This window comes from Panthera tigris, chromosome A1 (genome assembly GCF_018350195.1).
Source record: "Panthera tigris isolate Pti1 chromosome A1, P.tigris_Pti1_mat1.1, whole genome shotgun sequence".
Classification (NCBI taxonomy): Eukaryota; Metazoa; Chordata; class Mammalia; order Carnivora; family Felidae; genus Panthera; species Panthera tigris.
Window position 1 is genome coordinate 23,079,665 of NC_056660.1, and position 288,358 is coordinate 23,368,022.

A 288,358-nucleotide genomic window follows, 5' to 3' on the forward strand; every position below is an offset into this window, starting at 1 on the left:
CTGATGAGTGGGGAAGGTTGGTGAAAGCTGCCTTGTTTGCAAGTTATCCTGGAAAGAGTTAGGATTATTATTTCCACATTTCACTTTTAATACTTTTTCTGATTATAAGAAACACATGCCCAGCGTAAAAAGAAGGAACTTCTTTTTGCTCATCATCCAGAGCAAGCACTGTTCTTAAGTGTGTTTTCCTCCTATAATTTCTTTAAAGGAAATCCCAAGAAGCCTCAGGAGTTTCTGGGAATGTCTATGAATTTAAGAAGAAGAACTTTAAGGAGATGAAATAGGAGATAAGAGAGTAAGTAACGCATGGGATACTCAGAGCTGAATCTCAGAATCTCAGAAACGCTGCTTGGAATAAATCTGAAGGAGTGGTTTGGTATATTTTATCATCTTAATTTATATTATTTATTATTATTATTATTATTTAATGTTTATTTTTGACAGAGAGAGACAGAGCATGAGCAGGGGAGGGGTAGAGAGAGAGGGAGACACAGAATCCGAAGCAGGCTCCAGGCTCTGAGCTGTCAGCATGGAGCCTGACGCAGGGCTCGAACTCAGAGACCCTGAGATCATATCCTGAGCCGAAGTTGGCTGCTCAACCGACTGAGCCACCCAGGTGCCCCTTACATCTTAATTTATATTATAATGAGAAGTAGAATGCAAATATCTTCTGGGTCCTCATCTTCTCCTACTGTTTTAAGACTGCTATCAGAAATGACCCATTGTAGAGAGAATTAATGAATGGGAACTAATCCACCAGAGCCAGGGACAAGGAAATATGACTGTAATTATATGAACACTTTTGGTCATGACTATAGTTAAGGTACCTGTTGTAAGCACTCAGTAGATTACTTTTTACTTAAGGTGTCTGATGGTCTTCGTCTAAAATGAATTTAAATTGTTAGTGCTCCATTACATTTTTCCATATTTCAGTGACCTGGACATCCCGTAGACAGTTGCAGGTTTGGAGAAATTAAATGGCAGTTCAACAAACGTTGACTTTAGTAAGCTTTTAAGTTTTGTTTTGCATGAAATTGTTAATAACAGACTAGAGAAATATGGTGGAAACCCATGGTTCCCAACCTTTACTGAGGGGAAGGACTCTTCATGATATAAAACAATGTAATAGACCCCCCCCCCGCCCCATATAATAATGGCTTCCTGTACCTAGTCTATGCTTTATATGAATATGGATTAGTGTATTCTGTGAAATAATTACTTGACTTTGGTTCATAGGCTGGGCTTTAGTCACTCAATTATTAGAGAAGAATAAGCAACTTTCAAAGAACGGCTCTTTGTGTGGTATATCTCCTCCTACTCCTGGAAACTTCTTTGGTCTGGCTGTCTCAGGAATTTTGCTAGCCTTCTTGTTTTGTCAGTTAGTCTTACTTCAGTCACTCATGTCAGGCCCGAGCAGGAAACTGTATCTCTGTTGTATGGTTCCGTGATTCCTTCTTTTATTTTGTGGTAAATTGTCCCAATAGAATTGAGCGAAATGAGTGACATGGAAAAGAGCCTCTTGACTGGCTGTCTGCTGGTCCTATTTTTATTGTTCCTTGCAGGGACAATTAGAAGTACACTGCAAATGTCTTCATAATCTAGTCAGTGGCTCAGCTGGGCTGGCATTTGAGAGCAATTAATTCACCTTCCGTGGGATGCTGAAGATTTCCCTACAAAGCTGAGAGAAGAACTAGAATTATGTTTTGAGTAGATATTACACTGTTGACATTTCTTTTGATTTCTTTCAGGGTATAGATCCTGCAGCTTTCTGCCCTGTTTTAGCTGGGAATGCAATTGTTCTGGTTATTATTAGTTCAGAAAGGAGAGAGATGTTCTGTTGAGTCACTCCATTCAGTGCTGGCTGTGGAACGTTCATGGCACAGCTGGAAAAATAGTCTGTTGCTTTTATTGAAAGGATGATCTTTCCTTTGGCAGGAGCAAAACCTGTATCTAGCAGAGAAACACTTAAGTAGTCAGAAAGACAATCATTTTTTAGTTCTAAAAAATATACCAATGAAAAGCTGGTTTTATGATGCAAATATAGTGCCAATGACTAAGCTACTTTGAAGTGCAGAAGTCTGAGAGTGGTTTGGCTTAGGCCTGGAGCCCCCCCAGGATATTCTGAAGGGATGCTGAAATTCTTTACTAGAGTTTTGAAGGTTGCCTTTCTCACATTGAACACTATCTTTGTCATGAGAGTTTAGCGGTATAGTACTTTAAAATTTAACCCCCTCTGAAAATAAGCCACTGGGAGAGAAATCAGTATAATGTTTCTGACTCTGGGGTTGATTGCTGATTTAATCAGTTGTTAGCTATGGATGTGAGCAAATGACTTCACTAACCCTCAGTTTCCCTATCTGTAAAGTGGAGTAGATAATAGAATCTACCTTAGAGAGTTGTAGTGGGAAGTCGATGAGGTATAACACAGTGCCTGGCATAGCGTGGAGGCTCAAGTAATGCTAGCTGTTATTATTCGATTATTAAAATATCTAGCAGTAGCTGGTATTTTATACCACTCCCAAGTTCCACTTCTCTTTTGTCTGAAAATTTGGCTCATTTTCAGCCAAATTTTTCTCTCCTACTTTTTTGTGCCATACTCTGCTAATGCCCCTTGGCCAAAGACCACCAAGAACATGCCTGCAGTTGAACCAGTCGGATTTGTGACTTCCAGAAGAAAAAGAAAACACTTACCATGGGAAATCATGGGTCTCTCAGTAAGAGGGTGTCAGAAGGAAACTTTGAAGCATTTGGGCTTCAGTTAGGTGACTTGGGTGAGGGTCTAAGGAAGCAGGAATTGCCTTCGGATTGGGTCCCGGTAGAAAATGGGGCAATACTATGATTGGGTATCTCAATGAATCTCACTTACAGGAAGGGGAAACTGGAATGAGGATAAAGCTCTACATGGTAACGAAGTAGCAGTCCCTCATTTTGGCTAAGAGCAGGGAGGTGTGTGGCACTTTGTGGGTGGCACAGTGACCTGTTTTTGTCTGTGCTTTGCCAAAATCATGAAGTGGCTCTGCTTTGTCCCATTTTATCATGGTCTCAGAGTGTCAGTCTGAGGCTGATATTCTGTGAGATTGTTTGTCTCCTGGGAGAGTCACATGGTCTAGTTGTGAGCCCCAGGCCATCTTCTCAATGTCAGGGCCTATTCCTCTTTCTTTCTCAACCATTATAACTAGAATTCTGAAGAATTCTTCCAATTATTTTTGAATCTACTCCTGGACATTGTTCTTTGCTCTGACAATGAGCAAAGAAGACAACCTATGTGTCCTAGAAGACCTTATATTCTAATCATGGGAGGCAGACAACCAAGGAAACAAATGAAGAAACCAAATGTTTTCAGCTCTTGATAAGTGCTCTGAAGAAAGTAACAAGGGTTTTGACAGAGAATTATGGGGGGTCTGCTATTCACAATGAGGACAAATGTTACAGAGATCCTGGTGGGGCTTTTCTGGACTGGCTAAGTGTGGAACTCAGATACTCTACATTATAGCCCGTGTTTAATTTCCTTAAATCAAATAATTTCCTTGAGATAGGCAGGTTTGCATACACATGCATGCATACAATTTTCTACAAGTGATATCAGACTTACCAATAGATATGAAAGACAGGATTTTGTTCTCATGCTAAGAATATTTGGAATACTTAGGAGTCTCGAATCTGGTAGGGAAAAGTATAGGGTGATGGTGAGTGTTTTGAAAATTTGCATTTGTAGATTGTGGGGTTTGTAATACACTGATTTATTCCACAATGATGGCATGAGATGTTAGCCAATTCCGGAAGCTATATTGAAAAGGAACTATACTTTTTCAGTTACTTCATTTTATTTGTATGGCAATACATTTGCAAGTCCACTGGTTTTTTTCTGCCTTATTGCAAATTAAATAACTTGGACCTAATTTTTCAATTTCTGCTTCTCCATTTTTCTTTGACTATTAATCAAATTGTGCCTTCTGATTGTGGCAACAACAATAAGAGAAAATAAATACCACTCTTAAAATATGAGTACTTTTAAAATTATAGATTTAAATTAAAAATTAGCAATACTTCTTAAACTTTTAATTGCATTAATTCTGTATTCTACTTAAACTTCAAAATAAAATGGTCAGAGTTATAAATTCAGTAATGTGATAATCTCCTTCACATCAGCCTCTAGCATGGAAAATCCTTATCTTTTATTTAGCAAGACTTCATTTGTCTTACCACCTCAAACATTTACTCAATTACAGCTTACCCTTGAACAACACGGGTTTTGAACTACATCGGTCCACTTATATGCATTTTTTGTTATAAATACAGTGCAGTCCTGTAAGTGTATTTTCTCTTCCTTATGATTTTCTTAATAACATTTTCTTTTCTCTAGCTTACTTTATTGCAAGAATACAGTATAAATAATACCTACAACATATAAAATATGTTAATCATCTGTTTGTGTTATCATTAAGTCTTCTGGTCAATAGTAGGCTATTAGCAGTGAAGTTTTAGGGGAGTCAGAAGTTATATACCGATTTTTGACTGTGTGGAGGCCAGTGCCCCTAACCCTCATGTTGTTCAAGGGTCAACTGCATTCAAATTTTCTATTGAATATTTCTTCATAGTGATAACTTGCTGGCCCTTCTTTGCTAATAATTTAGCTAATAGCACTTTGCTTCAGTACCTTTGGTCAGGAAGATCAGCAACACAAAGATAAAGGTTGAAAAGTTCAATCCTTCCTTAGCAATGAGGGTTTCCTCTAAAAGCTGATGGGATATCTAGTTATTCATCTGGGGATAAATATCTCACTGGCATCTGAAGAAGTTGCTTTTTACCTTTCTATCTCTAAGTAACAACTTATGTACCTTGGTAAGGTATTTATTAAGCAAAGCATGTACCAGCCTTTGATAGTTATGAAAGTGGTTGAGTTTGGATTGTGGCTAATACAGAAGGGAGAGTGGGAGCCTTCTGCAGTCAGTAGAGGCAGGAACAAAATGGCACCGTGGAAACACCAAATTTTGCAAGTTGGAAAGGTATTATATTTGAAACTTAATTGACAAGCTCCTCTTGGCCAAATTTGCCTAAGAATAATAGCTGTATTTTTTTTTTTAATACAGTGTTATATTTTGGTTCATGACCATACACTTAGCTTCTCTTGTCTTTTCTGTACCTTGTATTGATTTAATGTTCTTGTTTTTACACAAATATTGCTGTTTGTGAGTTTTTTGCTTTTGCTTTAGATGTTACCTCTCAGGAACAAGTAAATTTCACTGCCCATTACAGTTATTCTTTTACACTACCAACTTTTACACTAAACTGACCTATCAGTTTATTAATAGAGGGGAACTGACATTTTCTAGATCTTTCACAACCTCTGGCTCAAAATTGACTCTATGGGAGGCACTCAGTACTCTAAGACCTTATTTTGAGAGATGGCTCTCTTTTATTCCTGGACTTGGTGTCCCTTTAATGGAAAACTGCAGTATGAGCCACAAATACCATATCATATAGGACTACAGTTTTTTCTGGTACTCTGAGATAGAAAAATGAAGTGAGAAAGACTGAGAAGTGATGATGGGGGTTGGAAAAGACTGCCAGCTGTAAAGCATACAAGACCGATAAAAAGATGTGTTTCCATTTCAGTATATTTGTAGGTACAATTCCATGACTGGATCCCTAGATTCCTGTGCTATTCTAGTGAATAGGCTGCTTCTTGGGCTGAGAGTATTTGGAAAGTCAGGTTTCATTCTGTGGTTTCTTATGCCTAGCAAGTGGTAATTTGTGAGTGGGTTTTTTCTTTGCTCATTTTCTTTTCTATCCTTCCATGACTTATCTTTCCTTTGTTCCCTACATTAGTTGGCAAGGTCCCTGCTAAGCATGGGTCAGGTGTTGGGTGGAGGCCTGCTGGCTGGTCCTTGGGTTGTGCACCATTCTGTGACCCGGACATCAGCTGTGCTTTCATCCTCTCGCTCCAGAAGCCACAACCACCCTTTCTGTGTTCTACCTGTGACTGCCTGTGTGCAGACCTAGCGCCCCTTTCTTGAAGAATCTACTTACCCAGAAACCTGGTAGACCAAGAAAGTTTCACAGAGGATTTTATAGTGGACACAGAGGAGTAGATTTACCTTATTCACATCATGCAATTTTTACATCTTCACTAGACAAGTCTATTTTATCCTCTGCTTGGTGGCATCTGAACTTTTCTGCCTCTTTTCCCCCAAATAAAGCTCTTCTCTCCAATTTCTGGATTTTCTTTGGGGGCACTTGAAAATGTTCACCACTTCATGCTGGAGAGCAGTGAAAGCTATCATTATGAGGAGTTCTTTTGCCCGCCATTAGCAAGACAATAACTATCAGCTTCACTTTAAAGCTGTTTTCTTGGCAGATCGTACTGTGTGTTGTCCAGCTGTATACCTCCCTCACTTGAGAGTAAATTTAAGAAGTGAAATGCGAAAAGTGTATAACTAAATGTGGTTTATGTTTCCATAAATGATACTACAATTCTAGGCCATTAGTATTTTAAAATATTAATTTTACAAAAAAGAACAAAAAACATTAAAAAAACAAGTTTTCTCTCAGCTCTTAGATTCAGATCCTTCTTTCTATGTCTTTGGGCTTATTTGTTGGCTGCCTTTGCCATTTTTACAGATGCTGTTAATATACTGTTTGATTTTTCTTTGGTTGAAGCTAGGAGTTGCATGAAAAAATGAAACATTTTTGGATATTTATTTCAGCTTCTTTGAGCACAGTTGCAAAATAAACTTATTTGAATTTTATCTTCCTTGCATTCCCAGCCTGTCTTTACTGAAGAAATATGTTTCAGCGATGAATACAGATGTTTGAAGTCACAAGTGCTTGTATTGAAGGTTTATTATTTGGAATGGAGAAGTACTCAGAAAAACCCGTATCAAAACTTTTAAGAAAAGCAATTCAGAATCTTCATGCTCTTACACAGGCTTTCTTATCTTACTTTATAATTATTTTGTGTGTCCTTGGAAGCAATTTGTAATCAGAATATCATGGTCAGTTTCACCATAGACCTCTCTTTTTGTCAGAAATGATTTATAGTAGGCAGCGGCATCTTGCATTTACATACACATTTCTTCTTTTAGAATTTATCTTCAAGAATTAGAACTTGAGCTAGAATTTATCTTCAAGAGACTCTACTAGGAGGATGTTAATGGTGATAATAACTGCTTTTGTGTATGACTTGGTTTTCTGTGTGTTTAAGGAAAAAAAAGCCTCTAAACCTTGGGGTAATATGCACAACCTGGTGTAGTTAATGAAATGAATGCTTTTTAAAGTTTCCAAATGCCAATTTTCATACCATCCTGCTAGTTTTGGCCAGTCTCCTGTGCTCTCCACATTCTGTTCCCTGCTACTACCATTGGTCCTGTGCTGAAAGGACAGATCTTAAGAATCATTACAATATTTTTCATTCTTTCATTCCTGTTTTGTTGATGCATTGTGCAAGGTGCTTTGTGAACATTTTCTTTTTTTTTTTTAATATGAAATTTATCGTTCAAATTGGTTTCCCTACAACACCCAGGGCTCATCCCAACAGGTGCCCTCCTCAATGCCCATCACCCACCCTGCCCTCCCTCCCATCCCCCATCAACACCTCAGCTTATTCTCTGTTTTTAAGAGTCTCTTATGTTTGGCTCTCTCTCTCTCTAACTTTTTTTTTTCCCTTCCCCTCCCCCATGGTCTTCGGTTAAGTGAACATTTTCTTTAATCAACAATAATTAAAAAGTCATAGCTATGAATACACCTCACAGGAAAGAAACAGGTTCAAGAGGAGCCCCAGTTATTTGCTAAGAAGAAGCAACAGGATTTCAAACTATGTTTTTTTGGCTGTGGCAAAGTTCTCTGTTATGTCGTGTCTTTTCCAGGATGGTGACACAATTCTGTCTGATATGGCATTATCCTTTAACTCGTGGGCCCATGCAGTGATTTGAGCTGGCTGCCAGAGGAGAATCCTAGGGCCATACCTGAGCCTGCTACATTCTTTGGGCACTTTGGATGATCCAACTTGACTTTGCCCTGGCCAGCCTTTGCCACCAGGCCTATTGTCCCAGTCCTGTCCAGTTTTGCCTTGCGTCTCCAGTTTGCTGGCCATCCATCCCAGCACATACTGCTTTTGAGTTCATATCTTTAGGACAGAGCCACCCTGAGAGCTGAATTTTGGAAAGGAGTCCAAAATTCAAAATTTGGAAAGTCCAAAATTTTCGGATAAAATATTTAAAAATCAAAGACTATAATCCCAATTTCCTCTTCATTTGAGTAACTGAAGGATTTTTTAACACCTTTGAGTTTAAAAAAAAAGAAAAAAGGCAAGCAGCTCAGGTCACAGCTTTGCTTGAGTTGCTCTGAGAGAAATTACTCAATTGCTTCTGCTTTTTGTCCAGGGCTATCTGGTATTGACCCACGTAGCCTAGAAATTGAGTTCTCTGCTCAGAGTTGAGAGAGAAGGAATTTGTAAAATTTGGGTAAATAGGTAGGGCCGCAGCTGTCACTTTTGTTATCTCTATTGCTGCAGTCCCAGGATTTTAGGGTCCTTGGTCAGTTGCAGTGTCATCAGAACCTGGTGAAGCAGAATCTGTCACCAACCCAATAGCCCTAAGGATTTACCCTGGGGTCCACCCACATTTGCATTCTCCAAATGTAAGCAGGGAATCAGAAGTCATGTGAACTGGCCAGGCTGGAATCCTGATCCCCAAATACCTAAAAAAGGCTCCTCTTTCCCCAATACATCAAGGTGTGAGCCTTTGAAAAATTTCCCCCCAAAAGCTTAAGAAATCATCTCATTCACTGGATTTGAATTGAATTCCTTGAAATGACTAATACGTACCCTCAGCAGCTCCAGCAACAGATGCCAGGATGATAAATGACAACTAGCAAAATGCTAATCACACACGAGCCTGGAGGTATAAAGAGATAGAAGCAAAAATCTCTGCGAGCCACCCCAGCTAGTGTGGCAAAGAGAAATGAGCTTGGGATTTGAAGCCAGAGGACCTTGGCAAATTCAGGGGGGAATCTCTTTTTAAGTGTAAGTTTTAGACCAGTTATGTAATATCTCTATAAGATAGGGGCAGTGAAAATGCTCATTTCACAGGGTTTTTGTTGGTATTATGTGGGAGTTATGAGAATTAAACACTTCGTAAAATGTAAAGTACTCCACAGATGTTTGTTGTTTGTATTGTTATCACTATTATTACCTTGTGAAAGAGAAGAGAATTAATTTATTTGAAAGGTGATAGTTCTAAAAAATGAGGGAGGGAACTCTTACTGAACCTTGTGATCTCAAGATGTTACAAATGAGTGATTCTGTATTAGAGGTGCTTGGAGAGTCAGAGTGTTAAGAGGCCCCAAAACCTGAATTACAGGAATTTTACCCGTGGCTTATTGCATGGGCTTTTACAGGGAACTTCAGGTCTCAGTTCAGTTAGGATCAGTAGATCTTTACTAAAATCCTTGTTCCAAGTACTGTACGAGGTGCTGGGATTCTGAGATAAATGAGACATCATTCCTGGCCTTCAGAAGCCTTCAGAAGGCTGGGGAGAAATCAACAGAACCAGACTGTTTTGATACATTGCAATAGTAGTGTTGGAACGAAGGTACATTCATGGTGATCCACCAACACTCTCTGGATCTCTAAATTCAAAGGAGATTTTTCACTCTTCATGGGAGTGTTTTGCTGATTTTCCAGACTTGACACTCTTTCTTCTTGAAAGTTGATGACCTCTATTTGTCACTTCCTTCATGACTTTCTCTTACTCTATTCTACTTTTAAACATTGGTGAAAGGCTTCATCCCTGGAACTTTGCTTTTCTCAGTGTACATTATCTCCCTGGTCTTTGTAATCTGCTTTCTTGGTTTTAACTATCACTTGATGCTATGATTTCTTACCTGTATATCTCCACATATGACCTCTCCAATGAGCTACACACTCTCACATTTAACTTTTCTTCCTTCCTTCCTTCCTTCGTCTATCTCTATACCTCTATTTTTTTCTCTCTATCTCTCCATTCTCTGTCTCTTCCTTCCTTCCTTCCTTCCTTCCTTCCTTCCTTCCTTCCTTCCTTCCTTCCTTCCTTCCTTCCTTCTTGTTCTTTCCCAGGCTCAACCTGTCCCATATTAAGTCTAACTGCTATAAGTTGACACCCAAGTTATCTTCCAGATTTCTAGGTGTAATGATAGTTTCTTGCATTGGTAGTCCCACTTTCTCATGACAGAATTAGAATTTATTTTCAAACCTTTTGTGGTTAGGGTGCCAAACTGTGACTTAGGTGCTACAGTCAGATGTATATGTGTAGGACTTAGGGAAGGAAGCAACATAAGGAAGTAGCTGTGGGAAGACTGATCTGGGAAGTGATGGCAGAGGCATTTGGTTCTTGTGGGACATTTGAGGCAGAGTTTCTGGCATTCAGTCCCTGTGTGTTTAGGACCAAGCAGCTGATGGCAGTGGTGGAGTCTCTCCTGTGACTGCATATTGCTTCTGAGTTGTTTTAAGACGTACGTTATTACAATTAGTTCTCTGGTTTCTCTATAACTTCTGCAAACTAACAAATATTCTTTAATAAATTATTTTTGCTAAAGTGTTATTTGTAATTGCCAATACTGACTGCTATAGGCCTCAAACTGAGTTTTGACATTCTCTCTCAATGAAGTTATACATTTGTATTTGTGTGTGTGTGTGTGTGTGTGTGTGTGCTATAAGCATTAATTTTTAAAAATAGATTTTTTTAAGGAAAGTTTTTGGTTCATAGCAAAACTGAGCCTAAAATAGAGAGTTCCCATATACCCCTTACCCTCACTACATACACAGCCTCCCCTACTGTCAATATTCTGCACCGGAATTACAATTGATGAGCCTATATTGACATGTTATTATCACCCTAAGACTATAGTTTACATGAGGGTTCATTCTTGATGTTGTATATTCTATGAGTTTTGATAAATATATAGTGAAATGTATGTGTCATTATAGTATTGTATAGAATAGTTTCACTGCCCTAAAAGTCATCTGTTCTCTCTATACTAACTCTTGGCAACTGCTGAACTTTTTGCTGTGTCCATAATTTTGCCTTTTCCAGAATGTCATATAGTTGGAATCATATAGTGTGTAGCCATTTCAGATTGGCTTCTTTCACTTAGTAATATGAACTTAAGGTTCCTCCTTGTATTTTTTATCATTTCTTTTTATTATGAACAATCCATTACCTGGATGTATCAGGTTTACTTCTCTCTTCACCTAATAAAGGACATCTTGGTTGCTTCCAACTGTTGGAAATTATGAATAAAGATGGTATAATCATGTGTGCAGGTTTTTGTGTGACTGTAAGTTTCAACTCATTTGAGTAAAATCAAGGAACATAACTGCTGGTTAAAGTATGTTTAGTTTTGTGAGCAACCGCTGAACTATCTTCCACACTGGTGGTACCATTTTGCATTCCCAACAGCAATATGTGAGAGTTCCTGTTGCTACACATCCTCACCAGCATTTGGTATTATCAGTGTTGGGATTTTGGCCATTCTCACAGGTACGTGGTGGTATCTTATTGTTTTAATTTGCAATTAACCTAATGATATATGGTGTTGAGCATCTCTTCATAGGCTTATTTTCCTAGAAGAATTAATTTTAAATAATAACTTTGTCATCCTATTTTGGATTGTCTTTATGTCTTATTATGCCGGGAGCCTAAAACAATGGAAATGGCCCAGGGCTTTCTGGAGTTCTGAGAGACTCTGCCTTGAGTTGATGAAAGAGGGATGAGAAGTGAGGGACAGAGGAAAGTGGACTTAAAGAACAATGAAATGAGCTATTAGATAACAGGGATATTCTTTCCTTTAGCAAAGTTACTCACTTCCAGCTGAAGGAGGAACCAGAGTCTCCCTAGTGTCTGCTGCTTGGCTGTCTTGTGAGTAGGAGAAAAGCTGTAAATTGGCTTTTGTGTGTAGTCACTCCCCTCTGACCTCAGGCCCTAGTGGTCTGAAGTGAATGACTGTCCTTATCATACAGGAAATGCTTTCACCTCGATGAAGATAGTTTCAAAATGTATTGGCCTATTACAAACCTTGCTTCCACCCTTTCTTTCTGAACAATGAGCATCTGCCCATCATAGGGATGATTTTGAGATAAAATGTGATAATGCTGTAATGATGCTTTAAAAATCAAAGTGTTTTACAAATGAAAAATCCTACAGGATAGATTTTCCACTTTGGCTTCTCACTGAGTCACACTCACCTAATTTATGGGACCTTCAGGGTATGGTGTTCTTCTAAGTTTAATGGGAAGATTTATTTGTTTCCCAAACTAATCTTGCTATGAACACCTCATCACTTTCTTTGGTAGCAAAATGTACCTTGTGGCTACTTAAGAACATTCTTAATAATGATGAAGGGAAAGTATTATTGAATCACAATTTATTACTTTCCCCAAGAGTTTTCAGTTAGTAATGTTTTTGGGAATTCCGTCTCACCTTAAAGATCTCCCTTGATATTCACCTCTAAAATATGAGGTTGAGGTTTTGATACATTTCTATTTTCGTATGCAGAAAGTAACAGTAATTTTCTTATCTTAAAAAGCCTTCAAGCACTATCTTAAATATCTTGTTGTCTACATGTTATGGTTTTAATTTTAATTTTTTTAATGTTTATTAGTTTTTGAGAGACAGACTGTGAGTGGGGAAGGGGCAGAGAGAGAGAGGGAGACACAGAATCTGAAGCAGGCTCCTAGCTCTGAGCTGTCAGCACAGAGCCGGACACAGTGCTCGAAGTCACTCAGAGAAATCATGACCTGAGCTGAAGTCAGGTGCTTAACCGACTGAGCCACCCAGGCGCTCCTTTGATTTTAGAAAGGTTTCTTTGTGATTTTCTTAGAGAAGTTCTGAAAAATGATTATACTTTAGGGAAAAATGCCTTAAAAAGTGATGAGAATAAGGGGTGCTGAGTTATAGCATTTAAAAAAAATACATATTATTATGGCTAATGTTTATGAGAAGAGGCAGTGATTATGTTTTCATTGAATCGTTAAAGACCAGTAATTGATAACACTTTAAGATTGCGGGAAGGAGTTTTAGTCCACATTTTTATGTGCAAATGCACATAAAATTCTTCCAAGGTTTAACACTAGTCAGACTTCTGATTAATGTGTAAATAAGCAAAGAAACATTGACATCATTCAATTGGATAATTAACCACTGCACAACATAGTGTACAATGCTAGATTCTATAAATTTTGGAAATAATCATTCATCAATCATTCATCAGAGAACTGTTCAGTCTTTCTTCATTTCTGTGGGAGGCTACTTGCCTTTAGAAGGGAGTACTGAGGAACTCAAGTTGAACACATTAAAAAGGATTTTTAGAAAAGGATTTAATTATTATGGTTCTCAAAAATCTTAACACCTTTGTAATTGCTAAATCAACACACATTAAAATTTAATAGCTAGCATTGCAAAATAATCACTTGACATTTAATGGTGGGAAGGGTCATTCAAGGGGTTGTGTCACTAGTAAAATAATAAATGACGTTTTGGGGTAGGAAATAGAGGTAAATATGAAATTCACATGACTCTGTGCTGGGCAGCTAAATCCTATGGAAAATAGAAAACAGAAGAGTAAATGAATTGGGAAAATGTTGGCAAGGCCCCATCTATATTAAATGGACTCAGCAAGCAATGGAGCATTAGTACCAGTTAAAGTAAAATGCCTTTAAACATGTGTACAAGTTGACGTATTTAGAACAGAGCTCAGTGTCTCTACCTCCTCTCATCCTCCAACCAGCTTCTCCTCTTGATTCTCTCAGTGGTTTATATGCTCTCTCACGCATCTAAACTTGAGGTCTGGAAGTAATCTGAGATTCCTCCTTCTTTGTTAACCTTACATTTGGCACAAAGTCTTATCAGTGCTGCCTCCTACATTCATTCCCTTCTCTGACTCCACCAAGTTCATGAAATTACTATAAATGTCACTGCCTTATCACTTGTCACTCCTGTGTTTCACCTAGAAAACATCTACTTGTTTTTCAAAACTTGCCCCAAGGATTACCTTTTTCCATTAAGACTGACTCTGACTCCCCACTGTTCCAGTAAAACAGTGTTTCTTAGCTTTGGTTGCACTTTGGAAACACCTGTGGTGTTTGAAAAAAACAAATCCACTTCCAGATATTCTGATCTGATGGGTTTGGGTGCAGAATTTGAAAATACTCCACGGGTATTTTCAATTCTAAGGGACAGTCCAGGTTGAAAACTACAACAGCAAAGTAATCTCCCCCCTGTGTTGTCTTCTCTACTGTATCTTTTAACAATAGTTCTGAAGACTGATTGATTAAACATCGGTGTCACTGGAGAGCTTTAAAAAATATGGATTGTTGGGGCTCTGGTAGACAGACTCTAAGGCAATCCTCCAATGACCACAACTTCTGATGTTCAAGCTCTCGTAAAAACCCCTCTCCTTGGGTATGGGCTAGGACGTGTGACTAATATTCTGACAAACAGAATATGGCAAAGGCGATAGGATGTCACTATGTGATGACTGATTACATCAGGTAAAATAAGTTTCTTACTAGCAGACTTGCTCTTTTCCCTTTGCTGGCTTTGAAAAACCAGTCTGCCATGTTCTCAGAAGGCTAAGGAGAGGGCCGAGTGGCAGAACTGTGAGCAGCCTTTAGGAGCTAAGAGTGGCCTCCAGTCAATAGCCAATAAGAACCAGGGACCTCAGTGTTACAGCCACAAAGAAATGAACTCTGGTTAACAACATGAAGGAGTTTGGAAATAGATTTACTGCCAGTCATGACTCCAGAGGAGAACTGAACCCTTGGGTGAAACCATGGTAACAGCCTTGCAGAGGACCCAGCTAAGCTGTGCCTCGACTTCTGATTTGTAGAAGTAGATAAATATGGTTTTTTTTAAAGCTGCTAAATTGTGATAATTTGTTATGCAGTGTCAGAAACTAATACATGGTCTATTATGCTTTTTCTTTATAACCCACCCTAGCTGAGGTCTCATTTTAAGACGAGATGCTGATTAGATATCCAGATGCTTCTGGAATGACTCAATAGTAGTCATTCTGAAACCCATTAGGTCTAAGCTGTAGGATTCCATAACCTGCTCTTTCACTCCCACAGCCTTTGTGTGAGTGAAATATGCCATTGCTGGGTGCAGTGAGCAAACCCTTGTTTTTTTCAGAAGTACCTGATCTTACAGGTGATGCTTGGTAGGAAATGTGAAGTGACCTGTTGGAGAGGTGGTTCTGAGGACTCAAGGGCCAAGAGATGGCTGACCTGACTGGTGACTCAGGTAAAGAATTACCATTCATCTTTTTTTTTTTTTTTTTTTTTTTTCTGATGTGAAATCTTCCTGTTGAGACTTAAAGCTGAGGGTGAGGAGGTAGAGTTGAGGGGTCTCTCTCTAGGCGTTCTCCTTCAGCATGCACAGTTGGAACAGATTCCAGGGACCTTCAACACAGCTTTCTGTTGTCAACTGTTTGTCAAATGTTTGATGGAAATTCAGGGAGGAAGGGAAGGAGATTCTATATGGGGTAAGAGATTACATGATATTGAATTTCAAGGTCCTTTCTGACTCATAAGATTATTTGATTCTAGGATATGCAGTACTCCTAAAATAATTTTGTGAGAAGGAAGTTTGCATCTAGGTAAATCCAATGGTCATTAGTACTGGTCTATTGATAAGTGTGCACTCACTTCTCTTATTCCAGTAATGTCTGAAGTTGGCTGGGCACTTTCTCAGACTTTCTAAATCAATTGCCTGTTAGGGTTCCATTAATGTTGTCCTTGTCCTTATTATTTTAGATTCCTTTTTCTGCAGATTATCAAAAAATGAGGTATTGTCTTACAATAAAATAAATGTATTTCTGGTAATTTATATTTGGTTTTCATGAGTCACCTTATACTTTAGTATTTAATTTACTACTTGTAATAGTGAACTTTGTAATGATTATCCTCACTTGAATTTCATATAAAAAAAACCCCACAACAAGGAATCCATTTTACATTTGAAATGCAGTGAAGAATAAATGCCTTTTTAATAGATTTTCTTTCATCGTATTAGATTCGAGACATTGAACATACTGTGGAAAGCCTAATGAAGAATCTCAGAGGGCTCTTTTCTTTTCATTTCCAGAAGTTAGTAACCTTTTAACACTATCGTATCAAGGATTGCTTGTTGAATATACACTGCAAATCCATCCTGGATCAAGAAAAAAGCAAAACACAGTTTCAATACTCAAGGAACTTCGGTCCGGTTGAGGAGGAAAGACGTGCACACACGATACAATAGAACTCAAGGGAACAATTATGCAGAGCACAAATAAGTAGTTCAGGGGAGGCCAGAGAAAAAGCGTCCTGAAGGTTCAAGGAAGATTCTGGAGAAAGAGCCACTCAGCTTGGCTGACAGGGTTGTGAGGAGTAGGTAGGAAAAGGAGAGGGAGGCAAGTGTTGTCCATTGTGGTGGAAACATTAGGGAAGAAGAAAAGCTCAAAGGCATTGTATTAGCTGCCCAGAATTGCTCTGACAACATGCCACAAACTGAGTGGCTTAAAACAATGGAAATTTATCCTTTCATCATTCTGGAGCCCAGAAATTCAAAATCAAGATGGCAGAAGGGCCACGCTGTTCCTGAAGGCTGCAGGGGAGAATTGTTCTATGCCTCTATTCTATCTTCTGATGTTTCTTGCAATGTTTGGTGTTCCTTGGCTTGTAGATGCCTCACCCCAATCTCTGTCTCCATCCTTACACAGAATTCTTCCTGTGTCTTTTCACATGGCCTTCCATTTCTGCATGTAGGTCTCTGTAGTTCTTCTTTTCTTACAAGGACAACAGTCACTTTAGAATAAGGGCTCCCTCTACTCCAATACGACCTCATCTTAACCACACTTGCAAAGACTATTTCCAGATAAGGTCTCACTTACAGATTCTGGTGGTTAAGATTTAAAAGTCTTTTTGGGGGACCCAATTCAATTCATAGCAGCATCTATGGGGGTTGGTTAGAAAGTAGCAGACCAGCCCTGAATGCCAAGCTGAGGTCTTCAGATATAGGCAGTGGGAGTCCCTGAAGAAGTCTGAAGGCCTGTGCATGTTGCAGAAGAGGGTAGCATGCTGAAAGCATAGAGGGATATTAATAATTTCAATGCATTTGAAGAGAGGGAGCAAGATGTGGAATAGTGTGTACAGTGCCATAGAGCATACATTTAAAAAGTGATACAGCCTTATATATGTAGAGACTATTTCTGGAAGAATCCCAAATCTAGCCACAGTAGTTTCCTCTGAAAAGAAGAACTTGGCAGGGGAGGGTGCCTGGGTGGCTCAATCAGTTAGTTGGGTGCCAACTTCGGCTCAGGTCATGATCTCAAGGCTCTTGAGTTCGAGCCCCACATCAGGCTCTGTGCTGACAGCTCGGAGCCTGGAGCATGCTTCAGATTCTGTGTCTTCTTCTCTCTCTGTCCTCCCCTGCTCATGCTCTGTCTGTCTCAAAAATAAATAAACATTAAAAAAAAAAAGAACTTGAGGCCAGGGCCCTTGGAACAGGAGTGGTACTGGAGACTTAATTTTTCCCTATATAATCTATTTCATTGCTTGTTTGCTTGCTTGATTTGAGCTGTGTATATGTATACACTAAGGAACACTGCAAAAAAGTAAAACCAAAAAATAGACGTGAGGCATTTAACTAGGTAATGCAAGCATAAGAGAGAGAATCCCAAGCAGGGCTCTGCACTGTCAGCATGGAGCCCCATGCGAGGCTCAAACTCGTGAACTGTAAGACCATGACTTGAGCCCAAATCAATAGGTGGATGTTTGGGGCGCCTGGGTGGCTCAGTTGAGCCTCCGACTTTTGATTTTGGCTTAGGTCGTGACCTCACAGTGAGTTCTAGCCCTGTGTTGGGCTCTGTGCTGACAGCCCAGTGCCTGCTTAGGATTCTCTCTCTCCCCTCTCTCTGCACCCACCCGCCTCCTCCTGCAAATAAATAAATAAATTGAACTAAAAAAAAAGAAGAGTTGGATGCTTGCCTGACCAAACCACCTAGGCACCCCTTTAACTATTTAGTTCTAAAATCTGTGTTTTCTTCCTTGCCTTAAAGTTTAAAGTCACACGCTCTTCCTCATGAAACAGAAGACTAATTGTGTTACCAGTACTGCCAGGAAGTAGGGTGACCTTGTCCCCCATGATAAAGGACTGGGACCATAGAGAACAACAGGACGCATCTATTTCCAGACCTCCGGTGACTTCCAGGGAGACACAGAGGAGGCAGGGCTGAGCTGATGGCCTTTCCTTTTCTGGCAGTGGTGAGGGGGAGAGGCAGACAGGGCGGTGCCGAGGAGGTCGTGCACAGAAGCCTGGTTCAGAGAAGCGTCCCCCCAGAAATCTCGCCTGCCCAGGGAGGGAGGTGAAAACTGCCATTCCCGCTATGCCTTCAGTCATTCCCTTTGCCTCCAGGCTGCTACCTTCAAAGGGACGGGCATTAATAATTATGGCGACTAGTTTCCCCAGATGAGGCATCCTTGTCATTTCATGAGGGTTTTCCAGAACATTGCTCTCAAACCTCCCAACAACATGATACTGCAGAAACCGAATTCTTGGCCTTTGTGATCACAATGGCAGCACTTGAAATTGGGGAAGTGAAAAGCAGGCAGAAAATTTGCTTGGTTTTTAACTCCTTCAATTTAAAGAGGCTCAGAGTGCATTGAGCAGAGTACCCCCTGCTCTTGTTTTGTGGGTCTCTCTGGGCATCCAGAGCTTTGGAGAGGCGCCGAGACGGAAAGCCTGGGGTTAATCAATTAAATTCAACATGCCTGCTGAGTACCAGTCATCAGCCAGGTAGTGGGGAAGATAAATAAGGCACGATTCTCAGTCTCTGGTGGGAAAGACAGACCTATTAAAAAATTCAGCTCCACAATCCCTTATGGACATTTCTGAAACCCCCAAACCTCACGAAATTGAATTCTTTTTTCCATAATCCATCTGGCAGCAAAACTTGAACTGATGTGAGTCTATTTATCTATATCCTTTATTTATACTATTTAGTGTGACTCTTCATGTGTTTTGCTTAAAAAAAATTAATGAGATGTTGCCCCAGACCCCGCTGGAGATGTTATACGATGTTGTTGATTATGCACCAGATTTCCTTCCTAAAATCCCCAAAATTCAGACTATGAGAACACATGTGGCACCAAGGGGTTGGTATTAGAGTCTGGGGACCTGTGATTGTTAAATGCTTCTCTCTGTGGAGGAGAGCCTTCTTTCTCTGGCACCTGATATTTCCTAGGATGAGAACTCAGGCTACATTGTTTCTGCTTAGTGCAAAGAACTTTTGTAAATAGCCACCTCAACCTGGCTTTCCCTGGAGCTTGGGGTTTTCCATCTTTCCAGTGGAGATCCTATAGTTTCCTTAGGCTTTTTGAATACATAATTTTCCTTCTCCACTGTTAAGTGTTGCCTTGCCAAGGACTTATTCCTGCTTCCTATTACAGAGATTAATTCTTCCCAAATTTCTCCTTGTAGATATTGGTTAATCCTGGTGCAGTTTGGTTGCTTTTTTCAGGGCTCTAATTAGTCTGTGTCCTACTTAAGTGCAGGGGACTCCATTTGAAATAATAGGCATAGGGCCACCCAGGAGTCTGACTCCAAAACAGGGAGATTCCCTTCTGTGGTCTTAATGTAAGTGTTTTATTTTAATTTTATTTATTTTGTTATTTTTAGGTATCTTATTCCATTTTATTTTACTCACAATGTATTCCTTCTTCTCCTTAGGTAAAAACAAATTTATACAACTAATTTTTTAAAAATTTAAATCTAAGTTAGTTAGCATATAGTGTAATAATGATTTCAGGAACAGAATTCAGTCATTCATCACTTCCATGTAACACCCCGTGCTCGTCCCAACAAGTGTCCTCCTTAACGCCCATCCCCCATTTAGCCCCTCCCCCACATCCAACACCTCCCCAGCAACCCTCAGTTTGTTCTCTGTATTTAAGAGTCTCTTATGGTCTGTCTCCCTCTCTGTTTTTATATTATTTTTGCTTCCCTTCCCTTATGTTCATTTGTTTTGTATCTTAAATTCCATATATGAGTGAAATCATATGATATTTGTTAGAAGTGTTTGTAAATAGAGTTGACCCCTTATTCTCTCATCCCTGGCCACAATTTCTTCCTATAGATGAGCATTAGCTTGTTTACAGTTTGACCTTAACAAGTGCCAAGTTCTCTTCCTTTGAGAATATGAGCTCACATCTGCCCTTCTGGGCAGTCAGTTGGCTCACTTGAGAGGGACAGAATGACATGAGTGGTCCTCGTCCTGTGAACTTTGAGGCCAGGGGCGGGGGTAGAGCCCTACTGCGTCTTTGACATCTGAGATATAAATCACTCACTGGAGGGAATGGTAGCTTCTTCAGGGGGCTTGAGGAGGCTTTTTAGAAGTCTGCAGCATTGAATTCAGATACTTCTGTGTGGTAGACACTTGCCTGGACCAGAGGAGGACACAGGACCTATGCAGTAGGTCCTACATGGACTCACCATATGAGAATCAAAGAGAAAGGTCGGAAGGCTTTAGTTTTCTAAGAAACATCCAGGAATGAAAAACTAGTATTCAGAGCAGCGAATACATTTGTAATATTTTTTGTTAGCATTGTCTGTTTCCGACCCACAATACTTAGGAGGAAAGCTGGCAAAAAGAAAAGCTAGTGTGATTATTTTGAGGGATAGCATTTGAGAATTCTTTTTACTATTTGAAATCTTCCCTTTTTTCCCATTAGAAAAATTTGCCCCCACATGCAATTCTTTGTAGAAAATTTAGAAAATATGGCCTACTTATAGAAGAAAAGAAAAATTCCATTATCTTGCTGCCTAGAAATGACCATTTTAAATCATTCCGGTATATGCCCTTAATGACTCTTTTCTAAGCCTATTTAAAAACCTCAGAGGATTGATATATTTGTAGGCATATAGTGTATGTCTGTGCGTGAAGCATACGGACTGATCAACAATTTTGTAATGGCTTTTTGAAAATACATCAATTCATCTCTTTGTGTTTCACTAAGTTTACTCAAATTCCATCATTTTATTCTGATTCTAGTCCTAAAGAAGGGCCTAAAAAATGGAGTGGATGGTAGTGGTTCTGGAGAGGTGCAGTGTCAAAGAAAAACTGCACTCAACAAAGGTACAGGCAAGGAAGACTGTATTCAAGACTATAGCAATAGGGGAGAGAGATTGAAAGCAATTCCATTCAAACCGAAGATGGGACTTTTTATGTATGTGTGTGTGTATGTATGTATTTATGAAGTACAGTTAACATACAGTCCTATATTAGTTTTAGGTGTGTATAACATATTGATTCAACAATTTTATACACTGCTCAGTGCTCACCATGATAAATATAGTCACCATACAATGTTATTGACCATACATTATTGACTATATTCCCTATGCTGTAGTTTTCATCTCAATTTATTTTATATCGGTTTTGCCCCCCTGCCCACCTCCCCTATGGCAACCACCAGTTTGTTCTCTGTATTTAAAAGTCTGTTTGTGGGGTGCCTGGGTGGCGCAGTCGGTTAAGCGTCTGACTTCAGCCAGGTCACGATCTCGCGGTCCGTGAGTTCGAGCCCCGCGTCAGGCTCTGGGCTGATGGCTCGGAGCCTGGAGCCTGTTTCCGATTCTGTGTCTCCCTCTCTCTCTGCCCCTCCCCCGTTCATGCTCTGTCTCTCTCTGTCCCAAAAATAAATAAAAAACGTTGAAAAAAAAAAGTCTGTTCATTCATTTGTGTTTTAGATTCTACATATAAGTGAAATCATATGGCATTTATCTTTGATTTATTTCATTTAGCATAATACCATGTAGGTCCATCCATGATTGTCACAAATGGCAAGATCTCATTCTTTTTTATGGCTGAGCAATATTCCACTATATATATTATACACACACACACACACACACACACATACACATGACCTCTTCTTTATTCATCTATCAGTGGACACTTGGGTTACATCCATATCTTGGCTATGATCAATAATGCTGCAATAAACATAGGGATGCATATATCCCTTTGAATTAGTGTTTTTCTTTTCTTTCAGTAGATACCCAGTAGTGGAATTATTGGATTGTATGGTATTTTTATTTTTAGGTTTTTGAGGAGACTCCATACTGTCTTCCACAGTGGCTGCACCAATTTACATTCCCACCAACAGTGCACATGTGTTCCCTTTTCCCTACATCCTCACCAACACTTGCTATTTTTTTACTTGTTTTTTGATACTGGGCATTCTGAGGTGTAGGGTAATATCTCCTATGGTTTTGATTTGCATTTCTCTGATGATGAGTGATGTTGAGCATCTTGTCATGTGCCTGTTGGCCATCAGTATTGTCTTCTTTGGAAAAATGTCTATTCAGGTCTTCTGCCATGTTTTAATCAGAGTGTTTGGTTTTTTGATTCTTTAGAGATTTTAGATTGTTAGCCTCTTATTGGATATATGATTTGCAAATATCTTTTCCCATTCAGTAGGTTCCCTTTTCATTTTGTTGATGGTTTCCTTAAATGTGCAAAAGTTTTTTATTTTAATATAGCCCCAACAGTTTATTTTTGCTTTTGTTTCCCTTGCCTGAGGAGACATATCCATAACTGTGTTGCTAAAGCTGATATTCAGGAGATTGCTACCACCTATGTTTTCTTCTAGGGGTTTTATGGTTTCAGGTCTCATATATTTAGGTCTTTAATATATTTTGAGTTTATTTTTGTGTATGGTGTAAGAAAGTGATCTAGTTTTATTCTTTTACAGATAGCTGCTTAGTTTTCCCATCACAACTTATAGAAAAGACTGCCTTTTCCCCATTGTATATTCTTGCATCCTTTGGGGGAGAATTTTTTTTAAAAAATTTAATGTTTATTTTTTATTTTTGAGAGAGAGACAGAGCATGAATAGAGGAGGGGCAGAGAGAGAGGGAGATACAGAATCTGAAGCAGGCTCCAGGCTCTGACCCATCATCACAGAGCCTGACGCGGGGCTTGAACCCACAAACCATGAGATAATGACCTGAAGTGAAGTCGGACGCTTAACCGACTGACCCACCCAGGTGCCCCGAAGGTTTTTTTAATGCTTATTTGAAAGAGAGAGAGAGCGTGCACGCACAAGGAGGGGGCGGGCAGAGAAAGAGAGACACAGAATCCGAAGCAGGCTCCAGGCTCTGAGCAGTCAGCACAGAGCCCGACGTGGGGCTCAAACTCATGAACTGTGAGATCATGACCTGAGCCAAAGGTGGATGTTTAACTGACCGAGCCACCCAGGCTCCCTGGGGAAGGATTTTTAAGTGTTAGAGTGAGCTAGTGAGGGAGACCTAAGGATATTATGCAGGAGCTGGGTCTATGTGATTAGGTCTTCAGTGTTTGCTAATTGACACTTAACTGAAGTTAGACCCCTGTCCTCTCACAGAGACTGGGAGATAGGGTTGTTATCTTCCTTGACGATTGCAATTCCTGATCCTTGAGAAAGACTTTCCTGAGTTGTAAACCTGGCAAGAGCCTGAGAGATTTTATCTCCAGGGGGCAGGGAAAGAATTCACAATTGCAAGTTTTCAAAAGTAAATGTTCTAAGAAAAGGGAAGCCAGGGTACCATAGTCAGGAAGAAACCAGGTAAAGTTTAGTCAGGCTTAGGGGAACATTAGGACCATCTTGGTGAGTGGAAAGTGGTGGCAAGGTGGCTGAGACCCTGGCAGAGTTTGGAAGAAAGAGATATCTTCAGGACCTGATCAGCAGGGGCTTAGAACATGATCTCCCCTGTGCCAAGAAGAGTGTCAATAAGTAAGTAGCTTAGTGCATTTTAAATTGCATTTACATTAATTTATAAAGAAGAAACCCATTTGTATCTCTTTCCAAAAAAAAAAAAAAACAAAAACAGTTCAGTCCCTAATGGACTTTGAAAATACAGGCCCTTTTACTGACAGCAATCTTTTAGTGGAGTAATGTATTCTGTTGTGAAAATTAATTTTTGAGCTTGAAACGAGATGCTAAGTGATTTTCAGCACAAGGGATGGTTATGTTAGATATAGAGGGACTAACAGAAAACAAAATGTTCTTTCAGTGTTTCATGTTTGGGACTACCTGAAAACCAGTTCTCTGGTCACCGTTACTGGTGGTTACTCTTCAGAGTGTGTTTACAACTCTTACTTCACAAGAATGTATTGTAATGTATGTAGGTATGTAATGCAAGCATAATGTTCTCAAGTTTCATCAATATTGTAGCCCATGGCAGAATTTCCTTCTTTTTGAAGGCTGAATACTATTTCATTGTATGTACCTACCACATTTTCTCTGTCCATTCATCTGTCAACGGACTGGTAGTTTGCTTCCACATTTCGGCTGTTGTGACTAATGCTGCAGTGGACATCAGAGTGCAGACAGCTCTAGGAGATTCTGTGTTCGGTTCTTTTGGATAAATACTTCAAGTGGGATTTCCGGAGAGGAAAACAACACAGGAGGCTGATGAATAGGTTTTGAAATCATTTTAATTTTTGCTTCCTATAAGTAGTTTCTGATCAAAATGCTTTTGCTCAGTAGAAAAGGACTCATAAAGAATTTAATACCATGGGAAGGTAGGTGGAAGCGTCTTGGCGTGAGAAAAACAGATGTTTTAAATACCGGGCGATTTCCTTTCCCTCCTCCCCAGCGTCGTCCCGTGGGAGGCAGCCTAGCGGCGTGGGAAGAGGAAAGAAAGCTCCGAGGCCCGGATTTCTACAGGCTCAGGGCTAGTCCTCAAGGGGTGCCCGGCTTCTAAATTTGTTTATGAAATGTGTGCATGGAGCAGTCTGTAGCTATCGCCAGATGCTCAGAGAAGTCCGTGGCTCAGAAGGAGCTGAGAACCCCTGCTTTAGAGACCTGCTGTCTTGCTCTGTCTGGTACACACTGTGTGGCCTTGGATAAGTGGCTTGACCTTGGGGACTCAGTTTCCTCATCTCAGCATGTCTTTGAGTGGATGAGGATGAACATCTCACAGGTGTGGTATAAAGGCTAAGTAAGATGAGAACAGAAAGTATTCTGGCATTTAGAGGCTTAATAATGGTTTCTTTTCTTTTTTTTTTTTTTCCTTCCTTCCCAAGCTTGTCAGAACAGAGCCTCTCTCTGGAGGATTAGGGAACAGTGGGTTCTGCTCTGAGCTCATCCTAAGAAATGTTTAGGCTAAGTAATTTCAAAGTTACAGGAAGAAGAATCCCCAATAATTTAAAATTTAATACCCTTTGCTGCTGCGATCACTTACCAGAAGCAGCAACAAGAGCCCTGGAGAAGTGCATCCAGCTGGGATTCATTCTGGGAAGCATTTCCTAAATTTAGGCCAGCGCAGGGAAGACACCCAACGCAAGGTCACACGGGGCCCCACCTGGGAAGACCCTCAAAGCGGGGCATGCCTCACACTTGCTAATGAGGGAAGTGGGGGCTGCAGGAGTCCAGTGAGCTTCCTGGGGGAGGCAGAAACCAACTACTGGTTAGTTGAGACTCCAGGCAAATCTTTTCTGTTTATTTTATGATCAGGAGCTCAGTTTTGTTGTTGCGTCTCAGAGGGGAGCTAATTAAAGATGTTAAGTGAAACAGCAGTATGGACCTTCGTAACAGTTGAATGGGGTGCGGGAGCCGTTTCCACTTGGGAAGAAAGGACTCTTAAATCCATATTAGGACCCTCTCACTTCCCTTTTTAGCAAAATCACTGTTTTAGGTAAAATTGCAAGTGTGAAATTATACAGAGATGATCTGGCAGTTTGTTTGACTTTTTTCTTTCCCTCTCATTTATTTTGCATTTCAGATAACCAACTAGTGCGTGAGGATAAAAAGAGGATTCCGTGTCCTTTGCTTCCTATCTACCGTGGAGGATGTGTGAAATGAAGTGCTAACATGAGGGCACTGGAGAAACTTCCAGGAAAACGTAAGTGCAAACTCAGCTAGTGGAAAGGCACAGTGAGCATTTTGTGTTACAGATTCTTCCTTGCTCAAAATTTGACTATTTATACATGCTCTATAAATACTGTATTATAAATTATAAATACACTATATATTTCCTATATGTAGTGTACATTATAAATATATTTATATTTATATATAATTTATATAAATTAATTATAAACATGTATTTTCCATGGATTATATGTATCATATATTACATGTAGTTTTAACTTAAAAACATTTTTTTAAATGTTGTTATTTTTGAGAGACAGAGCATGAGTGGGGAAGGGAGCAGAGAGAGAGAGTAGAGAGACACAAAATCTGAAGCAGGCTCCAGGCTCTGAGCTGTCAGCACAGTGCCCAATGCGGGGCTCATACAAACTGTGAGATCATGACTTGAGCCAAAGTTGGACACTTAACCGATTGAGCCACCCACGTGCCCCAGTTTTAACTTTTATCATATATTCAATATTATATAGATGTGTTACATATATAATCAAATTAAAAACTGCTACCTTCTCCCATCAAGCCATGTATCTGGTTTGAAGCCTTTGGAAGTCACCCCCACAAAGATCTGGAAGGAAGCTAATTTGCACATGGTCACAGAATCACTCAGGGCAATTCTCTAAACATGCTCACAATTTGACATGTATTTTTTCTATCTTGACGGCCAGCAGGTATTTCTTAAGGAAAAAAATGCTTTCACATGACAAACTTCCTTGCATAGGTGTGAGTCACATTGTGTTATCTTAAATTGCCCTGGTGAGTTAAATAATGTGTTGTCACTGAGCAGAATTTTCACTTTCCTTGGGGGCTGGATATTGGCCAGGTGCTCATTGAATAGGGATATTTGGGATATTTTCCCCTCATTATTAGAATGAATGATAGAATGAATCTATCTTAGATTCTCATCTTGAAAGGTGAGGTCTCTCAACTAATGAGTTTTTTTCCTGAGATAGTAGACATAGCTAAAATTTTAGGAACCCCTTAGAACTGAAATATTGTTTAGCTTTTCCTCAACAAAGAGTCTGCAATTATAAATAAATCATTTGTTAATCTTGTAATGGTAGTATTTAATTCTATGTGGAAACATCCTGTGGCAACTCATTTGTGTTTGATGTTCTCTCAGGACATTCCATAGATTCTGATCATGCGCTGTGTTTATGAACCTTCTTTACAAAATACAGCCTCGAGCTGAGCAATTAAGATTTTAATTTTATGCAACTTGATTGCTCTCCTTCACTTAAAAGAAGTGAATAAATGCATACATTGAAGAGAAACGTTATTAACCTTTTCTTTGTTTATCAGGCTTGCATATCTTGCATCAGAATACTCACGTAATGTGACAGATTAGCTTATTGTTATGCACTGGGTATTTCCTCTATAATTTTATTGATAGTGCTTTGCATACAGCAGGTGCTCAGTATTTCTTATAAATTTATTACAATACGTACCAATATTGCCTTGTTGATCTTGTGCCAGCACCACCTGATTTTTCATTAAAATTTTCTTTTATAACAGCTTTACTAAAAATTGATTCACACACTATAAAATTCACCTATTTAACGTGTACAAGTCAATGGTTTTTAGTATATTCACCATCGTGCAACCGTCAACAGTATCTAATTTTAGACTATTTTTGTCAAATCCTGTACTCATTAGTAGTCACTCCTCATATCCCTCCAAACTCTTTAAACCAAAGGCAACCACTCATCTACTCTGTCTCTTTATTTGCCTCTTCTAGATATTTCTTATAAATGAGGTCATACAATAGGTGGTTGGCTTCTTTCACTTAGCATAGTGTTTTCAAGATTTATCCCTGTTGTAGCCTGTATCATTACTTCATTTCTTTTTATTGCCAAATTCGACTCCATTTTATGCATACATCACATTCTGTTGATCATTGGTTTGATGGACATTTAATTTGCTTTCACTTTTTGACTATTATGGATAATGCTGCTCTGAACATTCGTATGCAGGTTTTTGTGTGGACACATTTTTCATTTCTCTTGGGTACATATCTAGCAGTGGAATTGTTAGGTCATATGGTAATTCTATGTATAACTTTTTGAGGAAATGCCAGATGGTTTCTAAAGTGACTGCACCATTTGCAATACCAGTGACAGTGTTTGAGAGTTCCAATTTCTCCGCATGCTCCCTAACACTTGTTACTATCTTTCTTTTTGATCATAGCCATCTTAATGGATATGGAATGATATCTCACTGTGTTTTTTGATTTGTGTTTCCCGGATGGCTAATATATGTTGAACATCGTTTTATGTGCTTATTGGTCACTTGTTCATCTCCTTTGAAGAAATGTTTATTCAAATCCTTTGTCCAATTATTAGTAGGTTGCCTGTCTCTTTTTATTATGGAATGACAAGATCTCTTTATTAGAATCTATATACAAGTCTAGCCATATATACGATTTGCATATAGTTTCTCCCACTCAGTGGGTTGTTCTGCTTTCTGGATGGTGTCCTTGGAAGCTCAAAAGTTCTGAATTTTGACTAAGTCCAATTTCTTAATGTTTTCTTTTGTTTCCTGTGCTTTTGGTATTTCATTTTAACACACCATAGAGATTATGCTATGGGAGATCATCTTAGAAGGAATACTTCTTAGATGTGTAATAATTAACTCCCACTTTCATGGGAGTTCAAACAGAGCTGTCTTTAGCACTGAGCCTAAGTAGAAATGGGATGTAGATGATGCTTGCTTTCAGCACCCCCTTTCTGCCCCTCACTGGTACACTTTCTGCCCCTGCCATTTAGTAGATGTCTCTGGCATCCTACATCACATCCCTTCACTCACTGCTGATTTTCAGCCATGGCTGCCAGGGACAGTTCCATGTGAGGTCAGGTGCCCCTAGAGTACAAAACACTCACTTAGGGTGAGGCCAGCATGTCTTTATACTTTTGGCTCTAGGGTCTTCTCCTATGAGTGCAGAAGCCCACAGTACAATCAGAAAAACAGATTTGTTGTCCTAGAGGAGTCCTTATCCAATGGGGGAAGGGAGACTGTGGACAATTCTTTAATCTCCATTCCTGTAGGCGGACACAATTCTGGGAGGTGAGAAGACCCCAGCAGAACAGAACCCTCTGCTTGTATTTTCTGCCTCATCGTTTTGCTCCCTTTTTTTTCTGCACCCTGGGAGAGTCTCTTGAATAGGGTCCCTGCCACCATGTCCTTCCTGCTTTTGAGAGAACCCAAACTAAAGCATTCATGATGGACCTCCCTTATGCTGCCTCTGGTATCTTGTGCTCTCCCCCATCTCTTGAGCTATCTGCAAAATCTATGGGAACCTAACCTACACCTTTCCTAAGTTTCTGTGTCTCAATAAGTCTTTTGTATTTTGTGTCTAATTTCTTCTCAGCCCAGTCAGGTGGTTGTATAGCTAACCTGATGGAGCAATTTTAGTCAAGGAGTTGTGTGCCACTAATAGTTTTACCTCTGTGTCTTCTGGGAACACCTGCATTTTAAAGAGTAACTTTGGTGGATTTCCTCTAAGCAGGAACTCCTAAGAATAGATGGAGGGAGTTGTTCTAGTAACAGCAACATTTCTCTCCTTCCCGGATCACATCCTGAAGGTGACTGTCTTCTGTCACATTTGAGACGATCTTGTGTCCACTATTTCCCCAATTAATATTGTATTATATCTTTGCTGCAGACAGTGGCTAAATTATACATGTTATATCTAAGCGTAGACTTAAGATACTGCTTTGTAATGAGTTAAGTTGGCTTGAAAGAAACATAAATGTGGGGATGTTTTGAGGGCCAGAAGAGAGATGCTATTGCAAGGTTCCAGGAAGAGATTGGAATAAGTACCCTAAAGAAAAAAAATAAAGGTAGAAACAAGAAACAATAAGGGATAAAGTGCACAAAGGATTGGGCAAAATAGTCACTTGGAACATATTTTTGGATGGGTAAAGTCCACAATAAAGGTTTGTTGAATGAATAAATGCTTGAATAAACAATTTTTCCTTTTATACCAGAGAAGAGTATACATGTATCATGTTTACCATGGTCCTTGTACCATGATGGGATGGTTTTAAAAATAAGTCTACAAATTCTTCGTTATTCCTCCCTTCAAGAGGTGGAGACTAATTCCCCTCCCCTTGAGTGTGTGCTGTATTTGGTGACTTCTAGGGAATAGACTGAAGTGGAAGTGATAGTGTATAACTTTGGGGAACTGGTCATGCAAAGGCACTGTGGCTTCTGTCTTGGTTATTCCCTTTCAAATTGTTCACCTGGGGGGAAGCCCATGGCTGTGCTGCTCTATGGAAAGGCTCACCCGGTGAGGAACTAAAGCCTCCAGACAATAGCCACGTGAGTGAGCTTGGACGTGGATCTTCAGCTTCAGTTAAGCTTTCAGATCACTGAAGCCTGAATCTCTCTCCGCCAGAAGATTCACTGAAACCTCATGATAGCCACTGAGCTGGAGGAATCTAACCAGACTATTTCTGGATTCCTGACCCTTTGACACCTTGTGAGATAATAAATACTTGTTGTTTTAAACTGTTGAGCTATAAGTTTTAGGATAATTTGTACACAACAATAGATAAATAGTATACATGGAAAGGTATCAATGAATGGTAGTGGTGGTCATGGTTGTGATCATAAAGATGATGAAGAAGATGAAGAAGAAGATAATGATGAAGATGATGATAGTGGAAGAGGAGGAGGAGGGTACTTAGTATTAACCCCAAAATCTCCTGTTTGGGAGGAGAGAAAAACATCTTACAAACCCCTCTTATATTTTTTGCTGCTTCTCTGGCCAGCTATTCATTGTCTGAACTGTGAGATAAAGACTGCTGTGATGTTGCTTCGGGAGTGAGGCTCTTGCTGGAAGTGGAGACGTTCTAGTTGCGTATGGCTGTGTTGGATTCTCTCACAGCATCTTGACCCAGTGACACTCTATGAGCAGATACACACGAGTGATATTCTACTTCATACCAAGCTCTACCTAGGTGTCAACAGACATGATTTTTCGCTTTCTTTGGGAAAGTGCAACACTGAGCAGTGACTCAGTCTCAAAAAAATTACACATTTAGGACAAAATTCATGTACAAGCTAGAAATATGTGCTTATGCACAAATGACTGCTCTGACTTCTGTCTTCTTCTTGCTTTAAAATAGAGATGAGAACAATTTGGGTTCTGCTCACCATTAATCTTGGATAGATGAGCCATGGAGGATTGTGTAATGGTAATGGCAATGGTAATTACAATGATAATGATAATGATAGTAATGGCCAGTATATATAGAGCAGACATCTTATGTAACCATGTACATCATCTGTTATGCTCATCACAACTCTGATTACTGAGAAGATTGTATTTCAAAGATGTTAATGAACACATGGCTACTAGTAGTGTTGAGGCTGAGCTTCAAATGGTTCTGATGTTCTCCGAAGAATGAGTTCTCTTTTCTCTACCACATTGCCTCTCTTCCTTACTATACAATGGCTGCCAAAGGCTCAAGAGGGTAAACTTTTGTATCCAATTTATGGAACTGTTTGAATTTAATGGGTACAAATAGAAGTTTGAGTTTTCTCAATACCTTTTTCAGTTATGCTCTGTTCAGTCTCTTTTTCCCCATCCATAAATGAAATACTTGGCAGTACTGTAGCCTTTTTAAAAAATGTTTTATTTATTTTGAGAGAGGGAGCGTAAGCAGGGGAGGGACGGAGAGAGAAGGGGACAGAGGATCGAAAGCAGGCTTTGTGCTGACAGCAGTGAGCCTGATGTGGGGCTCAAATTCACGAACTGTGTGATCATGATCTGAGCTCAAGTTGGATGCTTAACTGACTAAGCCATCTAGGTGTCCCAGTACTGTAGCTTTTTGATCACTCGCAGTTATTAAGTCAATGCAGTCTGTGGTAGAAAGTTCTTAAAATGGCTCTTGTGTTAGAGAGGGCCATGTGGCAAGGAGTTGAGATGTTCTCTGGCCAACAGCCAGGGAGAAGCTAAGGCCTTCAGTCTAAGAGCTTATGAGGAACTGAATGAATGAATAAGCTTGGAGTCAGATCTTCCCTCAGTTGAGCCTTGAGATGGTTGTAGCCCCAGCCACTATCTTGATTGTAGCCTGAAGCTGTATACAGATTCATATCCTACAGAAACTGTGAGATCATAAACATCTGTTGTTTTAAGCCACTAAATTTGTTTTGCATCAGTATTAATATAGTTTGACCCAGTTTAAAATTTTAATGCAATCCAATGTAATGCTCATTTCCTCTCGTTTCTTCCCTCTTCTCAATGTGGTTCAGGAGACTCGCTGGACTTGCTCTTTCATTTCTCCCCCACCTCTGCCATTTTGGGGTCCTGTCTTCCCTGGTGCTTTGGGGCTGGCTGTAGGGACATGGAAAGACACAAGTATCTCTTATTTGACTGGTACCTTTGTTCTCTCTGCTGTTACTGTTTCTCTGGCTTTGACTAAATGTTGGACAAGTGTTCACATACTGGCTCCCTCTGGGACATATGTGAGGGAGAGTTCTCTGTAGAACCCTTCAAAGCTTCCTAGTTTCTTGGTCCTTCCTGATTCTCCCTACACAGCTTCCACCCCAGATATTCAGGTTCAGGTTATTATTGTTGGCGGAATCTCCTTACTGTCAGTGAGATCTTGAATGGGCACCTGCAAGGTGGCACAGGTCCAGCTACCTTCATGTGTTCAATTTCCACTGTCCCTCTGCCACTGGATTTCTCTGCCTTGTTGTTCCCTCCAAATAGGATTGCCAGATTTAGTAAATAAGCACAGAGGAAATCCAGTTAATTGAATTTCAGATAAACAGTGAATAAGTTTTTAGTTTAAGTCTCATGCATTCATATCTTATCTGGCGACCCTGTTCCCATACTCTTGTGTTTTTCTCAAATAGCACACAGAGAAGAGATCAGAAGCACCATTGCCCAACAAGGGAATGAAATGCTAATATCTCTTTGCTGGTTAAGTAGAATGATTCTCTTGTCTCCTTGCTTGAATTGAGATGGGAGCACAGAGAAAGGAGGGACAAGCTCATCACGAATACTAAATTCTCTTGACTTGTGTGTCCAGTGGTTTCTTTGATTCCTGTGTATGCATTTGTAGACTAACAGGGGTGGGCAGTGAATTTTTGGGGGAGGAGGTGTTCTATGGGAGTGTCTGGCCTCAATTATGTATTGTGATGCTTTCTTGGACTCAGTATGGGGTGGCAAGCCTTGAATCTGGGAAAACAGGAAAAATATCCATATCCTGTGCAAGCTACAGCACAGCTGCATTAGAGCAATTCTAGATTTTCTCTTCTAAAGATGTGATTTAATTTGTTTTGTTACCCTTAGCCATCATTTATATTTCAATAGCATGTGGGCTTGAAATTTGTCAGAGTTTCCACCTGGTGAAAATGAATAAAACTACCTTATTTAGCCTCCCTCCCTTTTCTGTCTTTAAATATGTTGAAACACTGTTACCCTGATGCCTTTTTGAGAACTTGAGTCTTCATTAAGGCATCTTTTCTTGAGTTGGTGAGACATCGGTAAGCTCTGACTTACCTAAAGTTCTCTATTAGGTGGTCCCACATTTTTCCTTCCTAAATTCCCTAAATTTACCACTTGTGCTCTTTGCCAATAGTGTTGCCAAGCACTTACCCAGACCCCCCACAGGGACCCAGGTACTCATTCCCCAGGCTGCTGACAGCTCACAGCTCACAGCTCACAGCTCACAGCTCACAGCTCAGACCCTTCCAAGGAATCACCTTGGACTACAGAAACTGCCTCACTGCAAGATTACACCAGTGTGATACAAAGGCTGTCATTTTTTGGCATGTTTGGGACAATTTCATCTCTGTTTCATAATGCTTCCATTGTGTTTTTGTCCTTTTTTGCAATACTGCTTAAATTTGGTACTTTTTTCTTTTTCTTTTTTTCCATTTTATGCTGAAATTACCCTCAAAACCAGTTTGGAAAAGACAACAGGATTAAATTCCATTTTTATTTAAAATGTTTTTTCCTAGATACGTCTCAAAACTAGCTTGAAAATACATGTTTATTACAAGATGCTTGAATTCCATAATTTCTGTTAAAAACATTATTTTTTACTGTATTTTTACTCCAAAGTTGCTTGGAAACTTCATTTTTATCCCAGCAGGCATTCTGTACTTTTCTGTTAAGTATTTCTTTTATTAGATTTTTCCTAAAAATTAGCTTGGAAACATGACTTTTCATCACAACAGGCTTAAATCTCCTCATTTTCAGCAGAATTTAGGCTCATTTTGATTAAAATAATTTTTCCGAGCTATGTTTCAGGAAAAAAAATCTTGCATAAAAGACCTTTTCAACAGAAAAGTGTTCAATTGAAGAATTTGATGATAATCATATTTGCAAGGTAGTCAAATATGAATCCTTTCTTACTAGGACCTAAAGATATATTTTCTTTTCCCTATGACTGCTTTTGACAAGGATTTAGAAATAGATTCAGGGCTTCTGGATGGCTCAGTTGTTTGAGAATCCACCTCTTGATTTCAGCTCAGGTCATGATCCCAGGGTTGTGGGATTAAGCCCTGTGTCTGGCTCCATGGTGAGCATGGAGCCTGCTTAGGATTCTCTCTCTCTCTTCTCTCTTCCTCTTCCTCTCCCTCTCCCTCTCCCTCTCCCTCTCCCTCTCCCTCTCCCTCTCCCTCTCCCTCTCTCCTTCTCTCCTTCTCTCCCTCCCTCCCTCCCTCCCTCCCTCCCTCCCTCCCTCCCTCCCTCCCTCCCCATCTCCACTGTACTCTCTCAAATAAAAAAAAAAGAAATAAACTTAGTTCAGCGCATTTTATGGGTATTAATAATATCTAACATTACTCATGGCATCAAAGTGGTCAAAAGGTTTGCCTGTCCTTCCATGAAATTCTTCCAATCCAGGTGTATTGTCCCCAATTTTGCCTTGTCCCCCCCCCCCCCCCACACCTTTAAAAACATTCTGTGTCCTTCATGGATGATCTGGTGATGCCATCCTCTGGTTTAAAATTTTCATGGTCTTTCTATCATCAAGAAAGTGATTTATAAACTATGTTCTGTGGAGCTCTTGGGTTCTGTGGAGGGGGTCAAAGGCTGCTGTTGAGGCTGGGCAAGCATATGAGGAGTCTGAATCACAGGGGTTCCAAGCCTCCAACCTCTACATTAGCCAGAACAGTTTTGATGGGTTCTTCAATACAGAGTGCCAGTGTTTCCTATACATTTTCCTTGATACAAAAGATTCTAGGTTTTGGTTTTTTTTTTAAATTCCTTTTCAGTGGTAGGAGTTGCAAATATTTTTTTCCCAGTTTGTATCACTGTAGATACTAGAGGACAATTATGGCCATAAACCCTTTATTTTTCCATTTTAACAATAGCAACAACTGAAATTATCGCATGCCAAATTAGGAGGAAGTTCAGCATTATCTTTTTAGGGTACACCCTTTTATTTTATGAACGCTGAGAACTAACATGATCTGAAAGTTAAGGTTAGCCAGGGGAACAGAAGATGGGTCAGATACTGCCATTACTCCTTTTGGCCACATGATGTCACTGTGGACAACTGGTCATTTTGACAGAGTCTTCAGGTTGGCTTGTGGCTCACATCTGTGCAAGGCACTGGGAATCCTGGAAGAAATGTCTGTGTGGTGGGTAATCCACTGAATCTGTATTGTGCCCTGAGTTCCCAGGGACATAGCCCTTGATGCTTCTTTTTGTCCCATATAAAGTCGTTTTCTAAGGCACCAGAAGCCCCCAAGAACACTCTTAATGAACTGACTCTGGGATCTGTTCTTTGTGAAATAGTCCCCTATGTCTTGCAACCAATTTATATTATTAGGGGTTGGACAGCTTTTCACCCTTCTGGCTCTTTACCTACAAAGGATCTTACTATATTAACTATTGGAGGATAGGACTATATAACTTCCCCTGTTAATGGCTCCCCTGATGGCTTCCAGGGACTCCAAACCTTCATTATAAACCTTTTATTCCATGGTATTTTCTGTCTTGTGAGGACTCAATATGACTTTCTGGAAACCCCTGATATAGAAGATGATGACTCCTTACTCTCCTCCACCGTTTCAAGTTTTAGTCTTTAGCAGAACATTCTCCAGATGATCATGGTCACTTACTTTGAGAAGTTAATATATGGTAAAAGAGAAAAAGACATAAGGGGTTAAGATTGTGAAGGATCTTATATGTTGTAATATGTAAATTCTATTCAAAAGCAATGGAAAGTCAGAAAAGATCTTTAAGCATCAGAGAGACAGGATCGACTTTGTTTTTAGAAAACTAATTTCAGAGGTTGTGTGGAAGATGAACTTTGTAGGGAGACAGCAGTGGTAGAGAGCCCTAGACAATGAACTGTTGTCATAGTTTAGGCAAGAAATGTTGAAGGCTTGGAAGAGTGCAGTATTAGTGAGGCTGAAGAGGCGTGTTGAATTCTGATGATTTTCTGAAGTGGAATTGATAGAAATTGGTGAGATTGTGAAAGTCAAAAAGAGGAGAAGGCAAGGCTGGCCCTAAGAGTCTGGATGTTGAAACCATATTGCATGTAGTGAGTTTCAGAGGAAGACAAGGTTTGTAAGGAGAGAAGGTAAGTTCTGTTTGGAGGCACTGGATTGGAAGGATATTTCACTGGGTATAGAATTCTAGGGTTGGCAGTTTTTCTTATCATACATTATTGTGTCATTCTAGTTTTCACTGTAACTGTTGAGAAATCAGCCAAAATTCTTATTGCTGTTGATATGAATGTAATAGGTATAGTAGTTTCTGACTGCTTTTCAGACTTTTCTCTTCATCTTTGTTTTTTTAGCCACTTAACTGATGTGCCTGGGTATAGTTTTCTTTGTGTTTTTATTGCTTGGCTTGATAATTATCCTGTTCTGCTGAGCTTTTTGAACTTGTGATGTTATGTCTTTTTACCAGTTTTGGAAAATTATTGGCCATTATTTCTACAAATATTCTTCTGTTTCATTCTCTCTCTCTCATCTGTATGTATGCCATTCCAGCTAATGTATGTCAGAAAACTTTGTATTGTTCAACATGCCTTTCACATTGTGCTATTTATTTATTTATTTACATTTATTTTAGTGTGTGGGGGGAGGCAGAGAGAGAGGGAGACACAGAATCTGAATCAGGCTCCAGGCTCTGAGCTGTCAGCCCAGAGCCCGACACAGGGCTTGAACCCATGAACCGTGAGATCATGATCTGAACCAAAGTTGGATGCTTACCTGACTGAGCCTCCCAGATGCCCCTGTTTTTTTTTTTTTTTTTTTTTTTTTTTTTTTTTTTAAATTCTTTTTTCTTTATTCTCCAGATTGGATCATTTAATGGACTAATCTTCAAGTTTATGAATCCTTCTGATGTTCAGTCTGCTGTTAACTAAGCCTTTTAAATTCATTCTTAATTTAAGACACTGCATTTTTCAGTCTTAGGCTATCCATTAGTTAGTTTTAAGAGATTTCACTTCTCTGTAGAAATTGTCCATCTTTCCTCTCATTTATTTAATCTATTTCTAATTGTTAATTTGAAGTCCTTATCATCTAATTTCAATAACTTTTTTTATCTGTGGGTCTCCTTCCATTGTTTTTTGATTTTTCTTATTATCAGTTATCTGTTACTATTCTTTGTATGTCTCATAATTTTTATGGTATGCTGAACACTGTTTAATAAACTTTTCATTTTAAAATAGTTTCAAATTTACAGAAAAATTGTGAAACAGTACAGAGAGTTCCCATATATCCCAAACCCAGTTTCTTCTCTTATAAATACCTTAGGTTGATATGGCACATTTGTTACAGTTAATGAACCAACATCAATGCATTATTGTTAATTAAATCCACACTTTATTCAAATATACTTAGTTTTTACCTAATGACCTGTATTTATTTTAGGATCCCACCCAGGATACCACATAGTTACTCATTATGTTTAGATGGGATGACTCTTTAGTTTCCCCTTTGCTGTGACAGTTTATCAGACTTCCCTTGTTTTTGATGACCTTCAAAATTTTCAGTATTGGTTAGATATTTTGTACAGCGTTTCTCAATTGTCTGATGTTTTCTCCATGATTAGGCCAGTTTATGGATTTTGTGGAAGAAAACCACAGAGATGAAGTGCCACTCTCTTTATATCATCAGGTATACATACTAGCAACATAACTTATCATTACTGATGTTAGTGTTTGTCAAGTTTCTCCATTGTAAACTTACTTTTATTCCCTCTTTCCCCTCTTTGGAGGGAAATCCCAATGCACAGCACATACTTAAGGAGTGGGGAGTTAAACTCCACATCCTTGAGGGCACAGTATCTACACAAATTATATGGACTTCCTCTGCATGGATGATTTGTTTATTCTCCCCTATTTACTTATGTATGTATTTATTTAATCATTTTCTTAGATCAATATGGCCTCATAGATATTTATTTTATACTTTGGATTATAATCTAATACTACATTATTTATTTTGGCACTCAAATTTTTCCAGCTTTGGCTATTGGGATTTCTTTCAGTTAACTTCTTTGGCAACCCTATCCCCACCAATATGTGTGTGTGTGTGTGTGTGTGTGTGTGTGTGTGTGTGTGTGTGTGTTTTGTTGTTGTTTTTTTGTTTTTTAGTAATTCCATACTTTTTGGTATTATAAAATACTCCAAACTCATTTTATATATTTCTTGCCAGCCCTAGAATCGGCCATTTCTCAAAAAAGAAATCCTTATTTTTATTGAAGAGTAGTGTTAGAAACCAAGATCTGGGTTCCAGGTGTCCTTGAATCTGTTGGTGATCTTTTGTTGCTTCTGGGCTCTTGTATATATACACGTGTCTATAAATAATCCTGTATGTAACTATCCATATTTATATCAAGCCAAGCATGAGTTCATAATGATGTCTTTGAGTCCATTGCCAAATGGATTATTATAGCCTTTACCCCTTGCTTATATGTAGCCTTTCACTCTGGCAGTGAGAAACCTGACTCCCACTATCTGCCCTCCATTTACTTGTTTAATTTCAATATGCATGTATGGTGGTTTCAAATTGTTAATGTCTCCTCCCATGGGAAACGACTTTATCAATTAGAGTACAGTCTTATGTATAGTTTCTTTCATCTCTGTCTTACAGATTCCACTTATTTCCAAAGTCACTTAGGTCAGCACCTTTTCCCTCCATTCCCTTCAATGATGTTGTTTCAGACATTTGTAATAGTTAGATACTTTTTTCTTTACATTTTGCATTCTATCCTGAGATCTCCCTGCTAAATAATTTTTAAAATATTTGTATGTATAAGGTTTACTCCTTGTGCTTCTGGCACAAGTTAATGAGTTTTGAAAAATGCATAGTTTCATGTATCCACCATCACAGTGTCATATAGAATAGTTCACCGACTTAAAATCCCCTGTGCTTGAACTATTTAATCATGCCCCAAACCTTTGGTAACCACTCTCCTGCTTACTATGTTTATAGTTTTGCTTTTTCTGGAATGTCTTACAAATAGGATTATATAGTAGGTAGCTTTTTCAGACTGGCTTCTTTCACAATACATTTAAGACTAATCCGTGTCACTGAATGACTTGATAGCTCATTCTTTTTTTATTGCTGAATAGTATTTCAATGTTCAAAATGTATTAGAGTTTGTTAACCCATTAACCTATTGAAGGATATCCTGGTTACTTCTAGTTTTTGGCAATTATGAATCAATGACTTTTCTAACACCCATCAAAGAATCAAAGTTGGAGGGGAACGTCTTGCCCCCAAATCAGGAGAAATAGGTGCATACAAAGAGTCACCCATGGAGTAGTAGTCACTAGAGTGATAAAACAGTAGAAATATTTGAATGGTGGTTTTGATGTATTGCTGGAGGCTGCATTTGGACATGAGACATGACAGTGAAAAGCTTCTTGGGGGTCCTCAAATCTCTGTGTGGCTAACCCCCAGAAATCTCACTGGTTCTTAAGATAAAATCCTGCAAACATCCCCTCACTGCTCTTTCACAGGAATGAGAAGAGTACCAATCGTGAAATATACCCAAACCGTCCATAACAAAGACTTTCTCTCCAGGAGAAAAGATTTTTTGAGCTTCCTGTCAGCTGGGTAAAGAGCTTTACTCCCATTCCAGACAGCTCTAGCCTTCCTGTCTCAATATGGGGAGAGGAATAGGAAACATAGTCAACAGGGATAAGAGATTCAAGGGAGTAGATTGGAACATTGCAGCCAGGCAAAGGAATAGGAGAAAGGAAGGAAATGAAGAGCTATAGCACTAGGGGAAAAAAAAGTTGTGAAGTTCACAGACAAGAGATACAAGGCTACTAAAAGACTGAGATTTAACATAAGATTATAGAACATTTACCCTCCTTTGTCCCTTATGACCACACAACAGGGATCCTGTATAACAACTAAATTACAGGTGAAAAGATGCAAGATGTGGATTGTCTCAGAGGAGCAATACTTCAGAACCCTCTCCAAAGTCAACAGGCGAGACAAACAAGGACAGTAGAGGAATTTGATCCCTCTGACAGATACAACTACAGCAGTCATGAAACATAGCCTAAATTCTGGCCAGATTAACATAAATTCCCACACTAAAAGGTGATTTACCTCAGTTTTTAGTACACAATACAACATGTCTGGCTTTCACACACAAAAAAGTTCAAGTTATGTCAAAAAGCAAGAAAAGAATCACAGTTTGAAAAGACAAAGCAATGATCAGAACCAGAATAAGATATGACACAGATGTTGAAATTACCAGCCAGGGAATTGAGAATAATTATTAAGCATATGTTAAGGGTTCTAATGGAAAAAGTAGACGAGATGGAAGAACAGAGGGTTAATGAAAGCAGAGAGATGGAAACCCCAAGAAGCAAAGGAAATGCTAGAAATTAGAGATGGTAATAGAAGGAATATATGCTTTCAATGGGCTCATCAGTAGGCTTGACACAGCCAAGGAAAGGGTTATTAAGCTTGAATTATGTGAATACAAACTTCCCAAACTGATATTAAAACAGAAAAAGAAGAATGAAACAAAATTTAAAAATCCAAGAATTGTGAGAAACTTCAAAAGTGTAACATACATGGAATTGGAATACCAGAAGGAAAAGAAAGACCAGGCAAAAGAAATATTTGAAGTAATAATGTATGAAAATTTTCCAAAATCAGGACAGACCTCAAACCACAAATCCTGAAAGCTCAAAAACACAAAGCAAGATAAAAACCAAAAATCTATACCTAGGCATATAATAATTTAACTATAGAAAGCCCAAAGCAAAGAGAATATCATGAAAGAAGTAAGAGGAAAAAATATCTTATCTATAGAGGAACCTGGATAAGAATTAGAGTGGACTTAATCATCAGAAATCATGTAAGCAAGAAGAGTGAGAACAAAGTATTTAAAGTGTTAAAAGGAAAAAAACCCAACCTAAAATTCTATATTGAGGAGAAATGAAGACTTTCTTCAACAAACAGAAACTGAAGGATTTCATTGTTAGCAGATCTGTCCTGCAAGAAATCTTAAAAGAAGCTGATCAGGCAGAAAAAAAAATATGATATTTACAAAATATATCTGATGGAAGGCTTGTATCCAAAATATACAAAGAACTCTTGAAATTCAACAATAAGAAACACACTCCAATTTTAAAAATAGGTGAGGTGAGCAATGTGAACAGACACGTCACCAAATAAAATAGCAAAATAAGCATATGAAAAATGCTAAACATTGTATGTTATGAGGAAATGCAAAGTAAAACAATAATGAGCTACCACTACAAACCTATTAGAGAGGCTAAAATCCAAAAAACTGAAAATGCCAGTTGCTAAGTAGGATACAAACAACAGAAATTCTCATTCATTGTTGGTAGGGATGCAAAATGGTAGAACATTTTGGAAGCCAGTTTGGCAATTTCTTACAAAGCCAAATATAATATTTTTTAAAATAATTTTTTAATGTTTATTTTTGATAGACAGAGTGTGAGTCAGGGAGGGGCAGAGACAGAGTGAGACACAGAATCTGAAGCAGGCTCCAGGCTCTGAGCTATCAGCACAGAGCCCGATGCAGGACTTGAACTCATGAACCATGAGTTCATGACTTAGGCTGAAGTCAGATGCTTAACCGACTGATCCACCCAGGCACCCCGAGTCTTAACATAACAATCCAGTGGTTGTACTCCTAGCTATTGACCCAACTGACTTAAAAACTTGTCTACACAAAATCCTGTGCACAAGTATTTATCAAATTTATCCAGCTTTTTCTTATTGTAAGGATGGGAGTGACAACTTCTAAGCTGTTTACGTGTTGGAGATGAAACATGAATTCTGGATATTATCTTTCAAAGAACCACAGTGACTGGAGGAAATACTACTGGGAAAATCATATATTTTCCTTTTAAGTATTCACAAAGCCTTAAGTCCACAGGACTGCCTATGTGGAATGATTTTGGAAATTTTTTTTGCCTTCCCTTAAAAAAATCCTACAATAACAAATATGTCTTGTCTGCTGACTATTGCTTTAATCTTCACTATAAAGATATCATTAAAAATTTTTATATCTTTCTTCAGTGAAAATAATAATAATTTAACCTGTTGTCTAAGATCATATAAATGACTTTCTGATTGTTTTTTTTTGTTTCTTTTTTCTTTTTTTTTTTAGTTTTTATTTAATTTGCAGTTAATCTACAGTGTAATATTAGTTTCAGGTGTACAATATTGTGATTCAACAATTCCATACAACAGCTGGTGCTCACCAGGACAGGACGGATGTACTTCTTAATCCCCATCATCTGTTTAACCCATCTTCCACCCCCGACCTCTATGGTAACCATCAGTTCTCCATAGTGAAGGGTCTGTTTCTTGCTTTGTCTCTCTTTTTTTCCCCTATGAGCTTCTGATTCTTTTTAAATTGTTTTGATAGGAAAAAGATTCAAGGCTATAGTCTGTGAAATATAAGACAGGATAGCATGGACATACAAGGAAGAAATGATGGCAGAGAAGATATCAGGTCCTATCTGTAGGATAGGACCTGGGAGGTCGGAATAGCATTAATTTTACCTGCTAAGTAGTTTGCCTGGATCAGTTGCTCTGAACTTCCTATTTAACTTGTGGGTGAAAGTGGAACAATGTAGCTTTTTGCCCCAACACTTGTGAGACTGCAAATTTTGGTTTCTCTCACCTTTCTTCTCTGGGTCGCCACGTGATGACTGAGCTACATGCATTACTTCCTACTCCCTGGGAGCCATGCCTTATAGACTTTCCTGATGTGCCTCTTTTTTTTCAGTATTTGAGAATCTTTTCTGGAAGTCAAGGTCAAGTTGTACTGGAGAACTCTAAATGGCATGATGGGATTTTTGGGTAAAGACGGACTACAGAACAATTTCTTAAAACATCCTTTATATATCACAAGCGATCCTCTATAGAGAGGAGCATGGTGAGCTTGAAGGTCTGTCCAAGAAGGAGCAAAATCAGGCTGTGAGAAAGCTAACCTCTTTTCTCTGGTGCAGAACGTGGAGGGCTGTCAAAATGCCTCTGGCGTGTGCTGTCCCTTGTAAGCCCTCAGTGAGTGAATCAAGTGCTGTGGGTTCCTTCCCTCTGACTTGTCCTCATGAAGCCTAATTTCCCTCTGGGTATCTGTAGCAAATGTTCTTAATGCCTTCACTGACTTCTAGAATACATTCAGTGTTTCCCTACTCTGAAAGGTTCTGGCACTCGAAGGTTTTGCAGCCCAGTCTAACCCATGCTGACTTGCACACTGCCTTGTATCTTTAGTCACACAGGGTCTGTGAGGAAAGTAGGGAGTTGTATCTTCGGGGCCACCACTCCCTTCTCACCCTCTTCCTGATCCTGGGGACTCCAGGGAGCCCCTGCCTTCAGCAAGGGCCCCAATGGGGAATGTGCCAGTAAGGTAGGGTTGCTGCCTGAGGGAAGATCCTGGCCTACTGGAGAGTTAGGCTCTTGTCCTCTCTTTTCTTCTCTTAAGAATGGTAGAAACTATAGTTGGAGAAATAGCTAGGTTTATATCCACTCCATACTATTAACATGTTTTTTATATATGGTTTACACTGGAGATAAAGCTATCAGCTTAGTCTTACAAGAAGGACTTTAGGCCTAGGGTACTTTCTGGAACTATAAAAAGGTTGCTCAATGCACTAGGTGTTAAGCAGAGAAGTGGAGCCTTTTATAAATGAGGGGGGCTACACACGTGCGGAGGAATTCTCTGGTCCAAACTGCAGATCCTTGGGAAAATTTAAGCCATTCTTTAATTAGGAAGCACTGTATTAGTGATTTTCAGTGTGAGCTCACCACTTGGGCCACAATCATCAGGGAGAAGTTATTTAAAAAGCAGATTTCTGGCTGATTTTTTGCCTAGGGAATCAGAATCTCTGAGGTAGGGCCTGGGACATCTATATTTTAAACTAATTTTCTTGGCGATCCTTATCAGGATTATTAAATAATGAGTGCCCGAGGGACTTCCTTCAGTTTTTGTTGTTGTTGTTGCTGTTGTTTTGTTGTTGTTCGTTTTTGTTTTTGGCTTTCTTTAAATTGAAGTATGATTGGGGCCTCTGGGTGGCTTGGTTGGGTGTCAGACTCATGATTTCATCTCAGGTCATGATCTCAAGGTTCTTGGGTTTGAACCCTGCGTGAGGCTCTGTGCTGATGGTGCAGAGCCTGCTTGGGATTCTGTCTCCCTCTCTCCTTCTCTGCCCCTCCTTTACTTGCTCTTTCACTATCTCTCTCAAAAATGAATAAACTTAAATAAATTAAAGTATGATTAACATACAGTGATGGGGTGCTGGGTAGCTCAGTCCGTTCAGCATCTGACTCTTGATTTCAGCTCAGGGCATGATCTAATGGTTCGTGGATTCGAGAACTGCGTTGGGCTCTGTGCTGACAATGCAGAGCCTGCTTGGGATTCTCTGTCCCCCTCCCTGGCTTGTTCTCTCTGTCCCTCTCTCTCAAAATACATATAAAAAACATTTAAACAAAAACAAAAACCCCAAAACCATATAGTATTGTGTTTCAGGTATACAAAATAATGATTTGACAATTCTATGCGTTACCCAGTGCTCACCAGAATAAGTGTAGTAACTGTCCATCACCATACAGTGTTATTACAGTATTATTGTCTATATTCCCAATGCTGTACTTTTCATGTTTGTGACTTATTCGATAAGTGGATATACCTCTTAATCTGTTTTATTCATCTCCCCCACCCACCTTCCCTCTGGCAGCCCCTGGTTTGTTCTCTGTATTCAAGAGTCTGGTTTTGTTTTGTTTGTTTTGTTTTTTGGATTCCAAATATAAGTGAGATTATATGGTATTTGTCTCTCTCTGACTTACACTCTAAACTGAAAACACTCCACAGTTGGGTGCCAGGGTGGCTCAGTCTGTTAAATGTCTGACTCTTGATTTTGGCTCAGGTCATGGTCTCATGGTTCATGGGATCAAGTTCCGCACTGGGCTCTGTGCTGACAGCATGGAGCTTGCTTGGGATTCTCTCTCTTCCTCTCTCTCTGCCCCTCCCCCTCTTCTGCTCTCTCTCTTTCTTTCAAAATAAATAAATTAACATTTAAAACAAGCAAAAAACAACACTCCACAGTTGTCACATTTGTAAGTCTAATGTTATTTTTGGCTTAAATAGAATGGTAGACAAAATTCTAAGATGAATTCCAGTGACCCATGCCCTTGTAAAAATCTCTCTTTGACTGTGGGTGGGGCTTTTAACTTGCTTCTAGCCAGTATATTTTGGCAAAAATGATGGGATACCACTTCCTTGATTATGTTACATGAGATGGCAAATGCGAAGGGATTTTACAGATGTAAGTAAGCCCCTGCAGTAGCTGAGTTTAAGTTAACCAAATGGGAGATTAATTTGGTGGGCCTGACCTAATCAGTTGAATGCTTTATAAGTGGGTCTAGGGGTCAGAGATAGAAGAGGCAGCAGAAGCATTCTCCTGTTGGCCTTAAAGACACAAGCTAATGTGTTGGGGTGAGAGTCAAATGGCAGGGAATGGTGGGTAGCCCCTAGGAGGTGAGGGCCTTGGTCCTATAATCACAAGGGCCTGATTTCTGTGACCAACCAGTGAGACTGGAAGAGGAGTTTGCAACTCAGATGGAATTGCAGCCCTGGCTGACACCTTGACTGCAGGCTCGTGACCTGGGCAGAGGACCCAGCTAAGTCGTGCTCAGAATCCTGACTCACGGGAGCTGTGGCACAATAGATATGCGTCATTTGCTGCTGCTGCCTGTGTTATGCAGTACAGAAGACTAATACAAATATTAGAGAATAAAATACCTTATTTCTTTTAAAAAAAATTTTTTTTTTCAACGTTTTTTATTTATTTTTGGGACAGAGAGAGACAGAGCATGAACGGGGGAGGGGCAGAGAGAGAGGGAGACACAGAATCGGAAACAGGCTCCAGGCTCTGAGCCATCAGCCCAGAGCCCGACGCGGGGCTCGAACTCACGGACCGCGAGATCGTGACCTGGCTGAAGTCGGACGCTTAACCGACTGCGCCAGGTGCCCCAAAATACCTTATTTCTTAAGCACTGCCAATTCGATTTCTCAATTGCCTTGAGTTGGCAGCAACAGTCTTCAAATCAGGGCCCAGGAACCTGACAGAGATTAGGAGACTTTTCCAAAAGGTACATGGGCACAAAAAGGGCATCAATTCTTTGTATTCCCAGTGTCCATACATAGTCTGTTATATGTCTATACATACTTTTTTCTCAAATTTATTGGCTTAGAAAAGTGCCTGCAAATTCAGGAAGCAGTATAGTTTCTTCTTTTTTACCTTTCTTTTCACATTTGCCTTTCTCCCACTTCCCAAAGGAAGTCATACTTCCTCACATCTGAAATCATAGCACATTGAATAGTTCAGGGGTGTGAAAATCTCCAATCAAATGACACACATCAGTATTGATGATGCTTCCATTAATCAAAACTCCATGTACCTGCTATGGGATTTTGTGTCTTTTCTTTTACTTATTTCTGTTGAGTACAAATTGTGGCATTACAAACAGGGTATTTAGGCGTCTGTGACAATGTACTGAACTCACATATATTGCAAATGTGTAGCAGGAAAGATGAAATGCTTTCCTGTCCCCTACTTGATATCTGTGAAAGCAATACTTCCTAGGGAGAGGCTCATGAGAGAAAACATGTAAAGACAACATACTCCATACTGTCTTCACTCCAGGATCCAAGACCAGCTCCTACCTGGCACCTGACTGTGTTCATGTTAGAGGGCAGAGAGGTGCATAGAAAAGAGAATGATGTAAATGTTCCAGTTATCAAAACTTGTTTATGTATTTTTAAAATAGATGATGGTAGGTCTTATAATAATATGATATTTTACCCATTTGGGGCAATTTAAAAGAGTGATGTAATGGTTTTATTTAAACAATCAAAAATCAAAAATTTACAATTTACAAAAATCGAAATGACAACATTTGCACATGTTGGACATCAGATGGGAAATTTTAGTTGTCAACAAACAATTTAGAGGTGATCCATAGTTTCTCAAAATTATTTTGGAGATATACAGTTAAAGTGTGAAGATAATTGATTATATCATTCAATTACAGGCTAAGGAATGCTGGATTAATAATTCCCAAGTTTCAGTGGCTTAGAACAACCAAGAAGGTTTATTTCTCATTCATGTCACTGGTGACCCTACTCCATGCTCTTTTCTGTCCAGGATCCAGGTCAAGGAGCTGCCAGTACTTGGGACATGGCTGTGCTCATGGCAAAGGGAGAAGAGAGATGGTGATAAGATGGGGTCATTCTTAAGGCTCTAACTTGGAAATGGCACCATGATTTTCATCACATTTTATGAATAAAAGCAAACCACATAGCCAGACCTGATACCAGTGGAACAGGAAACAAAATTCTCCCATTAGAGGGATCAACAAATATTTGGGAACAAAATCTACAGAATTATAGATACTAACAATAGGACAGAATGTGGATGGGCCCAGTGGAAAAGGAAGTGGGCAAAAAAAGAAACATAAAGATGTGCCTTGGTTTGAAAATAGAGGCACCAGGACACCGGTTACGATGCTACTAAGTGAATAAGGGCTTCACTTATTTGGACTGACCAATTTTTTTTCTTTTTTCTTTTTTTTTTTTTTTTTACTTCTTTCAAATGATTTCAGATACAGTCATTTAAATCCTTCATGGAGCAGAATTTTTAGGCGGCTGACATGTATGTGGATCAAATCCAATCAATAGTGGATTTTTTATCAAACACTTGTGAAATTTGATGTTTTCAGTTGGCAGGTTTGTTTCATTTTTATCTTTCCAATAAGTACAACTTCACCATTTGCCATTTGCAAAATGATTTGTTTGTCTATTTGGAAACAGCATGCAAGAACATTGTCAGGGAAATTGATGAGACAACAAATTCTGTTTTGAAATTGTGAAAGTTTCTCAGCATAGGAAACTTCACAGAAACCTTCTGGAACCCTCGATGAGAACTTTAGGATCAGTCAGTCACCCAAGTTTTAATGCCAATCTGTAACATAAATGCTTCCAATATTCAAAGCTGTTCTGTTACTTGATATATTTTAATGTGGAATCTCACCTCCTACAACTGTATTGGGAGATTTTGCCACATGAAAATTTCATATAAAGTTCCCAAAATTATTATGTGTTTAACATATTTAAACATTTTTTTCTTTAAGTCTAGAGTAGTAGAAAGATTGATAGATTATGGTTTAAAGAAAGCTTAGGAAAAAAATATGATCATAAAGCACTACCTCTATTCTCTCATACTCCCAATAAACTCAATCTCTAGCCAATATAGCACAATGTCCTGCTTTATAGATTGAATATAAATGAACTATTCCCTTGGGAATCCTGCGTGCGAAGTACTTAGCATTGTGCCAGCTATACAGTAGGCACTCAATAAACATTCCCTAACAAAAACAAGAAAAGCAATCCCAATGCTTAATGAAGTAAGGAGGATGGTTAGGCAATTGAGGGCCACAGGGAAGAACTTAAGCTTAATTTTGAAAAGTTGATTTTTGTTTTAGTGTGCAGAACACCAGAAGTGGTCATTTAGGAAAGTTTCTTCAGCCAGTGACTCCAATCAGAAAGGTTGATGTGGGCAGCAGGATTCTGAGGGTCATTTGTGTTGGATGTTCTTCTCTGAAAGTCTTTCAGAACTTTTCCTGGTGGCCTGGGTGCAGTCTTGAAGTATTACATTTTATCCTGGAAATTTTGCATATGGAACTAGAATCAGGAACATTTTAATTGTTCTGTTTTATAAAGGTAGTTAAATAATTGTGTCTATGAGCCATCCTCTACTTCTTAAAATTCTCCCCTTGAGTTTTTGAGAAATGTCATAGACTCTGGGTCTGGAGTTCTCTCTTGTCCAGTAAGAGAGTGGATAGAGGGTAGAAATGCAAGAGAGGCTAATGTCTGGGAGGAGACAAGAGCCCCGAGTAAGGGTCCTTCCTCAATTTTTATTAGGATCAGAAGGCTTAGAAGCGTGATGGACATGCACAAAGAGACAATGAAACTGTGAACATTAACTCATGGGTGTGAGGGAAAGGGGGCTTTGAAGATATGCGGAGTTAGGGGTTTTTGGGTCAATACAAAACAAAATCCTGGCACTAAGCAGATGGTTGTTTCTGACAGAAAGGAGGTGCTGTCTGTTTATCTTAACTTGCCTAGGGGATAAGACAGATAGAGCATACTACCTCAGGGTCAACAAGGTACCTTTCTTTTGCTAATTAGCTCTGCTCTGGGCAACTTGGCCCTGCTGTGGTCTGAAGTCCTGTTTTCCTATTTTTGTCCTTCCTTCCTGTGAAAGCAGCTCTCTGCCATAGTATTAAATTGGGGGTGTTTCTGCCCTGATTCCTTAATCTTGTTTACCTAATTTTGGATGCCTCCATCCTGAGATTTCCTATTCTTATACCTTTGTCCTATACTGGGGACCTTTGCCTTGTTTACCTAATCTTGTTTACCCACACTTGGGTGTGTTCATCCTGTGGCTTTCTAATTCTTTTTTTTTTTAAATATGAAATTTATTGTCAAATTGATTTCCATACAACACCCAGTGCTCATCCCAACAGGTGCCCTCCTCGATACCCATCACCCACCCTCCTCCCCCCACCATCAACCCTCAGTTTGTTCTCAGTTTTTAAGAGTTTCTTATGTTTTGGCTCCCTTCCTCTCTAACCTTTTTTTTTTCCCTTCCCCTCCCCCATGGTCTTCTGGTAAGTTTCTCAGGATCCACATAAGAGTGAAAACATATGGTATCTGTCTTTCTCTGTATGACTTGCTTCACTTAGCATAACACTCTCCAGTTCCATCCACGTTGCTACAAAAGGCCATATTTCATTCTTTCTCATTGCCACATAGTATTCTATTGTGTATACAAACCTTTATGCTTTGTTAGCCCATCTGCATAGCTCAGGGAATTCCTAAGCTTATTCCCCACAGAGAAATATAATGATGATTCCAAGATCACTCAGCCAAAAGTTATGGAATTGGACCAAGAAGCCAAGCCTGACTACACATTTAGACTTTTTTCTACTGGACTATAATTGTTGTGCTAATGAAAGGTGATCAAAATCTCATTTTTTGAGAATGACAATATGGCTTGTCTCCGTATTAAAAACAATTGCTACGATGGGGTGCCTGGGTGGCTCAGTCGGTTAAGCGTCTGACTTCAGCTCAGGTCATGATCTCGCGGTCTGTGAGTTCGAGCCCCGCGTCAGGCTCTGGGCTGACGGCTCAGAGCCTGGAGCCTGCTTCTGATTCTGTGTCTCCCTCTCTCTCTGCCCCTTCCCCGTTCATGCTCTGTCTCTCTCTGTCTCTCTCTGTCTCAAAAAAATAAATTAAAAAAAAACGTTAAAAAAAAAAACAATTGCTACGATTTTGAGTCTTCTACTAGGATGTTCCTAGAAGATTCTTGAGACAGCTATTTGTCATATTTTCCCCACTAATTAGTAAATACAACCTAATTGTATGTCCATCTAGGTTAACCTCAAAGAATTTTAGCTACTTGTGTTTCCAGGATTAGTAGGTTGGGTTCAAGACTCTTTGGCACTATTCTGACAACAAGTTGGGCTCTTTCCCTTTCCCTAAAAGGCAATCAGTGTAGTCATTACAAGATCAGTATTCCCTTCCTGAGACAATCAGTTTGAATGCAAAGTAAGTTTATAAGTATTTTGTCTTCAAATGTTAGCATAGCACCATCGAAAGGGGATGGTATAAATTTGAGAAGTAGGAAGAGAATAACTAATACCTTTTGATGTTTCTTGACGGCCATCATCCAAATTTTCCCAATTTAATCCTAGTATGTACTAAATTGTATTCCAGTGTTCTCAGTGGGGAGGGTGGTAGGTAGAAAGAAACAATGTTTAATTGGATTGTAGCTACATGACTTGTCATTGAATCAGTGAAGAATCAACCTAACCAGTTTGGTGTCTTTAAGGGAAAGCAAATTCTTGATTAGCTAAATTTCTCACTTTTTAAATTGGGTGGCTTTCTTGTTGCATGGCTACATCATCAGATAAAACTAAAAATTAGAGGTTTTCTGCAAACCATAGGAGGCATTGACATTTGTCAAGGTAGCTCCTGGAGGGCTTACTTGGAAGCAGCTGAACACTGTGGAGAAGGCACAATCAGCTTTGGGTGATGTGAACTCTACCTAGAGCTCCCTCCCTCTCGACTAGTGACCCAGCTCCAAATACCAGGCCCATCTGCTTTGGAGACCCCGACTCAGTGCTGCATTCCCAGGGTGTCCTATAATCCTACCTGAGATATTAATTAATAATGACTTCCAGTTCTCAGATTCCAGGGCCTATTTGAGTTGTAATGAGAGATTATAAGGAATAGCATCTCTAATGATTATATTTCAAGTAGATGGTGGGTGAAATTTTGGGGGTTGGGGAATTCTCCAGTCTTATCCCACAGGTATCTGATGACTTCCAGTTCTCAGATTCCAGGGCCTATTTGAGTTGTAATGAGAGATTATAAGGAATAGCATCTCTAATGATTATATTTCAAGTAGATGGTGGGTGAAATTTTGGGGGTTGGGGAATTCTCCAGTCTTATCCCACAGGTATCCGTGTTGCTATGGAGGCTGTTCCATGCAATGAACACAGCTTACAAAAACAGAGCCAAAGTCAGACAGTGAGGATTTTAGTCTGATTCTTCATCTGGACTCCCTTTGTTATTCCTAACTGGTTTGGAAGCACTGAGGATGAGTTTGAGAATTTGCTACCTGTAAATGACAAGCTGGGGAAAGGAGACAAGAGGATATACAACCACAAATATTTACTGAGAACAAATATATACTAAACACTGAACCAGGTATGCAGACGAGCAAAACAAGTAGGGTCTCTGTCTTCATATTACTTGATAGGATGGTGGTGGGCGCTAGAAAGTGACCAGATATGTGCATATATGCTATGAGTTTCAATAAATACTGTGAAGGAAAATAAAAGGAGGATTTGCCCGGGGAAGGATGATCTCACTGGTGAAGTTCACAGACTCTGGAGTCCAAGTGTCTGGATTCAAATCCCACCTCAGCTGTGTGATCTTGGGCACATTACTTAAGCCTTCAGTGCCTCACTCTGCTCAGCTGGAAAATGGGGATACTAATATCTACTTGATGGAGTTGTGAGGATTAAGTGAATTAGTATGTGCAAGGTGATTAGAACAGACTGGCACAAAGCAGAACTTTGACTATTATTATTACTTCTGGGGGTCAGGGAGAGAGCCTCCCTGAGGAAATTCCAGTTGAGGAGGATTTAGAGGAAGCTCCATGAAGAGGGTTAGGGAGTGGGCTCTAGGCAGAGGGAAAAGCTTCTGAGATAAGAAGGAGCACAGTACATTTGAGAGACTGAGGGCAGAACGAGCCCATGTAGAGTATGTCAAGTGGCCAGAGGCTGAGATGAGGCTCCTGAGGACAGAGATCAGATTATGTCGAGATTTGAGGAGAATTTTAAGGATTCTGTTTTTTTATTTTTCTAAGTGCGATGGGAAGCCATAGCTGTGTTTTATACTGAAAAATGACATGATACAATAAAGTATGTGCCTTAAGGAAGAACATTCAGCCTTCCCTGTAGAGAATGGAGAGGAAAGTGGGGTGAGGAAACCACCTGGGGGCTGTGTTAGTCTAGTTGGGGTTCTCTAGAGAGATGGAAGCAATAGGATATAAACATATCTATCTGGACACACACACATAGATTTGTTTTTAGACGTGAATCATGTGATTTTTTGGGCTAGTGAGTTGGAAACTTGCAGGGAAGGCCAACAGATTGGAAATTCCAGTAAGAATTGATGTTGAGTCTAATGGGGCACCTGGGTGACTCAGTTAGGTGTCCGACTTCGGCTCAGGTCATGGCCTCATGGTCTGTGGGTTTGAACCCCACGTTGGGCTCTGTGTTGACAGCTCAGAGTCTGGAGTCACTTTCAGATTTGTGTCTCCCTCTCTATCTCTCTGCACCTCCTCCACTCACGCTCTGTCTCTCTCTCAAAAATAAGTAAACATGAAAAAAAAAAGAATTGATGTTGAGTTCAAATTCCTTCCTCTTTGGGGACCTCAGCCTTTTTAACTAGAGACGCCCACCCACACTATGGAGGATAATGTGCTTTAGGCAAAGTCTAGTGATTTAAATGTTAATTATGTATAGAAAGTATCTTCATAGCAACATGTAGACCAGAGTCTGACCAGACAAGTGGGCACTATAGCTTACTAAGTAGACATATAACATTAACAATCGCTATCACATGGAACTATTTCCATGGTCCAGTGAGAAATGATGGTGAAATAGAGGGTGGTTGTGGGGATCGAGACTCTCCTTAATCGAGTCAAGATTAGTATAAAAAAAGAATGAGCACAAATTGGTGTTGACTGATTGTGGCCAGGGGTAAAAATCAGGAGGAATCAAGAACATCTCCTTGATTTCTGGCAAAACTAAAAAAGAACAACAACACAGTCCTACCTCAGTCATCCAGTCAAATGTAGGAAGTAGGGGAGAGAAAAAAACAGGGATGAGTGGAGAGAGGAGAAACGAAGAGCAAGGAAGAATCAGTGGTGGGCATCTTTCCTGTGCAGAGGCCCTGCCCGTTGGTGGAGGTGAGGGCGATAGGCTCAGCACATGGGCCCTGGTGTTGGGAGGCATGTGCTAGCCATAGCTAGCAGGGGACTGGTATGCATCAGCAGTGACCTTTTACAACCATGCCCTTGCTTCCTAGTAAGTGTGGTTTGATGGAAGTCATATATTTACAGGAAAGACTGGCTCATACCACTGGGAACCAAAGTAGGAATATGGAGAGAGGATAATGCCTCTCTTCTACAAAGCTTGGGGAGAGTTTTCCCAAAAGGAGACAGTATTAGCTATGTTGAATGAAGCTAAGCAAGCCATCGTGGAAAAGTGCCCATCTAATTTGGTCACATGGACATCTCGGGTATTAGAGTAGTTTTGCGGGTGGTCCCATTTTGCAGATGAACAAGTTGAGATTAGAAGATAGTTTAAACTAGGCTTGGAGCACCCAGGTGACTCAGTTGGTTAAAGTGTCCAACTCTTGATTTTGGGTCAGGTCATGAACTTGTGGTTTGTGAGTTTGAGCCCCGTGACCGGCTCTGCGCTGACAATGCAGGGCCTGCTTGGAATTCTCTCTCTCTCCCCGCCCCCCCCCCCCCCCCGCCCCTGCCCCACTCACGTGCATTCATTCTCTCTCTCTCTTTCTCTATCTCTCTCAGAAATACCTTAATTTGAAAAAAAAAAAAAAGATTAGTCTTAATGCAAGCTGGCAGCTCAGTTTATCTTCCTTAAAAGACCATGCTCTTAATATCTGTACATGTTTCCTTCCTCTGGAAATGTGCTCAGTGTGGGGTCCTCCTGCCTTTGTGCTGATTTTATGCCTTTTCTTGATGTGGCTTGTGGAGAGTGGTGGTCTGGTTTTGGATGTTAGCCCAGATCTAAACTGGGTCTTCTGAAAATACCTCAAAGTTCTAATACTTAAGACCCTTTCACCAAACTTGTCACATTCGGTAACATTTTCTTGAAGATTTAGTGTAGGTAAATTGTCAGTTTATTATACCAATTCTTTAAATCCCTCTTGGTTAAGAGACCCATGCAGTTAAAGCAAATGTATTGAAACAGATTTTATACTTACTCAGTCATATAACAAAATTTCAGCCCAAACCAAGAACAACCACTTAACCATTTTGAAGAGGTAATTTAGTTTCAGCTCAGCAATTTTGAAATAAGTACTTGTATAATAAAATTTAAATTATAGCAGCTCTTTTCTAGAAGTTACTGTGTATGTATTTATAACTTTATAATACATGCTATTATGGTTGATTTAATATTCTGTTATTTGCAACTGACATTAAATTCCTTCTGTTTATCTGACTTCTGGATTCATAAGTGTTAGTGACTTTTTGCTCATGTTTCATGTTCTTTCCTTTATATACTGAGTGAAGGGAGTGGCTTTGAGTCTAATTTGTAGCTGTGGTGATGATGTCTTCTTAACCCCCAGAATATATTTAGGAAGGTGCACATGTAAATCATAGTTACATCTGAGGAATAAAAACACTAAAAAGAACAACATCATTGGTGGTTGAAATGCAAAAGGTGGACTGACGTGGGAGAGAGATCAGAAAGTTCTTTATTAGTACTTCTATAAGGTCACAACCAGATGGTTGGGTCATCTTTGGTTTAACCTTGAAACCAGTCTGTTTCTGGTGTTACCCTCTGTGCCCCACCTTTTTGTGCCTTTCTCTGCTCGGAGTGGATTTTTTTTTTTTTTATTCAGTTAACAGTTTCCTTCTAAACTAGATTTCTGAACTTTTTCTTTTTACCTATACCTGCTGGTTTGGGACAATATTGCCTTAGCTTGATGAAGTTCTTGGCTATTGGTTGAAGATGCAGTAGGTTTTTTTGCCGTGTGCAGCAAAGTGACACAGGGTCGCTTTTCATTTGTCTGTCATGGGGTGGCTGGTCACTGGACAGAAGATTCCTGATTTTCACATTGGAGTGATTCTGAAGCAGAGTGTATATATGGCTAGAGAGTTGTGAGCACCAGGACAGCCTGTTCTCCAGTCTTCTTCCCTCAGGAGAAGACTCCTCATCCTCCTGTAGCCCTCTCTGGGGAGTTCTGGATGTATTCGTGTTTCCCTATGTGTCTGATTTGATTTAAAAAAAAAAAAAACCTCACAAAACCTTATCAGTAAAAAGCTTTTCATGTATAAAGCATTGGGATTATAACATTTCCCCATTTCATGACTGATGGTTTTGCTCTATGACCTTAAATGATCCCAAGCACTGGTGAGGGCATGCTAATATTCCCCTGTGACTTTACTTAATTTCCACGTTCCAAACAACACCATCCATCATACGTCTCTCCTGGTTCTTCTGGGAAAATACATGATGAGTACATCAGTCAGGAGATAGAAACCATACAACTTGCATTGTTTTAACAGAGAGAATTTGGTATAGAGAATGGTTAATGATGTAAATGAAAGGCAAACTATGCTAAGTTATCATGGAGGTATCATGGAACAAAGAGAAGAGGTTGGAATTGTTGAAATTTAGAACGATGGAAAAGATGTCCCAAGGAGCAAAAACTCAGAATTTTGAGAAGGAGCCGCTGCCTCATTGAGTCTGGTGTCTCTGAGCTTGGAGAAGGTGCCCTGACTTCTTTTTAAAAATTTTTAAAAATTTTTTGATAGAGAATGAACAGGGGAGAGGCATAGAGAGAGGAAGACAGAGGATGCAAAGCAGTTTCTGCACTGTCAGCTCAGAGCCCAATGTGGGGATTGATGCCAGCCTTGAATTCACACCGTGTGATCATGACCTGAGCCAAACTCAGAAACTTAACTAACTAAGCCACCTAGGTACCCCAACGTGCTCTGACTTCTAAGGCAAGGACACTGGCCAGTGGGTGCTGGCATCTCTGTGCTTGCAATGTGGCTGGATCCACAGCACTGGGTCCACTTGCTGCTTGGGTGGGAGCTGCTGCTGGGGTGACACAGGCAGGGGTAGCACAGGAAGCAAGAAGAAAATGCCAAAGAAGCAGACAGGAAGGAGCAAATCCCTTCTCCCTCCTCTAGCTTTGCAATCTCCCTGTCACCCTGATACTGGCAGGGCCTGACAAGGAGGAGCAAGCAAAGGAGCAGATGGGGTGACAGAATCACACTTCAGCATCACACAGCCCAGGGTGCAAGGGTGGGTTTGGAGTTGAGAGGTACAGCCTGACGTCTGGCATGTTGAGCTATCGTTGTACAAATCCTTTCATTTGTAAAGGACTTCTATATGAGTTCTGTATTTTGAAAGCAATAAGCATGCCACACATGAAGAATGACTGTGACCAAGGTATTTTATCACTTTCAAGTCATGCCTATAAAATGCTCCATAGATGTGCATTTTTTAAAAAGTGAGATCATTTTGCTAAACACAAGAAGTTCTATTTGTGGGTTATTTATGTAAGGACTATGTAACTTTATGTGGTGGTTTAAAAATATGTCCATGAATTCTTCAACACTCGTCCTTTTACGAGGTGCTGCCTAATTCCCCTACTGTCTTAACTCACCCTCCCCTTGCATGTGGGTGGACTTAGTTATTGGCTTCTAACACATCGAATGTTCAAGAAGTGTTGGTGTGTGACTTCTGAGCAGGGTTATAATAGGCATTGCTGTTCCATCTTGTTCTCTTGGATGACTTCTGACAAGTGGGTAGCTCATCATCGTGATGTGAGGACACTCAAGGTACCTGAGGAGAGGCTCATGTGGGAAGAACCTGAGGCTTCCTATTCACAGTCAGCACCAGCTGCCAGGTACGTGTGAGTGACCCAGCTGGGCAGCAGGTCCTATAGCTCCATGGAAGCCTTTAGATGACAGCAGCTTTAGCTGCCATTTTGATTCTAACTCACAAGAGAATCTGAGGCAGAAATACTTGTTTAAGCTGCTTCTAAATTCCTGAAGCTGAAAAATTTTATTGTTTAAAACCACTAAGTTGTTTTTTTTTTTAAAGTTTATTTATTTTTGAGAGAGAGAGCAGGGGATGGGCAGAGAGTGAGAGAGAATGAATCCCAGGCAGGCTTGGCATCATCAGCATGGAGCCTGTTGTGGGACCCGAACCCATGAACCATGAGATCATGACCTGAGCCGAAACTGAGAGTTGGACACTTAACTGACTGAGTCACCCCGGTGCCCCTAAAACCACTAAATTTTGAGGTAATTTGTTATGCAGCAATATATCACTAATACGCTTTGGCTTTTGGAAAACAATGGGAATGATCAATGTTTTAAAAAGATTCAGAGTCCTCAATGGGTGGTCACCAGCTTTCTTGTTCAGGAGGTCTGGCTCCCGTGACCTTGTCTTTTCCAGGCAGTCTCATGTAAATCCAGCACTGCCATCTATGTTTAGAAGCAAGCTTCTGGATTCCACACCAAAGTTACAGAATGTTTGGCACCTAGCAGTTAGCCTAAGGAAAAAGAAGTATTTTCCAGGTGAAGCCATATGTTGTTGCTCTCAGGTGGTCATCACCATCAGCACTATCATTGTTATTAAACATTCAGCTTCAGAGTGTCCATTTAAATGGGAGAAGTCCACCACAGTTCCCCAAAGGCAACTGCACACACCCTCAATTATTTATTTTAAAAATAACTATTTTCCTCTTGCCTTAAGTCCTTAATATCTGTAAGAGTGACCGTGTGCTTACGTTTGGATGATGTAGCCAGCATTTTATGGGAACAGATACCATGTATCAAGGCCACAACACTTTCTATGTCAGCCTTCCATTGAAAATGCTGCTGTCAACTCAGCCATTAGCTTCATTTTGCAAACTGATTCTCTTTGTAGTTACCCATGTTGGATGACAGAGTTTCGAAAGGGAAGAAGTGGAAGAAAGAAGTATGCCTGCTGAGATAATTGCACTCGTCCCTCTCCGCAGGACATAAAATATCTCCTTTATCTGCTCATTCCTCTAAGCATGCTACTTCAAAGTGCAGTTTGGGGAAGAACTCAAATGTTAAAAAGCCCAGATGACATTTCCAGAGCAATACATTACCTAACTTTTGAACTGGTGCAGGCAAGGTGACTGATGGCTGGTGGGCTGGTCATATGCCCAGAGAAGTGCATAGTCATGCTTGAAAGGGATTCCTCTCAGGAGTCAGTGTGGGGATTTTGAAACTGATTTGTTTGCTACGGAACAAGCCAACCATGGCTCCTTCACGCAACGCTTGTGTTCTATGCAGCTAGAGGTGAAGCAAGGGTGTGTTTTCTTCTTTCTTATCCTCAAGTTTGAGTGGCACTTAGTTTGCTGTTTGAGCAGGAATATTAGCTTCCTTTCAGATGCAGGTGTCAGGAGATGAGAACTCTTACTTTCCCAGCTCTTTCTTACAAAGGAATGTTGATGCCATCTTCTGTGATACAACTCCTCCTTTTCACTATAGGGATTTTGTTGGGAGCTAACATGGATAGTTATTTTCAGTCTAATACAATATGAGGATAGGAAGGAGGCAAGAGGGGACAGTGTTCATGGGAGAGGAAAAAGAGGCCAGGAGAGAAAGGCAGAAATGAGAGATTTGGAATTGCGATCTGGGGTTAAAAGAACAGCTGTGGAGGGGCCAGCTTCCGTGTTAAGTGTTTTCAAGGCCTGTGCAATGAACAAACGTGTGTGGAGCCCTCCCCTGCCATTCTGCACACCATCATACCCGAATCTCCCCCAAGTGTGATCTTGAACAACCTCATCCCACCTCCTGGCCTTGCTCACTGACTTCCATTTTGGAAATACCAGTGAGAAGAAGTCTGGTTATATGTCCACGTTAGCGTGAAAATAAGGCTAGTTTTCTTTAAGAAAATAAAGGAAATAAAACAGCCTTTGATTATTGGGTAGGAGTACCCCCTTAGGGCAAAGCCAAACTCCTTCTGTTTTCATAATACCTCAACGGCTTCTGTTTTAAGAGACCTCATAAATGCGGCCTCATGGGAAGGGGTTGGAAATACTAGAGATGATTTAAAAAGTGGGGAGTGTTGAACAGTTTAATTATCTACCATAAATATTATTAATATTATGCTTAAAAATGCTTTCCTTCAAGAGACTACACTTTTGAGGAACAATTTCTGTGGAGTTTGGATAAGCAGGAGAGATGTCTGAGACAGGGTCCTAGGGGCTACTAGGGAAGCATTTTTATTACAATTATGATGGTAGTAATACAGGCTTTAATTTCAAAAGGTAGAGGGTATGTTAGAAGGAAGAAGGCTTGTCATTCCTTATCACCAGGTAAGGAGCTGAGCATTTCATATGCCTGAATATATTTGTCTAATTGAAAAAAAAAATCATTATGGAAATAAGACTTCTTATTTCAGAGTTTGTCTTATATCCAGGCTAGTAAGATTTAGTCTTTAAGGATGGCTCTTCTATGAGTTCTAGAAATATTCTTGAAGTATGGATTTGTACTAATCTGCAAGGTATTGCTAGATAATCCTTCCAACTGGTGTCCTGCTTCCCTGAGCCATTTCCAACTTTAAAGTGACTTTCTCCTTTTCACTAACTAGATGTGTTTGGTATTGCAGGGGTATTATATTTAATTTTTACTGGGATTGAGGCATTATAATGAGCTTCTGGAATTTCCTCACATGCACTATAGTTAATACTTTTAGAAATATTTTCACCATTTTTTTATTCAAATGGAACATAAATTATCTTAACCACTGAAGAACTTAGAATAAACCCTGGTAAAACAGATATATATGTTCCTGAATTTATTATCCTAGTACCTTGTGGAAAATATCTACTCTGGAAGAGACTTCTAATAGGCTCCCAAATCCAGTGCCCTTCTCTTTCCAGGAAGATGGGAGGATTGTACTTTCTTGCTGCGTTGCAGTTGGCTAAGTAGTTATTGCCACCAAGTTGTGAGTGGAAGAAACATGTGTCACTTCAGGGTTAGAGCACTTACTTGCTGGTGTGTGACCCTCCAGCTCTGCCTATTTCTTGCAGTGGTGTGCCCTGAGTCATGGTGGAGAAATGGCGGTGTCTCTCGATGCAATGACCACATGAAAAAAAACTGATCTGCCACTCTATGCTGGGCGTCTGGTATGAGTGAAAAATAAACTTTTGTAGTTTTAAGCCTCTGAAATTTCTGGGATTCTTTGTTAGTGCAGCATAGCCTAACCTATTCTAACAACCATATGCTTCTTCCCAAATATACACCAATGATGGCCTACCGACAAGTCTGGCATGCTGCCTAGTTTCAACAATTTAATTTTTTTTTGTATTTCTTTTATTATGGTAAAATATATTTAATACAAACTTTACCATTTTAACTATGTTTACATGTACATTCAGTTGTGTTAAGTGCATTCCCATTGTTGCGTGGCCATCACCATCTTCCACCCCTAGAACTCGTTCATCCTCCCAATCTGAAAATTAGTAGCTGTTCAGTGAAACTTCCATTCCTCCCTCCTCCCAGCTCCTAAGAATCTCTGTTTGACTTTCTGTCTCTTTGAATTTGCCTTTTCTAGGTACCTAGATAATACAATATTTATCCTTTTGTACCTGGCTTATTTCACTTAGTATAACATCCTTAAAGTTCATCCATGTTGTATAGCATGTTGGAATCTCCTTCTTTTTGTAAAGATTGAATAATATTCCATTGTGTGCATATAATACATCTGTTTATCCATTCATCTGTTGATGGATACTTGGGTTGTTCCCATCTTTTGGTTCTTGCAAATAATGCTCCTTGCTTCCATTTTTGGGGGGTATATACCTAGAAGGAGTATTGCTCATATGGTAATTCTATGCTTAAGTATTTTGAGGAGTCACCATACTGTTTTCTACAGTGGCTGCATCATTTTACATTCCTGCAAACAATGCATGAGGTTTCTCCACATCTTTGCCAACATTTGCTATTTTCTGTTTTTTTTAAATTAATTTTTAAAATAACAGCCATACTAATGGGTGTGAAGTGGTATCTTGTGGCTTTGATTTGCATTTTACTAATGATTAGTTTTGCTGAGCATCATTTTATGGTCATTTGTATATCACCTTTGGAGAAATGTCTATTCAAGTCCTTTGCTCATTTTTGGATCAGGTTGTTGATGTTTCTGTTGAGTTGTTGCTGCCTATTTTTGTAAATAAAGTTTTATTGAAACACAGCCATTCATTTACATGCTTTTTATGGGTGCCATTGTGCTATAGTTGTGATAGAAGCTGAATGGCCCACAAAGCTTAATACATTTACTATATGACCTTTTACAGAAAAATTTTGCCAACTGTAGAACAGTAGAGCTTCTATTTCCACTTTTCCCAGGAAACCTGGCACGTATACTCTCCTTGTTACTCTTCCTTGTTCCTCCTCCCTACCCTTAACCTCAAGATGTGAGACTTACTTCATTGGCCAAAGCTGTGAAGAAAGGTAAATTTAGGAGTTGGGAAGGAAAATGGAAATTATAGGAAGGACAATATTTCAAGGTTGTGAGGTGAAAATGTGGAAGTGGGACTTTACAATGTTTATTTTTTATGTTAATATTTATTCATTACCTTTAATGTGCTAGGTACTGCTAAGTATTTTGCATGCATAATAACATTTAATTATCAGACCATATCTCTGAGATATGTGTTCTTATTAACCTTATTTTTTAAATGAAGGCATTGAGGGGTTTGTTTTTTGTTTGTTTGTTTTTTTTTTTTATCTCAAGTTATATTGTAAGTGACTGAGCCAGGATTTGAACTCAGGACAACCTAGCTCTAGAGTCTCAGCCACTCAGTCATTATGCTGAGCAGAAACAAGTTACATGTGGAAACAGGGAGCTAAGTGGGTTGGAGAAGAGATTGTGTATTGGAAAGTAGAGGTAAGGAAGGTAAATGTCATAGCTTGGAACTAAATTTCAGGTGGTCTTGAATGCCAGGCTATGGATTTTGGACTTTATCTGAGAACTTCGGGCACCTTAGATGATAGAAATCTATATGGAGTTGTAAAAAATTGAAGGCGTGAGGTGAGGTAAGGCAGAGGGAGTGCTTGGCAGGCTGTGGCAGTATAATCTAGCACAATGATAAAGGCTTCAACTAGGATGCTATAAATTTTAAAGTGGATAATAAAAAGTCATGAATCTGTTTTCTTAGAGTAATGCCCTCTAAAGGAGTTTCTAGGTTAAATTTAGAGGAGAATGTAGGTCTCCCCTCTCTCTTCTCTGTGACCTTGGCTGAATTTTTCATCTACCGTGGAGAATGCTGGGAGATATGCCATAATAAAATTGGAAAATGGGAAATATCATTCCCTGAAGTGCCTTTGCCTATGGCCTTTCTTGAGGCTTGTGGGGACTTTCTTAATGCACATAGGAACTGAAAACTTTAATTTGATCTCCTAGTTACTAATAAATTGCAATCTTCCTTTATTCTTCATGACAGATAGGGCTCTGTTTATAGTACTTCTACTAGTTTTGATAGATAAACAGAAGACCTCTTAATTTATTCTGAAGAAGTCTAGATCAGGAATAAATCAAACCTTTGTTACCACAAATACATATTTGAGAGTTGGAGGCCTGTCTACATTCAGAAAGTCTTCTGGTTTTATGAAAGGTCCAGGAACATTTAAGTTCATTTAAAATAGAACATTCACAATAGAGTCAATTCTCATGATTCACAGTAGTCGTGTTCTCCGTGAACACAAAGTTAGCAAATAATGAATGTTGGCTCCTGGGGGAATGCAGGATAAGTTCCTGTGAGCCTCTGGTCACAATATTTTCATTAATAGATCAATACATAAACTTGTTTTATGTGTATGTCTGTTTAAAGACACCTTATTTAATATAGATGGTTGATTCATTTATATTGAACTATGGCCAACAGCACTATAACTCATGCCTGAATGAAGCTTATGTAACACGTGTGTTTTCTCCATAAGGTACATCACAGCCTTCTCTACTTAGGAACACTAGACAGCACTTCAGCACCCCAATGATTGGGAGCCATTTTCACACAAAAATGTGAAAGTGTGGCACTAAGTAGAGAGCATAAAGGACATCTACCTCCAGTATGGGAGCTGGAGTAAGAAGGTGCAGCACCAGCTAGGAACACTAGGAGCATGTGAATCAGGTGACTCGAAGTTTTTGCCACTCTGCACATTTTTATAAATGACCACAAGAGCCCCCCAAATATTGATTTTGGGGTTATAAAGAATTTGCAAACATGGAATCCATGAATAATGAAGACTGACTGTACATGATGAATGAGTGGAGTTATTTTTATAACCAAAGTTTAATTTGGTTAACCATGTGCTAAACTATGCTCAGTTAACCCCTGTCTGAAGAAATCCTTGATCCCACACAGTTCTGCTCTGATTTGTAGGGAGAAAGCAACAATTGGATGACGTGCTTGCCTTGCAAATTTAAACCCTGCATGACAGCAAAGACCCTTTCACCAGTCCAAGTGAGAAAACACCAGCCAGTCGATGGCTAACCCATATTTCCCTTTAAGTAGTGAGAACTCACAACAGACTTAACCTCCTTTTGCCTCCCATGTATCATGTAAAGCAGCATGTGAAACACAGAGGGTTTTTTTTTTTTATGTTTTATTTATTTTTGGGAGAGATATAGAGTGCAAGTGGGAGAGGGGCAGAGAGAGAGGGAGACACAGAATCTGAAGCAGGCTCCAGGCTCTGAGCTGTCAGCACAGAGCCCGATGTGGGGCTCGAACCCACAAACTGTGAGACTATGACCTGAGCTGAAGTCAGATGCCTAAGTGACTGAGCCACCCACGTGCCTTGAAACACCACCCAGGTGCCTTGAAACACAGAGGGTTTTAATCTTGAGACAGCACTTCCACCCTAGGAGAATCAAGAACACAAGGGATTGCCAAAGCTAACCTTACATTCCTCCCAAGACAAGGCCATCAATCAAACAGCCTGAAAAGGAGGATGCTGTTTGATGCAGCCAGGGAATTAAACTCAGGCACAGAGAGGCCAGGAAGTCTAATCTGGGTCCTGCTTATACGCCTCCATGAATTATATTCATAGGTGAAAGCCAGAGAGGTAGGAAGAATAATTTAGCTGGTTAATTGTAAAGTTTGATTCATCTTTGCAAGCTATCTAAGCTACCCCCACTTGAGTAGTGAGAACACTGAGGTCATTTCAAACTTTGGAAGCAATTGCCAAACAAGGAACTGAGTTCCCAAAGCCCCTAGGTCCAAGATGCCCTGTCTAACACCATGGAGAGACCTTGAATTCAAGGTCCCGTCTCAGACCTCCTGCACTCCCCTGGCACCCAGTGGTGACATCCCTTCTACCAACTCAGACCTGTCCTCCAATGCTCCATTGCAATCTGTGAGGCAGCCTCCTTACTGCTGTGTCCCTGCAGGGAAGCCTGACTCCTTAGGCTTTCTCCTGGTCTTTTTCCATGCTGTCCTAAGTCTTGATTAAAGTGTAGTACCAGGTACTGTCATTGGAAGTTCTGAGGAGTTGGAAGTGGCAGCAGAAAACAAGGCACTTCCACAGAAGCCACAGATATTTTAAGGTGCAGCATATACTACCTGGAGCAGGCTGAGCAAGATGGGGATGTTTGGTGTTGGAGCAGAGGAAGCCTCCTGGGGTATTAGAGCGTTTATTCCTGGTGCAATAATTGATAACCATAATGGCAGTTCTGCCATTCAGGAAGTGTAAAATTATTATTTTTTAATTGTTTTTAAAGTTTATTTATTTTGAGAGAGAGTATGAGCAGGGGAGGTGCAGAGAGAGAGGGAGAGAAAGAGAATCCAAAGCAGGCCCTGTGCCACCAACACACAGCCTGATGTAGGACTCGAACCCATGAACCATGAGATCAAGACCTGAGCTGAAACCAAGAGTTGGTCCCTTAATGACTGAGCCACCCAACTTCCCCCAGTTAGTGTGAAATTATGTTCAGACACCCCCCCCCCCCCCCCAATAGGACATAGAGGTAAAGCATTTCAGTAAAGACTGTCATAAGAGTGGTAAAAATACAGTAAGCTTTAGCACTTCTAGAGAAAGCTTATCTGCAAAATTCAGGTCTGTGCAATTTCTGGATGATGTTAGGCAAATAAGACTTAATCAATTTCAGATGAGTTGCTTGGTTCACAGCCTTCCGGGTTCCTGCATATTTCTATTCTAGGTAGAAAGAATGATAGCAAAGTTGCTCAAATGAGAGAACCTGCATGAAGGAGCATGACAGTCTTTTGGTTACTGCCCCAACAGCCAGGTCCCACTTTGGTCTCTCAAGATGGCTCTGATGAAGGCCACCATCTCAGAAAATATCAGATAATTTTCTGGTCTTCCTTGCAGCTAGGGGTCAGCATATGACTGACATATGACTAATGAAATGCAAGGGAAAGTCCGTTGGGAAGTTTCTGGAAAAGCTTTCCTCCTGGATTAGAAAAAATTTTTGAAAAAAAAAAACAAACAACTGAACAATACAGAGACCTATCAGGAAAGTTCTCTTACTGTCCATGTGCCCCAGCGCCCTCCCCTCCTGCCTTTGCACTGCGTTGTGATTAAATTCACTGTAGCCCTCTTGCTGTCACAAAGGGATCCACCACTCTTGCACCCAAAATGGCAGGTGGGAGAGGTGGAGAAGTCCTGAATCCTTGATGACACATTGAATCCCTGAGCCAACCTTGGCACCACCTTTATTCAGGTTTCTTATTATGTGAAAGAATCAAAACTCCTAAAGAGTTCTTTTGGGTATTCTGATATGTCCATCTATAAATCTCTCAAATGATCAGGGGAGGAGGAGACTTCCTTTTAAGGTTTGTGTGCTGCATTTGATACTTGGAACGCACTTGAAAAGCAAAGAAACTGAGGGGCAAGTTGCAGAGAAAATCGTGTATGTAGACTGGTTAGATTAAGTTGTTAATGAGGTCAGGGGTGGAGCTGATTTTCTGAGCGATTTGGCTGCTGTCGACATTTCACGGTCACCAACTGAACCCTTAATGCTATCAACAACAGCACCACCACCACCACGATGGTGATAGTTAACATTTTACTGAGTCCTTACACTGAGTACTGATACTGTTCTAGGACCTTTACAGTTAAGAACTTACTGATTTTGCCAGTAACCCTATCAGGTCTCCAAGGTGGCCCCCAATGGTCCCCAGTTCCTGGTGTTCACACCATCATGTCCTTAGTCCCCACGTTGTTCCAGGGTTCGTTTGTGTGACCAACAGCATAGGGCAGGAGGACTGGGTGTCACTTTGGATTAGATGATAAAACACTGCTTCCTTCTTGGGGAAGAACTGAGGACCCCAGACTGTTTCTTGGTGTTTTTGTAGACATGTATTATTTGATCACTTGGGTGGGGTGGTCCCCAGTGTGCAGGAAGTGGTATAAATCCATCCCTTGTACGAGAATAAGCTCTCTGCCCACAGTGGGTCGGCAGGATCACCTTTCTGTATCAAGGACACTGTGTACATAGAACTCAGCCCAGTCAGAATCACTCCCTCGTTAAATCGGTGACTTCAAAGTCTAGTGTGGATCCAAAGCATGAGCTCAGTAGCTCCCTCAGTCTGATATCTTGTGCCTGTCAAGGATTTGGACTTGTGTAGAGGACGAAGCAAATTTGTTTAAAATAGGGGGTTACACCTTTGGGAGGGACTTATTTTGTCACAGATTGGTTCCTGCTCCAAGCGATGGGTTAACTTAGAGTTCGTATTCTTTTCAAATTTGTATTAATTGATTCCTCCTCCCAATGACCTCTGGATGTGGTAGAACGAAAGCTCTTGGCAGGTCGAGGCCCTGGAGGAGATGTCAGACATTTAGAGAAATCATAGAATATTCATTCCAGAGACAATGCACGCAGAGGCTCCCATTTACCAAATAGAAATGTGGCACAAAATTAAAAACCTCTTTTGTAATACTAAAAATTGTATCATTTCACAGGCTTATCTAGTTGTTTTATTTTTTCAGAATATGTCGCATACCTTGTTTGTTTTCACTGATAGCATGTTATTCTGTTACAGCTGAGGAAAAGTGACTCAGAAAGGTCAATTGATTTGTTAAGGTCAAACAATAAGAGCTTGTTTATTTGGTGCTTACTGTTGTCTACTTACTATTTTAAGCATTTTACAGATATCAACTCACTTAATCCTAACAACCATCCTATGAGGTAGGTTCTATCATTAGCCTCATTTTTATGAGCAAGGGAAGTACGACCCAGAAAGGTTAATTAACTTGTCTAAGATCACACAGCTAGAAAGAAACTGAGTCAGGATTTGGACTCCTGTCGTCTGACTCATGAGGGCTGCCCACCTCCAAATGTCTGCAGGCCCCCAGGTCATGCTGCTAAGCATTCGGTTTTACTGTAATTAACCAGCAATATAGGCTGGAATCTGAACCCAGTTTCACATTTTCAACTCTAATATTGATTCTTTTGCTCAAGATGGTAGCCATTTTGTTACACTACCAAATATATAATTTCATATAGATGCCTACTCTTTGTTAACAATTTTATAAACTGTTAACTTGTAAATTTGGCCTATCTTTTCTGCTACGTTGCCTGCCATGTTTGATGTAAAGACCTTCAAATGATAGCATTGGGAACCATCCCATAAACCTTGAGAAATCTATTGGGCTGTTCCTTCTGATTCCCAAGTGTCCCACATGGACCACAGGGCAGCTCTCAAGGTGCCAAGTGACATTTGCATGTGGGTACCTGTCCTTTCCCTCCCTCTACCTTAGACCGAAATGGAAATCAGGCAGATGCCTTCTTGGGTTGCTCTCCCCAGGCCCCAACCTGAATCTAGCTCTCATGGTCTTATCCCTCTGAGAGTGAGACCTCAGATCTGGGGCCAGCCCCTCACTGCCTTCAGTACTTGTTAGCATCGTGCATGGACCAACTATTTCAGTGTGACTTTTAGGAGGAAGCATGGTGCAGGGAATATAGTGTGGGCTGAGGGTTGGGTCAGCTGGCCAGGGTTTTTATCTCTCCTCAGCAGTTTTCTCTCCTAAAGGCTCTCCTTCTCCTCTTCCATGACCTTATGCATGCACAGTAGAGGCAGCATGTGAAATGGCTCGTATCTGTTTCTCCCACCAGATGTCAAGGTTGGTCTCCATTACCCTCTGTGTCTCCTGACATCACAGACACCAGCAGTTTGACATCCTAGAGAGAGGTGCTGTGGGGCTAGTGGCTGGAAAATGTTTACACTTGGACAGAAAGAATCAGACCACCTTCTACCTTCCACACACAGTACCCGAAGGACTTACTTTCGAGAACTTTCCCAGATGCTGTTACATTGGATTCTCACAACAGTTCCCTCAACTAGTTCTATTATTATCTTAAAAGATCTTATGAGGTTTCTGGGGTGCCTGGGTGGCTCAGTTGGTTAAGTGTCCAACTTTGGCTCAGGTCATGATTTCACGGTTTGTGAGTTCAAGCCCCACATCGGGCTCTGTGCTGACAGCTCAGAGCCTGAAGCCTGCTTCAGATTCTGTGTCTCCCTCTCTCTGCCCTTCCCCCACTTCTGCTGTGTGTGTGTGTGTGTGTGTGTGTCTATCTATCTCTCTCTCAAAAATAAATAAACATTAAAAAGAATAAAAATAAATAGGGGTGCCTGGGTGGCTCAGTTGGTCAAGTGACCAACTTTAGCTCAGGTCATGATCTCACAGTTCATGGGTTCGAGCCCCGTGTCAGGCTCTGTGCTGACAGCTCAGAGCCTGGAGCCTGCTTCAGATTCTATGTCTCCCTCTCTCTCTGCCCCTCCCCCACTCATGCTCTGTCTTTCTCTGTCTTAAAAATAAATGTTAAAAAAATAAAAAGATCTTATGAGGTTTCAAGCTTGCCCAAAGGGTAACACCAGGATTCAAATCCAGATCTTTTTATCTTAACTCCAATGCTTTTTCATTACACCACACTGCTCTACCTGTTACCATGTTCTTTCAAGAACTTTCCAGAACATTATAAAGAAGACTTTATAGAATATCCAATCATTAGCTTTGAGCCACCCAATAATTTAGAGCTGATAATAATAATAATATCAGCTAATAATTATTGAATGCTTACTATGTGCCAGGCACTGCACTGAAACTTTTTTTTTTAATTTTTAAAAGTTTCTATTTATTTTTGAGAGAGAGAGAGAGAGAGAGAGAGAGAGAGAGAGAGAGAGAAAGGGGGGGGGAGACAGTGAGCACACAGGAGGGGCAGAGAGAGGGAGACAGAGAATCCTTAGCAGGCTCCACACTGGCAGTGCAGGACCTGATGCAGGGCTTGAACTCATGAACCATGAGATCATGATCTGAGCTGAAATCAAGAGTTGGTCGCTTAACCAACTGTGTCACCCGAGTGCCCCTGTGCTGAGAACTTTATGTGCATCAAATCTCATTTAAGTCTTAAAAACTCTATATAGCTTTTCTCCTCAAAATGTGGTCCGCAGATCAGTTGCATGGGCATTACTAGGAACCTGTGAGAAATTCAGCTTTTAGAACCTGCTACAGATCCCCTGAATCAGAGCCTGCATTTTACTAAGATGTAGGCCACTTGTGTGATCGTGGATGTCTGAGATGTTCCACTCCTAGGAACTGCCCTGGCCCATTTTATGGAGGAGAAAAATAAGGCTTGGGGAGATTTCAGGAACTTAGGTGTCCATTTAGCCAGTACGTTCAAACCAGGCTACGTGCCTCCAAAGTCTTGCACATCACAAATGGCTACTTTCCATATCTGAGCCTTGGCCTGCATGCCTGTCACACGGGGATAAAGGTGCCTTAGGGTTTTGGTGTCATCGCATGAAATGCGAGGTAATCGTGCAAAGCAGCAGACTGAGCATCTTGCCCACAACTGAAGGACAGCTTGGTTTATTTTCTATAAAATGGTGTTAATAATGCCCACCTTTCAACAGTCTGAGACTCTCCACCATAATGCCTGCAAAGAGCTTAGCCAGGGTTCAACAAGTGGTGATTATATTTTATGTGTGTAATGATGAAAACTCATGAATAAGGACTAGATTCTAAGCAAGTGTTTCTTCATAAATTTCCAGGCAAAGCATGATTTCTGCTTGTTTGGAAGGACAAGGACTCTCTTTCTGTGGCAACCCTCACTCCCTATTCCTATAGCAAGAAACCTAAAAGTGAAATAAGCAGGAAGGGAGACATTTTATCTCCCCAGAGGCCTCTGTCTTCTCCTGTACTTATTTTTTCAATAGGGAGAAAGCTGGACATGGTCATGAGCGAATGTCAATTTCTGTACTTTTGTGGCAATATCTCCCTGCTATGGATGTGATTCTAACAGTAGTTCAGCCTGTGAATGAATGCCACTTTTTTGTATTCCTGTGTCACAGAGCCCTTTCCCTTTCTCACCAGACGAGACATCATGGGTCTTTCTGAAGTAGCTCGTGCCAGGAGGTCACACATGGGCTTGGTGGCCAGAGATCTGGCCATTTGAAAGTTCGCTGTGTCACAGATGTGGTCTGACCTCTGGCTGATAGGCTGTCGGTCCCTCATTCCACTGGGAGCCTTCACGCCCTGCTTGTGGGTTGCAGCGGGAACATCTTTTTTGTGGAGTGACAGGTGCAATTCCTTTTTCACTCACTGCCTTGCATCGTGTTGCTTCTAAGTCTAGGCTTCTTTTCAGAGTCCACATTTCCACGAGGTGGTGCAGGGCAGTGGCTTATGCACTCCAGTCTCTGGTGACTGACTGTCTGCTTTCAAATCTTGGCTCTGCAGGTTACTTAACCTTTTTTTGTGCTTCATTTCCTTTGCTGGAAGGGAATAGTAAAAGTATCTACCTGCTTGCTAGGGTTGTGAGCGTTTAGACGGACTTAGAACAGTGCTTACTATATAGGAAGTATTCAGTGATGGCTCTTGTTACCTTTGTTTTTCCCAGGAAATCTGTGACCCGGTCAGGATAGTTTTGTTTCCCACTTAACCGATGAGCACATTAGGGTCACCCAAGCATAGGTTCATAATCCCTTGCATCCAAAAGCATTGAAACAAAGAGATTTTTTAAAAAGTAATTATTTGGTAGTAAAACTTGACCAGAACTGACATGTTGGTATCTATGATCTTTATCTTACCTAGTGTATATATTCATGTTTCACTGAAATAGTAGTGTGTTTGATTTTGGGTGTGGCTGTGTGCCCCTCTGAGGAGCTGATGAAACCTTCTGAACTTCAGATGGCTTGCCTGAAAAACAGGGTTGTGATACCCTCGTCGCTGGGTTGCTGGGGGATTAGATGCAGGAATGCTTATATATTGAGAAGACAGGCCATCCTGTTCCTCTTCTCCCAGACTAATTAGAGTCAAGACTTCTGGGAAGAACATAATAGGGCTCTTAGAATGAGCCATTTATTGGAGCCTCTTGAGAAAACTATTGAAAGGTACCATTAAGGTACATTAAGGCCCACTTCTTGATTCTGTAGGGTCTGGGGCAAGCAGGAAAAGAGCCAGACTCTATTCTGCCCACCAGTGTCTTACAGGGTCCAAAGGTCAGAGGGGCTATATTGCTAATTATGATGCAGCAAGTGCAGATGTCAACTCTGAGCCAGGTTTTGATGCTACTTCCCATCACCCCAGCCTTGACCCCACCTACGCTGACTGCACGTGCCTGATCTCACAAGCCGCCCAGGCTCTGGGGGCTCCTCTGCCTCCTGTCTTCTCCTCCCTCCAGACACCAGGCAAAATAGGTTGTCCTTCCGTTTGATGAACTCTCAATTCAATCCTGGATCTGTGACTTGACATTCGTGGTCCTCTCTGCCTGGAACATGTCTCTTCCAGATTTTCCCTCATCATCTAAGTCCTAGGCAGGTCCATTGTCATCTCCTAAGAGAGAGGACCTGGCCACCCCTCCTAGCTAAATGACCCCTCTTACTTCTCATAACTCTCTATCCTACAATCATGGTTTTCTCCCCCTTTTCTACTAAACATTTACCCATTATCTGGTAATGGTTATCTGATCTATTGGTATATGTATATATACCATATATATTTTATTATATTTTTAAATATTTTTTATTTTACTTTTATTATACTTCATTTTATTTTATATATAGAGAGAGCACACAAGCAGGGGAGAGAGGCAGAGAGAGAGAGAGAGAGAGAGAGAGAGAGAGAGAGAGAGATTGAGGATCCTAAGCAAACTCCACACTCTGTTTGGAGCCCAGTGTGGGACTCAATCCCACGACCCTGAGATCATGACCTGAGCCAAAATCAAGAGTCGGATGCTCAACTGACTGAGCCACCCAGGCACCCATCATTTATATACATATATATATTTAAATGTTTATTTATTTAATTTGAGGGAGGGCGAGAAAGTGGGGGAAGGGCAGAGAGAGACAGAGAAAGAGAGAATCCCAAGCAGGCTCTGTGCTGTCAGCACAGAGCCCACTGTGGGGCTCTTTCCCATGAGCTGTGAGATCATGACCTGAGTGGAAATCAAGAGTCAGATGCTCAACCTACCGAGCTACCCAGGTGCCCCGTGATCCTTGGTTTACGTTTTTATTGTCTCTCTTCCTGCATAGGAATGCAAGTTCTTTAGGTGTGGTGGTTTTGCCAGTCTTGTTCATTATTGTGTTCCCAGACTATAGAACTGTGCCTGGCACATACACTTATTGATAAATGAATAAATGAATGGGAAATCACAAGGGAAACCCAGCCTGAAAGACGCTGTGTCCACTTTATACAGTGGCATCTTGAGGGGATTCCATCCTCTCCAGATTGTTTTGAGAAGCATGGAAATCCTGCTGATATCATGGAAAGCAAACCATAGGATAGTATAGCCTGATCGATTGAAGCCTAAGGAAAAATATGAGGCAGAACATAATATCCTGTAGAGCATCTTGTCACAGTGGGGTTGGGGATAGAATACGGAATGGGTGCAGGATTTGGGGTGGTGGAGTGGTAGAGATTCAGCCACACTTGTAAAATGTTTATTTTTAAGAAAAAGAATCTGAAGCAAATATAGCAAAATGTTAATATTTGATAAAGCTGAGTAGAGGATGCATGGATACTTGGAACAGGGTACTTTATAGTGTTATCATTGCTTGAAATATTTTATAATAAAACTTATGAAACACATAAACACTTTAAAAACACATATTTTTATTAGGTAAGATCCAGGAAGTTATATTCCTCTCTGTGGATAGGGGTAGTTTTATTGAGAGGTGAATGGAATTTATGGATGGAAACTTATAAAAATAAGTGATTACAAAGAGAGGAAATCAGGACCCTCCAGGTAGGGCAACCAGGTTAGAATCTGGGGGGAGCATCTATGAACGATCTTCTTGTGAAGGGCTGATTTTCTTGGGGACTTTTCCTCTAGACTCTGGGAATAGTTACAATTAATCTCTCCTTCTCCCAAGTTATAATTCCCTTTAAAAATTGGTTTAGTGAAGAAATTCATGTATGTACAGCCTGTTATGGCTTTCTGGGGATATGAAAGACAGGTGGTAAAGAGAAAAGGGAATCTTGTGCCCCATCTCCTTTGTATCTTAAAGAGGAAGCTTCATCCTATGGGTAGATAGAGTTGGGATTTCCATGTGTGGACATCAGGACTGTGAGTAATTGCCCAGGGGAAGCTGGGAGGGATGGGGTATGAATCCTTGATGCTAAAGACTGCTCCTGAGTGACCACTTAGAGCTGTGTAAAGCTGTATGCTTGTCTCCATGTGTTAATGAGACCTGGAATATGAGCAATAAAGGGAAGTGGGCACCTGTGTTGGATATGTATAATAGAACATGATATGGAATGTGAAGTTTTACATTCTAAAGACAAGGGAGAGACACATCTAGGGCAGTCTTACTAAGAGATGATGAATATGATCAGCAAGTAACAATCTGTTTCATCTGTTTTTGCTTATAAAAAAAGAAAAGACATTTGAAAGGATTTTATTGAAAGAAATCCATATTAATGGAAAACTCTTTGGCTTTTATTCCGGGTTGTTCCAAACACTACACCCCCCCCCCCGCCCCGCCCCGCCCCGCAACTCCTTTCCAAGAGGACTACTGTAGAGACTAGCAGTCTTACAGAAGGGAGTGCTGGTCTCTCAATCCTGGCAGAGGCCTGGTGGGTAGTTTACTTTTGGGATGGGGCATAGAGAGAGAGAGAGAGAGGTGTGGGAAACTTCACGTGTCCCTGGGATTGGAGAGTAAGATTGATGCCTGCCTCCTTCATAGAGAGTTATGAAGTGGGTAGGCTGTCTGGAACAGCCCTCAGAGGTAGAGAAGGGGGGCAGGGGAGCACTGCATCTGGGCCAATCTATAATGACGTTTGAGTTCCCATCACCATCACCAGTAGAGGTAAACAGGCTACCAGCCATCTTGAAGGGATCTTCCCCCAAAAGGGCACCTGCAAGGGGGAGGGAGACAGCAGCAATTAGAGGCCAAGGTTGGACTGCTGAGAATAGGAGATTGGGGGGGGGACTGGAAGAGGCTGTCCAGAGAGCCCAGGGCCCAGGTCAGAGAACCAGTCAGTGCCAAATTCAACACGTCTGTCAGGGAGGCTCTGAAGGACGGGCCCCTATATAACTTGAAGGCTTGATGTCTGGCTACAGTGATCTCGGGGGGATTTTCTGTAGTTTGCTCCCCTTCTTCGTCCCCACCTCCCTGCCTCCCTGAGTGTGGAAGAGGGCAAAGATGGAAAGTGAAAGGTGGAAACGGTGTGAGAGAGTAGATCATGTACCTATGGCATGTGTTTGGCCCATGGGCCAGAACTGAATTAGGAAGCAAGGAAGAAATTGTAAATAAGATATGATATTGCTGTGTTTATATGATACTACTGAATTTTTTAATACCTGGGAGTGAGTCTCAAATTGCATTAAAGTGGTGGGAACTGCCTGAGATGTTGTTTGGGGGGCACAGTAAGCTTTGATGTAGCATGCCAGTAATAGGAGAAAAATAGAGCCGTTTCCTGGTTGTGCCTTATAGTAATCAGCTCATAAAATAAACCACAGAGAACGTGGTACAGTGCCTTGTGGATGGCAAATTCTTGGTAAATGCCAAAAGGCATTACTATGACCATCATTTTTATCCTCCCTGCAGAGCAAGTGAGTCAGGTCCAAATCACCACTCTGCAGACTCAAGAGGACAGAGGGTAACTGAGGGAAGCAATGCCTCACAACCAGTATAAAAATCCTGTAATCGAATCACACTTTAAAGTTCACCCTCAGATCTACTTGCCTGGAAAATGCCAAAGAAAGAAACAGGAAAGATGAAATCTCTTAAATTTGTGTGGAATAAATGTGCTGTCCTTCCTAAGAAAGAGGGAGAATGTAGGCCCACCATGGGTAACCTTTCCTAGATCTGTTCCAGGAAAGGTCTCTTGATTGAAGCTTTCAGGGCATTTCAGCATTGGGACGGGTGTACATTTTGGGTGTGGTTTTTATGCAGTCTGTGGGCTGTGGGAGTTGCAAGGCACAGATCCATTCTTGTTCCTCTGACTTTCATGTGAAATTAGCACAACTGTCTTTTTTCATACCAAGTCATGTCATTTCACCATGGCCTCACCCTAGATGCAGAGAAGAGCCTTAGGTATAAGTATTTACTTTGTGGAGAATCTGAAAGGATTACTATGCTAGTAAACACAGGTGAACACAGGGAAAGCATGGATGGTAGAAATTTATGCTAATCCAAAAATGTCAATTGCTTTAATCCTTACCAACCATCTTTGAGACCCTAGGTTCTTCACAGACTAGTTTGAGTTTTATTTTTGTTTCTTGCTAATCTAATATTTGGTGATTATGGGAAGCACTGAGATGGAAAGAAAATAGGTAAAGTAATGGGGCAGGAGAGTCTAATCCATAAACTGGATTGAATACTTAGGCGTTAGCTATAAATACTGTTTTGTAATTATCTGTCATCGTCTGGGTGATTTATACTGACACTCTGTGAATTATGAGAGGAGAGATGTCCCCTTAACCTGTTTTGCCTCCTCTTTGGATTTGGCTCTGTTAATAATAAAGCTTAGAAAACTCAAGAAAATTATCACTGACTCAGAATCACAGAAGGTACCAGGGCATTGGGTAGGTATAAATTTTAGGCAATCGAGGCGTCATTTGAAAGAAACCTTTGTTAGATCAGAGCATTTCCTGGAATAACACACTATTGAGATTAGCCATGATTGATTCTGGGAATCTTGGGGTCACTTTCTCTACAATTGTTAGGAAAACAACCCACCCAAGAAATTGATATGGTTGAGCAGAACATGTATAGAACAGTTTAACCCATCCATCTCTTCCTGGGAAATAGCTTGTTTTTAAATCACAGGAGTACTTTGTTTTTTTGAGTGCTGACCCCACCTCTATTTTAGGTGACCTGAGAATAATATGACAAAAAAATTTATTCAAATACATGAAAGAAGTTGACTCACTAATGTGAAGACAGACATGTAAAGAAATAGAACCGTCTAAATTCAGTGATTCTGTTATTCTGCCACAGCCCATGTACCTGCCTCTGCCTGTGTTAGCTCTCCACCCTCACTGAGACCTCCAAACTTTCCCTTCCCTGGTATTTTCACTCATTTGTTATACATTACCCTGCTCATTTCATTCGTCCTTTGGGTAGCTCCTTGTTAATTTACTTCATTTGTTATACAGCTCCCTGTGCATCTCAGTCACTTGACAAACACCTCCATTCAGTGCTGCTAGGCATATGCTGTGAGAGGGCCAGATGGATGGGAATAGAAAAAGTTATCAGGACAGAAGTGGCAGGTACCCTGTCCCTTGCAGCGAAGTCTGAACAAATGTGAAAAACCTTCAATCAAATCCAGGCTGGTGTTACTACCCAGAGAACTGGCCTGAATCACAAAAGGGCAAAGGCACTGGCATCTTGAATGATATTTGGGTCTGGCCTTCATGTGACAAGAACCAGTAACTGGTTACAACTCCCAAGGGGACTGGTAAGAACTAGGCAAGTATGTGAGGTCGCCTAGCTCAGTGGTTAGAATTCAGGACAACTGTTCCAGTTCCTCCCTTCAGAATGTGGTAGGTGGCTGGATGTGGGGTGGAGGTAGAGTTAGCAGAAAGCCTGGGCATCAGGTTGTGGTTGAGGTGGGAAGATCCTATGGAATGGGAACAAAATACAAAATCTGTGGCTACATTTAGGACCTCTCTACTCTAGATGTTCAGACTTGAGATAGGAGATAACTGGGAAGTTCCTAATTTGATGCTAGCCTGGATTCCTCTTGCCCCATGGCCAAACCTCCAGATGACTGACCTAGTATATTTTCGGTTGCTTCTTGAGGGCAAGAGCTGTGACTTACCTATTCTCTTACACATCTCAGGACCTCTCACTATGCATTGAACATGGCCAACATGTCACAGGTGACATCTGAATAAATACCAGAAAGGATATTTTAGACAGTGAGCTTCAATCTATAAGCCTTACCATTTATTTTTCCTATTTTTCCCAAGCTCTCATATTTAATCCTTTATTGTAGACACCAACCAGTTTTAGATACTGATTTAGATTTTCAAGTCTTTGCACTGCTTTAAATGCCCTTGTGCCTTTCTTTACTCTCTTCCCTGATCCAAGTAAGAATTATGTTCTATCCATAACCTGGGCATGCAACTCCCATTGAATGCACAAAAGAGCGCTTTTACAATTTCTCTCCCTCCCCCGTTTTGTTGAGATATAATTGATATTAAACATTGTGTAAGTTTAAGGTGCACATTTTAATGATTAGATATTACAAAAATGATTAGCACGATAAGGTTAGTCAACACATCCTAATCATTTTTCTCATTTCAATGGACTTTGTGGTCAGAAAGATCTACATTTGGACTCCAGCTGTATTGGTCAACAGCTGTGAGACTTTGGGCAAGTTATTCACCCTCTCTGCTCACCTATATATTGCAGATTACACAGCTATGCCTTAGCATTATTGTGAGGTGGTAATAAAGTCGAAAGTATAACATACCTAAGAGTGCTAATGAGTAGGCGTTAAATCCCTTTTCTCCCATGGACCATGGCAAGGCTCTACTTCAGTGGTTAGTTTCCCTCTCCATACATCTCTCCAAACTACTCTTATAACCACAATATTTATTTATTTTTAAAAAAAATAATGAACAAATTAACTCACCCATAATCATACAACTGGAGTTCAGTATAGCCAGGATTTAAACTCTGTTCTTTCTAACTCATGTGCCCACATGCTCTTTCTTTTCTGTGCATTAGCAGGTTTCTAGCATCAAGTGTATTTTATTCTATTCTAACAGTTTGAAAATTGAACCAAGTTTTAAAATTTCTGTATTTTCACAGAATCACACATGACGAGCACAAAGCAGACACCAAAAAATGCTAACCTGCTGTGGTTGTACTCAACTGATCCAATATCTCATTCTTCAACCAGCACAGAAATAGGTTCCCCTGAGTGCATGTCCCTACCTTTATCCATATACTCATGTATGAGCATCTGAAAAATGATCATGTCAAATTCCTGGAACCTGTAAATGTTACTTTAGTTGAGAAAAGGGCCTTTGCAGATGTAATTAAAGATCTTGATATTAGGAGATCATTATCCTAGATTACCCAGATGGGCCCTAAATCCAATTGCAAGACAAAGAGGGTTATTTGAGACAGATAGAAGAGAAGATACAGAAAAGTGAAGGAGACAGTGGGGCCACAGAGGCAGGTATTGGAATGATGGCCAAGGGATGCCTTGAACCATCAAAATCAGGAAGAGGCAGGGAAAGATGCTCCTGCACAAACTTCCAAGACAACTTGATGTCAGACCTCTGGCCTCCATAGCTGTGAAAGAATAAATTTCTGTTGTTTGATGTCACCAACATTGGAGTAATTTGTTACTACAAACTCGGAATGAATATACCATGTATTTATATCATAAGCTAAATAAAATGGTAAGAAATTACATTTCTTGAGTGCTTTCCCTCTCCTGTGATTCCTATCTCAGACATTTTCCCAAACTTTGAAGCAATGTTGTTAGCTTGGTTTCCTATCTTAATTATTAATGTTATGTCTGCCTTTGCTGGTTGTGTAATTGTAGGGCCTTACAGCCAATCTTAAATAGAAAAAGGTCAGGTGACATTAGGTGAAGTTTGGAGAGTCTGGGTCTTGGAGACCCAAGGTCAGTGTTTTGTCTTTAATCATTTGCTTAGAGGAAGACAGAAAGAAGAGGTCAGAATTTCCATTGAGTATGGAAAATACTAACTAGGGAAATGGGTAAGGATGATTGTTTCATTACTTGGCAAATTGATTTTAGCTCACGAGCAACTGGTGTCCCTAGATCTGAAAACCATGCCAATGGGTAGTTTAACACATTCTTTTAGGAGATGTGACAACTGCCACAGTGAAGATCATACATTGTTTTAAAATTTAATTCCTATAGGATAATATTGAGGTAAAAATTGCAGTGATCTCTTGACATCCAGAAGTGATAAAATAACCAAAGGTTATTTGCAAGTGATTTGTAGTGAATAATTGCAGACCTAAGGTAGAAAATGAAATAGATTAAATCTTAAAGACTTGAGATAGGGACTCTAGTTCTGGAGCTAAGGTACAAGATCCGTATCTTTACTAGATAGGAGAGAAAGGAGAATAAATAGCTTTCTGATGAAAGAAACTTGTCCATAGTGATGATTTCTCCAAAGACCTATTTTCTTTGTTAGAAAATCAAAGAGGAAAATTATATTGCAAGGTCACGGAATTAATCTTTTTCTGAACAACAACAACAAAAATGCAATTAAAAAGACATAGATTTATACCTGGAAATAAATCCATTGAAAGTGATTGTGGTTGCTCTTTGAGTGTCAGCTGGCTGGGGACCGATACATGAATAAAAATTATTCCTGATTAAAAGATCTGTGGAAGTCGGGTTTGGTTTCATGTCAGAGTCCATTGGTCACTCAGAGGTGGCTGCACTCTGTTCTACAGGAAGGGCAAATCAATCAGAGTGAGAAAGAATTAGAAGTTGAGATATTCCTATTCATTCTGGTTTTGTCATGGTTTTATGAATTCTCAATTTTAACTCTCATAGCCATTATAAATTTTCATTTTTCTTGGCTATTACTGCGTCAGAGATGTCACACAGCTGTTTCTAGGACTCTGATCATCCACTCTCTCTTTTATTTTTATAAGTTCCTATCATCATCATGGTGCTTTGGATGACAGCTGACAGGTGAAAGAGATGGCACTTAAGGGGAACTTTCTCCAAGCTGTCAATATCCAGATAGAATCTTCTGAGGAAATAATAAAAAAGAAATTTCATTTTTTGGAAATCAGCTACTTTAGCCATAAGGCATGCTTCTATTTGTCACATAATGTAAGAATTAAAAAAAAAAGTACCAAGATAGAAAACTAAAATTAAAAAAAGCCTTGAGTATATCTCTTGGAGTTCTTTACCACTATCACATCTAGGTTATCTGGGACTCTCTGGTCACAGTGTTTTTCACTCTAAATATACGTTACCTACTATTGTGTAACAAACTACTTCAAGATTAGCAGCTTAAAATAATAAACATTTATTATATCAGAGTTTCTGTGTGTTAGAAAGTAGGAAGCAGCTCAGCTGGATGTTTCTATCTCTGGGTTTATCATGAAGTTACAGTGAAGCTGTTGGCTGGGGCTGTAATCATCTCAAGGCTTGACTGTAGGAAGGTCTGCTTCTGAATCCATTCATATAGTTGCTGGCTGTTTGCAGATTGGGCACTCAGCAGTAGCTGAAGCCAGGTTGGCCTTGGCAAGTGGAAGCCTGTGGTTTTGAGCCCATGCATAACCTCCATCCTTGCTGCCATGGCCATTTTGTTCATGAGCTTGTTGGGCAATGGCAGGGGTGGCTGGAGAAAGAGGCTGATGACTCTTTATGGATTGGCTGTCCAAGCCACCTGTATGTTAAAATCCTCTGAGATCATTCACATGGGACAAAGTATTTTTCACATTCTGTGTCTATTCAAAAATAGCTGTCTACATACCTCCTTCCTAGACCTCCTAGCCACCAATTTTCTAACCTTGTTCCTTCCAAATCCTTGACAATCCTGCCAAGCCATTAAGCCACAGCTCCTGATTTGGTATAGACATGTACCTTTGGGCATCTCTTCCATCATTCCCTGATATTTAAATGTGTCTCTGCTCATGGAAATTCTCACACTGTCAAATAACAGCCATGGCATATTGGACAACATTACTTTTTAGTGGCATAAAACAGACATAATGTCTTCATCAAAAGAGCTTTATTGTTTTTACATAACAATTAGTCTGCAGTCTAAGCTGGGTCCTCAAGGGAAACTTTAAAAACCAAGGCACCTTCTAGCCCCCCACTAGTACCCCTGGGCCATGGTTTTCCTACTCCTGATATAAGATGATAACAAAGTTCTATTAACCTTTTGCTCAATACAGCTTCGTATTTCCATTCTAGAAGAAAGGAGGAAAGAAAGGGCAGGAGGAGAAGGATTATGCCAACAAATACTATTACCAGGAAAACAAGAGCTTCCCTACTCTGCTTATATCTTACTGGCCAGAACTATGTTCCATGGTGTTCCACAGTGGAATAGAGTCCGAGGAGATGAATATTTCTCAGTGGTCATATTGCCTCCCAAAACAAAATTGGGATTCTCTAAGTGAGGAGGAAAGGATGAATGGATATTGGCAGTTTCCATTATTTATTATCTTTTTCTTTTCTATAGTTTGTTGCAGTGGTGGTTAGAAACAACTGTAGGTTGAGGATATGGGGGAAAGGATAGGAGAAAGAGGAAGGTACTGTCAGGAAGAGAAATTGGATGCTAGAGGAATGGAATCCCTTCATTTTTAGTAAATTTAGTTAATTTCCACTTCATATAAGGTGCCATTTTGTTTCTAAGAGAGAAGACCTAGGAGGTAAGTATTCCTTAAATTTCATGCCACTTCTGCCTTCCTTTCCTCTCTGAAAGGAGAACCTCTTGTTCACCCATTATTGTTTGATGAGTCTTACAAGGATTTGCTTTGGTCCACAATACCTGTTTGGGGGTTGTCTGTCTTCTCTGTCAACAACCAAAGTGGTTTCTTTGAGTTTCCTTATTCCTCTGGAGACACTGGCTGTACATTTGCTGTCTAAAGCAAAAGAATGACTCTAAGATCATGTTTTGTGGTTGAGTAGTTAGGAAGGGCAGAGATTATTATACTAGTGAGGCAGGCAATTTTAAGTAGGAGGGATTTGGGAAGATACAAGTTCATACCATCTATCTAATACATCAAGTTTTCTACTTGGCCTAAGCAAGGGTGTTTAGTGGTAGACATTGTCCTTTAACTCATCTCAGTGCCACTGAACACCTAAGCCCTAGAATGCTAGAATTATATCTAGATGCTCTCTAGATTCCTGGGGGATAGACTTTGAACAGGGTGGCCTTCTGTGCAAAAGCTGTTTTATGTTCATGACTGTATTTAATTCACAAGCCACCAGCATCACAAGTCAAATGGCAGATTTTCCTACCAATGAATTGTTCTTATGCCATCTTCTGACATTGAACTGGGATAGAACATAGATTATTTGTTGGGGGGGCATTGATTAACACATTTGTTATGTGTGAGACTAATATACATGATAAATCATAGATACATTGATAAACTGAAAGAAGAATTTACTGTGCTATAAAAATCTCTATGTCTAAACTAATAGTGAATACAGTGATATAAACCTGGTGTCACAGCTCACAAACAATGTAGAAAAAGATTTTAATTCTTCATTTTCCCTGAGATAAGTATTGCCAGTCTCAGTGAAAACCTATTCAATCAGAGTTTCTCCTTCTTGGATTAGTAGATTTTAATAATTTAAGTCATGTCTTTGATTCCTAGGTTGTCTCCATGGCAACCTAGTTGGAAGTCTTTTTGGCAACTAAGTGGGTGAGAACATGTCCCATAGCCACCTGACTTATGGAAAAATGCCACCAGCTGTTTATTTTTCATTTCTAACAAGTTACAGAACATCATATTAGAATATTATCCCCTGAATATTTGTCCTGAGGAGGATTTAGACTCTTGTATTTCATAGTTTGGGACTCTACTGATCTCCACCTGACATGACACCACCCATTTCTTTCCAGTCTATGTTCTCTATTCTGGTGTGGCCAGTATCCCAGGTCATTGATTCTGTGGGAAAGCCAAACTTCTCAGAAGGAGAAAGGCTTATGGCTGCCAATCTGGCTATTGTCTGTGACCTTGATATTCCCTCTATGACCCATGCCCTGCAGGACTTTGTGATTTTCTGTCTCTTCCAACCCAGGGATATACTTTGGCAGCTGATCTGTCACAACACTTGAATAAAGTTCTCTTCTTGTTCATGACCCACTTCTTAATAATAAGAACATGAAGTCAAAGTGGAGGAAGGGAGTTTAGAACACTCAATTCTTCATTACCTGCCATCCCATTCTCTGGCAGCTCATTACACAGGGCTGCCAAATTCCTAGGTAAGATGTCAGGCTACCTTGAAAACTACATTTACTAAAAACTTCATTTGTAACAGACATCCAAGGGAACGTAAGAAAGTAGCAGAGAACAATTAGCTGACAATATCTTTTTCTGGATCTACTTCATTATTTATCCTGTTCTTGCAACTGTCAGAACATATTTGTGTGTTCATTCGTTTAAAAACACTGGCAGGAGCTAGTAGAAATCCAGTTTTCAGTTTTTCTTCCATGGTAGTCTCATGGAGAGATCATACTTTTTCATACCCTAAAGAAATATAGCTTGTAGGAGTCCAGAGAGCAGGAGCTTCAGGTTAACTTACAAAGGAAGGTATAAGAAATCCTCTCGTAAAAATTTTATAGTATTGTAACATCTCAATTCTCTTCTCTATCCTCACATAATACTCTTTTCTTTCTTCACATGAAAACTATTTTTCACTGTATTTGTAATTTCTCCTTAGATCTTTACTTTTCCTCAGATAAGCCCCAGTTCTGGGTTCCGTGGGTTATCTGGCTGTAGCAGAGACAGCTAGCTAACCACCACACATGTGTACTTCCCTTTCCACAGTGGGCAACTGTCCAGCTGGAGACTACTCTTCCCAGTCTCCTTGAATCAAAGCAGGATTGTGTGATTAGTTTTCTCCAAATAGAATATGAGCAGAAGTTATATGCTTCTCTTCTGAGCTGGGGTTTTAAGAAATGATTGTGCATTCTCAGCCCTTTCTTCTCAGGACCTCTGACAAGATTCAAAGAACTCTGAGGTCCAAGGGGATGGTGGAGCCACCGGGCAGAAGGTGACTATGTCCTGAATTACCACGTGAAGACACTTGGCAAACGCCTGGACAGTGCCATAAGTATGCAATAAACTTCTCTTGTGTTAAGTCACTAGAATTTTACGACTTATTTGTTAAAGCAGCTGGTGATAGTCTATCTGACATATAATCTTTTTAAAAATAGCCTTTTTATTTTGAGAGAGAGAGAATTCACACATGAAAGGGGAAGGGGCAGAGAGAGAGGGACAGAGAGAATTCCAAGCAGGCTCTGCACTGTCAGTATGGAGCCCAGAGTAGGACTTGAACTCAGGAGCCGTGAGGTCATGACCTGAGCTGAACTTGGACACCTAACCAATTGAGCCAGCCAGGTGCCCCTCTAATATACCATCTTTAATCCCAGATTTCATCTTTTCCATCATTGGTCCTTTATAAACTGGTTGCTTCCTGTCTTCCTTTGTTCCTTCTTACTCTCCATGATTTTCCTGGGTGAACAGCTAAAGAGATAGGTAAGACTAGAAATAGAGGACAAGTGGGGAGATGATGAATTCTGTTTTGGAGATATTAATTTGAATTGCCTATGGGATAGTCAGGTGAGGACATCAAGTAAGAATTTAGACATTTGCCTCCAATTTCAGTAAAGTGTAGGCTAGAGGTACAAGTTTCAGAGTCAATAGCATAACACATTTAACTCCAGAAGGATTGTTGAGATTATCTAGGAAGAGAGAGTAGAGAATGTAGAAATGAGCCAAAGATTGAGCCTTAAGGTCTTCAACATTTAGAGGATGCACAGGGAAGGTGTTTGACAGAGTAGAAGGGGAAATAGAAGGAAAACCAGGAAAGGATGTCAAAGGAGGCAAGAGAGAAGATTTGGTCAAGAAGGAAGGAGTGGTCACTATTTCAAATGTTATTGACTAGTGGGATAACCATGGCAGCATCAATGACCTTGATAAGAGATGCTTCTTCAGGTTGATGGTGGGAAGCCAGACTAGAATCATTGAGGATAGAACTAGAGGTAAGGACATGGAGACTGTCTGGTGTAAAAGACCCTGCAAAAAATCACACAGGAAGAACAGCAGGGAAATAAGGTAGAGTGGAAGGGGGTGTGGGATGTGGGGTCAAGGAAGATTTTCTTGAAAAAATTTTTTAAAATATTTATTTATTTTTGAGAGACAGAGAGAGACAGCATGAATGGAGGAGGAACAAAGACAGAGAGAGAGAGAGAGAGACAGACAGACAGACAGACAGAATAAAAAGCAGGCTCCAGGCTCTGAGCTGTTAGCATAGATCGTAATGTGGGGCTTGAGCCCACGAACTACAAGATCATGACCTGAGCCAAAGTCGGACACTTAACCAACCCAGGTTCCCCAAGGAAGGTTTTCTTAAGATGGTAATCCCTTGAGCCCATTATATGCTATTGGAAATGATCCAGTCGGAAAAGGATAAAAAAGACACAGGAACATGCACACCATGACACTTTCCAACTGTTCAACATGAATCAGATGCAGTGAAGTTTCTTCTTACTCTATAGACCCTTCCATGATTGAGCCAACCTAACGTGACTTCCGCTTCCTCCAGCCTCCTACAGAATGTATGGCATGTATGGCTTTTCATATAGTTGCTCTGAACAGCTTGGTATGGTAGAAGCACCAGTGTTTGGAGTTGGAAAGACTGGAACTGAGTTTTCTCTGTCCCCTTTCCAATGTTTCTCTAGGCACATCACTTTTCACTTTTTGTCACTTTCTATTCCCAACCATTCAGATGCACCTGAAGTCCATGTATATTGCCTCCATAAATTCTTGACCTTTTCAGGTGCTATCCCCCAAGTCAGATATGCCCATTTCCTCTTCTCTCCCTCCAGGAATGGCTAAATCCTACTAATCAAGCTCAAGTGTCTTCTGTATAATACTTCCTTGACCTTGTTAGTTAGATGATCATTCAGTGTAATCCCACAGGAACACTGAATTCTTCTGCAATAGCACTTATTGCACTGAAGGACAATTGTCTTTAATAGTCTTACTCTCTAATAGGCCTTGAGCATCTTATTTTTCCTTCCCTTCCTCTGTGTTCATCAGTTTTGTTTCTTAGAGGGACGCAAACCATAAGAGACTCTTAAATACAGAGAATAAACTGAGGGTTGCTGGAGGAGAGATGGGTATGGATATGGGCTAAATGGATGATGGGCATTAAAGAAGGCACTTGTTGGGATGAGCATTGGGTTATATGTAAGTGATGAACCACTGAATGCTACTCCCGAAGCCCATACTACCCTGTGTGTTAAGTAACTTGAATTTAAATACATAAATTTTAAAAAATTAAAAAAATAAGCCTTGAGCATCTTGACAGTAGAAACCATGCCCCATTTATCTCTGATATCCAAGTGACTTTCACAGTGTCAGTCACATGAAAGACATTCAAAAAATTTTTAAGGAATGAATGGATGACTGAAATAGGCAGAAGATTGGCTGTTGTTTTCTGGAGTCATTTGTCATTAACGATCTTTGTTTACACAGTGTCTAAACAATATTTTTTTGCTTACGTGGGTGCTCAGATATGTATGGCCTGCATTGAATCATACATCATTATGTTAAAGGATAAAGAAATGTTCACGTCACTGCTAGAACGTTAGTAAAATATATTCTAATAATAGATGGTGTGACTTAAGAAACTTTAAGAAATAGAAACAGAGAAGAAATTGGGTAAATAAACACAATATACTGATGAAATTGCCTGGAAAAAAGCTTTTGATTTTAAAGAAACCAAGGGGCATTACACAATATATTTCCAGGGGTGAGAAAGTTAATTCTCATTGGATAACAAAAATTAATATATGATACAATGTCAGTAATAATTATCTTAAACTGATGTTGAGAAAATATCTTTCTGTTACTGTTGTTTTAATCCCCTCTTGATACAGAGGGGAAGTGGAAAGGGTATACTGTCTCATCTTCAGGGCAATTTATCTTAACAGATATGTCACTTTTCAATGAGACTGTTTGTGAATTACCTGTAGGTGCTTTGAAAAGCCAGACTTACAATTCAGTCATAAGCAGCACATTTGTTTTATGAAATCAGTCACCTTGCAGGCTCTGTGATTAGAAGGTGCTCCTTTAGAACCACTAGGATCTCCCAGCTGCCTCATAATGGACATTGAAAAAATGTCCTTGAACTTTAGGGGATCAAAGTGACAACAACACACTGAATAGAAGATAAGGAACTTGTGTGCTTTAAGATGTCTGTAGCAATTGGAGGAAATAAAGTTCTTATGGCAAATTATCCACATGACTAAATGTGGCTTAAAAACTCAAAACTATAAAATGGAATATTAATCCTGAATAAGAACTGTCTTCTGTTCCCCTCCCTAATAGTTAAAAATAGACTTTCACTGATATGTGTAAGAATTTCCTAAGGAAAATGAAGGCAAAAGAAATTAACTTCAGATTTTCAGAATGTATGTTAGGTCTAGACTAAGAAAACATCTTCATAAAACTCACTTAATGATTGAGGAAAGCTGGAGTGAATGGAAAGCTTTGGAGTGTTAACATCAGAATGTAAGGACTAGATTCTTAACTCTAGAATGACTTCCCATGTCACCTCATATTTATAAATCACATTTGGTCACAGAATTGAAATGCAGAGTTCTATGAAATACAGAGTTCATTCAACAGACTGAGAAGTAGGTATAATGAAGAGTGATGCACAAAGAATAAGGATCAGGGTGGCAAACACTAGGAACTTGTTAGTGCAGAATCTGGAATCTCAGCTACTTCACGTGCACAGGTGCTCTCAGAGTTCGAGAGGTGCTGCTCTAGTCTGTCCACTCAAAGAGGTAAGTCTAGCTATTCTGCCACTCTGGGCCTCTTTTTCCATCTGTAGACTGGGTGGAGAGGCATTAGTCACTAAGTTCTTATTCCTGACCTTGAAGAGACCCTGAAGTGGAGATGAGCCCTGGAAGGGAGAGGGCTATGTCTACACAAGACACCTGGCCAGTGCTGCACTGAACACCACCAACCTTGTACCATGTAAAATGCCATATACATACAAAACTGCTCTGTTATTGGGTGAAATGCAATGTCAGGACAGGTGACATTTTTTCTTTGGAGTGTCATGCTGTGATGGCAGCGGTCATTTGCAGTCAGTCCTAGAAGCCAGGGGATTGAAGCCCAGAGAGAGCGAGAGAATGAGAGAGCAAGAGCAAGCTCAGGGCAGATGAGCTTCAGTGATCCAAGAGGGACAGGACCCAGTTAAGAGAAAAGATGAAAGGTCACATTAATGATGACACATCATCTTTCTCCTCTGTAAAGTTCTCACTGGATGTATCTCAGTGCATTCTACCCAGACATTACTGGCTTCCATATGTTAACCATCATTAAATATTTACATATCTTAGTGTACCTCAAATCTTTTTTTATTTAGTGCTAGTCTGAGGGGTTCCAAAATCTTCCCTGTCTCTCTTCACCTCCAAATCTCCCATTCCAAAAATGTCATAATGTTGCTTTCAGGTGCCGCCTGTCGCTGACTAACAGCTGCTCAGATAAGCTGTTCCTTTTCAATCCCATCTACTAGCAAATTTTAACAAGAGCTACAGACGTGCAGAGAAAACAGAAATAACGGAAAAGCTGGCATTCCAAATGGTGTAAAAAAGAAAAGGATCTGGATAAGTCATTGAGGGTGTAATGTGACTGTGTTACTTGTCATCTCTGCTGGGACCTCTGAGAAAAACTGATCCTCAGGGACTCTTGTTGCCCATTTAGAGTGGACATGTTTCCTAGGCTGCTCATCTTGCCTTAATTGAAACAGGATTGACTTTAGTCTCTGTAAATTGGGTAGGGATGCTATTTAAGGTGTCTTTTAAGTTTTCATCATGAAGGTGTTCTGGTGTAGGAAAATCAACTCCTAGGTCTGGAGTTGGAAGGCTGGGTTTGAGTTCTGACTCATTAGCTAAGTGCCCTTAGGAAATTCACATAGTCTTTCTGAGCATCTGCTGTACTCTAAAATCTTTCCTTCTTTCTTTGTGGGCACATGGTTGCCCAATTAGAGACCACATTTCTCAGCCTTCTTCATAGCTGGGTATGGTATCATGACTAAGTTCTCTCCAGTGGAATGTAAGGAGAGGTGATGTGTGGGGAAATTGCCTACCATGCATTCTTTCTCCTTCTCCTTGTATTAGTGGGGCAGGATGACCCAGCTTCTATGGTGTAGATGAAGACAACACCCCTAGGGGATAGCAGATGAATAAGATGGAAGGACCTGAATCTCAAGATGTCTTCATGACCTCTAGCTGCCCTGCCAGTTTGCACCTCCAAAGCTCCATACTATAACGTATGAGAGAGACAAATGTCTATCTATTTCATCCACTGCATTTTTTGTCTCATTATAGGTACTTATTCTTAGCCTTAATAGAACATCTATATCTTTAGTAAGATTGGAGAAATCATAGCTTCCTGACAGAACTGTTGTGAGGGTTGTTACATGATGTATATAAATGTTTTATAAATTATAAAGTACATACTATTATAATGTTAGCTTTTATTGTTTTTGCCATTACATTGCATTGTACCTGAGACCACAGGTAGGCATGACAGAGGATGGGATAGAAGATGGGTGCCAATAATAAAGGGTCTGGAGGGGCATAAGGCACTTCTTTTAGCAGATCTATTGATCCTGCTGGGAAACATGGGAAGGTATGAATAGAGAAGCATAATGGTCAAACTATGGATTCACATTCAGACTACCTGGATTTTAATCCAGATTCTGCCACTTACTACCATAGGCAAGTTACTTAGCCTCTCTGTTCCACAGTTTTCTCAGAAGAATTTGGATGATAATGGTGCCAGCCTCACTGGGTTGTTGTAAAGATTAAACATGAGCTGTGGAAATTCATGCATATATGGCACTTTGAACAATGCCTGACATACAAGAATCATGCAACAAATGGCATTAGTATTTGAATTACCCCTATGTTTACAGAAAAGGACAAATGGAAATGGAGAAGTGGGTGCTTAAATGTGTAAGTGGCCTTTCCATCTCAAGATTCACCATTATCCGAGACCACTTCAACATCCTTGTGGAGACTTACTAACACCCAGACTTACTAACACCCAAAATCCCCTATCACCATACTTCATTGGCTCTCAAATGTACATTTTTGCATTTCAAAAACTGGGATCAATCTTAAAATGGATGGAGTTTTACATTTGTTGTGGGCCAGGCAGGAATTGTGATGCAGTTGGCATTGCCTGTCATTGCATGAACAAACTGGGCCACAGCTATTCATATTATTGTTGCTGCAATTGGGTTATGTACAGTGTTGGTTTGAGTGTCATTTTAAATACCTTAATAAATGTTATGCTGATAGTTGGCATTAAAGTGATACATTATGAACCCAAATAGACATGGAAACAGAGCAGCAGCATGTACATTTAATATTACTTAAGGGGATATTTGTAGTTGGAGGCATGATAACAATTCCATATTCACTTGAACAGCAAGAGCCAAGATAGGACCTAAGGAAGGAAAACTCCCATGAGTAGATAAAACTGTTATATTTTGGGGCATCTGGGTGGCTCAGTCGGTTAAGCGTCTGACTTTGGCTCAGGTCATGATCTCACGGCTGGTGAGTTCGAGTGCCGCGTCGGGCTCTGTGCTGACAGCTCAGGGCCCGGAGCCTGCTTTGGATTCTGTGTCTCCTTCTCTCTCTGCTCCTCCCCGACTTGTGCTCGGTCTCTCTCTATCAAAAATAAATAAATGTAAAAAAAAAACTGTTATATTTTATTGCTGAGATAAATATACAAGGATTGCCAGCCCCATGCTTAGATATGCAAATAAAGATGGAAAAATTGTCAAAGTTCTCAGAATACATGAGAAGAACTTTTAAAGCCACAGGAGGCTATGTGTTGAAGATGATGATGCTTAAGGCACTGCATCACTAAACATCAATTTGTGAGAAAATTTTTCTAACTTTGAATGGAAGCAGATTAATTTTCAGCAACATGTGATTCAACTGAGGAAAAAAGTATAAATTAAATCAAATGGAAAATGAAATCTCAATAATTTTTGCATGTTTAGAAATTTTTATGTTAGAGGTATGAGAGAGATAAAGAACTTGATCATGGGTAGGGAAAAGCATCACATTACTGTAATAATATGTAAAATTTCAGAGGCCAGAAGTTGTTAGCCATATTTAATTTAGTCCACGAAACAATATCTAAGAATAAGATATTCCTCAAAGATTTAAGAATATGGATGGATGATGGTTGAATTGATAGAAGATTGGCTTAATGTAATCTGATATTGACTGCTTGTAGCTGTGCATAAATCACCAAAAATGTTAATTCTTAATGTAATTTGGATATATGTTCAAATAATTAAAGAACAAACTCACATAAAGTTTAGGGACTTGGTTATTATTTTTCAGGGCATGATAGGACATCTGTAAGCCTTCAACATTTCCAGCCACAGACCATTTAAAGACAATTTGAGAAAGGAGTGTGAATCCTGGCTCTTGTCTGGGAACTTTTTTTTTTTTTAAGGTTTATTTATTTTTGAGAGAGGGAGTGCAAGTGGGGAAGGAGCAGGGGGGGCGGGGCGGGACAGAAAATCCAAAATAGGCTCCATACTGAAAGCAGCAGTGGGGCTTGAACTCACAAAATGTGAGATCATGACCTGAGCCTAAGTCCGACACTCAGTTGACTGAGCCACCCAGGTGCTCCTGTCTGGGAACTTTCTGATTACCCTTTCTGGTAAGTTAAAAAAGAAAAAAAAAGTGCTAGTATTAAAATTGGTAGTTTGCATGGTAAAGGGCTTGAAAGAAAGCCTGAGAGACAAATGCTGCTCTTAATGACACAACGGACAGTAATGTGCAGAAAAACATGACCATCAATGAGTCAAAAAGTAATTTCAACAGAGCTACATCCAGTGTGAAAAAATTTGGGGAATGCCTTAAACAATTTATTATAAGTATGTATTTTTCCTTTTAAATAAATGTATAGGAGAGATATGTGAAAAAATCTGCATCTAAAATTTTAAAGGTTTTTTTTTTTTTATAAAAAGTTGTGGTAAGAATGTATTATACCTTAATAATCTTCATTTTTTTTCTTTCTTAGTACCTTATAAAATGATGGCATATAGCATATTCTAATTAATAATGTGCTAGATTCAACCCACTTCCAAGGCTGGAAGATTGATACCCCAGGAACCCAATCTCTGATGTCTTAAATGTCAGTATTTATACCTCAACCATACTTTCATGTCCTTCCTGATTTCTTACTTCCATACTCATATAAAATATCTTCTTTATGCCAAGAAAACATTTAAATTCCCCCAGTTCCTCTTTTTTTATTTGCTTTTCCAATTCATCAATCCCTTCCTGTGTCCATTCTGTGATCTAGTCTAGACCTCATGGAAGGAAGCCATGGTGTATGTATATATAATATATATCTCATTGGTATCTCATTGTGGTTTTGATTTGTATTTTCCTGATGATGAGTGATGTTGAGCAACTTTTCATGTGTCTGTTAGCCGTCTGGAAGTCTTCTTTGGAAAATACTTGTTCATGTCTCCTACCCAATTCCTAACCAGATTATTTATTTTTTGGGTGTTGAGTCTGATAGGTTCTTTATAGATTTTAGATACTAACTCTTTATCTGATATGTCATTTGTAAATATCGTCTCCTATTCCATAGATTGTCTTTTAGTTTTGTTGATTGTTTCCTTTGTTATGCAAAAGCTCTTTATCTTGATGAAGTCCCAATAATTCCTTTTTGCTTTTATTTCCCTTGCCTCTGGAGACATGTCTAGTAAGAAGTTGCTATAGTCAAGGTCAAAGGGATTTTTTCCTGTCTTCTCCTCTAGGATTTTGATGGTTTCCTGTCTCACATTTATGTCTTTCATCCATTTTTAATTTATTTTCATGTATGGTGTAAGAAAGTGGTCTAGTTTCATTCTTTTGCTTGTTGCCGTCTAGTTTTCCTAACACCATTTGTTAAAGAGACTTTCTTTTTTCAATTGGATACTTTTTCCTGCTTTGTTGAAGATTGGTTGACTATATAGTTGTGGGTCCATTTCTGGGTTCTGTTTTCTGTCCCACAGAACTATGTGTCTGTTTTTGTGCCAGTACCATACTGTCTTGATGATTACAGCTTTGTAATATAGCTTGAAGTGTGGAATCATGATCCCTCCAGTTTTGCTTTTCTTTTTTCAGGACTGCTTTGACTATTTGAGGTCTTTTGACGTTTCATATGAATTTTTATGATTATTTGTTCTAGCTCTGTGAAAAATGCTGGTGATATTTTGATATGGATGACATTAAATGTGTAGATTGCTTTGGGTAGTATAGATATTTTAACAATATTTGTTCTTCCAATCCATGAGCATGGAATTTTTTGTTTCCATTTCTTTGTGTCTTTTATTAGTGTTCTATAGTTCTCAAAGTATAGATGTTTTGTCTCTTTGGTTAGGTTTATTCCTGTGTATCTTATGGTTTTTGGTGCAACTGTAAATGGAATTTATTCCTTGATTTCTCTTTTTGCTGATTCATTATTGGTTTATAGAAATGCAACAGATTTCTGTACGTTGATTTTATATGTTGTAATTTTGCTGAATTTGTGTATCAGTTCTAGTAATTTTTTGATGGAGTCTTTTGAGTTTTCTATGTAGTATATCATGTTGTCTGCAAATAGTGAAAGTTTGACTTTTTCCTTGTCCATTTGGATGCCTTTATTTCTTTCTGTTGTCTGAGAGCTGAGGCTAGGACTTCCAGTACTATGTTAAATAACAATGGTGAGAGTGGACATCCCTGTCTTGTTCATGACCATAGAGGAGAAACCTTTCAGTTTGTCCCCATTGAGGACGATATTAGCTGTGAGTCTTTTGTATATAGCCTTTATGATGTTGAGGTATTCTCCATTTGTCCCTACTTTGTTGAGGGTTTTTATCAAGAATGGATGCTGTATTTTGTCAAATACTTTTTCTGCATCTTTTGAGATAATCATATGGTTCTTTTCCTTTTGGTTATTTATCTATTCTTTTGATTATTATTTTTTACTTAAATCTAAGTTAGTTACCAAGTGTAATAATGATTTCAGGAATAGAATTTAGTGATTCATCACTTATATATAACACCCAGTGCTCATCCCAAGAAGTGTCCTCCTTAATGCCTATCACTCATTTAGCCCATCCCCCACCCAATACCCTACCAGCAACCCTGTTTGTTCTCTGTATTTAAGAGTCTTTTATGGTTTGTCTCCCTCTCTGTTTATTTTATTTTATTTTATTTTATTTTATTTTATTTTATTTTATTTTATTATTATTGTTATTTTAATATAATTTATTTTCAAATTGGCTAACATACAGTGTGTAAAGTGTGCTCTTGGTTTTTGGGGTAGATTCCTGTGGTTCATCGCTTACATACAACACCCAGTGCTCACCCCAACAATTGCCCTCTTCAATGTCCATCACCCATTTTCCTCTCTCCCCCACCCCCCATCAACCCTCAGATTGTTCTCTGTATTTAATAGTCTCTTATGGTTTGCCTCCCTCGCTCTCTGTAACTTTTTTTTTTCCCCCTTCCCTTCCCCCATGGTCTTCTGTAAAGTTTCTTAAGGTCCACATATGAGTGGAAATATATCTGTCTTTCTCGGACTCACTTATTTCACTCAGCTTAATACCTTCCAATTCTATCCACATTGCTGCAAATGGCATGATTTCATTTTTTTTCTCATTGCCAAGTAGTATTCCATTTTATATAAAAAGCACTATAAACATTGGGGTACATGTGCCCCTATGAATCAGCACTCCTGTATTGTTTGGGTAAATTCCTAGTAGTGCTATTGCTGGGTCGTATGGTAGTTCTATTTTTAATTTTTTGATGAACTTCTTACTGTTCTCCAGAGTGGCTGCACCAGTTTCCATTCCACCAACAGTGCAACAGGGTTCCCATTTCTCCACATCCTCACCAGCATCTGTTGTTTCCTAAGTTGTTAATTTTATCCACTCTGACTGGTGTGAGGTGGTATCTCAATGTGGCTTTGATTTGTATTTCCTTGATGATGAGTGACATTGTCCCTCTCTATTTTTTTAATCTTATTTTTGTTTCCCTTTGCCTCTGTTCATCTGTTTTGTTTGTTAAATTCTACATATGAGTGAAATCCTAAAATACTTGCTTTTTCTGACTGACTTATTTCCTTTAGCATTATACATTCTAGTTCCATCCACGTTGTTGCAAATGGCAACATGGCAAATGGTAATCTTTTTGATTACCAACTAATATTCTATTGTGTGTATGTATATTTATACAATGTACATACATACATATATGCATACATGGGTACACACACACACTACATCTTCTTTATCCATTCATCAGTTGATGGTCAATTGGGCTCTTTTCATACTTTGGCTATTGTCGATAGTGCTGCTACAAACATTGGGGTGCCTGTGCCCCTTCAAATCAGCACTCCTATATCCTTTGTTAGCTTTTATTTTATTAATGTGATGTATCATATTGATTGATTTGCAAATATTAAACCACCATGCAGCCCAGGAATAAATCCCACTTGATCATGGTGAATAATTCTTTTAATGTACTTTGGGTTTGATTTGCCAATATCTTGTTCAGAATTTTTGCATCCATGTTCATCAGGGATATTGGCCTATAATTCTTCTTTTTAGTGGGGTCTTTGGTTTTGGAATCAAGGAAATGCTGGCCTCATAGAAGGAGTTTGGAACTTTTCCTTCCATTTCCTCTTTTGGAACTGTTTGAGAAGAAGAGGTAGTAACTCTCCTTTAAATGTCTGGTAGAATTCTCCTAGAAAGCCTGGACTTTTGTTTATTGGGAGAGTTTTGATTACTGATTTAATTTCTTTGCTGGTTATGAGTCTGTTCATATTTTCTGTTTCTTCCATCTTCAGTTTTGGTAGTTAGTATGTGTCTAGGAATTTGTAAATTTCTTCCATATTGCCCAGTTTGTTGGCATATAATTTTTCATACTATTCTCTTATAATTATATGTATTTATGTGGTGTTGGTTGTAATCTCTCTTTTCATTTGTGATTTTATTTATGTGGGTCCTTTCTCTTTTATTTTTGATAAGTCTGGCTAGGAGTTCTTTAGTAGGATGTTCTTTAACCTCCATGTATTTGTAGTCTTTCCTAATTTTTTCTTGTGGTTGATTTCAAGTTTCAGTGTTGTCGTCTGAAAATATGCTTAATATGGTCCCAATTTTTGGTACTGGTTGAGGGCTGATTTGTGATCCAGTATTTAGTCTATTCTAGAGAATGTTCCATGTTCACTGTAAAATAATGTGTTCTGAACATGTCTGTTAAGTCCTTTCAGTCCAGTGTATCATTCAAAGTCATTGTTTTCTTGTTGATTGTGGGGTGTTAAAGTCCCCTACTATTATTGTATTCAATGAGTTTCTTTATATTGGTTATTAGTTGATTTATATATGTATGTCCCTCAAGTTGGGGGCATAAGTGTTTACAACTGTTAGATCTTCTTGGTGGATAGGCCTCTTAATTACGATATAAACCCTTCATCTCTTGTTACAATCTTTGGTTTAAAATTTAGTTTGTCTGATATAAGTGGAGCTACTCTGGATTTCTTTTGACTTCCACTAGCATGATAGATGGTTCTTCATCCCCTCACTTTCAATCTGCAGATGTCTTTAGGTCTAAAATGAGTCTCTTTTAAGTTGCATATAGATGGGTCTTATTTTTTTAAATCCATTCTGATACCCTATATCTTTTGATTAGAGCATTTAGTCCATTTACATTCATAGTAATTATTGGTAGATGATAATTTAGTGCCATTGTGTTACCTGTAAAGTCACTGTTTCGGGAGATTTTCTCTGTTCCTTTCTAGTTTTTTGTTGGTTTTGGTGTTTCTTTCCCACTTAAAGGGACCCCTTTAATATTTCTTATAGGGCTAGTTTAGTGGCCACAAACTCCTTTAGTTTTTGTTTGTCTGGGAAGCTCGTTGTCTCTTCTTCTGTTCACAATACAGTAACGTATTCTTGGCTGCATATTTTCCCCTTCAGCATGTTGAATATATCCTGCCATTCTCATCTGGCCTGCCAGGTTTTTGTGAGAGATCTACTGATAACCTGATTTATCTTTCCCTGTTGGTTAGGATGTTGGTAAGGTTAGTTTTCAAGATTATTTCTTTATTTCTATATTTTGCAAATTGTACTATGATATGTCTTCATTTTGGCTGGCCTTATTGAATTTGATAAGAGTTCTCTGTGCTTCCTTGTTTGGATGACTGTTTCCTTTCCCAGATTAGGGAGGTTTTCAGCTATGACTTTCTCAAATAAACCTTCTGCTCCTTTTCCCTCTCTCGTTCTGTGACTGCTATGAAACAAATGTTTTTATGCTTTATGGAGCCATTGAGTTCCCTAAGGCTACATTTGTGATCTAATACTTTTCTTTCCCTATTGTTTTCAGCTTCACTATTTTCTGTAATTTTATATTCTGTATCACTGATTTGTTCCTCTGCTCTGTCCATCTTCATTGTCACCGCATCCATTCAGTTTTGCATCTGGGTTATAGTATTTTTTATTTTGGGCTGACTAGAATTTAGTTCTTTTATCTGTACATAAAGGGATTCTCTAGTGTCTTCTATGCTTTTCTGAATCACAAATAATATCCTTACGATTGTTGTTTTAAATTTTGATTCAGACATATTATTTATATCTCTTTTGATTATATCCCTGGCCATGACCTCTTCCTGTTCTTTCTTTTGGGGTGAATTCCTTTATTTTGTCATTTTATCTAGGTTATTGTTGTGTGTGTGTGTGTGTGTGTGTGTGTGTGTGTGTGTGTGTGTTACAAAATTTGTTATATATTCTGCTCCTGACTGAGAGTGATGGCTATATTAAGAAGAGGTGCTGTACTGTCCATGGATTGATGCTTCAGGAAGTATTTCAGAGCGTGCACTCTGCTGTTGTATTTTGGCTGCTTTCTTCCTCAGGACAGTCGTCTGCAGATTTTGTCCTTGACTGCAGTGGGGAGTGTTTGGACCTTGTCCACAGTGTGGCAAGTTTTAAATAAGTGTGTTTTAGTCTGCTTATTAAGAGGCTAGATCCTGTTTCCCCTGGAACTGGAGATTTGCAGATCTCCATGATCAGTAGACTTGGTGTGTGGGGGGAATTGTATTGGTTTTCTGGGTGATGGGCCTGATGCCCTGGTTCTCAGGCTGACTTGCCTAGAAAAGATGCACCTGGAGGGCGCAGTGGGTAGGGGTTGGTGTAAGTTGCTCCAGCCTCCACTGGGGACACTGTGTTGCTCACTGAGGTCTGTCAGTGCCGAGGGGCAGGGGAGTAGGGAGAAATGGCATCATCCCACACTTCAGTCCCTGGAGCATGGAGTTCACACCTGCCACTATTCTGGAAACTCTCACAGAAGAGTGAACACTCTCCCCTCTTGTGTCCCTGGCTTCCCTCAGATCCCTGCCTTCACCCTGTGCCAGAGCTGTCTGCCTGTGTTTTATCTCAGGCACACAGCTGGGTTTCAAACTCCAAATTTTAGGGACCTGGCATGGTGACCTTTGCTGATCCTCTGTGGGAGGGTCTCCTCACACTGCAGTTGTGCCGGTTAGTCCCAGAAAAGCAGTCACATGATCATGCAGCAGCTTGGAGTTTATGGTAAAGCACAGCAAAAAACCAACACCAAGGTTTGCTGCCCTCAAAAAGAGGTCTGTGTTCCTATGCTAATGAATGGGGCAGCATGTTGGCTCCCACCATCTCTTTTGTCCCCTGAGAGACCATGCCACCTCTCCCAAATGCACTCCAAGAAGGGAAATTGTCTCTCCTAGTGTGACCCAGGGGATTCTTAGACTACTACACTGTCTACTCCCATGCCTCTGCCCTCCTTCCCCACAGGAGTACTGCTATGCCTTCCAGGGTCCACCCAGAGGTGGTGTAGACTTCTAAAACTTCAGAGTTTGGGCTTTGATGCTTATAAAAACTTGCAATAATCAGCCCCTCTCATTTCCAAGTCATTGGTTTTGGGGAAGTATTCTCTTGTGCAGTCCTGTGTGCCACTTTCTCTCTGTCTCTCTGAGATCAAGACTCACTCCCCTCTGCAGCACCCACTATTCTTTTCTCCCTGGAATCATGTCTTTGCACCTCCTACCTGCCACATTGTGGCTTCTTTTCTCCCTCAAGTTCCTCAGTTTGTTCTTTGGCATTCAGATAATTTTCTTGGGTGTTTGGAATGATTTAATATTTATCTATGTTCTAGGGATGAGGCAAACCTAGGGTCCCCCTACTGCTCTGCCATCTTAACTCCTCCTCTATGCTATATTTTCTTTAAGTTTAGCTTTGATTTTTTAAAAAATACCTTTGTTCTTTAATCTATTTGCATTGACCTTTTTGTATGGTATAAAATTAGAACGTAATTTTTTCACTGTGTACATGAAGGACCTTTTGTCTAAGCACATTTTATTCTATTCATGGTCTGTGTGATTCTCTTTGTTCCCACACTACAACTTTTATAGCTTTGCAATTTGTCTTAACATCTATGGCGTCTCAAGGGTGAGTGACTCATTGTTATTTATTTTTTTCAAATTATCTTGACTATTTTGGCCTTTTATTCTTTCAAAGTGAATTTCAGGATCAATTTTCATGGAAAATACTGTTGGTATTTTAAATAGAATTGCTCTGAATTTATAAGTAGTTTGGGAAGAATTTTTATCTTTATGATATTGAAGGGACCGTCTTATTATAACTAAGGTCTTGCTCATATGTAATTTTTAGACCACTAACATAGACATCACCTGGTCTTGTTAGAAATGTGGAATTTTAGTCTCCATCCCATACTTGTTGAACCAGAATCTTCATTTTAACAACAGCCACAGAGTTGTATGCATATTCTTAAAGTTTGAGAAGTGTGGTTTTAAAGTCACCCCTTCCTTTCTTCTAAACAGAGCTAGAGATTAGGGGTTTAACTTTATATTTTAAACCTTTATCTCCACTACATTCTCTTAAGCAAAAAAAAAAAAGATGCTAAAATATCTATCATCTTAATAAGTGCACTCCAACCCCAGGTGCATATCACCAATTTATATTCACTCCCTTTAAAGTCAACCTCCTTGAATGAGACATCTGTGCTCATTGCTCCTGCTTCCTCACCTTCCAACCATTTCTCAGACTTCTATTCTCCATAATTTTATCAAAACTGCTCATAAGAATGAATGAGATTTTGCTATTAGTGACAACATGGATAGACTTAGAAGATATGCTAAGTAAAATAAGTCAGAGAGAGAAAGACAAATACCATATGATTTCACTTATATGTGGAATTTAAAGATCAAACCATTGCAAATAAACAAACAAAAAAATAACCACACATAAAGACAGACAACAAACTGTTGCCAGAAGGAAGGGGTTCGGGAGAATGGGCAAACTGGTGAAGAGGAGTGGGAGGTACCGTCTTCTAGTTATGGAATGAAAAATCCATGGGGATAAAAGATACAGCATAGGGAATATAGTCAATGGTATTGTAATAGCAATGTATGGTGACAGATGGTAGCTACACTTGTCAGCATAGCATGAGGTATACACTTGTTGAATCACTACGTTGTACACTTGAAACTAGTGTCAACTACACTTCAGTAAAAAACCCACACAAGACATAATGTTGAGTGAAGAAGGCAGATACAAAAGGTGACTTGTTATATGATTTAGTATGTACAAAGTACAAAAATAAAAAATGACACAGGGTAACTGTATCAAAAAGTAAGAACCATTTGTATGCTGCCTACAAGAGACTCACTTCAGACCTAAAGCACGTGTGGATTGAAAGTGAAGGGATAGAAAAACATTTACTGTGCAAAAGCAAAAAGAAAGTTGGGGTAGCAATATTTATATCAGATAAAATAGACGTTAAAACAAAGACTGTAATAAGAGCCAAAGTGGGACACTATGTAATGAAGAAGGGAAAAATCCAAAAGTTGATATAACAATTGTAAATTCTATGCACCAAACAAAAGAGCACCTAAATACATAAAGCAACTATTAATAGACACAAAGGAAAAAATTGACGGCAATCAACAATAGTAGGGGACTTTACATCAGTGGACAGATATTTCAGACAGAAAATCAACAAAGAAACAGTTGCTTTGAATGTCACATTAGACCAGATAGAACTAACATACATTCAGAACATTCCATCCCAAAAGAGTTGAATGCATTTTTTCAAACACACATGGAACATTCTCCAGGATATATTGCATATTAGGCCACAAAACAAGTCTTAATAAACTCAAATAGTTTGAAATCCTATCATCCATCTTTTCCGACCACAGTAGTATTAAACTAGAAATCAACCACAAGAAAAAAAATCTGGAAAAAACACAAATACTTGGTGGCTAAATAACATGCCACTAAACAATGAATGGGTCAACCAAGAAATCAAAGAGGAAATAAAAAATACATAGAGACAGATGAAAATGAAAACGCAACAGTCCAAAATCTTTGGGATACAGGAAAAGCTGTTCTAAAATGTAAATTTATAGTAATGCTGGCCTATTTCAAGAAATAAGAAAACCTCAAATAAACAACCAAACCTTACCCCTAAAAGAGCTACAAAAAAGAGTAAAGCCTGAAGCCAACTGAAGGAAGGAAATAATAAAGATTAGAGCAGAAATAAATGAAACAGAGACTAAAAAACAAAACAAAGATAAAATAGATCAATGAAACCAGGAGCTGATTCTTTGAAAACATCAAAAGTTGATAAATCTTTATCCAGATTTATCAAAAAAAGAGAGATGACTGAAATAAAATCAGAAATGGAGAAGGGAAGGAGTTAAGATGGAGGAGTAGGGAGACCTTAGGCTTGCCTCATCCCTCAAACACAGATAAATATAAAATCATTTTGAACACCCAAGAAATTGGGTGAGAAATCAAAAATGTACAACTAGAGGTGAAAAAGCTGCTACATCATGAAAAGTAGGAACTATGGAGATTTCAGTTGGGGGACAAAAGAAGTGTGGGTGCTGCAGTGGTAGGGGAAGCCCTGATTGTGGAGAGAGAAGGGAGAAAGAGAGAGGAAGAGTGGAAGTACATGTGGGGAATTGCACAAGAAAAAACTCTTCCCCAAAAACATTGAGGAAAGGAGAGGGGAGGACTACTGCAAGTTTTTATAAACAGCAGAGTGCAGAGTCTGAGGTTTTGGAGGTCTGTGACATCACCAGGGTAGCTAGCCTTGGTGGTTTTAGCAGTGCTCTCTGGTGGAGAAGGAGGGTGGAGACCAGGAAGCAGGTGGGAAGGTCCAAAGATCCCCTGGGTTGAACAGGGAGAGGCAGTTCCCCTGCTTCGAGTGCATATGGGAGAGGGGGTGCAGCCTCTCTGGGGGCAAGGAACCTGGCAGGCACCACTGAACTGCCCTGTTTGCTAGCATAGGAATGGGGGTTCTAGCTGAGGGCAGTGAGTCTCAATGCTGGCTTTTTGCTGTGCTTTGCCATAAAGTCCAAGCTGCTCCATGGTTATCTGACTGATTTCTGGGCCAAACCTGTATGTTGCTGCAGGGTAATGAGACCCTTCCCCAGAGAATAAGCACAGGCCCTCACCTCATGCATCTATAAAATTCGGAGTTTTGGAATCCAGCTGTGTGCCTCAGATAAAGCCCAGGAGTGCTGTGCTGCCTGGTAGGCAGATAGCTCAGACACAGGCAGGGTGAAAGCAGGGATCAGATGGAGACCAGGTACACAGCAGGGGAGAGGGGGTTGCTCTTCTTTGAGGGCTTCCCTAACGTTGGTAGGTGCTAACTACCTGTTCTAGAGATGAGAGAGCAGGATGAAGCCATTTTCACCCCACCCATCAGCTCTGAATTCAGTGAGAAAAGCAGTGCCACCAAGGGGAAGACAGAATCACTTACACCAAGCCTCGCAACCCTGTGTCAGGGCAAGTTCCCCTGAGAGCACAACAGGCCTCTCCTACAGAAGAGGAGCACAAACTCCTCACAAGCACAAAGTCTACTGGTCATAGAGTGCTACAAAGCTTCAGCTCTAGAGGAAATAGGAGCTTCCTTTTTATTTTTAATCTTTAAATTAAAACTTAAAAAATTTTATTTATTTTTCTTTTTTCGTTTTAAACACACACACACACACACACACACACACACACACACACACACAATTTTCAACCTAGCTTCTTTTAACAAGCAGACAAAAACATACCTAGGATCTAGATTTTTGTTTTGTTTTCTCTTTATTTTTTTTTCTTGGAAACATGACAAGACAGAGGAATTCACCCCAAAAGAAGAACAGGAAGTAAAAGTAATGGGCAGAGATTTAATCAATACAGATAGAAGTAAGATATCTGAACTAGAATTTAAAACAACGATTTTAAGAATACTAGCTGGGCTTGAAAAGCATAGGTGACACTAGAGAATCCCTTACTGCAGAGATAAAAGAATTAAAATATAGTTAGGCCAAAATTAAAAATGCCATAACCAAGATGCAGACTTGAATGGATACCATGACAATGAGGATGGACGATGCAGAAGATATAGAATCTGTGATATAGAAGATAATATTATGTAAAATAATGAAGAAGAAAATAAGAGGGAAAGAAAGGTATTGGATCATAAGGTAGGCTTAGGGAACTCAGTTACTTCTTAAAATGTAATAATATTTGTATCATAGGAGTCCCAGAAGATAAAGAGATAGAAAAAGGGACAGAAAATTTAAGGTTTATTTGAGAAAATTATGGCTGAAAACTTCCCTACTCTGGGAAAGGACACAGACATCAAAATCTGAGAAGCACAGAGAACTCCCATTAAATTCAACAAAAGCTGGCTATTGCCAAGACATTTAGTCAAATTCACAAAATACACAGACAAGGAAAGAATCCTGAAAGCAGCAAGGGAAAGAACTTCTTATCCTACAGGGGGAGAAAATTCAGTTTCACAGCAGATCTCTCCAAGGAAACTTGGCAGGCCAGAAGGGAATGGCAGGATATATTCAGCATGCTGAATGGGAAAAATATGCAGGTGAGAATAGTTTATCCAGCAAGGCTGTCATTAGATTAGAAGGAAAGATAAAAAGTTTCCCAGACAAGCAAAAACTAAAGGAGTTTGTGACAACTAAACCACTCCTGCAACAATATTAAAGTCGACTCTTTGGGGAAAAAAGACCAAAGCAACACAGACTAGGAAGGAACAGAGAACATCACCAGAAACCCCAACTTTACAGGTAACACAATTGCACCAAATTAGTATCTTTCAATAACCATTCCAAATGTAAATAGACTGCTCCAATAAAAAGATATTCTGTCAGAATAAAAAAAACAACAAGATCCATCTATATGCTGCTTACAAGAAACTCATTTTAAAGACCTCAGCAGATTGAAAGTGAGGGGATGGAGAAACATCTATCATGCTAACGAACATCAAAAGAAAGCTAGAGTAGCCATACTTATATCAGCAAACTAAATTTTAAACCAAAGATTGTCACAAGAGATGAGGAAGGATATAAAATATCATATAATTATATGATATAATTATATCATAATTAAGGGGTCTATCCATCAAGAATATATAACAATTGTAAATATTTATGCCCCAAATATATAAATTTGTATATCTGGGAGTACCCAAATATATAAATCAATTAATAACAAACATAGAGAAACTCATTGATAATAATACAATAATACTAGGGGACTTTAACACCTCACTTATAGCAATGGACAGATATCTAAGCAGAAAACCAACAAGGAAACAATAGCTTTGAATGCCACACTGGACTGGATGGACTTAACAGACATAGTCAGAACATTTCATCCTAAAGCAGCAGAACACACATTATTTTCTAGTGCATGTGGAACATTCTCCAGAATAGGTCACATACAGGGTCACAAATCAATCCTCAACCAGTAAAAAAAGACTGAGATCATACCACACATATTTTCAGATCACAGTGCTAGGAAAGTTGAAATCAGCCATTAGACAAAATTTGGAAAGACCACAAATACGTGGAGGTTAAAGAACATCCTACTAAAGAATGGATAGGTTAACCAGAAAATTAAAGAGGAAATAAGATATTAGAAGGAAACAAGTGAAAATGAAAACATGATAGTCTAAAACCTTTGGGATGCAGCAAATACAGTCCTAAGAGGGAAGTATATTGCAATACAGGCCTACCTCAGAAAGTAAGAAAAGTCTCAAATATACAACCTAACCTTACACCTAAAAGAGCTAGAAAATGAACAAGAAATAAAGCCCAAGCCAGCAGAAGGGAAATAATAAAGATTAGAGCAGAAATAAACAATATAGAAACAATAAAAGTAGAACAGATCAGTGAAACTAAGAGCTGGTTCTTTGAAAGAATTAATAAAATTGATAAACCCCTAGTCAGACTTATCAACAAGAAAAGAGAAAGGACCCCAAAAAATAAAATCACAGTGAAAGAGGAGGGATTACAACCAACACCACAGAAACACATACAATTATAAGAGAATATTATGAAAAATTATATGCCAACAAACTGGGCAACATGGAAGAAGTAGACAAATTCCTAGAAACATACAAACTACTAAAACTAAAACAAGGAAGAAATAGAAAATATGAACAGAAATTGAATTTTGAATCAAAAAACTCCGAACAAACAAAAATCCAGGGCCAGGTGGGTTCCCTGGGGAATTCTACCAGACATTTAAATAGTTAATACCCATTCTTCTCAAATGGTTCCAAACAACAGAAATGGAAGGAAAACTCCCAAACTCCTTCTACAAGGCCAGCATTTCCTTCATTCCAAAACCAGACAAAGACCCCACTAAAAAGGAGAATTATAGGCCAATATCCCTGATGAACATGGATGTAGAAATTCTAAACAAGATACTAGCAAATCAAATCCAAATTACATTAAGAGAATTCTTCACCATGATCAAGTGGGACTTACTCCTGGGCTGCAAGGAATCTTTGCAAATCAATCAATATGATACACCACATTCATAAAAGAAAGGATAAGAACCATATGATTCTCTCAAAAGACGCAAAGAAAGCATTTGACAAAATATAGCCTCCATTCTTGATAAAATCCCTCAACAAAGTGGGGATAGATGGAATATACCTCAACATCATAAAGACCATATACGAAAGACCCACAGCTAATATCATCCTTAATTGGGAAAAATTGAGAGCTTTTCCTCTATGATCATGAACAAGACAGGGATGTCCACTCTCACCATTGTTATTTAACATAGTATTGGAAGTCCTAGCCTCAGCTAGGATACATAGGAATAAACCTAACCAGAGAGATAAAAGATCCGTAGTCTGAAAACTATAGAACACTTATGAAAGAAATTGAAGAGGACATAAAGAAATGGAAAAACATTCCATGCTCATGGATTGGAAGAACAACCATTGCTAAACTGTCTATACTACCCAAAGCAATCTACACATTCAGTGCAATCCCTATCAAATAGTCCCCTTATTTTTTACTCACCCAGCCAAACAATCCTAAAATTTGTATGAAACCGTATAAGATCAAAATAGCCAAAGCAATCCTGAAAAAGGAAAGCAAAGCTGGAGGTATCATGATTCCAGACTTCAAGCTATATTACAAAACTGTAATTATCAAGACAGTATGGTACTGGCACATGAAAAGACACAGAGATCAGTGGAACAGAATAGGAAACCCAGAAATGGACCCACAACTAAATGGTCAGCTAATCTTAGACAAATCAGGAAAGCATAACTGGTGGAAAAAGACTCTTCAACATTTGGTGTCGGGAAAATGGGACAGCAACATGCAGAATAATAAAACTGGACCACTTTCTCATATTATACACAAAAATAAATTCAAAATGAATCAAAGACCTAAATGTGAGACAGGAAATCATCAAAATCCTAGAGGAGAACACAGGCAGAAACCTCTTTGACCTTAGAGCAACTTTGTACTTGACACATCTCCAGAGGCAAGGGAAACAAAAGCAAAAATGAACTATTGGAACTTCATCAAGATACAAACCTTCTGTACAGTGAAGAAAACAACCAACAAAACTAAAAGGTAGCCTATGGAATAGGAGAAGACATTTGCAAATGAAATGTCTGATAAAGGGTTAGTATCCAAAATCTATAACTTATCAAACTTAACATCCAGAAAACAAATAATCAAAATAAGAAATGGGCAGAAGACATGAATAGACATTTTTTCAAAGAATACATACAGATGGCTAACAGATATGTGAAAAGATGCTCAATATCACTTATGTCCAGGGAAATAGAAATCAAAACCATAATGAGACACTACCTCACACCTGTTAGAATGGCTAAAGTTAAAAACAAAAGAAACAACAGGTGTTGGTGAAGGTGCAGAGAAAGGGAATCGCTCCTGCACTTTTGGTGGAAATGCAAATTGGTGCAGCCACTCTGGAAAACAGTATGGAGGTTCCTCAAAATAAAAATAGAAGCACTCTATGAATCAGAAACTACTGGGTATTTACCCAAAGGATACAAAAATACAGATTAAAAGGGGTACATACACCCCATTGTTTATAGCAGCACTATAAAGAATAGCCAGACTATGGAAAGAGCCCAAATGTCCATGGACTGATGAATGGATAAAGAAGAAGTGGTATATACATATACAACTGAATATTTCTCATCCACCAAAAAGAATGAAATCTTGCAATTGGCAGTGATATGGATGGAGCTAAAGTGTATTATGCTAAGAAAAATTATAGAAAAATACCATATGATTTCACTCATATGTGGAATTTAAGAAACAAAGCAGATAAACATCTAGGAAAGCAGAGGAAGAGAAGAGAGGGAAACAAACCACAAGAGACTCTTAGTGACAGAGAACAAATTGTGAGTTGATGGAGGGAGGTGAGTGGGAGATGGGCTAGAAGGGTGATGGGTACTAAGGAGGACATTTGTTATGATGAGCACTGGGTGTTGTATGTAAGTGATGAATCACTGAATTCTCCTGAAACCAATACTGCACTATATGTTAACTAACCAGAATTTAAATAAAAATTTGAAAAGGGAAAAAAAGAAGAAGTGGTAGAGAAATAATACCACAGCAATACAAAATATTATAAGAGAATAAAAAATCATATTCTAGGAATTGGACAACTTACAACAAATGGATAAATTTCTAGAAACAAATAACCTTCCAAAACTGATTCAGGAGATGATAGAAAATTTGAAGAGACCCATTACTAACAAGTAATCAGTGATCAAAGAGCTTCCAACAAAGCAAAGTCCAGGACCAGATGGCTTCATGGGTGAATTCTACCAAACATTGAAAGGAGAGTTCACACCGATTCTCAAACTATTCCAGAAAAAGAGAAGACAATCTTCCAAATTTTCTATGAGGCCAGCATTACCTTGATACCAAATCCAGACAAAGGCCCTACAAAAAAAGAAAATTATTGCAGCATTGTTTACAGTAGCTAAGATATGGAAACAACCCAAATGTTCATCCATAGATGAATGGATAAAAAAAATCTGGTGTATATATATGCAATGGAATATTAAATGGCCACAAAAAGAATGAAATTTTACCATTGGCAACAACATGGATGGACCCAGAGGGTATAATGCTAAGTGAAATAAGTCAGAGAAAGACAAATACTATAATGATTTCTCTTATATGTGGAATTTACAAAACAAAACAAATGAACTAAGGAAAAAGGAGACAAGCAAACATGCTCTTAAATACAGAGAAGAAACTGGTGTTTGCCAGAGGGGAGGTGTGTGGGAACATGGGTGAAATAGATAAAGGGGATTAAGAATACTCTTATTATGGTGAGCACTGAGTAATTTATAGAATTGTTGTACACCTGAAAGTAATATAATAGTGTACTTTAATTATACTTCAATTACAAAGTAAGTAAAATTTTTTTGAAAAGGTTATAAAAATAGAGAAGTTAATGTATAGTGTTAGAAGTCAGGCTAATGTTTATCCTTGGCAGGATAAGTGCAATGGGCCAAGGGGAGGTTTTGGGGTATTGGTATTGTTCTATTTCTTAACCTGGTTATGTGAATGTGTTCACACTGTAAATTTATGTGTACTTCTTGGTGTGCATGCTAAACTTTAATAAAAATCTCAAAAATACATTTTCCAAATTGGAGAAAAACCCCAATCTGTTTGAGCTCAGGTTACTAAGGATTTTCTAATTTCCAAATCCATTGGGCATCTCGAGTGCTCACTTTACCTTTTTGAAGAATCATTGCACCTTGTTAATTCATTCTTTCTTTTGTCTATTTTCACAGCAGCTGACTCAGCTTGGGCCGCTATCACCTCCTGCCTGTACCCATGCAATTCTCTCCTAACCTATTCTTCCCTCTCCAGACAATATACTTTATCCTCTCTAGAGCTTCTTGACTTCTTCTAAATGTAAATCAGATCCGGTTAGTGCTTTTCTTAAGGTTCATATCTCACAGGTAAAACTCGAAACTTCTTGGGCCATCATAAGAGGACCTTGTGGATTATGTTCATGCCTGACCCTCTACCTCATTTCCTTGCCATTCCCTTTCATGAAACTTGTGTTTTAGCCAGGCTAGAAGGCTTGCAGTTTCTTGGTATCCCACGTCATTTCCCGTGTCCATGTCTTTGCATTTCCTTCTGCCAGAAATACCTTGCCTCTTTGCCTATTTATCAAGCATGTACTCATTCTCCCAGATCCAATTCAGATGGCTCTCCCTCTGTGGAGACTTCCCTCTCCATTTAGAGGGGATCTCTCTTGGCCACCATGGGCTGAATTTCTATGATTGTGCTTATCCCTTAGTATAGCAACTACTGTTTACCTCTCCTTCCCTACCAGCCTGTAAACTGGTAGTGGAAGGTCTTACTCTTACTTGTTTTTATATCCTCAGTGCGGGCATTCTAGGCATGTCATGAATGCTTATTGCACGAACAAATGGATGCCTGAATCAGGTTAGTAGAGGAGACATTTGTTCATGATGCCACTGCTATCTCTGCTTGTAGTAATTCCTGTTCCTGGAACTTGCCCACACCCTTCTGGGACCATAGAAAATTCTCCTTCCCCTGGGAAGCCCCTCGCGAGATGCTCCAGCTGGAAGGGACCTCTTCTTTTCTCGTGCTGAAATACCACTTCTTTCTGCCCCCTCTCTTAGTCACTTACCTCTTCCTCAGTATTTGTGCTTCTCTTGCTCAACACAAGTCATTTGTAAATTGTCTGAAGGGACTGTGTCTTACTCTTCTGTGTCCTTCCCCCAAATTCTCACCAAATGTCTTGTACATGGAAGACACTTGGTTGATGTCTATTGAGTTGAATCAGCATGGTTTTAACTCACACAAATGTGGAGTTTTCATCTAGAACATAAAGGAAGCTTAGATTCCTGAACTGGAGAGAATGTTATATGGGTGGAGCACACAGAGTGATTATTAGCATCAGGCAGGTGGGTCATTACAGAAATCAAAATAACTGCAAAAGAGAGAGCCTTAGGTCTGAAAAGGCCACCTCTGCAAGGAGGCTGCCTTACAGAAATGCTCTCAACCCCAATGGGGGTGCTTGGTAAACCTGTTACACTGTAGCCTAGGGTGGGGGCAAAAACTGCCCTTCACTAAGCCTGTTTAAACTCATATCAGTTTTGGGGGCCAAGTTCTGGGAAGCTTCTGAAGGGATTTTTAAGAAGATGTCAAAGGAGAGAATGTGATTAAATTTTCTTGAGCTATGGGAGACCCTGGGAAAAAACACATTCCCTTTGCCTTAACTCCCTTGGATGAAACATCATGGTGGAGGAGAGTTCTGATCATTCCCAGAGGGCTTAGAATTCTAATCTCTGGTTAAATTAAGCAGCACTGGAGAGGAAAAAGAACTTACTTGGTAAAAACAATGAGCTTAAAAGGGACAAGCTGAGCTTGTGGTGCAGTATATGCCTTCAACAATTAGATGAGCTCAGATCTCATCCTGATTCTTACCCACACTGCTGGCCTGAAGAAGGGGCTCAGTAATATCAAATATGCTAGTGGTGAACATTTCCTTTGATTTTCTCATGAGACATCAGAGATTTCAATATTTTCTTGTAATATGTGTTCATCATGTGCTATTTTAAAACCTGCCTTGAAAACAGGCTTGCAACCCTCAATCCTTTTTTTTTTTTTTTTTTTTTTTTTTAAGAGAGCAAGGATGTTCATGACCCAGGTGGCTGCCACTGGAGTTTTGGCCACACTGGGGCAGGTTGGCTGAGTACTGAGGTCCCCACCATTCCTCTGACAGGACAGAAGTCCTGGTTGGGTGACCTTTGAGCTTCTGGGACTTGGGAATGCTGATCAGAGTATGCAGTGTATGCACACAGTCACTCTGTGGCCCAGAAGGGTCATATCTAATTAAAAAAATTCTTCAGTATATTCAACCCAATGAAGCATAGACGGAGTGTTTTCATGTTAAGGCTAGAGTATGCATTTCAGTGGCTTCCATTTTTTTTTTTTTTTCTTTTCAGAGTAGAGACAAAGGGAAAGGATTAAAGGAGGTTGGAAGACAGCTCTAATTGTGTCTTATTCATGTGGTTGATGAACTTAACACACATCTCAATTCTGACATCAAAGAGGCCTGAGTCTTCTCCATCAAAGTGACAGTTCAGTTGGGAAAGCCATTATACCATGTAAGCACAATGAGTGAAATTGCGTTGGATGTTTTGTTTGCCCTTCCAGTTATACTCTCGTCCCTTTTCCATCATGCTTTGAGCCCCATGAATAAATCAGAAGGTTTCTTACCCTCTGGCTCCAGGGAGGGTTTGGGCAAAGGAAAGCACTAGCAAGAGATTGGAGGGAGGGAGGGCAATCAGGTTGAGGCATTCCTTGGCTTTTCTCCTGGTTATCATAGGTTATATGAGTTCTTTTACTTAAGAGCACAGCTTCTGTTAAGTGATTGGTCCTCCTTTATAATTTTACTGATTTCTCAAGGTTTTGGTAATTGCCTCTTCCCCTGCTGGTCCAGTCCTAGGAGGAGATGACAGCTTTCTGGTGTTACTAGCCTCAGGGCTTTGCTATTCTTTTGTATCTCTTGACCCTGCCCACATTTTGTAAACAGTTACTTTATTAAGGGCCTCCCTGGGTGCCCTCACTAAATGTGTGGCTTATTTCCTGCCAGATGGAGGAGGCACCTTAGAAATGCAGCACAGGGTCACTTAACACAGCATGTGGGAATTCTGGAAGGTATCCTGGAGGAGGTGAGGCATGAAACAATTAAGGGTTAACCAGGTGGAGGGGAATTTAGGCAGTTGGCCCTTAAGGGGCTAAGTTGGAAGCAGTTTGGAGTGGTTGAAACATTGTTCCTGAAGGCAAAGACATTATCTGTCTTGTTTATTGTTATAGACTCAGCTCCCTGAGGACCCAGGGCACATGGTTTATGATCAGTCATCGTTGCTGAATGAATGGAAGAATGGATGAAGGCAGGGAATTGCAAGAGAAGAGGCCAGAATATTGTTCTACGGGATCCTGATCACAGGGACACTGTGAAGTCTTTCTTGGTAAGGAGCTGGGGTAAAGGGGGAGGGCCATATTTAAAAATGTGTAGGGGGTAGGCACCTGGGTGGCTTAGTTGGTTGAGCATCCAACTTTGGCTCAGGTCATGGTCTCACGGTTCATGAGTTCAAGCCATGCATTGGGCTTGTTGCTGTCAGAGCAGAACCCACTTTGGATCCTCTGTCCCCTTCTCTCTGTGGTTCTCCCCTGCTTGTGCTCTCTTTCTCAAAAATAAACATTTAAAAAATATATGTAGGAGGAACAAAATCAAAAGAACTTGATGAATACGTTGATGAGTAGAATAAAAGAAGATTCAAAGATGACAACCAATATGGATCTACATTATCTTTTTTTAAAATTTTTAAACATTTATTTATTTTATGGTAAAATAGTTGCTTTTTTTAAAATATGAAATTGTCATAATTGGTTTCCATACAACATCCAGTGCTCATCCCAACAGGTGACTTCCTCAATACCCATCACCCCACCCACCCCTCCCTCCCACCCCCCATCAACCCTCAGTTTGTTCTCAGTTTTTAAGAGTTTCTTATGTTTTGGCTCCCTTCCTCTCTAACCTTTTAATAAGCCATTTTCTCCTGTATTCATTTGAGGTCCTTTTGTGACCATTAATACTGACACCTTGGGAATTCCTGCTAACTGGAGACTTCAACCCTGAGGCAGATTATACCCTACATGTCTAGATAATCATTCAATCAAATGTCCTTGGGCCACCTGAGTTAAAGAGAGCACAGTGCTCTGTAGTCTCTTAAGCCCAGGCTCTGGGAATTAGCACTAAGCTTATGTGAAGGAAGCCACATCTGCCCCACCAGACAAACAGCTCTCTCTGAGGGGCTAGAACATTTCTTTTGAAAGATGGGCTATTCTTTTTTAAAATGTAAATACTTTAAGCAGGTTTTCAGATTTTTTTTTTTTTCAACATGAGCTTTAAGTCTTCCTTTTACCAGTATTTATTGAGAGCCTACTGTGTGCCTGAGGGATAGATTTGGGGATTATAGAGACATGATCCTTGCTTTAAAGGGCTCATAGGACATTTCACCTGTAAAGACAAGACAGTATTCCCTCCCACACAGGATGTTCCTAAAAACCTCTGTGGAGAAGTGTCTGAAGTTTGGGATCCAAACTTTAACTCCTTCAAAAAGAGCCGTGCATACTGAGATTCTCATGATTGCATAAAAGTGATATAGCCACAACTTTTAGGGGGGTGGGCAGTGTGGTGGGTCAGCCAGGGGTAGTTGGGAGGTACACATGAAGAGGCACACCAGCTCAGCTTTCTGAGGTCAGGGACAACTGCTAAAATGAGGTTGCATCTGTGCATATAGTCTTAAAGGGATATTAGGTCTGGGTGGAGAGCTGATGTTTCTGGAGATGATGTTTCTGTCCCGGCAAGTGGTGTATGCAGGGAGAACATTTAGGATTTATTCTCATAGCAACTTTGAAGTATATGATACAGTATCATCAATTATAGTAACCACACTATACATTGGATCCTCAGAACTTATTCATCTTATACCTGGAAGTTTATACCTTTTGACCAACATCTCCTTATTTCTCCCACCCCCCAAGTCCCTGATAACCACCACCCTACTGTTTCTCTGAGTTTGGCTTTTTTCGATTCTACATATAAGTGAGATGATACAGCATTTGTCTTTTTCTGTCTGACTTACTTCACTTAACATAATGCCCTCAAGGTCCACCCATGTTGTCACAAATGACAGGATTTTCTTCTTTCTCCTGGCTAAATAATATCCTATTGTAAATGTTTACCACATCTTCTTTATCCACTCATCAATCACTGGATGCTTAGGTGTTTCCTTGTATTGACTATTGTGAATAATGCTGCAATGAACATAGGGGTGCAGATTTCTCTTCAAGATAGTGATTTCATTTTTTTTCAAATATATACCCAGAAGTAGAATTGCAGAAAAGAAAGTAATTATGTGAGGTGATGGATGTATTAATTAAGCTTATTGTGGTAATCATTTTGTAATATATATGTGTTAAATAGTATCGTACCCCTTAAACTTATACAATGTTATATGCCAGCAATATCTCAATAAAGCTGGAAAGAAAAGAGTGAATTGTATGTGAATAGGTGAGTTTGTGAAGGTAGATAAATGGCAATATAGGAACTAAGCAGGAGTCAGATCACACATGCAGTTGCCTGCTATTCTCTTTCTATTAGCTAGTATTCCATTATGAAACAATACTTATTTACAGTAAACAAATCCAAATGATGCAGAAAGATATAAGGTGAAAAGTAAAAGTTCTTTATCTCCTAGTGCCACTGCCCAGAGGAATCAAAACCTTTAAGATATTCCATGTTTTCTTTCATTTTTCTCTGTGCATACCTCCCTGTGCATTCAATCTTTATTTTTACAATTTACACTGTGCCTATTTCTGCAAACTGCTTTTTAAAAACAATTTATTTTTGATATAATTCCATTCCATTTCTACCTGACCTAATTATTGCATCTTGCATAAGGAATCATCACAACTTATCAACCAAGTTAAATGATGGACCTTTTATTGTTTCCCACTATTACAATTAATCCTGAAAGCAACTTTCTTACATCTTTGTGCAAATATGTGTATTTGTGAAATAAATTCTTAAAAGTGGGATTGATAGCTGTCTATTGCCATGTTATTCTTCATAAATTGCACCATTTTTAGCTACACTTGTGGGGAGAATAGCATAGTACACAGAGTTGTTCAATGGCTAGGTTGTATACCGGAAACTCATGTAACATTATGTTACAACAAAAGAATAGGTTCCTATTCAGTTTTAAATAAACATACTCATGTTTGTGAATACAAAAAAAGTTGCAACACTTTGTATTCACACTAATAAATGTATGTTTGTTGAAAGGGGTCAAGAGGATGTGACCGCCTGTTGACCTAGGAGCTACACCTAGGCTATCAGGCTGCTCACCTGTTCCCCATCCTTGGAATATACCTTCCACTTCCCTGGTTATTCCCACAGCCAGAGCCATTTTCAAGGACGCTTCCTTGAGAAAGCCACATGTTGTTGAGACCATCTGGGCTAAATTGTGACTGAACCCAGTGCAGGTCTCTATATAAACTTTTAAGATTCTGGAAGGCAGGTGTGGACATCTACTCATTTCCCAGCTGCCCAAGATAAGCCTGGTAAGTAAGTTCTCTTGCTTATTGAGATGGCCACCTTCCAGTCTGCAATGGCCTTTCTTCCATCTCTCCTCCTTGCTCTCTGGGCCAGGAACCAGGTTCTCTTTTCACCAGGGGAACTCTCAAGGTTGTGAAGCAACAACGTCTGAGAGTGCCAGATACGAGATTTTATTCAACTTGAAAAGCCTGGGAATTATCATACTTAATATTTCACCATATTGGATATAATTAGACTTTACTGTTGTCTAGCTGATATCTATTTTCACTTCTCTCCTCTGACTATATAATTTACTTAGGTATTGGTAACTTCTTATGTATAAATTGCAAATCCCAGTTAGAATGAAAAGAAAGAAAATCTCATCGGTACTAATTAATAGCTTTCCCTTATTTGACCATTTAATTTCACTCCTATGTGTACTTCCTCCAGGACATTTCTACAGCTTCTGAAATGTGTTTTCTTTTTCTGCCTTACTAAGTAATGACTATTTTAAATTATTGTACATACTAAGTTTTTTCTTAGCCCATCCTTGCTGCTCTCTCTGGGTACTTAACCCTCCTTATTATTTCCTAGTTTTTCAAGGGTAATGTGGCACCTCAATTTCTGCTTATGTTGTAGTCAGGGAGGTAGAAAATAAGCAAAAAAGAATTCATATAATTTCAGATGGAGATAAGTCATGGAAAAACGAAGCAAGGGCAGATTACAGAGTGTTTGAATTAGAGAAGGGAGTGGAAGCCGATGTTCACAAATGAAAGTGAAGCAAGACCTCCTAGAAAAAGTGACTTTTGGGCAGACCCCAAATGGTAAGTGAGAATAAGGCAGGAGGTGAACCAGGCAGATGGAAGAATGTGCAAATGCCCTGGGGTGGGAAGGAGCTTAGCATGTTTGAGTAGCAAGAAGCCAGCTTGGCAGGTGAGGGATGAGCAAGGAAAAGGAAGGAAGGCCATTAGGAGGAGTTTGGACTTGACTGGTTGGAAGGGAGACCGTTGGAAGGTGTTAAACTAGGGAATGACATGATCTGATTTATGTTTTTAAAAAGCCATTCCGGAGATACGTGCTCTACTGCCTGTTCCCCCGACTCTCCAACCCTCTTAGTCTCCAGCCCTCATAGTCTCAAGATCTTCTCCCTTTGTAAAAATAGCCCTCTTTTTTTTTAAACCACTTGGCATTGTGAAGTTACCAAACAGAACAAAGCAAGGATTAAACTGCTTTATGTGTGCTTTATATGTGGCCCTTGATCTCTCCTCTGAGTCCTTCAATTCATTTCATCAGAAATAGTTCAATTATATCAAGTCATTGGGTGCTAGCTGAAGGATCTGGAGATAGATCTGTCAAAAGATTAGATGCCATTTAAAAACAATCATTGTTGTTTTATAACACGTCCAAGTACAGATCTGGGTTGCTTTAGGTGCATCCTTTAACTTATTTAACTTGTTAGAGATGCCTGAAATGTTCCATTCCCATGGAAGTTTAAAAGGAAAGCAATTTAACATAAATCCTTTCCTTTTTCCTCTGTCTCTAATTTTTATTAAAGTTCTCTTTGTGTAAAAACATTGCCTATAAAAGTCAACTTGAATGTGAATTACAATTAGAGATACAGCCTCTGAGGTTGCCAAAAGAGGTTCTTCACAGATCCATTAACATTTCCCCAGTTCTCTGTTGGATGATGTAGATTCAGCTCCAGGACAGCTTTTGGCTACTTCTCCATTTAGCCTTGGCACATTGGCTGATGTCTATCAAGCTAATTGCTGGCTAATTCTATAATAGATGCGTCCCAGGTGTTTTCTGCCATCTCTTGAAGCTTGCACTCTGTTTCCTTCTATACTTGGACTCCTACTTACATCTTTACTGACTTGCATAATGCATAAGTGTCTAATCTCTCAGAAAGCTAAGACTCTCTCCTTGTTGTAAGCCCTGGATTAAAAAAATCCTTGCTGACTACCGTGAGTCGTTTAGGAATTCTGATTAAGAGCAGAAAGCAAGTCTGAATGACCTGATTATTTGAAACTCAAATCTGGGACTGTGACACACAATAGCCAAATCATACAGTGCAAACAGAAAGGGGGTTGGCTGGGGTAGGTGGTGGGGAGTATTGGGGGGTGATAGTGAAAGGAAGGTGTCAAAGAAGAGTGGTAGGCAGTGCCCACACAACTGTGCTGTCTGTTGTCTCATGTACTACTTGTTAATACAATAGCAGTGAGTAGACCTACAGCTTTAAGAGAATGCCAGCTATCCCTCCATGTTGCTTTTACTGTAGAAGCTAAAAGTTTGGGATCTGGTGTTTTCTAGAACCTCAGATGATAGACTCTTTGGCATCCTGGGTGGAATTTTTGTTATCAGTCTTTGAAGCCACAGCTTTTATCTATGATCTGTTATGGAAAGTTTGTTTGAGTAGTACCTTCCTAAAGACACCCATCCTGAACCACTGTATTTAAAATTGCAACACTCCAGACTCCCTATACCTTGTTGTTATTTCCTTTTTCCTGCATCTATCACCTTCTAATATACTATGCTGACTGTTTATTCTGTTCATAGTCTTTTTCTTTTTCCCCTGCTAGAATATAAGCCTCAAGACTACAGGGATATTTGTTTTAGTGATTCACATATCCCAAGCACTTACTTAGAACAATGCCTGGAACATAGTAGGTGCTTAATAAGTATTCCTTGAGTGAATGAATGATGTTTCAAAATAATAATGGGTAGTAAATATCAGCTCAAGATTCTTTCTTATTTTGGGGATCTGATTAATTCAGCTGTTCAACCAATCTTCATTTGTGAACACTTGCATAATGTAATGTACTGTATCTACATCTATCATAACTTTTAGTATAATTTCCTTACCTACCATGTATTATTTCAGTCTTAGGCTCAGACTATCAAAAGCCATTAAACTAGCTATTACCTTCTTGATAGACAAATTGATCTAATATAGTGTGATCCCTATAATTAAGTATATAATATCTTAAGATCTTTTCATTGTATACCACTTTGACTTTTATGTGAACATCCCCTCTCCTTCAATTTATCATAGTGTCTCTGGTGGGAGAGTCTGCCCTGTGTGAATGGAGGTCTCAGCCCTTGAATTCCCCCGCGAAAACATTCATGTGACTATCCATGCTGGAGTAAAGACAGCCAGAAGGAAAGTAGTAAGCACAAAGGAGTTTATTAAAGCAAAAGTACACTCTCAAGGTGGGAGAGGGGCAGGGTGCTTGAGGTGGCCCCAGGGTTGTTTTGGTATTGGATATTTTTTGCACCTCTTTGGGCTTGGAGGAGCTGTGGCTACAGTGGGGTGGTCTCTACTGGAGGCTGCTTCTAATAATTTGGGACAAGTCCTTTAACAGGTTGGGGAGTTTTTGACCCTTTACAAGGTTGTACCAGAACCATCATGGAAACCTTTCTCTATCAGGTGGGGCTGTCCCGCTGAGCAAATGCATTACAATGAGTCTAGGGGTTACCCTGGGGCAGAGGTGGAAGAGGAAAGCTCATGCTCCACACCTGTGGCTCTTGATCTTTCAGCCCCAAGGTCTTGGAAGCCACTGGGTCAGGATGTTGTGCCCCTAGGCTTCTAATGTACCTTATTTCTTACCATCCTCACCCCCATTTATGTCTCTATCATTCCCCTTTAAGGATTTGGGACTCTGCCTCCCGCATTCCTTCCACTGCTGACATCTAGTTTCTACCTAACATCAGCTAAGTACTTGATTACTAACTATAAAGTGCCATAGGAATTTCAGTCTTATGGTGCTTGTAATGATTTTAAAATGTAATTGGATAATAGTTTTGTTATTGGTGGTGATAGCACCTCGGGATTTATTCTCATGAGATGTAAGTTGCACACTGGCCTGCTGCAAATGTTTCTTCCCAGCTGTGCTCCCTGCCTCCAGGTCTGTCCCCCTTGACTCTATCCTCTACAACTGCATCACACTTTCTTCCCTAAAGTCCAGCTGTGACCATCCACGCTAATCTCAGAAACTTTCAATAGTCCCCAGTGTCTATGCGATTAAGCCCCAATTCTTTAGCATCTTATTGACAGTTCTCTTTAATGACCTCAAATCACCTTCACAGGCTTACTTCACTGTCTATTTTCATATTCCTACATAATCAGGAGAGTCATTGCTTCCCCTTGTGCTCTAGGCATTGTGATTCCTGAACTTGTCTCATGCTGATTCCTCTGACCAGGAATGCCCCACAGCCTGGGTTCTGTCAAATTCTTGTCATCTTTTAGACCTCGGTGAAAGGCCACCTCCTTTATGGAATTTTTTTAAATTCCCATAATTGGTTGTGCTTCTCCTCTTTTTGAAGTACTGTAACTTAAAAAAAAAATCACGATGTATAGATTCTAGTTCTTTTTTAAAACTTTCTTTTGTTGTGGTAAGAACTTTCTTTTTCCAGTTTTACCAAGGAATAAAATTGACAAATAAAATTGTAATATATTTGAAGTATACAGTGTGATGATTTGATATACATATGTATTTTGAAAAGATTCCCACATATAAGAGGTACCATGCAGTATTTGTCTTTCTCCGTCGGGTTATTTTACTTTGCGTAATACCTTCTAGATTCATCCATTTGTCACGCATGGCAGGATTTCCTTCTTTTTAAAGATCAAATAATGTTTTATTGTGTATATATGCCACATTTTCTTTATCCATTCATCTGTTGACAGACATTTAGGTTATTTCCATACCTTTGCTATTGTGAATAATGTTGCGAAGAGCATGAACATGGGAGGGCAGGAATCTCTCTGAGCTCCTGATTTCAATTTCTTTAGCTATGTATATCCCAAAAGTAGGATTGCTAGATCATATGGTAGCACTATTTTTAATTTCTTGAGGAAATTTCATAATGTTTTCATAATGATTGTACACTTTACATTTCCACCAACAGTATACAAGAATTCCCCTTTCTTCATATCCTTACCAGCACTGGTTATCTCTTGTCATTTTGATAATAGCCTTTCCAGTGGGTATGAAATAATATCTCATTGTGGTTTCAGTTTGCATTTTCCTGATGATTAATGATTTTGAGCACCTTTCCATTTACCCATTGGCCACTTTTATTTCTTTTCGGGAAAATATTTATTCGGGTCTTTTGCCCATGTTAAAATTCTTTGCTATTGTGTTATAGGAGTTTCGTGTATATTTTGGATATTAGATATGTAGTTTGCAAATATTTTCTTTCATTCTGTGGGTTGGCTTTTCATTTTGTTGATGGTTTCCTTTGCTACACAGAAGATTTTTGATTTGATGTAGCCCCCTTGTTAATTTTTGCTTTTGGTTTTGTTTTTGATGTTAAATCCAAAAATTATTGCTCAGACCACTGTCAAGGAGCTCATCCCCTATGTTTTCTTGTAGGAGTTTTATAGTTTCAGGTCTTATTTTCAAGTCTTCAATTCATTTTTGTGTATGGTATAAGATAGTGGTGCAGTTTATTTCTTTTGCATGTGGATATACAATTTTCTGAGCATCATTTATTGAAGAGGCTGCTCTTTCCCCATTGTATTTTCTTGGATACTTTGTCCAAAATTAATTGACCATATAAGGCATGAGTTTGTCATGGATTCTCGGTTCTCTTCCACTGATTTATGTGTCTGTTTGTATGCCCATCTATATTGTTTGGATTACGATAGTTTTGTAATATAGTTTGAAATCAGGAAGTGTGATGTCTCAGGCTTTGTTTCCTTTCGTAAGATTGTTTTGGCCATTTTGGGTCCTAGTGATTCCAAATTTTAGGATGTTTTTCTACTCTATGAAAAATACATGGAATTTTGATAAGGGATTGCTTTGAATCTGTAGATTACTTGTGTAGTATGGGCAGTTTTACAACATTACTTCTTCTAATCCATGAAAACAGAATATCTTTCCATTTATTTATATCTTCAATTTTTTTTTATCAATATTTTATAGTTTTCAGTGTACAGAACTTTCCATTCCTTGGTTAAGTATTTTATTCTTTTTGATGTTACTATAAATGGGATTGTTTTCTTAATTTTTCTTTTTGATAGCTTATTGTTAGTGTTTAGAAATATACCTGAACTTTGTATATTGATTTAGTTTCTTGCAGCTTTATAAAATTCATTTATTTGTTCTAACAGTGTTTTTGGTGGAATCTTTAGATTTTCTGTGTATTAAATGATGCGATCTGTAATTTCTTTCTTTTCTGGTTTGGATGCTCTTTCTTTCCTTTTTTTTCCCCCTAATTGCTATGCTATGTTCAGTGGAAGTCGTGAGAGTGGGCATTCTTGTTTTGTCCCTGTTCTTAGAGGAAGAACTTTTAGGTTTTTACCATTGAAAAGCCCACCATGATGTTAAGAGTGGGCTGGTCATATGTGAATTTTATTATTTTGAAATACATTCCTTCTATTCCCAATTTGTTGAGAATTTGTATCATAAAAAGGATGTTGATTTCTTTCAAATGCTTTTTCTTCATGTATTGAGATGATCATATGATTTTTATCCTTCATTTTGTTAATGTGGTGTCTCACATTGATTAATTTGCATATGTTGAAGTATCCTTGTACCTTAGGAGTAAATCCCACTTGATCATGATGTATGATCTTTTTAATGTATTGTTGAATTCAGTTTGCTTATATATATATTTTTTAAGTGTATATGTATTTTTGAGAGAGACAGCATGAGCAGGGAATGGGCAGAGAGAAAGAGGGACAGAGAGAATCCCAACAGGATCCACACTGTCAGTGCAGAGGCTGATGTGAGGCCCAAACATATGAATCATGAGATCGTGACCCAAGGTGAAACCAAAAGTTGAACGCTTAACTGACTGAGCCACCCAGGCACCCCAGTTTGCTTATATTTTGTTTAGGAGTTTTGCCTCTGTAGTTTTTTCTTTCTTCTAGTGTCCTTGTCTGATTTTGGAATCAGGGTAAAGCTGGTCTCTTAAAATAGTTTGGAAGTTTTCTCTCTTCAGTTTTTTTTAAAGAGTTAGAGAAGGACTGGTATTCTCCTTTAAATATTTGGTAGAATTCATCAGTGAAGCCTCTGGTCCTGGTGAGGATACAAAATCTTTTGTTTATTGGTAAGGTTTTGATTAGTGGTTCAATCTCCTTAATTATAATTGGTCTATCCCATTTTTCTATTTCTTCATGATTCAGTTTTGGTCGGTTGTATGTTTTCTAGGAATTTCTGGTTTCTTCTAGGTTGTCTAATTTGTTGTTATATAATTGCATATAGTAATTTGTTATGATCCTTAGTATTTCTGTGTTAACCATTGTGATGTCACCTCTTTCATTTCCAGTTTTGGTCTTCTCTCTCTGTTTTTTTCCTAGTTTTTATAGAGAAAATTTTTCTTAAAAAATATTTGCTCAATATTAGAAACTGATCTTTTCTATTTTTTCATCTATTTTATTTATATTTGCTCTGCTTTGTTATTTTCTTCCTTCTATTAACATTCTTCTACTTTTTCTAGTTTCTTGAAGTGTAATATCAGGTTGTTGATTTGAGATCTTTCTTTTTTCATAATGTAGGTGCTTATTGCCATAAACTTCCCTGGTAGAACTGCTTTCAGTGCATTCCATTAGTTTTGGTTTGTTGTGTTTCCATTTTCATTTGTCTCAAGATTTTTTGGATTCAATTTTGATTCTTTTCTCTGGCCCATTGGTCTGACCTGGCAGCTAATATTTGTTCTCAGCCACATTTTACCTTTTACCATGCTTGGAGGAGATAGGGCTATCTAGTTTTCTTATTCTCTACAAACCTCGTGTTCTTGTCACCTACTTTTTGACATTTTTGTGATCTAGGCAGCTAGAATATAAGTTTTCTTGACCCCTTGCAGACTGCAATCTCATCTCAATCAGAATTGTCAAGTGGGTTGCTGAAAGCCAGTCTTTAGCCTGATTGGAGAATAGAGCTGTACCTGGCTGCAGACAACTCTTTGCTGGGTATTTCCCAAACCTAGGACATTTCCTGCTTGAGTACATGGCTGAATCACAGAATATGTTCAATCTGACCTCAGCATCTTTCACTTGTATGAAGTTGGAACCAATTATCAGAATGAAATATTCTCTATTGAGTTTAGGAATTTTCAATTACTGAAGTTTCCTTTTAGAACAGAAATGTACTTTTTATTGTGCCAGACTACATGATTTTTTTTTTTTATCTTTGAATGAATGCATGGCTATTTTTTTTTTTTTGAAGCCTGACTCTTGGGAAAGCAGTCTTATACTAATATTTATTTAAACATGGCAGACTATGGGTCAGAAAATCTAAGAGGTAATTTGAAATGCACTTTGGAGTATGTTATATTCAAATCTTCCAGGAGATCAATATGTTTCACTAAACTAGATACACAAAATTTTATGTATTCCTTAATATATGAACAATGATTTTTACCAATAACATTTATAGTATTGTGGAGCTAACTCATCAAAGATAATTCTCTACAAGTGCTGCCAAAAATCAGAGCTGATCTTGGCATGAACCTAATGCTTCTGGGTCTGAAGTCTTAGGTCTCCAGGCATGGGGAATTTGGCCTTCTGTCATCAAGACAACAAGAGAATTTCCTACATTTTGCCTAAAATGAAACTCAACCAATTTTTCTCCCATTTAGTTACTTACCTCTAGTTATTTTTCACTGATAGGCAAGAAACTACTTTTATCAAAGAACATAGAAATGCAATTCATTTCTTTCTTTTTTAATGTTTATTTAGTTTTGAGAGAGAGAGAGAGCGAGGAGGGGAGGGGCAGAGAGAGAGGGAGACAGAAGATCTGAAGTGGGCTTTTTGCACTGACACCAGAAAGCCCCATGTGGGGCTCGATCTCATAAACTGCACAATCAAGACTTGAGTCAAAATCAGAAGCTTAACCAACTGAGCCACCTCGGTGCCCCTCAATTCATTTCTTGAGTGCCTGTTTTTTGTGGGTACTGTGTGTCACAGGAATTTTTAAAATGAGTAAACTGTGGTCTCTGCTCTTTAAGGAGTTGCAATTCAGTAGTAGGGACAGGTAAGGCATAAATAGCTAGAATACAAGGTAGCTCTAATCAGTGCTATAATTAGGATGTTGTGCAAATACCAGAGTATGAGAGATTAATGGTTTTAGACTACGAAAGACTTCCTTCTCCTATTTTCTTCTAGAAACTTCCTAAGGCTAACACTTCTGGCCTCTCTCCCCACTACGTGAGGAGAACGGATGTTGTTCAGATCTACTCTCCAATCTATCAGTTTCAGTGGTAGAGGCTTCTGACCTTGTAAGCAAAGACTGTGTTTGTCTATGTTTGCCTTAGTGAGAAGCTTAATTCTGGCATTTAATAGGCCTCTTTGCCTTTTGTAACTTGCTCTTCAACAATGGTAATAAATTAATGATAATATTGCCAGAGATCAGAATGTGTGGTATAAAAACACATATAAACACTTTTATCAAAACAATTTAATTGTAGAGATATGCTAAGTTACTTCTCATTTTATTGATCAGTTACTTGAAAAATTCTGCACTATGTTAGTTTTTTGCTGATGCAATGTAGTATAATGAATAATTCCAAAATTTAGTGGCTTATGATAACAAATATTGATTCACTGCTTATAAGTCTAATGGTGGGCTGGCCATGGCTCTCCTGGGCTTTGCTAAGCTTGATGTGTCTTTCATTCTGGGATCTTCTTTGGCGTGAGTTATTCTCATGGTGGAGGACAGGAATGCAAAAGGGGCAAACTGAAGCTTGTATTATTACAGTCTCTTACAGTCTCTGCTAACAGCTGGCATATTGTCATCTCTGTTCACACTTGATTGGTTAAGGCAAGTCAAATGACCAACTCCAAAGCCAATGGGGCAAGGATATCTACTGTATTCACAGTGAACCATGACAAAGATGAGGACAGAATAAAGGGTTGTGATATAATTTCCCACATGTACTTCTGGGTTTCAGTTAGTTTCTTGTATATAGAATCTTTAGCTACTTAATGCTATTTGCATCATCTAACTTATTTATTCCATCTGTCTTTGATAAAACTCTGAAGACATTCACAATTCTTTAATTGTCTCCTGCCATAGAGTATCATTTAGGTGAATATTTTAATGTAAGTTAGTAAATATTACTAAATATTTAATGTGAATTATTTTAATATTCATAAAACTTTGGAAGAGCCTGTGAGGTTGGACAAATTCTTTACTACCAGAAAATATTTTATTTCTTAATATTCTTAGATGAACTGGGGTCATAATTACTGTTATGTTTGTGGTGGGCAGACTATAGGGTGCCTCCATGATCCCTGCTTCCTGGTTCTCTGATTCTTGTGGTCTCCTTTTCTTGAGTGTCAGTAGAGCTCGTGACTTGCTTGTAACAAATAGAATATGACAAATGTGATAAGACATATGTGATTATATGTAAGTGATTATATAATATTGTAAACCCTGTCCTGCAAGGATATTCTCTCCTGCTGGCTTTGAGGAAAGGTATGACTATGTTGGGAAGGCAGAGATCTGAGAGTGACTTCCAGCCAATGGTTAGCAAGAAAGTGAGGTTCTCAGTCCAACAACTTAATAAAACCAAATGCTGGTAACAACTATGTGGGCTTGGAAATCGATCCTTCCAGTTGGGACTCAGATTAGACTGCAGCCCCCACTGATATTTAGATTGGAACCTTGTGAAATCATGAGTCACGGGACCCAACTAGGCCCATACTCTTGGTCCATAGAAACTGAGATAATAAGTGTGCATATTTCATGTATTGTTAAACATTATTAGAAAACTTTTTAATCCATTATCCATTTTGGAGTATCAAGGATAAAATGTCTTTGTTAATTGTGTTACCTGCTAATTTTATTTGTTTCATTTTGGTTTCCTACTTTGTTATAATTGGTTTTGTTTGTGTATTAACATCAAGAATTTTGGGTGGTAAATTCTGTGTAAGCAGATTTTCTTAAATCCCTTCATCTCATACATACTTTTATGTTTACAGAAAATTAAAAATACATACTTTTAAATTAATATTTAGTAAACCTCTACAATGTATTTGGCACAATCCTATGTGATGGGGCTACAAAGCAAGAGACACAGAAATGGTCCCTGCCTTCATAAAGTTTATGTTTTATTGGAAAAATCAGATAATAACAATGAAATACAGTTTTGAAATTACACACTTGAATAACTGCATGAAGAAAATAAATAATTTGCTGCTATATAGGAGTAACTAGATCTTTTCTAGCAAAGTCTTTTGAGGAGTTAGCATTTAAACTGAGATTTAAAAGATGAGAAGCGGGGCGCCTGAGTAGCTCAGTCGGTTGGGCGTCCAGCTTCGGCTCAGGGTATGATCTTGTGGTTTGTGAGTTCCAGGTACACGTGGGACTCTGTGCTGACAGCTCAGAGCCTGGAGCCTACTTCGGATTCTGTGTCTCCTTCTCTCTCTGCCCCTCCCCCACTTGTGCTCTGTCTTTCTCTATCAAAAATAAATAAATGTAAAAAAAATTTAAAAAAAAGATGAGAAGGTGAGGGGCAACTGGGTGGCTCACTTGGTTATGACTCTTGATCCCAGTTCAGGTCTTGATCTTGGGATTGTTAGTTCAAGCCCTGTGTTGGGCTCTGTGCTAGGCATGAAGGTTACATAAAGAGATAGGTAGATGAGAATGTGTAAATTTAATCTCATCACTTTAGAACTGGATGAGTTCTGTTGGTGCATAATTTTGTTTGCTTTTGTGTGTGTGTGTGTGTGTGTGTGTGTGTGTAGAGAAAATATGGGTTGGATAGGAATTGGGTTCAGAAATGAATGCAAACAAAAATATCTTGGATTTCAAGAGATTGAAAGAAAATGTAATTAACAAAAAGTGTATATATTTGGAATATAATCTTGTGATAACTTGGATAGGAATTGTATGGTATAATACTATGTCAACAATTCTTAGGTTGAGAAAAAAGATACTTAAAAATAATAGAGACATTGAGTCCCATCTAGTACATGTTGGCCATATATATACTTATTTATGAGAGCAGAGTCAAGACATTTCTGAAACTGCTTTGTATAACTATCTCCCTCTGCATCTCTTCCTTTTTTTTCTGCAATTGTTCTGCTGGCTTTTATTAAGCCATAGATATTTCACCCCACTGTGAATCTAAATCTTTTGCTTCAGTTACTTCTACACACCTGCACTGAATTTTAGAACAGAGGCCAGTATACATTCTGGGAACACCACGAAGAAAATAAAATTTTCTCTTACTTTGGCTTGAACTTTTTTTTTCCAGTCAGTTTCCAGAGTGTTTGTTTCTCAGGCATTTTCTCTTGATGGCAAAAGTCTGTCTCCCAAAAGCATGTTTGGAACTGAAAGTGCATTTGTCTTGAAAGGCTGGCACCATCTTAAGTGTAAATGTGTGCTTTGTGAACATTAGTAGTTGTTGAGAAAGACAAATAATGGAGATTGTGTGTATGAGTTCTCTGTGTTTGTATGTGGGAGAGGGAAAGGGAAGTGGGGAGGAAGATTAGAAGGGAGTCAGGAGGAAGAAGCAGAAGAGAAGTAAGGAGAGAAAAAGGACATTGTTTGAGACAGTTGATAAACAGAAATCAGTTTGACCTGAAGCAGGTGCTAGAGTTACAAAGACCATCACAATAGAACTATATTTACTGATGAGACAGGAAATGATGGGAAAAGGGGACCACTTAGAGAAATCTTGTCAGATAGACAGGAAGGTACCAGAGAAGAAAACTAGGAACGATATAGTCCTCCTTTTCTGGGCTATGTTCTAGAAAAAGTGGCTAACTCAAGTTCCTTGTGACAATGGGTTTAATGATTCAGGAGCCAAATTTTTCAGGACTAGGATCTAGATAAGCAGCTAGATACCTGGAGTGTTGTTTTATTTTTCTTTTTAGTTAAGTTTTTAATTTTAATTCCAGTATAGTTGACATATGGTGTTATATTAGTTTCAGGTGTACGATATAGTCATTCAACAATTCTATACATTTCTCAGTGCTCCTCATGATAAGGATACTCTTAATCCCCTTCATTTATTTCACCCATTCCCCCACCCACCTCACCTCTGATATACTTTATTTTAAACAAGTACCCTTACTTAAGGTTTTTTTTTCAACAAGATCAATTTTTACTTGAAGCATACTTCAGAATACATGATTCTAAAAGATACATTTAAAATATTCCATCCAAGAAAGATGGAATACACACTTTCTTTTAGAACACATGGAAGAATCCCCTGGTTAACTCACATAATAAGAAACATAACAAATAGTACAAATTTAAGAAGATTGAAATCAAATCATTCGAATCACAACGGCACACAACTAAAGATCAACAATAAAACAAAGCCGGAAAATTTACAATATAAATATTAAATATTTAATATATTAATATTAAACATCACACTACTACATAAGCAATGGGCCAAATAAATCAATGGAAAATCAGAATAGGTCTCAAAAGAAAAACAAAATATTCCAAAACCTATGGGATGTAGCAAAAGCAGATGTTAGAGTGAAATTTATCATATAAATGCTTGTATTAAGTTGTTTATTTGAACTTTTTTTCTTAACATTATAACACAAGGAACTAGAAAAAGAAGAAACTTAGCTGAAATTTAGCAGAGGAAGGAAATAAAAGAAAATTCAGAAATAAAATAGAGATCAGAATAAACAAATACATAACATTGAACATAGTGACCAGTTTTTCCAAAAAAAATAAGCAAAATTGGCAATGCTTTAACTACATTAAAAAAGGAACAGAGAAGCCTCAAAAACCAAAATGAGAAATGGAAGACAATCATCAGATAAACACAATGTGATAACAAATTACTATAAACAATTATATACTAATAAATCAGATAACTTAGAAAAAAACCAGACAATTCCTAAAAATGCACAAGTTGCCATGAATATTTAATCCAAGAAATAGAAAATCTTCTTAGACAATAACAAGAATGAAAGTTGAGTTAGGAATCAAAAATCTCCCAGCACAGAGAAGCCCATGACCACATGGTTTCACTGGTGAATACTACAAAACATTTAAAAAAGTAATTAAGAACAAACTTTATCAAAATCTTACAAATAATGAAATAGAGGGAACACATTCAAAATCATTCCATGAAGCTGGTAGTACCCAGATACCAAAACAGGAAAAAAATAGAACAAAAAAGTCTAGTTTGTCCAGTATAAATATTGCTACTCGACTTTCTTTTGACATAGGAAAGCAGAATTACTTGGGAAATGATCCCCACAGATATTTATTTTCCTAGTACCAGAGAAGTTGAACACTTGAGGCTACCAGCAGGAGGTGCAAGAATGGAATTAGAAATGGGGTATACTAGAAGCCTGATTAATACGCTAAAGGATGTTAATGCAGTCAAAAAGTGACTGTCTATAAATTTGTAGTGATTTCAGAAGAAGTGAAAGCACAAGGCAATAGTCCTAATATCCTGCTTGGTTTTGGCAAAAGAAGAAAGCTTATTACCGCTAGATCTCTTGGGGGACATCTATTCATTATGCTACTTTTCTGACCCCCACTCCTTATGTCACATACATCATTTTCAGCCCTCTTTCTTGGACATTTGCCATGGTAGTTGTTTAAACTCTTTCTCTCTCTTCTTTTACTTGCTTTTTAAGACACTCCATTTCTAATCTTTCGAACATTTCTTCTTTAACTCACTATGCTATTGGAGCTTTAAGAACCAAACATATATTAGATATTGTTATTTAATTCAACCATAATTTATCGAACACCCTAGTACTAGATATTGTGCTTAGTTTGGGGATGAAGAGATAAGGAAGCTGACCCTGCTTCTTGAGATGCTATCATACCAGCAGGTTAGGATAGATTTTCATTAAACAAGCAGACACTACACAGCATATGCATTCTGATGGAGGTGGGGTACAACAGACAATTCTGGGGATGTCCAGAGTGCTTAACAGTGGTTACATTTGAGGTGGTCTTGAAAGATGGCTAGGAGCTCACTAAGTGAAAGGAGATGTGGGAAGGGTAGAGGAGGGCTTTCAGGATGAAGAGAATGAAGTAAACAGCCTGGTAGGTCTCAGAATTGGATGGAAGGGTAAGGCTGAAACCTGCACAGTAGGTTTAGGGGAGTGGTGAGGGATATGAATTAAAAGGTAGAGAGGAGCCAGTTCCTGGAGGTTTGGTATGCTGGGTGAGGTAATAGTATGGATGTTCTCCTATAGCTGACAAGGAGCCATTCAATGATCCGGGAAAGAAGTATTACGATCAAGATTTTACTTTAAAGATGAAATTATAATAGCTGTGCCAAGGACTGATTTAAAGACAGGTTAGATAGATGAAGGAGACAAATTAGAAAGCTTGATCAAGATTTTACTTTAAAGATGAAATTATAATAGCTGTGCCAAGGACTGATTTAAAGACAGGTTAGATAGATGAAGGAGACAAATTAGTAAGCTATTGCAATTGTTGGTGTGAGACATGAAGTGGCTCTGAACCAGGTGGGGGTGGTGGGGATGGACTACTGGCTTAGATATTTGAGAGGTAGAAAAATAGTATTCAGCAATTGGTTGGATACCAGGGGTAAAGAAGAAAGGAGACTATGATTCAGGAGGAGAAAAGATGTTTGGGTGAAGAAAAAGAGTTCAGTTTTGGATATGTGCTTGAGGGGTCATAGGACACCTAGATGGAGTTAATGGAAGTCAGTTTCATTACAATAGAGGGTGAAGCTCTTGAAGAAAATGAGACTGCCTGGGACATTATAAAGAGAGAAAAGATCCTTGAGAATACCAGTAATTGAAAAACAGGGAAAGGAAGAAGATAAGTCAGCCAAGAGTAAGAGAGCTGTCAGAAAGGAAGGAGAACCTCTTACCAGTGCAAAATGCCTCTAATCCTGTGGGTTGAAACTGATAGAATTAATTACCTCTGCAAATGAATCACCATTCAAATCAGGAGTATTCACAAATTCAGAGTATTTTTGGTGCTCAAAAATAATGGTACTATATAAATGGTTGTCTTAAAACGGAGTGTGTGAAAAGACTCTTCAATAGATCTGGGGACTTAATGAAACTTATAATAATGTAGGAAGCCAATTTAATCCAGAATGTAAAGGAGTGAATTAAAAAAGCTTCAGTATGAAGGAGACTTTCTTTGAGCAGTTCATTTGGAAAATATATGATTTCTCTTACATTTGTCCTTTTACCTTAAATTTCTTTTTCTCTCAGTTTAGTTCAAGAAGAGATTGATATTCAAAATTAGATTTATGGAAGGGACATTTTAGAGAATTGTAGCTGGAACATCTGTATATATCAGATACAGTTGTGGCCAGTGCTTTTATTCTTCTTTCATTAAAAAAAATATCTTGGCTATCTTTCCATATCAGTACACAAAGAGCTTCCTTCTTTTTTTAAAATTGCTGTGAAGTATTCTACTGATGGATGTAAGTAAGATAATAGCTGACTTCATATTGCTGGAAATTTAGGTAATTTTTAATCTTTTCCACTACAAACAGTGCTGCAATGAATAACCATATACATGTGCATGTGTCATTTTTACAATCTGTTGATCTATCTGTATGATAAATTCCTAAAAGTGGAATTGCAACTTCAAATATGCACATTTGTAATTTTAATAGATATTGCCAAATTGCTTCTATATGAGTTGTTCCAAATAGCATTTTCACCAGCAATATGGAAGAGTAGTTCATCTTTTTGCCACTGCTTTGCCAACAAAGCTGTGTCCAAATTTTCAAAATGCTGCCAATTGCATAGATTAAAAACACAGTGTATTTTTTTGCATTGTTGTTATGAATGTGATTGAAGGCATTTCCTATATTTAGTATATATAGGTCCTTGTCTGTGACTATTTATTCATTTCTTTTGCCTTTTCTATTTTTTATTGGTAGGAATTCATTATGTATTAATTAAACTGATACATAAATTTCCCAAAGTTATCTTTTGTCTTTTGCCTTTGCTTATGGTGTTTTTGCTTTGCAGAAAATTTTAACTTAAAAGTAGTCAAATTTATCGGTTATTTAAAATTTGTTTTGAAAAATTTGTTTTTAAATTTTGTAAGGTATAAAAGTTATAAAGGTCTCTGTTATTCTGAAGTTGTACAAAATATTCTCCTGTTTTCCCTCTAATACCATGGTTTTGTTTGTTTTTTAATTTTTAAAGGTATTTGGAAATTTTGCTGATATAAAGTTGGAATCCCTGGGTAGACAATTAGCTTAGACCAGAAAAATAAGTAATTGAGAATGAGAAACTTGAAGATGTTCTTTTATCCTAAAATACTAGAATTATTATAAAAAATTTTTGGAGTGGAAGGTGGCTGCCATGATTTCAACACTCCAAAATACTAGAAACAATTTCATTTCTATTCTTTTTTGTTTATTTCAGCCATGTATTAAATAGAACTTAGGTAAAAAATATTCTTTCTTTACATTAGCTTGGAGGCAGACACAAAGAGTTCCGACCAGTGGTAGGTATGGAATGGAAGAACAGAAGGTTAAAGAGCCTTAAAGTATTGTGAGGTGTGGACCAGACTTTTGAGGACAAAGGACACAATAGCATTTCATTTCATTTCATTTCATTTCATTTCATTTCATTTCATTTCATTTCATTTCATTTCATTTCATTTCAATTTATTTATTTATTTATTTATTTATTATCTATCTAACTACTAACTAGATTTTATTTTATTTTTTAAAATATTTATTTATTTTTGAGAGACAGAGTGTGAGCAGGGGAGGGGCAGACACACACACACACACACACACACACACACACACACACACACACAGAATCTGAAGCAGGCTCCAGGCACAGAGCCTGCCTTGGGGCTTGAACCAACAAACTGTGAGATCATGAACTGGGCCAAAGTCGGATGCTTAACCAACTAAGCCACCCATGTGCCCCACTACTAACCAGACTTTTTATTTTATTTTGTTTTATTTTATTTTATTTTATTTTATATTTTATTTTATTTTCTATTTTTGACCTTTTATCCTTTTTTACTAACCAGATTTTAGAGTGAAATTGGAGAAGGATTATTGGGGAAAAAATTTGAACTGAATTAGTATTAAATTTTACTCCGAAGGATGTGATAAATAATGACTTTAAAATAGTCCTTGCAGGGGCACCTGGGTGGCTCAGTTCATTAGGTGTTGGACTTCAGCTCAGGTCATGATCTTGCAGTTTGTGGGTTCGAGCCCTGCTTTGGGCTCTGTGCTGACAGTTTGGAGCCTGGGGTCTGCTTCATATTCTGTGTCTTTTTCTCTCTCTGCCCACCCCTGCTCTTTCTCTCTCTCAAAAATAAATGAACATTATAAAAAATAAATAAATTTAAAATAGCCCTTGCATTAAGTTTTGTCATCAGTTTGGTTTAGGTCAGGCCAGGTTTTGCTGCCAAATGAGTTTCCAAAAAACATTTGTTTTCAGAACTTTCTGAATTCTGTCTTCAGAATTTAGGTTAATAGATTGTGGACTTGCATTGTGCAAATGATTTGAGTTGTGTCGCTGCAGTGATTTTCCCTGTATTTATCACTATCAGAAGAGGATAGTTCTCTGTGGCAGGATATTTTACTCTTTTGACAATGACTGCAAGAATAGAAAAGAAGATTCGTGTTTTAAATACATCTTTACCTACAGTTTCATTTGATGGAATACTATGAACAAAACTCTTCCATAATATATTGTGTATGGAACATTCTCAGATAAAACCACAATCATTTTTTCCCATATATTTCATAGTTTTCAGATCACTTATTTGTGGCTTGTAGTTAATATTCCACTGGTTAAATATTCTGCATACGCGTTTACACTGTGCATGGTTTTAGGTGTTGGGGAAACAAATGAGAGATGCTCTTGCAGTCCATTTAGTGAGACAAACAAGTAAACCAGTAAGCATAGCCCAGTGTGGTGAGTGTTATGTACAAATAGGAACAGGGTACTTTGGGGACATGGAGGAAGCACAGCTAAACCAAACAGGGGGCTTGAACTGAGTTCTGAACATCCAAAGAAACTTGAAATTGTTCTTTGAGAAAACTTTTTGGAGTGGAAGGTGGCTTCCATGATTTTAATACCCTAAAAGACTAAAAGTACTTTTGTTTCAGTGTTTGCTTATTTTAGCAATATATTAAATATAACTTAGGTGGATAAAGAAAAAAAGTTAAGTGAAGACCTGGAAAAATAAATGCAGGAAAAACAAACTTGCAAGGTACATGTATAGGGAAGTTCAAATGGTTTAGCTGGGCTGGAGTGAAAAGTGTGTAAGGGCTGAGGAAAGCACAGCCAGAAAGGTAGGAAAGAGATCATGAGGGGTCTTGGGTCCTGAGTAATGGCATATGACCGTTGTTATGAAAGCTAGGGGGTTAGGGAATACATTGAATAATTTTAAGCAGAGATCTGACATAACTGTCTGCCTTTGATAAAGACATCGTGATATTTCTGTGGAGGGCAAATGGAGGTGGGTCAGAGGGAAGTTGGGAGATCTAGCAAAAAATGGTGAAGGCCTAACCTAACAGGATGGGTGGAAGGAGGGAAGACTCAAGAGGTATTAAGGCCATAGAAGCTATAGAGACCAATGATTGACTGAATGTGGAAGAGTGGAAGTAAAGGTGAGTCCCAGGTTTCTTGGTTGAGTAGTTTGGTATCAGATGGTAATGACCTCACTGTGGAGGAGCTGGCTTGGAGAAAGGTGATCAATTTGCCAATGGGATAAATTAATAAAGTTACCCAGGATATGGTTAGCAGCATTTCGGCATGTGGGAGAGAGGTCAGCGCCAGAGAATAGATCTGGGCCTTATCCCAATATTCCTGATTTTTATGCCAGAGATTTGGATTTGACTATTTAGGGTGGGGCCATAGAGTAAAGAAGAGAGATCCTGGGTCTGCGCCTTAAACAGACAAGTGCATCTCCTATACAAATTGGGCAGCAATGATTATTTTTAAATAGTTTCCTGATAGGGGTGCCTATAAGTAATGAATTAACGTTTCCAACTGGTTGGATCAAATGCTCAGATTGGTTAGCATGTAGCAGAAAATAGCCAGGATGGAAAAGTGGCAGATAGGGCCTAACTCTGTTGCTCCTGATTTGAGATTAAAGAGTTTAAGCTCTCTTTCAAAGGAGTCTCAGTGGATTCCTTTCCACACTGGAGAAGTGACCTGAGTAGTGTCTCCAGTGGTCATCATGAAATATTATTAATTTCTTGTCTTCCTATATCTTGCCAGTGGGAGAGTGTTGGAATGTTATGGGCCTAATGTACATGAGCACTTGCAATTTTGTTGAGGGTAGTGAGGCCAGACTTTGGGATTTAGGTCTGTTATTGTTGAGTCTGAGCTGTCAGGTGTTGTTCTCCAGCTCTGGGCAAACTATCCCATCCCAATCTTTCTATCTCAGAATGTATGTAAAAGATAAAAAAGAAGCTTCCAGAATCTCTTTCCATTCCCATTTCATGCTACACTCCCGCTCATTTAGTGTGTTACAGAGTCACGAATCTTACTTTAGTGTCTTCAACTCACTGATTTATTTTATCTACCACAGAATTTCAGCACCCCCCCCCCACTCCTACTCATGACTGGCACTTTCTCATTTTTCAAGTTTCAGATTATTTACTGTCTTTCTCCCTGATCATCAATTACAAGTTCATCTCCCTTTCCACCTTCTCAGCAATATGTCCATTTGCCTACTTGTTTGATATATTTCCCTTACTAAATTTTAGATTTCAAAGGTAGTAACCCATTTCTGTGTTGTTCAATATCATATCCTGAAAATAATAATAATCATAATGCAAAGACATTTCAAATGCATTTTCATTTGAATCACTAACTGTACCAAGGAGTGTTATTAACATATCTCATTGATTAAATGAGACCTTTGAGGACCAGAAAGCTCAAGTAAGTTACCCAGGGTCACACAGCTAGGAAGTGCAGAGCTGCACTCCTGATTTCTGACTGACAGGCCATTGCTCTTTTCATTGCCATGAGGGCAACATCACAATGTCACCTTCCAAAGGAGCAATGTTCCTCTCTAATAAGCTATCTACTTGCAAAGTCTTCACTTGTCTGTCTTTCCTTTTGAGACAGTTTCTTTTATACCCCCCTGAAATCTTAAGTAGATCTATTAGAACTCCAAAGAGGGATGATTTTGTTTTCCCTGTAAAAGGGAATAGCCACTGCTTTCAGAACTGATTAGAAGTGATGTCTTTCCCTGGGGACACAATCAGCCCTGGAGAGTAGGTTCTGATGATGTCTGAGTTTCTTTCTCCTGCTCTGCCCTGGAGGAGGTGAAGGGCTTTCAGCCTTTACTTTTTAATGACTCTGTAAGGGAAAAAGAACGAGCTGATGCCAGAGAAGAGGGTGGTCATATTAGAAATGGTAACGGGGCGTGAGAGGTTATAAGCCATGTGTCATTGGCATGGGACTGACTTTGGAGTCCTTTTCCCATACATGGTAATGATTGCAAGGAGCTAACTAATTGCCAATTTCTCTCTTTAAATTACCTCTCTTCCTGTCATTAAGGAGCTCTGTAACACAGATACATAAGTAAAAGTGCCAATTCTATATTTACTTGAATAATCTCTTCCCTCAATATTTACTTCTAAACCAGGCAAGAGGGGACCACCTTGACGAATCAGAATTTCAGAGAGTACTGATAGCCCTCCAATTAGAATAAGATGAAATAGAAATTGCTCTGGGTGAGGTTCCTCCTCCTCCTCACTCTCCTGAACTATCTTAGATTTGTTTTAAATAAACCACTTCTGACTTCTATATTTTGTTTCCATGCCACAACCCCCCTTACCCCGCCCCCATTCTGATAAATTTCTCCTTGGTTACAGTTGTGGTATAAAGGAGAACTCTTTTAATATTGTCATCTCAGTTTGCTCTCTGAACAAAGAGAATAACACAAAGAAGTGGAAAATCCCTTCAAGGCCGCCTTGGTAGTTCTTTCCACTGTATCAAGAAAGGCCACAGAACAACTTAAAGCTTACTGCTGTGCAAACACATCATTGTGTTGAAGCAGTTGCAAAGTCATGTTGAAGCAGAGTTTTAATTTCCACCCTCAACAAAACCTTGTGTACCTACAACCCAGAAGATCAAGCAAATCACCCTTCAGTTAATGAAATTTGAGTGGAGAAATTCTAATGTATATTTTTCTATATTTTGAAGATCTATAATTGCATACATTAATATACTGAAAAAATAAACATTATTAAAAATTACCGTGCATGAGCTTCTATATACTATAGAAAACCATGCAGAACAAAAAGACTAGAAAGAAATGGGGGAAGTTATTAATACTGGTTATTATTTTTAAGTTATTTTTACTGGATGGTGGGCCAATGGGAGGTTTGTTTTACTCTCATCTATTATGGAATTAGCATATGTTACTTTCAAAATGGAAAATTAAACAAAAAAAATGGAGTTAGAGAAAGAACCCACCAGTGTGGTAGTGTATACAAAACTTACAATCCAAACATTGATAGAAAAAGCACTCTGGACAAGAGTCATGTAGCAAAACCAGACACTTTGTATTACAGACTGAAAGAAAAAAAAATCTTCCTAAGAATTTGGGTCACCTAAGCATCAAACTTACGAGTGATGAGGAAGCATGAGGCAGGCTGAGGGGCAAAGCACAAGCTAGCACCTCGCCCCTCAGCCCCCCAGGTGGGATCCTGACACTCCTGGCTACCCAAGAACAAAGGAAAGGGGTTTAAGTGCTTGCCATGTTGATGTGGGAAACTAAGGCAAATAAATTAAATTCCCCGGGCACCTGGGTGGCTTAGTTGGTTAAGCGTCCAACTTCAGCTCAGGTCATGATCTTGCGGTTAGTGAGTTGGAGCCCCGCATTGGGTTCTGTGCTGACAGCTCAGAGCCTGGAGCCTGCTTCAGATTCTGTGTCTCCCTCTTTCTCTGCTCCTCCCCTGCTTGCACTCTGTCTCTCTCTCTCTTTCTCAAAAATAAGTAAACATTAAAAAAATTAAAACTAAATTCCCTTACTGCCTTCAGCCCATTGACAAGTCCTTGAAACAGGCAGAGTGACCTCCCTCTAGGAGCTCAACTGCCTCAGTGAGGACACTTCTTTAGGGGCAAAAGAGAACTTTGGTTTAACATTGTCCCAATCTCAAGGATCCTGTAAATCTACCTCCTTTATCTCAGTTGCTCCAGGATATATGCTGGCAATCATGCTCCAACCTTATTGGCCCCCTGATATGCATCTGAAGGATCTCAAGACTGTGGTTTTATTAAGTGGTAATTTATGGTGTTTCCCTAGCAACAGCTAGCCCCTCAAGGTTCTGGAAACCTTGTTTCCAAAATTCCTTGGAAGGTACATACCTTGAGGATATATAATGAGTTACCCATCACAACCCCAGAGCAGCTCTTCCTGCCCATGGGTCCTGTCCCCCGTGCTTTAATAAAATCACCTTTTTTGCACCAAAGACACCTTGAGGAATTCTTTCTTGGTCGTTGACTCTGGACCACCCCACCATCACCCCAAAACTTGATCAGAAGCATGGTGTTCCTAAAGCTATTTATGAAGATGATCCAAGCACTTCAGTGGACATCTATGTACAGCATATGCTTCAATTGGTAAAACTAACCACAAGTAACATGCTATTCCGTGAGTGTCTTCATTTATTTTTTAATTTTATTTCACACTTAATATTTAAAAGTTTTATTGAAGTATAATTTATAATATTTTCCATTTTTTAAGTATGTGAATTAAATTTTTAAATAAATTTACAGAGTTGGGCAGCCATTACCATGCTTCAATTTTATTTCAAATTTTTTCATTTCTGTGATTAATTTAAATTTAATTTTTTAAAAATGATAATTCCAGTATAGTTAACATAGGGTGTTATGTTAGTTTCAGGTGCATAATATAGTGGTTCAACAATTCCATGTATTATTCTGTGCCCATCAAGATAAGTGTACTATTAATCCCCTTCACCTGTTTCACTCATCCCCCTACCCACCACCCCTCTGGCAACCATCAGTTTGTTCTATATAGTTAGGAGTCTGTTTTTTGGTTTTTCTCTTTTTTTTTCCTGTTTATTTGTTGCTTAAATTCCACATAGGAGTGAAATCTTATGGTATTTGTCTTTCTCTAACTGACTTATTTGGCTTAGCATTTATACTCTTTAGCTCCATCCATGTCATTGCAAATGGCAAGATGTCTTTCTTTTTATGGCTGAATAATATTTCAGTGTGTGTGTGTGTGTGTGTGTGTGTATACATACATACATACCACTTCTTTGATTTCCATTCATCTATCACTGGACCACTTGGGCTATTTCCATAATTGGCTCTTGTAAATAATGCTGCAATAAACAGAGGGATGCATATATCCTTTTGAATTAGTGTTTTTGTTTTCTTTGGGTAAATATCCGTAGTGTGATTACTGAATTATAGGGTAGTTTTATTGTTGAATTTTTGAGGAACCTCCATACTGTGTTCTACCATGGCTACACCAGTTGGCATTCTCACCAACAATGCATGAAGATTTCTTTTTCTCCATATCCTTATCAACACTTGTTGTTTCTTGAGTTTTTGATTTGACCAATCTGACAGGTATGAGGAGATAGCTCATTGTGGTTTTGATTTGTTTTTCCCTGATGATGAGTGATGTTGAGCATCTTTTCATGTGTCTATTGGCCATCTATTGTCTATTCATATCTTATTCCCACTTTCTAATTGGATTATTTGTTTTTTTGGTGTTGAGTTGTACATGTTCTTTATATATTTTGAACACTAAATCCTTATCAGATATATCATTTGCAAATGTCTTCTATTCAGTAAATTCTCTTTTATTTTTGTTGATTATTTCTTTGGCTGTACAAAAGCATTTAACTGTGAAGTAGTCATCACAGTTCATTTTTGCTTTATTTCCCTTGCCTCAGGAGACATATCTAGAAAAATGTTGCTGTGGCTGACAGAGAAATTACTGCTTATGCTCTCTTCTAGGATTTTTATGGTTTCAGGTCTCACATTTAAATCCATTTTGAGTTTATTTTTGTGTATGGTGTAAGCTGGAGGTCCAATTTCATTCTTTTGCATGTACCTGTCCAGTTTTCCCAAAACCATTTGTTGACGAGACTTTTCCCCATTGCATATTCTTGACTCCCTTGTCAAAGATTAACTGATCATATAATTATGGGTTTATTCTGGGCTCCCTATTCTGTTCCATTGATTTATGCATTTATTTTTGTGCCAGTACCATACTGTTTTGATTACTATAGCTTTGTAGTGTAACTTGAAATCTGGAATTATGGTACCTCCAGTTTTGCTCATCTTTTTCAAAATTGCTTTGGCTATTTGAGGTCTTGTGTGGTTTCATACAAATTTTAGGATTATTTGTACTAGCTCTGTGAAAAATGTGGATGGTATTTTGATAAGGATCGCATTAAATGTGTAGATTGTTTTGGGTAGTATAGACATTTTAATATTTGTTCTTCCAATATAATAAGCAAGAAATATCTTTCCATTTGTGTAATCTTCAATTTATTCCATCTTTGTTTTGTAGTTTTCAGAACATAAGTCTTACATCTCTTTGGTTAAGTTTATTCCTAGATATTTTATTATTTTTGGTGCAATTGTAAATGAGATTGTTTTCTAATTTCTCTTTCTGCTGCTTCATTGGTAGTGTATAGAAATGCAATGAATTTCTGTACATTGGCTTGTATCCTGTGATTTTACTGAATTTATTTATCAGTTCTAGGAGTTTTTTTGGTGGAGTGTTTAGGGATTTCTATATAGTATCATGTCATCTGCAAGTAGTGAAAGTTTTACTTCTTGTTTACCAATTTGGATGCCTTTTGTTTCTTTGTTATCTGATTGCTGTGGCTAGGATTTCCAGTACAATGTTGAATAAAAGCAGTGAGAGTGGAAAGCCTTCTCTTGGAAATCCTGAACTTAGGGGAAAATTTCTCTGTTTTTTTCCCATTGAGAATGATGTTAGCTGTGTGTTTTTCATATAAGTCCTTTATTATGATGAGGTGTGCTCCCTCTAAACCTACTTTGTTGAAGGTTTTTATCATGAATGGATGTTGTACTTTGTCAAATGTTTTTCCTCCTTCTGTTGAAATGATCATATGGTTTTTATCTTTTTTCTTACTGATGCATCACATTGCTTGATTTGCAAATATTGAGGCATGTTTGCCTCTCAGGAATGAATCCTACTTGATCATGGTGGATGATTTTTTTAAAATGCATTGTTGCACTCAGTTTGCTAATATTTTGTTGAAAAATTTTGGATCTATGTTTATCAGAGATATTGCCCTGTAGTTCTCTTTTTTGTGTCTTTATCTAGTTTTGAAACAGGGTGATGCTGGCCTCATAGAATAAATTTAGAAGATTTTCTACCTTTTCTATTTTTTGGAAAAGTTGAGAGGAATAGGTATTAACTCTTGTTAAGGGTTTGGTAGAACTCACCCATGAAGCCATCTGATTCTGGACTTTTGTTTTTTGGGAGTTTTTATTATTCAATTTTGTTGCTGTTAATTGGTCTGTTCAAATTTTCTATTTCTTCCCACTTCAGTTTTGGTCAGTTATATGTTTGTGGAATTTATTAATTTCTACTAGGTGTTTAATTTGGCATATAATTTTCCGTAATAGTCTCTTATAATCCTCTGTATTTCTGTGGTGTCAGTTGTTATTTCTCCTCTTTCATTTGTGATTTTGTTTGAGTTCTCTGTCTTCTCTTTTTATGAGTCTGTAAGAGGCTTATCAATTTTGTTGATATTTCAAAGAACCAGCCACTGTTTTCATTGATCTGTTGTTTTTTTAAATTTCTGTATCATTTACTTTTGCTATAATTTTAATTATTTCCTTTCTGCTGATTTGGGGTTTGTTTGTTCTTCTTTTTCTAGCTCTTTTAGGTGTAAGGTTTGTTCTTCTTTTTCTAGCTCTTTTAGGTGTAATAAATATTGTTTATTGGAGACTTTTTGCCTCTTGAGGTAGGCCCGTATTGCTGTAAACTTCCCTCTTAGAATGGCTTTTGCTGCATCCCAATGATTTTTGGACCATTGTGTTTTCATTTTTCATCTGTTTCCATGTGTTTTTTATTTCTTATTTTATTTTCTGTTTGATCCATTCATTGTTTACTAGCATGTTGTTTAACCTCCATGTATTTCTGCTTCTTCCAGATATATTCTTGTAGTTTATTTCTAGTTTCATAGTGGTTAGAAAAGATGCACAGTAGGACTTCAATATTTTTGTATTTGTTGATACTTGTTTTGTGGCCTAATATGTGACTTCTTCTGGAGAATGTTCACTCTGCACTTGAAAAGAACGTGCATTCTGCTGTTTTATGATGGAATGTTCTGATGTATCTTTTAGGTCTATCTGGTTGAGAGTATCATTCAAAGCCACTATTTCATGGTTGATTTTCTGCTTGGATGATCTTTCCATTGATTTAAAAGGCATGTTAAAGTCTCCTACTATTATTTTATTCCTATTGATTACTTCCTTTGTTTGCTATTAACTGTTTTATGTTTTTGGGTGTTCCCATATCAGGCGCATAAATATTTACAATTGTTATGTCTTCTTGTTGGATTGTTCCTTTTATTATTGTATAGTGTCTTCTTTGTCTCTTGTTACAGTCTTTGTTTTAAAGTATATTTTGTTTGATATAGTATTGCTACCCTGGTTTTGTTTTCATATCTTTTTGCATGATAAATATTTCTCCATCCCCTCACTCTCAATCTGCATACATCTTTAGATCTGAAATGAGTCTCTTGTAGGCAGCATATAGATGTGTTTTAGTTTGTTTTTCATTCCATTGCCCTATGTCTTTTTTTAAGTTTAAAGTTATTTATTTAAATTCAAGTTAGTTAACATACAGTGTAGTATTGGTTTCAGGAGTAGAACCCAGTAATTAATCACTTATATATTATAGTATTTAGTCCATCAACATTCAAAGTTAATTATTGATAGGTATGCATTTGTTGCCAGTTTGTTACTTGTGTCGTGGCTGTTTTTGTAGTTCTTCTCTGATCTTTTCTTCTCTTGCTCTCGTCTCATAAGTTGATGGCTTTCTTTAGGGATACACATGGATTTCTTTCTCTTTATTTTTGTATATCTATTACTGGTTTTTGATTTGTGGTTACCATTAGGTTTGTACAGAACATCTTCTGCATATAGCAATCTATATTAAGTTGACGGTCACTGAAGTTTGAACCCATTCCTTACTCTTCTCCCCACCACATTTTAGGTATATGGGGTCCTTTTATTTTGTACACCTCTTGACTGATCTTTATAGATATATTTATTTTTTCTGCTTCTGTGCTTCTTCTTTTTCTTACTCTTGCCTATGGTCTTTACTTTCTACTAAAAAAAGTCCTCTTTAGTATTTTTTGTAGGGCTGGTTTAGTTGTCATGAATTCCTTTAACTTTTGTTTGGGAAAATGTCTCTTTCCTTTTCTTCTGAACGATAGCCTTGCTGGATAGAGTATGCTTGACTGCAGATTTTTTGCTTTCGGTGCTTTAAATATATCATACCACTCTCTTGTGGCCTGCACAGTTTCTGCTGAAAAATCCACTGAGAGCCTTATGGGGTTTCTCTTATATACAACTGTTTCCTTTTCTCTTGCTGCCTTAAAAATTTTCTCTTTATCACTACTTTTTGCCATTTTAATTATTATGTATCTTGGTGTGGACTTCCTTGGGTTGATTTTGTTAGGGGAGTCTCTGTGTCTCTTGGATCTGTATATGTTTCCTTCCCCAGATTAGGGAAGTTTTCAGTTATCATTTCTTTGAATAAATTTTCTACCCCCTTTCCTCTCTCTTCTCCTTCTGGGATTCCTATAATGTGAATGGTATTATGCTTGATGGAGCCACTGAGTTCCTTAAAAAAAAAAGGAAAACAAACAAACAAACAACAACAACAGAAAACCCCAAAAAACTATGCAAAATGAAAATAGACCTAGGGAACTTAGTGACTCTGTTCTTCGTCTTTGATTGGTTCATTTTTTATCTCTGTGTTAAGGGTCTCACTGAGGTCCTCCACTTTTTTCTCAAATCCAGTGAGTAACTTCATGATTATTATTTTAAATTCTTTGTGAGGCACATTCCTCATATTCCTTTGCTTAGGTTTCTTGCTGTGATTTTGTCCTGTTCTTTCATTTGCACATACTCCTCAGTCTTCTCTTTTTGCCTAACTCTATTTCTTTGTGTTTGGAAAGTCAGATAAATCTCTAGCTCTTGAAAGGAATTGCCTTATAAAGTAGAGTTCCTTTAGTGCTCTGTAGTGCAACGTCCCCTGTTCAGTAGAACCTGGAGCATCAGGGGTATCCCCTTGTGTATTGCCTGAGCCCTGCTGCTGTGTCTCGACCACTTTGTCCTTTAGCCCAGTCATCTGCAGTGGCTCTCTTTGCTTATTTTGGTCAATGTTTGTTCCCTGTGGTTTTAGTGGACCAGCCTGGGTCTGCCTTGGGCTTAAGTTGAGTCAGACAAGGCATTTGCCAGAGATGAGGTAGCACCAATCTGCAGTGCACTTTTGCTGTGTTGTCCCTTGTGAAGTTTTCATGTTGGCTGGGGCCTGCCATCAGACCAACTGCTGCCCTCAGCTCATTTCTGGGGCCCCAGTCTAACTGGTGTGATGTTTATCTTACCTCACCCCAGGGTAGAGTCCCTTTGGAGTGGTGTTTCCCCCTGGTGGGGTTGTTGGCATACTGTCAGGTTTTTGGCCCCAGTTTAAATGGACTCTGACCAACAGCATATTGGAGAGGACACTGTTGCTCCTGGGATCATGCTGATTAGGGTGGGGTGTGAAGTTTAACAAGGTGTGCTCCAGTTTAATGAGATCTGCCCCTGCTGCCACCTTGAGCAGGGCTAGCTAGGGTGGGTCTGCTGGATGCGTAATTTAACAAGGTGTACATAGGTCTTCTGCAGGGTCCACTGCTGCCACTGCTTGGACTGAGGCCCTGTAAAAAGTGTGCAGTATTGGCAAGGTTTGCACCAGCCTTTTGGGAGAGGGGACCCACAGTGCCAGGACTGAGGCAAGCATGACTGGAAAGGCTGGATCCAGTAAAGCCCAGTGGGGTGGGGCTTGGTATAAGCATGTTATAGTGAATGTGGGTGTCATGTTGGTTCCCACAGGTGGCCACAGGTGGCTGTGTGTTTATGCTCGGGGGCAGGGAAATGGAGCCTGCCAGCTCTTTGGTTTTTGGAGAAGTCTCTCAGCCACCCTGCCCCGTTGGGACACACTGTGAGATTAATAAATAATTCTCCCTCCCCTATGCTCCAGATGTTTTTCAAACTGCTGCTTGCATACTGTTAGGCTATTTGTAATGCTGTCTCACTAAAGGCAGGAACCTATTGCAGGATACAACTAGATAGGCACACTATCTAGTTGTATTCATGGGATGAAGTATGCTTAGGGTCCTTCTACTCCACCATTTTCCCAGCACCCCCCCCCCCCCCCCCCGCTTAGGAATCATCTTTGTCTGAGACAGCGGGGTGAGAATAAGTTTCTTTGTTACTTCCCAGAGAAGTTTGAGGTCAGATAGATCCAAATTCCCCCAGGTTGTTGACTATTCCATAGCAGTTAAAAAGAAGAAAAAGGAAGGAAAAACAAAAGCTCCTCTCTCACATGTGGAATTTGAGAAACTTAACAGAAGACCATAGGGGAAGGGAAGGAAAAATAAGTTACAAACATAGAGGGAGGCAAACCATAAGAGACTCTTAAATACAGAGAAAAAACAGAGGGTTGATGAAGATGGGGGTTGGGAGGTGAGGGAAATGGGAGATGGGCATTGAAGAGGGCGCTTGTTGGGATGAGCATTGGGTATTGTATTTAAGTGACAAATCACGGGACTCTACTCCCAAGGCCAAGACTACACTGTATACCCTATATATTAGCTAACATCACAATAAATTATTAAAAAGAAAAAAACAAACAAAATGCCAAAACAAAACCTCCTCTCTCAAGCATTTCAGTTATATGTTGTCCCTGATGATCCTGAAGCCCTGTTGGTTTTCTTTGTTATACAGCTGATGAATGAGTGACTTTGTCAACTTATCAAGCTTCTCTGTGCTTTTGTTTTCTTATCTGAAAATAGGAGTAAAAATGTCTTTCATCATAGGATTGTCCTGAGGATAACATTTGACTTAAACGATTTCTTAAAACACTGTCTGACATAAAAGTAAATGCTCCATAAATGGTATAAATGCTCTTAGCATTTCCCTCCAGCAGTCAGAGCATCATCATTACCATCATCATCATCATTTTCACCATCAACATAACAACAGCAACAACAATACCTTAAAAATAGCCTAGTGGGGATGCTGAAGATGATGGCAAATCAACTTGGACTAGAATTTCTCATTTACACTTTTGCTATTCCTCCTGCAGGAGCCAGGGTTATTTCAAGAGTTGACACAGGCTCAGTGGATCTCAGGCACAGTGCATCTGTCCTGATTCAGGCATTTATTTAAAAAAATGTTTTATTATAATAGACTCTTAGATAAGGAGAACAAACTGAGGGTTGATGGGGGTGGGGGAGAAGGGAAAGTGGGTGATGGGCATTGAGGAGGGCACTTGTTGGGATGAGCACTGGGTCTTGTATGGAAACAAATTTGTAAATAAATTATATTTAAACAGCCAAAAGTTTTATTTTTGAATTCAGGAAAACTTAGATAAAATTAAAAAAAAACCATAAGGTGTTCTATTTTGCGGAGGCCACTGTGATGTATATGGCAAGAGTGATGTTCTAAGTTTGCTATGTGTGGGTAACTGAAAAGGAATAAAATGACTCATCTGGTTTGTTTTCCATTATCTCTCATGAACTTTGCTAGTTCAGAGCTTTAAGTGGAAAAAAAAGAAAATCTTGATTCCATTGTCTAATAGCAGAGACTTTTCCCCCCCTCTATAAGCATTCTCTCTCTATGTATATGTTTATACAGATGACAACCCCTCAACTCTTTCATTTTACTCCTTGGTTTAATGGTAATATTGTTTTAGTGATTTATTTTTCAGTTTTCTATTTTAACTGGAATAGCATCAGATGTTGAGTTTGTTGCCTGCTTCACATTTCCTTGCCCTTTCTACCTACTTACTCATCAGTGTTCCTCCTCATATCTGACTGGAACACAGCAGGGAACAGATGTCACACTGAAACTGGGATAATTTGAGGACGGTTTAATAAACAGACTATTTACAAAGGCATTGGTGGGGCATAGGAAACCCCAGGGAATAGTGAATCACCTGGTGCTAGTAACAGAGGGAACTTGAGTGGGGAAAGGAAGTAGCTCCTTGAATCCTAATGGAGCCAGTGTGAGGAGGTGGGGGCTGTGATGAGAGGAGCCCTGACTATTGCATGGTGAGGGAAACAGCCAGCCAGAAGTGTCCCCATAGGGAGGGATGGGGCACCAAATGTTCCCACTTCTCTCTTCTGCCTCCCACCAGCCCCCTGCCGGGGGGCTTCTCACTGACTGATCTCAAGGGCAATCAGAAAGCATGGGAGCCTGTTGATACAATCACTACAGGTCAGTCTTAGCTGGGTGGAGTACATTTGCAGGGAATATAGGTGGTATCCACATGCTACCTACCCTTTCTTCTTTCTCTCCCACATCTGAGACAGGGAGTCAATGCCCGCAGTGCACCATTGTCCATTAATCATCTTTTCTGTGCCCTGTCATCAATCTCTCCTTTTCGATCAACTAGGTCCCATCACTGGATACTTTTGTTCAGGTTTCTTCCATTTGACAACAACATCACAATAAAGAAACCTTCCCTCCTTGCCATGGGTCTTTTTAGCTTTCTTGAAGAAATGACAGTTAAGACTTGGAGGTTTGAGCTGATGTTAGCCAGGTAAAGAGTGCATTTAAGGCAGGAGAACAATAGCCTCAGCAAAGTTCCTAATTGTGACTAGGCAAAGGTCAGTGTGGTTGAAGCCTGGTGAGCAAGGCACAAAAAGAGACTGAAGGACTAGCCAGGACCCAGATCATGCAGAATCTTGGGTTTTATTTTGAGAACAAGGGGAAGCTAATGCAGTCACTATTGCTATATAACAAATTATTCCAAAATTATGTTCAGGTGTTGCCTGGGGCTACTGTCAGCTGAAGTCTCAGTTGAGTTGGAAGGGTAAGATATTTCCCTCGTGGTTGGCTGTTGATGCTGGGAGCTCATCTGAGGCTCTGGACTGGAATGCCCATATATGACTTTTATGGAATGGTGGTTTCAGAGTAGTCAAATTTTTACAGTTGGCATCCCCCAAAATAAGGGTCTCAAGGAAATCAGATGGAAGCTTCATGGCTCTTTTGGACCTAGCTTCAGAATTCACACAGTGTCATGTACACGGCCTTCCATTAATTGTAAGTGAGTCATCAGGCTATTCCAGACTAAGTGGGGGAAGGGAGTTATACTCTGCCTCTTGATGTGGAGAGTCATAATCACATGTGGTCATATGAGCTTGTGTGATGGGGGTTATTGTGGCCGTCTTTGAAAAATATAATCTCAACCTATTGAAATATTTTAACACAAGAGTAATGCAGGCCGATATATGTTCTACAAAAATCACTATGATTGCTTTTCAAACTAAAGTTTAGAGAGTAAACAAGGCTGTACATGATAGTCTATCAAGGTAGTGCAGGCAAGAGATGACAATGGCTTAGTGTAGAGTGCTGACAGATATGGTAAGAAATGAGCAAATCTGAGTTAAGTTGTAGAGTCTGTATTGCCAAAGTTCGATGAAGGACTGGGTGTGGGGTGTGATGGAGAAGTGATGCCAAATGTGGTTCCCAGGTATTTGGGTTTGAAGTTTCTGGGTAAATGCCAGTGTCATTTACAGAGGTTAGGCAGTGAGGAGGAGAAATTATGAAGGGGAAAATCAAGGCTTCACTCTAGGTTGATTGTAAGTTGTATTTGGGACAACCAAGTAGACTAGTCAAGAGGCTCATGTTTTGGAGCACAGATGAGAATTCCAGGCTGGAAATATAAATATGGCAGTTATCATCATATTGATGATATTTAATGAAGCCATGAGAAGGGAGGAGATACAACTAGAGAAAGCCTGCAGAGAGATGAGAGATAGAATGTTAGGAGAGACTACTGAGGACATGTATCCAGCTAGGGAGCAGAGGAGGGGCTTCCAAAGAAAACAGAAATGGCCAAATACTGAGTGTATTTTCAGTGGAAGGATATGTATTTTTTCCAAACCCACATCAAGAGGTACAAAATCTCTCTAGAAACGTTAAATATGCTTCTCCCAATTATCCCTTAAAAAGAATTTTTCCCTCTTGATCAAGCATCTTTCATTCTTCACAGTCTGACAGGCAGTTTCTGATTTTCTGTGATTTCTGTGAGTGAGGTATTTATTTAAAATAATTAGGCATTAGAAGTGAATGCTGATCTCTGTTCTTAAATAACTTGTTTTGCATATTGTGTTCTTTTTGTTTAAAGCTACCTGGGTATAAAAACTACCTGGGTGTAAAAATAAAGTAATAACCTAGAATTAACTGTATTTAAAAACATTTTTTTAATGTTTTATTTATTTTTGAGACAGAGAGAGACAGAGCATGAATGGGGGAGGGTCAGGGAAAGAGGGAGACACAGAATCTGAAACAGGCTCCAGGCTCTGAGCTGTCAGCACAGAGCCCGATGCAGGGCTCGAACTCACGGACCGCGAGATCATGACCTGAGCCAAAGTCGGATGCTTAACCGACTGGGTCACCCAGGAGCCCCTAGAATTAACTTTAAAAAGTGTCACGTGGTTTGCTTATTAGAGGTAATTTGTTCAGCTCCATAGTTGTCAGAGAAATAACTGTCTTGAGGTAAAGGTGATGAAAAACCAAATGGAGGCTCCAAATTAGGTAGTAGACATATAGAGGACTTCTCTCAAGCAACAACATCATGAGGTGGGTTGAATGGCATCAAGAATATGGCTGGGTTGTATCATTTGGTGCAATATAAAGGTAAAACCTAGAATGTCCCAGCTTTTGGTCAGTGCAAAATGACAGGAGTGAAGGCTGGCTAGGATGAAGTTGACAGAGGTAAGGTGAAATAATGAAGCTGAAAAGTGGGAATGAGTTGCCTACTAATGAGATGAAGAGCACATAGAGGAATTATGTGGAGGGGATAGGAAAAACATCTTCAATGAAGAGAATATTCCAGTTTTAATATTGATCTATCTTTAGAAGTGACCACCAGAGCATCATTTAATGAGTTTGCCACCTTTTCGAACTTGTAACATTGATCACATCCAACAAGTGATTGTAGGGGTCTCCACTGGAATTATTTGCCCCCTCTTTAGAAAGGGGATCTTTGCTCAGACAGTGGTATTTTCACAGCATGAATTTTGATGCAATAACAGTGAAAAATAATGCTTAAGCAAGAGAGTGTGGCATGATCTGATTTGTTTCTCACGATGGACGGGGGAAAGTTGGTGAGACGAGAGGCAAGCTGAATAGTTAGAACACCTGTAACAAACCTAGATGTGACAGGACGGGCACCTGCACTGACTCAGTAGTGGAGATGGAAGGGAGAGCCTAGATTTCAGGGCAATTGTTGAAGTGGGTTATGTTTAATCTTGGTGATTGATTCAGTTGAGGCAGGTGAGATAAAAGTAGTGATGAGGCTGGTATATGGCCATTGGTGGATACGAATCTCTGAGAAGGAACGGACCATGGATGTGAGACCAGGGATATGGAATGAGACAACTATAGACACACCCATACATTATTTTCTCAACAGCTCTATGAAGTCAGCCATGCAGGCATCATTCTCCTCTGAGGAAAGGCAACTCAGCCACTTTTAAAAACTAAGATCCTCCACATCTGCAGAGTTACTTCTTGCTTGCCACTAGCACCCAGGGGATAAGGAGTAGGAGTAACGGAAGGGATTTATCCATCTCTCCAGCACCATTCTAGCAATGACAACGTCTCCCTGGACTTTTAACTATGGTTCTCTTCTAGGAACGCAGTCCCAATTAGTCAGCTGGTTGTAACAAATGTCTTAGTGTAACCCAAGGCAATTTCATGATGCATTGGTTTGTATATTACTCATTCCAGTTCCCCTTTTCATTTGCCTTTTAGGTACTGGGAAGGCTAGAAAGTTAATAGCTAGAATTTCCACGTTCCCTTGCAGTCAGCTTCCATATGTAGCTCAGGTTTTATAGATACATGAGATTTGGAAGAAGTGAGTGAGTGATGTGTGGGCACTGTGATTGAAGCATTTGGTTCTTCTGAGGAAGCTCTGATGGAAAATCTGGGGAGAGTGTGGCTTGTGGCAGGATTGAGGTTTGCCCTGCAATGGTCTCACAGTGGGTAGGGTGTTTCTCTTGTCTGCATTTGATCTTGGTTGTGTAGCATTTACTCTTGATTCTTGGCCCTCCTGGAGATGGTGTATACCACTTAACATTCTCCAATAAATGCCTTTCTGATCTAACTATCTAGAGTAGATTCTGCTGACTGCACCTGAGAACAATGGTAATGCTCAAAGTGCGTGTATCTTTTTTTTTCTATCTATCTGCTATAATAGACATGTATACGTTCATGGTGAACAATTTCTTTTGGCACAAATCACAGCTTTGATAGTGATTCCATCCTGAAGCATTTTAAGATCATGAAAAGTTATTACAAATTTAACATTATTAAAACATTAATTTACCAGGCATTAATTGAACACTTAGGATTTTTAAAGCACTGTGCTAGACCTGGATGAATTTGATATAGTCAGTTCTGGCCTTCAAAGACTCTCCAAACCTAATGTCATTCTCCTGCTTAAAATTGCCACTGGAAACTAACCTTAGGGGGGCAGGTTCCATGCCTTTTTCATTCACCACTGTATCTAGGGCCAAGCACCTGTTCTCAGCACAGATATGTGAGCGCACACGCACACATGTGCATATGTACGTGTTCACATATATGTACACAGATATGCATTCATTATGTGAATGAATAAAGCTATATGCCAAAGATACTAAGTAAAATAAATGGGGAGAGATTCTTCTGGGATATTCATTGCCAGACTAAAATGTCTTTCAGCCACCAAACCCTATTTTAAATGTGACTCTAAATTTCTCTAACATAATTTTCTTATAGTAAACTTCTTATCTGCAGGGTAATTTGTTCAGGACAGAATTAACAGGTTTTCTCCTGCTTCCTGATTGTATAGTTCTCCTAAAAATCTACTTCTTTATTGTGGTCATGCAGACTCCCAGTTGGTCAAAACATGATTTCCAGGCAGCTTTTTCTTCTAGGTACTTATCCACCAACTGTTTCTTTCCAGATCAAACATTGGTTTATCTACTGCTCAGTCTATTCAATTATGCTAACCAATATAGATAGCCAGTTCTACAGGATTTTTTTCACAATTCCATACATGATCCCCCCCACCCCCACCCCCATGCCCCTCATTTGGTGTCTGTAGTTCAGGTAAACAGTGAGAGGTATATTTTGCCACATAGTGCCATTTTATAATTGAGAAAATAGTGAAATAATGAAACTAAGAGACTTTCCTGACTTTACTCAGCACTGGAGGAGGAAACAGTTTTTGCTTATTGGTCATTTATCTATGGTCAATGTACTTGTTCAAGGTCATCTGAAATTTGTACTCTAACCATGTTCCTAGGGCTTTGAAAGTAGGGTCATCTCAGGTATAAAATGACAGTGGTGGCTTAAAAGAAATTATTAAGAGTCATCTCCAGTCTGCATTCTCAGACCACAAAGCTCAAGTGGAACATACAAGGTGATAGAGATCAGGCAGGTAAGCCTCATACTGTTTAGGAAGAGAACCTACTTAAAGTCTAATGTGTTTTTTACAGTTAGAATCTTTGCTTGAGGCTGAAATAACTATCTATAAGAACAGAGAACTTCCAAAAAAACGAACAGTTGCCCACCAGCTTCTCAGCCTGAATTTCCTCCCCATTACAATGCAGAAGAAATTATAACACATCAGTTTTTAACTTTATTTTTTTCAAGTTTCTAGGACTTGATTCTTTGAAAATCTCAAAAATTCAGTCTTAGATTTCTATAGAGTTGGCTTGGGTTGACACCATTAACCTAAGCTGGCTTCATTGAAAGACTTTAGATCTAGGATGCCAGAATATCAGCTTGTGGCACCTCAGAAAACTGACTTGTGCCACTTTGGACCAAATCAATTTAACAAACATTTATTGAAGAATTTCTCAGACCAAGGCTCTGAAATAAGAGCTCTGGGGTGACAGTTGGAAAAATGTCCTTCCTGTCACAGTTGTTAGACTAATTGGGAAATAGTCAAATAAAAACAAAATCAAGCAAAACTCATCTAATCACAGACTAACATATAATTAGCTATGATATAGGCACCTAGAAAAATGCTCTGCAACAAGTGAAGCAAAAAAGAGGCAATAACTGAACATCCAGGTTCCAAGCATGCAGTCCAATATTTCAAAGGGCATTAACCTCATACACTCAGGTCAGTATCAATTAATCATCTTAGAGGTTTTAGAGCAAAAAGTAAGTGAACAATAAAAGAATAGAAAAAGAAGTCCAAATGAAACCTAAAGTAAGCAGAAAGGAAAGGAAACAAGACAAAACAAGAACCACATACCAAAAAACCACCTGACTTTTGGTTAGTGAAACCAAAGCTCATTCAATGAGAGGGTTGATACAATTTATAAGTCACTAGTCAGACTGATCAGAAAATGGTAAAGTATGAGAGAAGTGACATCCTGAAAAATTCTACACATATTAAAAGGATAATAAGGAACTATTGTGATGATCTTCACCCCAGTAAATCTGATGATTTGATCAAATGGTAAAATTCCTTGAAAGACACAACAGCCATAACTCAAAAAATAATCTGAATTCCTATGTCACTCAAAGAAATTGAATTTCTGGTTAGAATCCTGCACACACACACACACGCACGCACACATGTGTGTCAACTCTGGGCAATATAGATGGCTTCCTGAGTGAATTTCACCAAACATTTAAGAAATAAATAATAGTAATTCTACACAAACTCTTTCAGAAAATTGAAGGGAGAGGAATGCTACTCAGACTATTCTAGAGGTCAGTATTATTCTAAAAGATGATAAGAAAAGAAAACTACAGCAGGCCTCGTAGCTCAGTCAGTTAAGTGTCCAACTCTTGATTTCAGATCAGGTCATGATCTCATAGTTTATGGAGATCAAGCCCCATGTAGGGTTCCGCACTGATGGTGCAGAGCCTACTTGGGATTCTCTCTCTCTCTCTTTTTCTGCCCCTCCCCCACTCATGCTCACACTTGCTCTCAAAATAAATAAGTAAACATAAAACAAAAAAGCTACAGACTAATGTTGCTAATGATCACAGAAGTAAAGATTCTAGACAAAATTTTAGAGAATTAAATCCAACAGTATATAAGATAGGAGAACATACCATAACTACATGGGATAGTCTTGTTTATGTCAGTCTTGTTAAGGTAGCAATTTTCTTTAAATTGATTTGTTGATTCGATGTAATTCTAAACCAAACTTTAAGCAAACTTTTCCCTAGAAATTGACAAGCTGATTATAAAATTTATATGGATATGTAAAGGTTCTAGAAGCACCAAAAGAACTTTGAAAAAGAATAAAGTTAGGGGCTATCACATTTCACTACTAATTATAAAGGTACAGCCATGACATTGGCCTAAAAATAGACAAATAAGATCAAAAGGAACTGTATACACAGTCTAGAAATAGATCCACATATGTATAAGCAAGTGATTTTTCACAAAAATGCAAAGGCAATTCATTGGAGAAAGTATTAACAAATTAGCTGAAACAAGTGGGTATTCATGTGCCAAGAAAAAAAAAAAAACTTGTGTTCATGCCTTCTATCATTTATAAAATTTAATTCAATGGATTGTAGGCCTAAATGTAAGTCCTAAAATTAAAAAAACAAAAACGAAAAAACTCCTTCCTTTTTTTTTTTTTAAGAAGGCTCCATGCCTGGGTGCCTGGGTGCCTCAGTTAGTTAAGTGTCTGACTTCAGCATAGGTCATGATCTTGCCATTCATGAGTTTGAGCCCTGCACTGGGTTCTGTGCTAAGATCTCAGAGCCTGGAGCCTGCTTCGGATTCTGTGTCTCTCTCTTTCTCTGCCCCTCCCCTGCTTGCTCTGTTTCTCTCTGTGTCTCTGTCACAAATAGATAAAAATTAAAAAAAAAAAGTCTCCATGCCCAATGTGGGGCTTGAACGCTGACCCTGAGATTGAGAGTCACATACTCTACCAACTGACTGCCCCCAAAACTACACAAACTCCTAAAAGAAGACACAGGAGAAAATTTTGTGATATTAGAATAAAGATTTCTTTGCCATGACACTAAAAGTAAAACCAATAAATCAAAACAATGATAAATTGAACTTCATCAAAATAGAAAATTTCTCTCCAAAGATATTGTTAAAAGAATAAAAATAAGAGTCGGAGAAAAACGTGAAAATCACATTTAGTAAAGGATTGGAATCTAGACTATATAAATACCTCTCAAAACTCAGTCAGAAAACAAATAAGAGAATGGACAGAAGACAACAGACTCTACCTAACTCTATAATTTGATGCTTTAGGTATTCAAAGGCTATATTGTTAGATGAATATGTGTTTAAGGTTATTATAACTTACCTATTATTTTTAATTCGTATTACCATACCTCTTTGTTCCCCCTGCCATTTTTGCCTTCCATTATAGTTTTTTCAGATATTAAAATTCCCGCTTTGTTTTTTTTTTTTTTTATAATTTACATCATAGAGATAAATATTAACCATGCCTTTATATTCAGGGGGTCACCTGAATAAACACTGAGAGCACCCTGCAATCCCCATAAAGAAAGGGTAGCTTTCTCAATGACAGTGATGCAAGACAGCAGCCATATTGGACCTGGGAGTAAAAATCCCTAGAAATTTCTGACATTGGAGGAACTTAAAAAGGAGTGGGAGATGGCACAGTTGGCTGATATCTAGAAAATGAAAAAGATAACAACATATACAAAATGAACAGGGTCAACAGTTGGGCTTCCAAGAACATTATGAAAACCATGAAATGTATGAAAGACAGTCTTAAGATAGAATGGGAACCATAAAAATCAAAAGCACTTCCTGTTTTAAGATATGTAAGCAGATTTTTATAAATGAAGTAGATGGTTTTAATGCGGTAGTGGACCCGGATGCTATCAGCAACTGAAGGGTTTTTAGCTCACATTTTATTTAGGGGAAAAAAGCAGTAGTTCACCAGGATCACTCAGTCCTGACAGCTCTGAAAAGCCTTGGTAGTTACATTTGGAGAAAGGACACAGAGGCTCTTGTAAGCACACATGTGTCCTGAATGAAATTTTTCCCCATAATTACTTTTGCTTTTGAAAATTGAAAAGATGTGCTTTAAACAAACAGGGCTCTTGTTCTCCATTGAGTACTCATTTAGAATGTGACAAATATAGAACAAAACTAACCTTGAATTCAGTGCCTGCTTTGATTTCCTGGCTTCTGCCTTTTACATTCCTCCCTAGGAACTAAGAAAGAACTCAGCATACCCAGCAGATCCCTCAAATTGGCTATTTCACTTCTTAGCAAATCACCACCTTTTCTGATTTTCTTTTTGGAGCTGCTCAGGGCCGAAATGTGGATGCAAACCAAAGTAAATCAATTCATTTTGTCCTATGGGTTTTTTGTTGTTGTTGTTGTTGTGTTTTGTTTTGATCCAGTACTTGAGTAAATTCACTTTTGAAGCAGCAACTATCAATTCTGAAAAGCAATAGATAGTTTGATTAATCTTTTTCTTGGGAAAATCTTAGTTGCAAGGTTATAGCATCTTTTTAGAGTAGAAGTTAAGCATAACATTACTTCACAAGTAGCCTTTTTATTGTCAGATCATTTCTTGATTTTAATATCATACAAAGCATATGCTAATTAAAAAAACCCAACTCTACCTCCATTGCTAATAAAGCCTATACAAGAACAAATTGTATGATCAGTAGGGAAGATTGAGCATCTGGCCCTGGGTAATAAAGAATCTGTGAAGTAACGGTTTCATAGGGAGGTAGCTTGTGGCATCAGAGACTAAAAGGGTGACTATGTTTCTGCAAATGAAACAAGGGCATTATAAGCAGAGAGAAAAGAATGTTCAGAGGCAGAAGGGAGACCTGCAAGACTTTCTGCTGTGGTCACAGTTTAAAATATTGACATTCACCTGGGTCAAGGTGGGGGCAAGACAATGCATGATGGTGATGCCAAGTCATAGGTCTGCATCTTTGGATCCATGAATATACCATTATAGAAGAGTTTGCGGATGTGTATCTCATAATCCTACTATCTTAAGTATAGTTTCCTAGAAAAGAGACTGAGGCAAATAATACAAGATAATGTTTTATTAAAGAGTACAATTCTAGGATTGCAACAGAGTGGAAGGAAAGTGGGGAAGGAGCAAATGCAATTACAAGGTGATGTGTTGTTGTCCTGCAAGAAATCAAACTGATTGCTTTGCCATGTGTAGTGTCTCTGGAGAATCCACAGAGAAGCACCTTGTCTGGGAACAATTCTTGGGGTAGAAGTGTGGGATTGAGAAAGAGTAAGTTCATCTGTTTCTTAGGGGCCAAAGTCTGGATTAGTGTTTCTGATTCGTGACTCATTTTCTTTTATAGAAATAGACATATATATCATTGCACACTCTGTGCACAAGATTTTGCAGTCCTCCAACCACCCCAATGATGTTGTGCCTGGCCACTCTTACGTGGAGGGACTCACTGAGTATTACCAGCTGACTGATGAGAAACATGACAGTGGAATGTCCTGGCAAGATTATCCAGAAGATGATAAAGCTGGATTACAGAATTCTGAGCTATAAATAGATTCTGAGAACATAGGCATACTACCCAGTTCAGTTGTACTAACACATCTGAAGATCATTGTGGTCAGCATTTGTGGAAGAAGTCTACCAGCCATGTCTCTGATGTGCTTGTCTGAGAGAGTAGCTGAGGCAAATAAACCTCAGAGATGGAGGGGAGAATGCTGACAGTGGAAAGTGAACTGGGGAAGAGAGTAGCTAGCTGGCAAGCTGAAGGGTAACACTGCCAAGGTGGACCAGTAGAAATGAGCTAGACAGCCCAGGTAGCTGGTTTAAAAGAATATTTTCCCTCACAGGTAAGGCTGTCCCTCCATTGCCATGTTAGTCTGCATGGTACTGAGTAAAGCTTCTTCATAGCTGTATACTCAATCCTGAGCCAGGATTGAGCAGCTAGGTAGCATATCTTAGTGGCTATGAGCACAGGCTTGGGAATCACGCAGATCTGGGTTCAAATTCTGACTCCTTTACTGTGTAACTATGGGCATTTTCTAAATTTCTATAAGCCTTTCTCAGAGATAAGGAGAAACAATTTGATACATGGCTTGTAGGAATTAGCACTGTTGGATGGGAGATCTCTACCTCCTAGGTCCATGGTAGCATTGTTAAGTCCTAACTTCTTGTTGGTTGGCTGGGGCCCTATGACATTCTGGCCAATGAATTGTGGATGGAAGCTATGGTGTCACTTTGGGCCTGGTACATAATCCTCTAAAGACCTCTTTCCCTCTAGCATATGGTGATCAAATGTTCAAGATGGTGGCTGCTCTGTCAATTTGCTTCCTGGATAAGTACTGGGAGCAGAATCCCACTGCTGATGTGCAGAATACCTGTAGTGTGAGCAGGTCATAAACCTGCATTTTTATAAGCCACTGAGATCTTTGATGGTGTTGACTACAGCAGCATGACCTGTCCTTTCCTGATATAGCATGAAAGCACTTAGTAAAGCTTCTGGCACATAGAAAGTACTCAAAAATATAGTTATTAAAATGGAATCTTATAGTTCAATTAGAAGTATCCTCCAAAGATGTTTTAATGTCTTATCATTAGTGAAAAGGAGATAGGAAGGAAAAGAGCAAAACGGACCTGAGTGTCTGAGAAATTTTGAAGTTTCTTTCTTGTAATCATTAATGTCATGATCATAATGAATAAGCATACAGGCAGATCATTATTGCACATGTAATTAGAAAAGTCTGAAAGTGTTGAGACAAGTAATTGACTTCATGAAAAGTTTATGTAGAAGCTTAAGTATAAATGCATGTGAATTTCCTCTTCTAATTTCATACCTGTGATAATTTCTACCTTGTTATTTACTTGGACAAGAACTCCAGATAATACATTGGTTATTCATTCAAGGGCTATTATAAAAATAACTGGACAGAAGATGAGAAAGCATCTCATTAGTTTTCTTTAGGTGACATTCACACTGTTACTTCAGTGGTCTCCAAATTCCAGTCATGATGTGCTGTATCAGAATCACTGGGGAATTGGGGCGCCTGGGGCTCAGTCGGTTGTGCATCCAACTTCGGCTCAGGTCATGATCTCGCGGTTTGTGAGTTCAAGCCCTGTGTGGTTTGTGAGTTTGAGCCCCGCGTCTAGCTCTGTGCTGATAGCTGGGAGCCTGGAGTCTGCTTCAGATTCTGTGTCTCCCTCTGTCTCTGCCCTTCACCTGCTTGTGCTCTGTCTTTCAAAAATGTATAAATGTAAAACGATTTTTTTTTTAAAAAGAATCACTGGGGAATTAAATGGAAGAATTCTAATTTAAAACTAAATAGCTTTAAATCCACACAAAAGTTGCAAGATTAACACCGAGCTCTTGAATTCATTTTATCAGGATTTACTAATTTTTTAACATCTTCCACATTTGTTTCCTTTCTCCTGAGTCAAGGATATTCTTTTAAATTACCACTGTAGAGTTATCCAGCTGTAAGGATTTAACAGTGATGTGCTATTTTTAAGTAGTAGTTTATAATGTGACTTTGTTTATGGTCCAATTTTGTCAATTGTTTTAACAGTGCTCTTTATAGATAGTTATTCTTTCAAGAAAGGATCCAGTCCAGGGTTATGGAATGCAGTCATATTCCATGTCTTGCTAATCTCCTTCCATCTGCGATGTTTCTCTTTTTTTGTCTTTTGTTGCATTGACACTTTTGACAAATACAAGCAATTTATTTCATAGAATGATCCTTACATTGTTTGCACTTCATGTTTCCTCATAATTCGATTCAGGTTATGTATCCCTTGCCAGAATGCTATAAAAGTGATGTGTGCCTTTCTCGGGGCATCCTGTCCAGAGGTGCTTAAAACCCATCTACCTCTCCTTAATGATATTAGATTCGATCACTCAGTAAAGGTTTTGTACAATTTCTCCACCTGACAGTTACCATTTTTCCTCTTGCAAACAACAAGCAATTTATGGTTAAGTACTTTAAGATAATGCATATATCGCACCTTTCATCAAGTATTACACTTGTAGGTTTAACAATCATTGTTGATTCTGGCCCCAGAAAAACAATCTCTACATTTACCATAACATTACATTATGTTTCTGTGTGTTTATGCTCTGTCTTTATCTATCTACATTATCAGTATGGACTCATGGATTCCTATTTTATTCAGTGGATTATAATCTAAAACTATTCTTACCTGTTTAGATGCTCAGATTGTCCTAGGTGTGGCCAGTAGGAGCCCCTTCAAGCTGACCTAGCTGCTTTCTATGTCTTTTTGACATGTTTCCAGTATGTGTGTGTGTGTGTGTGTGTGTGTGTACTGGCAACACCTCCTTACTTTCTAGCAAGGCAAGGTGTTCCAGGCTCATGTTGTACATCCTCTTCCCCGGCCCTGGATTTATAGATTCCAGACAGTATTTTTATTTTTTTCATTTTTTTATTATTTTTTTAAATATATGAAATTTATTGTCAAATTGGTTTCCATACAACACCCAGTGCTCATCCCAAAAGGTGCCCTCCTCAATACCCATCACTCACCCTCCCCTCCCTCCCACCCCCCATCAACCCTCAGTTTGTTCTCAGTTTTTAAGAGTCTCTTATGCTTTGGCTCTCTCCCACTCTAACCTCTTTTTTTTTTTTTTTTTTTAACTTCCCCTCCTCCATGGGTTTCTGTTAAGTTTCCAGACAGTATTTTTAAAGAAAAGCTCCTAAATAGTTCTAATGTTCAGGTAGCTACATGAATAGTGTATTATTCTAGAAAGGGGGTTATAAAATACCTCATAATTGTGTTAATGATCAGATCCCCTGGCACTAGGATGGGTTCTTGATTCCTTAAGGGCTCTTTTTTACACCGTCAGACCATTACAATGATATCCAGTCGCTTTCAGGAAATGTCACCCTGTGGTCAAACTGGTGACAAAGTGGTTCTCTCTTTCATGCTCCCCTTCTTGTCTGGTTCTAGCCTTCTTTGCCTCAACATCCTTTATTCTCACCTTCAGGTGCTTAGTGCTTTCTTTCCCAGTTCCTTCTTTCAACCATTATTTGCCAACATAAATCAGGCTTAACATATTTCAGGAACTGAGCAAGTTGTTGGATATCAAGTTTTATTCATTGAATAATCAACAAATATTTGTTGGTTAGTCTGAAACTTGAGCTTGCTGGGGTAATTTTTAAAATAAGCATGAAAACAAGCTTCCTCTTTATTTTAAATGGCCTGGGAAGCCAAGAGCAACAGAATCCAAAACTCACAATGATTTCTCTCTCCTTTGCTTTTGGTTTGAATGCTTAGGTATTCATTAGTGATGAAATCCTCTAAAACAACTGGCAGTTAATTATAATGTCTTAGCTAAAATGTTAACTGTTTGTAAAATTTGACTATGAACTGAAGAGCCCCTGTCTCCTGGCATTCACTTACATGCTTTTCTATTTGCTTCCTCTGCAAATACTTCATGAGTAAAGTTTTCATGTCCTTACTGACTAGAGATAAGGAGCAGGTGTAAGAAAGAAGGACGACAAGATGTGAATGTGGAAGGTGATACAGGCGAGGCAGGCATTAAATGCTTAAGACATACAAATATCAAGCTAAATCCTCGTCTCCAGGGAGTAGATGGAAGAAGAATAGTAACAGGTGAAAATGAATCCTCATGGGAGTCACCATTGAAAGTAATTTTTGATATGAGAAATTAGAAGGCAGAGACAGCCTTCCTCAGAAGCTTCGTAGACATCGTAGATGCCTGATGGGAAGCTAAGAGTGGGTTGCTGCCCAGATATAAAGCTGGAGGGATCAAATAGGGGAACCTATTGCTTTATATATCCAAAGTATCTGAAAGATGTTTTCTATAAACTTAAAGCATGAAATAGACTTCTCAGAGAGTCACTCTGATTTCACACTGAGAGCCTCAAAGGGAGAAAACCCCCCAGTAAGATGTGTTCTTTGCTCTGGCCTCTCTGAGAACAATGGGTTTCTGTAACGACTTGCCTGTTTATAGCCTGAGCAGTCCTCATAACTGGAGAAAAAAAGCTTTGTTAATGCTGAAGCCTGCACAGCCACAGTTGACAAAAGGCCACATGAGGGAAATTGCTTGTTGGCCAGGGAGTATGAAGATCTATTTGATCTTGTTTCTTCTTTAAGCCTCTTTTCAGGAAACAGCAGTCAAGCTTCCTGAGCTGCTGCTGGTACAAGGTAATGAAAGTTCCATTCACAACAGCATTGAAGGCATGGAAAGGTAGGCCCTCGAACTCCTTGTAGATCTTTCGCAGTCAATCATTTCCCTGTCATGGAAACACATGGCGCTTTTTCTCTCAGTCCTAATGCCTGCAATCCCCCCACGATCCTCACTGTACAGCTCTGGCTCAGACAAGGCAAGAGCAAGAAAACAATTGACCAAGATGCACGTGTTGCCAGGAAGTGTGTGTGTGTGTAAGGTAAAAGGGGCATTAGGACAGGGAAATGGAGGCCTGCTCCAGAGCACCTCTGTTGCTCTGATCTGTGGCAAAACTACAAAGCTGGTCAGAAGAGAGGAAGATGCAATAAGAAATAACAGGTGGCTAAACCAAGTCAGTTGCAGTGTGGGACAAGTTCAGCAAAGCTCCTGAGAAACTGAGGTCTTTCTACCTGCAGGCAGTTGGAGAACAGGGAAATGCTTTGCTCATTTGGTGACAGACACAGCTCTAGAGAAACCTGGAGGGCAAATGCAGATGGCAAGGTTGTCATTTAGCAAAGGCAGAGTTTTGAGAAGTGTAATGTCATTGCCATCACACAGTCATAGCTCTTCCTTCGTTGTAAATTAAATGAGCTCACGGCTTCTGAAAATAAACCATAAATAATTTGTAGATCAGCTTTTGATGAATAATAGCAATCCTTAGAAGATATGAAATATAAAAATGTGCACTTCTTAATAAAGGAGCACAGTGAAATTGCTTGCTGGTTGTTGGATGACAGCCTGTAGGATTGATGTGCTCTTAATCAGGGTATATTGGGTGTGCCAGGCTCAGAGAGGAAGGTTTATTTTCTGTGTTTTGCTGACTTGCACAGTTCCCCTTAAGAAAAACAACAGCAACAACAAATCAGTTACTGAAAGCCCCAGCTAAGAGCCTTGGCTAAGTAATTCACTCTTCCTGTCACTTGTGTGTCCAAATGGCCTGAGCCTGGGGCTGAGTGCCCATGACTGGGCAGCATCTGGGTCCCTGGGTGAGGTGGTGCCTCCCCTCCCACCTCCATCCTCTGAGCCTTTCTCTCCCAGCAGGAGACCTTTGAAGTTACAGGCTGAGTCTCCTGTCAATGACCTCACCTCAGGTAAGGGTACAGGGATGCCTTCTAAAGAGATTTTTAGAATTTGCAGCATTTGTTTTGAGTAGCCTCTGAACAAAATGTCACAGGGGACTAATAGACAAAGAATCAGGTAAAGAGGCTTTATAATTATGTATTGGTTTTTATTCAGAGACCATCTGTATTTAATATTAGCATTTGAAGTATTTCCAATTGCTCTGCCCACTCACTTGGATTCAGATACCTGCTGCTCTTCAAGGGCAGCTCGCCTCTGGCTAGCTGCTGCTGCCGTCCTAGCAATAGGGTCCAGGCTTTCTCCCTAGTCGGGAGATGGGGGGGTGTCATCAAATGCTCAAGTAATGAGGTCAGAAGAGGTTCACATCTATCAGAAGCCTTTACTCTGTGTGCTCAGAAGAGTAGAAAAAAAATATTAGAAAAGGAAGCACCTCTAAGAGAGACAGAAGTATCTGTTGAAAGCATCTCTTTTGGGGGTGGTTCACTTCATGTGCACCTGTGGAGCACCACAGCATTCACTGGTCTTTCTTTTGGGGTCACTCTCTAGAGTAGCACTGTCCTAAAAGAAATATAATTTGACCCACGTAGGTGATTTAAAATTGTCTAGTAGTCACATTAAAAAGGTTAAGAGAAACGGGTGAAATTACTGTAAAAATTTATTTAATCCAACACACATAAAACATCATCAGTTCAACATATAAATAGTATTAAAATTATCAGTGAGATATTTTACGTTCTTTTTCTTTATATGAAGTCTTTGAAATCTGGTGTATATTTTACACTTACTTTTTAATTTAACTTTCTATTGTAAGTATCACTCTGTATTGCTAATCCCTTTACTGAACACAATTTCTAATTGTTGAATGTTACTGAATCACGGAAAAGTGCTGTAATTTTCTGCTTCTATATATTTGGACATGGATGGTTTTCATTTTGGGCTATTATAAATGACACGGTTATTTAGCATTTTTATGTAAAATTAATTTCAGTGTTATGACTATTAAGCCAGATTCACAGGAATAGAACTATTTAGATCTCACAAAAGCTAATGTCGAAAGTTTATATCATCTAAACTTCCATTACCAATCTATGAGACAGATCGTTTTACTTCACTGCCTGTAAATGGAAGGAAGATGTTAAACTTCTTAAAGCCTTAGATCATTTATAAGACAAAAAAGAATCTGAAAAAGATAGTGAATGGGAGAACTCTTTTCCTCATTTGCCAATCAAAAATTACATAAGTGCCCCTAGAGTTTGGAGTTTGGAGGTGGGAGGGGGAGATAAATGTTGAGAGAAAGAGACAGACAGATTGACTGGGAGATAAAGCAAGAGAGTTAGATCCTGTTGTGAGAAGCTGTGTGCATCTTTCTCATCTGGCATTCCTATGTGCCAAGTCCTGTGCAGGGGCAGGGGATGAAGGAAACCTATTCCACTTTAAATTTGGAGATCTAAGAGTAAACGAGATAAATGGCACCCTTGGGGATCTCTCTGCTCTGGAAATGTTTGTTCCCACAGAAGCATCCTTGAACCATGACAACACATCAGAAAAAAGATGGCTGCATGCAGCATCTTGGGTCTGAGTTTTCTCTGATGCCAGTGGAGTGTGGGAAACAGTCAGCTATTTCCTTGGTGGTTAAGGGTGTTTTGAATGAGATGCCAAGAGCAGGAAGGATGCAGAAGTGGCCATAGGGTCAGGCCTGGGCAATGCACCTGAAAACAGCAGTGTGGACAGTACAATTTTAAGAAGTGGCTTTCCAGTAGACACCAATATTAGGAGGTGCCTGTGGCTTTCATACAGGCTACCACAGATGAAGATAGAGGAGTGAATAGCTTCCTCCTTACCAATGTTATACCCTGAAGGATAAGGTGTGGAGAAAATTCTAAAAGACATTAAGTTTTAAACCCAAAGTGATTGAGATCACTGGATTTGACAAACTTCACTTGGAATTGAGTTAATTATCATGCCATCAGGTGGAAGTGATGATGGGTAGAGATGAAAATTTAATCTGGTTATAGAAAAATAAAGACATTTATTATTTTTTTCAAAATAAAAGGGGAGGGAGTGAAATAGCTAAGCTTTAAAATATGCATCACTTCTGTACTTTTTGCCATGGCTGTGTTTTTCAGAGGTGAAACAAAAATAAATGACTTCGATTGTTCCAGTGCTTCAGAATTGCATATGAGTCCCAATGGTGATTATTTTCTTCAAGAAACATAGACAGTAACCAAACACAACTTATTTCGGCTGTCTGTATTTGACATGTCATTTCAACTCTATCAAAAGTTTCTGTTTTTCTTGAAAAATAGTTTCATTTATCTCTTTTGGTAGCAAAACAAATTAAGAAGTCTTTCAAGAGGAACAAGATGTGGGAGCTCACTGAGGCAAAGTAAGCTGGGCATGAGGTTCAGAGAACTATTAATAGGAGAGTCATCTTCATTAAAAATTAGCATAATTGCAATGCCCTGAATGTGTCTTGTGTAGGTGACAAGAAATTGGTAGTAAATATGAATGTGGCTCAACTCAGGTTCCATTATTTGTTGATGATTTACTTAGGTTCTTTAAGTCTGGAATGGCTATTTGTGGGCAGAAAGGTCCATAGTTAAGGCACCACAATTGAGCATACACTTAAGTGCAGCATAGAATGTTGCAACAAGTAAAATATTCAACTTTCCCCCTGTAGTTTGCCCTCAGAGGAAGACAATGTGGACAAATGGTGTGTCATGGAATTTTAGAGGAAGGGGGAACATCAGAGCATCTAGTCTAGTGACTCTCAACCTTTCAGACCCAAGAACACAGAAGTATCTGTTGAAAGCATCTCTGTTTTGGGGGTGCTTCACTTCATGTGCACCTGTGGAGCACCACAGCATTCACTGGTCTTTCTTTTGGGGTCACTCTCTAGAGTAGCACTGTCCTAAAAGAAATATAATTTGACCCACGTAGGTGATTTAAAATTGTCTAGTAGTCACATTAAAAAGGTTAAGAGAAATGGGTGAAATTACTGTAAAAATTTATTTAATCCAACACACATAAAACATCATCAGTTCAACATGTAAATAGTATTAAAATTAAGAGAAACGAATCCTTGGTGACACCCTTGTCCTACCCTAAAGTAAGATTCATAGACAAGTAATTTGAATATGTATACATCTAAAAATACCCTAACTAGAAGAGAAATAAAATGAAAGTGATGGTGATACATATTTCAATACTAGATTTACAGGTCTGATGAAAGAAGACATACTGGAGTAGATGGGACTGGTACTTATGGTGAGTGAGTTAGATTTAAAAGACCAGGAGCCATTCTGTACAATGCAAGTGCAGGTAGATATTGGAATAAAAACTAGTAGGACCAGTATATTTTAAAACTGTGCAAAAATATTCTGCTTCTCTATATGAAACAGGTTTTAGGTTAATTAACTATAATAAAGTCCTTCACTCAATGACAGAGGGACATTAGAAAGTCATGCAGGATGCAGAACAATTACTGATTGTCCCAGAGTGTGCTAAGCGTTGAAGGACATCCAGCATCCCTATCCACACTTGCTGAATGCCAATTGCACTATCCATTCCTGTGACAACCAGAACTTCTCCCACACATGGCCATTTCCCACCCATGACCCAAATGTCCCCCTGTGGGTAGTGCTGCTTCTGTGGAGAACCACTGATCTAGTCTAATTCTCTTGTTTTATAGACAAGTAAATTGAGGACCAAAGGGATTCAATGACTGGTTCAAGGTCTCTTGGCTGAGCAGAGGCAGAACAAGGAATGGTTCCTCTGATTCTTGCCTAGAGCCTTACCAACGCTGGACTACATTCCTTTCTGGTGTTCCCAAAACCTTTTGGGAAATGGAAAGTCAAATTAAACACCTTCCAATTTTTGGAAGAGGGGACCAGGGCATGCATTTTGAAGCTAAGTTTTCATGCAATTTAGGATTACTGGAGGTGGCTTGATGAAGCTAATGGAGATTATAGAGGAGCTACCCCAGCATTGATCTCTCCTAAGTACCTCTTGGAGTTGTCAGTTCCTCGGGTCCATTTCCCACTGTGTCTGCCTTGGGCAAGGCTTTGCTTTTAGGCAATTCTTTTCTTCCCAGATATAAGCAATCTGACACTATCAGTTATAGCCTCTCCAATACTAACGTCATGAATAATAGTTTTCTATTGCCCTATGGTAGTTTTGTGTGGATTATAATTTTTGTTTAGTACAACTCTTAGTAAAATACTACTGCTACATATCTATCTACTACGTGTCAGGCACTGATATAGGCTCATTTGCAGCTTGATTTATTTTCCTCATAACGATTAAGGTAGGTATTATTAGTCCCCATTTACAAATGAAAAACTGATGCTTAGAGAGATGAAGGAGGGAAGGACAGAAGAAAGAGCACTCCAGGTAGCTGGCAGAGTCTACAAAGATCCCAAAGCTATAAAGTAGGGACTAGTTTAACCAAGGTCCAAAGACTTTGTAGAAGAGTTGGGAGTTGTTCTTTTGTCTCTCTCATTGTGTCACTCCTTCTGATTTAGCTTCACAGTCTCATTTCTTCCATCCCTTTGATACTAGATTTTCTGAAAGAAGGTTCCCACACCATATAGGCAAGTTCAAATCTGCAATATATCTCCAAGCTGCACTCTCTAGCAGACATCAGCCTTGGGAAAACCTCCAGTGACCTTCACATTTCCACGTTTTTTTAACTCTCCTTTGGTTCCTGGTTTAGAAGATTCTAAAGCTCTCGACACAAATGGCCACCCCTCTTTCTGAGGTCTTTCTTCTCTCCCATGTCTGCTCTTTGTTTCTCCTGTTTTCCTTCAGCTTCCAAATTTACATGTTCTTCCCATTACCGTGTGCAAAGAATCATTCCCTACAACCATAGATGCCCTTATGCCCTTCTAGACTGTCATAATTTGAATGAAATTAATTAGTTGATTCACATGACTTGGTTCCATAAAAGAATTGAGGCACTTTGGATGATGTCTCTCCTGAGCCATGATTCTGATTTCCAAACACTTCCAGGGAATCCTCATCTAGGGATGATATTGACATCTGAAACTGGGTATTGTCAAAATGGAATTTATTTTTCTCCTGTAAATAAGCTCTTTCACTTTTTGATTTTTCTTCTTCAGAATGACATCGTTATTCCCTCTAGCATCCTCTTAATAGCTGCTTCATTTTCTTTGCTTGTCATATTTATTAGGTCATAAGCTAAGTCCCAGTGGTCTCAGCTTTTTGGAATCTCTCATATTCGTCTTCCCTTTTCCATCCTCACTGCCACTGGCCTGCCTCACTGTGACCAGTTATAATATTTTTGTTTCTTCATTTTATATTAGACCTCCTCCAAGCCATCTTGCACTCTGCTTCAGAATAATTATTATAATGCTCTTCAAACCTACAATGTCTCCCACACCCTCCAATGCATATATATTTAATGGAATAATATTTTTATACATTAAATATTTTTTCCTTTCCCTTGATTATTCCATCCTCTTCATTCCATCAGTTAGCCAGTCCTCCTGTTCATTGTCTCAGGGCAGAGATGAGGTAGAATTAAAAACGGAAATAATCAGGGAGTTCATACACTTTTTCCCAAAAGACGGAGCCCTTGAACACAGAAAGAGAGCTCGGGTTGTTAACAGTTTCTTGATCAAAAACCTCCAGGAGTCAAGATTGTCCCAGACTAAAGAGCAGTTGCAGTCTGTGCTGGAGGGAAGAGATGTGTGGTGATGTGGTGATGGTGGTAATAGTAAGGACATGGTCCACTTTCTAACCAGTGCAACCAGTAATTGCAAAGACTTAGAGAAGTTTGTGGAATTCTAGAGAGGGAATTTGGGCATCTCAGTATCACTGATGGGGATTTGGGGTTGTGGGGGTGACCATATGTTATATTAGACAGATAGGGCAATAATTGGCCTTTGGAAGGAACCTCAGGGGCTGGCAAGCTAGGAAGGAAACATCTGTGCAGTAAACTGGATGGGAGACTCAAAGATCCAGTAGGCCAATGCCTTCCCGATGCCTGGGCATGATGCAAACCCTGAACTTACTCACTCAGGGGGAGAAAAAGGGAAGAATACTGAAAAAGAAGAAATTCAAATTTCTGCCCAGGTCAGCAGAGTGGGGCTTAAACTAGAAATGAAGTTGAATGATTGAAACCAAGTTATATTGTTTACACATGGAAGTTTGTGGACTGAGATGAAGTTTCACACAAAATTAGGTTAAAGCCTTCAAACTGAGTATGAAGCCCTGTAGAATGGTGCTTGAGTCAATGTTTCTAGTTTTTTCTTCTTTTTTTGGGGGGGGTGCGAGGGGGGAACTTACAAACTTACATTTTATTTTGACGAGTCTGTTCACAATTCCCTGGTCATGTTTTCCTGCTCCTGATGCTTGTTGGCCCTTCTCTCTGCCTAGAAAGCACTTCTCTAACACCCCTCACCCCATTCTTACCAGCTTTTCAACACCTTCTCAAATTCCATCTGTCTCACAAAAACTCTCTGTTGTTTCCCTTTGCGAACTCACAGGCATTTTGCACATCCTTTCCTCTGGCCTTTGCTAGACCGGAACGGGGAATGCCAGACTCTGCATTTACACTCACCTCTAGGGTGGATGCAGCTAAGCCCATGGACTTTAGCATTATTTGTTCTCATGATCTGCCCCCCATTGATAATTAACAGGCAGAGGGTAAGAAAGGGGATGAGTTTTAGTGACCATTCTAGACGGTCACTTAGTGCAGGAAAACCTTGATCAGCTTGGAGGATGGAGGAGAGAGGAGTTCATCAAATGAGCTTAAACAGTGATATGCAGCCCAGTTCTGTGAACTTGGGCACAATAGCAATGGAACCTAAGTGTCACACTCTGCATCTAACATCAAAACAGTCTCTGTAAAAAGGTTGGTTGGTTGGTTGTTTGGTTGGTAAAAATCCTTAATAAATCTGTTTCACTTAGAACTTTCCTGATCTGTTGTCTGAACGTTGGGGAATTGTTAAAGCGGCAACAAGCCTGGCTCCCCAAATCTACCAGGAATGATTATTACTCAAACTGGGGAGACTTCCAAGGGCACTCACCGTAATCTGCCTCATGTCACTATTACTTGAGTATGTCTCCTATCATTCAGTTTTACACTGCTTGACGTTAAAGTCTATTTGCCCATTTTTATATACTTATTAACTGGTCACTAAATGGTCACTAAATGTTTGTTGAATTGGATTCTTTCATATTCTTTCATATCATTTATTAACCCTATTTAATCTTTTCAGGAATCATTACTTTTTTAACTAATCTCAAAATGAGACACTGTACGTTAAATGTCTAGAACAGACCATAGTAATAGAGACTGTCTAGGATTTTCTGAGACGATCTCATTTCATGTGTTCTTTTCTTCCCTTTTCAGTAATAATACTTCATTAAATATGAAACTATATGCAAAATCATTTTCTTCGTTTGTAAGATTTTCACATAAACTTTTGATTCAAACTGTTTATGCACTAGATGATGTATCCTAATCTTTATAATGGAAAATATGGTGTCTGTTCACATTATAGATGTCTAGTACCGTTTGTTGATTCTGAATCAACTGTATTTATCAAATGTTTCTTTCTTCTTAGAGTTGCGCTTTGCCTATAAAAGCAAATTGGACAAGGTTATCCTTCTCCAGGAGATTTGAGTTTACATCAAAAATGACACAAACACATATATTAGGCATAATTTTTTGTTAGATGAAAATCACTTCTGATCATTGCTTATTCAATTGCAAGGTTTAGACTGAAAATAACTTCTGCCTTTGCATTGCTTACCAGGGTAATGATAGAATTCATTTTGTACACTTTGGGGGTACCGTGTGGCTCTAAGAGAAAAAATCAACATAAGAGAGTAAATGCCAATTACAGGTATTTGTGATCTAGCTGAACCAGCCTGGTACCAAATAACCTATAGACCTTTCAAGCTCTCATTTTCTAAGTGTGCTTAGTTTAGGAAGTTTTTGGTAGTACCAAGCAGTGATAGAGACCAAAATATGACCTTTCAGGCTTGAATAGGTACATAGAAACCAACCTTGTTTCCTGTAAGAATGAAGCAAATGCCTTCTTCATCATTGTGTTTCATGTGGTGTTTGAGCCTTTGGGGATGTTGGGTAATATCTGAGACATTCAGTAGGAAGTTGCAGTCAGATCCCTACTAGAATATGGTTGTGCATGTTTGTAAGTATATGTGACAACACGGATGGATAGGGTGATGACACAATTGTTGTACAAATAAATGACTTTCTCATTACCTATAAATTTTTTGAGATCAGAGTCTGGGTCATTTTGTTTCCCCTTCTTTTTCCCACATCCTGAAAAGTTTAAGTGATTGAGAAAAAACTGTTGAATGGATGAAAGAATCTTCTACTATAGATTAGATTCTATGTAAGCCAACAAGTCCCTAAAACTATGGATGGATCAGAAGACTCAAGAAAGGTTCTGAATGTTTTGATATTTGGCAACTATGATGGTTAATTTAATTTATTTTTTCACTCTATAAAATTTTTATTAATTCAAAACATTTTTAAAATTTATTTTTTAATTTGCATCCAAGGTACTTAGCATATAGTGCAACAGTGATTTCAGGAGTAGATTCCTTAATGCCCCTTGCCTGTTTAGCCTATCCCCCCTCCCACAACCCCTTCAGCAACCCTCTGTTTGTTCTCCATATTTAAGAGTCTCTTATGTTTTGGCCCCCTCCCTGTTTTTATATTACTTTTGCTCCCCTTCCCTTATTTTCATCTGTTTTGTACCTTAAATTCCTCATGAGTGAAATCATATGGTATTTGTCTTTCTCTGACTAATTTCACTTAGCATAATACCCTCTAGTTCCATCCACATTGTTGCAAATGGCAAGATTTCATTCTTTTTGATTGCTGAGCAATACTCCATTATATATACATAACCATATCTTCTTTATCAATTCATCCATCGATGGACACTTGGGCTCTTTCCATACTTTGGAAAGTACTATTGTTGATAGTGCTGCTATAAACATTGGTGTGCATGTGTCCCTTCGAAATAGCACACTTGTATCCCTTGGATAAATACCTAGTAGTGCAATTGCTGGGTTGTAGGGTAGTTCTATTTTTAATTTTTTGATGAACTTGCATACTGTTTTCCAGAGTGGCTGCACCAGTTTGCATTCCCACCAGCAGTGCAAAAGAGATCCTCTTTCTCCACATCCTCGCCAAAATCTGTTGTTGCCTGAGTTGTTAATGTTACCCATCCTGACAGGTGTGAGCTGGTATCTCATTGTGGTTTTGTGTTTCCCTGATGATGAGTGATGTTGAGCATTTTTTTCATGTGTTGGTTGGCCATGTGGATGTCTTATTTGGAGAAGTGTCTATTCATGTCTTTTGCTCATTTCTTCACTGGATTATTTGTTTTTTGGGTGTTGAGTCTGATAAGTTCTTTATAGATTTTGGATCTAACCCTTTATGTGATATGTCATTTGCAAATATCTTCTCCCATTCTGTCGGTTGCCTTTTAGTTTTGCTGATTTGTTTCCTTCACTGTGAAGAAGGTTTTTATTTTGATGAGGTCCCAGTAGTTCATTTTTGCTTTTGTTTACCTTCCCTCCAGAGACATGTTGAGTAAGAAGTTGCTGCAGCCGAGGTCAAAGAGGTTTTTGTCTGCTTTTTCCTCTAGAATTTTGATGGCTTCCTGTCTTATGTTTAGGTCTTTCATCCATTTTTTTTTGTGTATGGTGCAAGAAAGTGGTCCAGGTTCATTTTACCGCATGTCACTGTCCAGTTTTCCCAGCACCATTTGCTGAAGAGATTGTCTTTATTTTATTGGATATTCTTTCCTGCTTTGTCAAAGATTAGTTGGCCATATGTTTGTGGGTCCATTTCTGGGTTGTCTATTCTGTTCCATTGACCTGAGTGTCTGTTCTTGTGCCAGTACCATACTGTCTTGATGATTACAGCTTTGTAATACATCTTGAAGTCCAGGATTGTGATGCTTCCAGCTGTGGTTTTCTTTTTCAAAATTGCTTTGGCTATTTGGGGTCTTTTCTGGTTCCATACAAATTTTAGGATTGTTTGTTCTAGTTCTGTGAAGAATGCTGGTGTTATTTTGATAGGGATTGCTGTGATAGTTAATTTTATGTGTTATCTTGACTGGGCCACAGGGTACCCAGCTACTTGGTTAAACATTATTCTGGTGTTTCTGCAAGGCTGTTTTTAGGTGACATTAACATTTTAATTGATAAAGTAGATTGTCCTCTATGATGTGTGTAGACCTCATCTAACTAGTTGAAAGCCTGATTTGAACAAAAACTGATCTTCCTCTGCTTGCCAGACCCTGAACTTCATTTGTACCATTAATTCTCCTGGGTCTCAAGCCTACTGGCACATACTGCAGATTTGTAATTACCAGTCTGCATAATAACATGAGCCAATATTTTACAATGGATTTGTTTCTATAAATGTATATATATATATATATCCTATTGTTTTTATTTCTCTAAAGAAACAAAACAGCTGGCTAATACAGCACCTGGGTGATTTTAGGCAAGTCACCTAGTCTCTCTGAGGCTCTCTTTCCTCTTCTTTAAATATGGTGATATTTGCCCTTCAGAATTAGGATTATATATGATTGCACATTTGAATCAGATACCTGTGGTTAAAGTGTGATTCTAAGTGGTTAAAAATAGTAACTCATGTAACCTTCATAACAATCCAATGAGATAACTTATACCCATTTTATATATAAGGAAACTGAAGCACAAAGGAGTTCAGTAACTTGCCCAAGTTTACACGGTTAGCAATATTACACGTTCACTGACAGTCATGAACTCTTTCCCAACCACACCAAAAAGCTCCATTTCCTGGTCTACCCTGTGGTTAGGTAGAGGGTAGTCTGATTGATTTCTAGTTGATGAAGTGTGGACAGAGATGATGGATATTATTTCTTGGCCTGCCTATAAAATACAGCCGCAAACCATCACCTTCCCTTTTTCTCTTCCCTTGATCACATTGAGGTCATTTGTTGAAGGTAGCAGAGCTGTGAGATTAAAGAAACATGAGTCTCTGAGTCATCCCTTTGGGAAGAACTCCAGCAGAGCTGCCCCATGAGAAAAATCTACATTGTGCTTTGCATGATGAGCAATAATTCCTCACTGAATCAAGGCTCTGAGATTTTAGAGTTTATTTATTAGCCCATCATAGCCTAACCTAGACTGTCCAATAGTGTGTTAGAGTTGGGGTTTAAACTAAGGCATTCTGGATGTAGAGATTATTCCCTAGATTGGTGTGGTGCTGTGCTTTTCAGCTCCAGGCACATTGAAGACACTTAAAAATACTCATTCTGATTATTATCTTGCCTTTTGAGAAGTCTTCATAATGTAAATAAAATAAAAACGCTTGGGTATTTTTTTTATTAAAATATAATTAACATATAGTGTTGTATTAGTTTCAGGTATACAATACGATTCAGCAAATCTATACATTACTCAGTGCTCATCAAGATAAGTGTACTCTTTATTAATTTTTTTTAATGTTTTATTTATTTTGGGGGGAGAGAGAGAGAGAGACATAGTCCAAGTGGGGGAGGGGCAGAGAGAGAGGGTGACAGAATCCAAAGCAGGTCCCAGGCTCTGAGCTGTCAGCATAGAGTCCAATGTGGGCTCAAACGCATGAACCATGAGATCATGACTTGAGCTGAATCCAGTCACTTAATCCACTGAGCCCCCCAGGGTGACCCAGGATAAGTGTTCTCTTGAATTCCCTTCACCTATTTCACCCATCCTCCCACCTACCTCCCCTCTAGTATCCACTAGTTCTCTAAGTTTTTGTTTTACATTTTTTTCTTTGTTCATTTGTTTCTTAAATCCAATATATGAGTAAAATCATATGGTATTTTATCTTTCTGACTTATTTCACTTAGCATTATACCCACAAGGTTCATCCCTGTTGTTGTGAATGGCAAGATTTCATTCTTTTCTGTGGCTGAGTAATACTCCATTGTATATATCATATAGTATCATATATACTATACCATATATCATATATCATATGTATATATCATATACATATATAGTATACACTATATAGTGTATATATATCATATATATCATATATATATCATGATATATATATCACATATATATCATATATATCATGATATATCATATCATATATATATCATATATATCATATACATATATATGATATGTATATATATCATATAGTGTGTGTATATATATCTATGTATATATAGTGTATATATATACATATCTATATAGTGTGTGTGTGTGTGTGTATCACACCAACTTTATTCATGTATGGCTGCACACTTGCGTTGCTTCCATATCTTGGCTATTATAAATAATGCTGCAATAAACATAGGGGTACATATATCTTTTCAAATTAGTGTTTTCATTCTCTTTGGGTAAATACCCAATAGTGGAATTACTGGATTATCTAGTAATTCTATTTTTAACTTTTGAGGAACCCCCATACTGTTTTCCATAGTGACTGCACCAATAATTCCCACTAATAGTGTACAAGGGTTCCCTTTTTTCCCTACATCCTCACCAACACTTGTCTTTTTGACAAAAGTCTTTGTCTTTTGTCCTGTCTTTTTGATACTAGTCCTTCTGACAGGTATAAGGTGATATCTCATTTTGGTTTGGATTTGAATTTCTCTGATAGTGATGTTGAGCATCTTTGTTTTAATTAAAGCTAAATGGGTTTTGTTATAGTTGGATTTAATATGCTAATGTGCATTATGTATTTTGTAGAGATAGGAGAGAGTATGAAGTATTCCTAAAATGACTTGTCCCATAGAACTCTTTCTGTGAACAACATTTAGGAAATGTATTTTGGTAACAGCATATGTAGTAAGCACTTTGGAGCTATACTTTCTGGGTTCAGATCCCAATTCCTCCACTAATAGTGCTATGGTCTTGGACCACTTCACCTTTATGAACTTCAGTTTCTTCCTAGGAAAAATGGAGATGATACTAAGTACCTAACAGGGTTATTATGGAATTTTCTTGGTCTGATGTTTTTAAAAGGTTTAGAATACTGACTGGCCTATAGTGAATGCTCTTTCTCTCTCTGTGTGTATGTGTATGTGTCTGTTTAGTAAATTAATGAATACATCCTTTTCTAGCCTTGTTTACTAGTTTCCTATATTGTAAACCCCTTGAAATTTAGGAATGCTTTTTACAATATTTAGAGATTTACTATGTTAATACCTAGGAATCAGTATTAAGCATATACCTTGTGCTTAATAAATATTGAAGAAATGAATGGAAAAATGGATCTCATCCCATGAAAAGAGATAAGTAATCTGTAACTAAGTTTTTGTTATCTTCATGCAGATCCAAGTTAAAGAATACTCACCTTTTGACATTGCTATCAATAGATACCAGGATGAGAAGAATTCAACAAAAAAAATTTAGCCAAGATTCTGGTGTTTGGGGTGCACAGGTAAGATAAACAGCAATCTGTTTTTCTTCTTCAGGGTGTTACATACCATGTCAGAACTTGAGAAAATAGATTTTAATTAGTTAAACAGCAGAATTAGGTTAAGGATCATTAGCTAATTTTCTTCAATCATTTTCTTAAGGCTGTAATTAATGTTAGTTACTTACCCCAAAACAATATTTTCCCTTGTATACACCAGCAAGTGCTAATCACAGGTTCACCTTGGTGCATATTGGCCTATGTTTCCAGAATCTTCAACCAAAATTTCTAATTGTTGGGAATAGAGACTTGAGCTAAAAAAATGCAGTTGATAGACAGAAGGTAACAAATGGAATAAAGAAGACTAAGGAACAACAGCCAAAAATTAGAAGGCTGAATTAATAAGACTTTATACTCCATGGAGAGAGGAGCCAAATACTCTCCTTTGTGGGCAGAGGCAAAAAGAGAAGACAGTAGCACCAGGTGGGTTTGGAGGACCCAAGAGTGGTCTTTCCCACAAGTAAGGTATGTGGAAGTGAGATTTGGAAGGGTTTCTCACTGGTGATAAGATATATCCAGATAATGACATGTGATAGTAAAACTAAAAGATCATCAATTCATAACCATTTGCTGGACTTATCTCTTGTCAGGAAGGTGAGTTGAAAAGAAGAGAGGTTTGTTGTAACACAGTGTTTACAAACTGGGGTTCTCAGACCCCAGAGATCTTAGGATGTATTCTGGGGTGTCTGAGAGTTCTATGAAAGAAATTTCAGATATTATATTTTCACTACGATGACAAAGTAACCACCCTTTCAACTCAACTAATGGATATTTTGGATTATTTGTATGACCACAATATTATATGGAAAGATGACAGGATATTTCCTTCATTTCAGTACCTGGGTTGGCTATCAGTTAGAAAAATGGGTAGATTAAATATGAAAATGAAATGTTCATGTCAGTTGAGAACCAAGTGATGCCATGGTGTGCTGCAGTAAGAATTTGAGTAGATAAATGTGGTGGAAGAATTGAGTTACACACAGCACATGACAATGTAACTCAATAACATTTAAAAAATATTAACTGATCATTAAAAAAATTCATTTGAGTATAGTTAAAATATATCACTTTAGAGTCAGGTGTACAACATAGTGATTTGATAAGTTTATATATTATACTATGTTCATTACAAGTGTAGCTACCCCTTGTCACCATATGACATATTACAATATTATTGATTATATTCCTTATGCTTATGTGCCTTTTATTCCTGTAACTTATTTATTACATACCTGGAAGTTTTTATCTCCCACTCCCCTTCACCCATTTTTCCCATACCTCCAGATCCTCCCCTCTGGCAACCATCAGTTTGTTTTCCATGTTTCTAAGTTCGATTCTTCTTTTAAAATTTTTTTTTAGATTCCACATATGAATGAAATCATAAGGTATTTGCCTTTCTCTGACTTATTTCATTTAGCATAATACCCTCTAGGTCTATCCATGTTGTTGCAAAAGGCATTATTTCACCTCTTTTGTGGCTGTATGATATTTCAGTGTGTGTGTGTGTGTGTGTGTGTGTACACACACATGCCACATGTTCTTTATCTGTTCTTCTATGGATGGACACTTAGGTGGCTTCCATGCTACTGCAAACTATGCTGCAATAAACATAGGGGTACATATATCTTTTCAAATTAGTGTTTTCATTTTCTTAGGTAGATACCCAGTAGTGGAATTATTGGATTGTGCGGTATTTCTATATTCAATTTTTGGAGGAATCTCCATACTGATTTTCATGGTGGCTTGTACCCATGTACATTCCTAACCAACAGTGCATGAGGGTTACTTTGCTTCTGTATTTTCACCAACAGTTGTATTTTTTTACTTTTTTATTTTAGCTATTCTGACAGATGTAAGTTGATATCTTAAACTTTAATTTTTTTTAACGTTTATTTATTTTTGAGACAGAGAGAGACAGAGCATGAACGGGGGAGGGGCAGAGAGAGAGGGAGACACAGAAGTGGAAGCAGGCTCCAGGCTCTGAGCCATCAGCCCAGAGCGGGACGCGGGGCTCGAACTCATGGACCGTGAGATCGTGACCTGAGCTGAAGTCGGACGCTTAACCGACTGAGCCACCCAGGCGCCCCAGTTGATATCTTATTGTGATTTTGATTTGCATTTCCCTCATGAGTGATATTGAGCATCTTTTCAGGTGTCTGTTGGCCATCTATATGTCTTCTTTGGAAAAATGTCTATTTTAGTCATCTCCCTATTTTTAATTGGATATTATTATTTTGGGGGGGTTGAGTTGGATATGTTCTTTATATATTTTGGATATTACTCCTTAGTTATATAATTTGCAAATATCTTCTACCATTCAGTAGGTTGTCTTTTCATTTTGTTGATGGTTTATTTTGCTATGAAAAAACTTTTGATTTTGGTGTAGTTCCAATAGTTTATTTTTGCTTTTAATTCCCTTGCTAAAGGTGACACACCTAGAAAAATGTCTCTGTGGCTACTGTCAAAGAGATTATTGCCTATGTTTTCTTCTAGGAATTTTGTGGGTTTAGGTCTCTCATTTAGGTCTTTAATCGACTTTGAGTTTTTGTATATGGTAGAAGAAAGTGGTTCAGTTTCATTCCTTGTATGCAGCTGTTCAATTTTCCCAGCACAACTTATTGAAGATACTGTCTTTTCCCCATTGTATATTCTTACCTCTGTTGTCATGGATTGACTATATAAATATGGCTTAATTTCTGGGGTCTCTGTTCTATTGACCTATATGTCTATTTTTGTACCAGTACCATACTGTTTTGAATACTACAACTTTGTAGTATATATTGAAATCTGGGATTGTAATAACTCCAGGATTGTTCTTTCTCAAGGTAGCTGTGGCTATTCAGGGTCTTTTGGGTTCCAAAAATATTTTAAGGTTATTTGTTATAGTGTTGTGATGAATGCTTTTGTTATTTTGATAGGGATTGCTCTGTAGATGGCTCTGGGTAGTATGGACATTTGAACAATATTAATTCTTTCAATCCAAGAATATGGAATATCTTTCCATTTGTGTCATCTTTGGTTTCTTCATCAATTTCTTATAGAGTACATGTATTTTACCTCTTGGTCAAATTTATTTCTAAGTATTCTTTTTAGTGTAGTTGTAAATGGTATTATTTTCTTAATTTCTCTGTCTGCTACTTCATTATTAATGTATAGAAATGCTACCAATTTCTGAATATTAATTTTTTATTCTGCAACTTTACTGAATTCATTTATTACTTTTAGTTTTTTTTTTTTTTTTTTTTTTAGGATTTTCTACATATAGTATCATGTTATCTGCAAATAGTGTAAGCTTTATTTTTTCCTTACCAATTTGGATGTCTTGTATTTCTTTTTATTATCTGATTGCTGTGCCTATGACTTCTAGTACTCTGTTGAATAGGAGTGGTGAGACTTGACATCTTTGCATTGTTTCTTAGAAAAATGCTGTGTTTTCCACGTTGGAGTGTGATCTCGGCTGTGGTTTTTTCATATAGGGCCTTTGTTATGTTGAGATACATTCCCTCTAATCCCACATTGTTGAGAGTTTATCATGAACAGATGTTGAATTTCTTCAAATGCTTTTTCTGTATCTATTAAGATGATAACCTGATTTTTATCCTTTGTTTTCTTGTTGTGTTGTAGTATCAACTGATTTGTGAACATTGTATCATGTATAGCTTCCTTTTTTGTGGTGTTGTATCTGGTTTTGGTATCAGGGTAATGCTGGCTTCATAGAATGAATTTGGAAGGTTTCCTTTCTTTTCTGTTTGGAGTAGTTTAAGAAGAATAGGTATTAACTCTTTTCTAAAAGTTGGATAGAATTCATCTGTGAAACAACCTGGTCCCAGACTTTTATTTTTTGATGTTTTTTTGATTATTAATTCAATTTTGTTATTAATAATCGGTCTGATCCGATTTCCTATTTTTTCCTGATTCAGTTCTGAAAGATTGTATGTTTCTAGGAATTTATTTTCTAGGTTGTGCAGTTTGTTGGCATGTAATAATTTTTCATAGTATTGTCATAATTCTTTGTATTTCTGTGGTGTCATTTATTCACTTTCATTTCTGATTTAATTATTTGGGTCATTTTGCTTTTTTTCTTGATGAATCTGCCTAAGGGTTGTCAATTTTATCTTTTCAAAGAAACAGTCCTTGGTTCACTTGATTTTTTTTTTCTGTTTTTGTTTGTTTTTTGTTTTTGTTGTTTGCTTGTTTTTGTTTTTGTTTTTAGTCTGTGTGTCATTTATATCTACTCTGATCTTGATTATTTCCTTCTTTCTACCCACCCGGGACTTTGTTATTTTTCTAGCTCCTTGAGGTGTAAGGGCAATTGTTTGAGCTTGTTTCTTGTGGTAGGCCTCTATTGCTATATATTTTTCTCTTAGAACTGTTTTTGATGCATCCCAAAGATTTTGGACCATTGAGTTTTCATTTTAATTCATCTCTTTGTATTTATTTAAAATTATTCTTTGATTGATTCATTGACCAATTGGTTGCTTGGTCTTGTGTTGTTTAGTCTCCATGTATTTGTGTTTTTTTCTAGTTATTTCCTTGTGATTGATTTCTAGTTTGATTTCTACTGTTGTGGTCAGAATAGAAGTATAGGATGATATAAATCTTCAAAACTTTATTGAAGCTTATTTTGTAGGCTAATGTGATCTATTCTGGAGAGTGTTGCATATGCACTTGAAAAGCATATTTTGTTGATTTCGGATGGAATGTTGTATATATGTTATATTCTTCTGGTCCAATCCCTTTACTGTATTTTTTATTTGAGTTATTGTATTCTTCAACTCTGGTTCTTCCTATTATTTTTTATCATTTTATTGAGGGTCTCACTGTGTTGATTCATTCGGAAGGAGCAAAATGATAGAAACAAGGGCACTCTTCTTGGGGACCCACATATGCTACCAATTAACTAGTCCACAAACGCTAGTGTGGACAGCCTGGTGAGCATCTTTTCAATCATTACTTACATTCTTTATCAGGCATATTGCTTATCTGTATTTCAGTTCTTTTTCTGTGTGTGTGCGTGTGTGTGTGTGTTTTCTTATTCTTTCTTTGGAGCATATTCCTCTGTCTCCCCAGTTTGCCTGACTTTGTGTTTCTGTGGATTAAGTGGAACAGCTACTTCTCTATTAAGTGGAACAGCTACTTCTCTTAAACTTGAAGGAATGGTCTCATGTACGGTTGTCCCCTATGTAGACTATTTGTGTTGATGACTTTTGCTGACTGCTAGAGCTGTGGTTGGTGTGTATGGGGGTTCCTGGATTCTCCACACAGTGAGTGCCTTGGCAGATAGGTAAAGTTAAAGTAGGTGCACGGTGGGATGTCCTGAGGGTCTGCATGTAGAAAGCACCTAGAAAGGATAGTTGAAGCTGAAGCAGTAGTTTCTGGGGTGTCCTGGGGCTCTTTGTGCAGAGGGAATCCTGGCAGAATGGCTAGAGCTGAGGTGATGTGTAGGACTCTCCACGCTGAGGGCAATGTGGTGGGACAGATGAAGCTGAATTTGGTGCAAGCCAGGTGTTCCAGGGTACTTAGTGCAGGGATTGTCTTGGCTAGATGGTTGGAGATGAGGCTGGTGTGGGCAGGAGTATTCTGGGGCACTCTGTGCAGGAGGTACCCTGTCAGCGTGGCTGGAACTGAAGCAAGCACAGACTTGGGGTTCCTGGGGTGCTTCATGTAGTGAGTACTTAGGCAGGGCAGCTGGATTTGAAGGAGACATTATTCAGGAGTTTCTAGAATGTTCTGCACTGGAGGTGCTTTAATAAACCATCTGGAGCTGAAGTGGCATGGGCCTGGAGTGTTCCCAGGTGTTTTGCACCTATGTCACATTGGCATGAAGGCTGGAACTGTGGTAAACACTGATCATGGGTGTTCTCATGGGATTGGTGGCTGGGGTAGGCTGGGGGTCTGGAGCTCACTGAGGAATCAGGCTGGTTAGGATGTTCAGACTGTGCACTGGTTTGTGCTTTCAAGTTGGGGATGGAGTATAGATTGTATCCATCAGCCTCTCCCACCTGAGAGTGTTCCAGAAGCTCCATCCACTGTTTGGCACAGGTTGGAGGACTGGCCCTTTTTCTGTTCTATTCTATTCAATGCTTATTTTTGAGAGAGAGACAGAGAGAGAGAGAGAGAGAATGAGAATGAGAATGAATGAGTGGGGGAGGGGCAGAGGGAGAGGGAGACACAGAATCCGAAGCAGGCTCCAGGCTCTGGGCTGTCAGCATAGAGCCTGACACTGGGCTGGAACTCACAGACTGTGACATCATGACCTGAACCAAAGTTGGATGCTTAGCCGACTGAGCTAGCCAGGCACCCCAATGCTAGTTGGAAAAACCACAGCTTTTCTTATGTGCCCCAGGGTGACCAGGGCTGGTGTGGGCCATGGGATCTGGGGCTCGCTGATGTGGCAGGTTGGCTAGTATGCATGGTTTCTGTTCCTCTTCATGTTATTAAGGTGGGGGTGGGGGGGCGCCTGGGTGGCTCAGTCGGTTAAGCGTCTGACTTCGGCTCAGGTCATGATCTTGCGGTCCGTGAGTTCAAGCCCCGCGTCAGGCTCTGTGCTGACAGCTCAGAGCCTGGAGCCTGCTTCCGATTCTGTGTCTCCCTCTCTCTCTGACCCTCCCCCGTTCATGCTCTGTCTCTCTCTGTCTCAAAAATAAATAAACGTTAAAAAAAATTAAAAAAAAAAAAGGTGGGGGTGGGGGAGTATGTAAATAGTGTCTGCCAGCCTCTCCCACCTGGAGGGCATTCTGGCAGCTCCCCTCTGTTTGGCACAGTTCTAGGGCTGTCTCTTATATACTAGTTGCTCTTTTAAATCACAGCTTTTTTTCTGTGCCCCAGCATGACCAGGGCTGGTGTGGGCCAGTGAGTCTGGAACTCACTGAGGTGGCGAGCTGGCTCTGGCATCCTGACCCTGCTCTGATCTGTGCTTTCACGGTGAAGGAGGAGCATAAATCATGTTGCGCTCCAGTCTCTCTGATCCAGAGAGAATTCACTCAGCTCATTCCCCACGTGGGAGAGTTCTAAGCCTGGCTCTTTTATATGCTAGTTGCTCTTTTAAACTGTGGCTTTTTTTCTGTGCCCAAGGAAAGCGGAAATTGTTTCAGGTCCCCTCAGTATTACCCCTTCCCACTGCAGTTTGCAACATCAGGGCTAGAGGTTCCCTTTGTTACTTTGTCTCGGTCCCTTTTCTCTTTTACTGTTACGTCTTTTGTTGTATAGAAGCTGTTTGGTCAGCCCTCAGTTCTTCAGGAGGAATTGTTCTACACATAGGTGTAATTTGGTGTGTTTCATGAAGGAGGTGAGTTCAGAGTCTTCCTTCATCACCATCTTGGACTACAAGTCTCCTAACAAATTCTTTGTGTCCATACTGTTCACAACAGAGATGTTAGAGGAGTCCTTTCCTATGTGGACTTTATTTTGCATCCTGATACATAAATAGAACATGTAGGAGGTGGAAAACTTTTACATATATTTGGGGCATCCAGAAGTAGAAGGTATCTCTCCTTTCTCCCAGGGTTAGAGCCTAATGGAGGTGGCAAGATCCATACTGATTTTGACTGTTGAGTATAGCTGGGAAATGGGGTCATTGACAGTACAGTGGGGTCTCCTGAGCTTCAGCCAGGCATAGATATGGAGGAAAGTGCTGGAAGACTGAAGGAGCAAAAGGATAGAAACAAGGGCACTCTTCCTGAGGACCCACGTGTGCTACCAATTAACTAGTCCACAAACACTAGTGTGGACAGAGGATTTGAATATCAGATAGTTACATTCCCTGTCCCACCAACCCCCTGTCTCTTTTCATCTCTGTCATGTGCTTTGGTACCATCTAAGAACCACAGAACTTAGGTGCAATCAGGGGGAGAAGCAAGGCAAATCCTGAATTAACTCTGAGATTAAGTTTCTACTGTCCTGGCAGATGACAGCTAAAGAGAGAAATTAAATTGAGTCGTGGAAATGATGAATAAGATGATTTTTACACCTGAATTTATACACAAAGGTATATTTCTCTGTAGCATTAATTATAGGCATACCAACTCCAATGAACGTGGACAGTAACAGATCATTCCCTCTTCTTGTTATAAACAGTGATTTATTGTCAGCAAAACAAGATTATCTGTTACATTAAATAGTGTTAAGTAGAATTTTATGAGTTTTGTAATTTTGTTATATTTAATTCATTTTGGTTTTATAGTTTTTTAAGAGATTTAAGAATTATACCCAATTTTATGTTTTTATATGTTGAGTATAAAATACCTCTAATTCACATCAACATTTAATCTACTGGAATATTTTTTATTTGAAAGGAGTCCATAATTTTTAAATCTGAGAAACAGTGTCATGAAGACAGAGATGGTAAACTTCAAGGAATCTAAGAACATGAAGTTAAGAAGATTTTGACATTGTTTTTCCAGTGTTGACCAGAAACTGACCACTATTAACTCAGCAAAACCATTTGAGTTAATTATAGAAGCAATCTTTAGATGGAGACGGCCATCTATTTATTCTTGATCAGCCTTAGTAAGTTTGCATTGAGCACTAAACTAGGGTTTAAAGCAAGAAATAGAGGGCTAAGAACAAGATGGTGAAGGTATGGGAAGAGAAGCATTTGTAAGAGGTAGTAATAATAAAACATTGTCAAAAATGTCAGAGAAGTAGGAAATAGAGGCCTATGAAAGGATAACTTTGCAGGGGTATGGTCAACAGTGTTCAATGAGGTCAGGAGGGTGAGGATAGGAAAACATTTATTGGATTTGGCAGTGGTGAGAAACACATTGGTGACTTCAAAATCAGGAGTGTGTTTTTGTGGGACTGCCAAGCCCTCTCCTGTCAGCAGGAAAATTGTCTGACAGAAAAAAAACAAAAAAATAGTTAAAACACCTCTAGCTTATTATCACATCAGCAAGCTCAGATGAGCATTTCCAGTGTGTGTGAATCCTTGGGTTTACATGCAGGGTAATCTCACACTCTACCCCAACTAAGTGCAGCTTGTGATTTCTTCTTTCCTGCTGATCATGCAGGTGCACATTTCTTCTTCTTCATAATGAAAATGTATTGACTGTGAACTTTCAAAGGCGGAATTTATTTCTTGATATTCTTGTTAAGTATCTCTCAACAACTTCACATGCCTGAGATCATTACAGTTTCTGGGCTTTGTCATTAGAGCTTATGGAACACATCTATGGGAATAGCTTTGATTATGTGGAATTGGAATAAGCACCAATTTTCTGCTGAATTAGGATAATAGCAAAAATATTGAAGCTGGAAAAAATCTTTGCGAGCAGGAAAATATAGACAAGGAAATCTGTCTTCTATACTGTGTTCTTTTTTTAAAAAAATTATTTTAGAGAGAGAGAGCACAAGCAGGGGAGAGGGACAGAGAGAATCTTAAGCAGGCTCCATGCTCACTGTGGAGCCTGATGCTGCAGGGCTCAATCCCATGAACCTGGGATCATTACCTGAGGTGAAATCAAGAGGTAGATGTTCAACCTGCTGAGCCATCCAGGAGCCCCTATGCTGTGTTCTTTCTAAAAATCAAAACAAAACATTGATCCTGTTGTTTCCCTGACCACTGACTCCTTAAAGCTACTAAATGAAGTTAAGCTTTTCTGAATTTTCCTCTACCCTACCTCCTTGGGCGCAGTATTGAGAAAATGTGAACCCCTTCCCAAACCTTATCTCAGTATGGCTCCTGCCCACTAAACTCGGCTCTTCAGCCCTACTTGCTCATTGGTTCCTGGGGTGGCATACCTTATTCCATAGAAGGAGTTCAGTCTCCTGTATATCTTCCCAGCCAAAAAAGGAAAAATATCTCTGGGACATCCTCTTTAACTCCTCAGTATTTTCCTTTTACAACTTCTATATTTTACTCTTATCTCTCCATATTTTCCTCAGGCTTGCCATCAGATTTGATATCTCCCTTTTTGAAATAGGCCTTGCTATTTCAGCAGATATGTTTTGAACACATACTCCATTTCTCCTCTGCTGGGAAATGTGACTGACTAAGTGATGGCCTATTCTCCGAGGAAGTTCCCAAAGCAGTTGGGTTTCAAACCTACCAGAGCTGAGACTGCCAGGCTAGAACGTATCAACATTAGGTAATGTGCCATCATGATAGTCACAAAGTCTGGCACTGGGCTTGTCGCCTAGTAGAAACTTCAATATTTATTTATTAACCAATTCTTAAACTCGATGTGCCTCAGTTGTCTTACCTGTGAGATGGTTTTAATAATATATCAACCTCATGGAGTGTTTTGAGAGAACTACATTAATATACATAAAGTCGTGGATGGACTTCTGGGGAGGATGGCAGAGTAGGAAGATCCGTACCATAGATACAACTGGATGTCACCATATCAATGTAAATAACCCAGAAAATGATCCAGAGGCTGGCTGAACAGACTCGCCACAGCTAAATGTAGAGAAGAAGCCACATTGAGGAATTTAGGAAGGGCAGAGACACAGTTTGGGAGCTAACCAGACCTTCAAGACTGTGGGAGGGAGAGGCGCCACAGGCACAGAGAGGGGGAGAGAAACAGACCCTCACACCAAGCACTCCAGGCATGGGGAACCCACATGGGAAGATGAATCCTATAACGTTTGGCTTTGAGGACCAGAGAGCCCTAATTTCATGAGAACTTACAATTCAGTAAGTACTTACAATAAGTACTTCCAGGCATAACATCTGGAATTTTAGAAATCAGTGCTTGGCTCTGGGAGAGCTGGAAAATATCGGGAAACTGAGTTCAATCCCTTAAAGAGACAGCACAACAGACAGCCCCTTTGAGATCATAGAAGCAGCAGTTTGAAAAATGCCAGGGGTATACAAGGAGGAGGATTATTTACTAATCTCAGAGAGTACTGGAAAAGCAGGGATCTTTACGAGACTTCTCCAGGGACACATGAGCTGGAGAGTGCCATTCCTTATCCTACCCCAGCCTAGACACACAGATACCTACAGGAATGACACAGTGCCAACATTCTCCACCTAGATTGCTAACACTGTGTCCCACCTCCTACATTCTCCTGTGAAGTTGCTCCATCCATCCGGGCCTCAGCTTGGGGTCTCCTCCCACAGCAGACCTACCCCTGCACTCTTCTGCAGATCTACTCCTCCAGCCCCCGTGGCAGCAGTTTTCTAAAGAGGATCCAGTTCCTCTCCCAAAAGAGACCTGCATAAACCTTGCTAACATTATGTGCATCAGCCCTGTGTTCTCCTATCTGTCACTTCCAATACACCCTTGCCAGAGCCTATCCAAAGCAGAGCCACAAACAGCAGTGTGCAAACAACTCTGAAGGGATACCACCACTCCAAATCACTCCTGCTATAGGGAAAGGGGAAGATAACCACACACACCAATCCAACTGCAGCCCCAACACTGGGCTGGGGTAGGTATCTAGTCTGACTGCAGACCCTACCCACCATTAAGCTTCTCAGGAAACAACACAGAGGAAGCATTCTGTAAGTCAGTGCTACTGCATGTCTGACAAATGACTGGTCTGACTCAACTCAAGCCCAAGGTGGCCCCACACTAGCCCTCTAACATCACAGGGACCAAACACTGCCCACAACAGGCAAAGGCACCATTGCAAATGACTGGACTGAAGGCAAAAGTGGCTCAGTCATAATAGTAGGGCACATAAAACACAAATAGGAGACACCCCTGAAGCAGAAGGTTCTGGTGAACATCAGATATTGCAGTACAGAATACTACAGGACCTCTTCTTCATAAGGCCACTGCTTTCAAGAGCAGGAGCTATAGCTGACTTTCCTAATACATAAAAACAGACACAGAGAGTTAGACAAAATGAGATAGAAGTTATGTCCCAAATAAAAGAACAGGGCAAAAGAACAGCAAGTGAGCTAAATGAAACAGATCTAAGTAGTATGCCTGATGGAGAATTTAAAGTAATGGTCATAAAGATAATCCCTGGGTTTCAGAAAAGAGTGGAGGACCTCAAGAGACCCTAAATGAAGAGTTAGTAAACATAAATGAGAACCAAGCATAGATCAAAAATTCATATCTGAAATTAAAAATACACTAGATGGAATAAATAGTAGACTAGAGGAAGCAGAAGAATGGGTCAGTCACATGGAGGACAGAGTAATAGAAAACACTAAAGCTGAACAAGATGGAAAACTTGGGGGCTCCTGGTTGGCTCAGTCACTTGAGTGTCTGACTCTTGATTTTGGCTTAGGTCATGATCCCTGGGTGTGGAATTGAGCTCTGCATCAGGCTCTGTACTGAGTGTGGAGCCTGCTTGAGATTCTCTATCTTTGCCTCTCTCCCCCATATGTACCCATGCGCGTGCGCGCGCTCTCTCTCTCTCTCCCTAAAAAAAAGGCAAGAGGAAAAAATAAATTAAACTAGACTTAGGAAATGTAGTAACATCAAGTGTAATCACTTTCATATTAAAGAGATTCCAGAAGAAAGAAAACAGGGACCAGATAATTTTCTTGAAGAAATAAAAGCTGAAAATTTCTTGACTCTAGGAAATAAAATAGAAATACAGATCCAAGAGGCACTGAGATTCCCCCAACAAAAGCAAGCCAAGGAGATCCATAGCAAGACACACAGTAATTAAAATGGAAAAAGTAATGATAATTTTAAAAGCAGCAAGAAAAAAAGAAAACAGTTGCATACAAGGGAAACCCAAAAGGCTATCAACTGATTTTTCAGAAAATAAGCTAGAAGGGAGGATACATTCAAAATACTGAAAGGAAAAATCTTCAGCCAGGAACATTTTATCCAGCAATGCTATCATTCACACTGGAAGGAAAGAGAAAGGGTTTACAAGACAAAAGTTAAAGGAATTTATGACCACTAAACATGCCCTACCAAAAATGTTAAAGGGGGCTTTTTGAGTACAAAGGAAATATCATGAGTAAGGAAAAATATGAAGCAGAAAGTAGTAAAATTAAGTATATCTATAAAAATCAGTCAAGCCATTCACAAAGTGTAAGTATATAAAGTATGATGCAATATACCTAAACGTGGGGCGGGGGTAGAACAGTAAAAATCAGGTTCAAGCTCAAGTAAGAGATTGCCAGATCCATAAGATGTTACATATGAACCTAAAATAGTCACAAATCAAGAGCCAGTACTAGATATGGAAAAAAAAAAAGAGAGAAAAGAATCCAAAGATATCACCAAAGAAATCCAGCAAACCATGAGAGATGAAAGCAAGAGAAAAAAGCAATAGACAGCTACAAAAAAAACCGTAACAAAAACAAGTAACAAACTGGCAATAAGTACATATTCATCAATAATTACTTTGATTACAAGTGGACTAAATGCTCCAATAAAAAAAATAGAGTGACAGATGGACAAAAAAACCAAGACCCATCTATATGCTGCCTACAGGAGACTCATTTCAGACTTAGACACATGCAGATTGAAAGTGAAAGTATCTAAAAGCATTTATAATGCAAATGGGGATGAAAAGGAAGTCAAGGTAGGAATACTTCTATCAGACAAAATAGGTTTTAAAACAGACTGTAACAAGAGACAAAGAAGGACACTATATAATCAAAAAGAGAACAATCCAAGAAGATACAACAATTGTAAATATTTATGCACCCAATATAGAAGCATCCAAATACATAAAGTATCAAATAACAAACATAAAGGAAGTAATTGATAGTAATACAATGATAGTAGGGAACATTAACATCCCACTTACATCAATGGACAGATCATCCAAACAGAAAATCAAGGAAACAGTAGCTTTGAATGGCACAGTGCACCAGATGGATTTCCAGGTATATTTAGAACATTCAATCCTAAAACAACACAATATACATTCCTTTTAAGTGCACATGGAACATTCTCCAGATTAGATAACATAGTAGGCTACAAAACTAGTGTCAACAATCTAAAAAAGATTAAAGTCATACCATGCATCATTTCTGACCACAATACTATGAAACCTGAAATCAACCACATGAAAAAAATCTGGATAGAACACAAATACCTGGAGGTTAAATAACATGCTACTAAAAAATGAATGGGTCAACCAGGAAACCAAAGAGCAAATCAAAAAATACATGGAGACAAATGAAAATGAAAACACAATTGTCCTGAATCTTTGGGATACAGCAAAATCTATTCTAAGAGGGAAGTTTATAGCAATACTGGCCTACCTCAGGAAGCAAGAAAAAAAATCTCAAGCAACCTGACCTTACACCTAAAGGAGCTAGAGAAAGAAGAACAAATAAAATGTAAAACCAGAAGAAGGAAGGCAATAATAAAGATTAGAGCAGACATAAGTGAAACAGAGACTAAAAAACAATAGAACAGATCAATGAAACCAGGAGTTGATTCTTTGAAAAGATCAACAAAATTGATAAGCTAGCCAGATTCATAAAAACAAGAGGATTCAAACAAAATCAGAATGAAAGAGGCTAAAAAACAATTGAAACCACAGAAATCCAAAGAATTATAAGAGAATGTTATAAAAGTTATATGCAAACAAATTGGACAACCAGGACGAAATGGATAAATTCCTAGAAACCTTTAACTTCCCAAAACTGAATCAGAAGAAATAGATCATTTGCATAGACCAATGACCAGTATTAAATTGAATTAGGAAAGCAAAAATGCCCAAGAAACAAAAGTGCAGGACCAGACTTAACAGGTGACTTCTACCAAACATTTAACGATTTAATACCTATTCTCCTCAAACTATTCCAAAAATAGAAGAGGGAGGAAATCTTCCAAATTCATTCCATAAGGCTAAGATTACCCTGTTAATAAAACCACATAAAGACACTACAAAAAAGTGAGGCCAATATCTTTGATAGAGATAGATACAAAAATCCTCAATAACATATTAGCAAACCAAATCAACAATATATTAAAAAAATGATTCACCATGATCAAGTGGGATTTATTCCTGGGATGCAAAGGTGGTTCAATATTCACAAATCCGTCAATATGATACATCACATCAACAAGATAAAGGATAAAAACTATATGAAGATTTCAACAGATGCAGAGAAAGCACTTAAAGTACACATTCATTCATGATAAAAACTCTCAACAAAGTAGGTTTAGAGGGAATATACTTCAACGTATTATAGGCCATATATACCTCAGAGCAAACATCATACTCAATGGTGAAAAACTGAGAGCTTTCCCCCTAATATCAGGAACAAGGAAGGATGTCTACTCTCACTACTTTTATTCAACATGGTACTGGAACTTATAGCCATAGCAATCAGAGAAGAAAAATAAATAAAAGACATCCAAATTGGTAAAGACGTAAAACTTTCATTATTTGCAGATTACATGAAACTGTATAGAATACCCTAAAGATTCCACCCTGACCTGCTATAACTGACAAATGAATTTAGTAAGATCCCAGGGTACAAAATCAGGATACAGAAATCTGTTGCATTTCTATAAATTTATAATGAAGTAGCAGAAAGACAAATTAAGAAAACATCCTTATTTGGAATTACTTCAAAAAGAATAAAGTACCTAAGAATAAACTTAACCAAGGAAGCAAAAGACTTGTACTCTGAAAACTATAAAACACTGATGAAAGAAATTGAAGATGACACAGACAAATAGAAGGCTATTCCATGCTCATGGACTGAAAGAATTAATATCGTTAAAATGTCCAGACTACTCAAAGCACTCTACAGTTTTAATGCAATACCTTTTAAAATACCAAACCATTTTTCACAGAAGTAGAACAAATAGTCCTAAAATTTGTATGGAACCACAAAAGACCCTGACTATGCAAAGCAATCTTGAAAAAAAAGAAGAATAAAACTGGAAGTATCACAATCCCAGATTTCAAGATATATTACAGGGGCTGTAGTAATCAAAACTGTATGGTACTGGCACACAAATAGACACATAGATCAATAGAATAGAGAGGCCAGAAATAAACTCACAATTATATGATCAACTAGTCTTTGACAAAGTAGACAAGGGTATGCAATGGGAAAAAGTCTTTTCAGCAAATGGTGTTGGAAAAACTGGACAGCTACATGCAAAAGAATGAAACTGGACCACTTTCTTATACCATACACAAAAATAAACTCAAAATGGATTAATAATCTTAGTGGATACCTGAACCCATAAAAAGGCTAGAAGAGAGCACAGGCAGTAATTTCTCTGACATTGGTCATAGCAACATTTTTCTAGATATGTCTCCTGAGGCAAGGGAAACAAAAGCAAAAATAAACTATTGGGAGTGCATCAAAGTAAAAAGCTTTTGCACACCAAAGGCAAAAATCAACAAAACTAAATGGCAGCCTATAGAATGGGAGAAGATATTTACAAATGACATATCCAATAAATGGTTAGTATCCAAACTACATAAAGACCTTGTACAAACTAACCAAAACCTGCCAAATAGTCCAATTAAAAATGGACAGAAGATATGAGCATTTCTAAAGAAGGCATCTGGATGCTCAACAGACATATGAAAATATGCTCAACATCACTCATCATCAGGAAAATGAAAATCAAAACCACGATGAGATATCACCTCACACCTGTCAGAATGGCTAAAATAAAAAACACAAGAAACAAGTGTTGGTGAGAATGTGAAGAAAAAGAAATCCTTGTACACTGTTAGTGGAAATGCAAACTGGTGCAGTCATTGTGGAAAACAGTATGGAGATTCCTCCAAAATAGAATTACCATATAATCCAGAAATTCATTATTGGTATTTATCCAATGAATGTGCAAACACTAATTTTAAAGGATATATTCACCCCTATGTTTATTGAAACATTATTTACAATAACAAAATTATTAAAGCAACCCCAGCATCCATATAAAAATGAATGGATAAAGAAGATTTGGTATATGTATACAATGGAATTTTATTCAGCTATAAAAAAAGAATGAGATCTTGCCATTTGCAACAATGTGGATGGACTACAGAGTATAATGCCAAGTGAAATAAGTTTGAGAAAGACAAATACCATATGATTTCATTCATATGTGGAATTCAAGAGACAAAACAAATGAACAAAGGGGAAAAGATAGTCAAACCAAAAAAAGAGACTCTCAACTGTTGAGCATAAACAGATGGTTACCAGAGAGGACGTGGGTGGGGGTATGGGTGAAATAGGTGATGGGGATTAAAAGTGCTTATCTTGATGAGCACTAAGTAACATATGAAATTGTTGAATCACGGTATTGTACCTGAAACTAATGTAACCCTGTATGTTAACTATACTGGAATTAAAAAAAGACTTCACATCAATAAAATAGAGATTATGAATTTGTAGTTAAAAAATAAAATCGTAAGTGTAAATATAGTATCTAGCAAAATACTTGTTGCATAGTATGCCCTCAATAAATAAATCATTTTAAGAATTCAGTGATTTGAGAAAAAAAAGAACAAAGGTCTTCATAGTAGGGCTGATCCCACTGTGAGAAACTCTTAAGTAATCCAGTGGTATCAATTACTCTCATTGACTGAATGTGAATTCCCTTTTGGGTCTGTTTTATTGTAAAGGAAACAATAGCTTTTTTCTAATGCCGGATCACAATTAATCAAAACTTTTGATTTCTAGGAAGAGGTATTTTAGAAATTTGGTAAGAGTCAAACTCCAAGAAAACAAGAAGTTATCAACTATCTATTTAAAAAAATATATTTCAGTGTTTGTCTTGGGGTCAGTACACAGTTAACCCAAGAATCTACATACCCATATTGGTGTAATGAGAGTTGGTTTTTAACATCATTTCAGAATGACCTCAACCTTCTACAATATATTGCATCTTCAAAGACAAAATGCTTTTAATACGGTTGCACTGTAATATTTTCTCACCAAATCAAAAAGTAGAGTAATACGTTTACGATGAGTGTTTCCCTTTTAGATTCGTATATGTATTTCTGGAAGAATAACTGATAGAAAAAATATTCCATTTAATGATTTTTCTCTACTTTGGTATTAATATTGCTAATCCTGGAAAATAAAGTGTAGAGAACTCTCAACCAGAAAACATAGTAATGGTAGCATTAAAAATACAGTCAAGGTTTTTGTTTCCTCAAACCAGACAATTATAATGGTAAAAGTATATTATTTTGGGAGCTTTTCTTCAGAACCCTAGGCAGATTTCAGTAGGGTTGCCCTTTGTACACATAGAAAACCTGTAAATAGCTATATCACAGAAGGAATTATATAGCTCAGGATCTTTGCTGTAAAGAGAAGTTAGAAAAATTTTGAGAACATTCATAGCTTCACTACTCTTGGTAACGCTACACCTTAAAAATGCAGAATATGGAACATTTTGGCTGAAGTATGACTCTTGATGCGTTTAAATATTCAGTTTGTATAAATCAGTCAATTGCTGACTAATATTTATTTAAATGCCTTTCACATGCTCCAATTAATGTTCCCACTGACTGCTTTTGAAAAGGAAGCAGTCCTATTCTTTTTCAAAGTTGGACCTTTAATAAATCAATCAAGTATGAAATAAAATGCCATGATTCTACAGATCCCAGACTTAGAATTCATTTACAGTTTATAAACTTTTCTATGATTTTTCATTATGCAATTTTATAGAAGTTTAAATAAATAATAAAGTTATTAGTATTGCATATAGTTACACTCATAAGTCTTTTAAAGAATCTACAGAACTACATCATACGTACCTTTAATTTATGTGAATTTAATAATACCTGCTCAGCCAAGGGGATAAAAGATTCAAGAAATAGAAATAACAATTTATGAAGCCAAAAGGTGTATTACCTTGGTTGATTTAAATTATCTAAAGTGACATTGATTTAAAAATGTTTCTTCTGCTTTAGACTGCAAGGATCCCTAGGCTGTGAAAAACATTGTTGAAATTCTTTTTAAAACTCCTTCCCCCAATAGCAGGTGTATTTTAACCTCTTCGCTAGGGAGCCAAAGGATTTTCAAGGGATAATTTTGGGCATATGCAATCTTCTGTTTGTTCTAATGGCTAATACCTGGATAACATGTACATCCACTGTATGTGGTACCATAGGAATAAAAAGAAATCATGTGAAGTTTGAGATGATCTATATTCCTTTACCGTTTCCTTAGAAAATAACCAAGTCTCTGAATAACAGACATCTGAGCAAACTATAATGAAAGGTTTATACTCTGCAACTAAGCAAACATTTTGCTTAGCAGATTAATTCCTCCCACCTGCGGCTACTTTTAAGCAGGTGATAGTTTTTGCTTTAATTACATAAACTGTATCACAGTTTTAATGTTCACCAAAATAGTGTTAGTCACAAGATAGGCAACATGAAGAATGTTTCAAGACTGCTTAAAGTATTAAAGTTCCTGTTTTTAATTTTTTATTGTTCTGAATATCCAAAAGTGTTAGGGATAATCAAAGATTCATTTAAAATATCTCCTCTCATGAATGCTGTATATGTGGTTCCACTTCTTATTTGATTCAGGTTTAATTTATTGACGACCTACTATGTGGCAGCATAGGACTAGCACTTTTACAACATTTGGAAAATACTCAGAAAATAAATGAAATGTTGTATTGGGAATTTGTCAGTGTATTTTATTTTACTGTTGCTTTAGCAAATTAGGTTTACAAGTGATGCAGAGACTGAAGACCAGTGAGTGAGAAGGCAGTGGGCATCCTATCATCATCTCTGTCATTGCTGTACCAAAACACTCTTAGATATCTGTCAAGAACTTTCTTTACAAATTATGTGGATTTATAGACCTGCAAAGGGCAACACTCTGGTCACAAAGATGAGCTGCTGGTTTAGAGATGGAGAGAAGTGTCGCAGATGGGGAAGGATGAAATTAATGTGGAAACTTGGGGGATTTTAGTGGAGGTCCAGAAATTATGAGGGACGGCTATATTAATTGTCTATATAGAATCAAGAGAACAACAACAACAAAAAAACCCCACCACTATTGGATCTCTGTACTGGGCTATAAAAAAGGAAAGAGAAATCAGGAAAAGGAGCCCCCAATTTAGGGTATAAGAGAGCCGTTTGAAAGTGACTTGGGGCGGGGTGTGTGTGTGGGGGGGTGCATGTGTGGCTCAGTTTGTAATTTTCAGACTACTTTGATTTTGGCTCAGGTCATGATCTCACTATTTGTGGGTTCAAGCCCGTTGTCTGACTCTGTGCTGACAGTGTGGAACCTGCTTGGGATCTCTCTCTCTCTCTCTCTCTCTTTGCCCCCCACCCCGGCTTGTGCACTCGTGATATCTTTCTCAAAATAAATAAATATAAATTGATTGGGGACTGTGGTTAGAAGTATTCTTCACTAGGGATCTGTTTACAATTAAGAATGAACTAAGTATTGCTAAAATTCTAAAGATACTGAGAGATGAAGAAACTAAATAGACCATCCACTTGAGGAGAAATACAAATCATGGACAAAGGACAACATATAAAGAAATGCCAAACTCTGTAGTAGCCATTAATGCTTTTCATTAAAATTTTTATTTCTGCTTTAAGGTACAAGGTATAATTGTATTTTGGGCATGGGAATATAATTTGCTTTAAGCAATGAAATGTGAATGAAACAATGTTCATCTCTTGCAGCAGGAAGTGCAATAGTAGGATATGAAGTAAAGAGGTAGTGGTAGGGCTATGGGCCATTGTAATGCCTTTGTTTTTATCTCCTATGAAGGAAATGGGAAGCCACTGGAAGGTTTTGTTTAGGAGTAGCTTGACCTAAAACATGTTTAACAGCATTATTCTGTCTACTGTGTTGAGAAGAGATTATAAGGAGCAAGAAAAGAAGTAGGGAGATTAGTCGGGAGGCTACTGTCTTAATTCAAGTAAAAGATGATGGTGGACCAGACCAAGGTGGTGAGAAAACTCACTGATATCAGAAAATGGACGTACCCTGCACTTAAATGTTAGTATTTGGGGCCTTGGAGCCATCATTGTAAGTAGTTCTTTATCTGTATTGAACTCCTAAATTCTACACATTTTGCTAGAAACTGGGGACACAAAGAAATTATCATTTAGAGGAAGAAAGAAGCCCAGCAGATATGCTTATGAATTTAATTTCTATTTCATGATAACACAATTTCAAAGTAATTATTTTTTTCAGAATAAAATTCGTTCAGTACTATGAATACAAACAAAAAATCACTGACTCAGAAAAATCAATTACAATGTGAACTGGGAATGTAATTTTTGAGCAAGAAATTAGGGTATGAGTTACTTAGGTGTTTCTTTGCTTTGAGTTTCTGTTGTTTTTAAATACTTTTTTGAATACGGTTGATATACAATGTTACATTAGTTTCAGATGTACAACATAGTGATTTGACAAGTGTATACGTTATGCTATGCTCACCATAGGTGTAACTGTGTCTTTCACCTACAACACTATTACAGTATCATTGACTATATTCCTTATGCTATGCCTTTTATTCCTGTGACTTATTGATTCCATAACTGGAAGCCTGTATCTCCCTCTTAACCCATTGTGTCCACCTCCACATCCGCCTCCTCTCTCTCCTCTCTGGCAACCATGAGTTTGCTCTTACATCTGATTCTGCTTTTGTTCCTTTTTTTTTTTTTTTTAAGATTCCACATATTTATGGTATTTGTTTTTCTCAGGCTGATTTATTTCACTTTGCATTATACTCTCTAGGTTCATCCATGTTGTTGCAAATGGCGAGATCCCATCCTTTTTATGGCTGTGTAATATTCCATTTTGTGTGTGTATGTGTGTATCACATCTTTCTTATCCAACTGTCTATCAGTGGACAGCCAGGTTACTGCCATATCTTAGCTACTGTAAATAATGCTTCCATAAAAATAGGGGTGCATGTATCTTTTCAAATTAGTGTTTTTGTTTTCAGGTAAATACTCAGTAGTGGAACTCTTGGATCATACGGTATTTCAATTTTTATCTAACTGGGAAATATCCATACTGTTTTTCACAGGGGGCTATACCACTTTATATTTCCACCAACAATGACTGGGGGTTCCCTGTTCTCCACATCCTTTTCAACACTTCTAATTTCTTGTTTTTATTATTATTTTATTTTAGCCATTCTAACAGGTGTAAGGTGATATCTTATTGTGGCTTTTGAGCTTTCTGATTATTAGTGATTTTAAGCATCTTTTCTTGTGTCTGTTTGCCATCTGTATGTCTTCTTTGGAAAAATGTGTGTATTTTGAAAAATGGTCCTCTGCCATTTTTTGAATTGGATTTTTTTGGGCATTGAATTGTGTGAGTATATGCTTTGGGTATTAATATTTGCAAATATTCTCATTGATAAAAACTGCCTTTTTATTTTGTTGATGGTTTCCTTTGCTGTGCAAAAGCGTTTTATTTGGATATAATCCCAATAGTTTGTTTTTGCTTTTGTTTCCCTGATCTTAGGAGACATACCTAGAAAAATGTTGCTCTAGCCAATGTCAAAAAAATTAATGCCTGCATTCTCTTCTAAGATTTTTATGTTTTCCAGTCTCACATTGAGGTGTTTAATCTGTTTTGACATTATTTTATGTACAGTGTTGTTTATCTTTTCAAAGAACCAACTCTTGATTTTTTTCTATTTTTTTAATCTCTGTGTCATTTATTTCTGCAATAATCTTTATTATTTCCTCTTTCTACTCATTTTGGGATTTGTGTGCTCTTCTTTTTCTAGTTACTTTAGATATAAGATTAGATTGTTTGAGCTTTTTCTGGTGTCTTTAGGTAGGCCTGTATTCCTGTATCTTTCCAAGAACTGTTTTTGCTGTATCCCGAAGATTTTGGACCATTGTGTTTTCATTTTTATCCATATCAATGTATTTTTCAATTTCTTCTTTAATTTCTCCATAGGCCCATTGGTTGTTCAGTATTGTGTTGTTTAGTCTCCAAGTGTTTGTGTTTTTCTGTTTTTTTTCTTGTGCTTGGTTTCTAGTTTCATACCATCATGATCAGAATAAATGTATGGTATGATTTAAATCCTCAAAAATGTATTTAGCCTTGTTTTGTGGCCTAAATGTGATCTATTCTGAAGGATGTTCCATGTGTGTTTGAAAGAATGTGTATTCTGTTTTCAGATGGCATATTCCCTATATATCTGTTATGTCTCTCTGGTCCACTCTGTCACTGTTTCTTTGTTGATTTCTATCTGTATGATCTATCCATTGATGTAAGTAGAGTGTTAACGTCCCCTATTATTATTATATTACCATCACCTTCTCTCTTTATGTCTGTTAATATTTTCTTTGTGTATTTAGATGCTTCAGTGTTGAATGGGTACATATTTATAATTGTTTTATTTTCTTTTGGGTTGATTTATCATTAGGCAATGCCCTTCTTTGTCTCTCTTACAGTCTGTTTTAAAGTTTATTTTGTCTGATAAGTAGTTCTTCCCAGTTTTTTTCCCCACCTCCATTTGCATGGCAAATGTTTTAAATCCCTTCACTTTCAGTCTGTATGTGTCTTTAGGTCTGAAATGAGTCTCATGTAGGCAACATATAGATCGGGAGGTGGCTGGCAAGACAGCTAAAGCTAAAGTGTGTGCAAGGCTGTGAGGTTCTGGAGTGTCCTGCACTGGGAGTTCCCTGGCAAGACATCTGAGGCCAAAGTTGCATGGGCCTGGAGTGTCCCAGGGTGCTTTGTGCCTATATCATGTTGATATGAAGGCTGTAGCTGTACTGACTGCTGACCAGGGGTGTCCCAGTGTGCACCACCCTGTGGCCATATTGGTGGGATGGCTGGGGCTGGTATGAGCATGGGTTCTGGGCTCACTGAGGTGGCAGACTGGTTAGGGTGACTGGACTGTGCACTGAACTTTCAAGTGGCAGCGAGGGGAAGCACAGATTGTATATATTAGCCCCTCCCTCCCAAAGAGTGTTCATGCAGCTCCCCCCCAACTGCTTGATGGAATTTAGTGCTGTATCTTTTATATGCTGGTTGCAAGGACAGAGGAATTTGTTTCTGATGCCTCAGTGCTATCTCTCCCAACTGTAAGTTCACAGCAGCAGGAGTAGGAGTTTTCTTTGTTATTTTGTCTTTGTATCTTTGCTTTTCTCTCTTTTGTTGTGCAGAAGCTGTTCAGTTGGCCCTCAATTACTCTTCCACAGGAATTGTTCTGTAAATAGGTGTAATATGGTGTATTTCATGAAGAAGGTGAGTTCAGGGTCTTCCTTCTTGGAATGGAACTTGCTTTGAGTTTTTAAATAGTGAAGCTTCCTGCCTTAAGGAAAATAAGAACCAACCATTTAAAGATAATAAGATGGTCAGAAAAATAATACCAATGTTATAGCTTAATTCTGTTCTGAAATTTGAAATAAATGCCTTTGAGCATAAGGATATTAAAAAAAATTCTCAGATTTAGCACTACTCTGAATAAATAAGAAAGCTCAGCAGTTTGGAGGGGGAACTATTGATTCAGATTCTAGTAGCTTTGTGAGTCAAAATTTCTTTGTAAAATGTGAGCATTGAGTTAGTTAGATCTTTCTCTGACTTCAATCATAGTTATAGAACTGGTGACATTGGTTCTTTCTTCAAAGAAGAGTAAGTTGAAGAAGAGTCACACAGACATTAGTCATTCCTGGATATTCATAAAATTCAGGGTCAGTGTATAAGTACACTGGCCTATTTATCTCCTTGGGTGGATACATTTCTTCGAAACAGAAGAATGTATATTACTAACATTCTGTTTAGCTTCACATGATTTATTTTCTTAAATGTAGAAATTCCAATGAGTGCTTTGTGGTAGGCAGAATTTTTTGCTTTATAAAATCTGATCTCTTTGTACCCTTCAAGTGAAGACTTAGCTGTACATGGACATTGAAGATAGCTTAAAAGGGATGGGTCCTTAAAAGGAGCCAGCCTCAACCCATCTAGCTTGACTCCCAGGTCCTAGTCTGAGAGTAGAATTAATATAATGAATTAATAGCCAACATGTTACCAGCTTTCTCACGGGGCAACAGCCACTTATGAGAGTACCTTATTTTTCTACCCACATCATTCCTCCTCCTGATTCTGGGAAAACCATTTTCGTTCTTTGGATGCCCAAAGCTGCTGCAGGGTCACCCTGATTTCCAACTCTACAGCTGGCCACTGGCTGCCATGCTTGCTCAAAGCTTTCTCAGTGTCTTCTGCTGTACTCAGTCCTAACCTAAGTAAGGGTGTGACTTGCTCCCCAGTGCTGGTGGAAGACTCAGGCTCAGCTTACTGTCAGCATAGACCCTCACTGAGAGATGCCTCCATCTCGGATCCTGCAGTCTCCCTGGAAGAGCTGTACGAGTGGCTAGGATAGATGATGGATGGATGGATGATAGATAAAAATACACAGAAATATATGTAATCAGATAGACATACAGTTGATACATACATAGGTATGGAGAATATTATGAAAGGAAAACTCCTGAGTGATTGCCTTCTTGCCACAAAGAGTAAGGTGAGCCAAGATCCAGTGAGTGATAAAGTGAGTAGCAGTAAGTTATCAGTAAAGGTTGTAATTGCACAGGCACCCCTTCACGGGCCCACATCATGGGGTAATGACATTATAATGAGAAAAACCACAGGCAAATGAAGTAAACAGTAGTTCAAGGCAGACATATAAAATCTTGCTAGCTTCATTTTGGCAAAGTCCAGGGAAGTGCTTAAATTACCAGGAGGAGGTGTTATCAAACATGATAGCTTTGATGATACTGTGATAATAACGTCCAAAGATTAATGGATAAAAATACAGAATTATTTCTTGCTTATGTTCCATGTCTTCTGTGGGTGTACAGAGAATTTTATTCTTATTTGTTAGTCAGCTATTTCTTTGGAAATTGGTCACTGCCAAACCAAGGTGGAGAAAGAAAGCTCTGGAGGTTTGTGCATCATCTAGTTAAGAACTTTGGCCTAAAAAAAACACACAGCATTTCCTCTTACCATTTATCTGTCACAATAAATCACATGGCCCTATCCAACCACAAGGGGGGAAGGAGGGTGCAACTCTACCTCATCCCTTGGTGGGGAATAAACAGAACAATTTCGTGAATGGTACTACTACCATTTGCTCTTTTGTTCAACACTATTCCCTTCATCTTTCATCACACACATACAATAGCATCACTCCTACTCCATGTGAGACAACCAGAAAGTTTGATGTGGTCATCAAGCTCAAAGTTTAGAAAAATTAGTATCCAGGTGTGATGCATAACCCTGAAACCTCAGTACCTAGCACCCAACCTCACTGCTTCAGTCTCCCTTCCGACCCATATGACATCTTCCTCCTCCAGAGGGCTTTTCAGAGACTGTGGCTCCTAACCTGTCTGGGTTCTGTTGTTCTTACGATAGGAGAGGTGTTTTAATGGACGCTGGGAAGGGAGTGTAGGTGGAATACATGTTTAAGCTAGTGTATTTTGCTCATTTTAATTTTTTAGAACAGTTTTATTTTTTATATTTTAGGTATAAAATATAATGAGTCAAAAATTCTTAACCTTACTCACCGCTTATCAATAAGAGTGTATTCTTCATACCCTTTATCTGTTTTCACCATTCCCCACCCACCTCTCCTCTGGCAACCACCAGTTTGTTGTCCGTATTTAAGAGTCTGTATTTTCTCTTTTTTGGTTTCTTCATCTGCTATGTTTTTTTAAATTCCACATATGAATGAAACCAAATGTTATTTGTCTTTCTCAGGATGACTTATTTCACTTAGCATTATGCCCTCTAGGTCCATCCACATTGTTGCAAATGGCAAGATCTCATTCCTTTTTATAGCTGAGTAATATTCCATTGTAAAAATATAGGACCTCTTCTTTATCTGTTCATCTCTGAATGGACAGTTGGGTTGCTGCCATGTCTTGACTATTATAGGTGATGCTGCAATAAACATAATGGTGCATATATCCCTTCCAATTAGTGTTTTTATTTTTTTGTGTATAAATACCCAGTAGTGGAATTAGTGGATCTTATGGTAATTGTATTTTTAATTTGTTGAGGAACTTCCATACTTTTTTCCACAGTGGTTGCACCCATTTACATTCCTGCTGAAACTGCATGAACGTTCCTTTTTCTCCATCCCATCATCTGTTATTTCTTGCCTTATTGATTTTAGCAATTCTGACAGGTGTCAGGTGATATCTCATTGTGGTTTTGATTTGCATTTCTCTGGTGATGAGTGATGTTGAATACTTTTCATATGTCTGTTGGCCATGTGTATGTCTTTTTTTTTTAAAAATGTCTACTCAGGTCCTCTGCCCATTTTAATCAGATTATTATTTTTTTGATGTTGAATTATATAAGTTCTTTACATATTTTGAATATTAACCCTTTATCGAATTTATCACCTGCAATATCTTTGCCCATTCAGGTTTCCTTGATATTTTGTTGGTTTCCTTTGCAAAAATCTTCTTATTTTGTAGTGTTAGTTGTTTAATTTTTCTTTGGTTTCCCTTGCCTGAGTAGACATATCTAAAAAATGATAGGGCACCTGTGTGGCTCAGTCGGTTAAGCGTCCGACTTCAACTCAGGTCACAATCTCGCGGTCTGTGAGTTCGAGCCCCGGGTCGGGCTCTGGGCTGTTGGCTCAGGGCCTGGAGCCTGCTTTGGATTCTGTGTCTCCCTCTCTCTCTGCCCCTCCCCCGTTCATGCTCTGTCTCTCTCTGTCTCAAAAATAAATAAACGTTAAAAAAAATGTTGTTAAGGTCACGTCAAAATACTTATTGCATATGTTTTCCTCCAGGATTTTTATGGTTTCAAGTCTCACGTTTAAGTCTTTGAGTTTATTTTTGTGTATAGGGTAAGAAAGCAGTCCAGTTTTCCCAGCACCATTTGTTGAAAAGACTCTCCCATTGTGTAATCTTGCCTCCTTTATCATAGATTAATTGACCATATAAGCATGGCTTTATTTCTGGGCTTTCTATTGTGTTCCATTGACCTATGTGTCTATTTTTGTGCCAGTACCATATTGTTTTGATGATGCCTCCAGTTTTGTTCTCCTTTTTCAAGATTGCTTTGGCTACTCAGGGTCTGTTTTTGGTTTCATACAAATTTTAGGATTATTTGTTCTAGCTCTGTGAAAAATGCTGATGGTATTTTGATAGGGATTGCATTAAACCTGTAGATTTCTTTGGGTGGTATAGACATTTTAACAACATTTGTTCTTCCAATTCATGATCATGGGGTATCTTTCCATTTGTTTTTGTCATCTTCAATTTCATTTATCAAGAAATTCTTGTTTTTAATTATTCTTTGGACTTTTTGTTGCTTAGCTTGGTTACTTTCCATTACGCTGTCTTCTAGGTCACTGATATGTTCTGCTATGGATTCTATCATATTTTTATTTCAGTTATTGAGTTCTTCATCTCTGATTGGCTCTTTTTAATATTTCCTATGTCTTTGATGACATAAATAAACTTAAAAAATACACTGGAGGGAATCAATAACAGATTAGAGGAGGCAGAACAGGGCAATGATCAGGAAGACAGAATAATGGAAAGTAACCAAGCTAAACAGCAAAAGACCAAAGAATTATAAACAATAAGGGATCCCAGCAACATCATCAAATAATAATGTTCACATTATAGGAATCCCAGAAGAAGAGAGGGAGAGAAGGGGCAAAAACCGTCTCTAATCTCGGGAAAGAAAAAGACATCCTGATCCAGGAAGCATAGAGAGTCCCTAAGAAAATTAATCCAAGGATGTCCACACTAAGACACAATTAAAATGACAAACAGTAATGATACAGAGAGGAATTTCAAGACAGTAAGAAAAAGGAAAAGAGTTACATACAAGAGAAACTCTAGATGGCTATCACCTGATTTTTTTAGCAGCAACTTTGGAGGCCTGAAGGAAGTGGTATGATGTATTCAAAGTGCTGAAAAGAAAAACCCTGCAACTAAGAATGCTCTTCTCAGCAAGGTTATCATTCACAATAGAAGGAGAGTTTCCCAGACAAAAAAAAGCTAAGGGAGTGCATCACCATTCTAAGGCAGCCTTGTTAGAGTATTAAAGGGAATTCTTAGAGTGGAAAGAAAAGTCTAAAACTAAAGGTAAGAAAATTATTAAAAGGAAAAATTTCACAGGTAAATATATAATAAAAATGGTAAATTAATCACTTATAAAACACAAAAAGCAGTGAAAGCACAAAAGCAGTTAAATAAATTATATCTACAAAAAATAGTCAAGGGATACACAAAAGGTATAAAGTATGACTTCATATACATAAAATGGTACTTGGGGAGATAAAAAATTTCATGCTTTTAGAATGTGTTTAAAGTTAACTGACCATCAACTTAATATAGACTGCTACACATAAACTGTTATATATCAACTTAATTGTAACCACACATCAAAAACCTATAACAGATACAAAAAAATAAAGAGAAAGGGATCCAAGCACAACACTAAAGAAAGTCATCAAACCACAAAGGAAGAGAGCAAGAGAACAAGAAAGAAACAGAGAAGAACTACAACAACCAGAAAACAAGTAACAAAATGGCAATAAATACGTACCTATTAATCACCGTTTAAATGTAAATGAACTAAATGCTCCAATCAAAATACATAAGGTTAATGAATGGATAAAAAATAAGACCCATCTATAAGCTACCTACAGGAGACTCACTGTAGTCCTAAAACACATGTTTACTGAAAGTGAAGAGAGGAAAATACATATACCATGCAAATGGAGACCAAAAAGAACAAAAAGCTGTGATGACAATACTTATACCAGACAAAATAGACCTTAAAACAAAGACTGTAGAAAGAGATAAAAAATAAGGGCACTACATAATGATAAAGGGAACAATTGAACAAGAGCAAGTAACAACTATAAATACCTATGCACCCAACATGGAATCACCTAAATATATAAAGTGATTATTAATGGACCAAAAGGGAGAAATAGACAGCAATACAATAATAGCAGGAAACTGAAAGACCCAACTTACATCAATGGGTTGATTATCCAGGCAGAAAATCAATAAGGAAACAGTGGCTTTGAATGACACATTGGACCAGATGGACCCAACAGACATATGCAGAACATTCCAGCCAAAACAGAATACACATTCTTTTCAAGTGCATATGGAACATTCTCTAGGATAGATTGCATTTTAGGCCACAACAGAAGCCTTATGATTTCAGTCTTAAATTTCTTATCAAGCATTTTCTGTGACTACAAAAGTATGAAACTAATTTTTAAAAAAATTTTAATTTTTTTTTCTTTCTTTCTTCTTTCTTTCTTTCTTTCTTTTTCTTTCTTTCTTTCTTTTTCTTTCTAAATATGAACTTTATTGTCAAATTGGTTTCCATACAACACCCAGTGCTTATCCCAACAGGTGCCCTCCTCAATACCCATCACCAACCCTCTCCTCCCTCCCACACCCCATCAACCCTCAGTTTGTTCTCAGTTTTTAAGAGTTTCTTATGGTTTGGCTCCCTCCCTAATTTTTTTTTTCTTTCCTTCCCCTCCCCCATGGTCTTCTGTTAAGCTTCTCAGGATCCACATAAGAGTGAAAACATATGGTATCTGTCTTTCTCTGTATGACTTATTTCACTTAGCATCATACTCTCCAGTTCCATCCACATTGCTACAAAAGGCCATATTTCATTCTTTCTCATTGCCATGTAGTATTCCATTGTGTATATAAACCACAATTTCTTTATCCACTCATCAGTTGAAGAAATGGTCAGAAAACATGAATAGACACTTCTCTAAAGAAGACATCCAGATGGCCAGTAGGCACATGAAACTCATTACAAGAAAAACAATCTGGGGAAGAACACAAATACATGGAGGCTAAATAATATGTTACTAAATAATGAATGGATAAACCAAGAAATTGAAGAAATCAAAAAATACTTGGAGATAAATGAAAATGTAAACGGAATGGTCCAAACTCTTTGGAATTCAGAAAAATAGGTCTAAAAGGAAAGTTTATAATAGTACAGACCTACTTCAAGAAATAAGAAAAATCTCAAATAAACAACAAAGCCTTACAACTGAAGGAGTTAGAAAAAGAACAAAGCCCAGGGCTAATAGATAAAAGAAAATAATAAAGATAAGGGCAGAAATAAAACAGAGACTAAACAAAAAAACAAACAAACCAAAAAAATCCCAATAGATCAATGAAACCAGGAGCTAGTTCTTTGAAAAGATAAAATTGATAAATCTTTATCCACACTCATTAAGAAAAAAAAGAGTACTCAAAATCATAATGAAGTATGAGAAACAACAGATAGTACCATAAAAATACAGAGGATTATAGGAATATTATTAAAAAGTTATATGCCAACAAATTGGACATTCAAGAAGAAATGGACAAATTCCTAGAACTATAACCTTTTAAAACTGAATCGTGAAGAAACAGAAAATTTGAACAGGCTAATAAATACTAATTCAATTCAATTCAATTTAATTTGTCCCAACAAACAAAAGTCCAGGGCTAGGTTGCTTCAGAGATGAATACCCGCAAACATTTAAAGTAGAGTTAATAATTATTCTCCTCAAACTATTACAAAAAATAGAAGAGGAAGTAAAGCTTCTAAATTCATTCTATGAGGGCAGCATTAACCCGATACCAAACCAAAGACAGTACAAAAATTATAAAACAATATTTGTGATGAACATAGATGCAAAAATTTTCAACAAAATATTAATAAACCTCATATAATATTTTAAAGAAATTATTCATACAATCAAGTGAGATTAATTCCAGAGATGAAATACTGGTTGAATATTGTCAAATCAATTAATATATCACATTAATAAACTTAAGGATAAAAATCATATAATTCTTTCAACAGATGCAGGAAAATCATTTATGATAACATTCATTTATGATAAAAGTTCTCAACAATTAGTTGTACATAGAACATACCTCAACATAATAAAGGCAGTATATGAAAAACCCACAGCTAAAATCATAGTCAATGGTGAAAAACTGACAGCTTTTCTTCTCAGGTAAAGAATAAAATGAGGTGCCTGGGTGGCTCAGTTGGGTAAGTGTCTGACTCTTGGTTTCATGGTTTGTGGGACGGAGCCCCAAGTCGGGCTCTGCACTGACAGTGTGGAACCTGCTGGGGCTTCTCTGTCTCCCCTGCTCATGCTTTCTCTCTCTCTCTCTCTCAAAATAAATATTAAAATAAGAATAAGATAAGGATGTCCACTCTCACCACTTTTATTCAACATAGTACTGGAAGTCTTGGCTGCAACAATTAGACAAGAAAAACAAAAGGTATCCAAAATGCTATGAAAGAATTAAAACTGTCACTATTATCAGATGACATGCTATTATATATAGAAAACCTTTAAGACCACCAAAAAACTAATAGAAGTGATAAATGAATTTAGTAACGTTGCAGTATACAAAATTAATATACAGAAAACTCTTGTATTTCGACATACTAATAATGAAATAATAGAGAAATTAAAAAATAATTCCATTTTAAATTGTACCAAGAAGAATAAAATACCAAGAATAAGACCAAGGAGGTGAAAGACCTGTACTTTGAAAAGTATAAAACATCATTGAAACTCATTGGAGATGACAAAACAACTGGAAAGGAAATAGATGTTCGTGGATTGGAAGGGTTAATATTGTTAAAATGTCCCTACCACCCAAAGCCTTCTACAGATTCAGTGAGATCATTATCAAATTACCCACAACATTTTTCACAAGACTGGAACAAATAATCTAAAAATTTTTTGGAAAAAATAGCATCCCCAGTAGCCAAAGCAATCATGGTTTGAGGAATCAATCCTAGATGTCAAGATACAATACAAAGCTGTAATAATTAAGATAGTATGGTACTAGGAAAAAAACAGACACATAGGTCAATTGAATGGAATAGAGCTCATAAGTAAAGCTATGGTTATACAGTCAATTAATTCATCAAAAAAAGTGCCAAGAATATACAATGGGGAAAAGACAGTCTCTTCAATAAATCAGTTCTGGGAACACTGGACTACTTTCTAACACCATATAAAAAAATAAACAAAATGGATTAAAGACCTAAATGGGATACCTGAAACCATAAAACTCCTAGAATAAAGCCTAGGCTGTATTTTTTTTTTACATTGGCCTACCCACAATTTTCTTTCTGCTTTTTTAAAAATTTTATTTAAATCCAAGTTAGTTAAAATATAGTGTAATAATGGTTTCAGGAGTAGAAATTAGTGATTCATCACTTACATATACAATCCAGTGCTCATACCAACAAGTGCCCTTCTTAATGCCCATCACCCATTTGTTCCATTCCCCACGCACCTCCCCTCCAACAACCCTCAGAGTGTCTTCTGGTTTTCCTCCCTCTCTGTTATCTTATTTTTGCTTCCCTTCTCCTATGTACATCTGTTGCGTTTCTCAAATTCCACATACGAGTGAAATCATGATATTTATCTTTCTCTTACTTATTTTGCTTAGCATAATACACTCTAATTTTATCCACGTTGTTGCAAATGGCAAGACTTCATTCTTTTTCATTACCAAGTATTCCATTGTACATCTATACCACATCTTCTTTATCCATTTGTCAGTCGATGGACACTTGGGCTCTTTCCATAATTTGTCTATTGTTGATATTACTGCTAAAAACATGGGGGTGCATGTGCCCCTTCAAATCAGCATTTTGGTATCTTTCGGAAAAACACCTAGCAGTGCAATTGCTGTGTCATAGGGTAACTGTATTTTTAATTTTTTGAGGAATCTCCATACTGTTTTCCAGAATGGCTGTGCCAGTTTGCATTCCCACCAGCAGTGCAAGAGGATTCCTCTTTCTCCACATCCTCGCCAACATCTCTTGTTACTGAGTTGTTAATGTTAGCCATTCTGACAGGTGTGAGGTGGGATCTCATTGTGGTTTTGATTTGTATTTCCCTGATGATGAGTGATGTTGAGCATTTTTTCATGTGTCGGTTGGCCATCTGGATGTCTACTTTGGAGAAGTGTCTATTCATGCCTTTTGCCCATTTCTTCACTGGATTACTTGTTTTTTGCGTGTTGATTTTGGATCCACATTTTTCTAGATATGTCTTAGACAAGAGAAACAAAAGGAAAAATAATGTAGTGGGACTGTACCAAAATAAAAAGGTTTTACACATCAAAGGAAACCATCAACAAATGAAAAGGCCAACTATTGGATGGGAGAAGATATTTACAAATGATATATACAATAAGGAGTTAATACCCAAAATACATGAAGAACTTACAGGACTCAACACCAACAAAGGAAATAAGATAAAAAAATTGGGCAGAGGACCTGAATAGCCATTTTTCCAAAACCATACCGATGACCAACAAACACTTGAAAAGATGCTCATCATTAATCATCAAGGGAATGCACATAAAAACCACAAGGAGCTATCATCTCACATCTGTCAAAATAACTATCATCAAAAAAAAAAGAAACAACAAACACTGGTGGGGCGGGGGGTGGTAGAGAAAAGGGAGCCTTCGAGAATTGCTGATGGGGATGCAAATTGATACAGCCACTGTGGAATACATAATGGATGTCCTCAAAAAATTAAAACTAGAATTAACATATGATCCAGTAATTTCACTATTGGGAATTTACCAACAGCAAATAAATTGGAAAAGATATATGCAGACTTCTGTTTATTACAGCCTTATTTATAATAGCCAAATTAAGGAAGCAACCTATGTGTCCTTTGGTGGGTTAATTGGTTAAAAAAAAGAGGTGTTTATCCCTAATGGAATATTATTCAGCCATTATATATTCTTGCTTCCTTTGTCATATATTGACCATATAAATGTGGGTTCATTTCTAGGGTCTCCATTCTATTCCATTGATGTGTCTGTTTTTGTGCCAGTATCATATTTTTTGATTACAGTAGCTTTGTAGTGTATTTTGAAATCTGGAATTGTGATAGATCCAGATTTAGTCTCCTTTCTCAGGATTGCTTTGGCTATTTTGTGGCTTCTGTTCCATACAAATTTTAGTGTGATTTGTTTTAGTGTTATAAAACATGCTGTTGGTATTTTGATAGTGATTGCGTTGAATCTGTAGATTGCTTTGGATAATATGGACATTTTCACAATATTAATTCTTCTAATCCATGAACATGGAATATCTTTCCATTTGTTTGCGTCATCTTCAATTTCTTTCATCAGTGTTTTATGGTTTTTAAAGTACAGATCTTACCCCTCTCATTTTTATTCCTAGGTATTTTATTGTTTTTGGTGCAATTGTAAATGGTATTGTCTTTCTCTTTCTCAACTTCATTATTAGTGTATAGAAATGCTACCAATTTCTGTGTATGAATTATGCATCCTCTGAATTCTTTTAGTATTTTTTTGGCAAAGTCTTCAGGATTTTCTATGTATAATACCATGTCAGCTGCAAATAGTGACAGTGTATCTTCTTTTTTACTGATGTGGATGTCTTGTGTTGCTTTTTCTTCTGTGTCTAGGACTTCCAATACTACGTTGAATAAAAGTGGTGAGAGTGGACATATTTGTCACATTCTGGACCTTAGAGGGAAAGTTCTTGGTTTTTTACCATTAAGTATGATGTTTGCTGTTTTCTTTTTTTCATATATAGCCTTTATTATGAAGATATGTTCCCTTTAACCTCATTTTGTTGAGAGGTTTTATTATGAATGGATGTTGAATCTTGTCAAATGCTTTTTTGCAAGTGTTAAGATACATATGATTTTTATCTTTCATTTTGTTGATGTGGTGTATGATGTTGTTTGACATGGGCATATTGAACCATCCTTGCACCCCAGGAATAAATGCCACTTGATTGTGATGAATGATCTTTTTAATGTAATGTTTTATGTGGTTTGATAATATTTTCTTGAGTTTTTTTGCACTATGTTTATCTGGAATATTGGTCTGTAGTTTGTGTGTGTGTATGTATGTGTGGTGTCTTTGATTTTGGTATCAGAGTAAGCTTGCCTCATATAATGTATTTGGAAGTTTTCTTATTTGTCATAGTTTGAGGAGAATAGGTATTAACTGTTCTTTAAATGTCTGGTAGAATTCACCTGTGACTCCATCTGGTCCTGGATTTTTTTTTTTTTTTGTTAGTTTTTGATTGCCAATTAAATTTTCTTACTTGTAATCAGTCTTTTCGGGTTTTCTATTTCTTCCTGGTTCAGTTTTGTAAAACTGTAGGCTTCTAGGAATTTATCCATTTCTTCTATTTTGTTCAGTTTGTGAGCATATAATTTTTCATAATGTTATTTTATAATCCTTTGTATTTTTATGGTATCAGTTATTATTTCTCACTCATTTCTGATTTTATTTATTTGGGTCCTTTTTTTCTCAATGAGTCTGGGTAAGAATTTTTAAAAATCTTTTTAAAGAACCAGCTCTTGGTTTCATTAATTTTTTTATATTTGTTTTTAAAATTTCTACATAATTTATCATTTCCTTCCTTCTACTCTTCTTGGGCTTTGTTCAAGTTTCATTTCTTGAGTTTGGCTTGTGTTGCTATATTCTTTCTTAGAAATGCTTTTGCCATGTTCTAGAGATTTGGGGCTGTTGCCCTTTAGTTTTCATTTGCCTCCATTTTTTTTTAAATTTATTCTTTGATTGCTTCATTGACTCCATTGGTTGTTTAGGATTATGTTATTTATGTCTCATGTATTTGTCATTTTCCTTTTTCCATTTTTGTGGTACAAAAAATGCATGGTCTGATTTCAATACTCTTAAATTTATGAGGCTTGTTTTATGGCCTGATATGTGATCTATCCTGGAAAATGTTAAATGTACACTGGAAAAAAGTGTGTATTTTATTGTTTTTGAAGTACAATGCTCTATGTATATTGGTTATGTCCATCTGTTCCAATGTGCCAAAGACATTGTTTTCTTATTGGTTTTCTGTCTGGATGATCTCTCCATTGATATAAGTTGATTGTTAAAGTCTCCTTCTATTATATTTCCATCAATTTCTCTCTTTATGTCAATTAGTATTTGCTTTATATGTTTAGTTGCTCTAATGTTGGGTGCATAGACATTTATGATTGTTATATCTTTTTGTTGGATTGGTCCCTGTATTATTATGTAATGCTCTTCCTTGTCTCTTATTATATACAGTCTTTGTTTTAAAGTCTCTTTTGTCTAAGTATTGCTATACCAGTTTATTTTTTGCTTCCATTTGCATGGTCATTGTTTCTTCATCTGTTCACTTTTTTTTCTTTTTCCTTTTTTGCTTTATCTGCAAAGTTTATTTCTATAAATAGAGGTGTAACAGATTGTTCCAACATGTAACAGTTTTGCAGAAAAATACCAGTAACTCATTTCTTAGGATGATCATCTCTGCCTTCTATATTAAAGAGGTAGTGTATAAAAATACTTTTCAAATCTAAGGTATGAAGCTCTAATCTATAACAATGTACAGAACTCTGAATGGCAAGGAACTAAGGAATAAGAAAGAGTAATTCCTTCATTTTACGAATCCAAGACTGGTAGTTAGAAAGGAACATGAGCCTGCTTGAAACTCTTTGTGATTCACCAGAAAACTCATTAGCTGGACAACTATTGTGCATTCAGGTTTAGTTGATGTATTAAGCAGAATTCAATGGATTTCAGGAAACACATCCTTTGTGTGTGCGTGTGCGCATGCATGTAAATGTGTGTGTATGTGTCTTTAGGTCTTAAGTCTTTAGATCTGTGGTGAATATCCTGTAGGTACCATATATATGGATGTTATCTATTCTGCCATTCTGTCTTTTGATTGGAACATTCAGGCCATTTAAAGTAATTATTTATAGGTACACACTTATTGCCGTTTTTAAAATTTGTTTTCTGGTTGCTTTTGTAGTTCTTCTTTGTTACTTCTCTTGTTCTCTTTGTGATTGATGAGTATCTATTGTGTTTTGTTTGGGTTTTTTAATTTTTGTGTGTGTTTATCTCAGGTTTTTGATTTGTGGTTACCAAGACATTCATAAATAACATCTTAAGTAAAAAAATTTCCATATTAATTTATGGTATTTTAAGTTCAAATACATTCTTATAAAAAGAAAACTGGAAAAGGGAAAATAATCTTCTTTTTCCCTTTTTCTTCCCTTTTTACTCCCTTCTTCACATTTTATGTATACGTTGTCATTTTATATATTTTTATTCATAGATTTCTTATGTCTAATTATGTCTATTTTCCACTTAAATTGACTTACAAGAAATGTTAAAGGAATTTCTTTTAGTGATGATAACTTCTTTATTTTTTGGAAACATTTTTTATCTCTTTCAAATCTGAATGATAATCTTGCTGTGTGGAGTATTCTTGTTGTAGGTTTTTTCCTTTCAGCACTTTGAAAGTTTTAGTTTTTGCAGCAAGTATAGATAACGTCTTGACTAAAAAACTTTAAAAGGCAAATATTTCTGAGGATTTATAAACACCCAGAAGGGCATATGAATAATTTGGTGGGCTGTTTCCAAGTTCAGTTCATTCATCTTTTAACACTAGTGAATATCACAGAGCTTTGAGTTATAAGACTGAATTTCAAACCTGGGTTCTAACATTTACCACTGGCAAATTATTCAGTCTCTCTGTAGTAGAAGCATATTGGATTATTTGTCTAGCACCTATTCACAAGATTGTAACAGATGCCCCATATACATTTGATATGACCCAATTTCCTTACCATAGTTCACAGGATCAATAAATGCTATCCTGGCCCATAAATTTGTTTGTCTTCTTTCAGATATTTGCAGTAGGTTTAGTCTTTCTCCAGATGGCTGGACCATAACATGTATACTCAGGAGCTGTAGGCAGCCATGTTTTTTGCCGTTGTGGATGGAGATGTAAAAGGTACACATTTGTTATAAACTAGGCCCAGAGAGAGTAACAAGAGATGATGGATAGACTAAAGACCCGCTCTTAGTTTATTCTCAATACCCACCCACATTTCTGCCAAGACATTAAACCTGGATGGCTCTGGATATGCATTTATCCCCCATTTTAACTGCATAGCTGAAAGCTGGCTTAGAAGGGTTGAGTTACCATAACAGGAGAGCATGCCCATCTGAACTCAGAGTCTCTTGCTTTCTAACAAGGCCATTTCTGTGACCCCAATCTTCCAATGTTACGTAGTCACATAGATGTTCCCTGACCACTGGCGCTATGACCATATAGAGCATTATGGGAGCAAGCCTCCTCAGTACTGGAACTTTCACCTTGGTGCATGCAGATCATTTATACCCAACTTAATGAATAGATGTTAAGATCCAGGGTGATTATTCCCTCTCCACTACTTCTAAAGTTTCCTTTGGTAATCTTTATTTATAATTGCATTGGATAGTATGAGTACTTTGTATTCACATCTCCTGTGCAGGACAATTTCTTTCTTTGAGATAAGGGAATCTATTTGAAGTCAGTCTTCTTGTGTTCAAGTTGGGTCTCTGTTACCAGTAAATTGAAGAGTCTATCCACCCAACTATGGCCTCTCTAAGCCACAGTGATCTCTTTTAAAAAGTGGGGCAAACAATACCAAGTGAGACAATAAATATAAAACTATTGGTACACAAAACATGTTCTGTAAATTTAAGCAGGATATTTCTTGAAGGATCAAGATTATAAAGATATGCAAATGACAAAAGGATCTTGGAAATAAATTACTTTCTACTATGCAATTTAATTTTGTGATGGGGCAGTTTCAATATTCTATAAAGATTTGCAAAATTCATTGCATTCTTTAGTACTGTGATATTTGACCTTTTTCTATTTTCATTCCCAACTCATTTAGTGTCATGTATTTATTACTGTATATTTTTGATATTTGTTCATTTTATTAATCCTCAAATATTCTTATTTAAGCCTTACAGGGTTTCTACAGTTAGAATGTTTTTGGCTACAGCAACCCTTCCATCTCCAACATGGATTCTGACTAAAACAATACATAACTTTATTATTTCACATAAGATTAAGTCTTCAGGTAATGATGAATCTGTAATCAGTTAAGTTACCATCTAAACAAGATGCCAGAGGCCGACATTCTTTCTACCTTGACTCTCTGCTCCCTTTAGCCTGTTGGGTTTTATACTGAAGCTGTCATCCCTTATGATCGCAGGTGGCTCCTTATTGTTCTGGTTGCCATATCATATCACAAAACAACATCCAGATGAAAAGACTCCTTTTCTTCATTTATGTCTTTTTATTATCAACAAATGCTTTCCTAGAAGCCCCCAGAGACTTTTTCTTATGTCCCAGGAGCAAGCATCACCCAGCATAACAATTCATAAACCAAATGTCAGCAAGGGAGATAGGATTAGTGGTACTGGCTTCAGAAGTGAAATGCATAATTTTACATTAATGGAAAGCTTTGCCTGTCCGCATCAGGACTCCTTTGGGAATCTAGAGGACAAAGCAGAAATAAAGACATGTACAGAACTTTTAATCACCCAGAAGCTGTGATGCTGCCCCACAAAGCAGCACACTCACTTGGCCCTTATTCTGGCCCCGCAGTGTTTTTACATGCTTGTGTGAGTCTTTTGGGTCAGGTTTAAATCCTGGCTCTTTCAATTATTGCTTCATGATATGGGTAATTAACTCAGTTTCCTTATTCAGAAATAGGGATAATAATAGCACCACATTCATAGTGTTGTTTTGAATATTAAAGGAGTTAGTATAAGAAAAGCATTTAGAATGGTGCCTTGCTATACGAAATAATCAGTACATTGTACACACACACATTTACCCATTGATTCATATTTATATGAATTGAACCAAATGACAAGAGGAATCAAATATTGTCAAGGTAAGGTATTGTCACATTCATGCTGAATCCTCATTTCGTATCATCTTTTGCCTTAGGTCAGGTTCCCTGGTAAAGAACTCTGAGATTGGATTGCAGGAGGTTTGCTGAAAAGTGCTTTCAGAAACACTGCTGTGAGGGGGTAATGGAGGTAGGATTGGGCAGCAGGAGAAATTGGGCTGTAATGAAGTTGCCTGGAAGTCCTTGTCTGAGCCTGTGGGGAGGCTGTAGAGCTGGGATAGTTTTCCTGCTAGAGCCTCCCAGATTGAGGCAAAGGGGCTGGGCCCTTGCACTCTGCATATTGCATAATCAGTCATTTATGCATACAGAGAGGGGGTTTAATTTGGGGTGAGGTACCTTCCTTTGTTGAGGGTGATTGCTGGAGAAAGGAGCAGCTATGAGCCCAACAGTCCTAGCAATGGGGCGTTCAGGGTGCCTCAGTCTTAAGCAGCCATGGTTCTAGGCAGATTCCTATAGTATCAACTCTGGAAGGTAATTGCTGTCACTCTGTGTGGATAAAGTGGAGGACCACAGAGCAGAAGACAATGCCATGGGATGAATTGCCTAAAGCTTCTACCTCTAAGGCTTCCAGCTGTAGTGAAAAATCAGCCTCAGGTTAATGAGGTATTCATGAGTAAGCCCAGAACACCTGAATTGACATTGTGCTAGGGTGACCATGAGGTACCATCTGCTTGTTACACATGTCCCAGGACTGGAAAAGTTGATGGAGTCAGAATGCCATGGTTTGGAGCAAAGGAAGCCTGAATATTCTTAGGAAGTTTTAAATCATAATCATGAATGTGAAGGAAGGGATGTCAGAGCACAATAGACTTCGATAATTTAGATAATTATTTGCAATTATGGAAAGATAAAACTCCCAGAAGTGGGTAATATTCTGAGCGAAGGTTCACAGCAACAAATAGGGATGAGAGAGAGAGAAAACCCAGTCTGCTACTAGTAGTGGCAGATATATATTCTTCAAACCAGTTTCCTCTTTATTTTTTGAGATCTAACCATTATACTTGCATTTAGGTGGAGTCGTGGGACTTAATTCTGGCCAATGGAAAATGGATGGAAGTAATGTATATCACTTCTATGAGTGGCCTATAGAAACTTCCTTTCAAGATCAATCCCTCTTCCCTTTCTGACTGGTTGAATGGAGACAAGCTCTCAGCCCTTCTCCTCAGGGCAACCTAGACAATCATGTGGTGAACACAGCAGGCCTTCCAAAAGATGTCTACTAGAGAGCACCCTCCCTCCCACACACAGAACACCAAATTGAACTCTAAGGTGAGCAAGAAATAATTGTGTTGTTTTTATTTTATGTCATTTCATTGTGTTAAGTCACAAAGATTTCAAGCCTCACCTGATATGGCAGCTAGCAAATATCTCAATAAATATGCCCATCTTCGTGAGCCTGGAGAGATAGATGACATATCTAACTATGATAGCAACTGTTTGTATTTTTCTTTCCTACTATAATCTATCTTTTGTATACATATCTTTTTAGAAACTCCTGTGGTTACAAACTAGAGGCTGATAGGCTAGGTTGGGGCACAGATATTTTTATTTGGCCTGTGCAATATTGTCTGGATTCATTGTCAACACACACACACCTTTTCATGTCTGGCATCTCTGAAAAAGGCAGAATATCCATAACGCTATTGATGGCAACTATTGGCTTGGCCAAATAGAGGTCCCCTCTCAATAGAGCATGGGATCTCCATTTGCCACTATCCCCAACCCTCTTAACTGTATCATGGCCAGTCCACATCCCCTGTGTATGTTGTCTGCCAGGTCTCTGGAGCCCTTAGGACTTGTTGTTAGCCCCTTTCTTTGTAGAGAGTGCTGGGCTTTCTGAGAGGTGTTCTTTGGTTAGTTTGTTTCTCTAAGCATTTTCTCCCAATGACATTTCAAATGCCCTTCCAAGTTGTACAGGGCAAGATGGGGTTTTCCTCCTTCTGTGCATCTGCAGTACTAACGGATGCAGAATCAGCACTTCCTGTGGAATCTGAAAGCTGTCAAGCTTCTCCCCTGACTTTCCACTTAGGTGGTGGGAGGGCTTTATCAACTATCCAAAATAACCAAAATGGACCTGCTGCATTTCTTTCCAATACATTTGAAACCTTTGTTCAGATATTGGACATGCAAGACAACAAGCGTCAAGACAATGGAGCCACCAAGAATTGTGACCCTTTATCTAGCCCTGGGTGTGGAACTATTAATTACTGCAGACTGTGCCCCACTTCCCTGATGCTGAGAACAACATAATGAAGCCCTGTGGAGACACTGCGAGAAAGAATACCTATCATTAACTCTTCACACAGACAGATAAGGCTGGGAAAGTGCAAACTTGGATAAAACTCTTCTTTATGGATATCCAGGGAGATGAAGAGTGTTTCTTTAAAATAAAGCTTGTCTTAAAGAGAATCACTTTCAAGGATTACAGGTAGTAGTATATGAGTAACATGCTTTTGAGCAACAACTCACGGGGACACAATGATATCCTTTATGGCCAAAGCACTCTGAAAAAATGGTTTACATTCTTCAAATATTATCATTTTTGCTTAATTTTTAGAGAATTGCAATAAGATGGTCCCATTTCCTTATAGCTCTCTTTTGGTGACCTCATCCAAATTTAAGTTTCTAAATCCGAATGTAAATGAATGGATCAGACCTGTATAAGTCAGGGCCAGTGAGAGAAATGGGCACTTTGTAATAGAAGTAATTTCAAATTCCAGTAAAGCTCTGCTTGATTTCCCCCTTTTCCATCTAGCATGCTAATCTCCATCTGGCTGCAGTAGCAGCATCTGCCTTTAAAATGACCCTTTTCCTTCTCAGGAAGGAGAGCGAATTGTGCTCTCCATGTTTTAGGACTGCACCTCTTCTGGGTCACCCTCCTGACTAATGTGCTTTTCTATGAGTAATATCATAATTCACAGTTTTTCCCCCTTTTTCTTTGAGACTAACTGGGTAATTCAAGTTTCATTTCCTCTCTCTGGGTATTTAAGGGCCAGCCCTTCAGACCGATTTTAGCCATCTATTACTGGTGAGCCAATTTCTTGAGAGGCCTATTTGCAGAGCTGGTTCTGTAAGCTTGAGCCTGCTCCACCAGCCAGGCCCTTACATTGCATGTGGAATTTATTCAGACAAAGTCATTTTTTGAGCATAAAATGAATGTCATGGAGTCAGTATCACTGACTTTGTAGGCTATTTCCAGTACCAGTTAGGCACTGATTGGGCCTTTTACAGGGTCTCTAATATTACAGATTTGGTAAATATCGAGTATTAACCAAACTACTTCTGACACATTCCAACTCCCGACTTCCTTCCTTTTTAATTGTGTGCAGAAATAGAACAGAATATGACAATAGGAAGATGTTACATGGTTCTATGATAGGTGACAGGATTAGGGAGAGGAAGCGACTCTCACAATATGTCTTATGCCATTTTGGTAATAAGCAAACGTGGAATTTGGATCCAAGCTAATGTAAATATATTCATATTGGTGCACGTATGTTCCTATCTTCATGTATGTTTTATGGAATCTGTCTCAGAATTTTGTGATCACAGCTCATATATATGACTAGGACATGAAATCTTGTGCATCTAATTGACAACAGGTGTCATCCTGTATATGGCAAATGAATCTGATATCCCATGTAGTGTTTCATATGTATGACCATCTACAAAATCCTATTTGTGAAATATAAAATTTGGATTTTGTATGTGCTTTGTTCTGAATCTGGAAAGAGATGGTATTTCTTAGTGTTTGTATTTCCTGATATGTAGCCCTGATTATTTGTAAAATTGAGGTATTTAAAAATGATTGCTGGAAGCTTTACAATCTTTGACAGGAAGGATATGAAATGTCTAAGGAAGAAAGAGCCTTTGGAGTTATAATCAGACAGAATAAAACCCACAATTTTCTGGCTTCTGTAAATAATAGGAATATCACTGGTCATGGAGGTAGGTATAGAGTTGAAACAGTGATGGCAAGAGCTTTTTCTCCTCCTCTTTGGAACACATACATATTTGGTAACTATACTTTTTATTCATTTTGAGAGAGAGAGGGCAGAGAGGTAGGGAGAGAATCCCAAGCAGGCTCCCTGCTGTCAGTGTGGAGCCCAACACAGTACCTGATTCCACAAACCATCAGATCATGACCTGAGCCGAAATCAAGAGTCAGATGCTCAATTGACTGAGCCACACTGTCAGTTGTGGGGTACCCCCACAACTATATTTTTTAAATCAATAATGGGGTCATGTAATATGATGATTTGAGCATTCTTCAAGGCTCTATCTTTGATATGAAAATTTTATGTGTAATGGTACAGAAATTTAAATTCAGCTCTCAGAAAAACACATGTTCTTATTTTGAATTTCCCTTAATCCTCTAGGAGAATATTGATCTTATTAGCTAATGAGAGAGCTCTGGTGGGCACCTCTCTGTGTGTTGGTCTTCTAGACTCAGTCCCTTTATTTTGTTTTCCTTAGAATGGTAAGAATTTCAGGACTGGTAGGGGGAGAGTGTTGTATTAGGGATGAAACCAAATTAGAGAAAGCAGATCCCAAGAACTCATAAGAGAGATAAAAATCAGTCATTAGGTAATAATTTTCAGCTATTCATCATCAGTTTACCAATACATGGTACTGATGGACAAGTATCTTTCAGCTGAAGTTAACTAATACTTTTTAACAACAGTAATAGCAAATATCACTTATTAAATGCTCACTATATTCCAGACTTGCTAACCATCCTCTCTATCTTATTTAGCCCTTACAACATACATATGAGGCAGGTACCATTATCTTTTTACATAAGATGAAAGGAAACAGCTTTAGGGAGATTATTCTATTACATTGATTCTGAGGCAAACGTTATTTTACATTTTATTTTCTTAGACATCATGCTGCATCTTCAAATTGATGGAATCTTATGACAGTTTTCATTGTCTGGTCATAAACATCAACAGTGCCAGGCTGAAAACTTGCAGAATGGGTGCCAAGTTTAGGGAAGAAAATCCCAGACGGGATAGTGGGATTTTTAACTCCCATGAAGCAAATAGTTGTGGAGGTGGTGAGAAAGGAGGCATATCAGACAGATTTAGCATCATTCCCAACACTTTTAAGTTAACTTTTAAATTAAAAGTAAGCTAGCTCTGCAGAACTGGAAACCGTGTGTCTTTTGTTCTCTGTGAATTTTCTTACAAAATGCAGCACTGTTCATGCTGTCAATAGACTGAGGATCACTGGATGATATGGTGTAGAAAACCACGGACATTCATGACTCTAACATGTTTCAGAAGAGTCAGATTCTACATGTCAACAAGTTTTAGAAATACCTTAACCAATTTCTTTATACAACATAGACATAGAAGTGATCCGTGACAAAAATCCATGGCTAATAAAATTTAAAGTAGCTCTTTCATTAATTCTAACATAAAATGTTTCAGACATAAAAAGCATTATGTCATAGTCTACAATCACTAGTATCTTTATTCAATAAAATAGAGATAAAGGTTTGTCTGGAGCTAGAGGCCAAGGTCAGAATGTCAGGCTACAAGGTATTCCCTAATGTTATGTTAAAAATTTCTTTCTTGAGGACAAGCATGGCAAGACCACTAATCTCTTTTTGGTGAAGACATCCTGAGACCAAGAAGTACTAATTATACTTATTACTATTATTTTATTTTCTAAGACAGGGTGAGAGAGAATCTTAAGCAGGCTCCATGCCCAGTGTGGAGCCCGACATAAGGCTCCATCCCATGAACTGTGAGATCATGACCTGTGTCGAAATCAGGAATCAGATGCTTAACCAAATGAGCCACCCAGGCACAGATACTAATTATTATAATGCCATGTTCAACTTATACTGCATCTTAAAGTTTGCACAGCTCTTTCACTAATTTTGCTTCTTGACTTCTTACAACAATGTGATGAAGTAGAAATTGTTATCCCCTCATTTCCTGTAAAAACAGAGTGCCACATGAATTGTCACCACATATATTTGCTGACTTATGGTGGATTCCCTGGGAAAGAACTCTGAGTGGAAATGTTTCTGTAAGAAGTTTGTTGAAGAGTGCTCCCAGGAAGGTCCACTAGGGATGGGTGGGAACAGAATTGGGCACAGTGGCAGCTGAGCTGCAATAGAGACCTCAAGTGACCCCATGGAGAGCTTTGGAATCAGGATGGCCATTCAGACTTCACATAAGGCAAGGGGACAAGGCCTATGTCCCCTACATCAACTAGCCATTGGATGTGGACTGCTCTTAAAGAGGGGATGTAATCTTGGGTAAGGCCACTTGCTACCTTGAATTGATAACAATTACTGAACTCAGCTGTGAGCCATCAGCTGTCAATACTTTTAATAGCTGGCAACATGAACATTGGTTCTGAAGATAGAGTCTGGGTGGCATACTACAGCATCCGCTAAAGCCTCCTTCTTATGCTTCTCATATCCACTTGTTTTGTATATAATAAGGTCACCCCATCTGAGAACTGCTCCTCTATGATTCTGGTACATCTCTTTCTCTGAGAAAACTTAGAAGGAGTGGGTACTCAGAAAAACTTAATCTCCTGCTGCTGCAGCTAGATTCAGGCTGTACTGATACTCTCCACCTCTCTTACTTATTCCCCTTTCCTTTGTTCGGCTACGACCTCACCTCTCCTAGGTGACCTACCCAGTAGGGTGACACAGACCTTTATCCCTGAGAGGTATGAGCCTCTGACCATACCTGTCTCATGACATGGTTGCTGTAACAGTCTATTTACTGTTAATGCTGGGCAAGGAGTATTTGGACATACATCAGTGGATCACCTGGGTGTCAGATATCTGTCCCTACTGTGTGGCAGCAGTTCTATCTCCTTATGACAATCACAGTCTATCACCCCTAGCTATCTATCACTCACTCTTTTCCTTGCTTGGTCTCTTGACTCAAGGACCACAAAGTGGATGGCATATATCTCTGTGAATCACAATGGGATGCGGAGGCTGGGGGGTGTAGTGCTGAGGGATAGGGAATAGATTCCTCTGTCCTTGGGCACAGAAAAACAGCCATGGTTTAAAATAGCAATTAACTTATAAAAGAGCCAGCACCATAACTCTGCCAAATGTTGGAGGAACTGTAGGAACGCTCTCTGGGTCAGAAGGACTGGAGAAAAACAGGGTTTACATTCCCCCTCCACCCTAAAAGCACATGGGGGGATCCAGATGCCATAAAGAGCTTGCTGCCTAAGTGAGCTCTGTCTGGGTCTATAAACCCACACCAACCCGGGTTACTCTGTGGCACAGAAAAAAACCACTTTTTTTTTTTTTGCTTTCTTTTTTTTTTTTTCCTTTAAAAGGTCTTGGTTTAAAAGAACAACTAACATATAAAAGAACCCAACTGCCGAAGAGGCGGAGGAGCTCCTGGAAAGCTTTCTGGGTAGAAGGGGCTGACCGACATGGTCTGTGCTCCCCACCTTCCCTCACATTGGAAGTAGAGACTAATGTACAGGCTGGGTATCTGAACTGGACGGCTGCCTCAGTGAGTCCTAGACCCCTAACCCATAACAGTCTCAACCATCTTATCCAGGTGTCCACAGGGTGGTACACACCAGGGCACCCTTAATTAGTGTTCACTACAGCCCCAGCCTTTGTGCCAAGGTGACACAGGTGCAAAGCATAGTGGAACGTTCCAGGCCCACATCACTTTGACTTCCGATGGCTTGCTAAGGCACCCATTATGCACAGCACTCTGGAACCTCCCACCTGACATGTTTTGGGTCCAGTATTCCTGCTTTGACATGCCCTGTGTGGCCACCACAGCAGGCACTCCCTGCACTGAGCACCTTAGGATACCATGGCTTGTGCCCAGTACAGCTTGACCTGTCCCTCCATGTCACCCTCAGAGGAGAGATACCAAGAACAACCTGGCTAGCAACTATTTGAGCTCTCTTGCCAGGGCACATTTTGTGTTGAGAGCCCACAGTTCATACCAGACTGTACCCATGTTAGTTTTAGTTGTACAGAGTGCAGAGTGCCCCAGGACCTTCTGACTTGTGCCCATGTTGGCTCCAGTCACCCTTTAAGGGCACGCTCTGTGTGGAGAGCCATCTATACCCCTAGTTTATACCCACTTCAGCTATACCCACCCTCTGCAGACCACTGGGTCCCCCCCAGGTAGCACCCACTTTAGGTTCAACTATACTGCCAGGGAACCCTCAACACAGAATGTTCAGGAACCTCCCAGCCCACACACTGCCTCAGCATCAGCTACGCTGTCAAGGCACCTCCTCCACAGAGCACCCTGGGACACCCCAGTTTGCACTTATTTCAGCTTCATCTGTCCTGCTAAGATGCCCTCAATACATAGAACCCTGGGACACCATAGCCTGCATTGAATTCAGCTTTAGCTGTCCTGACATGGTGCCCATTATCTGTAAGTCTCCAAGACCTGCAGCCCACAACTGCAGCCAGCCACAACTCCAGCCAGCAAGGAAAAGTCACTAAACATACACAGTCTACATGGGGAATGGCCAAACACAAGACCATTCCTTTAAATTTAGGAGAATTAGGGGGAGGGGAAGGAAAAAAAAAAGAGGTTAGAGTGGGAGAGAGCCAAAGTAGAAGAGACTCTTAAAAACTGAGAACAAACTGAGGGTTGATGGGGGGTGGAAGGGAGGGGAGGTAGGTGATGGGCATTGAAGAGGGCATCTTTTGGGATGAGCACTGGGTGTTGTATGGAAGCCAATTTGACAATAAATTTCATATTTAAAAAAAAGAAAAATAAATTTAGGAGAATTATTTTGTTGCCTAATCCATAGAAAAAACACAAAGAGACAAAATGCAACAGAGATATATATTCCAAAACCAGGAATAAGAAAAAAACTTCCAAAAAATGACTAAATGAAATGGTGATAAGCAATATGCTTTATAAAAATTTAAAGTAATGATCATAAAGACACTTAATGGGCTGAAAAGAAGAGTAGAAGAACTCAGTGAGACCTTCAATAAAGAGGATGAAATACTAAAAAGATCAAATCAGAGTTGAAGAATACAATACTGAAATGAAAAACCTACTAGAGGAAACCAACAGTAGATTAGAGGATGCAGAATGTATCAGCAATCTGGAAGACAACGTAAAGGAAAGCACACAAGCTGAGGAGCAAAAAGAAAAGAATTTAAAAATGAAGATAGGGGCACCTGGGTGGCTCAGTCAGGTGAGCATCTGACTCCAGCTCAGGTCATGATCTCATGGTTTGTGAGTTCAAGCCCCAAGTCAGGCTCTGTGCTGACAGCTCAGAGCCTGGAGATGCTTCAGATTCTGTGTCTCCCTCTCTCTCTCTCTCTGCCCCTCCCCTGCTCACACACACACTCTCTCTCTCACTCAAAATAAACATAAAAAAATGAAGATAGATCTCTTGAACAACATCAAACATTGACATTTGTATGGGTCTCAGAGGAAGAGTGAAAGGGGTAATAAAATCATTTGAAGAAATAATAGCTGAAAACTTCCCTATAGAAGGAAATAGATGTCCAGTTCCAAAAAGCACAAAGAGTTCCAAACAATATGAACCTGAGGAGGTCCATACCATGACACATCATGTCAAAGGTTAAAGAGAGAATATTACAAGCAGCAATAGAGAAGTAAAAAGTTACCTACAAGACAAAACCTAGAAGGTAATTAGCTGAATTTTTAGCAGAAGCTTTGAAAGCTGCAATGCAGTGGAATGATATACTCAAAGTGCTGAAAGAAAAAACCCACAATCAAGAATACCAAGCAAGGTTATCATTCAGATTTGAAGGAGAGAGAGTTGCTCAAACAAAAGTTAAAGGAGACAATCACCACTAAACCAGTCTTAAAAGAAATGTTAAATTCACTTCTATAAGTGGAAAAGAAATGACCTTAAATAAATGTAAGAAAATGATGAATAAAAATATAAAGTATGACAGCATATTCATAAAATGTGGAGGAGATAGTTAAAAAAAGGAAGTTTTTTTAATGTATTTTAACTTAAATGATCAGTGACCATCAACTTAATAAAGACTGCTGTTTACTTAGGATGTTATCTATAAATCTCATGGTATCCAAAAATGCAAAATGTATAATTGATACAAAAAAATAAAGAGAACAAAAGCCAAACATAACACTACAGAAATTCATCCAAATCAAAGAAGAGTAAAGGAACAGAGAGGAACTACAAAAACCACCAGAAAAAAAATGCAAATAAGTACATATCTATCAATGATTACTTTAAATGTAAGTGGTCTAAATGCTCCAATCAACAAACATGGGTTGGTGGAATGAATAAAAATATAAGGCCCATTTATATCCTGCCTACAGGAGACTCACTTCAGACCTAAAGACATATACAGACTAAAAGTGAAAGTATGGAAAATATTTACCATGAAAATGGAAGCAAAAATAAATTTGGGGTAGCAATACTTAGATAAAAAATAGACTTTAAAACAAAGATTGTAACAAGGGACAAAAAAGGGTATTTCATAATGATAAAGGAAATCAATTCAACAGGAGGATATAACAATTTTAAATGTCTATGCACCCAACACTGGCACCTTTTAAATACATAAAGCAAATATTAATGGAGATGAAGAGAGAAACTGTTGACAGTACAGTAAGAGAGGGGGACTATAATACCCTGCTAACATCAATGGATAGATGATTTCTATCATTCAGGTAGAAAGTCAACAAGGAAACAGTGTCTTTGAATGACACCTAAGACTAATTGGACATACCATATATATTCAGAACATTCCATCCAAACACAACAGAACCCCATTCTTTTCAAGTGCATATGGGACATTCTCCAGAGCAGATCACATGTTAAGCCACAAAACAAGCCTCTAGAAATTTAAGATTAAAATAATACATCTTTTCTGACCATAATGATATGAAATTAGAAATCAATCACAAGAAAAACTAGATGGCACCAGAGTGCATTATGCTAAGTGAAGTAAGTCAGAAAAAAGACAAATATCTTATGATTTCACTAACATGGGGGAAGAAAAGGAAAAATAAGATAAAAACAGAGGGAAGCAAATAAGAAGAGACTCTTGAATATAGAGAACAAACAAGGTTGCTGGAGGGGAATTAGTGGGGGGATGGGCTAAATGGGTGATGGGCATTAAAGAGGGCACTTGTTGATCACTGGGTGTTACATGTAAGTGATAGTGATTCATCACTAAATTCTACTCATGAAACCAATACTACACTATATGTTAACTAACTTGAATTTAACCAACCTTAAGTTAAATATGTTAATTAATTTAACTAGCTTGAATATTATATGTTAACTTGAATTAAATTAGTTAGATGGTAAAAGGAAAAAAAAAAAAAAGGAAAAAATGCAAACACATGAAGGGTAAACATGACATTAAACTACAAATGGACCAATGCAGGGGCACCTAGGTGGCTCAGTCAGTTAAGCGTCTGACTTCAGCTCAGGTCATGATCAGGTCCATGAGTTCAAGCCCCGCGTTGGGCTCTGTGCTGCCAGCTCAGAGCCTGGAACCTATTTCAGATTCTGTGTCTCCCTCTCTCTCTCTGCCCCTCCCCCGCTCACGCTCTGTCTCTCTGTCTCTGAGAAATGAATAAACCTTAAAAAAATAAATTGTAAAAAAACAACAAATGGAGCAATGAAGCAATCAAGAAGAAATAAGAACAAACAAAACCCCAAAACCAAAAAAACCAAATGGAAACAAATGGAAATGAAAACACAGTGGTCCAAAATCTTTGGGACTCAGCAAAAACAATTCTAAGAGAGAAACATACGGTTATACAGGCCTACCTTAAGAAACAAGGAAAAGCCTAAATAAACCATCTAAGTTTATACCTAAAGGAACTAAAAAAAGATGAAAACCCAAGGCAAGTAGAAGGAAGAAAATAATAAAGATCAGAGAAGAAATAAATGAATTGGAGACTAAAAAAGCAATAGATCAATGAAATCAAGAGCTGGTTCTTTGTGAAGATAAATAAAATAGATAAACCCTTAGCAAGACTCACCAAGAAAAAAAGAGAAAGGACCCAAATAAATAAAATCAGTAATGAGAGAGGAGAAGTAACAACTGACACCACAAAAATACAAAGGATCATAGGAGAATACTAGGAAAAATGACACGCCAACAAATTAGCCCACCTAGAAGAAATGGACACATTCCTAGAACCATACCATCTTCTAAAATGAATGAGGAAGAAATAGAAACTTGAATAGATTGATTACTAGTAATGGTATTGAATCAGTTATCCAAAAAATACCCCCCAAAAAGTTCAGGATCAGATGGATTCACAATTGTAGCAAATTTTTAAAGAAGAGTTAATATTTATTCTTCTCAAAGTATTCCAAAAAAATAAGAGTAAGGAAATCCCCAAAATACATTTTACAAGACCATCATTACTCTGATACCAAAGACACTGCACCCCTATGCTTACTGCAGTATTATTTACAATAGCCAAGATATGGAAGCAACCTCAGTGTCCACTGATAGACTAGATAAAGAAAATGTGGTATACATATACAATGGAATATTAGCCATAGAAAAAGATGAGATTGTGCCATTAAGAGCAACTGTATGGACGTAGAGGGTATTCTAATTGAAATAAGTCAGACTGAGAAAGACAAATACTCTATGACTCCAGTCATATTTGGATCTAAAAAAAGCAGAATCAGACCTACAATACAGATAACATACTGATGGTTTCTATAGGAAAGTGAGTGAGAGGATGGGCAAAATGGGTGAAGGGGAGTGGGAGACACAGGCTTCCAGTTAGGAAATGAATAATTCATGGGAATAAAAGGCAGGACTTAATGAATTTAGTCACTGATCCTGTAACAGCATTGTATGGTGATAGAGAGTAGCTATACTTGTGGTGAGCAAAGCATAATGTATGAACTCATAGAATCAGTATGTTGCACACCTGAAACTAACATAACAATGTGTCACCTATACTCAAAGGAAAAAAAAAGAGGAAGTAAGGATATTTAGATATATTTGAATACTGAAAACAATTTAAATATATACTTTCTGGTGTTATTTGTACAGGTCTGAATTATTGTTCTAACTCAAGGGTCCATAAACAGTAGCCCACAGGCCCAAACAGTCTGTTATCTGTTTTTGTAAATAAAGTTTTACCGGAACACAGCCATGCCATTTGTTTACAAATGTCTATGGATGCTACTGTGCCAAAATAACTGAGTTGTGTGGTTGAAATAGAGACAGTGTGTCCGTAAAACCTAAAATATTTACTCTTTTAGGTTTAGGTAGCTCTTTTCAGGAGCAGTTTGCCAACCCCTAGTCTAACTAACTGAATTGTGGTTAACAATTCATTTGGTCATAAAAATAACAAGTTTGGTATATTTAGAAAATAAGTTGTAAATACAATAAAGTTTATTTGAGGGTAACATACAAAATTTTTTCATGAAAAAAAATAAACTTTTTCTCCTAAATATTTGGTGACATATATTTAATTCTATCTTTCTTTTGGACTTCTGGGATTTTTCTCACTTTTTAATTTCTGTCTAATGGATTGTTTGGCTTAGTTGTTTATCCTGCAGCATGATCTCATGTCACACTTCCCTATCCTGAGCTTACTAAATTTTGAGTCTTCTGAGTTCTTGTAGCCTTTAAATGTTTTTTTTTTCTGCTTTGTTATTCTTTTCTTTTTAAACATTGTCAGGAGCTTAAGTCCACATCCTGTGCCAACAGCACTCAAGTTGTAAGGGCCTAGGGTACTCAGTTGTCTCGTTCACTGGGAACATTCCACAATGGTATAGATATAAAAATTGTGTCTGTCTTTATTCCAGGAGACTTTTTCTCCTACGGGTACCAGTGAGGTCATCGAAGGAAGCATGTCTGGTACTTTCTGTAGTTGCTTGATGAGGGGCTTCCAGAAACAGATTCGGCACTGGAGCTATAGCTCTCAGCAATGTATGTGCTTTGACTTAAGTCAAGCAAAGATACATTAGTTTAACTGTCACTTGAAGGTTTTGCTGTATTTTCAGAAGTCCCTACTGAGCAGATTAACATCAGAAAAGGCCCATTTTTCAACTAAGAACTGAACAAAACAATCCCCCTTACATCATTCCTCATAATGAATCTGCCTACAGCTAGTCTTCCTATGAGAGATGACTGTAGATGATTTTTCTGACCATGAGGGAAGATGGATTGGGAAGGGGCTACCGTATGTTCTTATATAAGGGTCTGTTTGAAGAAGAAATATCTTTCCCTGCCCCTGCACTCATTAGTTTATAAGCTTGTGTGGGGTTCTTCTGCATGGCTGTTCATCAATGCCCTTTGGGGTGTAGAGTTTGTACTTTGGGGTGGAGGAGAAGGGTTTGGATGCTAAAATGAGAACAAGGAAAGAAGGTAAATGTTCTCCAAGTCCTGCAGTGGAGCCCTGAGCAACTCTCGGCTACCAACGTTCCAAATTTCTGTGTTCTGAGAAACTTCTGGTACTTGCAGCAAGTATATAGCTCCAGGGGTCCTGTAGCCTGGAGACACTGCAACAGCATTAGCACAGTGTGCCTGAGTTGGGGTAGAGCTGAGTAGTGCCCCCTCTATTGCCAAACCCTCTATCTGAATGAAACCACTCTGGAAAGCAAGCCTCACTTTAGGGTAACTTGTCAATGGTGCCTGTTCAATTTTAACTTATATATCCTCTTCCATTAAATGCTTGACAGCGAAGAACTTTAAAGAATTCATGTATTAAAAAAAAATTCTAGCGAGGACAAGAAATTGTAACTGGCTAATAGATACTAGGCATCTGCTTACTATGCAGAGGCTTCCTACACATACCCTGAAGAATTTGTAGATTATGCAATTATTTTTCCTTTACACTTTGCTGAAGTTTGGCCAATGGCCAGAGCATCACAAAGATTCTGGAAGCTGTAAGCAGAAGAGCACAGAACATTTCTGCAGAGATGGGAGCATGCTCGGCGATTGCTAAATCCCTTCTTTGGCTTAACTTTCAGGGAACAAGTCCAGAGGTCAGAAGATAGATTAAGTCCTCTATCTTCATCTTTTACCAGAACATTGAAAGGCCCAAATCAATTGAACAGGTTGGATGAGAAAGCAAGGGGATAATCTACTGTAAAAGGAAATCTTTTTGGATACCTAAGCAGGTACAGAAAAAAGAGTCTCTGGCTTGCCTGGAAGATCAAGCGTGGTTTCTGAGAAGGCAGTAGAGTACATTAGGTAGGTAGTGAGTCTCTCAGTTCCTACATGAGGTGGCCGGGCATAATTGAGAGAACAAATACTTCCTGAACTCCTACTCTCTGTGCCAGGCTGTAGAGAGACAATGTGAAAGATACCATGTCTTTGGCCTCAAGAATTTATTATCTAGAGAAGAAACTCTCAAACAGAATCATTTACATTGTGGCTCTTTGTTGGATTAAATGAATGAAAATTGGTCCTATAATATTTAGGACTAATGTGCTGAATTATATGTACAGTTTATAGGCATTCTTCCTAGGCCAGATCTAATGGGTAGGTTATTTGGTAATTCTGGGGCAGAATATAGTGGAAGTTGTAGTGTGCCCTGTTCCTTGGAGATGCAGCCCTGGGGCATGGTGAACAGTTGGTGGACTTGGTTCAGCCATAGCCTGCATAGTGCTAATCTCCAGAGTCTGCCATTCCTCTTCGAGGTTGCTCTGTTTCTCACTAAGTATGCATGTGCACTTGGGATGCTGGTCATAAATTTAGAACACCTCTCCTGGGATGGTAATTATGAATTACAGATGAGAGAAAGATCACTTATTCAGGAAATGTTCCAATTCCAAAACTAAAGACAGAAGAGGTATCCAGATGTAAAGCTCTGACAAATCTTCAAGCACAAATATTTGCTAGGATATTAAAAATACTAACATTAAAATTAGCTCTCATAAAATTCAGGTAAAAATGCTTCTTGATGTCAAATATTAACTAAACTTGACATCTGATTCCATTAGAGTTGATATTTGATACCATTTTCAAAATACAAGTGTATTTTTCTTCCAAAAGGAAGGGTGACATAAATAATATTTGCAATTGATATCTGTTCTTGTCAGGATTAAGGGCAAATTTTGTGCTCTGTTTGCTAGACAAACTGGGGAAGGACAGTGAAAATATGACTTTAATGCATGGTTATGAAAATATAATAGTCCCTGAAAACTTGGCAATCATAAAATACGTTTTTCTTTAATTCAATCTATTTAAAGCTGAAGTCAAAAATCCTTGATGATCAAATAATAAAGATACATACCATCTGGCACAGTATATAATGAAAACGGGTTCTAGAAGGTCAAGTGTAGTTTGCTCTATAATATCCAGGGATTATACTCACTTCAGAAGAGATAAGGGAAATCAATTCCATAGGAGCCCAGAAACAAAAGGGCAAGTAGTGTTCCATGCCAAGTTTTAGGGAGTATTTCCCAAGTGACTTCATTTTGCTTTCCAGAAAATTTGGCCACTTAGGTAATTATTCTAGTGAACAGCATTGTCTTATTACCTGAAATATTCACCAGTTACATGTGCTGTAAATGTACCCCATTTATTTTCTGCTTAAGAGGGCATAAGAACTTAAGCAACTTGGCTTCTCAGAGAGGATGAAACATTCCTAGATGGTGTTGGCTGGGAATATGGCAGAGTAGGAGGAACCTAAGCTTGTCTCGTCCTATGGATACAACTAGGTAACAGCCACATCAGTGTAAATAACCCAGACAACAATCCAAAGACTGGCAGAACAAACTCCACAACTAAATAATGGAGAAGAAGCCACACTGAAGAGGACAGGAAAGGTAAAGACATAGGACTGACCATAGCCATCCGTGGTGGGGAGGGATCCAGGGGCATGGATAAGGGTTGAAAACAGGCTTTCATACCAGGGAGCCCATGTACAGAGAGGAGGAATCCCTATAATATTTGCTTTTGAAAGTGAGAAGAGCCAAATATTGTGAGTTCTTACAACCAGTGGGACTTAAAGTCTGATATTTTAAAAATCAGTGTGCTTAGCTCTGGGAGAGCCCCAAGGACATTAGGAAGTAGAGTTCCTGCCCTTAAAGAGACAGTATGACAATCAGCCTGTGCAGATACAGCACAGAACTAGCAGTTTGAAAAATACCAGGAATAGACAGGAGGGAGGGTGATTTTCTCATCTCAGAGCATGCCCCTAAGAGACAGGGTTCATGGGGAGACCACTTCAGGAAAAAAGGAGCTGGCAAGGTGCCATTTCCATCCCCTGCTTCCCAGCATAAACAATGACCTCCAGACAGAATAAGTATAGCACTGACAGTCTTTACCTAACTTGCTTACACCAAACTGCCTCCCCTTGCACTTCAGCACATCCACCCTTCCCAGTTACCTTTCCCTTAGTCCTTGTACTGTGGGCCCCTCCTTTAGGAGACTGGTGAAAACCCTGCCCATACCACATCTCCTGACTTGTGCCTTTTTTGTGGGACTTCACTTCTGGTGATGGCAGTGGCAGGTCTGCTTTCACAAATAGATCAAACACTTTGTTAAAATGTGCCTCACCCCTGCTGGGGACTAAACACTGACCACAATAGACAAAGAGACCCTCTGTAGACAAAGGGACTGAAGGAAAAAGAGGCCAAGACTCAACAGCAGAGCACACCCAACACACATACGAGATACTCCCTGAAGTGCTAGGCCCTGGGAAACAGGGGACACTGCACTTGCAGGATCTCTTCTTCAAAAGGCCATTATTGTTAAGAACAAGAGAAGTAGCTGATTCCTAACACAGAGAAACATATACAGAAAGTTAGACAAAATGAGGAGACAGAGAAATATCTCCCAAATGAAAGAGTAGAAACAAACCACAGAAATGAAATGGGTATAAGTAATATGCCTAATAGATAATTTAAAGTAATAATCATAAAGATATTCACTGTACTTGAGGATAAGAGTTTAGGACATCAGACCCTTAACACAGAGATAAAAAAAAAAAAGAATGAATCAGACATGAAGAACACAATAAATGAAATTAAAGATATACTTGATGGAATAAATACCAGGATAGATGAAACAGGAATGAATTAACAACCTGAAAGACAAAGTAATGGAAAGTAACCAAGCTGAGCAAAGGAGAGGAAAGAAAATTATTTAAATTGAGAAGAGTCTTAGAGAACTCAGTGACTGTAGTAACATTCACATTATAAGGATATCAGAAGAAGAGAGAGAAAAATGAGCAGAAAACTTATTTGAAGAAATAATAGCTGAAAAGTTCCCTAATCTGGAGGAGGAAACAGATATCCAGATCCAGGAGGGACAGAGATCACCCCAAAAATTCAACCCAAGGAGGTATACACCAAGACATATACAGCAATTAAAATAGCAAAAAGTAGCAATAAAGAAAAAAACATTAAAAGCAGCAAGAGAAAAGTAGGCAGTAATGTGTGAGGGAGACCCCCTTAAGGTTATGAGTAGATATTTCAGCAGAAACTATGCAGGCCATAAGGGAAGGGTATGATATATTCAAGGTGCTGAAAGGGAAAAATCTGCAGCCAAGAATATTCTATCCAGCAAAGCTACCATTCACACTGAAAGGAGTGAGAGAGTTTCACAAACTAAACCTGCCCTATAAGATACATTAAAGGGGACTTTCTGAATACAAAGGAAAGATCATAAGTAGGAGTATTTAAAGTAAAAATTACAAAAGCAGTAAAAGTAGCATTTCTATAAAAATCAGTCAAGGGATTCATAAAATAAAAGGATGTAAAATATGACACCATAAACTGAAAACGTGGGTTGGGGGAGGAATAAAGAAGAGGTTTAAACTAAACTATAAACAATGTAGACTGCTATATGCAGAAGATGTTATATACAAACCTAATGGTAACCACAAACCAGTAACCAATAATAGATATGCAAAGAAAAAGGAGAAAGGGATCCAATAATATCACTAAAGAAAGCCGACAAACCATAAAACAGAGCACAAGGAGAATCAGAGAAAATCTATAGAAACAACCAAAAAACAGCACAATGGCAATAAACATATATATCAATAATTACTTTGAATATAAATGGATTAAACATTTCAATCAAAAGACAAAGGGTGACAGAGTGGATAAAAAAAGCAAGACCCATCTATATGACTTACAAGAGACTCATTTTAGACCTAAAGACACTGGCAGATTGAAAGTGAGAGCACAAAGAAACATTTATCATGCAAATGGATGTCAAAAGAAAGCTAGAGTAGCAATATTTATATCAGACAAAATAGTCTTTAAAACAAAGACTATCACAAGAAACAAAGAAGAACAGTATAGCAATTGTAGATATTTATGCATCCTACACAGGAGTACCCAAATACATAAAACAGTTAAAAATGAAGGAACTAATCAAGAGTAATACAGTAATAGTGGGGACTTTAACTCCTTCCCACTCACATTGATGGACAGATCATCCCAAACAGAAAATCAACAAGGAAACAGTGGCTCTGAATGACACAGTGGACCAGATGGGCCTAACAGATATATTCAAAACATTCCTTCCTAAAACAGCAGAATACACATTCTTTCAAGAGCACATTAAACATTCTTCAGAAGAGATCACATATTGGACCACAAAATAAGTCTCAATAAATTTAAAAAAATGAAGTTGTACATGTACCTTATCTGACTACAATGCTGTGAAACTAGAAATCGACCCCAGGAAAAAAATTGGAAAGAGCAAAAATACATGGAAGTTAAATAACATGCTACTAAACAATGAATAGGTCAAGTAAGAAATCACAGAATAAATAAAAATGTTACATGGGGAGAAATGAAAACAAAAACACAGTGGTCCAAAATCTTTAAGATGAAGCAAAAGGTGTTCTAAGAGGAGAATTTATGGCCATACAGGCCTATTTCAAGAAGCAAGAAAAATCTCAAATAAACAACCTGTGTACCTACAGGGGCTAGTTAATGAACAAATATAGCCCAAACCCACAAAAGGAAGGAAATAATAAAGATTAGAACAGAAATAAAAGATCTAAAAAGCGCGCGCGCACACACACACACAGAGCAAACAAACAAAAACAATAGAACAGATCAATGAGACCAGGAGCTTATTTTTTGAAAGATGAACAAAATAGATAAACCTCTAGCAAGTCTCATCAGGAAAAAAAAAAAACATAAAAAAACAAAAATCACTACTTAAAGGGGAGAAATGACAACCAACACCACAAAAATACAATTTTAACAGAATTTTATAAAAACATATATCAACAAGTTGGAAAACTTAGAAGAAATAGATCAATTCCTAGAAACATATAAACTACCAAAAGTAAAGCAGGAAGAAATAGAAAATTTGAACAGATCAATTACCAGCAATGAAATTGAATCAGTAATCAAAAAACTCCCAAAACACAAAAGTTCAGGACCAAATGGCTCCACAGCCCAATCGTACCAAACATTTAAAGAAGAGTTAATATCTATTCTTCTTCAATTATTCCAAAAAATTGAAGAGGAATGGGTAAATTTCCAAATTCATTCTATGAGGCCAATATCCCACTGATACCAAAACGACATCACAAAAAAGAGAACTATGGGCCAATATCTCTCATGAATATATATGCAAAAATCCCCCACAAAATACTAGCAAACAGAATCCAAAGATACATTAAAATCAATCAAGTGGGATTTATTCCCAGGATGCAAGGGTGGTTCAATATTTGCAAAACAATCAACGTGATGCATTACATCAACAAGAGAAAGGAAAGAAAACATATGGTATTTCAACAGATGCAGAAAAAGCATTTGACAAAGTACAACATCCATTCATGATACAAACCCTCTGCCAAGTAGGTATAGAGGGAACATATCTCAACATAATATAGGCCTTAAGTGAAAACCCAGAGCCAACATCATATTCAGTGGTAAAAACTGAGAACCTTCCCCCTAAGATCAGGAACAAGATAGGGATATCCACTCTCACCACTTTTATTCAACATAGTACTGGAAGTCCTAGCCACAGCAATTAGACAACATAAAGAAATAAAAAAGCATCCAAATTGGTAAGGAAGAAGTAAAACTCTATTTGCAGATAATATGATACTCTATGTTAAAAACCCTAAAGACTACACCAAAATACTACTCATACTGATGAGTGAATACAGTAAAGTCACAGGATACAAAATCAATGTCCAGAAATCTGTTGCATTCCTACATATTAATAATGAACCAGCATAAAGTGAAATTAAGAAAACAGTTCTATTTATGATTTTACCAAAAACAATAAAATATTTAGGAATAAACTTAACCAAAGAGGTGAAAGATCTGTACTCTAAAAACTATAAAACATTGTTGAAAGAAATTCAAGATGACACAAATAAAAGGAAAGACATTCCATACTCATGGGTTAGAAGAATAAATATTATTAAAATGTTTATACTATCCAAAGCAGGCTACACATCTAATGCAATCCCTATCAAAATACCAACAGCATTTTTCACAGAGCTAGAACAAACAATCCTAAAATTTGTATGGAACCACAAAAGACCTCAAATAGCCAAAGCAATCATGTAATATAAAATCAAAACTGGAAGTATCACAATTCCAGATTTCAAGTTATACCACAAAGCAGTAGTAATTAAAACAATATGGTACTGGCATGAAAATAGACACACAGATCAATGGAATAGAACAGAAAACCTAGAAATAAACTCATGATTATGTGGGCAATATATCTTTGACAAAGGGAAAATGATTAACAAGGGGAAAAAGAGAGTCTCTTCAACAAATGGTGTTGGAAAAACTGGACAGCCACATGCAAAAGAGTAAAACTGGACCACTTTCTTAGACTCTACACAAAAGTAAACTCAAAAATGGATTAAAGTCCTGAAACTATAAAACTCCTTGAGGAGAGCACAGGCAGCAATGTCTATGATATTGGCCATAGTGTCATTTTTCTAGCTATGTCTCTTGAGGAAGGGGAAATAAAAGCAAAAATAAACTATTGGGACTACATCAAAATAAAAAGTTTCTGTACAACACTGAAAGAAAGGCAACCTACTGAATGGGATAAAATATTTGCAAATGATATATCTGATAAAGGGTTAGTATTCAATATATATAAAGAACTGATACAACTGAATACCCCTAAAATAAATAATCCAATTCAAAAATGGGCAGAAGACATGAACAGACATTTCTCCAAAGAAGACATCTAGATGACCAACAGATACATGAAAAGACACTCAATATTGCTCATCATCAAGGAAATGTCAATAAAAACCACAATGAGATATCACTCCACACCTGTCAGAAAGGCAAAAATAAAAAACACAAGAAACAAGTGTTAGTGAGGCACTGTTGTCAACTGGTGCAGCCAATGTGGAAAACAATAGGGAGTTTCCTCAAAAATTAAAGATAGAACTATTTTATGTCCCCACAATCATACTAGTAGATATTTAGCCCCTAAATGCAAAAACACTAATTCAAAGGGATACATGCACCCTATGTTTTTTGCAGTATTTACAATAGCCAAACTATGGAAGCAGCCTAAGTGTCCAACAATTGATAAATGGGTAAAGGTTATGTGAGATACACAGACACACAATACACACACATATATACATACATACACATATACACACACCACATACACACACACAGTGGAATATTATTCAGCCATAAAAAAGGATAAAATCTTGCCATTTGCCAACAACATGGTTAGAGCTAGAGGGTGTAAGACTAAGTGAAATCAGTCAGAGAAAGAAAAATACCATATGATCTAGCTCATATGTAGAATTTAAGAAACATAACAAATGAGCAAAGGGGAAAAAGAAGAGAGAGCAGCAAACCAAGAAACAGACTCTTAACTATAGAGAACAAACTGATGGTTACCAGAGGAGAAATGAATAGGGGGGTGGGGGAAATAGGGGATGGAGGTTAAAGAGTATACTCGTCAGAGTGCCTGGGTGGCTCAGGGGGTTAGGCATCTGACTTCACCTCTGACAGTTTGTGAGTTCAAATCCCTCACTGGGCTCTCTGTTCTCAGTGCAGAGCCTGCATCAGATCCTCTGTCTCCCATTCTCTCTGCCCCTACCTATTCCTCAAAAATAAACATTAAAAACAGATTACAATCATCATGATGGAAAGATATATATATATATATATATATAATCTCCAAAAAATGTTCCGATAATAAAAAAAAATTCTTATATGGGATTATCTAAGAAGAGGACCTGAAAGAGACAAAGACAGAATCAGGACTGTGATAGAAAAGGATGACTAGTACAGTTATGCAGACAGAGAATATTACAAAGGCAAGAATATTGTCCAGAAAATAAAGAAGAAATGGTGACAGAACAAGAAAATAGGATATTATACCAATTTAAACAATAACAGGAAGACACAGCTTCTCCTGGTTTGAAACTCTTGGTCCTGGCCCCAGTCCTGGCCACTCTGTGTGGTTCTGACATGTTGATGCACAGGATTGGTTGTTTTTCTGGGCTGAGTGCCTGAGATGTGATTGATCAGTATCTTTGAACTCCTCAAGCTGGTAGAACTGCTGCCCCCTCCTAACTCCAGAGTGAATGAATGATGCCAAGAAAAGAATCTGGAAAAAAGCTTTGTGTTCTATATGTGATAATTGGTGGATTTGAGGACATAGTATTTTCAGATCTTTTAGTTAAAAGTTGTATCTTTGGAAAGTGAAAGAGAGCTTAGGAAATTAATGGGTGGATTTATATATGGCATGGACTGTGACCTGCTTTTATACAGACTCATGTATTTACTGATTGTCCGCTCATCAACATTTATGGAGTATATATCTACCTTATGCTAGTTGCAAAAAAATACAAAAATAAATAAGACATATTTCTTTTAAGAAATGGATTTTAGCCTAAAGCATAGCACAGAAATAAATCTACTAATACACACAGTAATAAAGGATACAATAGTGCTATTCCCAGGGTGCTTTGAGGACATGGAGAGTCATTAATTCTGACTGGGGGCTCATAGAAATTTTCCAGAGATGTGTCTTAAGCTGAGCTAGCTAGATACCATGTAGGAAAGGACATTCCAGGGTGAGGACAGAACATGTTTATAGTACAGAAGTCCTCTGTCCCTAGAACCTCAAGTATTTTGCCATAGCTGGAGTCATTAGAGGGTTTGGGGATTGGAAGGAAAGGAGATGGAAAATGGGAGGGGGCGAATCTCAGAGGGTGTTGGTGGCTAAGCTATGAACTTGCACTTTAACCTGAAACCTATAAAGAGGCATTAAACAATTTTAAGCAGGGGAATCATATAATCATACTTGCTTCTCAGAAAGGCCACTCTGGGGGGTATCTCAGAAAGGCCACTCTGGGGGGTACCTGGGTAGCTCAGTCGGTTAAGCGTCCAACTCTTGATTTCGGCTTAGGTCATGATCTCATGGTTTTGTAAGTTTGGGGCCCTACATCGGGCTTAGAGCTGACAGTTCAGAGACTGCTTTGGATTCTCTCTCTTCCTCTCTCTGTCCATCCCCTGGTCACTTGTGCTCTCTCTCAAAATAAATAAATAAACTTTTTTTTTCTAAAAAAAAGAAAGGTCACTCTGGGATTTGTGAAGAATGATTTGAGTTCATCCCCATCAGAACCCAGAAGATGTGAACCCAAGACTCAAGGAAAGGAAGCTTCTAACAAGACTGAGAATAAATAACAGGTTTGGCCAGAGTCTGTCTGATCAAGAATGCTATATAAAATACAATTTGAGGAAGATAAACACTCTGGTAAAAAAGAATATAATGGAATGTAACAAATGTGTCATGGGAAGAATAATTGTGTGTGTGTGTGTGGGGGATCCTCAGATAAAAAGTATGTAAAGATCCACCCATTTTCTCAGTCAGCAAAACTATGTGTTACTTTTGATTCTTCTTTTCCTCATTCATTGCATATATACATTACTGAAAGTGCCTATCAGCTACTCTGCCAAAAAGTATCCAGAATGTCAATTTCTACCTATTTTCACTGTTTTTGCTTAAATCCAAAACACCTTCAACTCTCATTTGGACCCACAGAAGACCTTCCAGTCTTGCTACTGTTATGGCCTGAAGTGTACCCTTCTAAAATTTTTGCGATGAAGACCTAACCCCAAACATGATTGTATTTGAAGATAGGGTCTTTAGGGAGATAAGTAAGGTTAAATGACATCATAAATATGGGGCCCTAATCCAATAGGACTGATGACCCTACAAGAAGCAGAAAAGACAGAAGAAAGGCCATGTGAAGACTGAGTGAGAAGGTGGCCATCTGCAAGCTAGGAAGAGAAGCCTCACTAGAAACCAACCTTGATGGTAAATTGATCTTGAACTTCCAGCTTCCAGAATTGCAAGAAAATAAATTTCTGTTTTTTTAACCCACCCAGTCTGTTGTATTTTGTTATGGTAGCCTGAGTCAACTAATATACCCACCTCCACTCCATTCTCCACATGGAGATCTTTTGTAAGTGTAAATGAGATTCCATCACTCCCCTACTTAAAGTCCTCCACACCTTCTTGTCCTATTTAAATATAATACAAAAAATGTATTTAGCCGATGGGACCCTACATGCTCCATTTTCCACCTCTGCCTACTTAGTCAGGCAGGCTGATTTTTCCTTCCATATTTCAAGCCAGCCAAATTCCTCCTTGACTTAATTAAGCTGTTTAATCTGCTCTTCTCTGTGTCTGGAAGCCTCATCCTATAGCCTTCTCCGGTTGTTGGGTTACCTTTTGTTATTCAGGACTCCAGTTAGAGGTTGCCTCTTAGAGAGCCCTTCTGATCACCCAGTCTGATCCCTTCTCCTTCTCTGCCATTCTCTAGATCACAATCCTACATACTTTCTTCAAAGCAGTTGCCATGATCTGAAGTTTTTTAAATCTGTTTTCTTGTTTGTTATCTGTCTTCTCCACTAGACATGAGAGCAGAGACTTTCCTTGATTATTTGCTTCTCTAAATTGTCTGCAGCTCGAATAGTGAATGATCCATGGCAGATAATAATAAAAAATAAGTGGACGAAGAGTTTTCAGGTTCTGGATCTATCCCTGTCCTATGGCTGGGGCTTCTCTACCTCCTTCTGCAGATGCAGCCCTGCCTTAGTCTCTAGAACCTACTCTGATATGGAGCAGGAGGAATTAGTGGCCATTAGGATTCACCTAATGTACCACCAGCCCCAGTTCTGACAATACGTTTGTCTTATATTTTAGAACTTGTTTCATTTGTTCTGCTCTTCAGGTAACTGGCCATTTTCTTTCCTGGGCCTTTATCAAATGTTAGGTGAATCTTTCAGGGGCTTAGTGTACCATATTGGGAAGCGAGAGTTATAAGCCATCGAAAGTTGAATTACTTAAAAAAAAAAGGAATTATTATCAATCGTTTCTGAAAAATTTTAAATGAAGTTGTGTAATTAAAATACAGCATAATTTGTTTCATGGATTGGTGAGTCTTGGGGAAATTTGATTTATGGTTAGAAATAATGCTGGAATGTTTGAATTACATGAAACTCTAAGGGTTTTTGTTAGGGCATATTAACAAATCATGTGTGAAGTACCTTTGAATTGTATGAAATAGCCATAGGAATAATTAAAAAAATAACCTATATCCTGCCTACCTCTCAAAAAGATGAAACTCCCTTGTTGCTGCCCCCTCGTACCCCAACTAAAGAAAGCATGGTCACACAGGCTTTATTTTGCAGTACTTATCAGTTTTGTATGACTAATAGGAAAGAAGGTCTCTTCATTAAAAGGAAGCAAGAATTAAAGGAAAATGTAAAAAGAAGTGTATTCTTTTTTTGGAGATTTTTAGTTTATATTCCAAGTGTCCAAGCCTAGGGAGTTTGGATTAGGATTTTGGGATAGAAGTCTTAATGTAGAGGAAAAATAATTGAAAACCCCTCAAATTTTCTCCCAACTCAGAAAAGCTCTCCCCACACAGTCAGGAGAAACAGACAAACAGTTTTGCTATTGAATAAGTATTTAACCAGAACGGAATGCTCATCATATCAATTGCTAAGAAATTGCAAAGACAGGAATTTCGCCCCCTTATATGGTCAATCAGATTTTAAAGCCAAGAATGTTCCCTACATGTTCTCAAGATAAACAGTAACTAGTCCTCAAGTTAGAGGACTTGAGAGCACATTTGTCACACATAGTTCATCCTAAATTTACCTGATAATTGGGTTGACCATCTGTGTTAGCTAATTGGCTTCATATAAAAGCAAAACAAACTTCTCACAGCCTTATGATGGGAGGTAGTTTTCCAACTTTGAGCGAGGCACCACTAGTTAGGCTCCTACCCCCCCTCCCCTCCCACAATAGAGACTGGGAGATTCAAAAGAATGACTCCCGGGTCCTTGAGAAAGACATTCCTGGGTCATAAACTGGGCAAGGTAGTAAAAAAAAAAAAAAGTCTCAAAAGGGCAGAGAGAATTTACAATTACATGTTTATTAAAAAAAATACTCTGACAAAAGGTAAGGGGGGTGTCTCCTCCCTTATTTTTAACAGGGAGAATTAAGCCTTTTATTTTCAATTTTTCTATATCCTAACAAGTTGAGAGTTCTGAGTCCTATAATCAGCAACATACAGGACTGAGAAGCATAGGAATTTCTTGAACAGTAACTCCTGCAATTAAGTTAGAAAAAATAAACAAAACTAACATTTTTTCTTTCTTGCCATCATACTCTATTCAGGGATTATGCCATTTTTCATCTACTGCTGAGTTTCTGTTATATTACCAATTAATTATTCTAATTAAGAGAGAAAAAATAAATCATCCCCTTATTTTAAAGACATGTAGCAACCTTGCAACAATTTGTCACTGTTTCCTAAAACACACAGTCTTTTCTGTAAGAGGCAGAAAGTGCTTTCTCTGGGAATCAGAAAGGGTCTTTTCACAATACCCTGGTTTCTAGAGAAAAGTGGGAGGGGGACTGGGCCACCTGGGCTTTGATTTTTTTCTAGAATGGCAGTCCTATACCACTGAAGTGACCTTAATGTTTCCACTAAAGAATGGATAAAAACATCCTCTTTGCCTGGTTTGTGTTCTCTGCGAATTTAGACTTGAAAATTCTTCAGAAATTCACTACTTATCCCTTGACTGATAAATCTAGCTGTGACCTAAGGTAACTCCTCCCCTTCTTAGTGAAACTGTTTGGGGGTGAGCCAGTCTCCAGAGATTCTGGATGGTTAGAAAGAACAGAAGGATTCCAAAATGGGGTGGCAAGAAGTAAATTTTGGAGTCAAATATTCATTAGGATATTCCCCTAAAGAAATAGACATAAATGCTTTTTGTTTGGCTCTGGGACTGAGCTCATGTGAGGATTTCCAGATTAGTGATGAAGTAAACCTGGATACTTAGAACTCATCCTGTTAGGACCTGTTTCTGTAGGGTGGTTTCATTTCTAAAACTGGCTTCTTATGGTTCATTTGACCCTGTTACTATTTCTTAGGCTTGCAGACCAAGCTGCTCAACTTGTGTGAGTTTAAAGTTCTAGAAGTAAAAGCAATTTGAATTGGATATAATCTTTCCACTTTCCATTGCCCACCCCCCCACACACATCGTAAATAATAAATAAATAAATGTATGTATGTATGTATGTATGTATGTATGTATTTAAAATTATAACTTTGGAAGCATCTGAATTTGGCTCAATCGAGTTGAAAGAACTTTTTCTTTAAAAGCCCAAGGATACATTTAAAAATAATGTTTCTAATCTTCCAGCTTTCTACTCTGAGCCTAGAAAATATAAATGTCACCTCTTAGAGGTTAAATAGCAGTTTATATGTTTGGCTACATGCCAAGAGCTAACCTTAAAATTCTGTCTAGCATATTGAAAAAGGGAGCCTCAAATTTTTACAGTTATTTGACTTTACCTTGGTGAAATTTATAGGACTTTAGTATAAAGAATGTATTTAATCATGTGATGGAAGCACACAATTAGTAGATAAATGGGCTAATTTTATTATCTAGATTTTAATAAAGCACTTGCTACTTTGCCTCATGAAGCCAACTTGGAAAATTAAGTAACATTAAGCTCAGATGTGAACATTGTCACAAGGGCTCAATTTTGGCTGAAATCCCATAAAGAAAGAATAATGATGGTCATCGATGCATTAAAATTGCAGGAAGATGCCCAGAGCAGTGCCTCAGGAAATTGGCATGAGACTAGTTTAAGATAATGTGTCCATTAATGATACAAAAGTTAGAGTAGAAGAATGGTAGGGAGACAGTATCTCAAGGAGTTTGATGAAATATAACTCCTCGCAAGTGAACTCTTTTTCAGTTTTATTTTAGCCATAGTCTGATATCTTGAAATAAGGCATAATCAGAAGTGGTCCAGAAAAGTCTTGGTCATTTTAGATACCCTTAGGTCCTTCTTAAGGAGGTAATTTCACATAGAGGTTAAAAATAAGTTGCATTCACTTTCGAGGTTTGCTTCCTCTAGAACATGGAAACCGGCTTCTGTTAACTATTTTGTACCACCATGTGTTACATTGCATAGCAGGATGAAAATAGCTCTTCCAAGATGTGAGAGGGAGTTGCTGCACTGCATTTTGAAGCATTGGCAAAGCACCCAAATTCGTGTTCAGGAGCTCCTTTTTGAGAAGATTGTTAAGGACTACATTGAACTACTCTGAATATTTGGAAAGGTGTTTGTTTGTTTCTAAACAGTTGTGTTAGTGTTGGTATGGAGGATCCTAGGAATGGAGGGGAACTAGATGGCATGGAAGGATTATAAATAGGGAAGTCGCTCCATGTTTGTGAAATAACCCAGAGAATGTACTGAATTCATCTTCCTTTTTCATAGGTCATTTTGGGCCTTAAAAAATTATTCACTGTGGAGTGTGTGTGTGTGGGGGTGCCTGGGTGGCCCAGTTGGTTAAGTCTCTGACTTCGGCTCAGGTCACGATCTCATGGTTTGTGAATTCAAGCCCTGCATCGGGCTCTCTGCTGTCAATGCAGAGCCCACTTCGGATCCTCTGTCTCCCGTCCCTCTCTGTCCCTTGCACTCTCTCTCTCAAAAATAAATAAACATTAAAAAAAATGTATTCACTGGAAAATAGAAGCTCAAGAGCTCAGTTTTGTCCTCTTTTCCATGTGGTTAAAACAGATCCCAAACAATAAAGTACTCTTAACTAGTGGTTGCCCTACTTGGATCTACTCAGTTTGTTTGTTTGTTTGTTTGTTTTTGCATAGCTATCTATATTCTAAGATGTTTTTCTTCCTGAATTTCAAGTGTTTGATTTTTGAATCCAGGAGCTCTCATTCAGCATTATGCTGGGCTCTGGGGCATAGGTGAGGGCTTCATCTGTGGGTGGTGGGATGATATGCTGTGGAGGAGGCATCTACTGGCTTATCATCATTAGAAGAACCTGACTTTGAGCCTAGGATGGCAACACTTGCCACCCTAGAACTGACAGAATATTAGGTGAGTCTGATTTGTGGTGGCTGGGGGTTTGTACCCTGGCTATATTGCTGGTTTTAAATAAATGGACCAGAGGCTGACGTTAAATATATCAAGAGTATGAGTCTCATGGTATGCTAAATAGTGACCTCTCAAGATGTCCATGCCCTACCCCCTGGAAACTGTGAACATGCTAACTCCTAAGGCAGAAGAGACTTTGCAGATATGAGATTAAAGTTCTTGAGATGGAGGGAGTATTCTGGCTAAAGCAGTGGACCCTAAATATAACTACAAGTATCATGCACAGAGGGAGCTGTGACTAGCACAGGGGAAGGCGATGTGATCCTATGAACAGAGTGATGCTATTTGATGATAGAGGGAAGGGACTACAGGCCAGGAATGAGAGGTAGCCACTAGGAGTTGAAAAGGCAAGGAGACAGATTCTTCCTTAGAACATGCAGAAGAAACCAGCCCTCCTGACTCCTTGACTTATGCCCAGACTTATATCTCCAGAACTGTGAAGGAATGAATGTGTTTTATTTTAAGTGATCAAGTTTGAGGTTATTTATTATTGCACCAATAGAACACACATGCAGGTATAATGAACAAGGCACGTCACACTCATGCTCTCAAGACACAAGTGTGAGGATTGGTATTGTTACCTGGAGTGCTATGGATGTAATTGGAAACAGAGTTTCAAGGGCAAAATTCTGGACAAGAGAATAAGGTGCATATGAATATAATTAAAGCTTTTAAGATCCAACAGTAAGACTTAAAATGCATGTTCTCTATGTTTGAGTCTGTTTTTTGTTTTCTTGAGATTTTTGTACACCTGAAACTAATATAACATTGTATGTCAACTATACTTCAATAATAAAAAACACTTTAAATGCACAAGGGAAAAACTGGAATAAAAAGGAGTCCATAAGGAAAGTTCTGTGTTTGACTAAAGTATTTCCACCTAGACAAACACTATATTGGAAATAATGGCAAAGAACATGGGCTCTTGGGACAAGACCCTGAAAAATTCAAGGGATACAAGATTTTCAAAATGGGTTTTAACCAGATTGGTAGCTTCCTCTACTACCTAGTTGCCTGACCTCAGGTTAGCTTTCCTGGGAACAGACAATTATTGCATGAAATCTATAGAACTAAGCCACTTAGATCCTAGTTAAGCTCCATGTCAAGTAGGTGACATGTCCTTGGGGCTGACAGCAGGATTTCATTTTTGCTTTGTTTTATAGCAGATTTCACATGATCATAGTTAAAGAGGAGAACAGAGGAAAATAAGAGGTGACTCCCCAGCCTTTACTGGGCTCAGGACTACTTTTGGCCACATGTTCTTTAAGTTGAAATGGGTAGGTTGTTTTCCTGCTGTTAACAGGCTGAAGTATGTCAAAATTTGAAACTGCCCACATTTTTGGAACAAGAGATCACACGAGCATAAGAGGATCTGTAAATAAAGTGCTGGCAATAGATTTTCTCCTGGTGAAACAGGCCTACTGGATTTCTCAGGAGATGCTTTCAATTCCCAGAGAAAAATATATTCCGGCTCTTGATTGTTATACTATTTGACTCAGGGATTTTTACTCTCTTCTGAGTATTTGCTTTCCAGAGAAAACAACAAACTATTAATTAGAACTGCTTCAGAGCAGTGAAATAATAGGCCTATACAACTGGTATCAAGTGCTTAGCCTCTGCTGATTACAGTCATTTTTAATGGATGCATCTTGTAAAAACATAGTATTTTTGCTAAGGACCCCAACTGGAGAAAGAATAAAATACAGAAAACAACAGTATCTCACTTTAGCATAGAAAATAGATTTTTCCCACAGTTTTATCTTTAATATAATGATGATTCTCCCTGGAGGGGATTCAGAGTTAAGTCCTACTTTTTCCCCCGGCTTATAGGTTTCTGTGTTCTAGGCTCTGAATAAAACTTTTTCTTTTTTTAGAGTTTATAGTTTGTGAAAGGAGAAATGTCATGCAACCAAGTAGGTAGGACATACTTACACCTTTACTTAAGAGTAATGATGAGGCATGAGACTAGAGGCGCATGGGTGGCTCAGTCGGTTGAGCTTCCAACTTCAGCTAAGGTCATGATCTCATAGTTCGTGAGTTCAAGCCCCATGTCGGGCTCTGTGCTGACAGCTCAGAGCCTGGAGCTTGCATCAGATTCTGGGCCTCCCTCTCTCTCTTCCCCTCCCCTGCTCATGCTCTGTCTCTCTCTCCCTTACAAATAAATAAACATTAAAAAATTTAAAAAAGAGTAACGATGAAACTTGAAAGTAAAATTTGTTCCAAGTAGTTCCATCACCAACACATCAAGGAGTCAGGAGTTACAACATTAGAGATTCTAGTCTTAAAGATGCTCATTTTAGAGGCACCTGGGTGGTTCAGTCAGTTGAACATCTGACTCTTGATTTTGGCTCAGCTCATGATCCCAGGTTGTGGGATGGAGCCCCCCACCTTGGGCTCTGTGCTGGGAGTGGAGCCTGCTTAAGATTCTCTCTCTTCCTCTGCTCCTCTCTGCTCACACTGTCTAAAATAAAATTAAAAATAAAAAAAAAATGATGGTCATTTTAGAAAAGAACTCTCCAACAGTTATTCACAGGCATTCCTGTGTTTGTTTACTTACATCATGGTGCATGCACACAGATCTAATCTGAGATCCCTTTATTGGCATTCATTCATCACATATTTACCAAACTCCTGCTGATAGACCCTGTGCTGTGCCAGAGCAGACCTAATGTCTGTCTTTATGGAGCTTATATTCTACTGGGGGAAACAGGGTAACCAAATATCCATGATGGTGAGCGATATAAATGAGAGGACTTTGTTGTCATTCGGAATGTTACAGAAGACTTAGAGTTGAGGAGACAGTCAGGGAAGACTTCTCTGAGGAAGTGACGATTGAATTGAGAGCATTAGTAGGACTTGACCAGGCAAAGCAGCAGGGGTGGGGGGGTGAAGGGGAATCCTAGGTAGAGGGAATAGAATGTGCCAAGACTCTTGTTGAGAAGGAACATGGGACATTGAAAGAACTGAAAGATATTTTGGTGCAGTGTGGAGAGTGGATTGCAGAAAGGCAAGGGTAGATGTAAGAAGCCAGTTTGGAGAATACCGTGAGGGTAGATCTTACATTAAGTGTTCTTACCACAGTAAGCAAAACAAACAGACATTTGCGATAGCGGATTTTCAAAGATGCAGCATCGTTTGAGTAAAATCCAATTGCACAAATACTAGATGACCCTTGAATCTACCAATGATGTTAGTTTGTCAATGCCTGTCTGTTCTTGTACAAAATGAATTAAAATGACAAGATTCCTTTAGAAAAATGTTGTCTAATCCAGTAGACACTAGTCATAGCTATTGAACACTTGGAATGTGACTCATCCGAATTGAGATGTTCTCTAAGTCTAAAATACACACTAGAATTTAAAGACAGTCTGAAAAAAAAAGTAAAACAATTCATTAGTGTCTTAATACTGACTATTGTTCTAATGATATTATAGATTTCTTTTTTAAAAATATATTAAAGTTAATTCCATCTATTTCTTTTTAAGCTTTTTAATGGGGCCACTAGGAAATTTAAAATAGCACTGTGGCTTGCATTGTGTTTCTTTGGGCAGTGAGTGCTGCCTTTGAGTGTGAGCCAGGTTTGCCTCAGACAGTACAAAAGAAGATAATGGTAGAGCCACTTTGGAAGATAGTTTGGAGGTCTCTTAAAAAACTAAGCACACTCTCGGGGTGCCTGGGTGGCTCAGTCAGTTAAGCATCCAACTTTGGCTCAGGTCATGATCTCATGATTCGTGGGTTTGAGCCCTGTGTCGGGATCTGTGCTGACAACTCAGAGCCTGGAGCCTGCTTTGGCTTCTGTGTCTCCCTCTGTCTCTACCCCTCCCCACTCACTCTCTGTCTCTGTCTTCCAAAAATAAATAAATGTTAAAAAAAAAAAAAAAAAACAAAAAGCAAACAAACAAAAAAACTAAGCACACTCTTGTTACACAATCCAGCAATCATACTGCTTGGTATTTACCCAAAGGAAGTTGAAAACTTAGATCCACACAAAAACTTGCACATGGATATTTATGGCACTGTGTTCATAACTGCCAAACCTTGGAAGTACCCAATATGTCCTTCAGTAGGTGAATGGATGAATAAACTGTGATAAAAAGGAATGAGTTATGAAGCCATGAAAAGACACAGAGCAATCTAAATGCATATTACTTAGTGAAAGAGGACAATCTGAAAAGGCTTCATACTGTATGATTTCAACTACATGACATTCCAGAAAAGGCAAAACTACAGAGAGAGTAAAAAGATCCGGTTAAGACTATGGGGGAGGGTGGGGTGAACAGGAAGAGAACGGAAGATTTTTAGGGCAGTGAAAATACTCTGTATGATTCTAGAATGGTGGGCTCATGTCATTATGCATTTGGCCAAAACTACAGAATGCACAACACAAGGAGTGAACCCTAACGTACACTTATGGACCTTGGGCGATAATGATGTGCCCACGTAGATTCGGTAAGCCTAACAAATGTACCACTCTGGTGGGGGATTGTTGTATTGGTACCAACCTCATTAAAAGTATTTAAATAAAAAAATATATGAACATTGTAAAAACTGGTAATTCAGTAATCATATTTGTTAATATTTTATTGAAGAAGTTTAAAAAAACAGTGTTTTGAAGCTTTCATATTTGCCGTGTATTTTGTAAAACATTGAAAATGGCTTGAAATAGGAGTACATGACAGCATTTCTTATGACTTGATCTATATTATTTGTCTTCCACATTCTAATAAATTGAATAAAATCTATTTGGCTTAGTTCTCCTACATTATTTTAAAAAGCCATGGGTAAAAGAGGGTATATGAGAAATCTACTTTCCACTCCATTTTGCTGTGAACCTAAAACTGCTCTAAAAAAGCAGTATATATACACACACCCCAATTTGAGAATTTCTGATGTTAGTCTGACAAATAAGAGATTTTCCAAAGATTTCTAGCTCACTTGCCACTCTGAAAGAGTCAGTCATCTGGACTCTTCCAGAAGTTACAAAATAAACTACAGATGGGGTGCCTGGGGGGCTCAGCCGGTTGAGCGTCCGACTTCGGCTCAGGTCATGATCTTGCAGTCTGTGAGTTTGAGCCCCGCGTAAGGCTCTGTGCTGACAGCTCGGAGCCTGGAGCCTGCTTCAGATTCTGTGTCTCCCTCTCTTCCTGCCCCTCCCCCACTCATGCTCTGTTTCTCTCTCTGTCAAAAATTAATAAACATTAAAAAAAATTAAAAAAAATAAACTACAGAAATGCTCATCCTCAGCACCCAGCTGAGCTGTAGAGATATGGCATGTCCCTCAGTCCTGGCCCTGCTATAGGTCCTGAACACACAGATATTCTCACACAGCCCCTCTCCCTCTCCTCATCAGGAAGACAGGGTATGCAAAGATTTTTCAGGAATCCAGTGGTCATTTGATGAATGATGAGAATTCCTGAATACATTTATGTATCTCTGGTAACTAGTGCAAACAGAGAAAGGCACTGAACAAACTGTGCTTTTTGTAGTGAACAAAAATTGTAGTAAATTAAGCTAAAAATTGTGGCCCAAGTACAGCTACTTACAAAAATCTCTCAGTCATATATAAAACAGATGAAGGGCCAAGTTGAAAATTTATACACACTTGCTAAAATCCACCAGCTCCTTGGAAAGAGCCTAAATTTTCCACGTGTACACTACATAAATCTCACAAGCGTAAGCAATGCATTTGTCTTCATTCAGCCTTGAACCACTTCATTCCCAAGGGATTTCTTGGCTATTTAAATACAACTTACTTCTGGGGCTATGTACAGCTTCTCAGCACCGTGTTTAACTCCCCAGAAGCCTTCAGGTTTGAGAGGAAAATCTGGACAGTGATGGTAGATTATGGATAAATTGTATTTAGGATCATACAATTTTCACAAAATGTCCTGGAGATATGAATGACCATAAGTAGAAGTGACATCCAGGCAGGAAGGGGCATGGGGAGGCCATTAAGCCCCTTCTCCTGCCTTCATGTAGGATTGCACCATCCACTGGCCTGGGTTATAAGGGGATCAAACATACAGGAAAGTTTTGAAGTGAGACACTAAGGGAGAAGTTTGAGTGCAGGCAGGATGCGGTCAGGATATTGAAACCACTTAGGGACCTTAACAGATAATTTAGTATAGACATTTGTTAACTAAGTCTCAGAGAACTTCAAAGAAGGGAGAAACTAAGGTCTCACAGAGGAAGTAAAGGCAGCAGCAGCTACCACCCCTGGGATGAAGGAAGTGGATGGGTTGACCAGAAGGTAAAGAGGAAGAATCCTATGGAACTGGGAGCCATACCTGGGAGGAGGGAGGCTGCTGGCTGGAGCTGGCTTCTCCCAGCGGTGTAACCAGGCTGCTTCTGAGGGTATGAAAGAAACTGCTGGTGTGAAACCAGCTGCTGTGTGAAGAACCAATTCTGGAGCGACGTTGACAGCAACAGGAAGCTGAGTGGGAAGGAATAACTTCCTTCTCCCTTCTTCCTTTTAGTTTCTAGTGAAGAACCACACAGTAAACAAAGTGTGTAAGACAAAGTGTGACTTAGGGGTCTCAGCGTCATGTAAGGAGGTGGGTTTAGAGTGAGAGCCGGTAGTCCAATAACCAGCAGTCCAATAACCGGCATAACAGCCAAAGTATAAGTTGGTGAGGCTGTATGGCCAGGGCATACATTCAAATAACTCTGCGAAAAGAGGGCTGCCTGGGTACAAGACAGCAAGACAGAAGCGAAGTCGAAATGTAAAACTGGATTAGGGTGGTTCATGATGGAAAATAGACAAATCCGAGCGTTCTGTCTCCACGCAAACATTATCGAATGGCTCCTTGTAAGATTCCTCTGTGAAACCTCTTAGTACCTTGAAAAGGGGGGATAACTGTAGCAAATAAGTGAGCTCATCTCTCTGCTCCTTCTTTTAAAGGTATCTGCACCTTAAGCCAAAAAATTTTAAAAAGACAGCTTTGTCTTTGTCTCCTATTAATACAAAGACCCTGTTAACATGCTGAAATTACTGTTTCAGGGTCTGCTGCCGTTCTTAGGTGACAGCATCTATTCTTCTGTCTCCGTGATTTTATTCTTCTGGTTTTATCAGGAAGACCACTTGGAAGACATTATGAGAAGAAGTTTTGCTTTGGTTTTCCTAAACACAGAACACTAGACTCAACATGTCTAGGCAGGAGCACACACTGGAACAATGTGTCCTGTCCTCTACGACCTGGAGTTCCTCATATTTGTACCAGAAAATGAATCACGTATTCAAACACCATCATCGCTGTGTTTTCCTCCCAGTCATATGCCCATTACTGCTTTAACCCCAGCTCTCCTCCTGAGCTGCATTGAAAGAGAAGTGAATGAATTCTACACCCCACTGAGACTGGACTTTTACAGCTATGTTTAATTGTCAGGCTGTCAGAAAAAAAGTGAGATGTCTGTCCAATCAATATCTATCCCATTTCCACCCCCCCACACACATGCATACACCTACACCCACATGCACATGGTAAAACGGTCTTCTGTAAAGAGACAGATAAAATATGAATATTGTCAGAAAATATAAAAATGAAGACATAACAGCATAACAATCAGATGCACACGGAGTGAGCTGTTTATAAATGTTAGAGGAAAAGAGATAAAGTGGAAGTCAGAGCCTGCCTCATCCATTCACGTCAGAGTAGAATGAATCATAGCAGCAACTGGGATAGTGACTCAAACAGTAATTTAAAAGGAAATTTGGCAAGGAGAGGATGAAAAGAGGAGCTGGCAACTCTGTAACCCTTGAGAGTATCTGTTCATGCAAAACTAATGGACCTTGTGTGGCCAACTGACCTCTAACAACAAACCAATGCAGGTGCAAATCGGTATTATGACCTTCCTCCTCATTCTAAAGATGGGTAGGATAAAAGGTCAATGGTGGGTCTCTTCAAGCCACCACTCCCTAAAGGAGATGCCAAGATTTCCTGATTTGGGATTATCAACCCAGAGACATAGCTGATTAAGAGGGTAGCATCACACTAGAAGGCTGGTTACCTTTTAGTAACAAAAACAGCAGCCACATTTCAGCACAGCTGGTAGTTTCTGGAAAGAATGTAGGAAACCAGAAAAGAAAAATGCCTTTAAATCACTAAGCTCTCAATACCCAAATCAAAGTGACTCTTCCAGGCATCTTCACCAAATAGGGGTCTGTGGAGGGATGCTTCAGCCCTTCCAGGACCTAGAGTGTCTGCGGAACAAACCAGGACCATAAAGTAGATGTGCACAGGTGTTTGCCTCCTTCACAAAACCTGGAGGATCACATCTTGGGGGAACTGGAAGGGCAAGGAGGCCCAGAGAGGCAATGCTTTCAGTTGCTTATGCTTCTGTCATCAACCACCCTAATCCAATGAGACCACAGCTTCTGGTCGTCACTTCTACTTAAAGTGCTTCACCAGGAAGACCTTTATGAGAAGGAATGCTCACCGGCTGGTCCCACAAGAGATACACACGAGCCTCTGGGTGGGAGAAAATTCCTTCAGGAACTGGAGAGGTAACTGATGGCTAGAAGGTGTTTCATTTTTACTCTCTGAGCACTGAGGCCTAAAAGAGCATTAGGGCCTTTGGTTCAACTAGCAACTCCCTAGGGATTCCAGGAAAACATTCTTCTCTTGGATTTTGTGACATTAACAATTTCCTTCCTATACTACTGCTTCTTCCCAGGGTGCTGCAATCCTCTTCCTCCTCTGGAGATTAAAGATGGGCTGCTCTAAAATTCCATGGTGGGCCTCTTTCTCATCCTGTCCTTCTACCACAGTGCAGGTGATCTTAACAGTGCAGGCTTTAAATAAGTCCCAGAGGCCAACAATTCCCAGTTTGCCTGATCTCCCTCCTGGTATCCTGTGTGTGTCCTCAACACCTATTCAACACATCCACTTGAACAGCTAACAGGTATGTCCAATATGTCTACAACAGAATTCCTTATTGCTTCCACTCCCTTCCTAATCTGTTTCTAGGGAGTCTTCCCAGTCTCAGTAACCAATCCTACTACTGCTCGAGGTAAAAACCTAGAAGTCATCTGTCACTCACACCCTCAATAATCTAGCAGTGAGTCTGGATTGATACAGATACAATACAGATCTCCAATCCACCATTTCTCCCCATCTGCACTGCTCTCCCTCTGATACCAGTAACACCTCTTCCCTGGATTATGGCCATGATCTTAAAAGGATCTCTCTACTCCTACTCATGAAACCTACAGCCTAATCTCTACACAACTCTGCTTACATGATTATTTAAAATGGCATCACTCATGCTTTAAGCTCTCCAATGACATCTTACCCTAATGGAGATTAGAATTAATGATTCTTGGAGTGTTTGCCAAACTCTGTGATATCTGTCCCTTCCAGCCTCACCTCACATTTCTTCCTCCTTTGGTATTACTGCATGTCAGTCCCGTGGTCCCTTATTTTTCCTCAAAAACTCCAAGTTCATACTCATCCTAGGACCTCTGCCCTTGAAGTTCTTTTTGCCTAGAACATCTCTTCCCCTCAGATCTTTGCATGCCCAGCTTCTTGTTTGCATGTGTGCCTAGCCTAGAGGTCACCTCTTCAGAGAGAACTTCCCTAACAAAACCTCTAAAGTTTTAAAGTTTTAAAACTTGTTAAGATTTTAATAAAGCTAAAGAGATCCCATAAATACAATCATTGGGCCTAGAGAAGTTTCTTAACAGCTTGGTCCTGGGGGCAGGGCCTTGGGAGCCTCTGAAAAACCCAGAGGGTTTGTCACACATATGACTAGAGCTCAGAGGAAATTCCTTCTCTTAGGAGGTCTTCAGAAAGTGTTTCAGAAGTGCCACAACCTCTAAAACTATAATTTCTGGAAAAAAGACCAAGACCCAGGTAAGTGCATACTCATGTTACTAGGAGGCCAGATTCAATGATTTGTATTGTGAAGAAGTCCTGCACAAGGCTGGAATAAATATAAAAGATGAAGATACAGAGGCCCAGGATAAAGAGATCATAAAAGGTCTGGCCATGTTTATGGCCTGGTGACTAGAGGAAACAAAATGTACCAAAAAAGGAGAAGGAGAAATTCAGGGTGTTGAAGATGAGAAGCCCTTAAAAAATAGTGGATAATTAGTGTAAACTTTCTTTTCAATCCCTCTTGGAGCTAAAGGTAAATTAATGACAACTTTACCTCCTGAAGTGAAGGGCTAGCAGCTGGAAAGCAAAGAAGAAAACTCAGAGAGGATTTCTCCAAATGGGACCAGCTACTGAGCAAAAGGCTGTCACATTAAATTAGACTGGGGAATTTATTTACCAGCCAAGTACTATGCTAGAGGCAGAGAAGGAGCTGCTTAAATCAACTAGACTAGGTTTACCACAGGTAATGGAGCTTAGAGGGTAAATTTTGAAGACCTTCCCACAAGGCACAGAACAGACAGGAGAGAGACTGCCAGGGTATCTGTCACCATCAATAGACAATGACTGTGATTCTCTTAAGGGAAGGACAATTGGGTGACGAGTCCTTCTGTTGATATGCCATGCTGAGTCCATGTGTAGCTGGGTGCAGGCTTGGCGTGAGAAGCTGGACATGTCAAAGAGGGTGACTGTAATTGATTAAAACATGGAATCTGTGAACCTGACCTCTCCGAGGGTCCATAATGTTGGCCTCACTCAAAGTTTCTGGTGTTTAGAATGAAGGGATAGGGATAGGGAGAGAAGAGTTACAGGGCCCAATGTCACGAATGTCCCTAAGGGGTAACTAAAACCACACGAGTGAAGCATCTTCGGTTCTCTGCAACTCAACATCTATGCTCTTTACAAGTTCAAGTTCTAATTCTGAATAACTCCATGTAAAACTATGTGCATTTTTCTTTCCTTAAAGGGGGAAAAACCCTACTTTTCCTCGTAATAAAACTAACTCCTTGGTTAATACAGGAGGGTGGGATTAATTTTATGAAATCAGATGCCTTGTGTCAGAAAGTGAATAATTAAAATTGTGAGAATGGGAATAAAATTTCCTGGTTCATGTGTGTGCACATGGGTTGGCTCTTTGCAGTTTGGCTAGGCTTTTTGCAATACTCTCAGTAAGGATATGCACATTCTCTGTATGTCTAAATGTCGAAAAATTCCATTCTCTGCACGGACATGACCCCTTTTGCTGGAGATAAAAATCCATCTATGGAAATTTACAACACTGGCATAATCAATATAATGACTATATCCCTTGGTTTGGGGATTTGCCAAAGCAATAAGTGGAGTTTGGAAACTTAAAACTGTTAGTGTAAATTAACACACATACTTTAATCACTAAACTCTTCTGTATTTTAGACTCCGTATCTGCTGAATTTGAAAAAAAGTGGGAATGTGGTTTTTTTAAAAATACATTTTACATTTTAATTGTGATTTCCTTGATTTGAGGAAAGATTGCTTGTTAGATTCCTTGGATATCAAGCAAAATTTCCCCCCACTTTTAAAGAAAAGAACGCTTTTTGTGTCAAAAGCAGTCTTTAGTGTCTCGACGGGTTGGTTGGAGATTAGACACTGATAAAAAGGGGAAAAAAAATGTAATGGCAACATGCCAGAAGTTAGGAGTTGTGTGAAACTTTTTAAGTTTTTTAATAATTTTGGCCAAAAGCCACTATCTCCTAGCTTGGCAGAACAGGTGGAGGTAATAACTCCACAACCATTTTTTAGTGAAAGCACAGTATGAAGTAATTTTGAAAGGATTATTACACATTTTATTTTTAAATAAAAAGTAAAAGGTGATGAAACATATGGTATAATATCTGGGGAGTCTAACATGATGTTTGCAATTGAATCGGGGAGGAATTTGTCAGTAAATCTGGCCTTTCATCTTTTGAGGTGAAGACGGGTTTTATCTCATTCTTGGTAGAGAAACTACCTTAGAATGTAAAATTGTGGGTATGGGCAGGGCATATTACAACTGATACCCCAAACTATGGCTACTTGTATTCCAGCAAATGGAATTTCCTATGTTTTTACATTTCTGTGCAAACGGTTGGGGCCCGACCTCAAAATGTCTAAAAATTCCATGAATATTTTAATATATATAAAGTGAACATGGAAGTATAACTGAAATGTGCTGTTTATTCTTTTCTTTTATAGTTTGATTTTGTGAACCTAGACCACACTGTAGAAGCTCATGAAGAAATTGACAGATTTAAACTTTCTGGTGAGAGTTTTTACATTATAATTGTGTATACGTTTTTTATACTTTTTTACTTATGTATTCATTTGTACCTTCTAAGAGGCTATAAATATTGACAGATTAAATGTGACCTGAAAACTCTTAATATCCCAGAAACCTTTTCCACTAATTTAATGGAAGCTTTTTAAACATCCAAAAAAAGCATGGTTTGAATTAGATCTGCTTTGCTCAAGTCTCATTTTTACCCCTTACTTCAGCACCTGGACTTTCTGAAGAAACAGTCCTCATTTTATGATTCTGCACCCCCACAGCAGACTGGCTAACTACTGTTCACTCAAGGCAAATGGGCAAGAAGACTACTCTTACCTAAAAGGTTTATACAAGGATGGAGAAAAGAAAAGGGATGGATTTTTTTAAATACTGTAATATTTTAAAAACAAAGGAGGTAAAGTATCAACCCTGAATCTTTCTGGAATAAAATCAACATCAAAAAGATCAATCACTTCATGAATGGGTTAATACAAAAATAGATTCTAATGTAAGGGAATCTAGTTGATAGTCCCTCACATTCTCCTGCTGTTCCCTGGCAGAAATGTCAGGATTTCTCTTTATTTTTGTGTAGCCAGTATGTGCTCTGATCGTGCCAACATGGAAGATCATTTGAATTTCTCACGTTTTGGAGCTTACTCCAAGAGGAAAGAAAGAAGCAACAAAAACAGAAATAGAAATCACAACCTCTGCTCTGTTCCCAGGGGTGTTTCATCTGTGTATCCACCTTTAATCACATTAATCCCACAGCCCAAAATAGGATGAATTCACAACCTAAATAGATGATAGCAAAAATGTTTAAACACGTTTAGTGCCAATGTTAAATACTGTAAATGTAAAATATACCAAGTGTAGATACATTTGTGTGTAAATAAGCATGAACACAGAGTTTGGGAACATCTCATACTGAAAAAGAATTAGAAGCAAAATAAGTACAGGCTTGAGTGAGCTGGCCTGGACCTCAAGAGTAAGCAGCCCTATCTCTAGGCTCAGGCAGGTTGGACATCTGCTCTGAGGCCCATGGAACTGAGCACAAATCACCTGAGCAAGGACAATAAAATTCACTCCACTGCAGAAGAGAACCAGGCCAAGAAAAGAAGCCCTACCAGTTGCATCCTATCACTAGGCTCTGTGTTTCTGTATCTACTGCTAATGGAAATACTTACGTGTGTGTGCATGGATGTGTGTGTTTCTGTCCCCCACTGATAGAATGCAAGCTCCAGGGAGCAGGGCTAACATGTCTCTTCACCACTTGATCTTCAATTCCCAGAACAATGATTAGAACAGAGCAGGTAAGTGCTTGCTGAATTTGTCAAGGAGTTCTGGATTCACACAACAGAGGCACTTTATATCACTATAGTAGACATGAAACCCATTTTTCTTAAAGCCTGACTCACATGTGAAATTAAAGTAGAGAAATACTGTTTGGTGCCCACGTGACAGAACACAACCTGAAGGCTATTTTGCAGTACAGGCAGAATGTGAGGTTTGAATACTATATAAAGTGTGAGCTGTGGGGTGCAGTGAAGGGAAGAATGAAATGGGGGGGATTCAACCTTTTTTTTTTTAAGTATTTTTTTTAAAGTTTATTTATTTTTGGAGAGAGAGAGAGGGAGGGAGGGAGGGTGGGACTGAGGGAGAAAATGAGCAGGGAAGCAGCAGAGAGACAGAGAGGGAGAGAGAGAATCCCAAGCAGTCTCTGTGCTGTCAGTGCAGAGCCCCATGTGGGGCTGGAATCAAAGAACCATAAGATCATGACCTGAGCAGAAATCAAGAGCAGATGCTTAACCTTAACCGACTGAGCCTCCCAGGCGCCCCTTGGGAGGATTCAACTTTGAATAAGAACTTGATTGGCCAATGAGCTGCTATTGTTCCAAGGAGACAAGACTAACCGATAACAATTTCCTGCCTTCCACTGGATGTCCCATATGGTTGATATTGTTGGGTTCACTTCAGTTACCCTTTTAAGTCACAGCAAGACATCTATAATTGCTTTTCTGTGTTAATTACTCAGTTTTGATTGAAATCTCTATTTCTACTGGCATTTTCAATGCATACTTACTCTAAAATTTAGTGGTGCATTTGTAGGCTTTTAAGCATTTCTGGCCATGATATTCCAATCCTACTTCCTAGTGGAAAGTTTAGACAATAAATTCAATACAAAACAGCTTCTTGCTCTAGCAAACTCTTACATTCTGTGGATTCTGAGAAAAAGAAGATTGAACTCTGGAGTCTCACTAACCCAGAATGTTCTTGCAGATAAGCCAATTAAACTAGGCTCATTTTCATTCAATGGGTATCTCCTGGTGAATAACAAAATAAAAAAAATAATTATAAGGCCACTCATTAAAATCATATTTTCCATGATTATATAAGAAAACTGCCATGATCCAATATATATAATACCATGACATGAGTGTTATAGATGTTTTCTCTTTATACTTTTATTTTTCAATTTCCCTAAAAAAAAACCCGATGTTTAGTTTGAAAAAACAAGATTTGAAAATTTTAGATTTGTAAAGATCTAGAGCGATATAAATTCCTGAATGGAAAATTTTAAGTTTTATAAATTAAAAAACATAATTTTAGAATTGAGGCAAAAGTCAAAATTGGTCTGATAATTTGCTCTTTGAAATAATTCCCCAACAGTTTGTTGTATTAACTTTTTTACTCAAGTATCTTTTCGCTCTAAGTGTTGGCTGAAGCAATATGAAGGCAAGATGTACAATTCTTTATGCAGTTCTCATTAGTATTTTCTAATTTCAGCAAATGATTTCTTTTGTTGTTCTTTGCCACTTATCATACACTGTTTACAACCTTATCAACTGTCTGCAAATAAAATCTATTCCTTTCAAGACAGTGCACTTCTTAAATGCTTTTACTTTTAATTGCAATATTTTTCATGTTGAATTTGCTTAAGCTACATATTCTGTATTCAAGCAGATGTTCACGAAATAAATATTCATGTTGAGTTTATGTGGCTCATAATCCCATGTATTGCAGATTTTTTTTTTCAGATGAGTCTACAGACCTCATTTTCTTCTCATTTAAAAAATGCACCCAGAATAATATTTAAATTACATTTACACATAAAATAAAGATATATAGTCATTTTAACTACCTCTGCACTGTTAATAATTAACAGGAAAGTATAGGCTGACATGCTCTGGATTTATCTCTAATGGGAAATGCATTTGCAAGTGCTGTAATTCTGTATTAGCACAGTCTTTTCCTGGGATGTTATGTGCCAACAAGTTTTTTTGTTTGTTTTTGGTTTTGGTTTTAGTTTTGGTTTTCAGATACTCTCCTGTCCCTTGTAAGGTAAAAACACAGTTCAAATATATATATATATATATATCTTTCCTCTTAGTAGTCAGGTGAATGCCTCCATTTCGAGCAGGTAGTTTTAAATCCAAATATGATTATTTGCAAACTTGTGTTTTGAGTATTATATAAATTTACAAGATTAAAATTTAATATAGACCAAAGGATCTATTCCTTTATGGGCCAAAATGCAATCTCCTTAGGGATGGCATCATATTCATTTTTTAAATCCGTATTTTTTAGAGTAGTTTTGTATTCACAGAAAAATTGGGAGGAAGATATGGGGACTTCCCAAAAGTCCCTGCCTCCACACATGCACAGCTTCTCCATTACCAACATCCCCTTCCCAAGTGGTACATTTGTCACAATTGATTAGCCTACATTTGGCACATCATAATCACATAAAATCCACAGTGTATGTTAGAATTCACTCTGGGTGCTGTGCATTCTATGGGCTTGTACGATCGTGTAATGACATATATCTATCGTAGTTTCATAAAGAATATATTCACTGCCCTACAAACCCTCTGTGCTCCACCTATTCATCTTTTCCTTCCCCATAATCCTTGGTAACCACTGATCTTTTTCCTGTCTTCATAATTTTGTCTTTTTAAGAATATCATTATAGTCAGAATCATATAGTATGAAGCTTTTTCAGATTGGCTTTCTCCCTTAATTATATGCATTTAAGTTTCCTCCATGTCTTTTCATGGCTTGATAGCTCTTTTCTTTTTGCTGCTGAGTAGTATTCCACAGTATGGATGTACCACAGTCTATCCATTCACTTACTGAAGGACATCTTGGATGCTTCCAAGTTTTGGCAATTATGAATAAAGCTGCTATAAACATAATGTGCTTGTTTTTGTGTAGATGTAAGTTTTCAACTCATTTGGGTAAATATCGAGGAGCTTGATTACTGGATCATATAGTAAGAATATATTTAGGGGCGCCTGGGTGGCGCAGTCGGTTAAGCGACCGACTTCAGCCAGGTCACGATCTCGTGGTCCGTGGGTTCATGCCCCGCGTCGGGCTCTGGGCTGATGGCTCGGAGCCTGGAGCCTGTTTCCGATTCTGTGTCTCCCTCTCTCTGTGCCCCTCCCCCGTTCATGCTCTGTCTCTCTCTGTCCCAAAAATAAATAAAAAACGTTTAAAAAAAAAAAAAAGAATATATTTAGCTTTGTAAGAAGCCACCTAACTATCTTCCAGAGTGGCCTGTACCATTTTGCATTCCCACCAGTAGTGAGTGAGAGATCCTGTAGGTTCACATCCTTTCCAGTATTTGCTGTTACCAGTGTTTTGGATTTTTGTCATCTAAATGGGTGTGTGTTTGTTATCTTATTGCTGTTTTAATTTGCTTTTTCCTAATGACATATGGTGTTGAGCATCTTTTCATAGGCTTATTTCTCATTTGTGTGTCTTCTTTGGTGAGGTATCTGTTCATTTACACCTTTTATCTATTTTTAAATTGGATTCTTTGTTTTCTTATTATTGAGTTTTAAGAAATCCTCTTCTTTTTTTCAAGTTTTCATTTAAATCCCAGTTAGATAATATACAGGGTAATAGTAGGTTCAGGTGTAGAATTTAGTGATTCATCACTTACATACAACACCCAGTGCTCATCACTATTTGAGAATTCTTTATATATTTTGGTTAATAGTCCTTTATGAACTATGTATTTTGTAAATATTTTCTCTGAGTCTGTGACTTGTTTTCTAATTCTAATTCTAATTTCTAATTCTGTTTTCTAATTCTAAATAATTTTAAAGTACTCTTTAAATATACATACAGTTTTAAGTAGAAAAGAGAATTTTACATACATTATTTTAAGTGTGCTCACAATAATCTCAGACCATCAGTTCAGCCTCAGTTTCCTTTCCTTTGAAGTGGGGATAATAACAGTATTGACTCCCAAATTGTGAGAATTAAATGAGTAAGTATATATGTATAGAGTTTAGAACAATGCCTGATACAATAGGAAGCAATCTGAAAGTGTTAGCTGTTACTATACTTGCTTTGCAAATGAAGATGTGACTCAGAGAGATCACACAACCGGCGGGAAGGGAAGCCATGGCTTGATCCCAAAGGCTCCAGTTCCAATCCAATTCTCTTTTTTTAATGTTTATTTATTTTTGAGACAATGCAAGAGACAGAGTGCAAGCAGTGGAGGGGCAGACAGAGGGAGACGCAGAATCTAAAGCAGGCTCTAGGCTCGGAGCTGTCAGCCCAGAGCCCTACATGGGGCTCAAGCTCACAAACCATGAGATCATGACCTGTGCTGAAGTCGGACACCTAACCTACTGGACCACTCAGGTGCCCTTGTGATTCTCATTCAATTGCAACACTGAAGACAGAACAGAGGCAGAGGCTCATGAAGTTGCTCTTCTCTTATACCACATGGCTGAGGGAGGAGCTGCCCTTCCTTGGTGACAAGCTTTTATAATCAATAACTAATTTCTTTGTATTTATAAGGCTTTTTGCCTATGATCTGAATAGGAGTATTAACCCATTTTTCATTATTTGCTGAAGGATTGAACTTAAAGATTCAAACTATGGAAGAGCTATTAGAAATCACCTGTTTGAGACGTTTTCATTTGGTGTCTAATAAACCTCAAATGGGGAAACTAATGAGGCCCAAGAGTTTGAGTGACTTTTCCTGCACCCCGTTCATTCACAGGCAGAAAAATAACTGCAACACAGGTCCCTATGTACTTACTTGGTGTTCTTTCCACTTCACCATCTGCTTCTTGTGTTTCTAATTCTCCTTCCTCGGTTTCCCTTCCCTCCTCCTCCACCTCTTTTTCGTTTCATTCTTCACCTCTTATGTGTATGAAATATAAGTAACTAAGGTAAAGAAATGTGTTTAATACACACACCAACACACACATCTTCTAAAGAAAATTCCCATGAATCACTACCCAGGTCAAGAGATAGAAAAATATACCTGGCCCCTCTTAAGCCACCGTGTATTCTCGATCATAAACCCTTCCCTCCTTCACTACAACCCCACTCTGCCTCTACTCAAGGCGACCACTTTCTTGACTTGTCAGGATCATCATTAGCCTACTCTTCTTTTTTATTTTATTTTTAAATTTTTATTTATTATCATTTTTTTTAGAGAGATAGAAAGGACAAGCTGGGGAGGGGGGCAGAGGAAGAGAGAGAATCCCAAGCAGGCTCCATGCTCAGTACAGAGCCTGCTTTGGGGTTTTCACCCACAACCCTGGGATCATAACCTGAGCCAGAGTCAAGAGTCAGCCACTCAACCAACTGAGTCCCATAACTTACTCTTCTTTTAGTTTCACTATCTATGTATGTAATGTGTTCATAGTTTTACCATCTATGGGTACTTCTATGTATTCAGTATAATTTAGTTTTGCCTATTTTTTACAGGTGTATTGAGGTATAACTGACATAAAATAAATTGCACACCAAGTGTATAATCTGATAAATGTTGACATATGTACATACCTTTGAAACCATCACAATCAACATAATAAAAATATCACATATCCATCATCCTATCCATCATCCCAGAATTTGTCTTGTGCCTTTTGTATTTCCTCTTTCAAGTCCCTCTTTGCCCAGCTATCCATCCTCCTCCCACTTCTTCTCTAGAGGACAAATGTTATGTTTCCTGTTGTTATCAATTCATTAGAATTTTCTAGAATTTTACATATGTGGAATCAATAGACATGTATTCTTTTTTGGTCTGGCTTCATTTATCCTCGTAGATATGTAGTGATATCTTATTATGATTTTAATTTGCATTTACTTGATGATTAATATTGTTGAGCATCTTCTCATGTGTTTGTCTTTTGCACATCTGCTTTAGTGTAGTGTCATAATCTTTCGTATATTTTTATGGAATTGTTTAACTACTTCTTACTGACTCATAGGTATTCTTTATATGTTCTAGGTACAAGCCTTAGTCAGATATATATTTTGCAAACATTTTCCCTAAGACTGTGGCTTGCCTTCTCATTTTTGTAAGTATCCTTTGAAGAGCAAACATTTTACATTTTGATGAAGCCCAATTTCTTGAATTTTCTTGACAGTTCATGTTTCTTGGTATATTATATTTAAGAAATCTTTCCCAAGACCAACATTACTAAAACTACTTCTATGTTTTCTTCTAGGAATTTTCTAGTTTTATCTTTTACATTTAGATTTATACTCCATTTTGAGTTTTCTGTATGTTTTGTGTATGTGAGCAAGGGCTAAGGTTCATATTTTTTGTCTACAGCTAACAATTGTTAGAGAACCATTTGTTGAGAAGATTTTTCTTCTATTGGACTGCCTCGGCACCTTTGTCATAGTTAATTTGCCAAATATGTATCTATTTCAACATTTTTTATTCTGTTCCATTTAAATGTATTTTATGGCAATATCACCATGTATTACTAACTTGATACCAAGTCTTAAAATCAGGAAATTTGAATCCTCCAACTTTGAACTTCTTTTTCAAAATCCTTCTGGTTATTCTAGCTGACTTGCATCTCTGCACAGATTTTAAAATTAGTTTGTCAATTTATAAGCAAAACTACTTCAAGATTTTGATTGGGATTACATTGAATCTCTAGATCAATTTAGAAAGAATTGAATCTTAAACAACAATGAGCCTTCCAATCCATGAATGTTTTCTCTCTTCCACGTATTTAGGTCTTTAAGTTCTCTCAGTAACTGTTTCTGGATTATAATGTTCTCTGGCACTGTCGATGTTGCTTGAAGTTTTTTCAGCTTATTGAATCTCTGTGTTTGTAGTTTGCATCAAATTTGGAAAACTTTAAACTATTATTTTTTTCAAGTATCCCCTCTGCCCCACTTTGTCTTCTTCTGGGACTTCAATTTCAAGTAGATGAGATTGTTATCCATAGGTCGGTGACCCTATGTTCACATTTTATTTTTCTTTGTTAGCTTAATTTTGAATAGTTTCTACTGCTATGTATTCAGTTTCTCTGATCTTGTCTTTCACCAGTGTCTAGTTTGTGGTTAGCCTCCTTCTGAGTATTTTTCATTCTGATACTGTATATTTTTTTAAATTTCTAGATGTTTCTTTTATTCTTTTATAAAAAAGAAACATTTATTTCCTCCTCCTTGAATTTCTCTCATCATACTTATATTTTTTTCTATGTTCGTGAATTTGATGGACTAAAATTCCATATGGAAAGGATTTTTTTCTAAGGTCAGATGTATGCATGTAGTTGTTCCTGGGGCCATTTGCTGATCTTGCCTAGGTTCATAATGAAGTTCATTGCTGGGAGATCAAAAATCCAAGAGAGCCTATAACCGTCTTGTGAGGATAGGGGGAAAACATTGAAGAATTAAAGGATTTTATATATATGACCAGTTTCTTTGGGACAGTCATTCTGGGATCACCTTAAGCCAAGGTCAAGGGTACAAGTATCTCTTGAATGATCCAGGCAAATCAAACCTAGACTTTAATTTTATACAAGGGTTCACTTACTTTTGATTCACTTTTACAATGATCTTTGTAACTTTTAGGCCCAGTTTATTTCAGGGAAGGTTTCCTGTAGATTCTATATTTTATGATTGACCTAGACATTGATTTCTCTTCTTTTTACTCTATAATGTCAACAAGATAAAAAAAAATTTTAGGACAAATCCTTGTTGCAACATCCCCTTTAAATTTTTCAAATTGCTTTTATCTCTCTGGGTTTTCTTCCTGCCTATGGCAGTTATTGATGTGGACTCTAAATTTCCAAATACACTTTATTTCCAGCTCTGCAATAATAGAGTTGGAACCTCTATTACAGTAGAGTTGTAAACACTTCTTTGCCAAAAGCATGATGATGTTAAGCTTTGTCAGTATAGAATACTGGAGAGACATGGGAGGAAGACAGGGTTTGTTTTTTTTTTTTTTTTTTCCTGGTGTGTTTGTCTAAGAAGGGTTCTTCTGTGTTTCTGAAGTACATTTGGCATTGTCAGTGGCACCTACTTTCAGCAGCAACCAGGAGCCAATAGAAATTGGAAGTGTCCCATGGAAGCTTTCTCTGGCATCCCCCAGGTATCTTTTCAGAACCCCAGGCATGGATGGTTTTGCCTAATATCTCCTTGGTTAGCTTGGTTAGTTTAGTGGCACCAGCTCATGGGCAGCTAGCTTCCTCAGGCACCCCTGAGAGTAGTTTTCCAATGAATACATGGCACTTTTCTGTGGATGGCTTCCCTCAGAACTCCTCAGGCAGCTGTCTTACCTAATCTTGGATGTGTCTAAGACTATGTGATTATATCCAATCTAATTTATTTTCAGCAGAGGTGTTGATCCAAATAACTAAGCCTATGTGTACAAGAGACTCGAGACATAATTTTTTTTTTTTCAAAAAGCCAATCGACTGAACTTTAAGAGACGAAGGCACAGGACATAGTTTAGACTCCTGAGATGGAAATCATGCCATTCTTCTAATAACTAAAGGCTTTTCTTTTAAATAACTAAAGCCTTTTTGGCTTTCCATTTGTCTCAAAATAAACTCAAGGTTTGTTAGCTGGTTGGCATAGATGGGCCATCATGGCTTTTTTGCAATTATCATTCAAGACTCATCTCTTGCGACGTTTCTACACTAACTCTAAGCTCCAGTCACTCTGAGTTCCTTGCATTTTCCTCGACGCACCATGGCTTTTGCATATGCTGCTCCATATGCAAGGTATTAATTATGCTGGAATTAATTCTTACACCTCAATCTGTAGTTTGGACATGACATCCGAAAACTTCTTCTGGCCATATTTATGTGCTTTTTATTTATTTTATTATTATTGTTATTATTTTTAATCTTTATTTATTCTTGAGAGACAGAGCAGGAGCAGGGAAGGGGCAGAGAGAGAGGGAGACACAGAATCTGAAGCACGCTCCAGTCTCCGAGCTGTCAACACAGAGCCCGATGTGGGGCTCTAACTTATGAAATGTGAGATCATGACCTGAGCTGAAGTCAGCCGCTTAACTGACTGAGCCACTCAGGTTCCCCTATGTGCTCCTTTTTAGTGCTTCCATGAGCTACTTCTATTTGTACTTAACACATTTTATTAATCCACTGATTCAAAAGATCATTTATTCATCAGCAGATATCTGTTTAGCATCTTCCCCCTGCCTCCTCACCTCCTCCATCCTGAGGAAATGAAGATATGAAGATGCATAAGACAACCTTTATCCCATCTGTGTATTATGATTTGTATTTAATAGTCTGTCTTCCTTAGTCTACTATGAGGTTGTTACCTTTCTAGGACCTGGTAGTACTTGCACATAATAAGTACCAAATAAATGTTCCTTGAACAAATTAATGAGTACTATAGCAGACAAAAGAGGAATTAGAAAGTTCCAAAAGATGAAACTCGCACCGAGATATGTCAAAATGTAAACAGTGGTTTAGCTATCTCTTTGTAGTGAGTTTTCAGATAAGCTTTACTTTGTTCTTTATATTCTGTACTGTTTGATGTTTCCATGATGCACATATTTATATATAGAAGAATAAAATAATCAAAGGTTTTCAAAGACTTAAAGCAACTGCCTCTATTCACTGCAAGCTCAGACAGTTTTGTATTATTCTGGAGCTGCCTGAAATCAACACACCATGCTATTTCCCTCAGTTCTGCCAAATCAGAGCTTGGAGGGTTCATTGTATTAAAAATAACTTAGGACTTCGGTTAAATACTTCAGAAGCTGAAGTACCAATCACTGTCACAGAGGATGTGTGAAAAGCTGGTCACTTAAAGCATATCTTTTCTTAGTAATTCCTACAATCCTCTAAACCCAGTTCTCTCTGGCAAAATTCAAATCTGCATTTTTATCGTTTTCAGAAGTCTGACGTTCCTAACAAATACTTGCAACAGCCCCTTTCAGCATTACCTGAAAACCGGCTGACACTCTTTCAGTTGATGACATATTTTTAGAATACCTGTCTCTTCCCATGGGTTGGTTACAAGGCTTTGCTTGTGTGCCTCCTGGAATGTAACCTGGCTGAAAGGCCTATGGTTAGGACACATTGATGCTACTGTGAGAAGTCAGTTTTAGAAACTGTCCTGGGCTGTTCAGAGGTGGAAGCTGAGCTAGAAGCCATGATGAGTGATTCATTTTGTCAGACTCTCAACTCTGGTGGGAAAGGAAAAATTTGAAAACCCATCTCAACGTTAGTTAACATTAGGAAAAGAAATGTTGCGAAATGCAGGTGTGAGTGAATGCTAGCCTGTAAGCACACTGACCTCACAGTAGGGGTATGGGAATCAGACTTCACACTAAGCCTCTGCCACTGATGGCTTATGTCTTTGTCCAGATTAAGCTCTCAGAATTCAATACTCACATCTAAAAAGGGAGAAAATATTAATACTTATTTCAAAGGGATGTCGTCAGGCTCATCCATATCTAGCATATTCACAGAGTACAATAAATGTTAGTTTCCCTTTACCAGTCAAGTAAATGAAGAAAAACAGCCTTCATAAACACATGACTTGGTGATTGCTTAAATTCACTGTATTGATTTCCTGTATTTTTAGATTTTTTTTTTTTTTGCCATGAGCATGAATTACTTTTATAAATCTTTTAAGTTTCAACAAAACAAGGAACACTGTATTGGAATCTGGAGTAACTATCAGTCTCAAAAAGATCACCTATTAAAGCCATACATATGTCAAAAACCAGCAATCCAAAACTTTGAAGTTAAAACAACAACATTATAGAGGCTGCTGAAAAGGAAAGACAATGACCCAGGAACTATACTCTGAGAGAGGAGAAGGACACCTCTTTCAATGTGCCTTCTCACTACACATTCTCTCCCCTCCTCTCCCGACTCTTTCCCTGAAACTTACCACTCCTTGAGTCCAAGGTGTGGGCAGGGAGATGAAGAAGGTCCTCTACAGAGATTCTGTTTTGCTTTCATCAAGAACAGGAAGTCTGCTAGACCACAGAAGAGGGGCCATTCCATGATTATAGTGCAGGGGGGTACTTCCAAATGAAAAGACAATTTTATAAAAAGTGAGCGAATATGTTGTGTCTGTACTAGGGAGGAAACTAGGCAATTCCAACTTCTCCAGCCTCCAAGTTGAAGATCACATACTCTAGATAGAGCTACAGATGCACCTAAATGATGAACTCAATGAAGGCACATGACTAAGTCAAGTAGAATCCCTTGGAGGATTTTCAAGACACAAGTAAAATTGTGACATGATGCAATCGAGTGGCCTTAATTGAGTAACAGAGTGTTAGCCAACATGGCTACCACACTACACTAAGTCTCTGGAGGAGAATTTGGGAAATAATAATAGCTAGCACTTTTTAAGATGTGGCAGAAACTATTATAAGTGCTTTATGTATATATTATTTAATCATCCTCATGATCTATGATCTATGTCCAAGGCAAGAATGCAGGCACAGGAAGATAAATAACTTGCTAATTATTGTGTAGCTAACAAGTGACAGTGCTTGAATTCTGAAGCACTATGCTGTGTTCCTTGATATATTTCCATCTAGTAAATGGGCAGTCTATATAGAGGATTGGATTATCATTATGAGAGTCCTCGGCTATTGAAGAGGGGCCTTAAAAGAAGAAGGGAGGTGCTTGTGAACTATTTGTTGTGAAGTGACATTAGCCAATTTGTCACATAGCTGACGTTCTTTTTGGTAACTAGGTACTGCCCACAATCTTGCTACCTATTGATAACGAAAGTGTCTAATCAAGTTCTTCTACACATGGATACATTTGCCAGCTATTCATTATCAACGAATGCACAAAAATTTCCTACATCATCTTCTCTAACTTCAGTGAAATTTCAGCTCTCTGCCCTTGTGTGAGAATTTTAGCAGGCAGACCAACAAAATTTCGGAGGGAGGATTCTGTATCACTAAGTCACAGTGTAACTACATTACAATTCTCCTTAACTGATGGCTGCACACAGATCTGATTAGGGCCTAAGCCATAGACTCCATCCACAAAGGTGAGGAATACATTCCAGGGTGGATTTTTATCCAGGGTGGATTTTTCTTACTAGGATGGAGAGCAATTTAAGCAATTTTCGTCAACACACGTGAGCACTACATCCACACAAGTAGAATACCGTTATTTTCTTCTAAGAACCCATTTCTAATATTCATCATACTTAATAATAAGTCACTTGTTCTAGGAATGAAAATCCATTTTGTCTTCTACTATGCTAATTAGCAAACTGTCAATTGTTGATTGAGATACCAATAGCTGAATGACTTCTAGGAGCTGCCTCTGGAGTAAAATGCCAGCCGACTGCCTCTAAAATTAAACTTTAACTGGTGTGAACATAGTGTTACACAGATTATGCTAAAATACTTCAAAGTAAATCACAGACTTTGTAACAGAACTGCATATTTCTAGTTTGGACATTCTTTGGAGCCCATTTGTTCTTTCTTGGATTCTGCTTCGATTTTTGGAAAGGTAGTTTTCTTTCCTTGATAGGCTTTTTGGTTTTGCCCATGAAAAACAAATACTGGGATGCTTTTCTTGTAATGTGTATGATATTGTATCTGTAGTTATAAAATTCAAATAATCTGAATACTAATTCAAACAGTTTGGATACTCTATTAAGTGCTTACAACAATACTGGGGATTTTATCAGGGACTTTACTGGTATTGTGTGTATTTTGATTTAAGCCTCGCAGTGATCCAATGATTAAGATATTTTAGTTTGTAGGAAATAAATGTGAGACTCCAAGAGATTAAATAATTTGGCCAAGGTCACACAGTAAGTGACAGCAACATTATTTAAATCCTGGTCTGCAACTCCAAGGCTCATGTTCTCAATCAGTTCACTACAGTATCTTAATGGGGTTGTTTTATTTTATTTTTAATTTTTTAAAATTTATATCCAAGTTAGTTAGCATATAGTGCAACAATAATCTCAGGGGTAGATTCCTTAATGCCCCTTACCCATTTAGCCCACTCCCCCCCAACCCCTCCAGAAAGCCTTTGTTTGTTCTCTATGTTTAAGAGTCTCTTATGGTTTGTCCCCCTCCCTGTTTTTATATTATTTTTGCTTCCCTTCCCTTATGTTCATCTGTTTTGTATCTTAAAGTCCTCATATGAGTCAAGTCATATGATATTTGTCTTTGTCTGACTAATTTCGCTTAGCATAATGCCCTCTAGTTCCATCCACATAGTTGCAAATGGCAAAATTTCATTCTTTTTGATTGCCAAGAAATACTCCCTTGTGTGTGTGTGTGTGTGTGTGTGTGTGTGTGTGTGTGTGTATCCACATCTTCTTTAACCATTCATCTGTCGATGGACATTTGGACTCTTTCTGTACTTTGGCTATTGCCAATAGTGTTGCTATAAACACTAGGGTGCATGTGCCTCTTTAAAACAGCACACCTGTATCCCTTTGGTAAATACCTAGAGTGCAATTGCTGGGTCATAGGGTAGTTCTATTTTTAATTTTTTGAGGAAACTCCATACGGTTTTCCAGAGTGGCACCAGTATGCATTCCCACCAAAAGTGCAAAAGAGTTCCTCTTTCTCCGCATCTTCATCAACATCTGTTGTTACTTGAGTTGTTAGCCATTCTGACAAGTATGAGGTCATATCTCATTGTGGCTTTGATTTGTATTTCCCTGATGATGAGTGATGTTGAGCATTTTTTTTCATGTGTTGGTTTGCCATCTGGATGTCTTCTTTGGAGAAGTGTCTATTCATGTCTTTTGACCATTTCTTCACTGGATTATTTGTTTTTTGGGTGTTGAGTTTGATAAGTTCTTTATAGATTTTGGACACTAACCCTTTATCTGATATGTGGTTTGCAAATATCTTCTCTCATTCTGTCACTTGCCTTTTAGTGTTACTGATTGTTTCCTTCGCTGTGCAGAAGCTTTTTATTTTGATGAGGTCCCAATAGTTCATTTTTGCTTTTGTTTCCCTTGCCTCCGGTGATATGTTGAGTAAGAAACTGCTGTGGCCAGTTGGGTGCCTGGGTGGCTCAGTCAGTTAAGCGTCCAACCTCCGCTCAGGTCATGATCTCACAGTTTGTGAGTTTGAGTCTCATGTCAGGCTCTGTGCTGACAGCTCAGAGCCTGGAGCCTGCTTCAGATTCCGTGTGTGTGTCTCTCCCTTCCCTTCCCTTGCTCACTTGCATCCCGCAATCTCTCTCTGTCTCAAAAATAAACAAACATTATTTAAAAATGTTTTAAAAATTGCTGTGGCTGAAGTCAAAGAGGTTTTTGCCTGTTTTCTCCACTAGGATTTTGATGGCTTCCTGTCTTATGTTTAGGTCTTTCATCCATTTTGAGTTTATTGTTGTGTATGGTGTAAGAAAGAGGTCCAAGTTTCATTTTTCTGCATGTTGCTGTCCAGTTTTCCCAACACCATTTGAAGAGAGTGTCTTTATTCCATTGGGTATTCTTTCTTGCCTTGTCAAAGATTAGTTGGTCATACGTTTGTGGGTCCATTTCTGGGTTTTATATTCTGTTCCATTGATCTGAGTGTCTGTTTTTGTGCCAGTACCATACTGTCTTGATGATTAAAGCTTTGTAATACATCTTGAAATCCAGGATTGTGATGCCTCCAGGTTTGGTTTTATTTTTCAAGATCGCTTTGGCTATCTGGGGTCTTTTCTGGTTCCAAACAAATTTTAGGGTTGTTTGTTTTAGCTCTGTGAAGAATGCTGGTGGGGTTATTTTAAAACACATGTTGTTACCTAAAGATAGTAAATTGTTTACCCCTAATGGTTAACATTTTAACAAATGTTTCATAATAACTATAAAAATATGAGGTATTGTGTATCTTTTTGTGGTAACTGTAAATAAAAATGCATGAATACAGAGAGGTAGATGTGTGTGTGTTTGCTTACACCTACTAACACCAGTTTTTAAGACAACATGTTTAGAACATATTCTGTTACCTAGAGTAAGAATAGCCCAGGCTATTGGTTTCCCTCTAACAGTCCAGAAATCTTTCCGGATTCACAGAATCTTTTAAATTCGTTTTTAATTTATTTATTTAAATTCAAGTTAGTTAACATACAATGTAATATTGGGCTCAGGGGTAGACCCCAGCAATTCATCACTTACAAATAACATCTAGTGCTCATTCCAGCAAGTGCCATCCTCAATGCCTATCACCCATTTACCTCATCCCCCCATTCCCTCTCCAACAATCCTCAGTTTATTCTCTGTATGTAAGAGTCTGATTTGCCTCCCTCTCTCTTTTTATTTTTCCTTCCCTTCTCCTATGTTAATCTGTTTTGTTTCTTAAATTACACATATGAGTGGGATAATGCAATATTTTTCTTTCTCTGTCTGACTTATTTTGCTTAGCATAATGCACTCTAGTTCCATCCACATTGTTGCAAAGGGCAAGATTTCATTCTTTTTGATCTCTGAGTAGTATTCCATTCCACATCCTCTTTCTCCATTGATCGGTCAATGGACATTTGGGCTCTCTCCATAGTTTGGCTATTGTTGATAGCGCTGCTATAAACATTGGGGTGCATATGCCCCTTCAAATCAGCATTTCTGTGTCCTTTGGATAAATATGGGCTATTGTAACTGCTGGGGCATAGAGTTGTTCTATTATTAATTTTTTGAGGAAACTCCATACTGTTTTCCAGAAAAGCTGCACTAGTTTGCATTCCCACCAACAGCACAAAAGAGTTCCCTTTTCTCTGCATCATCATCAATATCTGTTGTTTCCTGAGATTTTCATTGTACTCATTCTTACAGGTATAAGGTGGTATCTATGATTTGTATTTCCCTGATGATGAGTGATGATGAGCATCTTTTCATGTGTCTGTTAGCCATCTGGATGTCTTCTTTGGAAAGTGTCTATGCACGTCTTTTGCCCATTGCTTCACTGGATTATTTGATTTTGGGTGTTGGGTTTGAAAAGTTCTTTATAGATTTTGGATACTAACCCTTTATTGGATAAGTCATTTGCAAATATCTTCTCCTATTCCATTGGTTGCCTTTTAGTTTTTTTGATTGTTTCCTTCACGGTGCAGAAGCTTTTTATCTTGATGGGGTCCTAATGATTCATTTTTGCTTTTGTTTCACTTGCCTCCAGAGACATGTCTAGTGAGAAGTTATTGCAGCCAAGGTCAAAGAGGTTGCTGTCTGTTTTCTCCTGTAGGATTGTGATGGTTTCCTGTCTCATATAGAAGTCTTTCATCCATTTTAAATTTATTTTTGTGTATGGTGTGAGAAAGTGGTCCAGGTTCATTCTTCTGCATGTCACTCTCCAGTTTTCCCAGCACCATTTGCCGAATAGACTGTCTTTATTCCATTGGATATTCTTCACTGCTTTGTCAAAGATTAGTTGGCCATACATTTGTGAGTTCATTTCTGGGTGTTCTCTTCCATTCTATTGATATATCTGTCTTTTTTTGTGCCAGTAGCATACTGTCTTGATGATTACAGCTTTGTGATATAGCTTAAAGTCCAGAATTATGATGCCTCCTGCTTTGGATTTATTTTTCAATATTGCTTTGGCTATTTGGGGTGTTTTGGCTATTTCAGGATTGTTTGTTCTAGCTCTGTGAAGAATGCTGGTATTATTTTGATAAAGATTGCATCAAATGTGTAGATTGTTTTGGGTAGTATAGACATTTTAACAATATTTGTTCTTCCAATCCATGAGCATGGAATATTTTTCCATTTCTTTGTGTCTTCTTCCATTGCTTTCATAAGCGTTCTATAGTTTTCAGCGTACACATCGTTTACCTCTTTGGTTAGGTTTACTCCTGGGTATCTTATGGTTTTTGGCGCTATTGCAAATAGGATCAATTCCTTGATTTCTCTTTATGCTGCTTCGTTATTGGCATATAGAAATGCAACCAATTTCTGTCTTTGGTTTTATATCCTGCAACTTTGCTGAATTCACGTATCAGTTCTAGCAGTTTTTTGGTGGAGTCTTTTGGGTTTTCCATATAGAGTATTGTGAAAGAGTGAAAGTTTGACTTCTTCTTTGCCTAATATATGCCTTTTATTTCTTTTTGTTGTCTGATTGCTAAGGCTAGGACTTTCAGTACTATGTTGATCAGCAGTGCTGAGAGTAGATATTCTTGTCATGTTCCTGACCTTAGGGAGAAAGCTCTCAGTTTTTCCCCACTGAGGATGATATTAGCCCTGGGCCTTTCATATATGGCTTTTATGATATTGAGGTATGTTCCGTCTATCCCTACTTTCTTGAGGATTTTATGAAGAAAAGATGCTGTATTTTGTCAAATGCTTTTTCTGCATTCATTAAAAGGATCATATGGTTTTATCCTTTCTTTTGTTAATGTGGTACTTTACACTGATTAATTTGCAAATGCTGCTGAATCAACCCTGCAGCCCAGAAATAAATCCCACTTGATCATGGTGAATGATTTTTTTAATGTACTGCTGAATTAGACTTGAATTAGTATATTGTTGAGAATTTTTACATCCAGTTTCATCAGGTATACTGGCCTATAATTCTCCTCTTTAGTGGGGTCTTTGTCTAGTTTTGGAATCAAGGTAATGCTGGCTTCATAGAATGAGTTTGGAAGCTTTTCTTTCATTTCTATTTTTTGGAAGCTAGTGAAAATTGAGAATATTAAGAGGTTTATATGGACGAGGCTTGAAAGTGGGATATAGTTTTTCCATCCACAGTTCACTATGCACAACTCAGTTGCTTGGCCCTACTTAGATGCAGGGGAAGTTGAGAAATGTAGCCTCTTTCTGAGCAGAAGCTTCCAAATGAAGTCTCTAAATTAGGTATAAACAGAGGCATTACCTGTAAAGAACATTGGCCCCAGTCTTGTTACATACTTTAACAAATAAGCTGAGAAAAAGAATCTGCAGAAAAATATTTAAGTCTGCAAGTGGTATAAAATGATTTTGATGTTTTCTTTCTTATCTGTAGAATTAACATGCAGGAAGATATTTTCTGGAATTGAAGTGCAAGACAACCCATTTTCTTGTAAGTTGCACTGAAGATATTGTTAAGTAAGCCTATTACAGAAAAAATGATCTAGTACCTTTGGGTAATATTATGGTTTAAAATAACTCCATTAAAAGCTGTATTGTATATGAATTAAGAGTATGATCCTCAGACTCAGCCAGACCAGGGGAGCTAATGTTTCAATATAGGAATGTATGAAATGGTTAACTGAAAAAAAATTTCAGTGTCTACTGACACTGTCCACTAAAAGGATAATGGGCATTAAAGTCTATGCTTCAGGAAAGGTCTGGGAGTTACTATTTACTTTTCTAACATCATCAGACCAGTCAATATCTAGGACAAAAAGCCTCATGATATGCTGAAGATCATTACAAAAAATCCTGAACACAAAACATAGAACATTAGTCTTAGACAAACATGACACAAATGACCTTGAATCATTTGGTTCTGCTGCACCTGTTGAAGATAATACCCAAAGCTGAAGGCATTAAAAACAAATACTTTTGAAAACAGATATGTTAGTAGAAATACAACTTCTAAATTTCCTTATTGTTTCTCTTATTCTATTAAGTGACTCGTACATATTTATAGCTCCAAGCTTATGGTGTGTGTGTGTGTGTCTGTGTGTGTGTGTGTCTCACATGCACATACAGTCCTCTAAGGCTGTATCTCTGCAGTAGTTTAAGCTGCTAGACAAAACCATGTTTCTCTAAGTTGACACTTCAGGACTACAGCTGCCAGATGCTCAAAAGAAACATCTGTTCCTGAAGGCCACAGGAGATGGCAATGAAAGAAAAATAGAATAATTTTACATGACAAAGTAAATCCAACAAATGTGCAAATATAGCTCATCCATTCTATTTCAAAGACACTGGCACATAAGAGGAAATAATAAACAGTGACAGTACCTATTATTCTGTAGGGGCCTATTTCTGTTTTTAGAGGTGTGATATCAAAAACATAATTATTTTTATCCATTTTACTGTGAGGAATGGATGATGGTAATAAGGGGAGTGGCAATGAAGATAAATTTCACTTATATCTGTATTTTGCCCCAGATTATCCATACAGGACCACAGAGGTAAAGCCATCTCTGTAATGATGGTGGAGTCACTTTCCTTGAAGCCAAATGAAGTCAATGCAGAAAAGTATTGCAAAGCAAGCATCATTAAATTAGAAACTCAATTTTCATGGTAGAATATTGTGTGGTTGGGCTGTTCAGGGGAGAAAGAAAACAGAATGTCAAAAATAAACTAGAAAATGCAAAACCTCCACAAAATAAAAAGCTGTAAAGTATGGCACTATATGCCTAAATGTGGGGTTGAAGGAGAGGACAAAAAATGTCATGCTTTTAGAATGGGTTCAAACTTAAGTGGCCATCAACTTAATATAGACTGCTATATGCATAAGATGTTATATATAAACGTAATGGTAACTGCAAATAAAAAAAACCTGGTAATAGATTTGGAAAATATAAAGAGAAATGAATTCAAGAAAAGTTGGCAAACCATGAAAGGAGCAAGAGAAGAAAAGAATACAAAAACTACAAAACAACCAGAAAACAACTAATAAAGTGGCAATAAATACATTCCTATAAATAATTACTTTAAATGTAAATGGACTACATGTTCCAATCAAAAGATACAGTGTGATAGAATGGGTAAAAAAGCAACACCCATCTATATGCTGCCTACAAGACTCACTTCAGATGTAAAGACACAAGCAGATTGAAAGTGAAGGGATGGAAAATCATTTATCATGCAAAAGGAAGTGAAAAGAAAGCTGGTGTAGCAATATTTATATCAGAAAAAATAGACTTTAAAACAAAGACTGTAACAAGGGACAAAGAAGGGCACTACATAATCATAAAGAGAAAAATCCAACAGAAGATATAACAATTATAAACATTTATGCACTCAACATGAAGGCACCCAAATCCTTAAAGCAGCTAATAACAAACATAAAGGAAGTAATCAATAGTAATACAATAGTAGGAGACTTTAACAGCCCGCTTACGTCAAAGGATAGATTATCCAAACAGCCTATCAAAAAGAAAGCAGTGGTTGTGAATGACACGTTGGATCAGATGGACCCAAAAATATATTCAGAACATTAAAACAGTAGAATATACATTCATCCTAAAGCAGTAGAATAAACATTCTTTTCAAGGGCACATGGAAACTTTTTCAGGATATACCACATGTAAGATCACAAAACACATCTCAAGAAATCTAAAAAGATTGAAGTCATATCATACATTTTTTTTATAAACACGACATTTTGAAACTAGAAATCAATCACAAGAAAAAAATCTAGAAAAAACACAAATAAATGGAAGTTAAATAACATGCGACTAAACAATGAATGGATCAATCAAGAAATCAAAGGAGGAAACCAAAAAATACAAGGAGACAAATGAAAATAAAAATACAATGATCCAAAATATTTGAAACACAGGTAAAACTGTTTTAGGAGGTAAGTGTATAGCAATACAGGCCCACATTAAGAAGAAAAATCTCAAATACGCAACCTAAACTTATACCTAAAGGAACTAGAAAAAGAATGAACAAAACTCCAACATAATAGAAGGAAGGGAAACATAAATATTAGAGCAGAAATAAATGAAATTGAAACTGAAAAAACAGTAACATATCAATAAAACCAGTAGCTGGTTCTTTGGGAAGAACTAAAAAATCAATAAACTTTTAGATTCATGAGAGAGAGAGGGGTAGGGAGAGACAGAAAGAGAAGATTTACATGAACAAAATCAGAAATGAAGAGAAATAACAATCAAACCACAGACATACAATTTTAAGAGAAAATTATGAAAAATTACATACCAACAAAGTGAGCAACCTAGAAGAAATTGATAAATTCTTAGAAACATATAACCTCTCAAAACTTAATTAGAAAGAGAAAATTTGAAGGTCCTAATGATAAGCAATGAAATCAAATCAGCGGTCAAAAAATTCCCAACTAACAAAAGTCCAGGACCAGACAGCTTCATAGGTCAATACAACCAAACATTTAAACAAAAGTTAATATCCTTTGTTGTCAAACTGTTCCAAGAAAGAGAAGAGGAAGAAAAGCTTCCAATTTATTCTATGAGTCCAGCATTACCCTGATACTAAAACCAGGTAAAGACACAACAAAAGAGAACTACAGGGCAGTATCTCTGAGGAACATGAATGAAAAATTCATCAGCAAAATATATCAAACTGAATCTAATGATACATAAAAAAAAATCATTCACCAGGATCAAGTGGGATTTATTCCTAGGATGTAAGGGGTTCAGTATTCACAAATCAATCAACATGATACACTACATCAACAAAACATAGGACAAAAATCATATGATCATTTTGATAGGTGAAGAGAGAATTCAACAAAGTATAACATGTATTCATCATAAAAACTGTCAGTAAAGTGGGTTTTGAGGGAACACACCCAAACATAATAAAGGTCATATATGAAAACCCCACAGCTTACATCATGAAAACCTGAGAGCATATTCCCTAACGTCAAGAACAAGACAGGGATGTCCACTCTCACTACTTTTATTTTACAAAGTACTGGAAGTCCTAGCCAGAGCAATCATACAAGAAAAAAAATAAAAGGCATCCAAATTGGTAAGGAAGAAGTAAAACTTATACTATTTGCAGATGACAGGATTCTATATATAGAAAACACAAAGACTCCACCAAAAACTGCTAGAAATGATAAATGAATTCAGTAAAATTGCAGGGTATAAAATCAATACACAAATCTGTTGCATTTCTATATGCTAATAATGAATTATCAAAAAGAGAAAGGAAGAAAGCAATCCTATTTGCAATTGCATCAAAAATAATAAAATATCTAGGAAGAAACTTGACCGATGAGGTAAAAAGACCTGTACTTTGAAAATTATAAAACACTGATGAAACAAGTTGAAGATGACACAAATGGAAAGATATTGCATGCTCATGGATTGCAAGAACAAATATTAGTAAAATATCTATACTACCCAAAGCAGTCCTTACATTTAATGCAATTACTAACAAAATAACAACAGTATTTTTCACAGGACTAGAACAAATAATATTACATTTGTATGGAACCACAAAAGACCCTGAATAGCCAAAGTAATCTTGAAAAAGAACAAAACTGGAGGTATCACAATCCCAGATTTCAAGATATACTACAAGCTGGAGTAATCAGACTGTATGGTGTTAGCACAAAAGCAGACACATAGATTAATGGGTCGAACAGAATGGAGAACCCAGAAATAAACCCACACTTATGTGGTCAACTAATCTATGGCAAAGAATTCAAGAATATACAATGAGAAAGAAGTATGTTCAATAAATGGTGTTGGGAAAACTGGACAGCTACATGCAAAAGGATAAATGTGGGCCACTCTGTAACACCATATACAAAAGTAAACCTAAATGGTTTAAGGATGTAAATATGAGACCTGGAATCATAAAAATCCTTGAAAAGAGCACATACAGTTGTTTCTATGACTTTAGCCATAGCACCATTTTTCTAGATATTTCTCCTCAGGGAAAAGAAACAAAAACAAAAATAAACTATTGGGACTACATCAAAATAAAAATCTTCTGCAGAGCAAGGAAACAACAAAACTAAGACAACCTACTGAATGAGAGAAGACATTTGCAAATAATATATCCAATAAAGGTTTACTATCCAAAACATGTAAAGAATTTACACAACTTAACACCAGAAAAACAAGTAACACAATTAAAAATGGGCACAAGACATGGATATTTCTCCAAAGACGACATACAGAAAGCCGAAAGACACATGAAAAGATGCTCAACATCACTCATTATCAGGGAAATACAAAGCAAAACCACAATAAGATATCACTTCACACCTGTCAGAATGTCTAAAATAACAAGGAAAAAAAAACCCAACAAGTGTTGGTGAGGATGTAAAGGAAAAGGAACCCTCATGCACTGTTGATGGGAATGCTAACTGTTGCAGTCACTGTAGGAAACAGTATGGATGTTCCTCAAATGTTAAAAATAGGATTACCAAATCACCCAGTAGTTTAACTACTGGGTAATTACCCAAAAAATACAGAAACACTAATTTTAAAGGATGTATTTATGCCTATGTTTACTGCAGCATTATTTACAGTAGCAAAAATATGGAAGCAGCTTGAGTGTCCATTGATAGATGAATGGATAAAGAGGCGATATATATACTATATATATTGTATATATGTATACACATATATAGTATATATATATTGTATATATGTATACACATATGTATATATATGTATACACACACACATATATACGTATGTGTGTGTGTGTGTGTGTGTATATATATATATAATGGAACATTATTCAGCCATAAAAAATAATAAAAGCTTGCCATTTGCAATAACATAGATGGAGCCAGGGAATATAATGCTACGTGAAAGAATTCAGAAGAGACAAATATGATATTATTTCAATCATGTGGAATTTAGGAAACAAAACAAATTAACAAAGAAGAAAAAGAGACAAACCAAAAACCAGACTCTTAAATATAGAGAACTGATAGTTAGCAGAAGGGAGGTGGGTGGGGGGATGGGTGAAATGGGTGAAGAGCACACTGATTATGATGAACACTGAGTAATGTGTAGAATTGTTGAATCACTACACTGTATACCTGAAACTAATATAACACTGTACATAGTTACACTGGAATAAAAAATAATAGATAAGATCTTAATCCTGGCTTCCAACTATCTACATTCAAGCCTCAAATCTTTCACTATTTTTTTTTCCCCTAGAAATCCATCATACAAGAAAGGATTCCTGGTTGTATGCCTTCTGGCCTGACATCCTAGAATTCTTGTAATGGCTATGAATATGGAAAACACCACTTTACTCCCTCTTCTATTCTCTCTCTCTCTCTCTCTCTCCTTCCTCCTCTCTCTCCTCCTCGTACCTACATATATTAATCAATGGACATTGTAAAAATAATATACCAATGAGAATCTCTTTAGTTTTTTCTTATTCTCTGAAAACTGTATGTTCCCGTACAAGAAAACATATTAAAGTTATAAAGGACAAGTAGAATCATCTCGTATTCTTTGTAAGATCACCTAAAAAGCAAGGATCACCCTTGAGAGGGAATACATGGACACATTTTTAAGTGTTCAGACCCAATACATGACATGTATTAATTCCTCTCTTTGAGAGGATAAATTTGTTCCACTGAATGTGTGCTCCAGATCTCTGTGCAAAGTTCTGGGACAGCATTTGTGAAGGAAGGGTGGTCCCATTTAGGTAGATGCTGGAATGGATCAGAGAGCCTGGACACTTTGAAAATAGGTTTATCTCTGTTTGCAGAGCCTTGTGGAGTCCCTTACTAGCACCTTCGATGACTTTTACAGTTTCCATCTGAAGTCATCAAAGGAAAAGAAGAAAAGGAGAGCTCTCCTTCTCTTGAGGCCCAACATTGTGGCTTTAAGATATGCACTACAAACTCTCAAACACATGCTTTTGGATGAAAGGCCATTGTTGCTTTGCAACCTGGCCCCTGTACAGAGAAAGGAAGGAGAGGCTGAAGAAAGAGACAAGCCTCTCCAGGTTGGTAGGTGGCAGTTTTAACAAGCAAGGGAACTTAAGGGACTTGTCTTTGGTGGCTGGCTCCAGTAACATACTGTTCAGATGGGCTCAACAACGTATTGTTATCTCATAGCCACACCCTACTGCAGGAAAGGCAAGTGGAGCATACATTCCAAGGACAGAGGAGGGGGTCAGGAGCTTCTGACTGCCTGAGTCCAGCTCGTGGGTCAATCTGTGGTTGTGTCCTCTTGATGACCTTCTCCAACAGCCATTACTTCTGAATTTACAGCTATATCCAGAGCCAATCTGAGAAGCTACACTCCATCCCATCCCATTCTAGTTCACCAACACTTGAAACCCCCTCGAATATGGTCTGTAGGCTCTTGGAGAGCACAGAGATCAGCTGACTCTCAAGAGGTTTTAGGGATAACATGACACTGACCAAGATCACGAGAGCAGGCCATACCCCATCCTAAACCTGACAGGCATTGTCCTGACCATAGGATTGAGTAGATGGGACCCTGATGTGTTTTGGATATACAGTAATGCGACTAAAGCAGGCATTGTGAAGGTGCTGGAAATATGAAGATGCATAACAGGGGGCCCCTTCTCTCAAAGGCTGCCTACTACAATGGTTCTCAAACTTTAGCATTCATTAAAATCAAAGGCAAAGTTGTTTAAAATGTGGGTTATTGCCCTCCATGCCAGGTCGTGGTGGAATTTAGAATTCCACATTTTTAATAAATATTCCTCGGTGATTCCATTCAAGAATCATACTCTGTGATGTACTGAGCTAATGGGAAGAATGTTAAAAAGAGAGAGAGAGAGAAAGAATGAGAGAATGAGTGAGAGAGAGAGAGAGAGAGAGAGAGAGAGAGATGTGAAGAACAGGGCAAAAGGAAATATTTTATCACAGAATTGTCAGCAATTACACCTGGCCAGAAAGTGTTCTTTATCTGCCCTGTGCATATGTGACATTTGGTCATCAGCTCATACTC

General features: G+C 38.4%; 2 long non-coding RNA genes across 3 annotated transcripts; both read left to right on the plus strand.

Annotated features, from left to right (window-relative positions):
- The first annotated feature begins 213 nt into the window (after positions 1 to 213).
- LOC122234509 lies at positions 214 to 85,033 on the plus strand. 2 transcript variants are annotated; one of them, XR_006212277.1, is made up of 3 exons: positions 214 to 295; positions 25,779 to 25,898; positions 84,866 to 85,033. It is a non-coding gene; the product is annotated as an uncharacterized LOC122234509 (long non-coding RNA). The 2 variants fall into 2 exon arrangements; XR_006212283.1 differs by lacking the exon at positions 214 to 295 and adding an exon at positions 15,171 to 15,275.
- Positions 85,034 to 112,344: 27,311 nt separating this feature from the next.
- Positions 112,345 to 221,496, plus strand: LOC122234501. Its single transcript, XR_006212271.1, has 6 exons — positions 112,345 to 112,495; positions 113,208 to 113,362; positions 178,253 to 178,361; positions 219,046 to 219,137; positions 220,019 to 220,276; positions 221,123 to 221,496. It is a non-coding gene; the product is annotated as an uncharacterized LOC122234501 (long non-coding RNA).
- The last annotated feature ends 66,862 nt before the right edge of the window (positions 221,497 to 288,358 follow it).